The sequence below is a fragment of the Peromyscus leucopus genome, chromosome 3 (genome assembly GCF_004664715.2).
Source record: "Peromyscus leucopus breed LL Stock chromosome 3, UCI_PerLeu_2.1, whole genome shotgun sequence".
Lineage (NCBI taxonomy): Eukaryota > Metazoa > Chordata > Mammalia > Rodentia > Cricetidae > Peromyscus > Peromyscus leucopus.
In genome coordinates this window covers 82,327,170-82,615,527 of record NC_051065.1, presented here as the reverse complement: position 1 = coordinate 82,615,527, position 288,358 = coordinate 82,327,170, and the positions used below count along the sequence as shown (strand labels likewise).

Genomic DNA, 288,358 nt, shown 5'->3' with positions numbered 1-288,358 from the left:
CCTACGGGGTGTGGTTCCCTTTGTGTGGAAGCAGTGGTACAGGACAGTTAGTGCCTCCTGAGCTCAGAACGTACTATCCACAGACAGCCTTGAAGCCCTTCATCTGGATACCCGCATCCCTTTCATAAGTTATATCATTGAAGCTTCCAATGTATTTCAAATTTTATTTCATGAGACATCAATTTCTACAATTTTCTTGAAATTTTGGGGAAATAGTCAAAGGAGAAGTGGGGGTGAAAATATTAGCAAAATTTGTAAGGTAAGGGAAATTCAAATACCACAGAAAATAATTTTATATAACACTCTAAAACAATTTATAATCTATCATTCATTTTGTTATTATAGTTATATTACTTCAATAACTTGGTACTAGAAACATTTATAATTTTAAAATCCTGTGTTGGCATAATATTTTATTATTTAGTTCCTGGTTTATGATTATAAACAGGTTTACTGGTAGACAGGTTTTCTGTTTAGAGAAACACCATATATAACTGCAATTTAAAATGTGGTACATGAGAATCTGTAAGGATATAACAGTGTATGAACATTTGAATTTATGTGTATGTGGATGAGATTGTATATGCACAAAGTCTATTTTAGGGTTTTTGTGAAGATTTTCAAAAGGAGAAGATGGGAGGAGAATAAGCCAGTGTTGGCACAAGAAAGAAAATGGGGACTATAGAACTTGTAGTTTCAAATACTGTCAGGGTATGTCGAGTTGGAGGCCATGGGCTTGGTAGAACAGGAATGCAATTCAGATGTAGCAATAAAGGCTAACTGTTCCCGTTTGACGCTTTATAGCATACAGAGAGATTTGATTAAGGCATCACAATGACTCAAAACAAAAAAAAAAATGTTAAAAAAAAAAAAAAAAAAAAAAGGCTAACTGTTCCCCTTCTATTTATTTGGCATCCTCCCTGGATGTTCCGGTTCAGCATCAGCATCTCTGTATCTCTAAGGAACCAATTCAGCTTCTGAGATACTCAGCATAATAGTTAAACTAGAAAGCCTATCATATGTGTGTGTGTATTTATATATATGGAATATAAAATATAATATATTATATAAGATATGCTGTCTTCTAGGATGAAAATTATATTTTACTGGATTTTTCTTATTTAACACTGGTCTTTTTCCTCTGGTGTGCTGGTGCAGATGTGTGTGTGTGTGTGTGTGTGTGTGTGTGTGTGTGTGTGTGTGTGTGTGAGAGAGAGAGAGAGAGAGAGAGAGAGAGAGAGAGAGAGAGAGAGAGAATGAATGCTCTAGCAGATCAATGACAGGATCAGATACAGCTTTACACATTTTGAAGTTTAATAAGAGACTGTTTCGATTTTCTCAGAACTTTCCAATCATCAGGATGTGGAGGAGATCTCATGGGACGTAAAGCCTCTCTTAACTTAAGGTCACCATTTTTTCTCAAATTTAAATGTTCCACAACAGGTCAATAAGCAGGAAAATTTCTTCTCTGGCTTCAACTTTTAAGATTGTTTGTACTTCCCGTTCACATTTGAATATACATAAATATACATTTTATACATATTTAAATTATATATATGCATATTTTTAAACCTCCAAATATAATCTCTCCCCAAATCTTTTTCAATTTTTATATGGTTTCAAACTCTGATGCACATTTGATTTTCTGGAGAATTTAGCTTTCAGTAGTATTCTTTTTCTCACACATCAGCTTGTGTTTTAATACTTGAAGCATGCACGTTAAAACAAGTAGTCAAGAGAAAATCAAAAGTCACTTTTATAAAGCAGCATCAGTAACTGACAGTGTCTCTTTGGGAGTACAGGGGTGGTTCTGTAGTCAGATAGAAATATTACTTTTTGTTATTGATTTATTCGGCCAATACCTACAGAATGCCTCCTATGAGCCAAGCATTGTTCTTGGTGGGACCAGAAGTAGCAAATTTCCACGCCATGGTAGACCGTAAGATGAGCCGGAAGAGACAGAGCGACAACAGCAAGTGAAACACAGATGATGTCATGTGGCAATAAATAAGATTCAGAAAGCTGAAACTGAGTGATGGGTGTGGGGTCCAGTGATCACAAGAGGCTGTGCTGTGAAGGTGAGGCAGGATGACAATGAGCACCTGCATTTCTGAGAAGTATGGTCTTCCAGGAAGAGGATGCAATACCAGTAAAGATGCTGGAGAAGGACCATGCTGAGAAGAGGCAATTAGAGGATGTTACATAGCAGTTTCCTTTTAGAGTGAAACCTTCCATCTCCCAGGGAAGCTTATTAAGACAGCAGGTAAATAATTCAAAATAGCATCAGGAACTCCCTGAAACTGATCAGATTCACTAGTTCCCTCCCTCCCAGAGTAAATAAAGATGACTGAGGGTCACTCTTAGGCAAGACTTGCAAAGAGGACTCTGGGATCAGACCAGCTACCTGGAAGAAGAGACTAGCTGAGCTGTCTGGAAGAGGTTAGGCCAACTGAGTTACTTGGAAATGACACCCACCAATCTATCGAGCTGCCTGCAGGCTGTGCAGTGTGCTTCAGGTTCCCAGCTTTTGTAAGCTGTCACCCATGCTGGGGTGGGCTTTGGTGATGCAGCTGTCTGTGAGTCATTTCTGCTCCTCTGAGTAACCCCTCAGCCATGTTCTTGTAAGTAACACAAATACAACTCATTGGTTCACCAAGCTGGAGTTTGGCAGTTTCTGTACTTGGAATTGTCACGGGCTCTGTATGCGGAGTGAGTTGATGTATGTGTTGCATCTCCCCGGGAAAAGTCTTGACAGGCAACGAGGAGTAAGAAAAGGTACAGTATACTGGACACAGGAGCCTTCATGGGTCTTTGTTGCCTTTCAGATGTTGGGCCAGGAAGGATTTGAGTGAGAGAATGTAGCAATATCTCTTTGTTTCCCACAGGACTCTTCTAGAGTCTGTGTTGAGAACAGTCTTTAGAGGAGCAGAGGTCCACACAGGGAGCTAGGCTGCTTCATCCAGACTCCTGGATGGGATGGCCAGATGATGCCGTTGAGTGTTGTCCGAAGTCAGAGCAATGTGAGGGGAGAACTGGAGGACGGCCCGCAAGGCTTTGCTTGTGTAAATGTATTGTCCTCCACTGATGAGGAAGTCTGTGCGGGTTAAAGAGGAAGATTTCCAGTTCAGTTTGCAGTCTCCTATAGCTAAGCGTGTATGTGACATAAAGAGCACCAGGCAGGAGGTAGAATACACATTGACTGGGCGTTGACCTGAGATCAGAGTGCAGATCATCATCCAGGGAACGAAGAAGGCTCCAAAGTGAGCTCTGGGCTACTTTAGCTTGTTTGTTTGTTTGTTTTTTGTTTTTGAATGAAAAGTCAGGAAGCAATCACTACATAAATAAAAATGTAGGAAGAATCACATACTTACCTGGGGGAAAAACAAAGCTGGTGCCCCAGAAAACATATAAAGTGGAGGAGGGAAGGTCTATGCAAATACCCCACAAGTGTGAAAAGAAAAGTATTGGTTCAGGACCCCCAAGACCAAGTTCTTGCCTCAAAGGAGATTCATTTGCCCCAGAGGGACAGAGATCAGGGAATAAGAGACAAACACAGGAGATAGAGGATGAGGGAGGAGGGGAAGGGAACAAGGGGGAGGGGACAGGAGTATTTGGCTGACTGCCTTTGGATAGAGAGGAGACAGATGACACACATAGGAAAAATGGCAGTTTATAAAGGTACAAGAGTGTTGGTGCCCTGGGGTCATGCTGTCTCCAGGGCCATATAAATCAGGGTGGACTACACTTCCACCTGGAGCCATGTTGACCTCCAGGGCCAAGCTGTGGCTGGAGTTCGTGCCTAGGTCTCTGGCCCTATCACATCCAGGGTCTATGCTAAAGTCCGTGGCTCTTGTTGCCATCAAAGGCTATGTGACTGCCTAGAGTCTGGGCCACTACCTGGGGACATGTTGGAGTCTGGGACCACTCTGTTGCTGGGCCCATGCTGATCTGAGAAGCCCATGCTGCTACCCAGGGACCATAAGACTTCCAAGCTCAAGCTACTGCTGTTGGCCACATCTGGGTCCGTGGTCCTCTCACAGCTGGGGCCTGTGTTGATGTCCATTGCCTGTGCTTACCACAGGGGACCACACAAACCATGTGTTGAACCATGTGTTGAAGGACCCCCACACTTGGGAAAGCTGGCCTCAGTCCTCACCAGGGCGTGTGAGAACTGGCTCCTCCCTTCACCTAAGGGGGGCTGTTTCAGCAGCCCAGTCAGATCAACGCAGCTATCACCACTACACACATCCAGGGCTTTGAGTTAGCACTCCCCAGCAACTACCTCATCTCTGACCAGTATGAAGAGACTGGTCCTGCAGAACCATAGCCACAGGAACAGCAGGATACCCAAGAGGAGTTTCACTGAGGGTCCAGCATTGATGTGTACCAGAAGCAGAGGCCCTGAACCTGATCAACAACACACTGAACAATGAACATTTGTAAGAGAAACTGGGCAAGGGAGTATACTGTATGACACACAGCACCTCTCAGTGCCACCAAGACAAGTGAAGAGGTGATATAGAGGCAGGAAAAGACGGAGGAGCGAAGTATTTCTTTCTTGTTTGTTTGTTTTTGTTAATTAATATTATTTGCATTTTTACTTTTTTATCTTATTTTTATTATTTCTTTTTTGTTTTTCCTTTGAGAGGGTACTGCAGGGGTGAGGGGCAGATATGGAGGGACTGGAAAATAGGTGAGATTGGGGCACATAATATAAAGTTCCCAAAGAATCAATTAAAAAAGTATGTTTATTTTATTTTTTTTTTAAAAGGTACATCGGGAAACTCCTTGTTAGGATGAGGTATTTAGTTTTAGTTGGGCATGTTAATTAGGTGAGCCACAGGTAGTCGGCCTCAGGAGGCAGAAGTAGCCAAATAAGGGACTAGACCCTGGGAGCTGGCTTTAGGAACGTAATCTTTTAGCAAGGCAGAGGGAATGGCAGAGAAGGGCCGGCCAGAGCCGCGTGCTCCAATGGGCTAGTGTCCCTTCAGAGTGTAAGTGACCTGAAAAGTCTTTAAATTGTGAGCTTCATCTGGGACCTCAATAAAAGCTGTGTGGTTGGAGGTCTAAGATAAAGGCCACACTGGAGGGAGCTAACAGAGAAAAACGATTTAGGCATCGATACCAGGGGCCAGATTAATCTGTTCCTTTGGTGGTCAGGAAACCTCTGACTGAAAGCCTCATGCCCTCACTCAAAGCCCGATGATTAGAAGCCAGCCTGTCAGCTCTCTGAACTCCTGGTGAGATGACCGTCTTGGGTGAGGGATGAAGGTACAACAGAAGGTTTAAGGACAGGACGCGGGCCGCAAGAGCGCTAATGATCTTAGTAAACGGTTCCCATCCCCTGCCACAGTGTGTCTAATTGCAGTGCTCAGCTGTTACTGTCACAAGAACATTCCCATGCAGCTGTCTGGTGGCAAGTGGTATCAAAGAGCCCCAAAGGCCAAGTCAGTGCTCTGGCAAAACACCACAGAGTGAACACTGTGAGCCCTGCCGGGGAACGTGAAAGCGTAGACAGTAATGGGAGCTTCTCTGAGAGACAGGCAGGGTCAGCTGGAGGGAAGGCAGGTGTGATGACTCTTACAGAGATATGCCTTTGGCATCAGAGGCAGAGTTTTCACTGGGGGAAAAAAAAAACCACTGAGAGAAAGCAGGGTGTGGTGTCTCACGCCTTTGATCCCAGTACTTGGGAGGCAGAGGCAGGCGGGCTACATGAAGAGTTCCAGGACAGCCAGGGTTACTTAGAGAGACCCTGTCCCAAACAGACAAACAAAATACGCACCTGAGAAGTTAAAATTAAACCAACTTAATTAAAAGTCACTGATTTATGTAATTTATAATTCTAAGTACTCCAGATTTTATACTTAAATATTACTGTCTTCAAATCCTTGCTTCCCACTCAACTCAACATTACTGGCTAAGCATGGCAATTCTTTTTTGAATAAAAGCACAGAAAGATTGACTGTTAGGAAAGCTACCCTTCTGTCTGTTGGTGCAAATTATGATCTGTAATGAGGTCTGAGGTAAGGAGGTGGGCATGTGAACAGTCACATGACTGAAATTCTTCCTCTCATCCCTGACTGTCTTCTGTAGATGGCTATCCCTTACGCCCAGTCAGTCTGTCTTCAGTTTCCTCCACCAGGAGCTCATTTCTAGAAAGCACAGTTGAGCAGTGTAAATTTACTAATGAATTTGCCGAAAGCACCGAGTGGGAATGTGTACTGTAGATAGGTGGCGTTTCACAGTTCATCTTTCTTAGTCTCTCCGGCCCATTCCAAGGCTTTGGGATCTTCAACAACCATGTCCTTGCGAATTGTCAGTTCATCCCCCGACCCTGAGCCCTGTAAGCAGAGAATAGAGCTCTCTCTCTCTCTCTCTCTCTCTCTCTCTCTCTCTCTCTCTCTCTCTCTCTCTCTCTCTCTCTCTCGTTTCTCTCGGTGTGTTTCAGATGCCAACAATTGACAGCTCAAGCATGTTAAACCTCAACTCCACCACTCTCTCCCCTATGGGAAACATTTGGATGACACTAAGAACAAATGTTTTCTTTGTTATTTACACTTAATGTTGATACTCACAGGTCACTTTTCAAATAGTATATTTTCATTTCCCTAGGTAAAACCAGGTATAAACGTTTATATCCATGGCTAAGACTTCAGAGGAGAGTGGTAAGCCCAGCCAGTTGGGGGACTCCCATCCTTCCAAAGGCAGGAATGTTTGTGAACTGGAGAGATGGCTCAGCGGTTAAGAGCATTTGGGCCTCGGCTGCCAGTACCCAGCTCACAGCAGTAGCTCTAACTTTAAAGGATACAAGACCCTTTTCTAGCCCGTAAAGTACACAAACAGCATACATACATGAAAATAAAACAAAAATAAAATCTTAAAATACAAAGCAAAACTCTAAGAAAAGGTCACTCTGAATCGGGGCCATGAGGGAAGTCACACAAACAAGGGTTTTCTAGTTTAACTGAAGGAACAAACGGAACATGAAACGGAGAAAAGAGTTTTACAGTTCTACTTTATGATGATTATAAAAATAAATCATTGGGTCAGAAGATGAATATGCAATGAATATATGATTTGGGTATTAAAATAAAGTGCAGGGCCACTCTTCCCCAAAAGAATGGCAAGGGACAGAGCAAGAGGAAGACTCTCCACTACAAGAAAAAGGGAGGAAACATGTACCGACTGACGTATTTTGTTATCATTTACTTCTAAGTCTAAGTTGACTGGGGTATTTTGTTATCATTTACTTCTAAGTCTAACTTGACTGGGGTATTTTGTTATCATTTAATTTTAAGTCTAACTTGACTGGGGTATTTTGTTATCATTACTTTGTTACTTCTGAGTCTAACTTTATAGACAGGAGTTGGGAATCTGTGAACAGAATGAAGTGGTTCACACAGATTTTAAACCTGCGGATTGTGTTCTCATGTGGCTGGCAATGGTGTTTTTAAGCACATTCAGCTTTATGCTTGCTACAGCCAATGAGTTGTGTTTAGAAAGTTACATACTATATGTACTATATGTCTTCTACAATGCACAAATAAAAACCCAGCAATAGATACCAGACCTGAGGAAACACAGCTCCAATCAGAGAACCTGTGGCTTTTTAAACCAGTAAGACTTGTTTTTGTTTTTTTATTTTCGTCACTGTTTAAATTATACTTTGGTCAGTTCCCTCATAGTAACAAGGTTCTAATCTAATTTCATGTTTGCATCTGCTGTAAATGAAAGTAAGCCAAGAGTGTAGAGTATGTTGAAATAATGGAGTGTGGTGCTGTAGAGCGGGTACCAATAAATTTATTGACTTGCTATTAATACCACATATGTTCGGACGCCAGTGCTGACTGTGTTGGTGAGACTTGCTGATGTCCCCCACGTCAGAATGGATGCATCATGACACTCGGAGCCCAGAGCATTGTAAAGATGCAATGGCTCAGGTACACACTATCCATTCCTTGCTGACAAGGTAGATCACGTGATAAGGACAGTGGAAAATTGAGGAAAAGTGTTGATTTTCTAAAACTCTCCTTTTTTTTTTATCTTCTTAAGAATTACTTTTTAGAATACATTTAGTATCTGGTTCATCTCCTCTCTTCGTTATTCCAACACCCTAGTGGAACTGGCAGTTCAGACACTTTTAATGGAAATGCAAATTTTGATGTGGTAAGACTGTTGAGAAATCACTCATCTATAAGTTACCTGTTACCTGTGACAGCAACATTTTGCCATAATCACACAGGTCTGGTTTTTAGAGTCCAGGTGAAGATGAGGTGACTTGATTTCAAGATAATGAACTGGCCTTCAGATCCTGGAATCTATCCCTGTCTGAGATTTGTGCATATAACCAAATCCATCCTGATTCCCAACTGCAGTTTGGCGCCACCTGGTGGCTACTACTGTTTCCAACAGCTTAACTAGCAACACAGCGTCTCTGGTTATGTGGACCCTCATCTAACTGTCTCTTACTAGAGGAGAGAGTGCTTATGCAGAGAACCTTCCCTTCATTTATCACCTGCTTCATCTGCATCACTTCTCATTTATAAAACAATGTTTTGTTTTGTTTTTTACTTTTTCAAGCCAAGAGTTTTTTGTTTGTTTGTTTGTTTGATTTGATTTGATTTGATTTTACAATACCATTCAGTTCTACATATCAGCCACGGGTTCCCCTATTCTCCCCGCTCCCACACCCTCCCCTTACCCCCAGCCTACCCCCCATTCCCACCTCCTCCAGGGCAAATCCTCCCCTGAAGACTGCGATCAACCTGGTAGACTCAGTCCAGGCAGGTCCAGTCCCTTCCTCCCAGACTGAGCCAAGTGTCCCTGCATAAACTCCAGGTTTCAAACAGCCAACTCATGCAATGAGCACAGGACTTGGTCCCACTGCCTAGTTGCCTCCCAAACTGATCAAGCCAATCAACTGTCTCACCTTTTGTTTTTTTTAACCTGTTCTATGTCAGGAAGATAATAGAAACCGATTAATTAATTAATTTATTTTTGGTTTTTCAAGACAGGGTTTCTCTGTGTAGTTTTGGTGCCTGTCCTTGATCTCACTCTATAAACCAGGCTGGCATTGAACTTACAGAGGTCCACCTGGCTCTGCTGGGATTAAAGGTGTGTGCCACCACCGCCTAGCAGAAACTGATTCTTAATCACCTTGTGTCGGAATTCAGATTGTCTCCGAGGCATGATTCCAGGCTATTCTTCCATGCATCCCAGCTTTAATGTGGTGGTTAGAGAATGGACTCACAACCAGAACCATGACTCACAAGAAGTATGCTGTGTCCTTGAGCATGGGTGTCTACTGTTCACAATTTCTTTCCGTGTCTCTCTCTTTGTATGAAGTAATTGGTTTAATGCTGCACCCCCCACCTGGAAAGACTGAATTCCAACCTGTCTTGACTTAGGCTTCTTTTTATTGTTGTTTTGACTTGTCTTAAATCCTTACTGGCAGAAGATAGTGCTTTTGACTGATATAATTATTTTTTTAAAGTACTAAGAGATTTTTTTTCAGGCAGAAAATTACAGCAAAAATAAAATCGTTCACAATCTCACTACCTCTCAAATCAAATTATTTTCTAAAGAAGCACAAGACTGTGTTTCAAAAATTCAAATAGTGCTGAGAATAAGATCACAATGAGAAATATGTACTCATCTTCTTCCCTGAAATGATTACTAATAAATATCATTAAGTTTCCTTTTCAGTCTGTCAAGCTTTATGAAATGCTAAAATAGAACCATATTGCATCTTGCTTTTTGTGTTTAATAATATATTCTGGAACTCATTCCCTATCATCACTTACATGCATTCATTTGACTCATTAAAAGTATTATAGAGAGAATCACTCAACTCGCCCAGCACAGTTTGAACTCAAGGAAAGATCATGTGATGGAAGACTTCCAGAACCAGCTTAGCCTGCTGTGGCAAAAGGACAAGAATCCTGCGACTTAACACAACCAAGTTTCTCATAGTCTGGAGGCTGGAAGGTCAAGATACCTCTCCTTGCTTTCTGGGAGGTTGCTTTCTTGCTGTATGTGAGGGTGGAGGGGAGCCTCTTCTTGCCAAGACACTCACAGGTCATGAAGATTTGTCATGATTCATTCAGAGTCCACTGCCAAATGCCATCACTGTGGTTGGCGAGCCACTATATGGGTTTTCCAAAGGAGGCAAAGTCATTCCATCCATAGCCAAGCAGGTTTTCAGAAGTGAACCCAAGGATTCAGAGAGGAGAGCCATGGAAGCCTTGTGGCTACTCTCCAAAATGGTCCCATAGTCCCCACTTCCTGTCATCCATACTTCTAGCAACCCTCAGCTACCTTGTGTTTGAAATAATAACTGGGTCACTACAAACACCAAAGAGTAGAGACAACAATTGAATTGAAATTGTGCTTCTTTCTGAGAACAAATGGCCCAGGAAGACAGTGGGTTAACACTCACTTGGGAAAATTTCCTTCCATCCCACACAGACATCATTCATGCTTTCCATAGGATTCATCTTCCCTTCTACTCTCAAGCAATCAGCCATATTCTGAGATGTGTGATGTCTGTGTCTCTCTTAGTTCCACCTACTGAACTCTTCCTTATTCTCTGGATGGTCTGGACTCAAGCATTTGAATACTGAGTCCATTGAGTAGCTACTGATACTAACTGCATATTTCTCCAGAGCCCTTTGTGCTGAAGAGCTAACAAAGAACAAACCATTAACAGCATATATATATATATATATATGCTGTGTTAGTAATAATATATACATGTTGATTCCATTTAACAATGCAGAATATAGATGTCCCTTCATAACATCAAATATGAAAGTGCCTTATCCATTCTCCCACTCCATATCAAAACTAGGTGATAAAAGGCCATAGCAGCCAAGATTGGTAGTACCTGCCTAAAATCCCTATACTAAAGTTAAGGGAGAAAGGTCAAGAATTAAGGTCATTCTTGACCTAAGTGTATAGTGTTAAAGGCTTTCCTGGGGCAACACATCAACAGATAAACAGCAAGCTCATGCAGTGTCAAGATGAATGCTCCTGTTCACAAACGCATAAGCAGCTCTTGCTAGGTACTAACACCTTGGTATTGTACTTCCCAGTCTCACAACCAACAAATCAATTTCTTTTCTTTATAAATTGCAGAGCCTGTGGCAGGTAGTCTGTTCCAGCAGCATACACACAAAGGCCAAGATAACTAGTACAGAAAGTCCCAGCAGGGAAGAAGGAATGCCAACACAAATATTAACTGGTCATTGCCAGGGTCAGTGGGTGCTCCTTGTAGGACTTTTGATGAACCTCATACTGAGTGTAAGAACTGACCATCATGTACAATATGAGAAAAGGAAGAATTTTCATTAGCCCCATCTTTCATCAGCCAAGAATGTGTCACAGCTTACACACTTGTGAGTACCAGGTGGTTCCTGTGGGCTTCCCAGGCCAATCTACAAGGTCTAAGATATGCAGTAAGCAAGGCTGTCAGGCTTTACTTGTGGAGACATGAGTACAGCCTACTTCAAACCAGAGCTAAAGGCATGGACAGGAAGTATCAGATATGACTATATATACCAAAGGGTATTTCTTATGACTCTCCTTGTCTTAGATCTACAATTATAATCCTACTTTTCAAGATATCAATTCCATTTTGGAGTTTTAAAAGCATAATGAAATTGAATACATCGACTCAAATATACTTCAACTTACTTATTTGATTTTGTGTGTATATGTGTGTATCACATGCATGAAAGAACTTGTGGAGGTCAGAAGACAACCTCTGATCCCCTAGAACTGGAGTTACAGGTGGCCGTGAGGGAGCTGGAAACCAAACCTGGGTCTTCTGCAAGAGCAGTAAGCACTCTTAACTGCTAAGCCAGCTCTTCAGCCTTCAAAATTAACTTCTGACTTTATATGTGTTAAATTGTATCATTAGTGTTTCTATGGCTTAGCTATATATTAATTTATAATTTTAATTAAGAAAATTATCTTTTTAATTTGAAATACAATGAGTCAGTAAAAGATTGTATATTGTAGTTAATAGAACCCAGAGGACAAAAACTAAACTGTTAATATTCCTCAGCTTTCTTAGAGTCTGCAATTAGGTAAACCAAGAAAAATCCAGGTTTTGTGGGATAGTTTGAACTGAGATGAAAATCTTACTTCTTTCTATAAACTAGAAAGTACAGGTTAATTTAACTATAAAATAGGTTGAAATATTGAATTTTCAAGTTTGGCTTTTATATTGATTTTTTTTGATCACATGACTTTTCAGAATTACATTCGGTATCTTCAATGTCATCCTTAAATATATGTTGACATTGTACCCAGCAAGGAAAACTAAAGTACTTTTTATTGTAGTTTAGAAACATCTACACTTTGTGAAACTTTTGTTTTATGTTGGTTTTTTCAAGACAGAGATTCTTGATGCAGCTTTGGAGCCTATCCTGAAAATTGCTCTGTAGACCAGGCTGGCCTCAAACTCACAGAGATCCACCTGCCTCTGCCTTCCGAGTGCTGGGATTAAAGGCATGTGTCACTACTGCCTTTTAAAATATATTTTAATAGCCGGGCAGTGGTGGCGCACGCCTTTAATCCCAGTACTCGGGAGGCGGAGCCAGGCAGATCTCTGTGAGTTCGAGGCCAGCCTGGGCTACCAAGTGAGTTCCAGGAAAAGGCGCAAAGCTACACAGAGAAACCCTGTCTCGAAACACCCCCCCAAAATATATATATATATATATATATATATATATATATATATATATATTAAAATACACATATTATTAGTTCTTTGAGAAATTTGTACAATGTGTTTTGATCATATTCCCTACACACCCAAATTTGTGTCCTTTTTAATGTTTTTTTTTTTTTATTTAAGCCCATCAAGTCCAACTTGTGCTGATCAACTATTCTTGGACAGGTGGCATTACACTGGAGCACAGTCAGCTTACCAGGGGCTACACTCTTGGGGAAAATTAACTCCTGCATTCCCTGCATTTATTAATCACCAGTAGCTCCCCAGGCTGCTCCCAACCACCTGTAACTCCAGTTTCAGAAGATCACAGGTCCTCTTCTGACATCCATGGGTTCCTGTAAGCAGGTGGTACATCACTAAGTTCATCCCCAACTCCCCTTACCATACTGGGATTTGGTCTGGATTGAGCTTGGGAAAGTCTTCCACATCCTATCACAACCAGTATGAGATCATATGTGCAACTGTCCTACTGTGTCCAGAAAAGTCTTTCCTTAGCCATCCACTGTCTCTGGCTCTTAGACTCTTTCCAGTCCCTCTTCCACAATGACCTGAGAGTCTTGGGAGGAGGAAGATTGGTATGCATGTTCCTTTTAGGTCTGAACTTTCTGAAGTCTCTTATCCTCTGCACCTTGGCCAGTTGTTGGTCTCTGTGTTAATCAGCATCTATCTCAAATAGAAGCTTCTCTGATGAGGACTGAAAGATGCATTAATCTATGGATATAACAATACATTATTAATAGTCAGTTTAATAGTAGAAGGTTCTCCCCTAGGCCTGTGATTTGTCTAGCCACAGATTCTTGGCCCAATAATGGTGATAGGTATGGGTTTCATCCTATGGCACCAAATTTAATCCAATCAGAAAGTGGTTGATTACACCTATAATGTTGATGCCACTATTGCACAAATGGGCATGTCTTGCAAAGCCAGTCATTATTGTAGCTCACAAAATTCCCAGTGAGTAAGATTAATGATTTCTTTTGTTCTCTGGTAGCATGCATTGCATTGAACTATGAAAACTATTCTGTAGGGATGAAGTTTTCAGGTTAGTATCAGTTTGATTTCTCCAGTTCTATGACTCAAGTATCTGATGTCTTCAGCAATAGGGTCTAAGGGAGACTTGTGAGACTCTTCCCTATTACCTGGATGTCTAGACTGTGACACTTTTTGGGATACTGAGATGGTAAATTCTGGAGGGTAACCTACTATTATAGAAGCTTCTTAAAACACAGAGGGGGAGAGGGAGAGGGAGAGGGAGAGAGGCAGGCAAACAGATAGACAGAGAGACAGACACAGAAACAGAGATAGACGGACAGAAACAGAGAAAGAGTTAAAATGGAGTTACTCTATAACAGGGGGATAATGTCCCTGTTAGATACTACAGGTTAACAAATGAAAAGCCCAAGGCCAATGATGTGTTGCTTCTTTTGGAACTGCTAGCCAGTGAGGTCCCATTGGCCCCCAAATATTGTAGGCTAATGCCCATGCTCTTAGTTACCCTTTTCCCTGAAATTGGATGAAGAAATCTGTTGGTAGAGAGGAAGGTGATGAGTCAACTTCTGAAGTGGAAGCAGGTTCTCAGACTGCAAGGTGCTGGGTGGGCAGAGAGAGAACTCATTTCAGTAGAGCACAGGAAGTCACTTAATGCTGCTTATGAGTCAGAAAAGAGCAGAGCCAGTTGTGGCTGAGCCCTGTAACATCTGCACTGTATGCAGATGCTGTAAGTTGTATATGAACTTTTATTCATCTGTACTCTGCTTTGCTTTCATAGGGACCTCCCACCCCTGCACTATTTCTGCCTTTTAAGTTCCATAGTAATGAGTCACTGCCACCCAAGGCTCTCAGAGCTTTCTAGGTCAGAGAAATATTTTTTTTAAATATTATAATACATTTTCATTTTTTAAGTGCCTATAATGGGATCCTATGTAAGGATCTGTAGTTCACAGAATGCTTGGTTGATAAAAGGGAAAAAAAAATCCAACTATGCTCACAACATGTCTATGTGTCAGGCATTGTATATCCTATTTTATTTAATCCAAAAAAAAAAAAAAAGATAGGATGCTTTGGGCTGAAAAGTGAGAACATTGGAATGGGCTTAGTTCTGTTGCTATTCCCTCTTGGAATGGCAGAGCCACCTCTCTTCATAACCACCGGCCTTCCTGCCACACTCCGCTTCCTCATGGCAGCAGATCTAAAGCCATCAGCTCTTTCTTGCATGTTTTAATTCTGGGGAGGGAAATTGGTGTTTAAAAAGAACTCCAGAAGCCGGGCGGTGGTGGCACACACCTTTAATCCTACACTCGGGAGGCAGAGGCAGGAGGAACTCTGTGAGTTCGAGGCCAGCCTGGTCTACAGAGCAAGATCCTGGAAAGGCACCAAAGCTACACAGAGAAACCCTGTCTCGAAAAACAAAACAAAACAAAAAGAACTCCAAAGTCTATTCCAGTTCCATGGTTGTGAATCTTTCAGGGGCTAGATAGGTGTACTGGCTATCTTCATTTTTGTCTCATTTAATTCTATTTCACTTTATTTTTGTTTGCGTTGGAAGACTTTAAGTTCTAGACATTGAAAAAAAAAACACTAAACAGTACTTACAAGCCATGTGACTAACAAGACTGTCTCATTCACACATACACTACTGTCCCAGTTTTTGAGGACTTGTTCATGTGTCTAGGTGTTTAGAAACATCCACTATGAGCCATGGGAGGCCTTGGTCATCTGCAATCAGTGGGGAAGGAATGTGGGGTCTTTCCATCTGTCTTAAGAGTCTCCTTCTTTCAGGACAAAATATATTGGGGGAATTTTTAGGAGTGTCTGATAAATAAAATTATTCATTAGATAGCAAAGGCCTCGGAGTCTCTATCCTCCTCTTTCTGACCCTGGGAGGATACAGAATCAGCAGGATACACTCCCAACACCATCATGCTCCTTGTTGTATCTATAAATTGTCCCATTGGTCTGGTGAAAGGAGCTTCTCTATGCAGAAATTGAGAGATGTTTCTGGCAGTTTTAGAACAAGGATCTTTTAGTTGTTGTTGTTGTTGTTGTTGTTGTTGTTGGTGGTGGTGGTGGTGGTGGTGGTGGTGGTGGTGGTGGTGGTAGTGGGTTTTAGAAGAATTACAAAATACAGTAGTCGATAAAGGCAAATAACAATGAAATGAAAACCGACATAAGACAACTGAATATAAAGATTGTTTAAAGGGTGTCTGTGTTACCCAGCATGGCCTTGAAGTCTTTGGTTTGAATGATCCTCCTGCTGAGCCTCCTTTGTGCTACAACTGCAGACCTGTACCTTTACGCTCAGGAAAAAAAAAACTAAGATTCTATTAATGAGCCTGTGGAAAAGAGTACATGTCAGTGTGTGAAATAAATTTTACTGTGTAGTTAACATTTTTGTCGTTTTGTAATCAGGAGCCAAGATTCAGTGTTCAGGTTATATAGACTGGGGTTCTCAAATAGACTAGAATCAAACATTTTGCTAGCTGTGCATCATGATAATCTCTAATCTCAAGCATTAGGAAGTGGAGGCAGGAAGATGAGTTCAAGTCCATTCTTACATAGTGAGTTCAATACCCCTGTCTGGGCTGCATGAGACTCTGCCTTCCAGTCTGCTCTGTCTCTGTATCATTCTCTCTTTCCATGCATACATATATACATATCTATAATAATTATCTTATTTATAAAATTCATTTTCTTTAAAGCCAAGATAGTAATTGAGGCAATTAGTCTTTCAATTGGATTAGAATAAGGATATAATTAAGTAAACTTATAGGAGAAATTGAATTGATGGTATTTATTTAAACTAGTCCTGAAATAACTCTGCAAGACAGAACAAAGGGAAACCATATAACCACAAAATAAAACCAGAATTAAGACTGCTACAGCCACTAATAACTTTTGTTATTGTTACTACTAATGATTACAGTCTTCAGCTCTCCAACTAAGTGTCAGGCACTGTGAGTAGTGAAAGGGTGTTTCTTGGTAGTCAAGTGTTGATTTTCTCCTTTTAGTGTGGGTGCTAGTTGGTGCTTCTGAAGCATATTTTATGAATTATCTGAGAATCCACAGCAGTTGTATACAGTGGGTGAGTAACAATTTCTAATTCTTCATAGTTTATGTATGTGCATATCAGGTCTAGAAACATGTGTGTATCTTCTCTTGCTGTGATAAACACCATGACCAAAGCAGCAGAGCAGCTTGAGGAGGGAAGAGTTCACTGGGCTCAGTGATGGCCAGTCACTGAGAAAAGCCAGGGCAGGAACTCGAGGCAGGACTCCAGGGAGGATCCTGGAGGAATTCTGCTTGCAGATTTACTTTCTGGTTCTTTCACAGACTCAGGTTAGCTAGTTTTCTTATTCAATTCAGGAACTCCTGCGTAGGGATGGTGCCTGGGGATGGTGCCACCCACAGTGGAAGGCTGAGCCCCTTTGCACCAATTATCCACGCAGACCATCCTTTACAGATATGCCCACTGGCCAATCGGATACAGACCATTACCTAATTAAAACTCCTTTTTCACACCTCTGCCCAAGGCTCAGGGATTATCTCCAGAGAGGGGCCAGAAAAATGATAAGAACCAGTTGTAGTGATGGCCTGCTGCAAGACAGCATTTACCTGGCAATGTAACACCACTGCTGTCTGTGGTGGGACAGGGATTAGAGAGGAGGAAATGGAGATGGATTTGATCAAAAGGCATCACATGCATGCATGAAATTCTCAAATAATTTTTTAAAAGACTCCTTTTGAAGGTGATTCTAAATTATGTCAAGTTGAGAGTTAATGCCTCTAGAGCAACGTGTGAAATAAATGCTTGCTTTTTATATTGGCAACTAAATGGATATTGGACTCTAAGGTTGTGGGAATTACTTAAAAGAAAATCTGATTAAAGTGTTATTCCTAGTGAACTTTTTATTTGAATATTTAGCATTGTTTTTCATTTCAATTATCATATTTTGGATATTTAGGAGAAAACAACCATTTGCAAAAACACCTCTAATGCTTTTAGTGTGTGTGTGTGTGTGTGTGTGTGTGTGTGTGTGTGCACATTTATGTGCATACATGTATGTGTGAGATTGTGCATGTATGTGGAGGTCAGAGGTTGACATCAGTGTCCTCCTCATTTGGCTTTCCATATTATTGTTTGTGCATGTGTGATTATGTATGTTTATATATATGTTTGCTTATGTGAATATGTGCATATATGCACAGAGATGTATGTTTACATGTATATGCTAGTGTATGGAGGTCACAAATCAATACTGGAGTCTTCTTCAGTCACTTCTAACCTTTCATTAAAAAAATTATGTGTCTGGGTGTTTTGCCTGCATGTATGTTTGTGCACCACATGTGTGCTGGGTACCCTCAGATACCAGAAGAGGGCATTAGATCCCCTGGAACTGGAGTTACAGATGGTTGTAAGCAGCCATGTGGATGCTGAAAATTGAACACCAGTCCTTTGCAGGAGCAGAAAATGCTCTTACCCATTGGACCACTTCTCCATCTCTCATTCTCCACCTTATTTTTTAATTCAGAGTTTCTCACTGAACCCAGGGCTCATCAATTGGGCTAAACCACCTGGCTAGTAAGCACCAGAGAACTATTTGTTTCTTTTCATCACTCATTAATTGAGTTACAAATGTGTGCAGGCATGCCTGGGTTTTTTAATGGTTACTGAGGATCCAAACTCCGGTCCTCACGCTTCTGAGTCAAGTCCTTTAATTGCTGGGCTATCTTCTCAGCCTATGTTTTGACATCTTCATTCTGTAATTTATGTCTGTGTCAAGAGCTATTAAAGGCAGAAGTGGCAGCTTGTCTCACAAACACCACAGTCCTCAGAACTCATGTAAATAAGCCAGCCTGCTTTTCAAGCTGTAATCTCAGTGCCACAGAGGTGAGTGAAGACAGGGTGGGGTCACTGGCCAGCCAGCATCATGCACATTGTAACTTCCAAAGCCAGTGTGAGAATCTGTCAAAAAAAGAAAAAGTTTCTTCATTGCCTACATCAACCCACTTCATACCCAGAATTCCCACGTCCTCCATCAATGTCTATCTTCCCTGGTGAGTACTCTGGACCACCTTATCCTTGATTTCTACAACCTGCCAGGTCTAGCTGAGTCTGACATCCCTTGCCCAAGCCTCGTCTGACTACCCCTGCTTGCACCACAGCCACGTTCTAGGCTTCCACCAACACCTGTTCTGCCTGTAGCGGCACACAGGTCCCTCAGAGCTGCCTCCACTTCCATGGTCTAGTCTAATGAGTATACCTGACCTCCCCATGCACACTTTTTCCTCAACCCACTAAATTTAGTCTGGGTTCCACAATCAGTGCACAAGCCTATTCTAGCCTTCTTCTGCCTTTTCTGCAAAGGAGCTCTAGGCCTGGACAAGTATCCTCCTCACCTACCCCCCAAACCACAGGATCTCCCATGTCATAGCCAATCTTTCTTTTTTCCCTCTTTTTAACTTTCTTTGTATTTATTTGTATCTTTTATATCATGCACCCCATTCCATTCATTTCCACTTCCCTTCATATCCAGCCTTTAACCTGGCAACCACCCCCCCAAAAAAATAAAATAAATAAAATAAAATTTAAGTGAAAAAAAAAGGGAAAAAAATCAGTCTTGTCATGGAAACTGTAGTGTGACACAGTGAATCACGCAGTAAACCCTTTTATCCATATATCTTTACTTGCAAGTGTTTATTTCAAAGAGTCATTGGTCTTGTTCGAAGCCTCCGGTTTCTGCTACGCTGTTGAGGCTGAGCCTGGGCCCTCACTGGGACTCCTCTAGGATATCCTGTTGTTGCCCAGTATTGTGGAGATCCTGCAGCTTTGAGTCTGCAGGACTGGCCCCTTCACATGCTTCAGCAGATCACAGAATGTTGGGGTGGGCTAACTCATCACCCTGGTTCTGGGCCTGGGTCATTGCAGGGTTGGTCAGCCTGACAGCTCTTCTCCTTCTTCACCACCAGGATGAGCTCTCCGGCATTGCTCTGCATAATTTACCCCTTGCAGTGAACAAAGGCAGGACATGTTCTCCTGCTTTCATGCCATCAGAGTCGGCTCTTCCATACCTACACCATCTGGGCCAGCTCTTTTGTATTGTGAGGGCCTGCTTTGCTGAGTGCTGCAGCTGGTCAGGGGGAGTGTCAGCTCCCTTGTCTGTCTCAGATGGCAAAGGGCAAAGAGTAACGGGGGGGGGGGACAGCTCTCCCCTGCCCACACTGCCTCAAAAAAGACTAGTGGTGGGAATAGCTGATGCTTACAACTTTCAGGCTGGCTCACCCACACCCCCACCAACAGCATTAGCTCTACAGTGCTGCCTAGGCAAGTTACAGAGACTACTCTCCTGAGTGCTGTAGCTGTGACGAGCAGGGGCAGTTCTCCTGCTCTTATGACCTCAGGGCTAGTTCTCCCACCTGACTAAGGTGTAGGAAGGAAGGGGAGGGCATCTCTCCCCCTGGCATGCTGCCATACAGCAGATGAGGGGTGGGGCCAGATCTCTCATACTCAAATACATGGGTGGCTCACCCGCACCCCCATCAAAAGTGTCAGCTCCACTGTCCTGCCCAGATGAGGAGGTGCAGGGCCTGCTTTCCCAAGTGTTGCAGCTAGTAAAGAAGAGAGTCAGCTCCCTTGTCACCTGGAGATGGTAGGGACCTCACCACCAGATGGCAAATGAAAGGGGAGTGACCTTCTCTCCCATTCTCATGCCCTCAGAGCCAGCTCACCCATGCCCTGTGAACAGGGTAAGCTCTATTTTGATGCCCAGGTGAGGTACAGGACCCTCTCTCTTGAATATGTCAGGTGGTAAAGGGCAAGACCAGTTCTCCCTTGTGTTGCAGCCAGTGAGGGGGCAAGACCAACTCTGTATATCCCTACCCTCTTGGCCTTCAATGGTATCAGGAGCCATGGGCATCAACACAGACCATGGCTGCATCAGGGCCAAGAATCCAGACATGGGCCCACGCAGCAGCACAGGCCCAGCCACCACTAAGGCCATGGGTGGCAATCAAGGAAACCACCTCAGCCCATTCCTCACAGTTTCACCTCTTCAGATATGCCTCTGTCCACAGGACATGAACCATTCTGTCTCCCCCATACTACACCATACATTTGCTCACTATAATAGTGCCCATCTGCCTGGTGCCAGGCAAGCCCATGTTTTCTCCTCAGAGCCCATGGCAGACCACCCTGGGTCTGTGTGGGTTTCCCTGTCCCACTCAGTTTGTCATGGCACTGGTCAGGCCATGTTTCTTCCTTGGAGCCAGATCCTAGGTTTCTACCCATACAGATCTCAATCATACTCAACTCTTGGAACAGAAAGAACATCCTGTCTACCAGCCCAGTTCCCTCCGTCACCCTGAATTCATTCCACCCAAGATATTTGCAACCTCTATACCCAACCTGTTCCCCATCTCTTCTTCCCCAACTGCTCCTTTCATAACAAACTCAGAACTAGCAGAGGAAGTCCACACACCCAGATCTCATGGCAAGAATAGCAACAATTTGAAAGATTAAGCAAGTATCTGTTCTTCAAAACCTACCAGTCCTGGAGAAATGCTTGTCATTGAGAACCACCCAGATAAACTCCATGACACAGAAGTTAAAAGAAAATAATAAACTTCATCAAAGAATTCAAGAAATTTAAAGAAGACACAAAGAAACAGCTCAATAAAATTAAGCAGTTAGATCTTAAGGGGAATAAAACGCCTGAGTGATCCCCAAGAAAACATAAACATAAGGCTAATGGGAATGATGAAGATAATTGAAGACTTGAGAATGGAATTCAATCAGGAGAAAGAAACTTCAAAGAGGATTCAAAATGGAATTAAAGAAACCAATAGCTCAACTAGGAAACTCAAAGCAAAGCCTTATAAGTAGGATGAATCAAACAGAAGACAGAATATCCAGTCTCAAAGGTAAAGCAGAGAATCTAAATCAAATAAGAAAGGAAAATGAAAAATTAAAAACCAAAGAAACAAACAAAAATATAGGAAATGAGCACACAGAAAATGTGAAACAGGCTTAGATGAGGGAGAATTCCAAGTTAATGGCATAAACCAGATTTTCAATAAGATAATAGAAGAAACTTCCCTAAACTAAGGAAAAACACAAACATACAAATACAAGAAGCACAGAGACCACCAACTAGACAATACCAAAAAAGAAAATCCCCACAGCACATCATAGTCAAAACACCAAGTATACATAACAAAGAAAGTGTATTGAAAGCTACAAAAGGATAAACACAAGTCATATATAAAGGGAAATCCATAATAAAAGCTTGGAGCAATGCATTCCAAGTCTTAAAATATTATGATGACCAACCTAGAATATTATACCTAACAAAAGTATTTGTCATTGTTGAAGGAAAAAGAAAAGCTTTCCACAACATAAGCAGCTTAAATAATTATATTCAACCAACCAACCTAAATAAAATAAAGAAAGCATTATTTTGGGTCAAAGAAAGGAATGAGCCTAGCAGAGAGATTGTGGAAAAAAATATGAATATTAAATCACAAAATACTACTGAAAACACAAACAACACAAAAATCAGCAATATAATGACAACAATTAGCACATTTCAATAATAACTTTAAATATCAATGAACTCAATTCTCTAATCAAAAGATACAAACTTACTGAATAGATCACAAAATAAAATTCATCTTTGTTGCCTCCAAGAAGCACACCTCAGTTTTTTTTTAAGAGAGATAACATCTTAAAGTAAAAGGATGAACAAAAATACACCAATGAAATGGAAACAAGAAGTAAGCAGGCATCACTATCCTCATATATGACAAAATACACCTCAAATTAAAACTAGTCAGAAGAGCTAAAGAGGGACACTTGTTTCTAATGAAGGGAACAGTTGGCCAAATAAATAAATAAATAAATGTGCCAATTCTGGTGTACCCTATTTCATAAAAAGAATGGTTTTAAGGGGAAGAACAGGGGAATCTGTGGCTATTATGTTGAACTGAATGGTGTTGTAAAATAAATTAAAATAAATAAATAAATAAATAAAACACCTTTTAAAAAAAAGAATGGTTTTAAAGATACAGATTAATATCAACCCATTAATACCCCACTTTATCCAATAAACAGGCAATCTAGATTAAAAAAAATAAACAGAGAAACATCAACATTAGTTGACATCACACATCAAATATATTTAATCTACAAAATATTCTACTGAACACCAAAGAATACATATTCTACTCAACAGCTGGTGGAAGCTTTTTCTAAAGTAGACCACATCCTGTGATAGAAAAACAAATCTTTACAAATTCAAGAAGATTTTGAAATAACTCCTTGTAGCCTATCTGACCACATGCAATAAAACTTAATAGAGATTCAACAATTCATTACTAAAGGATGATTCGTCAAACAAAAAATCAAGAAAAAAAACTTTGTGGAAATAAATGAAAATGAAAACACAACACAACAAAAACCATGAGACAAATTGAAAGCAGTCCCATGAGAGAAATATATTGCTCTAAGTTACTACATTAAAAAATCAGAAAGAACACAAATAAATGGATTAATGATGCAATTCAAAAAGTTGGAAAAACAAGAACACACAGAATTCAAACCTAGTAACCCAATATACAGCAAGAAATAACAAAATTCAGAACAGACATTAATGAAATAGAAACAAAGAAAACGGTACAATAAATCTAAGAGCTGGTTCTTTTTTTTTTTTTCCTCTTTATTTTATTTTATTTTATTTTACAATACCATTCAGTTTTACATATCAGCCACGGGTTACCCTATTCTCCCCCCTCCCACACCCTCCCCTTACCCTCAGCCTACCCCCCATTCCCACCTCCTCCAGGGCAAATCCTCCCCCGAGGACTGCAATCAACCTGGAAGACTCAGTCCAGGCAGGTCCAGTCCCTTCCTCCCAGACTGAGCCAAGTGTCCCTGCATAAGCTCCAGGTTTCAAACAGCCAGCTCATGCAATGAGCACAGGACTTGGTCCCACTGCCTAGTTGCCTCCCAAACTGATCAAGCCAATCAACTGTCTCACCTATTCAGAGGGCCTGATCCAGCTGGGGGGCCCTCAGCCTTTGGTTCATAGTTCATGTGTTTCCATTCATTTGGCTATTTTTTTTTTTCAATAATTGAGTAGAACCGACATTTATTATAAGCCACAATTGTTCTAGGGACCTCCATACTATATATATAGCCTCTATAGTTCTATGGGCTGTGGTCTGATTGTTCTTTATTTTATATCTAGAATCCACTTATGAGTGAGTACATACCATGACTGTCTTTCTGGGTTTGGGTTACCTCACTCAGGATGATTTTTTCTAGTTCCATCCATTTGCCTGCAAATTTCATGCTTTCATTGTTTTTCTCTGCTGAGTAGTACTCCATTGTGTATATGTACCACATTTTATCCATCCATTCTTCCGTTGATGGACATCTAGGTTGTTTCCAGGTTCTGGCTATTACAAATAGTGCTGCTATGAACATAGCTGAGCATATATCTTTATGGTATGAATCAGCATTCCTTGGGTATATGCCCAAGAGTGGGATGGCTGGGTCTTGAGGTAGTTCGATTCCTAATTTTCTGAGAAACCGCCATACTGATTTCCACAGTGGTTGTACAAGTTTACATTCCCACCAACAGTGGAGGAGTGTTCCCTTTGCTCCACATCCTCTCCAACATTGGCTGTCATTGGTGTTTTTGACTGTAGCCATTCTGACAGGTGTAAGGTGGTATCTCAGAGTCATTTTGATTTGCATTTCTCTGATGATTAAGGATGTTGAGCATTGCTTTAAATGTCTTTCAGCCATTTGTGATTCTTGTTTTGTGAATTCTCTGTTTAGCTCTTTAGCCCATTTTTTAATTGGACTGTTCAGTATTTTGATGTCTAGTTTCTTGAGTTCTTTATATACTGTGGAGATCAATCCTCTGTCAGATGTGGGGTTGGTGAAGATCTTTTCCCATTCTGTTGGCTGTCTTTTTGTCTTATTGACTGTGTCTTTTGCCCTGCAAAAGCTTCTCAATTTCGAGAGGTCCCATTTATTAATTGTTGTGCTCAGGGTCTGTGCTGTTGGTGTTTTATTTAGGAAATGGTCTCCGGTGCCAATGCGTTAAAGAGTACTTCCTACTTTCTTTTCTATTAAGTTTAGTGTAACTGGATTTATGTGCAGGTCTTTGATCCACTTCGACTTGAGTTTTGTGCTGGTGACAGATATGGATCTATTTGTAATCTTTTACATATTGACATCCAGTTATGCCAGCACCATTTGTTGAAGATACTTTCTTTTTTCCATTGTATAGTTTTGGCTCCTTTGTCAAAAACCAGGTGTTCATATGTGCATGGATTAATGTCAGGGTCTTCAATTCAATTCCATTGGTCCATGTGTCGGTTTTTATACCAGTACCAAGCTGTTTTTATTACTATAGCTCTATAGTAGAGTTTGAGGTCAGGGATGGTGATGCCTCCAAAGGTTGCTTTATCGTATAGGATTCTTTTAGCTATCCTGGGTCTTTTGTTTTTCTATATAAAGTTGAGTATTTTTCTTTCCAAGTCTGTGAAGAATTGTGTTGGGATTTTGATGGGGATTGCATTGAATCTGTAGATTGCTTTTGGTAAGATTGCCATTTTTACTGTTAATCCTACCTATCCATGAGCATGGGAGATCCTTCCATTTTCTGATATCTTCTTCAATTTCTTTCTTTAGAGATTTAAAGTTCTTATCAAAAAGGTCCTTCACTTGTTTAGTTAGTGTTATCCCAAGGTATTTTATATTATTTGTGGCTATTGTAAAAGTGATGTTTCTCTGACTTCTTTCTCAGCCCTTTTATCATTTGTGTATAGGAGGGCTACTGATTTTTTTGAGTTGATCTTGTATCCTGCCATTTTACTGAAGGAGTTTATCAGCTGTAGGAGTTCACTGGTAGAGTTTTTGGGTCACTTATGTATACTATCATATCATCTGCAAATAGTGAAAGTTTGACTTCTTCCTTGCCAATTTGTATCCCTTTGATCTCCTTTTGTTGTCTTATTGCTCTAGCTAGAACTTCTAGTACTATATTGAATAAATATGGGGAGAGTAGACAGCCTTGTCTTGTTCCTGAATTTAGTGGTATCGCTTTGAGTTTCTCTCCGTTTAATTTGATGTTTGCTGTTGGCTTGCTATAAATTGCTTTTATTATGTTTAGAAATGTTCCTTGTATTCCTGATCTTTCTAAGACCTTTATCATGAAGGGGTGTTGGATTTTGTCAAAGGCTTTTTCAGCATCTAAGAGATGATCATGTGGTTTTTTTCTTTCAGTTTGTTTATATGGTGTATTACATTGACTGATTTTCGTACGTTGAACCATCCTTGCATCCCTGGGATGAATCCTACTTGGTCGTGATGGATGATTGTTTTGATGTATTCTTGGATTCAGTTTGCCAATATTTTGTTGAGTATTTTTGCATCAATGTTCATGAGGGAGATTGGTCTGTAGTTCTCTTTCTTTGTTGCATCTTTGTGTGGTTTGGGTATCAGGGTAATTGTAGCCTCATAAGAAGAGTTTGTGGCGCACGACTTTAATCCCAGCACTTGGGAGGCAGAGGCAGGAGGATCTCTGTGAGTTTGAGGCCAGCCTGGGCTACCAAGTGAGTTCCAGGAAAGGCGCAAAGCTACACAGAGAAACCCTGTCTTGAAAAACCAAAAAAAAAAAGAGTTTGGTAGTGTTCCTTCTGTTTCTATTGTGTGGAACACTTTGAAGAGTATTGGTATTAGTTTTTCTTTGAAAGTCTGGTAGAATTCTGCACTAAGACCATCTGGTCCTGGCTTTTTTTTTTGGTTGGGAGACTTTTGATGACTGTTTCTATTTCTTTAGGGGTTATTGGTCTATTTAAATGGTTTATCTGGTCTTGATTTAATTTTGGTATGTGGTATTTATCCAGAAAATTGTCCATTTCTTCCTGGTTTTCCATTTTTGTGGAGTACAGGTTTTTGAAGTATGATCTGATGATTCTCTGGATTTCCTCGTTGTCTATTGTTATGTCCCCCTTTTCATTTCTGATTTTGTGAATTTGGGTGCTCTCTCTTTGCCTTTTGGTTAATTTGGCTAGGGGTTTGTCTATCATGTTGATTTTTTCAAAGAACCAACTCTTTGTTTCATTGATTTTTTTGTATCGTTCTCTTGTTTTCTATTTCCTTGATTTCAGCCCTCAATTTGATTATTTCCTGGTGTCTATTTCTCCTGGGTGAGTTTGTTTCTTTTTGTTCTAGAGCTTTCAGTTGTGCTGTTAATTCATTGGTATGGGATTGCTCCATCTTCTTTATGTGTGCATTTAGAGCTATGAATTTTCCTCTTAGCACTGCTTTCATAGTGTCCCATAAGTTTGGGTACGTTGTACTTTCATTTTCATTGAATTCTAGGAAATCTTTAATTTCTTTCTTTATTTCTTCCTTGACCCATTGATGTTTCAGGTGGGCATTATTCAGTTTCCATGAGTTTGTGGGTTTTCTATAATTTTTGTTGTTGTTAAGGTCTAACTTTAAGGCATGGTGGTCTGATAAGATACAGTAGGTTATTCCAAATTTTGTATCTGTTGAGATTTGTTTTGTGTCCAAGCATGTGGTCAATTTTTGAGAAGGTTCCATGGGGTGCTGAGAAGAAGGTATATTCTTTTGTGTTAGGATGGAATGTTCTGTAGATATCTATTAGGTCCATTTGAGTCATAACATCTGTTAGGTCCTTTATTTCTTTGTTAAGTTTCAGTCTGGTAGATCTATCTTTTGGTGAGAGTGGTGTGTTAAAATCTCCCACTACTAATGTGTGGGGTTTGATGTGCATTTTAAACTTTAGTAGTGTTTCTTTCATGAATGTAGGTGCTTTTTTATTTGGAGCATAAATGTTTAGAATCGAGACTTCATCTTGGTGGATTTTTCCCGTGATAAATATGTAATGTCCATCCTGATCTCTTTTGATTGATTTTAGTTTGAAGTCTATTTTATTAGATATTAGGATAGCTACACCAGCTTATTTCTTAGGTCCATTTGCTTGGAAAGCCATTTCCCAGCCCTTTACTCGGAGGTAGTGTCTGTCTTTGAAGTTAAGGTGTGTTTCTTGTATGCAGCAGATGGATGGGTCCTGCTTTCTTATGCATTCTGTTAGCCAGTGTCTTTTTATAGGTGAGTTGAGACCATTGATATTGATGGATATTAATGACCAGTGATTGTTAATTCCTGTTATTTTTTGTGGTTGTATTGTGTTATCCTTCTGTGTTGTATGCTGGTGTGGGATTATCTATTGCTTGATTTTTCATGGATGTGTTTAGCTTCTCTGGGTTGGATTTTCCCTTCTAGTGCTTTCTGTAGGGCTGAGTTTATGGACAGGTATTGATTAAATCTGGTTTTATCCTGAAATATTTTGTTTACTCTGCCTATGGTGATTGAGAGTTTTGCTGGGTATAATAATCTGGGTTGGCATCCATGGTCTCTTAGTGTCTGCATAAGATTTGTCTATGACCTTCTAGCTTTCATATTCTCTATTGAGTATTCTGGTGTTATTCTGATGGGTTTGCCTTTATATGTTACTTGGTCTTTTTCCTTTGCGGCTCTTACTATTTTTTTCTTTGTTCTGTGTGTTTAGTGTTTTGATTATTATGTGGCAAGGGGACTTTTTTTTGGATCCAGCCTATTCGGTGTTCTGTAAGCTTCTTGTATCTTCATAGGTATTTCTTTCTTTAGGTTAGGAAAGTTTTCTTCTATGATTTTGTTGAATATATTTTCTGTGCCTTTGAGTTGGTATTCTTCTCCTTCTTCTATCCCTATTATTCTTAGGTTTGGTCTTTCCATGGTGTCCCAAATTTCCTGGACGTTTTGTGTTACGACTTTTTTGTCTTTAGTGTTTTCCTTGACTGACGAATCTATTTTCTCTATTGTGTCTTCAGTGTCAGCGATTCTCTGTTCCATCTCTTGCAATCGGTTGGTTATGCTTGTTCTGATGTTGCCATATAGGTCTTTATATTGTTGCCTGTATACTGTTGCACTTGCGTCTACTCATCTCTTCCTCTGTGCGGTGCAGGTGATGTCTGTGTCTGAGAGTGCCTCTCTTGTTCTAATTTTTAGTCTTGGTTTAGTAGGAGTTCTTGGTTAAATTGGTGCTATTGGGCTATTTCTTCAGGGGCAGCTGATCTCAGTCAGTGAAGTATATACTTATGATTCTGGTGATCTGGCTTGGTGGCTAGGTAGCGCCTTCTTCTGTGTTCCCAGGTCACGTTTTGTTCATTTGTCAACTCCTCAGCTGATCTTGTTTCTTCAGACTTCAAACTGTAGGCATCTGAATCCTCTCCCAGATGGGTTTCAGCTGAGCGGGGTAGTCTCACCAACACCTCCAAGTTGTTGGGTTTTGCAGGATCAGCAGCTGGGCCCTGGGTTATCCTCAGACAGGGTGTTCAGATTCGTTCTGGTTCCGTCCCTCGGAGATAGCTTCTTCCCCGGATGTTGGGGTTAGGCGCATCCCTGTTCCATGATGCATCTGCTTGTCTTCATCGCCGGGCCTGTCTGCCTCTGCGGGCCGCCACTGGGCCTGTATGTTTCTGCCAGCTGCCGCCAGGCCTGTATGTCCCTGCCAACTGCCGCTGGGCCTGTATGTCTCTACCGGCTGCCGCTGCGGGCCTACCTACCTCTGCTTGTCACTGCTGCCAGGCCCGTCTACCTCTGCAGGCTGCCACCGGGCCTGTATGTCCCTGCCAGCTGTTGCCGGGCCTGTATGTCTCTACCGGCTGCCGCCGCGGGCCTACCTACCTCTGCTTGTCACTGCTGCCAGGCCCGTCTACCTCTATGGGCTGCCACCGGGCCTGTATATCTCTGCCAGCTGCTGCGGGCCTGTATGTCCCTGTCGGCCGCCACCGCTGGGCCCATCTACCTCTGTGGGCCGCTGCCGCGGACCTACCTGGGTCTGCTTGTCTCCACCGTCGCCGCCGGGCCTGTCTACCTCTGTGGGCCGCCGCTGGGCCTGTATGTCTCTGCCGGCTGCCACCGGGTCTGAATGTTTCTGGTGGCTGCCGCCGCCAGGCCCATCTACCTCTGCGGGCCACCGCTGGGCCCATCAAAGAGCTGGTTCTTTAAGAAGCCAAACAAAATTGACAGATGCTTGGCCCAACTCAGCAATGGAAAGAAATTAACAGAGTCAGAAATGAAATGGGAAACATTATGTGGTGGTTTGAATGAAAGTGGTCCCCATCGGCCCATAGGGAGTGAGTGGTACTATTCAGAGGTGTGCCCTTGTTGGAGTAGGTGCGGCCTTGTTGGAGGAAGAATGTCACTGGGGATGGGCTTTGAGGTTTCAGATTGTCATCCTAGGCCCAGTGGCTCTTTCCATTTTTGCTGCTTGCCTGTCTAGAAGTAGAACTCTCAGTCACCATGTCTGCCTGGATGCCTCCATACGTCCTACTATGATGATAATGGATTAAACCTCTGAACTATAAACAAGCCCTAATTAAATATTTTCCTTTATAAGAGTTGCCATGGTAGTAGTATCTCTTCACAGCAATATAAATCCTAAGACACATTTAAAAAGGCACCAAAGAAATTCAGACTATTAAAAGGGAATATCTTAAAAACCTGTATTCCATTAAGCTGGAAAACCTTAAAGAACTAGATGAATTTCTAGGTTCAGCCAAACTACCAAAATGAAACCAAGAAGTCAACCACCTAAACAGATCTATAATAGATGAGACTCTTGAAATAGTAATATGTGGTGATGTATTGTATCCCCAATATACTGTGTCTCCCAATAAAATTTACCTGAGGATCAGAGGAAAAATGGAGCCACTATAGTAAACAAAAGTCATGCAATGTTAGCACATGCCTTTAATCCTATCACCTAGCAGACAGGGATCTGTCTGGATCTATATGCAAGTTCAAGGCCACACTGGGAACAGAGCCAGGCATGGTGGCACACACCTTAAATTCTAACACTAGTTAACCATAGAGGTCTGGAGGTCTGGGCAGATAGTCAGGAAATGACAGAGCTGGACAAGAAGAGGAAGTGGTATAGCTGGGCTAAGACAGTCAATGAGAGAACAGAACAGAAAAGGCATATAAACATGAAAATACAGGAAGAAGCTGTCTTTGGAAGCTGTGGAGTTGGTGAGGTGAACTTAGCTTGTGGTTTGTCCTATTCCTCTGATCTTTCTCTCAAGCTTTAACCCACATTCCAGCTAAAATATATTCAGAGCAGAATTCCACCAGATCTTCAAAGAAAATCTACAGTCAATCCTTCTAAAAATATTCAAAAAATAGAAAAGGGGAACTCCCAAACTACTTCTATGAAGCCAATACCACTCTGATACCAAAATCAGGTAAAAACACAACTTGAGAACTACAGCCAATATCTCTGGTGAACATAGACTCAAAAAATACTAAGAAAATACTTGCAAACAGGATAAAGACATATATCAAAAAAAGTATACACCCTAATCAAGTTGACTTTATCCCTGAAATGCAGAAATGATTCAGTATATGCAAGTTAATAAGTGTAATAAGTCACTTACAGACAAAAATCACATGGTCATCTCAATAGATGCAGAAGAAACCATTGACAAAATCCAATGTGCCTTCATAAGCAATAAAACAGAAAGAAACTAAAGGGATACAAATAGGGGAAGAAAAAGTCAAACAATTTCTATTTGCATATGACATATTATACATTAGCTATCCCCAAATTCTACTAGAAAACTTCTAGAAATGATAAAAATTTCAGCAATTTGGCAAGATACAGAATCAACTTGTACCAATCAATATTTTTTTCTGTACATCAACAGCAAACACACATAGAAGGAGATCATGGACACACTTCCATTGGCACTAGCCTCAAAAAGAAAAGAAAATATCTAGGACTAACCCTAACCAAGGATGTGAAGGATCTCTGCAATGAAAATATTAAGCCTCTGAAAAGAGACACAAAGACACTAGAAAATTGGGACATTCTATGCTCATGGATTGGTAGAAATATCGTTGTAAAAATGACCATTCTACCAAAAGCTAGTTACAGATTCAATGCAACCACAATCAAAATCCCTACCTCATGCTTCACAGAAACAGAAAAATGATCATTAAATTCATATGGAAGCACAAAAGACTCTAGACTGTGCAAAGAAACTTGAGCAAAAAGAACAATACTTAGAGGGATTACCATTCTACTTCTAAAGATATATTACAAATAAAACCAAAAACAGACAGATAGAGCAATGGAACAAAATTAAAGATTCAAACATGAGCACATAACTTCAACCATTTAATATTTGACAAAGACACCAAAAAAGCTAAAAAAAATAATAATAATAAAGAAAGAAAAGAAAAGAAAATGTCTTGAACAAATGGTGCTAGAAAAACTGGATATCCATGTGCAGATAGTCTTATCTATCACCTTGCACAAAAACTAACTCCAAATGGATGAAAGGCCTAATGTGAAACACTGAAACATTTAGGGAAAAAAAAAAAAACATAGGCAATACCTTACATGCTATAAGTATGACATAGGACTTCCTGAATAGGACTCCATTTCCCCTAGTATTAAAGCCAACAATTGACAAATAGAACTTCATAAATCTAAAATGCTCCTGTACAGCCAAAACACAAACAAACAAACAAAAAGCAATCAACAAGTTTGTAATGAGTCTTTCTCTATCCTGCCAGCCAGCTCCCAAATAATGGCCTGGCGACTTACTATTAAGTATGAAAGCTTGGCCTTTAGCTTAGGCTTCTCAAATAGCTCTTATAACTTAAATTAACCCATTTACATTAATCTATATTCTACCAAGTGATGTTACCTTTCTCTGTACTGCCCATCCTGCTTCCTCAGCTTCTGGCTGGTAACTCCATCTTTCTTCTTCCCAGAGTCCTCTTTGTCCCCAGACATCCCACCTAACTTCTTCCTGCCCAGCTATTGGCCAGTCAGCTCTTTATTACACCAATCACAGCAATATATCTTCACACAGTGTACAAATAACCCACAACACAAATTGAAGAGGAAGCCAACAGAATGGGAAAAATAATTATTTACAACTATACATCTGACAGAGGATTAATATCCAGAATATATAAAGAACTCAAAAAACAAAGTAAAAAAACAAAACAAAGCAAATGACCCATTAAAAATTGTGGAGGTATTGTGTTCTCCAAAATATTGTGTACCTTAATAAATTTATCTGGGGTCAGAGAACAGACAGCCACTAGATACAAAGGCTAGAAAATGGTGGCACTCACACCTTTAATCCTAGCATTTCAGAGATAGAAATCCTCTGGATCTCTGTGAGTTCAAGCACATGGAAATAGCCAAGCATGTGACACACGCTTAATCCAGAAAGCCAGCCTTTAATCCAGGAGTGGTGGTAGAAAGTAGAAAGATATATAAGGCGTGAGGACCAGAAACTAGAGGATTTTGGCTGGTTAAGCATTTGGCTGGTTAAGCTTTTGGCTGGTTAAGTTTTGGGCTGGTTAAGCATTCAGGCTTTGGAGCAGCAGTTCAGCTGAGAGTCATTGGGATGAAGACATAGAAGCTTCCAGTCTGAGGAAACAGGACCAGCTGAGGAACTGGCAAGGTGAGATAGCTGTGGTCGTTTTGTCTCTCTGATTACCAGCATGGACCCCAATAACTTGGCTCGGGTTTGATTTTATTAATAAGAACCTTTAAGATTCCTGCTACAAAAAATGGCTAAGAAATATCTCCAAAAAAAAAAATGTTCATTGGTCCCAGTAATTAGGGAAATGCAAATCAGAATAACTTGGAGATTTTATCTTATCTAGTGAGAATGGCAAAGACAAATGGAACAACTGAAAAAGGAGCTGCAAGAGATGTAGGGCAAAGGGAATCCTCATTCATGGTTCAGGGGATTGTAAACTGGTGCAGCCACTATGAAAACCAGTGTGGACAATTCTCAAAGGGCTAAAAACAAATCTACATCATGGCCCAGCTATACCAGTTCTTGGCATATGCCAAAAGGAATCAATATCCTACTCCACAGATACCATATTCACTGCTGCTCCATTCACAAGAGCTAGAAAATGGAAACAACCAAAATGTCCTTCAAATGACAAATGGATAATGAAAATGTGGTGCATATACACTATGGAATACTATTCAGCTATAAAGAAAAATGAAATAATGAACTTTGCAGGCAAACAGGTGAAACCAGAAAAGATCATATTGAGTGAGGAAGCCCAGAACCAGAAAGACAAACATTGCATGTTCTCTGTCATTGGAGGCTCCTAGCTCCAAATCTTCAAATGTGAATACATAACCTGTGATAACTACAGAAACCAGGAAAGTAAAATAGGACCATTGCCAGGATAGGGAGTTGGGAACCTGCACAGAAGAGAGTAGCAGGGTATGAATAGTGTGATTAGGGAAATGGAAAAAGGGGGAGCTTCTTAGGCAGGGGAATAGAGGTAAAAACAGAAGAAAGTAGGGCAAAGGGGAATGATAGAATACAAGTGATCTGATAGAGGAAATGGAGATATCCTTAGGGGAGAGGGAGGGAGGTGGATACAGTAGAAGGAGGCATGAAGGTAAAATAACAATAAGGGTGGCTGAAAAAGCCACATGGAATTATACTATTAACTATTTACCTACAGAGAAGCCATACTTGTAACTCAATAAATAAATACACATATATAGTTTTAATGAACTTTTATCATCCAGGCTGATGGTGCTCCCTCCAAGAGCCAAAGATCACCACACAAAAAACCTCAATACCAGACACAAAAAGCCCTCTTTTAAGTTGTTGGCCAGGGCTGCCTAACAGACTCCCAAAATATACAGCTTATTGCTGTTGCCCATGTTTACCCCCATGGTAACCATATAGAAGGTCAAGTACCTACAGTTGAAGACATCAGAAACAGAGCCCAGAGACCCCTGAACTGAAACTTACCTGAATGCCCCCTCCCAAGGACTGCCTTTCATGATGCAAAAGGCATAATACAAGCTTATAAAAGAAAGAAGCAACCAGTCCTACCCAACTATGATGCCTATGAACCACGTCAATGACCAGCATAACATGCTAACCATACAGGTCCAGTAGTGGCACCCATACCTTGGGTGGTAACTGACAGCTCTCTAAATGAACTTAAGATGCACTCAACAAGAAGGAAACCTGCATGGTACTGGAAAACTAGCTTGCTACTCAGTGCTGGCAAAGTCATGCTTGGAGGAGAATCAATATCCACTAATATACTAAACCAGCATAATCCCTAACAACAATCTAGATCATTTGTCCTTATACCACTGATAAGTGTAGTCTTTACCCCTCATCAAGGATGCTATTTCTTTGCAACAGACAGAGACACTTACAGAAAGCCACAACCAACAAAAATGCAGAGAAGTGAACCCAAGTCCCAATGACTACACCTAGAAAACACTCCTGCACCTAAGGCTTATGGTATATTGTGAAAGAGTGGACAGAAAGATTATAAAAGCCAGAGGTTCAGGGACAACACCCATGCACATATAGGAAGTACTAATGGGACTCAATAGTTTACAAAAAAAAAAAAAAACAATAAAAATAAATAACCAAGAAAAAAATAGACCCAGGATCTGGAACCACATAGGATCTTTAGTTCACTGATCAGGCAACAGAAAGTTTTTTTCCCTCCCTTCCTTTCTCTCTTCCCTCCTTTTCTTCCTTCCTCCTTTAGTCCCTTTATATCTGATTCTTTCTGTCCTTTCTGGGAGAAATGGGCAGTGCAACATGAGCAGTTTGGGATTGGTTAGTGTGAATAATGTTGACATGAACCAGGCTATAGGATGATCCCTAGTCATCAGGTACCTGGTCCTGTAGTAGTTAAGGGCTTGAAAATAGTGATCTGGTTTATGAGAGTCAAGGAAAGGAAATATTAGAGGGAGTAAGTCAAAGAAAGATATTGAGGGGGTAAAGTTTTAGATTTTTTTTTTCCCATTAATCATCAGGTTTATTTTATAGTCTTTACAGCCAGTACATTTCCTAGTAATCCATGTTTCCTAAATATAATCTCTTATCTGGTACTTTTTCCAAGTCAATGTTGTCAACCTTGGCCACAATAGAGTAAACACTTTCAAAGTACTGTGTGACCCTGTAAACTAGAAAGCATGTCTATTAACATCTTTTCATTTATTTATTTTTTTAACTTTTTATTATTATTATTATTATTATTATTATTATTATTATTATTATTTTACAACACCATTCAGTTCAACATAATAGCCACAGATTCCCCTGTTCTCCCCCTCTTGCCCACCCCTCCCCCAGCCCACCCCCCATTCCACCTCCTCCAGATCAAGGTCTCCCCGAGGACCGGGTTGACCTGGTAGACTCAGTCCAGACAGGTCCATTCCCCCCTCCCAGACCAAATCAAGTGTCCCTGCATAAGTCCCAGGATTCAAACAGCCAACTCAGATTTTTTTATTTTACAATACTATTCAGTTCTACATTACTATTCAGTTCTACATAACAGCCACAGATTCCCTTGTTCTCCCCCTTCCTGCCCCTCCCCTTTCCCCAGGCCACCCCCCATTCCCACCACCTCCAGAACAAGGCTACCCCCCCCCCGAGGACTGAGATCGACCTGATAGACTCAGTCCAGGCAGGTCCAGTCCCCTCCTCCCATATTTATGAACAGATTTTGTAAAGCTTAAAATTATTCGAAATAAATAATGTGCAACATGGAGCTTTTCATTAAAAACATTCCTCTCCGATACCTTGCTCAGCTGCAATGCAGGGAGGAGGGGCTTGATCCTGCCTTAACTTGATATGCCAGATTTTGTTGACTCCCCATGGTCTGAGGTGTGGATGGGGGGTGGGTGGGGGGAAACATGAGGAGGGGAGGGGGGACTGTAGATTATATGTAAAATGAAAAAAAATTAAAAATCCCTCTCCAATCTGGTTGATTTTTATTCTCATTAGACAACAAAGACCCCCACATGTAGCTCTGATTAGGTCTCTAAATTTAGTCAACATAACCCAATCTGTACTAAATTGGTAACAAGACATTTTCCCTGAAGGCTGCTTGATTTTAATTTATTATGCCACTGACAGTCTCATGACTCAGTGTTCTTGGGAAAACACAGCTGAAGTTTAGACATCAGCTGAAATTCTCAGGATACCAGTAACATGGCACCATATGTATCATGATTTATTGATATCTTAAAGCTTTTAGAAATGAAACCTATGGTCACAGCTCTCTCTATCTCCATCTCTCTGACTTCACAAGACAACACCAGCAAAACCAATAAGTAGGCCAAAGGATAAAGGAGGTCGACCTACTCAGACTGCTGCTGCTACTCAATTTCCCTTTAACCTGAGGTCTCTTTCACCTAAGAGAAAGTAAAAGATAGTATTACAATCTAAACAAAAAGCAGCTGAAGAATAGATGGTCATCCATTTCACTATTTGACTAATAAAAACAAAATGCCATGTCAGTACACGAATCTAGCTTATTATAGTTCTTCCTTGTGAAATACTCGAAGGGATAGAGTTTACAGTCCGTTGTGAACATAGAGATAGGGTGCCTTGGTGCCAGCTCCTGAGGACAAGTGTATCTGGGTTAGACCTCTAGTCAGTAATCAAGGGTGCAGGCTCATGGGCTCATGCTTTGCAGGTCCTGAAATCACAATCAGATACAAGTGGGTGTGGTGTCCTTCATAATAGGGTAAACATAACCACATCAGTGTGGTTTTCTCACAGGCGTGAAGTTATGTTCCTAATTTGACCTTTGCCAGATCATCATTTTAGAATCATGAATAAGTGCACTTAGAGATACCGTTATTGTAAACAAGATAACTTAATGACTTTTCAGAAGCAAGCGTTACTGCAAGTGTCACTGGGTCATGACGACTCGACTGGAGAGTTTCCATGTAGTGACATCATGAAGCTGTTCATAGTTAGTTAAACCATACTTTGAACTTTGAGTCTTGATCTTTTAATACTTTTTACTAGATATTTAAAACTGATTATAAAATAGATTTTGTGCCAGATATTTTGTTCAACGTTAGCGTAAGGCAGGTTAGCATGCTGAGTCTATGTCAGCGAGTCTGGCTGAGCTATGACTGTCAGCTCTGCTAAATGCATTTCTTGCCTTACAATGTTTTCAACTGACAAAGGAGTGCAACCCCATCGTGAGTTTAGGAACTTCTGTGTAAGATTAGAAACTAAGGGCTCTGATGAAGGCCCAGAAAGCTCTTTAGACAACAGAGACATCTAAACTTAGTGAGGGTAGTGAGGATTGGAAATAAGCGATGTCGGGTAGAAATCAGTAAAACTCTTCATTACGCCGCTTAAAGCTTTCCTTTTCATCTTCACAATTTTCTCTTCTTGGAAACTTCAAAACTAGCTCCTTAACCCCACCAGTTTACTAACAATGACATTATAAAAATACTAACATTGCCCATACTTTTCCTTAGGAACATTTTTAAATTAATAATAAAAATTACTTGTTGTTTGACTGTTCATCCATTGCTTCAGTAAGATTATGTAATATAAAACTGCACCACCTCATGACATTCAACTATAACCATATCCCCACTTCTGAGGATGGAATCAAATCACAAGTGACTTTGGGTCCAGGCTTGCCTGCCAGCTTCAGTTGTGAGAACGAGAGTGACTGGGCTCTGTTATGCATGTCTATCCGCTGCAAAAGCAGGATTTCAAAAGGAGAGCAGAGCGGGGCAAGTGCCACTCAAGCTTACTAGGCTCAGATTCACCTAACACCATAGTTAGCCCCCGCTGCATGGTCCCTGTTTACTTACTAGTGCTGAGATAAAGAGCATGACCAAAAGCAACTTGGTGAGTGTGGCAGTGTGAGTGTAATTAGCCCTCATAAGCTCACAAGGAGTGGCACTATTAGGAGCTGTGGCTTTGTTGGACTAGAAATGGCCTTGTTGGAGGAAGTGTGTCACTGTGAAGATATGCTGTGAGGTCTCATATATGCCCAAGCCATGCTCAGTGTTGCAAACCATTTCCTGTCACCTTCTAATCAAGATGTAGCCAGCATCATGCCTGTTTGCATGCTGCCATGCTCTCTGACATGATGGTAATGGACTGAACCTCTGAACTTTAAGCCACCATCTCAATAAAATATTTTCCTTTATAAGAGTTGCCACCATGGTCATGGTATCTCTCTACAGCAATAGAAACCCTAACTAAGAGGAAAGGGTTTATCTAGCTTACAGGTTATAGTCTGCCACTGAAGGAAGATAAGGAAGGAGCTTGAAGCAGAGACAACAGAGGAACACTACTTACCGGCTTGCTCCCCATAGCTTGCTCAGCCTGCTTTCTTATACCACCCAGGACCACCTGTGCAGGTGTGGTACCACCTACAATGGACTGTGCTCTCTAAGTCAATCATTGATCAAGAAAATGTCCCATAGGCTTGTCTAGAGGCAGTCTGCTGGAGGTACTTCTCAGTGGAGGTTTCATCTTCCCTGATGAACCCTCTTGTGTCAAAAACCTAACCAGTACACATGGTTAAACCCTAAGTCAAAATGCAGGTCTCTATAGAGATAAATGGCAAAGGCAATAAGTAGGTATGAAATGGGGGCAATTTTATACACTTCATAAATAATACAATAAAATGTAAATACTTAAAAGGTGATTAAAGACTGTGCCATGAAAAATTACACCAAACTTGGAAATGATATAATAAAATTGTGCTAATTTGCTTTATAACATTAAACATCTTTTAAAATATGCAGAATTTGTAATGATTTCTTATCTAAATGGATAATTGTACACATATTTGCAATTGTACTATTATTACTACGAGTTTCAACACAGTAAAGCAAAAGTTTATCTTGGCCTGTGTTATACAACAGTCATGCGGGTTAAGAGAATCTGGCCCCAAAGCATGTAGTTCATGAAACCTGGCTCATTGAAGATGCTGAACAGAACTCACCACACTACTGAGATCTTCTCCTGTCTTATTCTGCTTCTGTATCAGGTTAGAGATGCCTCTCCCAGAGTACACATTTAAGGACAGGATCTATCTCCTAGGGTCAAATGCTCAGAGTTGAAGCAATGCGTCCATGTCATTTAAAAGCTGGTCACAGAGTCCAGAGTGTTCAACATTATACACAATGGCAGCCTACAGGATGGGAAAAGATCTTCACCAACCCCACATCTGAAAGAGTGCTGATCTCTAAATTATATAAAGAAATCAATAAACTAGATCTTGGGTCTTCAGGGTCCTGTCTTGGATCTACCTTGTAGGTGTGACAGTTACCGAAGCTTCAATGAGGGTGGCACTTCCAGGTCAAAGCTGGACCAGCTATACACTACATCTCCCCATTTTGTCTAAATAAGAAAGTTCTAACATAATACAAGACTATATACAATAGAAATTATTATCAATTATGGTCCAGGAGTAAAAAGGGATAATGACCTAGAAAAGATGGAACTACAACCAATGCGAACAATATCAAACAAGAGATACATACTAAAATCCAGAGAAGTCTGGAGCATAGGTAAATGGCATGTTGCAAAGATCATTCCAAAAGGTGTCCTATCTCAAAGAACCTTAATATGTTCTATCTAAGATATTATACATATACTAAGTTGTAACTATAACTGCTAGTCTTCAATCCCATCAAAGACCTGAGAAGGAATATAGTGATACCTGAGAAATGGAAGATGGATGCAAGCAACTTTCGGGAGTCTTGCAAGAGTAGACTGAGACAGCTGGCAGCCTGGACAGTCACCTAATGTTTCTCAGCATTGTTGGTGCATTCAAATTGACTACAGGCCTAGAGTATCTGACAGACCATTTTCAGAAGCAGGAATTCTGAAAGACCATCTGACCTCCCTCTATCCTCCGGGATCCAGGAACCAAGAGAGCTGGCCCCAGATCTCAGGTCTTCAGGGGTCCTGTCTCGGCTCTGCCTTGTAGGCATGACAGTTACCGAAGCCTCAGTGGGGGTGGCCCTTGCAGGTCAAAGCTGGACCGACAACCCACTACAGATTTCTGACTCAGAGTGTCTAACCTAGCACTGGGCTTGTATTTCCTCCTGTATTGTGCAAAGAAGGAAGTGCTGCAATGTAAGGAGGGTGCCTGGTATCTGAGCATTTCCTGAGAGAAATTCCCTGAGTGAGTACTATTGAGAGAATGCCTAATATGTTGGTGCAAATCTGATTGACTTTAAAGGTAATAAACAAGTCACTGGAAGTGCTGTGGGATGGTCTGTATGTCAAATTTGTTGCTCTGATTGGTCAATAAATAAAACACTGATTGGCCAGTGGCTAGGCAGGAAGTATAGGCGGGACTAAGAGAGAGGAGAAAAGAAAGAACAGGAAAGCAGAAGGAGTCACTGCCAGCCGCCACCATGACAAGCAGCATGTGAAGGCACCGGTAAGCCACGAGTCATGCGACAAGGTATAGATTTGTGGAAATGGGTTAATTTAAGCTATAAGTACAGTTAGCAAGAAGCCTGCCATGGCCATACAGTTTGTAAGCAATATAAGTCTCTGTGTTTACTTGGTTGGGACTGAGCAGCTGTGGGACTGGCGGGTGACAGAGATTTGTCCTGACTGTGGGCAAGGCAGGAAAACTCTAGCTACACTGGAAGTTTATTATTCTTGAAGAGTTCCCCCTTCTGTAACACTGAACATGATCTCATTTGACATGAGGATGAGCAAGTCCCAAGGGCACTAGTGATTCTTTCCTGTTGGACAACTGTTTTGAGTAACTGTGTATGATTATATGCACAGACACAGGGCATTTTACCATAAACCCCATATGTTCATCCTATAGAAATTACTAACTGTTCAAACAACTTGCCCAATAGAACAGTTTCCCATCTCTACTGAGAAGTGACCAGTGAACAGGATGGACCCTTGTGGGTCCCTCCTCAGCCCTACCAGGGTTAGCTGCATCCTGTAACTCCATTACAGATACACTGACGCCAACAATTATTACTAAACCTATTTTCCAAAAGGTCTAAATCTGCCACCTCCTAACTTAGCATTTGTGAAACACACACACACACACACACACACACACACACACACACACACACTAATGAATCCACTGAAGAAACATAAATGTTGTAAACAGACTTCAAAATTATACATAATACAGGGTTGGAGAGGTGGCTCAGCAGATAAGAATGCTCCAGAGGACTAGAGTTCAGTTGCCAGCACCATCCACAGTCAGCTCACAATTGCTTGTAACTCCAGTCTCAGGGAATCCAACATCCTCTTCTGGCCTCCAGGGAGCACCTACATGCATGTGCACATACATGCACACAGACAGACATACACATAAATAACTGATAAAACAATTTTTATTAGTGATATATCATATAATTTCTGATGTTCCTACACATACTTGGCAAAATGTTAGAATCATGGTAAGAAATGAATATAGGTTTGGTATTTTAAGTTAATTGTTAGAAATAGTAGACACTAATTTTCAATATTGCACATATCATCTCCTTTGTAGTAGTTAGTTGTCAAAGTGTTTGTTTTGCTTCACGTATTGTGTTACTTCAAACTACATGGGAGAGACAGCTGCATTTGTGAAGGGCCCTGGGTTGGGGGCTGTTGAGAAGGAAACAGGTGTTGTGATCTGTGTTTATCTCCTAAGCAGTTACTATGAAGGAAACTGGACAATTATTTTTCATTCCTCATCCAAGACAGCAGAATTGAACCAAAGACAAGGTGAAAAAGTAAGACACTGAGTCGGTTGGTTAGGTTCTGGCATGTGGGTGTCCTGGTTGTTTTTTGGTTTGTTTGTTTGGTTGGTTGTTTTTGGTTTTCAACCTGGCACAAGCTAGAAAAATTGAGAAAATGACTTCATAAGATTGGTCTGTAGTAAGCAACCCTCCTCTAGCCTACTCCTATGTAGTTAGAAGTTTATCCAGTCCTGCCTGGGCCCTGCAGTCCCATGATCTGCTTATAAAATAATCACACAGATGCTTAATATTATTTGTAACTGCTTGGCCATTAGCTCAGGCCTACCGCTGACTAGCTCTTACATTTAAACTCAGCCCATTTCTGTTAATCTATATATTGCCACATGTTCTGTGGCTTTACCTGTGTGCTGTTACATGCTGCTCCCTGGATGGTGGACTGGCATCTACTCACTCAGCCTTTTACTTCCCAGAATTCTCCTTGTCTGCTTATACCGCCTGGCTACTGGCCAATCAGCATTTTGTTTATCAGCCAATCAGAGCAACACATTCACAGCATACAGAACATCTCACAGCACCTCCCCCTTTCTGTCTAATTGAAAAGGAAGGGTTTAACTTTAACATAGTAAAATTACATATAACAAAACAGTAATCAAGCAAGAAAGAAACCTCTTTTTTTTTTTCCTGTACTAGCAAAAGCTAAATCTGCCACGAAGTAGTGTACTTTGCGGCTTGGAGATGCCACTGTATACCAAGGTGGAAATCTGCTAAGTTGCACCCAAGCCCACACGCCACTGCGGACCTGCTATACTGTAGCTTACAGCTGGACTGAGAGACACATCTAAAAAGCTGTTTTTAGCACCATTTTAGAATCTTTTTTTTTTTTTTAAGCTTTCTCAGGTTTTAGGTCTCACGTTTTGACACCCCAGCCTATCCTGACATTCCATTCCTCTCTCCTAATCTTCCTTCCAGTGTGGACTCAGGTCACACATTCTCGAGAAAGTCTTCCTGAAAACAGGCACTCCTCACGTGGTTTAGAAACCTTTTCTCATTACAGACTTCACCATCCATATGGAATTGTGTGTGTCTCTGCCTGGGCCTTGTTCAAGGTAATCACTCAAATGCTTACCACAGTGCCCAACACAGAAAAGGAACCAAAAACTTGTTACTTAAAGTGAAGACCATCAGATTAAAAAGATAATTCAAGGTTTGGTATCATCGCATCGGGCCATGTGAATGCAGCCGGAAGAATCAGTGCTATTTTCCCTTCTTTGTGCTTAGTCACTGTTCTTTAGTCTAGGGACAAAATGTCTCTGGTATTTAAAGGTGAAGGATCTGTCCAAAGTCACAGTGAGTCATAGAAAGATACTAATGATTGTCGGAAATGGCATCTCTCTGTCCTGTCAAGCCTACCGCTAATTATAATCAGCTGTGTCATCTCCAGATGACATCTCCAAGACTTTTGCTTTTAGTCATCAGCCTATAGCTGTGACTGGGGCTACTCAGTATTGAAACAAATCACACACAGGTAATGCATTTTTGGCTGATCTCAATACAGAACTTAGAAGCTGTGTGTGTGAATGTGAATGACTATAAAAAACAAAGCTGTGTATTTTTTCATGCAGAGGTAAATGAACAAAATCTCTATGCCATCCCTGGTAATATCAGCCAAAAAAAAAATTCTCCCATGTTGGACCTAGGGTTGAGTGATATGCTGTCATTTTCTACTACTGTATAACAAGCCACATCCTCCCTGAAGACCAAAATAGGTGTTTTATTTACTTTTGATCAGGAGACATCTATTTGATTCACTGCAAGTATGACTTCAAGTCTGGGGCCGAGCCATCTGAAATCCACTATGCAATCCCCCAAATGGATGGTTATATGACCAGCAAAGCTTTTGCACATTCTCTGCATGTGGTAACTTGACTTCCACATGGAATAATGACTATATTGAGGGCGGGTGCAAAAAAGCAAAAGTGGTGCCATTTTTGAAATTTGTTCTTGAATGAACCAAACATGTCTGATGAGATTTGAGGCCTCCTTCACAGGAGGTAATACATGCCTGGTACTATAACCTGGTCAAAAGTTTATGGCTAGGAGGTCTTGCGCCCCAGGGTGGAATTTACTACTGCTGTTCTGCTAAATGGACATGTAGTCAAAATGACATCTAAATATTTATGTTTATAGAAATACACTAGTGCTATACTAAGCCTGGTCAGAGGAGCTTCTTTTTGCCGAATGTGATGATTACAGAAGTGAGAATAAGAGTCTGAGCCTGGGGAAGAGTGATGTGAAGCACTCTCCTCTGGATCTAATATGGCCATTGTCATCATGAACATGTATCAGCTGTGATTGCCTGCTCAAGATTGTGTTCCCCAACATTCTGTCGTGGGTGGGGGAAGAGGACCTCCTTGAGAAGCTATTGGCAGTTGCTGATGTAGGGGGAGTCATTTTCTTCAGTAGTGTAGGCTCTGGTAAGTTGCCCAACTGCAGTAAATAACTCTCCGCCCATGTTCATGCATGCAACACTAATTAAACTCAGTGGGTCACAGATAAAACAAAGCAAAAGAAAGTAAAGCAAAGGGAGACGCGTTAATAAGGAGGACAAGAGGAGTGATAAGGGGTGAGAGATGGTGATTGGGGGATAAAATACCAAAATACATTACAGATCTGTATATAATTGAAAATGAATAAAAAATGAAAATAGTAATTTTTAAAACAAAAACAATTTTATAAGACAGATACTGTTTATCCTATCAGAAGTATGTTCAATAGACTCAGTAAAGGACAGCAGGATTTTCATTTCTAAGCTGATGCTTGGTCAGTTGCTTTATGGTCCCTTACTTGACTCACAGGAGGAAAATCCAGCTCTCATGAATATAATTTGGAAATGACAGATGTTTTAACAGCCCTTCCTGAAATTTTTTTTTTTTTGATGCTGCATTGAAAACATGTGGTCAAGTGGTAGTTTCTTGTGGGTTACTTTCAAAACAAATTCTGAAACCATATCAATAATGTCTTGACATCCTTATTATCAAAATCTACCAGGGTTCACCATTCTGAACAGATTTTACCCATGGACAATTTAAAACTGCCATGACTTTGTTGTGTGGAGAACATTTATTTAAAGGTGATGTAGATCTCCTAAATGTTATCAGTTTTTCAGATAATGCTAAACTTTCATTTGTTAATAGTACCACAACTCTTACCAAAAACATGGAGGCAGGACTGGAAAGTGGTCAGCCTTTAGTGCTTGTGTGTGTGTGTGTGTGTGTGTGTGTGTGTGTGTGTGTGTGTGTGTGCATATATATATTTATATATTTCCAATCTATTTTTTCTAAACACTGGAAACAGATAAATTGTTTTCCTTGATAAGACAATGAGATAATTTTCATTAGTTTCAAAGAAACAAATCTGCCAAGTACCCAAGTCTGAATAAACATAACTCATCTGTAATTTCTTTCAAATACAATTGCTCCATGATACTTGGAGACACCTATTAATATTCTGTGTGATGCAACTGAAAGTATATTTAAAGCATTTCTGCAGAATTCCAACTATAACACTGTCTTCAGAATGTGTACTGTGACTGCTGTCTTTCAAATCCATGGCCTCTTTCATGTTGCTGTATGATTCTGTGTATATGTACATACATACGTATTCCTAATGCACCCTGCTCATCTCTATAGCTAATGGTGTATGTTTCAGAGCTGGCCTTTAGAATCATTTAACCAATTGCTGTGGTCAGTGTTGCTGTCTTGATTTGTGCTACCCCCATGACAGCGTCACCATCAATACTTGTGTCAGAATCAACACAGAGTATCTTAGGAACCGTCAGGGATCCATGGGCAAAACTCCATCATTCCTAAAGTGAGTTTTAGATATCACTTCGCCCATTGACATTGAATATTTCTTGGATACAAGCCAATGATAGATTATAAACATCAATAATTTTCTTTACTATTGAAGTAATTTACTTTTTGCTTCTGTATCAAATGTTGTCAATGTCCATATCTTGTATACCTATTTTTAAACTTAAAATTATTAACATGCATTTATTATGTTAAGTATATTCACACATTGTCTAGACAGTCATCCATTGGAGAACACCTCAGCTGGGTCCAGATCTGACCTGTTGTGAGTGAAGAATCATTCACTATTTGTGTGCCATGTTTTGTTTGAGCACAAGCTCTCAATTTTTCTAGTATAAATACCCAAGAATGGGGTTGCTCGGTCATAAAATAATTCTATGTTTAGATTTTTCATTATATTTTTGTTTATTTGCTTTATGTGCGTGGGTGCACATGTAGTTGGAGGGAGACATGTGTTTTGGGACAATCGATTCTCTGCTTCTACCATGTGGTCACGGAGAACAGACAGGTTGTCAGGCTTGGCAGCAAGCAAGCACATTTATCCATGGAACCGTCTCACAGATGCTGCCTGTTTAGTTATCGCTTTGCTTTGATGTATACAGTTAAATATAATAATTAATTCACCACTTTGGCCATTTTAGGTATTTGGTTAAATTGCACCAAGTGTACTCACATTATTGAGTGCTCATCATCACTACCCATCTCCGGAATTTCAGTCATGAAAGGTGTAGCCCTTGACCCCTGCAACTCCTCTTTTGTTTTCAGTCCCTGTCAACCTGGTATATTCTACAGACTGCATGTCAGAGGAGTCGTACAAGCCCTGGGATGTAGCTAAGTGGTACAGCATTTTCCTACCAGGTGTGAAGCTCTGCATTTGATTCCCAGCATGAAAGATAGATGGCAATGGAGAATGGGTAGGAGGGAAGGAGAGAGGGAGAGAAAGGGACATTCTATAGAATTTGTTTCTTTGCATTTGTATCCTTTCATTCAGCATATCAAAACATAAACATGATTCCACCCTTCCCTAATCTTAAACGCCACCTCTCTTCCAGCGTGCATCACATTTGTTCATTTATCCTTTGTTGGGCAGCTGGCTTAGACTCCCCTTTCGGCGGTGGTGGATGGGAGACTATGAATACAGTGCACAGTGACCTGTTGGAGGCCCCGCTTTCACTTCTCTAAGTCATGTACTCAGGGGTGGGATTTGTTCATCACATGGGAGTCATATGATAGTTCTATACTGTGTTTTTGGAAGAACCCCCAGCAATACCAAGCTTTCCAGTTTCTCCCTGTCCTCTCCAACATTTGCTATTTTCTGAAGGATTTAAAAAAAACAATAGCCATGCCAGGGAGTGCAATTCAAACCCAGTTTTGTTAGACACAGTCAGCCTGCTTCCCAGAGCAACTGTAGCTCTGTGCATTCCAGGGCAGTGGACACGTGATGCCATCCTCGGTGTCTTCTTCGTGTTCAGCGTCGCCACTGTTTTCTATTTGACCATTGGGATGCGTGTGCAGGCAAGCTCATTCCGGTTTTAAGTTGCACTGTCCTGATGACTCAGGGCATTAAACATTTTTCCATGTGCAGCGTATTATCCATCTGTGAGCCCCCATCCTCTTTAATGAAATGTCTCCCCTTCTTGTCAATTTCCCAGTCTTCCCTTTTAAGAGGTGATTCTGGAGGCAGTCTACTAACTCTTGAGTTGTTTGTATGTATTTCCTTAAATGTTGCATAATTATACATTTAAATTTAATCCCATTAATTCCCTTTATGTTAAATTCTGCACACACTGTGGGATTCAGCTTGAGGCTCAGTGTTTTTGCAAGCAACTTGCTAGCTGTTTCTCTGCCACTGACTGAAAAGCTCCTTCTGGCCTTAAATTATTGTCTCACCTTTGTCAAAATTGGCTGAGCAGTCGTGTGTCTATTTCTAGACTCTTTATTCCACAATACAAGTGGGCCTCTCATGATTAATTGATGACCTGACCCTCTCCAAGCACAAGGTGTTTCTCTAATAGATTGGATTTGGATTTAATCTACTAACCAGTTTCTCCCAGCCTCCCTGAAGATGGTCTTCGGATGGGAGCCACAAATCTTCCCTATGACTTCAGCCTGAGAGGAACTGCATCCCATGCTGGTCTCTACATCTTGTGAACTTCCTTAAAACAAATCTCTTTCTGTAGGTACATGTGTCAGTTTCTCTCGTTAGCATAAAAATAAAGTTGATTTGAGTGTTAACCTTCTATCTCATAACTGTATTCACTTAGTGTGTGTGTGTGTTTAAGAATTTTTTTGTAAACAACGATAAAGCCATTTGTAGACAGAAACATTTATTTTTCTCTTTCTATATTGCATGCTTTCTACCACAGCCTTGCTGCATGGCTAACACAATTCTGTGTTAAATGTGAACGGTGCTGCTTGTAACCTTAGAAAACTTCTAACGTTTCTGAGATTTAATAATGATCACTTATCTTTTCATCTACCTTTCCCACTTTATTTCACTCTCTTGCTTTTATTTGTTTTATTTTGGTGGTGATAAGGGCCTAACACATGCCTTTGCACATAAGAGGCAAGAGTTAAGACAATGAGAACAGAATAAAGCTCAACTCTTGACGAAGCTCCTCCAGAGGTGATGGCTCAGAGGGAAAGTCAAGCAACCTTCTAGGTCTCCCTACCAGACCTATCTCGGCCCTGTCTCTGCCCTGATGAGTACATGCTTTGATCAAGGAATGCGGCCTTGAACCATTACTAAAAAGAGAAGTTGAAGCACAGATTTGGTGGGTTAACATGGCCCATGAGAGAAGCACAAATCACTGCACATCACCAACCACATAGCTATCTGAAGGCTTTCAAAGCTAAAGATTTCTCCAGCAAAAGGATGGCCACCATGGTGTGGTTAGTAGTAGCATTAAATCATACAAATAAAGCTGTCATTTTTATTATAGTTGTATGAGGTAAGTCTATAGCGTCATTTTTTTTTCTTTTGAGTAGTTGTTTCCAAATTTTATTAAAAGATACTCATAAAATTACTCTTCTCTTGCAGATAGACACAATGTAATGCCGCTTTAAAAATCAGAAGACAATATTAGGGCTCTCAGTTTCATGTCAGTGTTTCCCATTGTGATGGTAACAACACAGTCCATCATAGTTTCTTCCAGTGGCTTGGGAACCTAGCTCATTCCACCTATTCCTATCCCCACTTGCAAATTTTTATTAAAACATTGTTGCTATCAATTCCAGATTATTTTTTCAAATAATGTTTCTATAAAACATCCCTTTCTATTAGTTGGAAAAATTACTTTCTCTGTTCTAATGATAGCTTAGAATCATTGCCCTATCAAATATATTTGTGACCTGAAGGAACATTTATCTTGTTAGGAGAAAGATGCAGTCAAGTTCATTTGTTTCACAGCTACAGCTCAATGATGAGGTGGCTCAACAGCTAAAACACTTGCTGTGGATCCTGAAGTCCTGAGTGTGATCACTGGATCCCACGTGTTGGCAACAGAGAACCAAGTCCCCCAATGGTCCACATGTGCACTGTGACATGCATATCCTTTCTCTATCACAGAGCTAAGATTGGCCCCAGAGGGGCCCCCTGAGACACAGACACAACAAGCACAGAGTGGACCAATAGCAGCTCACTCAGACATAGGCACCTCTTTCTTATATCTATTAGAGGAAGAGATGGGCAGATGTCAAGGCAGAAATACATACAACAACGTAAATAACAATATGGCATCATCAGAACCTAGCCCTCCTCCAACAGCAAGACCTGAATACCACAATGTAGTAGAAACAGAAGAAAGTAACCTTAAAAATAGCTTCATGAAGATGCTAGAGGCCTTTAAAGAAAAAATGAAAATTTCCCTTAAAGAAATTGAGGAAAAGACAAACAAAAAATTGGAAGAAATCAATAAACCCCTTAAAGAAAGCCAAGAAAACCATGAAAAAGCAATTAAACATGTGAAGGAAACAGTTCAAGATCTGAAAATTGAAATAAAAACAATGAAGAAGACACAAACAGAGGGAATGCTGGAAATAGAAAGTCTGAGTAAATGAACAGGAAATACAGATGCAAGCATAACCAACAGAATACAAGAGGACAGCCATAATTTTAAATATTCACTATTTTCTAGTATCTAAATATGTTAGGCTCAGCTTTGCACTACTTGGGAATTTTTTTTTTTTTTTGATGTTCAATAATGGAGAAGCTAATAACTGCTGACTTAACTTGTTTTCCATGGTCGTATTTAGAATCATGCAGATATGGCATCAAGTGATAGGAACCAAAAAGTCAATGATTCAGATTTATTTTAATGTTTGGTGTTTAATGAGCAGCTGCTTTGCAATAGGATAACTAGACACACAGGCAGACAGTTCACAACAGGACCCAAACAATCCACTCCCAAACACTTAAACCAGCCTCCCTCTCTTTGATTTGCTAATTTCCCTGTCATATTGGCATTTCCCCTCCCCCAGTACCACACATTATTTCATCTTTATCTTTTCTATGCACGCGTCACTGATACATAAACAGTCTGTACCAAGGAGCTGGTGGCCAGAGTTTTTTGGTTCCCAGGTCTTAAAGCTTAAACCACAAAGCAGCCTCAGTGTTCTTGGCATTTCTGTTAGCAGCTGAGAGGAATCAAGACTGGAAACTGGAGGCGAACAAACATTTAGGCTACAAGGCTATGAGTAGGCTTTGAAAATCTTAGAGGTTCTAAGGGAAATGGCCCTATGTTCTGATGGTGGCCTCTGAGTCTGTGATATGTGGGAATTATAAGACCAAAGAGAAAGGGTTCGAGGGAAAAAATCTGGGTCAATAAGTCTATTGAATATCACCTCTTAGGGGCAGCCCCGAGACAGCAGAATTACAAGGTAGTGTTTAGTTATATCCTCATCATTCTATTACACTTTATTAAAGAAAGGTTATTCATCTCACTAGTGAAAAAAACACAAATATTTGTATTATTAAACCATCTATATATGCATCTATATAGTTGTGTGTATTTGTATATATGTATAGTGTGTATGTTCTGTCAATACATGAGGTTCCTCAAGCTATTCTTTTGAGTAGAGAAACCAAGTGGATGTATTAGTGACAAGTTGGACAGGGTCAAGACAAGACTCAGAGCAGGAAGAGGGGAAGTGGGGACATGAGCAGGACATTCCTTCAGAAGACAAGAATGCTTTATTCTTCAAAACTTTTCTAATTGTGTCTAGTTTCCATAGTGACTTCATGAAGCAGAGCAGGTATCAACTTCAGTTTACACAAGAACAAACAAGAGACAAAAAAACAAAAAACAAAACAAAACAAACAAACAAACCAACAAAAAAACCAGTAAGAGACTTGCCAGTCACCACAGAAATGGTCACTCAGACTGTGAGAAACTCCAGTTCATGTTCTAGATCACTAAGCTGCACTCTTGACTGCTTCTCCATCTTCTTGGACTTACTGGCTTTGGTGCAGGCTTCATTTGCAAAAGAGTTAGCGTAACTTCAACAGTCACGTGTGATGCCCAACTACTAAATTAGTATTCTAGGGAGAAGATGCATTGTTGATGATTTCACTCAATTTAGCAATACATAGAAAGTCATATCACATTGACCACACAGACAAAAGTTACTAGCCAAAAACATTGAATTTTATACAAGATTTTTGAAACTCCACTTTAGGGCAGGAGAGATGGTTGCTCTTCCAGGGGACCTGGGTTTGATGCCCAGGATCCATGCAGCAGTTCACAAGCATCTGTAACTCCATTTCAGGAAAATTGGAAACCCTCTTCTGGCCTCTGTAGGCACCCAGGCATGCATGTGGTACACAGACATACATGCAAATAAGCCACTCATACACATAAAATAAAAACAAAAAATGCTTAAAAACTAAAAAAAAAAAAACTATACCTAGTAATCACAATAATGGCCCAATAATTTTTCAAAATTGTACTTCTTATGTATTTTCAATGAAAAAATGTTTTGTCACCATCATTAGTAAGTTTAGTTGTTATTATTTTGGCTTCCTGAGACAGGGTCTCTTGTACTACAGGTTATCCTAAAACTCATTATGCTGCTGAGGATTACTTTAAACTCCTCATTCCCCTGCCTCAACCTTTCAAGTGCTCGTCAACATTTTTAATATGAAAGCTCTACTTTTTCTCAAAATAATTTTCTTTCCATTACAGTATGACGGGTACTGATTCTGAAGATACTGTTAACAATTAAAGTCCCTGTCTACAGCAGAGTTCTCAGAAATTCAGAACTAAAGAGGACAAGATGCCACTTGCAATTTTTTCTTCTTCTCTGGCTGTTCACACCACTTGACATTGATGTTGCTGTCCTCAAATGTTTCTCCTTTGGTCTCTACAGGATTCTCTCTGCCAGCTAACTTTGTTCTCCTCTGCATGGCCACAGCTCCTGAACTTCCATGCCTCCTTGCTGGAGAGAACGTTTCTTTTACTATGCAACAGCAAACTGCAGACTCAAAATTTTTTTTGAAGTTTTCATTCATAAGTGCATAGACAATGGGATTACAGATGGAGTTGAAAAACCCAATGATTTGCACTATGGCAAAAATCATCTTGATTGTGACTTCATCATATTCCTTTTCGAAATTACCTGAAATAAAACAATACTTTAGAACACTTGTCGACTTTACCAAGAAATAACTGTGAATCTCTACCGTAGGGATTTACAAAGATTTGCACTTGTGCAAGTGGCCAAGGCTGTGAAATATTCTCATGACCACTTTGAAAAGGGCATCTGGCATCTGGATAAACACACCTTTGTGATATGTGCTCATCCATGCAGTGGCTGGTACCTGGCGTATACTGCAGGATTCAGACTTTCAGCTCAATCGTGTTGAGTCCCAGAGAACACATGAATGATATTTGTTTCTAGACATCTGACCGGACTCCTAGGTACATTCAATTCACAGAGAGCAAGCCAAGGTTCTAAACAGAGAAGACTCTCAAGTGTCTCCCCATGCTAAATAGCTTAGGAAGAAGAGGGGCAAGATAGCAGGAACTCAAAAAGCTTTTCTTTATCTTTTCTAATTATTAATGACTTAGTCCTAGTTGTTCACAGTCACCTACCACATGATGACCTGGTGTTCTTTAACACACAAAAGCAATGTTTAGTGTTTGACATTTGATTATTCAAGTGAACAGCAACCAGTGAGAAATCCATGGTTTCATGTGTGTTCTAGTAGGAAATGAACTAGAAATTCTCCAAAAAAAAAAAAAAAAAAAGAGTGACAGACAGAGACAGGCACTCACTGTATTCTATCATCATGTGAACGATGTGGAAAGGCGCCCAGCACACAGCAAACAGAGCCACCACTGTCACCATCATGATCACAGCTCGCTTCTTCTTCCTAGACCCACAAGCAAACATGGCGTCGGTTGGCTTTGCCTCAGCAAATGTGTCAGAGTGATAGCAAATGCATTACTGTTGGAGCCTACTTCACTTTGCCACACTTTTTCCAAGTGTTGGTGAATTCACTTCCTGAGGCTGTTTGTGGACAGGTTATCAGCTTTCCCCCATCTTTACAGTCTTCATACTGTACACATCCCTGTGATAAGTGCTCAGCCTGAGTCTAGAACGCTTCAGAGACTACAGACACACAGTAAGCATGTCTTCAATCTTCCCAATAAGCCAGTGGACAGAGGCAGAAACTGGGGAGGAGAGGAGTTTTATTCACAACAGGGTGGCTAATAAACGATCTCTTCTGGGTTTAAAGTTAGTAGTGTCTCTTCAGTGACGTGGATTCCGTTCACTAAGTATGTGTTTAAAGCAGTCCATACCTCTGATAGCTAAATATTAGTACTTATAAAATATAGTAAGCCTCAAGGATAGCATTAAAACTTCATAATATGACCTACCAGGGATTCAAGCTGATTTTCTTCGTTCCCCAAAACTAGATTTATAACTACACGGAGCTACACATTTGCTTGGTGCTTTCGGTTTCAAAAGTCCAGATTCAAAGTCTGGCATTTCAGTCTCGAAACCCTTTCTTCTGGGGAAGTGGTAACCGCTAGGTCTGGGGGTGATCAGCTGTGCTCTGAGGAAGTGGTACCACTAGGTCTGGGGGTGATCAGCTTTCTTTGTAATCCAATGTACACTCAAAGGAAAGTTTTCTTAACCGGGCACTAGAGGTCACTGCAGACTTGAACAATTAATGAAATCTCCTCAACTCACTGCTTGCTAGTTTTAACAGTCATTCCATATAGATTATGTCATGGGAACTACAAATACAGCAGTGAGTTTGTCTTGAAATTGATGCTAATAAGTAAAATGAGATAGCACTGCCTTTGAGTTAAAAAAAAAAAAACAAAAAACAAGTATCAATCACAATCATTTAAAATAAATTGCATTCTGGGGTTTCAAAGGATTTGCATGCCCTCTCAGTATTTTAAAATTATTCTCAAGTGGGAAGGACCAAGAGCAAATGTAAATATATGCCCTTGTGCATGTGGGGAACTCGGGCTCCTCTGGAGCAAGGTTTTATACAGATTTCTAATGTTCCTGGCAGTGAAGGTGGAGGACAGTGGATCTTGACCCCACCCCACAGCATCTTGGTTTCAAGTGAGTCCATGCTCTCAAATTGAATTACAAATGATGCTCAGGCTGAATTATCCAGGCAACTGTCCTTCCAGCACAGCTACTACGACAGATTTTAAACTGTGGGGAACAGTTTAATAAACAGACCTGGCAATTTTGAACATTTCTTTTCCGTGAATAGTTTGGAGCACGGAGCCATCCCCGACTCTTTTCTTGATCCAAAGCTCATAACCGATTCTACCGTAGAGGACGAGCAGCAGCAGGAGAGGCAGAAGGAAGAGGATGACGAGGATGAAGGTGGTGTAGATTCTCTGGTGCATGGGGCTGCTCCACTCCTCCAGGCAGCAGATGTGCTCTTTTTCATACAGGAAGTCATATTTAACCTTTACAGTAAGAACGAAATGCAAAAATCAGCATCCAAATAGCAGAATGCAGCCACTATGACATCTCAAAGACCTCTCACACAGCCACTGATGGATTTTGGGAACTTGAATCAGCTTTTATAATTAGTTTGTTGCAACTGTAGGTTTTCTCTGGATGACTAAGGCTTTGATTTTGTGCTTTGTGATATTTAGATGGAATGTAGGACTGTGTCAGCAATGTTTACTTTTTACCTTTCTCAACTTCTATTTTGCTGGCCACAAGTTTTCAGTTGACTGAAAGAGTACACATGGAAAAATATGTGTATCATATGCCAGCCAGGTTAATATTAATCCAACTGATACAGTTGCTTTCTCGGTTTCTGATGGAACAGATTTGACAAGAATCAGTCTTCAACGTAGGAGGAACCTAACCATATTTCCACCATTATTTCATGTCAGAACCACCAGATTGTAAAGGCAGTTGGTAGCTTTCAAATGCTGAAATGAACAAGATGCTGGATTTATACTGTTACCAATCTGCAGATATATTGATTGTATTTGTTTAAAAATTTGCTGTTCTGAGTCCAGTGGACTTACCCTCCAAGTTCTAAATTCACTGTTCACAACCATGATAGATACTATCAAATGCTAAAAGGCTCCTTTCAGAGACAAAGTAAACATTTAAAATATATCCCAAGTCTTATCCCTGGGATAGGAACGCAAAGGAGAAAACTTCTCAAGTCTCAGTCACTGTGGAGTTCCAGATGACATATTTCTGCTTATAGTCCCAGCAAATCTCAACACCAATTCCAAAATGAAGACAATTTAAGTGGTGGCTCAGATTTTATTGATGAATACAACTAGGAATGATAACACTGAATGAAAAGAGATGTGAAAATGAAATTACTTCTGACTCCCTGTGGGCAGAGCCTCCAAGGGTCAGTGACCACAGTGGCCATGTACTGACACATCCTAAATGCTCAGTGCTAAACTGTGATGGCTTCATACTACGCCAGAGATAAACAAAGGCTCCCCGAGTACATCTTAAGATGGGTTCACGGCGACCAGTTTCAGATTCTTGTTGTCATTTTTATGGCGATCGGGAACAAACTCTGAGCCTTGCACACATGCAAGACAAGGGCACTACCCCTGAGTTGCACCCCTCCTCTGATTTTGTTATTTCCAAGCAAACATTTCCCTGATCTCCCACGGTTTACAGTTGTGGCTGGGGCTGAGCTCTAGCTCTAGTTCCACTTTCATCACTACCTACTCCATCCAGCTCAAGACAACCACATCCCTCATCCAAGCCAAACCTTGCTGTTGAGAGCAACTCAAATGACTCACGGCACCAACGCCACTCTCATCCAGGCATCGCAAATCCACTGGGCAAGGCTTCCTTCCGCATTTCCCTGTCCTGAGTAAACTTCTAATCAAGACAACCCAGAATTAGGGGAACATGGCATTTTGAGGAGGTCTGGGGTGCTGTGAATTCACATTTTTTTTCACTGAGGAGGGGGAAATAAGGACGCTTTATATTGAATCCTCCATTTCCATTCCTGAAGACTGGGAATCAAATCACTCCTGAGAGAGCCCAGAGAAAACAGCAAGAAAGCAAGATCGTGAAAGGCTGGCTTCGAAGCTGCCTATCATCGGGCAACGCGCTCGGACTCTCATACTCAATTGCATTCTCTATAATGGAGTTTTAAAATGATTTTGGTCCTGGGATGCACATTAAAATGTTTACTTCAAAACTGAAATCTGACTTCTTCCTGACAAGAAGCAAATAGGTTTTGACTGAGTTTAGCGATAAGCATGGCCATTGCCTATTATATCAGACAGATAACATTTTCTACAAATTAAATGGTTTATACATTTAGAATGTATGATAAGACCTCTTATTAAAAAGATAAATCTGTTTGATTTCTGCAGGCAGGGAAGGAGCTCCAGGATTGAGAACTAGGTTCTGACTTTTATAAAACATGCTGCTGGAGGTATGGGTGGCATCATCGGAAGGAGGCAGTGGACGTGGCAGCTGTTGGAATGAGTAGTGGGTTGGAGAATGGAGGCACAGGCAAAACCTCAAAGGTGTTATCAGAAATACCAGACAGAAAGCATCAGCCCTGGGCAGCACCCACACCAGTACCAAGACATTTACTCAGTCCTCTCTCCCCTCTTTATCGCTTCCTGAGAGAGGTTCCAAGTGTGTAGAAAGAAGCCTAAAAGTATTTAAGCTAAGGGAAAGAAGAGATTTTAAATAACTCCAATTTCAGTATGTGTGCTGCCAGACTGAAAAGCACATTTTAAAGTGATCATTATTATGATTTTATGTGACCGTGGCACTAACCCCGGCATCTTATAGCAGAGAAGATACTGTTCTTGTGACTGACAGAAGCCACAAGAATTTAATCATCTGTATGACTGGAAGAGTTGCAGGGCCTGCTCAAAGTTTCACCCATATCTCATTATGAAGTTCTCAGGTGACATTTTCATAGGTGGCAGCAAAATAAAGCCTCTTTATGATTTCACAGAGGCCAGCTTACTCGATATAGTTACACAAAAACTATTGGGACACTTTTTTATTTATTCTTGTGTTTTTAGTGTTAGGGTGTGCATGTGCGGGTAAGCAATCACTGGAACAGCCTCCCCACCCTTTCTTCAATGCACTTTCATCTCAGGCCTCATTTGCAACCCTAGGTGAGGGATATGGCACGCTCAGGAAGGATTCAGATCCGCCTACCTCTATTTAAGGGTACAAAGGAGCATATTGCTTTATAAATTATATTCCAGGCTGCATGATGGATGTCCTATCGTCTTTGAAGACTAATGCCTGTGTTACACTACAAGCATGCTAAAGTACACCCCAGCAGACAGGCTAAGCTGTCCACAACCAATATCCTAACCTGTTCTTTTACTGCAAATCCCTACACATGGTGGAAGGACCTCACAAAAGATGGGGGCAATGAAGAGGGAGAAAATCAAGACCTGGACATGTTTCTAATTCACATTTCAATTGGTTAATGGCTAGGACAACAGGAAAATCAGCTAGCAAGGAGACCATCTGGTACAGCTTTGAGTGACCGAAAATAAGAGAAAGTCAGCCAGGTAGTGGTGACACACACCTTTAATCCCAGCATTCGGGAGGCAGAGACAGGCGGATCTCTGAGTTCAAGGCCAGCTGGTCTACAGAGTGAGTTCCAGGGTGCCTAGGGCTACACAGAAAAATGCTGTCTCATAAAATAATAATAATAATGATGATCATGATAATAAATAAAGTCAAAACAGTCACCAAACTCTCATGTAGCAAGACTGGGATATTCTAGGAAAAACACATTAAGCTAAGAAAATGGAGAGAAGGTCATTTTGGAACTTAATTTTTTGTCATTTTAACTTCAAATATTAACGGTGCAGTATCCAGTAGATTTAAATAACAGAAGAGAATTTTAAAATATCATTGGATTTCAGTGAAATGAGTGAGGTTATATACATTCACCATAATATTCTCAAAGGAAGAAGAATGAACATAGGGAAGAGGGGTGAGAAAATATCTCAGCACTGAGTCTACCTCAAGTCGCTGCACATGCCACATGGGAGATCCAATGATGATGGCCACCAGCCACACCACACCTGCAAAAATATGACAGTTATCAAAACGCAGCATAGCTCAGGTAACTACGTGCATGCTTAACTCTCTAATCATAAAGATATCTGTCCCTTTGCTCCCATCTTCTCTGCTGTGGGGTAGAGCAATTATCTCCTCAAGGATCTCTGTTCTTCCTCTGCTTTTGAAAGCAGTGTTTTTATGGTCATCCTAATTGTGTGTGTGTGTGTGTGTGTGTGTCCATGCACATACACTCTCCCATGTGTATGAGGATCCTAGAGAAAAACATCAGAAGTCATGATCTAGCACTTTCCACTGTATTGCATTGAGATAGAGTCTCTCACTGAGGCTGGAGCTCACAATGTCAGCTAGACTGGCTGGCCAACACATCCCAGTAATCCTCCTGTCTCCTGGCCCCCAGTGCTGGGGTTACAGACATTTCTGGCCATGCCTGTCTTTTTATGTGGATATTGGGTCCTTGTGTTTGCACAGCAAACACTCTTACTCAGTGAGCCTACATTTTTTAGTGTTAAAAACTCGTTTATATGACTGAATTGTCTAGAAGGCAAAAATCCAAATCCTATAGCAATAGCCTGATAATATGTTCATTCCCCCTTTCACCAGTGAATGTCTTCCACTAGACCCTACTGGGGAAGAATGTTCATTTCCATTCTTACATCCCAGAATGCCCTGTCCTGCTCCACATCATATTTGTACCTTGTGTGGGCCTTTCTGTCATCACTGTCCATCTGCGAACTTGTTTCCAGGATACTGCAGAAGGCACCTTCCCTAGGTGACTTGAAGATTGCTGTCATTTCTAAATGAACTCTGCTTTAGTGATTCTGTACTACCTTAGCCATGTCTTCTCAACTTCCCTGAAATGCTCGAGGACAAGGACAATCCTCTTTTCATTTCTCCAAATGAGAATCTAAGAAAAATTCTCAGCCCTTAGTAGGAACTGATCTATGTTTGTTGGACCAATGAATAACTTCTTAAACATTTAAATTTATTTATGTGTATGAATATTTTGTCTGCATGTACGCCTGTATACCATGTACATGTCTGATGCCCAAGGAGTCCAGGAGAAGATGTCAGTTCCCCTGAGACTAGCATTAAAGTCAGTTATGAGCCACCATGTGGGTGTTGTTAATCAAACCCACTCCTCTGGAAGAATAGCCAGTGCTTTTAACCACTGAGAGAGACATCATTGCATCCCTGAAAAGAAAAACTTTTAAATATATTACAGACCATCTTCTATCATTTCTTCTTCAAGTTTAAAACACATATATCATTTTAAAAGATTTACTTTTATTATTTTTATTTATGTATATGTGTATACATCTGTGTGAGTGAATTCCACATGTGTGCAGGTACCTATGGAGGCCAGAAGAGGGTGTCAGATTCCTTGGTGCTAGAGTTACAGGCATCCAATTTAGATGGCATGGACATCAGGTCCTCTCAAAGAGCAGTATTTTTCCTTATCTGATGAGCAATCTCTTTAACCCCAAACATTTATCTTTATATTAATTTTAAAGTTAGCATTCAAGAAAGTGGGTTTTATTATGACCCTTCCATTATTTGGGCCTAGTTGTCATTATACATTAGTTCCACTGCCCAACTGCTCTCCCCAGAATTCTAACCTCCAGCTGGTTCCCTCCCACCCCCAATAGTCATTCATTCTGCTTCCGTGTTGACTTGGAGCCCTCAGGTATATGAATACAGCTTAGTGCTTAGCTGGGGCACATGGTAACTATTTTCTTGAGAAATCTCCAGCTAATTTCCATGCTGGTGGCAGTTTCACACCCCATAGCAGTGATGTGTTTCTCATGCTTTATCTCATATGTAGACACTAGAAACTAGAAAATTGTGGGTAAGAGAGAGAGACAGAGAAACAGAAAACATACACACATACACACACACACACACACACACAGAGAGAGAGAGAGAGAAACCTTAAAAGGTGGCCATGAAAGGAAAAAGGAAATTAACATAATGATTAAATCATACATTCATTTTCATTCAAATGTCATGACTTAATTTTCTTATGAATAAAAAAAATCAACTTGTAAATGCACCATGTATTTATCCTTTCATATGTTGGTGGGTTTCTGGGTTATTCCCATTTTCTATTTATTATGAATGAAAACAATAATTATGGATGCATGATTGTGGGTATTGACTTGGAGCCCTTCAAGTATATAGAATATAGCCAAATATCACAGCTGGTGCATGGTAACTCTACATCATGGTAGCTCTATTTGCATGATAGCTCTATCTACATAGTAGCTCTATTTTCTCGAGAAAGCTCCAGACTGATTTCCCTAGCAGCTACAGTTTCACACCCCACAGCAGTGATGTGTTTCTTCACCCATGTCCTCATCAGCGTTTGTTGCATTTTTTTCTCATTATGATGGCCGTTCTGAATGAAATGGAATCTCAAGCAATTCAAATTTGCATTTTCTTCATGGCTAAGGATAATGAATACCTTTTCAAGTATCTATTTGCCACTTGTGTTGCTTTTTGGGGGGAACTGTTTATTGGGTTCTTTAGCCCATTAATTGGTTGGGTAACTTTTCTAACGTTTAAATTTTGCAGTTCTTTATATGTTCTAGATATTAATCCCACCTGACGTGTACTTGGCAAAGGTTTTTTCCCCATCCTGCAGGCTGTCCTGCAGACTCGGCTGATTATTATTTTATGTAACCACATTGGTCAGTTCTTGGGAATATTTTATAATATGTCAAAGTGGTTTACTGTGTTTTCCTCCAGAACTTTCTAAGTTCCAGCATTTACACTTTCTTCTTTAATCCATTTTAATTGATTTTTGAACAATGTGAGAGATACATAACTAGTCTCACTCTTGCACATTGAGAAACCACTTTTCCCAACACCATTTGTTAAAGCATCTGTCTTTCCTCTAATGCATGTTTTCGACAGGTGGCTGGAGTCAGTGAGATGGTTCAGTGAGTAAAGGTGCTTGCTGTTGAACCTGATGACCTGAGTATGAGCCCTAGAACCCACACAGCGGAAGGAGAGAACTGATTCCTGCAAGCGGCCCTCTGATCTTCACACATTGGTTGTAGCATGTGCACACACACAAGCATGCATATGTTTATATACACATACACACACAAATTGATAAAGTGTAATGAAATAAATTAAATGTAACAAAAATTTTAATTAAATGGCTGTAGCTGTGTGGATTTTATCTTAGTCTTCTGTGCCATGTCAACTACATGCCTGGCTTTCTGCATACACTATGCTGCTTTTCTATGTGTCTCTGTAATATAATTTGAGGTCAGGTATTGAGTTACCTGTATTTGCTCTTTTTTACTCAGGGTTGTTTTTCACTATTCAGGTCATTTGTGAATGTAAATTTTAACATTGCTTTTTCTAGTTCTCTGAAAAATGTCAATGGGACTTTGATGGAAACTGTATCAAATTTGTGGATTGCTTTTGTAACATAAGCACTTTCACAATGTTAACTATCAATTAATGAAGACAGGGAGGGGGACTTTCCCACTTCCAGTGTCTCCCTTCAGCATCCTAAAGTTTTCATTCTAGGGTCTTTCATGTCCTTGGTCAGGTTTATTCCAAGATATTTTACATTTTTTTGAACCTACTGTGAATGGAGTATCTTCACTATGATTTCTTTCTTGCAAAGTTTGTGATTTGTGTGTAGAGAAGCTACTGGGTTTTGTCATCCTCTTACTCAGAAATCTCAAAATAAAGTTATCTTGAGCACTAGTATATGGCACCATTACTTATTAGAAAATGGGTATTAAATAAAGCAAACACAGATAAACAAAAACATAGCATTCTTTCCAAGCTTCCTGTCCTTTGTGAGCTTTTTTTTTTTTTTTTTTTTTTTTTTTTAGAGAAATCAATTATGTACCACTGGCAATGGAAAAAATCGATTCTACTAAAGGCCATTTCAGTCTATGAATCTTAGCAAAATAAGAGGGGCATAAACTTCTTTTTGTTCTTTCTTTACTAGTTTGCTATCACTTAGAAAACAAGGTATTACTTGTAGCTTCAAGGAACTGAGACTCAAGCCATGATTGGGGCACACTAGAAAGACATACACAAATTAACATTACCACTGAATATCACCATGATTCAATGATCCAAGACTATTCTAAGGGCTTACAAGTCTTTCTGTGTGTCTCTGCCTCCACATCAATAAATGCATTTGTTCTCTCTGGTTGCATAGTGTTATCATATGTCCAATCATGTTTTCCAACCTTGCAAATTCTGGAGGGGTTGGGTCTCATTGGATTAAACTCATAACCAAGTCTACTGGGTCCTGGACCTTCCAAATAGAAAGGTTAAGGTTAGAAGAGTATTACAGATACACTTTGCTACATTATCAGGATGAGAAAAGCCTGGAAGTTTCCCCCATAAACCTGGAGTCTAGGCAGTTTCAGTCAGAAGGCACAGAGTCAGTGACTGACAGGGATGATCCATGGGTTAAAGTGACAGGGAGATGTCAGGGAAGAGTGCACACCAGCCCACATGGTTTCAAACATTGCTGCCTTCCCTGAATTATTTTAATTGGAACAGCTTTAACTGCCTGTTACAATCATATGACATTGAGATTCACCCCTATTTCTCCTCTTTTAATAGCCTTCCTTCTTCATGTACTCCTTACTTTTAAACTCTTTCCACACCTATGCATTGTTTTTACATTGGAAAGTTGTTAATTAATAGAAGCTCAGAGATATTTGAGTTCTTTTTAGAGAAGATATGACATAAATGTTATAGTAACTGATGAATTATTTTCCCTATCGATTTTTCTGCTCACTTCCAAATGCCTAAAAATAAATCTGATATTGCAAAGACTTTAGGAGTACTTCCTAGAATTGTACATTCCTATACTGGGTGCATTCCTATAACAAAAATATCTGCTTATTCCTTTCTCATGAATATTAGCAAAGTTTCTCTCTTTCACTGTCATGTGAGTTGTGCACTGTACCTCTGTGTATTAACTATTACAGATTCAAACGATGATGTACATTCCGTTTTCGCCCTCTGTGAATAGAAAATTCTTCCATTCTGCTGTGCTAGCCTACAGGACACTTCCTGAAGTCTGCTGTTTGTCCCGGCATATTCACTGGGGACAGTAAGCTGAACGTGTAGCATCTTCAGAAATTAAATATGAAGAGGGAAGAATTTGCCTTTGTCAGGCATCTCCGGGCTCTCCTTAGCTCCCAAGGACCTTGTGACCTTTGTAAAAGATACTGAATACCTGGCATTTTTCAGGAAAGCAGTTTGTTTTTCTGCCTTCTTAAAAAAACACCTTCTTGGATCTCTGACAAAATCCACGTGCCCTTGTAAGGTTAGAGAACTACTCAAAAGTAGCAGCCTCCTAGTCTACTGAACGCTAATATGTCAAGTCCCTCATGTGTTATTATTGGTTAGGCCAGTGCGATGCTTCCAAGTTTAGGGTTTAAGCTGAAGAATGGCTCAAAATTATACATTTTTCAAGATTGAGACAGAAAGGAGAGAACCAACAGGGTATATGCACAAGACTGAACCCCTCAAATCACATGCTAATGCTTACACATTGTGAGAAGCTACTCTTAAAAGTGCACAGATATGGTTTGTTCTGTAATGAGAAATGATGTTGCATAGAGTTGGCAAACCTGTGGTCGTATTACACTTTGCATCTGAAATGCCCATGAAAGATGCCTATATTGAGGGCTTGGTTGTCATCTGATGAGTGCGAGAAGTGAGGGCTCTAACTTCAAAGGCAGATTAATCATTGATAAACTTGAGTTGAATGGTCTATTAGGAGGTGGGTCTGGATGGAAGGCTTAAGTCATTGAGTATTTGACTCTAAAAGGCATTCTTGTCTCTAGACCATTGCTTTCTGTCCCCCTGCCTCCTGTCTAGCATGAGGTAAGCCACCCAAGTCTTGTACAAGCTCCCATCACCTTCTCTGCCTCACCACACAAGGGTCCAGAAACAACATATCCAAGAGACCATGGACTGAACCAGTGAGCAAAGATAAATATTTGTTTGAGTTCCTCAACTCAGATGCTTTGGTCACAGTGACACAAAGTGACAAACATACCTAGCATTATGAAAGCCCTTTGATTGGTGTACTGACGCTTCATTTTAAAAGGATGGACAAGTCCCTGGTGCCTTTCCACAGCAATGCAGGTCATAGTGAGGATTTCTGTCACAATGGCAGTGCACTGGACAAACGGGACCATCTTGCAAATGAAGGCACCTATGGCAAAAAAGAAAAAATATATATGTGAAAAACAATATGGTATTCAGTCTGTCTCTCTTTAATTGTCCTGGTTAATTAATTCTGAGCCTCTACTCAAAGCTTCATAATTATCACTATGTAACAGACACAAAATAACTGGAGAACTGTGTTGTGAGCTTATGTTTTTTTCTCTGATTGATTTTAATGCTCTAAATGCCAAGCAAGTATGCATACTAAAACAGCGAGAGAACAAATCTGTACCTAGCTACTGACAACAGGCAGGAAGAGGTCCATGTGAGTAGGTAGAGATGGTGGAACATATCTGCTATCCTAGCATTCAGCAGACAAACGCAAAAGGATCCAGAGAGTTTGAGTCCAGTCTGGGTTACATAGTGAAATATAAATCAACCTGGGTTGTATAGTGAAACTCTGACTCAAAAATAAAACAAAAGACCATAACAAAAATGACTCTTGTTCAGGCAAGGGTGAAGTATGACGTGGTCTTAGGGTCTGAGCTGCTGGCGTCATAGGTTTCATCACCTTTAGCTTCTCTGTGAAATCATAACAAGGAAATAACTGCTGTCAGAGTCTCAAGTGCAGCTTTTATTTTTTTATTTCCTTTGGATCTCTGCCAAAGCCATATATAAATACTCTATCATCATCCTTTCAACTGACTGTTCTTTCTCTAATATGGCCAGCTAAAATGCTGCACTGTGAACACACTGCATTTGGTTTGTTTGAGAATTTAAATATTTGAATATGTTCTGTACCTGCTAGAATCTAACAGCTAGATGTTTATCTGATCTTTCTGGCTCTTTACCATTTGAATAATAACACCTGTTCTGCCATGCCTGTTGCTCATGGTGTCTATCATGGCTATTCTTGGCTGTCAACTTAACTACATATGGAATTAAGAAATGAGAGACCTTTGCTTAATTTAAAGGAGGAAAATCCACTTCTAGTCCAGAGTTTTTGATCTGGGAAAAGACACATTTTTTAAACCAGATCTAATCTTGACCACATCTTCTTCTGGAAGCCAATATAAGGACATAGAGGAAGCTTTTGCTCTTTGCCTGCTTGCTCTTTGCCTTGCTAGCAAGTCCATTTCTTCAGTGGCAGTAGAGTCTAATTCTTCCTGAGTATACTGAGGACCACCTGAAACATCAAGCCTTGTGGACTGAGCAACTATTAGATTCTTGGACTTTCTGTGCACAGCAAGCCATTGTTGAATTAGCTGAACCACAGCCAGTAAGTCATTCCAATAAATCCCCTTTTTACATATATAGAGAGATTCATTCTATAAGTTCTATTACTCTAGAGAACCCTGACTAATACAGCACCTGGCATTCCCATCCCTTTCATATTAATTATTCCTTGCTATCAGAGAACCACCAGCTCAGGGCGTTGACCTGAGAGGTTCTGTAATCCAAATTTATACCCTACCAATTCTGTTCTCTGAATAACACTGGATTCCTGTAGTCACCTTCACAATGAGCCCAACCCACTGTAACAACAGTATTTTTAAAATATTTCCCAATTCTTTGAAAATTCTTACAAATTCTTCTCATCCCCCTGCACAAACACTCTGCCAAGCTGTGCAAAACACCTCCATGGTATCCTCTTCCTTGCATACACCCACCTGAGGCCTTTGCATGGCATTTCTTTCCCCTTGAAATGTTCCTTCCAAAATAACTTCCACACATAGTTCACAGAAATCTCTGTTCAAGTGTCATTTTGAAGATTAATTCTGTATGTCAGGTTGACTGGATAATGAATGTCTTAAACGGCTGCTGAAGCACTATTTATGACTGTATCCATGGATGTGTTTCTGAAAGAAATTAACCTTTTGATAAGTGAACCAAATAAAGATCTTCTCTCTCCAGTATGGATAGCAGCATCTAATCTGCTGAGTGCTCAAATGAAAAGCAAGGTAGAAGAAGGCAAACCTGCCCCCTGAGACATGTCTCCCCCCACCCTGGACATCAGGTCCCAAGGCCCTTGGGTTTGTACTGTAACTATTCCACCAGGTTCCTTGAGCCTCTAGCTTACAGAAAGCAGGTAATGGGACAAGCCAGCCTGAATAAGAATGAGCATGGCCCTCAAAATTAAAACTCTCTGTATATTTCTTTATATGCCCTGTTGATTCTGTTTCTCTGGATAACATTGGATTCATGCAGCTGTCTTCATAATGAGGCCAACCCATCTTAACAACAGTATTTTTCTTTTAACTTTATAACTTGCTGAGAATATCTTAGACTGTACTTTAATCATAGTCACCCTACCCCTCCTTCCAGACCCACTGAACTTTCCTACATCCCCAACTCCACGTCCTCTTTAAAAAAGAACCCACTGGGACCAGTTTGTGCTGCCATATGCTCCTGAGTATGTGGTCTTCAGCTGGAGTATGGTTTACCTACCAGGGGCCGTGCCTCTAAAGAAACCTGTCTCTCTTTTCCTCGGAAGCCAACAATGGTCCACAGCTCCCCAGTTAGGGGTGAGGTGGGGCATCTGCAACTCCTCTCTCCATGAATCTTCTATTCCCTGTTACAGGTTCCCAAATTCCAACTCTGTTCAAAGTCAAGTTTCTCCTTTGTTCCAGATTACAGGTTAGATGTCAATTTTACTATCAATGTTTTAAATGTTTCTATATTTGGACACCTATTCACCTGTTAGTGAATTAACTTACCTCCAATCCTATTTAGAGTGTGATATATGAATAAAGCAATAAACTTGTAAACTCATTTTTTGGTTTGTTTTGTCTTTTCATGTGAATTGGAGTAAAGAGGTTCTGCTGTGTCCAAAAGTCATTGTATCAACCCAATCCTCACTGATCTCTGGCTCTTACCATCTTTCTCTCCCCTATTTTCAATGGCCCCTAAGCCTTCAGAGTGAACAGTATGGTATAGATATCCATTTGTGGCTAAGCACGCCTCTGATGTTTATTCTCTGTACTTTGACGAGTTGCAAGTTTCTGTGTTAACCACCACCATTCGTAAACAAAGAAACTGCTCTGATGAAATCTCAGAACTGGACTAATCTATGGGTCACATGAATTTAGAGGGCAATTTGATATTGTATCAGCTTAGCAGAATAACAGTGGTAGGAGGACCCTGTGACCCCAACCATGGGTTCTTATTTACAGTACCAGAAATGAAATCCAACCAGAGAGCAGTGGGTTATCACCATATAATTTGTGCTACTGTTAAAGTCGTGAGCATATGTGTCATGCTGGTCATTAACAATGGAACTTTTAATGAAACTCTGTCCAATTCCAGTGACATTTCCTCTCATTCTTTTAAATTTTTTTTACCATCTTTTAATGTTATATAGATGCATGTGAATAAATGGATGACACATATATTTATATTTATTTTATTATTTATTGAAAAATCTCTACTCTTAGTAGAAGGATATATGTTAATTTTATCCACTGATGTATTCCTAATATTAGAACAGCTCAATAAGCATTCTAGCCGAGGACAATGATTTACAAGGAGCTCTCAATGTGCAAAGGCATCTCATTCAGTGTGGGAAGTTCTGATTGAAGAATGTGTTTTTTAGTTCTTCTTGGTTTTGCTTTCAGAGTCTCAGAAAAAAACAGAAATCTTTTCTGAAATCATGTATTTGGCTCCTCACATACTTCTGTCATTTCTAAATGGCTCAAAATGTTCCTCATTTGATACACTTTTCAGATCTTTCAACTCGTTAAACCAATTAAAACTCAAGCTAGAGACAGCCAGGGCAGAAACTGGCAGACTTTCTTGTGTTTCAGCCCTGGCCACCCTCATCTGTTATTAGATTATGTCAACCTTTTGTACTGACTTTCCACATTATTGACTTCTGAGGAAGCTGAAATCAAATTGAAATAAATTGGGGCCACTGAGTGGAAGCTTTTGCTAATTCACTCCCTCTCTGAAGATTAAGGAAACAAAGACCTGTAAAGGTAACTCTAGATATCACTCCTTTCCTCATTCTTGTTGGAACTCTAAATGACAACCTAAGAACTAACCCTACTCACTTCTATTCCCTGTTACAGGTCCTAAATCCCAACTCTGTTCAAAGTCAAGTTCCTCCTTTGTTCCAGATTACAGGTTAGACATCAATTTTACTATCAATGTTTTAAATGTTTCTGTATTTGGACACCTATTATCCTGTCAGTGAATTAACTTACCTCCAATTCTGTTTAGAGTGTGATATATGAATAAAGCAGTAAACTTTTAAATGCATTTTTTTTTTGGTTTGTTTTGTCTTTTCAAGACAGGGTTTCTCTATGTAGCCCTAGCTATTCTGGAACTCACGCTGTAGACCAGGCTGGCCTTGAATTTAGAGATCCACCTGCCTCTGCCTCCCCAGTGCTGAGATTAAAGGCATGCACCACCACCGCTGCTGCCACTACCACCGCCTAGCTATAAACCCATTTTTAAGGATAATTTGAATCAAACTTTTTTCTACTCCTTTGATAAAATCGTTTATAAAAATTTTGAGACTGTTTAAGGGTAAAAGAACAACCAGATGACATTTCTTATAAACACATTAATTATCAATGTGTTTTAGGAATAACTACTCAAATAAATCAGAATCTTAGTTGCAGTGTACCTCATTATAAATACATTCATTTTATCCATCATACTAAGCCTAAGACGGGGTAACTGACAATTTCCTGATACTAGGATGTACTCTGACCCTGACTTACATGAATAGCTACCCTGAAAAGTTCATCCTTTATAAAAAGGCATTAGTAATATTTATCTGCCATTGAACTTACATATTTCATAAAATGCTACAAACACCCAGTACAGGGTGTGTTCTTTCTTTCACAAACCACAGCTCTGCACTATGGGCAGGCTGGGTTTTGAGGCTTAACTAGGGAAGAGCAGGCAAGTGTAGTGAGATTAGCTATGTTTTGAAAGAACGTGATAGAGGATAGAAGGGGAATTTGAGGTGGTGTGGTTGTATACATACTAACAGATCTCTACTTTGTATTACCACTCACCTCTGATCACTCTTTGGATCTTATGTGTTGAGGGTCCATTACTCCATCTTTATACTGATCTCATAGACCTCCAAAATACCTTCTGGTATATCCTCTTAAGCTCTTTTGTTATCAACTATTGTTTAAAAGAAACTAAACCCACTTGATATGATATTTTTGCTACATTTTGGTTTGCAAAACAGATCTCCTCAAATGTAACAACTAGGGTTGTTATTCCTTATCTGTATTCTATTCACTGTAAGATAGGACAGTCCAGAACTACCATTCCAGTTTGATCTCGTTCTACTACATCTGACTCTCAGATAAAAATAACATCACCTATTGAGTAAGTAATAAATATCCTGATTTAGTATTTACTACTTTCTGATTCCAAATGAAACTCATGCATACTCATTTCCCAAACGTGAATCTCTTGTTCCACTGAATATGGTATCTAGTATGCTATTGGGCAGTTCCACCTCCTCACTCTTCACACAATGACATAAACCAAAAGAAAATGTCATTGTCTTTAATTCCAGTTCTTGAAAGTTGAAAACAATTAGGATAGTATCTGCTATTCACTGTAGTGTAAGTGTGATTTTTACAGAGGATCCAGGTAGAAAAGGCAGGATTGGAAGAAGAGTAGCCATCTGTAGACAAGAGTCAAACCATTGAGAAGATGGTATAATGTTCCATAATTGCGTCATGACTCTCTGTGATGTAGTGAAAAAATACACAACTAGGCATTTGTGAGCTTTTCAATGTTTTAGTGTGTGTGTGTGTGTGTGTGTGTGTGTGTGTGTGTGTGCGTGCGCGTACATGCTGTTAGAATTTTCCAGTCTTCACTATGGAGATATGGATTCACAAACCTCCACAGGTAAACACACACACACACACACACACACACACACACACACACACACACACACACACACACGAGAGGGGATCAGAAGAAAGGTGTTAGCTCCCCTGGAGTTGGAGTAACAGGCAGTTGTGAACTGCCAGATGTGGGTACGGGAGTCGAACTCATATCTTCTGAAGGAGCAGCAAGTGCTCTCAGTTGGTGAGCCATCCCTCCAGTCCCCACATTTGCAGTTTTGAACAAGGAAAGTCTGCTCTGTATCAGCACTGTATGCAATAATAGCCCAGCAGAACTCAGCACAGTCTGGCAGGTGAATACTTCACTTTCCTATTCCAATTGAGCAAACATATTCACAAGTCACATACCTTTGTCTACATACACCCTTAAGTTTCTAATTTTGTTCAGATTTGCCAAATTCTGAACCTTATTCATTCTGCTGAATTATATTGCTATAGAAGGAAAGTAGGGAACAAATCAAATATAGTCTAAATCAGCATTGCAATCTTTGCAAGCTGTAGTAGAGCCAGAGGAGGCCTAACTGTGCACCAACTGGAAAGCCCCTCTTGAGACCACTCCTTCTGGTAGTTTTCAGTTTCTCTCCCAAGGTGTGTGGTGTTCTGCAGGGGGCGGGGGTGTTGCTGCAGCTGGGAAGGAAGAGGGGTGAAGACCAAGGCCGATGAGGAGAGGAGCCCCAAGCTCTAGCACTGCCTCAGCTGGGACAGTTCTAATTGGACCTGGCTTCATTATGTGAGTGAGCTGCCTGTTTAAAGAGAATGTTATAAATCCCCAAAGTGAGCCTGTACAACAGACATTGGGAGATCATGACAATTTATACCAGTGGTTCTCTTCCTAATTCTGTGACCCTATAAGACAGTTCCCCATGTCATGGTAACCCCTACCATAAAATTATTCATTGCGATTTCATAACTGTAATTTTGCTACTGTTATGAATCATAATGTAAATATCATATATGTAAACCCTGAGGGGTTGTGACCCACAGGTTGAGAACTGCTGGTTTAAACTATTCACAGCAAAGACAACCATACTAGTCAATTTTTTTTTAAAAAAAATATGGGCTGCCTGCCTCTTCTTGGCCTCAACCACCTTGATATAATTATCTTGTGACTTACGAACTTTTGCTAATGCTCTGTTGATGTAGGAGGAGATGAAGAAATGCTCTGTCACAGGAAGGAAAGCTTCCTGGAGGACAAAACAGAAGGCATGAGAGGAGGCCAGAGGGCCTGGACTTCTGCAGAGAAAATCCTCTATTTTCCCGGAACCACAAAGAGAAATAACAGGCTACCACAGAAAACTTGCAGCTGAAAATGAGCTACAGAAGTAGGGATGTTTCCTGAATTCACGGAAGGAAACGGAAGCTGACCTGCTGGCTTTGAGGGGATATATATGCTGAGTGAGAAAGAGGCAAGATGAAGTAAGAACATCAGAGAAAAGAGAAGTGAGACTCGAACTGGGCAAGGAGAGGAAGCTTGTAGAGCAGAGTTCCAGATGTGACACCCTGCTCATGGCTCAACCCCTGTCTCACCTTCCTAGGTGCTACCTGTTGTGTGGAGAGATGCTCAACTCACATGCGCACAGCCATTGAAGATGGCTGCATTTGTATCATGATGCCTGTAGTAAAATAATTATTTGCAGTGTGACCATTACTGTGACAGATATTCTTAGGTTTATTTTTCACTTTCTCTTTATTACTTGAAATGAGACTAGTATTCATATGCAGTTGTAAAAAAAATACATATAGAAAACTCGTAATAAAAATATCATATAAGTGGAGTCATTAGTAATGACGACATCCAGAGAAATCCCTTATACTCACAGAAGTCATTGCAATTTTGAAATAGATTGTTTCTTTGCATTACTGAGTAGTATCCCACAGTGCATCTGTGCATAGTTTGTGTAACACTAGTCACTGAAGGAGATCAGGAAATATTCCAATTTTTATTACAAATAAATCCATTTTGAAACTAACATACAGATTCTGGTATGAATATAAGTTTTCACTTATTTAAGATCAGTATCCCAAACCTATTTCTAACCTTTTTAGTGACTGTGTTATTTGGTTTTAAGAAAAGCTGCTACAGCTTTTACACAATGAATACATCACCATGCACTCTTGTTTATTTCTTGGTTTATTTTTGAGACTGTAATTCTCCCTTCTGTTTTCTCCCTATAAAACCCTCCCATAACACTCCTCCCTGCTCTCCTCCAAATCCATGGCCTCTCTTTTCATCAATTGTTATTGCAAGCATATGTGTATTTGTATAAACATATATATATTCCCAGGTACCACCTGTTGAGTCCATACAATATTGCTTGTATGTATGTTTTCGGGCTGACCATTTGGCACTGAAAAAACCAATTGGTGTGCTCTTTCCTAGGAAGGGCCACCTCTTCTGCTCACTGCTTTCCTCAGTTTGCCTATAGTACTTTCTGTAGGGTTGAGGCCTTGTGGGCTCTCCCTATACACATAGCATGTTCATTGACATCCTATTCATTTCCCATTTGAGTGGCCATGTTGGTGAGATTTTTTTTTTTTTTGGTGTAGCTTCTGTTATTCCTAGGGTACACAGTATCATAGCAAATTCCCTGACCCTCTGGCTCTTACAGTCTTTTCACCACCTCATCCACAATTTTTCCTGAGCCTAAGGGGTGGGAGTTTTTTTTCTAGATGTATCCACTGGGACAGGCTCCACAACTCTGCATATTGATTGGTTGTGGTTTTCTGTAGTGGTCTCTACTGTGTTACAATCAGACATTCTGTGATGAAGGGTGAAGACTACATTTGCCTGTGGGTATAAGGACAAATGTTCATAGACTGTTGTTATGGATTATGCTGGTTTAATAAGTTAGTTGTTGTAGATTCTCTTCCACTAATCATGATTTCACTAGCACTGATTTGTAGGTAGGTTTTCAGTATCAGGCATGATAACCCTCTTTTTGAGTTTGTCTTAAGTGCAATCAGAGAGCTGTTGGTTGCTGCCAAGGTATGTGTGCCACTACTGTACCTGTAGGGTTACTGAACCATGTTGGTAATTGATATGGCTCATAGGTGTTATACCTGTGTAGGACTATTGGCTGCTTTCTTCCTTTGGAAGCTTGCATGATACCTTCTGGTTCCATTAAAGATAGTCCTCAAGAGGAGGCTTTGAACTCAATTTCAGCTCAGGGGCCTCTGGGCCCTGTTTTGGAAGTACATGGAGTCCTTACCAACAGGGACTTACCTTCCACCTCTGTGGAGCATCCAAGGGCAATAGCAATACCCTGTAATGTTTTGAGAGTCTCTTGGACAACCCTGACCAACAACTCAGCGGTGGGCTTCTCATGCCTGGATTGAGGCTTTTGTTAAATGGTCTTTAGTTATCAGAGTGAGCACTGTCAGCCCAAATGGAAAATTTTCATTTAAAATATATATGTATATTTATACACCAATTTGTGTGTATCATAGATAATTTATGTAGATGGTTAATAGTATGGTTGGTTCCTTGTGAGTTTTTCAGATAACCTTACTGTTATCTTGCCCTCCTCTATCCTTCTTCTGTATTTATTTCCCTCCCTCTCCATAATTAGGGCCCCTCTTCTTTCCACAAATCAAATTACTTGCACCATGCTATTTCTATCTTGATTGTGCCCACCTCTAAAACCCACAAAGGTTGCTTTTTACTTTCCTAGGTTCTATAGTTACTCCAATTACATACTCACATTTGAAGATTTGTAGCTAAGAACTTTAGATTGGAGGTAACATGAGACATTTGTCTTTCTGGTCTGAGTTACCTCACTCAATATAATCATTTCTAGTTCCATTCATTGTATACAGATTTGTTATTTAATTTTTTATAGATGAATAGAATTCCATTTTGTATATGTGCAATATTTTTATTGAAAATAACTTTTTCATATAGTGCATATTCTGATCATAGTTTGTCATTTCCTCCCAGATCCTCCCCACCTCAACACCCATCAACTCTATGCCTTCTTTCTCTCTCTCTTTAGAAAACAAAGAGGCCAATAAAAAAAGACAAACCAGAATAAAACAAAGCAAAGAGAAACAAAACAAAAGCCAAAGAAAAATCATAAGAAATGTAGACACACACACACACACACACACACAGACACAAACCATAAAAACTCATAAAATTGGAAACTATAATAGATAAGCAAAAGACAAGTAAAATTAAAGAAAAATCTCAAAGCATTATGAGACAAAACATTTCAAAACATGCCAGAGAGTTTGTTTTGTGTCTATCATCTATTGCTGGTCATGAGTCATACCCTTAAGTATGGTTTATAATCCCATTGAGACTTCGTTGGAGAAAAACTAGTTTTCCTTTGTGAGTGGTTATCAATTGGTGATAGCTTCTGGGCTAGGGATGGGGACAAGTGTCTACTTCCCCTCCCAGCACTGGGAATGTGTACTGGATAGTTTTATGTCAACTTGACACAAGCTAAATTCATCTGAGAGGAGGGAACCTCAATTAAGAAAATGCTGCCATAAGATCTGTTTGTAGGCAGGCCTGTAAGGCAGTTTCTTAATTAGTGATTGATGGGTGAGGGCTTAACCCATTTGTTGGGGCTGCCATCTCTAGGCTTATGATCCTCAGTTCTATAAGAAAAGCAGGGTGGGCATGCCATGAGGAGCAATGCAATACCCCTCCATGGCCTCTGCATCAGTTTCTGCCTCTGGATTCCTGCCTTGTTTGAGTTCCTGTCCTGACTTCCTTTGATGATAAACAGTGCTATGGAAATGTTTCATCCTCAAGTTATTTTTGGTTATGGTGTTTCATTGCAACAATATGAGCCCTAATTAAGACACACCCCTGTGCAGGCCCATGCATGCTTCCACAGTCTCTGTGAATTCATATGTGTGTGTCAGTTTGTTGTGTCTGCAAGGCACTGCTTCCTTGTGGTCTTCCATCCCTACTGGCCCTTTAATCCCTGTGCTTCCTCTTTGACAGAGTTCCCTGAGTTCCGAGAGGAGAGAGTTGATGAAGACATCCCACTTAGGAGTGAATGTTTCAAGGTCTCTCACTCTCTGTACATTGTCCCAATGTGGGTCCCTGTATTAGGTCCCATATCCTGCAGAAGATAACTTCTCTGATGACGGCTGAGCAAAGCTCTAATCTATGGGTATAGCAGAATGTTGTTAGGAGTTATTTTATTGCTAGGTTACTTTAAATTGAACAGTAAGATTTGGTTTTTCCCTAGGTCCATGGCCTATGTAGTCAGAGCCACATGAGCAGAGTCAGGCATGGGTTCCATATTATGCAGTGGGCCTTAAATCCAATCAGATCCTCCCATCTGTTGAAGGACATTAGGTTGTTCTGATTCCTGGCTATTGTGAATAGAGCAGCAATGAACATGGCTAAGCATGTATCTGCAGTAGGATGCCAAGTCCTTTGGATATATGTATGCCAAGGAGTGGTATGGCTGGTGATATAAACTAAGGTAGAAAAGACCAGTTATTAGATATTGATTTATCAATTTATCAGTGATTGACTGAGAGCACTGTTTGTGCCATTTATTTATTTATTGTTTGTTTATTATTCACTTGCAACCTGAAACAGGATGACCTGGAGAAATAGCTGAAAGATTGTGTCATTGCCCTTAACAATCTGCTGCCTGCCATGTGCGCTTGCTTCTTCTGTCTTATGGTAGACTTATGTCTAGCTTTTGGAGGATTCTCTACACTGATTTCCAGAGTGGTTGCACCAGTTTTCAACTCTACCAGCAGTGAATGTATTTCTTGTATTTCACTCTTGTTTTTAACAAGTCTTTTCCAAGTAACTTTTGAAAAATGAGCAAAATAAGCTATTTGAAAATAGCTATGGTAATGGCACACTCAACATTGCCTCGTTTTTAGATGAGAATGTGGAGGACCTGCCTTCCTGCCATTTGGCATGCACTGCCAGTGCTAATGTGTCACTGGTTGTTACTCTGATTGATTTTTGCTTCTTCATAAATATCCTGGTTATTACTAAGAGGCATGTATTGATTTCCTTATTATTAGAATTCTGAAATAGGGGCATACTGGAGCATATTTTTCTGTTTAATTTAGTTTGCTTTTTGTGTTGTTTGTTTGTTTTCTCCTTCTTGGCTCTGGTGCTTCTTTTAAATCTGGAAACTTTTTCTTGTACATTTTTCGTAGCATTCCTGTTGAGCAGATCCTTCTATGTTTAAAGAATAAATTCTTTTCTGTAGAATCTTTACCTTTGTCTTATGATCATTCCACTTCACGTATGCTTTCATCACCTGCACTTTCACTGTTAAGCACCTTCTCTTGCCCTTAAAAGTTTTCCCAGAGGAGATTGCTTCTGACTTGCGAAGTCCCTATCTTGTTAAAGCAGGTAACAACACCTTAATAACTTCACCTTAATAACTGATCTCTGAAATCACAATAGCCTATGTGAAAATTGCTCTGGTCCCTTAAAATGTCACATTCCCTACAGATTCCATTGAGTATAACCAAACAGAGAAAGACTAACATTTCATATGTGAGATCCTTAAAATAGTTCCCTGTATAAGCAGATGGCAGGACCACTCCATGGTGTGGCTAAAAGAAAGGGTGTGTTTAGTGTAGATAAGAGAGAGAGAACAGCCTGAGGCATCAGGAAAAGTCCAGAGAAGAGAGAGAAAGAAAGCAGGTTGAACACGGCCCGCAGACTGGACCTAGCCAGGGCTATCTGTGGGAAAACAGCAGAGGATGGAGAGCGGAGGAAACAGTGAGAGAAGCCGGAGCAGAGCAAAGGGAGCAAGGGAGAGGAAAAGAGAGCCATATTGAGAATAGTAGGGTTAAAGGGGACTGATTACATGGGGGGGGGGGAGAAGCCCTGATCTGGAGGGAGTTTAGGGTGGGGAGGAGGTGAGAAGGGCTAGGATGCTAGCATAGACTTTGAAATGTGTAACATGTACTTGTGGTACTGAGGGAGCCTGGAGGCCAGCGTCGACTGATAAGTTGCTAGGCCCCAAAGATAGCCATATGTCCCTTCGGCCAGAGGTAGGGGAAATGGTTCCTTTCGTTAGATGAGAACCAGTTTCACGAGTTCACAGTTTCACAAGACTCATCTGGCTGCCAGAAATCTTCCTACAGTCCAAGTTGAGCTCATTTCTGGATATTTGCACTGCCTTTTGGAGTTTGGGGAATTGGGAGTTTCCTTTGGACCTGACATTTCCTCTGATTATTACAAGGTTTTTTTTTTAATAAAATAGTTTGTGTTCAGCTGCTCTATATTAGTAACATGTTTCCAACAAGGCAGAGCAGCTAGCACACAGCAATGAATAAACGTGTAAGGAAACGCAGGTAAAATCTGCACTAGAGGTAGGGCAGCAGGTGACCTGTAATTCTTATAAAAGAGAGCAAACTGAAAGCCCTAAGAAGGGGAAAGCGGGAACAAGCTAAGATATCCTCATTCGTGATAGGTGTGGAAAGTGGCAATGGGTGACTGGATAGAAGGGAGCAAATCCAGTCAAACAATGAACCTCAAAAATTGGCACAGTCCTTATATTCTTTCCATCATGACTGGGACCACTAGAGAGATTTTCAGAAGTCATTGTCACTTAAGACTGAAAAACTAAAGAGCCACTCTTCATTTAGTCTCAAGTCCATGCTTATAGAATTCACTGCACAGTGGTATAAGAAAAATTGGGCAATTGTTGGTCACCAAGTTCAGGGACAAGTTTGTCACTCTGCCTGTGTAGCCCGCAAGTGAGGTCCATTGGTTTGATGTATATCCAGTTATTGCTATGCCTAATTTTTGCAGACTGATGTTCTTGAGAATCTTTTCTGGCTCCTTTAAAGCCAGTCTTTTTTTACTAAGTAATAATTGCAGAGAACATCTCACACTGAGTCAAATGAGGTAGTGCATCCCCCCTCTTGTATCATTAACCCTAAGCACAGACCTCCCTTTGAGAACACCAGGCATGTTTTCCAAAGCAATTACTTGGTATCTTGATGTTCTTCTAACTTCATTCGGAAGATAGCTTGAGAATGTTCTCCTATGTGATTTTGTTTAGAATGTTTTGTTAAGTTTGAGGGTACTTTTTCTTTTTTTATTATGTTTTTATTTATTTATGGTATGTGTGGGTGTATGTGTGGAAATCATAGAACAACTGAGGAAATCCAGTCTCTTCTTTCACTGTATAGGCTTCCAGGAACCCAACCCGGATCATCAAGCACGGCAATGAGAGCCTTTATCTGTCGAGCCATTTCGCTGGTTCCATTTTCCCCGATATATTCATCAACACTGAGTGAGACATTCCTCTCAGAAGATAACAAGAATCCTACTGAGAAAACATCAAGTAAAAAGACATCTATTAAAATATCTCACTAAAGTAAAATCACAAATTAATAGTTGCTTCTAAATTTCTTTCTATAAAAATGAAACAACAAAATCTCTTCTTCCCAGGCTCCGTTTGTCCATCTTGTCCTCTTTTACTCTGAAATGTCTCTATGTCCAATGGCCCCTGGTTGACCTCCTGAGACAACAAAACAGGAAATGTGAAGGGGAGCAGCAGTGAGGAGTCAGCAAGCCCTTCCTTACCTAGGCTTCAATGAACATGCTCAGAAAAACTCACATTATATGGATTTGGGAGAAGCGAGTCCTATGTTAATGACGCATAACAGATCACTACAAGGCTTGACTCACCACTCTAAGACCCCCACTTTACCCGCTTATGTAGATGGAAGTTTCTGTCCCACCAGCAACTCTCAAGTAACCGACACAGAGGCTTAATATTAATTATAAATGCTCAGCGGATAGCTCGGGCTTATTACAATCTCTTACAACTTAAATAACCCATTTTTATCAATCTGTGTTTTGCCACGTGGTATATGGCTTCACCTGTCCTCCAGCATGTCTTGCTCCCTATGTCTCAGGGCACTCCACTGACTCTGCCCTTCTTCCTCCCAGCTGTCCCACCTATACTTCCTGCCTGGCTAGTGGCCAGTCAGTTCTTCATTGATCAATGAGAGTAATACATATTCACAATGTACAGAAGGGTTATTCCACAGAAATCCTGGATGCTGCCAGCCAGACTCAGATACTCCTGCAACACTCATGCATCTAAGAGCAGTGAAAAGACATGTTTCTCTGTGGGGACCGTCTTGGGAATCCAGGTCTAAGCAGATGGACCCACACTGAGAATGTCATGGATTCCAGACCTGGAGGTTTTCCGCTTGTGAGTCTGCAGCTCACAGGAATTCTGTATTTCTCCTCAGGGTGCTTCTTCAATTACAAATAAATGTCTCTGGTGTATCTGTGCCAAAAGACTAATTCGTCAGAATAAAACTGTCTATAATAGTCGACTCTAATTTTTGTTATTCCAATAGCTAAAAATGCTATTTTAGAAAAAAATAATTGAATTGGCTTTCTAGTTCCCACTAATGACCAAAAATTAGACCATTAAAATAATAGACTAAACTGAGTCCAGGTTAAACATTAGGACAATAATATAAAAATCAGAAATAATGTTTTCATTATGTTCAGAATGTTAAAGTAACCCACTGTAAAGTAACATGGAGGGAATGAACTTTTTATAAACTAGGAAATGAACAGAAATGCTGAGAGTAAGCATTAGAAAAAATTTGTTGAGTCAATAAAATACATTATATTGTGACCGTCAGAATTGTCTTTAAATACAGGATTCATAGGGATTTTTATGTAGCTCATTATTTACATTTACCAAATATACAGCTCTCTGTCTTTCAGACACTGACTGACTGGTTAGAGCCAAGGTACCATGGTTACAGGTCCAGAGACTAATGACTATATCTTAGGCTAGTTCTAGCTCTCCAGAATATCCATTCCCTCCCCATCTCTGTGTCAGAACTAACATCTTGTGACTAATAGATAAAAACAAAAAAAAAACTGTTAAGAATCTATTAACTTAGCAGACAACTAGCTTCCACCAACCTGAAAGCTAGAAATGGGATCTTGGACTGATGGAAATCTTCCCCCACCTTACTTCTTTCTACCAGTCAGCGTGTATGCCAGTGTATTTTTAAATTTGCCTTTATTTATGACTTTCTTTGTTCTACAAAAGTATAATACTTCATGAAACTGCTTTCACGTTGGAACATGGAATTTAGGGTGACCTAAATCTGTATTCCTGGGCCATGGTCACTCAAAATGCATCCAGAATAAACTATTTCATGTTCTCTTTACGATGGGAGCTGTGGTTTTTGTGTCAACAGAATTAATGTCAAAAATAGAAAAAAAATGGCTAAGTAAAGTAAAGTATTAATGAGTCGTATTTGTTCCTGTGTACAAACTATTTATTTTTACCAGTCCGAATGCAGTGAGCTTTTCCCCTAGAGATGCTATTTTGAGTGGACTGAGCATTTACTACAACCAACAGAAACTTGTCTGTGACAGAAATAGTATGTGCTAGATCCCAAACTCCAAGAGTCAGTACCATTCGTTATTTCTCAAGATGACAGTCTGGGCTCAGCTCAGGTTGACACAGGATTGCTGGTAAAGAGAAAAAAGCCTACACTCAACATTCCTCAGGAACCTGTGAAATTCATTTCTGTCTGCTGAAGAGCTACCTTCCTTGTCTCTTCCTGCTTCATGCACATTGAGCATCTGGTAACCCAGAAAAGCTCCACACTAACCTTCAGTCTCCTAAGGTACCTATTAATGAGGACCTGTAACACATATCAAAGCCCCCACACTAGTCTCCAAGCTCTTCTCATCTCCTCTACCATGCTAGCTCCAGGCTGTTTCAGCCTATAGCTTCCTCCTCCAACCTTGGAGCTACCTGTTCTCTTTAAAGCTAGCAAAGCTTTTCCCCATTTTGCTCCTCTATCTTTCTGCCAAGAGGTGACCATGACAGCTTTTGACTCTCCAAATACCTCTGGCTATTCTCTCTACAACACAACAGATAGCCATGCTGCAGTTCCATATTTACAGCAATCCTTTTCTTTCTCTGTGTACATGGAGTGGTCCAGTTCTGTGGTTTCACTGTGCCCTCACTTATAGTAAGGAAGGTCTTTATTCATCAAAACCAGCAAAATCCACACCACACAAATGACTGCTTTGGATCTATACAGAGAGAACAGCCACTTCTTTAGTCATAGGAAACCTAACTCACACATAGCCTTAAGCAATAACACGGGGGTGGGAACCTAATGTGATTGAATTAAAGAAATCAATGTGCTATTTGGGGTAGTGATCCTTAAAGCACCTTATTTTATAGTAACACTATGAACTTAGCTATACATAGTAAGTACACTATGACAATCTCAATTTTGTCCAACAATACAGAGATTAAATGTGTTAATAAAAATCCTAGAGAGATTTTTAAGGAACTAGAAACAGTGTGCTTGTTGGAAGGAGAATGGTCTGCACAGGCTCTTATGTTTGAATACTTGGTCCCCCAGCTAGTAGAACTCTTTGAGAAGGATTAGAAGGTATGGCCTTCTTGGAGGAGGTGTGTCACCAGGGGTGGGCTTTGAAGTTTTAAAAGACTCATGCCATTCCAACTGTCTCTCCCTCTTTCCTACTTACAGTCTAATATGTGAACTCTCAGCTACTGCTCCAGCCCATTGCCTACCTACTGCCACTCTCCTTGCCATAATGGTCATGGATTCTAACCCTCTGGAACCATAAGCCCCAAACAAAGTCTTTCTTTTACAAGCTGCCTTGATCAAGGTGACTTACCATAACAACAAAAAAGTAATTAATCCAATACTTACCTTGAAATGAAGGTAGAAAATAAAGGTCATCTGTATAGGTACATCAACTATAAATTGAGTCAAAGGAGTAGGGGACATATGTGTGATATTAAAAGGAAAATGTTTCAAAATGGAGACCCAGAAATCTTGGAAATTATAGCACCACCACAAAGGGATGGTACACAGGAGGCAAACCTCATGCAGCTGTATGAGGTGGATCCAAAACACATCCAGAAATGGCTGCTTCTTTACTCTCTCTTGATCCTGAAATCTTAAGTGCTCTCCCTGATTTTTCTGCTTGGCTTCCTATCAGATTAACCTCCTCAGGCCCAGGGATCTCTCCCAGCTGCTTCCTTACTCTGCCCTACCGATTTGTCTTAATAACCTCAAGCTTTCTCTTTGCAAGACTCTGGTTCCATTTTCTTTTTATTTCTGGATTTTGTTGATGTTATTTCAGGACAAGGTTTCTCTGTGTAGCCCTGGCTATCCTGGAACTCACTTTGTAGATCAGGTTGGCTTTGAATTCATTGATCCCCCTGCTTCTGCCTCTGAGTTCTGAGATTAAAAACATGAACTACCACATCCAGCTTATTTCTGAATTCTTAGTAAATGAGATTTCAGGAAGAGGCTTCCTTAAAATTCAAATTAGATGAATTTGGACTTCATGGGGTCCCCTTTCCTAACTGTTATATACATCTGCGTCATTGGGCTCCTATAAAGAGATTCCATAAGGCATACACTGCAAAGGTCTCCAGGAATTCCTGGATAGAAAGTACCCACCTGAACTTTGGACATCTAACATGCAGCAAATGTCTACACTGAACAGGCCACCCAGAATTAGTGTCTCAAGTTTAAATATGTGACAGGCAACAGTGATGTCTGACTACACTGAGCATCCCAGGTTTGAACTATACCTCTGTCTCATTCTCCTCCTCTCCCTTTACTTTCTCGCTCTTTACTTTGAGGTACACAGGCATGCACAGCGAATATAGTTTGCCCTCGTTGCCAACTAGAAAGTCAAAACCTTTGGTTGGCCTGAAATGACATAAAGGAAGCAATTTCCCCAAGTAAAGATGCCCTACTCTCATGATTACTGCTTAAAGATAGAAAAACACATTGCCTTTCTCTGCATACATGCCTATGTCTGCACACATTCCTATGTCTGCATATATACCTATGTCTTCATACATGCCTACCTCTGCACACATGCCTGCATCTGTACACATGCTTCGCCTTTCAATCTTTCTGTTTTTACCTGGCTTTCACACATCTCAAAGAAGTGAGGATGGAAGCTTCCCACTCGATTTTCCCAGTGTTCATTTTTCTCAGTTAATATGATTATATCATGTTTTTCTATATAATTGTTTTCATGGCTATTCTGTGTTTTAGACCAGAAGGAGAAAAACTAGTCCCTAGAAACACTGAGTAACAAGATCTGTGGCCATTTCAAAATGGACACTTTTTAAACATTATTGTAAAACTACTATTTCCCACATGCCTAATTTAATGTGTGTTCATGTGTGAATGTGTTTGGGGGTGATTTGGAGGCTTTTACTTCTTTTTTTTAAAATCCCTCTCTCCTTTTGTAAAAGAAATCAGTTACAATGTAGGAATTTAAGTTAATTATAAAATTAGGGACAACAAAAACTGTTATAAAGGGTTAATTATATAACCGAGACTGGAATGAGTTCTAACTGGACTGAGCAGCTCTGGACAGGAAAGTTGACTGATAACACCTATGGGAGCTTCTAATAAGGAGATCCACATACCAAACCCACTGGTCCCTACCACTTTTGACTGCAGAGGAACTGATCTGCAGATAGGCTCTTCTGTCCCCCTATTCAGTGCTATAAAATCCCATGCCTCTTGCACATGGTTTCACTTTCATTTCTTCTGATGAAAAGAAAATTCTACTCCTGCAGAACTATAGAAATAAAAACAGCATAGTATTCACATAAAAACAGACACATTGATCAATAAAATGAAATTGAAGACCCAGACATAAATCCACACATCTAAGGACACCTGATTTTTGATAAAGAAGTCAGAAATACACACTGGAATAAAGATAACATCTTCAACAAATGGTATGGTCAAGTGGTTGGTTACATGTAGAAGAGTGCAAATAGATCTTTACTAATAACCCTGCACAAAACTCTACTCCCAATGGATCAAAGAACTCAATATAAGGCCAGATATACTGAATCTGATAGAAGAGAAAGTGAGGAACAGTCTTCAACTCATTGGCACAAGAAAGGACTTTCTGAACAGAACACTGTTATGGCATTTTGGTTAACAATTTACAAATGGAACCTTATGAAACTGAAAAGCTTCTGTACAGAAAAAGACACCATAATTTGGACAAAGCAACAGGCTACTGAATGGGAAGAGATTTCTACCAATTACAAGCTCAATAGAGGGTTAATACCTAAAATATTTAAAGAACTCAAAAAAAAAAACCTAACATAAAGAAAACAAACAACCCATTTTAAAAATGGGTTACAAATACAAACACAGTATTCTCAAAAGAAGACACTCAAGTGGCTGAGAGCACTTAGAGAACTGTTCCACATCCTTACTCATCAGGGAAATATAAACCAAAACTACTTTGAGATTCCATCTTACACAGTCACAATGGCCAAGATCAATAAAACAAATGACAGCTCATCCTGGCAAGGATGTAGAGTAAAGGGACACTCATCCATTGCTGATGAGAATGTAAACTTATACAACAAATATGGAAATCACTATAGTGGGTGATCAGTAAGCTGGGAATCTACATACTTTAAGATCTAGCTATACCACTCTTGGGCATATACCCAAAGGACTCAACTTCCTATTATAGAAACACTTGCCCAACCATATTCATTACTGATCTACTCATAATAACCTACAATTTGAAACTGACTAGATATCCATCAACAGATGAATGGATAAAGAAAATGTGATGCATTCACACAATGGAATATTACTCAGCTGTTAAAAATGAAATTTGCATATAAATGGATGGATCCAGAAAGAAGTCACCCTGAGTGAAGTAACCCAAACCCAAAAGACAAACATGGTATGTGTTAGTTTTTATGTATAGCTATTAGCCATTAAGCCATTGATAACTAGGCTACAATCCATATGACCACAGGGATTAGGTATAGAGTAAGTGACTGGAGAGTGGATTGGCTCACTCTAGGAGAGAGAAATAGCTATGCATAGACGGGGAGAGGGGACTGGAATGGGGAGATCAAATGGGGAGAGGTAGGTAAAAGGGGGCTATGGAAGGAATTCAGGGAGTGATAACTAAAACTAAGGGCCATTGTGGCCTTATATGGAAACCTAATACAGTGGAAGCTTCCTAAAATACATACATATATGAAGGTGATCTAAACTGAATCACCAAATAGTAGAGGAGACTGAGTCCCAACTAGATGTCTCTTGTCAACAAATCAAGCCTCCAGTCCTGGGAATGGATTACATCTAATCAATTGGTTGTCCAAAAGGGCCACATGGGCACCCCCAAACAACCCAGACTATTGCCTAGACTATAGGTTTCCATAAGGCCCTATTGCTAAAGACAATACCTACACAACTCATTGATGCCGGGGATGCTGTGAATGTGCTGCTCTGATTGACTGATAAGTAAAATGCTAATTGGCCAGTAGCCAGGCAGGAAGTATAGTATAGGCGGGGTAAGCAAAGAGGAGAATTCTGGAAACAGGAAGGCTGAGTCAGGAGTCACCAGCCAGAGACAGAGGAAGCAAGATGTGAAAGTACCGGTAAGCCACAAGCCACGTGGCAACTTATAGATTGATAGAAATGGGTTAATTTAAGATATAAGAACTGGATGGCAAGAAGCCTGAGCCATTAGGCCAAACAGTTTAAATAATATAAGTGTCTGTGTGTTTATTTGGGTCTGAGTGTTTGTGGGCCCGGGTGGGTCTGGAGATAACTCCAGCTACACACTGATGGAGACGTTGAACCAATGTCTACTGTCTTAGCTAGGGTTTGTATTACTGTGAAGAGACACTATGACCATGGCAACTCTTATAAAGGAAAACATTTTACTGAGACTGGCTTACAGTTTCAAAGGTTTAGTCCAGTATCATCATGATGAGTAATGTGGTGGCATGCAGGCAGACAAGGTGCTGCAGAAGGCACTGGGAGTTCTACACCCGGATTGGCAGGCAGCAGGAAGGGAACTTGCTTGAGCTTCTGAGACCTCAAAGCCCACCCTCAAGTGACTCACCTCCTCCAACAAAGCCACACCTACTCCAAGGCCACACCTCCTAATAGTGCCACTCCCTATGGGCCTATGAGAATCATTTTCTTTCAAACTAAGACACCTACTAGGGCCTTCATTCCTACTGACTTGTTTTCATGGTATTGGAAGATACTCTGCATGCAACCAAAGGAGAAAGGTAAACAGGAATCCAGATACAAACTTTAATCTATAATGGTGACCTGTCTGCAAGATGTGCTAGTGCACTAATGTGGCACAAAGCTTGTAGGACTAACAAACCAATATCTTATTTGATTAAGGCTCACTCCATGGGATAGAATCCACATCCAACACTGCTGTGTGAACAAGAACTTGAAACTAGATAAGCGAGGGACCTGGGAGAAAACTAAATACTCCTGTTCTGCTAAACAGAATGTAGCAACAAACAACCCCTAATAACAATCTGCTGTATTCGTAGATCAGTGTATTGCTCAGCCATCATCGGGGATGTTTCCTCCTTTAATAGACAGAAACAGAGACACACAACTGGACAAGGTACAGAAACTAAGAGACCTTGGAATAAATGGGATATCTCAGTCATTCGCCTCCACTAGCAGTTCAGAGAACCCTGCCGGAGATGATGTAGAAAAACTGTAAGCACCATGGGGGATGGAGAACACCAAGTGAACAGGGCCTTCTAAACACATCAGGACTAATACACACATAAACTCACAGAGACTGTGGCAGCATGCACAGGGCCTGCATGGCTCTGCACCAGATGAGGTCCCAGCACTGAGAGCAATAATAGACATAAGCCCACATCCCTAACTCAGAAGTTATCTCCAATTGATAACCACTCACAAATTAAAAATTAGTTTTCTCCAAGGGAGTCTCACTGGATTTTGTAGAGTCTAACTACACAAACCAGGCTCCATGCCTACTATAGCCAACACACAAATTCAATGGTATTTTTAGAGGTTCCTTGTCTCATAATGCTTTGTTTAGGCATTTTATTTTCTTTTATCTTTTTTTCCTTTCTTACCATACAGGTGTTTGCTTATACATTATGTTCCATATTTTGTGTTTTAGGGGACTTCTGTGCACGCCAATGTGTGTGTGTCTGCATCTCTGTGTGTGTGTTTGTGTTTGTGTTTGTGTGTGTGTGTGTGTGTGTGTGTGTGTGTGTGTGTGTGTGTGTTGGCTTTGTTTCCTGTTTGTTTGTTTGTTTGTTTTGTCCTATTCAAGGTTGTTTGTTTTAACTCATTTTTATTATTACTATTGTTTATTTAGATGCTTGTTTGTTTTCTAATGAGAGCAAGTAAGGATGTGGAATTTGAAATGGTTAATCATCTGGCTGTGCAGTGGTGTAAACTGAGACTCTTCAAGTGCTGGTCTTGGTAGCACATGGTGCCCTCTAGTGTTACAGTTGAGGTCCAAGCATGGGATCTTAGAACCTTGAGCCCAAGAGGCTACAGCTCTTAGTTGGAGCTAGAAACTGAGATTGCAGCTGTTAGTAACCCTTGGTGCTGAGGCTTGCCTGCATGTCTAGGTGTTGAGACTCCTGGGCTCCTGATATCAGTCTATGCCACAGCTCTCAGCCACCTGCCTGAGCCGCTTGACCTGGAGACTTGACAACATTCTACCCCTTCATCTGGCTTTTACATTCATTCTGTCTCCTCTTCCATGATGTCCCCTGAACCTTGCAGAGAGTGACAAAGATGCCTCATTCATGGCTAAGTTTTCAGCAATCACTTATTCTCAGCACTTTGACAAGTTATGAATCTCTTTAGCTGTCACTGTCCACTGCAATAAGAAACTTCTCTAACCAAAATTGGCAGCAGCCCTCATCTATGAGCATAAAGCTAATTATTTAGAAGGCAAGTTGACAAACATATCATGCCCATTTTGCAGCAAGGGCTTCCAAAGTGGGGCCTATGACCTCTTAGCTATGGAATTTTGATCAGGTTTTTTAGCACCAGACATGAAATATCTCCTTTGCATCAGCCTTGCTTCCAATTAGAAAGTGGTTTATTACCCTATAAGGTTTGTCACTATTGCCCAGTGTAGCATGCAGGGACCACAGCTGAGTCATACTAGTGCTGATAGTCATCTTATACAGCACTTTCTGCCAATATGGGGGCTAATCAGTGTGGGAGCCCATTTTCAGGTTCCTAGTGGCTTTACTTAGCAGGTCTGCATAGAGGATGATTAGGACCATGGGCCTGAGTGCAGCTGTCTGAGATGGTCCACACTTGGCTGTGCCTGGGGGGGGGGGTTCTTTCGCTCCACCCCTTGGTGTTTCTATAAATACCTTAGGGCAGAGACAGTTAGGGCTCGTTGGAAAAGGTTCCAGGCCCTCTTGAGGCTCTCCTGTATTTTCTATCTGTTTATCTCCACAATCTAAATCATTCTATTTAATATTTCCTACTGCTCTCACTCAAGAAAACTCTGGGGAACTGTGGGGTTGGTGGGTAGATGCCCCCACAAATCAGAAAGAATAAAAAATTCCAGCTCAGTTCCAGTTTGACCTCTCTGTGTCCTGGAACCTGGGTATGTGGTGTCTTCAACAACGGAGTCTTACTGTCTGGTTCTGGTGGGCAACCAACAGCAGAGTCAATTACCTGTAATATTTGTAGAACCTCAGGAGCCTCATTCAATAAATTTACCACTAGTATCCTTGATCTTTGTTTTTGTTTGCCTCATTATTTTCCTTTTAAACACTACCTGCATGGTATATATCTAATACTCATACTGTGTTTCTTTTTGTCCATTCCACCCTTGAGTTCTTCCTTAGAATATTCTTTTATGCTTGGCATATTCCCAATACACAATAAGCAATATGTATATTTGTAGCTCAAGGAGTCTCATACCTAAATTCAAAACACTAAGTTAAGTACAGTTGTACTAGAAGACCAAAGTACCTTGATATTACTGACAGCAGAATAAGGGGGAAACTGTGACATTATTAAGAGCTGGGTACATATACCTGACAGCTCCAGAACCATCCATGTCCTCTGTTCTCCAAGAGCTGCATACTCAAATCAATGTTAGTGTCTTGCCTTATGATGTAGTGGCTTTTACTAGCACTCTACTTTTCAGTGATCACATGGTAGACTATATCTTGATACTTTGGACAATAATCTTAACATTGGGTACAAAAATCTGTTACGTAATATATAGCTGATATGGTCTGATGTCCTGAGTAAGGAAATCTTATCTTCCAAATTTGATTGAATGATGATCCATCCACCGATTCCCAGATCCTCAGACATTCTTGTGCTCCACTCAGACAAAGCAGGTTGAGACTTTCAAAACTAGCTTTGTAACTCTTTTTGTTAAAAAGAAAGAGAGAAAAGAAGAAAGGAAGGAGAAAGAAAGACAGAAAGAAAGAAAGAAAGAAAGAAAGAAAGAAAGAAAGAAAGAAAGAAAGAAAGAAAGAAAGAAAGGGAGAAAGAGAGAAAGAAAGAGAGAAAGAAAGGCAGGCAGGCCGGCCTCCTGCAAAATATGTATATAGCTCTGTAGAACAGAGGAGAACAATAAATAATTAGAACTTAGAAATAATTAAAACTAGGAAGAATTAGAGCTGTAAAGAAGAATTAAGGAGAATGACCCTCGATTGTGCATGAGTCCTTTTCCCTCAACATAAATAGAAACTTATTTCTAAAGACCCTCAGATAAAAAGTCAGAAGTTTCACTATGCTGTGGACCTTTTCCTTGAACTCTGTTTTGTAGCCTTTGAAGCTGGTCTCCACAGACTACATTACCAAAGTCCATAAATAACCACTGTTAATACACTTAAGTATAACTGCCCATTGAGAAGCCCAAAACCATGCTCTTGAGGGTGTTCTGTTCTTTTCCTGAGAGCCTCTTTATTAATCACCCCATGCTTAAATCTATGCTAAACTTTATTCTTAATAAACTCCAAATCTGCTTCATGTTAACTTATCCTGAAATTCCTTTTTGTGGTCAAGTGAAGAAGCAACTTTAACTGACTGGAGGTCCATAAAGGCTAAGGGAAGTCCTGCAGGGTGCTGGCAGCAGTTCTGGGCTGTGTCTCCTGCTGGACCACCACCAACACAACTAATTTGCTACAGTCAACTGCATTTGCTAATTCCCTCTAGGGGTTTAATTAGGAGCATGGTATATGTACAAATGGAGTGCTTGCCAGCTTTACATCACTCAAACTGTTGGAGTCTAATAGATACCTAAGATAATTAACAGGTAAAGATAAAGGGTTGTTTGGGCTCATTTGAAGTTGCAGCCCATGAAGAATTGCCCCCTTGACTTTGGGACAAGGCAGCTCATTATGGTGGGGATATATTATAAAAACAAATCTAATTACCTCGTGCCAAGAAATTAACTACAGAGTAAGAAGGGGTTGAGCTCTCACTATCCCTTCTAAGTCACACTCTCAGTGGCCTAAGACCTTCCCCTAGCTCCCATTTCAGAAAGGTTCTAATATCTCCCAACAATTACAACACAAGGACCAAACCTTTCACACATGACCAGAGTTTTGGAGGATATTTGAAGTTCAAATCATAGCAAATATGTACAATGTGTATTTAAAGTTAAAAGTTTACATGACTATGCTCGTTGATGTTTTTTGTTTTTAGAATACTTCAGTTTTTTAAATGACTAACGCTCGCCAAAAGACTTCCTACCTCATTAACACAATTTAACTCCTAGCTCTAAATTCCATGATCCAGATTACTATTGCCTCTATCGAATATCTTCAGAAGAATAAACTCTGACAATATCTCTTGAACACCAATCTGAGCACCTGCATAAAGGCTATGGAATGGAGGAAAAAACACTGTTTCTTTAATTATAATATGAGAAATGGTAAGTCTCTAAAAACAAAGCTGTAATTTGTCCCTCTGAATCTCATGTTCAAGTTCACACTGATCAAGAAGTAGTCAGGAGGTGGAGCAAATCTGACTATAGCATGTAGAAGTGGGGCCTTCTGAGATGGTTACAATTCCATAAAACCATTAGGGCGAAACCTCCATGACTGACTAGAGATAGCTTGAGGGAGAAAGATCACAGAATACACAGAGAGACACAGACACACACACACACACACACACACACACACACACACACACAACACACACACACACACACACCCTGACCCTTGTAATGTCATACCCTACTTCATCTGGAGAATTTATAGAAAGAACACCATTTCCAACTGTCAGTCCTTGGGCCTCCAGGATAGTGAGTTAAATAAGATGCTTTTTGTTACAAAACACCACTCAGTCTCAGGCATTTAATTGTAGCAATGAACAGTGGACAAATGCACCAGAACAAAGAGTTCCATACATTTATGCTGAAGACATTTTTACCCATTTTTAGGCATTCAGTATAAAAAAAAATCTTCAAAGACTCATGTGTCTGGTCATGTGGTCTGCAGCTGTTGCACTGTCCTAGGAGGTTGTGGAATCTTTGGGATTTGGGTCTAACTGGTAGACAAAGCCTACTAGACTATGCTAGAAGGCTGTAGCCCAGCCCCTGGACTCTACTTTATGATGTGTATAGATGTGAACAAGCTACTCTGCACATTCCAACCGCATCACCAATCACATTCCTACCTTTATAAGATAGAATGAAACTGTGAATCCAAGCCAGCCTTTCCCCCTTAATTTGCTTATTTGTCACAATAATCTGAAAGTTAACGAATAGACCTACTTAATTTTGGTCATCTAAAAGTCAGTCGGTCATCAACAAGTCAAATAAATAGACATGCTATGTATTAAATTTTGCACCAATCCCTAACATAATGATGTGGAACAGTGGATATTAATAGCAAAAGTCCTAATTCCTACACTAACCACCCTGTGGTACAGTGTAGAAGCAGAAGAAATATGCAGCCACATTGATTTGCCAAGAGAAAGCACCTAGTGGTCACTTATACACTGGGAAAAATAATCTATCCTATGGTCTTCAGAAGCAAAGTGAAATGTGTGTTCTGAACTTGACCATGCACACTCAGGGAATTGGGATGAAATGCAGATGGTGTCTGAGGCTGTGTTTTTTAACAATGTTCTAGGTGAAGATGGCTCCAAAGCTCCTGACTCATGAAACCAACTTCATGTAATAAGGAAAATGTTTGTATACTTGAGACTTCTTATTTGCTCCTAGGAAACATCTTCTAAGCCCAAGTGTTTTTGTAACCAAAGTAAACTGGATCACAAATTAGCGTTATGGCCCCTTGACCACCTGTGTGTTCTGATGGAGGCAAGATGGATTCATCGAGAAGGCACCTTCTTCCTTAGTCTTTTCTCCTTTGAGTCCTACCCCAAATGCTTGTTCCTTTTTCAGATTATCTGATGAGGATAAATCCAATTCTTCTCTGAGAGAAAGAGTGGAAGGAGGTATATAGAACTGTGTTGTACAAACTCCCACCTGTGCTCCAGCCATCCTCTGGCCTTAACCTTCAGAGCAGCCAGGCATTTCTGCTAGCACTACTGGGAGCTGTAAACACGGTTTAGATAAGTATTAATACTTGCCATGAGGACTGGTATATCAGTGCTAAGACTATAGCTGTCATTTTAAGGAAATAAGAGAAAGCTTATTCTGGAGCCATTTTGAGTAACTATGCCCAGAAACACAGACTTGGGCTACACCAAATTCTGTGTTCCAACATGGAAGCAGTTTCATGAAGTTTTTATAGTTTTAAGAACAAAGAAAGTTTTTTTAAAAAAAAAAAAGAACAAAGAAAGTCACATATCAAGGCAATTTAAAATACATTGATACATACATCAGAAAGGCGTTTCAGCAAGATGGGAAAGCTTTTTAATAGGTACAAACATGCTATCTGAGCTTTTGGATGATGGAAGTCCATGTTCTGCTAAGTTAATAGACTCTAAGTGGTTTTAATCTACTAGTCACAAAATGTTGGTTCAGACAAAGAGGTAGACAGGAACAGCTGGCATAGCTGTGAGGAATTTTTACTTACTTGGGTCATTAGAAGTATGAAGACCCACCTTAAGTCTGGGCCACACCCTCTGATGGTAGCCTACATAAAGTACATGGAGAAGGAAGCTTCTGCCTTTGCCTGTTTGCCCTCATCCTCACTGGCAAGTTCATATATCCTGCTGCTGAGACATTTCTTCATTGGTAATAGAGCTGACTTCTTCAGGATTCCAACACATATGAGGACCCCATTGTGGACTGAACAACTATTGGTTCTTGACTTTCCATTGGGAGACAGCCATTATTGGACTATCTGGACCACAACCTATAAGCCACTCTAATAAATCCCATTGATGTGTGTATGTGGTCTTTTCATTCTATCAGTCTGTTCCTCTAGGGAACTCTGATACAGCTATCAAATGCAGCCACACTGATTTGCTTATAAAATAGGACAGAGCATTCCAGCAAGGGCCATTTCAGTGGTTTCAAGGCAGAGAACCAGGTTTTCCAACCCAGGAAATGGGACGCCACACTTGTCCTGATCTGACACTGAAAGCTTGGAGGCTCTGTGGAGAGTCACTGGACTGCATATGGGTTGAAGGCCAAAGAAGCTGGAGTCTCATGTCAGGATGGAGCAGCAGGAATAGCCACAGTCACTCAGAGCATAGAGGCTTGCTGACTCACACTGCCTTCTCTTTTATCCCTTAGGCATCAAGGCAACTTGTTCATTTTAGAGTCTCTCTCCTATTCAGGATGGGTCTGGTCTCTACTGTAGTGCGTAGTCATTCCAGCTTTGGTCTGGAAGTTCCAACCCCCATTGAGGCTTCGGTAACTATCACGCCTACAAGGTGGGGCCAAGAGAGGGCCCTGAAGACCTGAGATCCAGATGCGCCGCCTTCTCTTGTTTTCCTGACCCTGGACCCTGGAGGTAGACCGAGCAGAGTTCTCCAGAGAATACCACTGGACTGTTCTGTGTCTTTCTCAGACCCTGCGACCTACCTATCCCTTCATTTGTAAGTTATGCCACTAAATAAATATCCCTTTTAACTACATTAAGTCGCCTTAATAATTTCACCAATACTCTACCCTACATGTCAATCCTTGGGAAATTTCTTCCCTTACCAGAGACAGACTTGAGTGATGCTTTATTAGTTCAATCAAGTTGAAAACTCAATTCAGCCATCACTGATTCATCTTCCTTGACAACAAAGAAGAAAAGTAATGAGGCTTCAATAGGAGATGAATTCATAAAGATGTAGAGAACAACCATGGGTACAGTGGTACCAAGAGGACTTGAGGAAATGGCAAATAAAAATATATTAATGTATGTGACACCTGAACTTTATGCTAACTGCCTGTATTAAGAAGTGCCTAGAAGATTATCAGAACATACTCTGGTGATCTTTAAGAGCCTTTCTAGAGAAGATTATTTCAAAGGCTGCATGGAACCTGATGTGGAAGTACCATTCCATAAGTTGGGGGCCAGGATGTGGAAACAGAACAGCCACAGTACAAGCACTCTCTCTCTCTTCATTCCGGCCACCATGAAGTCAGCTGGGCTGCTCTGCTCTGAGCTGCCAATGTTCTCTCTCCAAGGTAAGCCAAAAGCTCTGAAACCATGAAGCTAAGTAAAGTCTTTCCCTTTGAACTGTCTCCTTTGGGTATTGCTCGAAGCAGTGACAGAGTCTAACATGGTGGTCGTTGTCCTAGGTTCCTTCCTCCCTCCTCCTAACTGACGGACATGCTTGATGATGATTTCCTGAACCAGGGTGGGTGGAGTAAAGTGATGCTGAATGTCAGGAAGCAGGAAGAGATATTTCAATGGATGAAGCTAGGGATGGAGAAAATAAAAGTAAGAGAAGGACAAAGGGAGAAAATGAAAAAAGTCCATACTACAGTGGAGGGAAGAAATCCCTCCAGGAAGTCCAAATGATGGCCCGATGAACTCATTCATTCAAGGGGATTCAAATGGAATGGACGCAGAGCTACCATCAAGGGTGGGGGACCTTGAGGTCCTCACTACAACAAAACACCAGGGCCTTAGTCTATGCTAATAATATTGGAAGCCTGAAAAGACACAAGAGCCTTGCAAAGTGAAGCTGTGGGGTGACACAGTGTGGCAGAGAAGGCTTGGATACATTCATTGGAGAAGAGGTTTTTAAGGTTTTGTGAGCCACTGATCTGAGGGCCTGTGCTGCTACCTGAGGCCATAGTGACATCCAGGCATGAGCTGCTGCTGACAGCCACGTCTGGTCTCTGTGCCTGTGGCAGTTGAGGTCTATGATAATGTCCATTGGCCCGTGTTATCACAGGAAGTCATAGAACTATGCACGTTGAAATCCAAGGGCTGTGCTGAGCCAGCCCCACCCTTCACTGGTCCTGAGATGGCTGGCCTTGCCTCTTGCTGGACACTGCAGCAGGAGAGCTGGCCATGGCCCTCATGGAGAACTGGCCCCCTTCATTCAGGAGAGATGACCCCACCTTTTACTACAGGCATGGGCGAGTTGGCCCTGATAGCATGAGCCTAGGAGAGCTGTCTCTGCACCTCACCTGAGGAGGACAGTTCCAGTAGCCTGAACGGACCAACTCAGCTACTACCCAGACCCACATTCTGGGCCTTGGGTTGGCCCACTCTAACATCTACCCCATCTATGACCTGCTGAAGCGGCATGAAGGGACTGGTCCCGTGGAAACCATAGCTGCAGGATCTCCATGACTCAGGGCAACAGCAAGATATCTGAGAGGAGTTTTGGTGAGGGTCTAGTGATGCTGTTGTGCAGACGTTAAAGGCCTTGAACCAGACCAATGATTCACGACAATAACATTTTCAGGTGGACTGACACACTGAAGCTCCAGTGCCACTAGGAAAAACGAAGAGGTGTTGGAGAGATGTGAAAGGACAGAGGAGCGAAGTGAGGTGGGGGTTTTTATTTTGTTTTGTTTCATTTTTAATTAATTTTGGGAGATGTTTCACTGCATGGGTGAGGAGCAGATATGGAGGCCTGGGAGGTGAGCAGGATTGGGGTACATGATGTGAAATTTCCAGAGAATCAATAAAAAATTATGTTATAAAAAAGATTTTGATGAGCAACTAATTGAAAAGCCCTGTAAATTTCCTCTCAATAAATGATTAAACAGTAAAATTCATTTACATAGTGTTGTTCATTGAACCACATTTAATTGGATTTTACATTGTGCTTTAGCAAACTCTTGAATACAAGGATTTACTCACCCTCCTGTGAATAAAAGGGAAAGCAGAAGCTAGGAAAATTAACAAGCCAGAATAAATCAAAACAGAAATTGGTGATAAAAAGCAATCACCATTAATAAGTAGTCCTTAGTTCACTCTAGAGAAGGGCAAAAGTTTCGATGATAACTGAGCCTTGGAGATGGTGAATTCCTTCTACTGAGCTTCACGGAGCTGTTGCTCTGTGTTCTACCTCAGTTTCCATGGCAGCTACCTGCTTCTTGCCTTATATTCAAAAGATATTAGCCTCCTTCATGACTGCCACAAAATAAGCCATCCATAAGAGCAATTACTTGAAGTAAATTGAATCTTTGTTCCTCACAACCAAATAAAACCTGTACAGAATACAGAAAAAAGTAGATGAAATTTCATATGCCATCACAGAGATGAATACTGACCCCACAAAAGCTTTGAATGTGACTATAATATAAAATGATATCCATTAATTCATTAGGACAAGGTTCTAGAGTCCATGCTAAGAACTGTTCAATGGGCTTGTTAGATTAAACAGAATTGCTTCTGACCTTATGGTACTTATACACTGGGGTGGAATCAAAACTAGAGAAAGAAATAATCACAAGAACATAAAATTACCCAGATGTGCTATTTTTAATACTGAAAATGTAAATTTTATGTGAATTTTGAATGTGTTCATTAAATCAACCAGTACTTGCCAGCATCTTGCCAATTTATTAAACTCTGTGATTATACTATAATATAAATTTAACTGAAGGTACATCTTTCTTGGAGTTTTATTTTATCTCACCATGGTAAATAAAGACCACATGAGAAAAGGAAGAAACAAAGTGCTAAAGAGGCCCACAGAAATCCCCAAAGATACCCCCACAAAAGACTGCTGGCAAATGGCCGAGAGACAGCTGGGACTGACCTACACTGGTGATGGATGGCCAAACACCCTAATAGTTGTGCCAGAAACCCATCCAAGGACTGAGGAATCTGGATGCAGAGATCCACGGCTAGGCCCCGGGTGGAGTGCTGGGAGTCTAATTAGTGAGAAAGAGGAGGGTTTATATGATCGAGAATTGTTGAAACCAAGGTTGGATAAAGCACAGGGACAAATAGCCAAATGAATGGAAACACATGAACTATGAACCAAAGGCTGAGGGACCCCCAACTGGATCAGGCCCTCTGAATAGGTAAGACAGTTGATTGGCTTGATCTGTTTGGGAGCATCTAGGCAGTGGTACCAGGTCCTGGGCTCATTGCATGAGTTAGCTGTTTGAAACCTGGGATTTATGCAGGGACGCTTGGCTCAATCTGGGAGGAGGGGACTGGACCTGCCTGGACTGAGTCTATCAGGATCAATCTCAGTCCGCAGGGAGGCCTTGCTCTGAAGCAGGTGGAATGGGGGATGGGCTGGGGGAAGGGGAGGTGGCAGGAAGGTGGAGAACAAGGGAATCTGTGGCTATTATGTAGAACTGAATAGTATTGTAAATAAAATAAAATAATAATAAAAAATATTTTATCTCATTAAATACTGATTTTTTTAACAGTGGCCATTGCTAGTTTCCAAGGCTTTGTTACTTTACCATTAAGAAGGTCTTAGCATCTACTCATGTTTCTTCCTCTGACTCTACGGGGGAAGTCACTGCTTGAATCAGGCACATATGGATACTCAAATTAGCTTTTAATCCAATAAAATATCCACCATTTAAAAATGAATCCTTTATTGTTTCTAGCTGTTGCAGCAAAGAAACTCTTAAAAACGAAGCATGTAGTATCGTATACTGATTAGCACCATAGGTACTTCTGTGCCTGTGTTAACACAGAGTTATGCAGACATGTAAATGCTGGAATCAGGGAAGCTAGTTAACAGACTCGTCATGAAGGTTTCTAAGAGTATGGAAATCTTTCATTTCAGAAATGTGTTCTCTAGGTCCACAGCTATCAGCTGACTGCAAGGGCCAGAACTTGTTCCGGACAGCTTTGCAGCCACTGATGGAGCACAGTTCACCGAGGTGAGAGAATTTTCTAGTACAGCCACTGTGGTTAAAAACCTCACAATGAAGCAGATCCTTCGGGTTCAAATCCTGTCATCTTCACTTCCCTCCTGAGTGAGCATAGACCATGTACTATATGACAAAGGACTAGCAAGCTACAGATTCCACCCTTCCCTCTGTAGATTTGGCTACCTTTCTCATAAGGAGATAGGTCTCTCAGATCTCTCAATCTGCAGCAGAAATATCACTTTCTTTGTGGTACTGTGGAACTCCTAAACTTGGGGGGCAAGACACTGGGAAAGCCCGTGTGCTCACCTCCTTGAAGTAGCTCCATGAAAAGAACTCTGGGCTCTCCTGATAGAGGAAACCACCTGCGGCCGAGATGGTTTGTCCTTTGCTTAGGACATCTATATAATCAGTGCCCTAACAGGTCTTATATAGAGCTGTGGGTGATTGATACCAGAGAGACCAGTATAAGAACCCTCATTTGAGCCGAGATGAGAGGGCTGATACGCAAAATGTGAGCAATGGTTTCTTTGATCACCCTACTTCTGAGTGACTAATTACAGAGAACATATAATTGATAAAATGGTACATTTAAGCATCTTTGTTCTCACCTGTGAAATGAAGATAATGTAATCTAGCACACGGTAAGCTGTCTGTGCAGAGCTGGCTATTCTTGTCATTCTTATTACCTCTGCTCTGAAATGCGTAGGACAGCCCGTGACTGTCCAGATCGAGGAAATGCATGCATTTGTGGAAAAAGCAGTCAACACCATGGGACAGCATCATTGTGTCACAGTGCCCCTGGACTAGTGGTCAAAATGAAAAGACCTTACTCTCCTTTTCAAGCCATGAATCAAACAGCAAGGACATTCACAGAAAAAATGATGGTGTGTGCTCATAATGAAAGGAGATTTAGTATGTTACAGGCAAACAGTGTTATCACAAGTGACTTGTTGGATTAAAAGGCAAGGTAACACATCAATCAGATTTATGCTGATCTTGTGTGTCAACATTATCCCTACTGTCTGGGTTGACTTGGAAAGTCACATGAGCCTTGCAGGTATTAATTACCAAAGCAGTTTCAGCCTCAGCAAAGCCTTCACCACCCATTCCATTAGCCTTCCCTAGGGATCTACCACTGCCTCTGTAGTAAACAAAAGCAGCACTGTGTGTGGTGATATATTGTGTATCAAATAAAGCTTGCCTGAGGATCAGAGGACAGAGCCAGCCACTAGATTAAACAAAGAAGCCAGGTGCTGGTGGCACACACCTTTAATCCCAGTACTTGGGATCACACGCCTCTAATCCCAGCACTAGGAAGGAAGTGAAATAGCTGGGCAGAGAAAGGTATATAAGGTGTGAGGAGACAGGAACTAAAGCTTTTTTGGCTGGAACCCTTTCGGCTAGAGGCCTTTTAGCTAGAGAGCTTTTTCAGCTGAGGACTCAGAGGCTTTCAAATAGAGGATTCCTGGAGTTAGGGAGGTGAGATGTGGCAATGGCTTGTTCCTTTGTCTCTCTGATCTTTCAGCATTTACTCCAGTATCAGGCTCTGGGTTTTTTATTGTAACACCATAACCCCGTGCTTGGATTATGGTGCACACCACTATACTTGGTTTATGTGGTGCTATGACTCAAAACCAGGTCTGATCCATGCTGGACAAACATTCTACCAAATGAGCTACATCCTCTTACCCAATTTTTTAAAATCATTATTATTGGATAAAAATCTATTCTACAAATATACACTTAAAAAATAACACTGAATTTCTAACAATTAGTTATAGTTGTTACAGTAAGTGCCTTGTCCTTTTAATGCATGCCATCCTTTATTGTCACAATCAATCCTTCCAAGTGTGTATGTTTTCCCAAAGGTACCGATGAAGAAACTCTATTTTTAAATTTTTAAATAATTATCCTCAATGTCAAACACTGTTTTGCCACTTATATCATTAGCAGATTCTAAATGCATTTTAGCTCCACAAGGATTTTCTTAAAATATTGACCACTTTTCATTCATATACTAAAGATTTTCATTAATTTATTTGTTTAGACAACATCTTACCCAATAACTTAGGATGTCCTCAGATTTGCAACAATCTTGCTGTCTCAGCCTCTCAAGTACTTGAATTGTAAGCATGAGCAAGATACCCAGCTTTGAAAGAGATTTGTAGGTAAAAAAATGCAAACAATCCTTAAGGTTTTCTTTCGTTTTTTAATTGTGTGTGTGTGTGTGTGTGTGTGTTGTGTGTGTGTGTGTGTGTGTTGCGTGCGCACATCTCACATGTGCACAGGTACTAAGAGGCCAGAAGAGGGTGTTGGCTCACCCAAAGCTGGAGCCACAGGTGATTGTGGAGCTGCCTGACGTGGTTGCTTGGCACCCCCTCCTGCCTCTGTGAGATTAAGTGGAGCCTAACTGAGTGATCTCTCAAGCTCCGAGGTGTAACTATTACAGGCACAGTTAGAATCAAGCTGAAATCCTAAAAACTGATAGGTATTAACATTTTTGCTAAAATTCATCAAGTTATACAACTTACACTTTGTCATATAATCTTCCTCTGCTCATCTAACACTGCATGATCAGCATCAGATATATAAGGCTCTTATCTGCTTTTCCTCTATTAGTGATTGATTTAAGGCCAGACATTTATTGTAGAACCTAGTTGACACAGTAACTAATAAATGGGGGATCAGAATTGTCAGTCCAGGCTCTGTGTGTGATTCCACAGTACCTATTTGTTTTCCTACACCACACTATCTTTGTTTTCTCTCAGGAGAGGTACAGACACACTATCTTTTCAGATTTCCATTATATAAATGACCTATAGCTTTGATGATATGAATAAAAACATCTTAGAAACTCAGTCAAGGGGAGAATGGACATATTGGGTTTTAATCTCAGTTTTGAAAAATCACATAAAACAGGAAGCTTGTACCTATGCACTGCAGCACTAGTCATTGGGACCTGCAGTTATAGAGTCAACAAATGTGAGCACAGCTTCTGCTGAATCTTTCTTGGTACCACAGTCTGAAAGAGAACTGGCCAGAGAAGGTACCTAACTCCACCCACTGACCTACCATGATGCCTCAGCAGAGTAGGCAATCAGAAAACCATCCACCACAGAGGACATAAAGAAAGTGGCTGAGAGTGATGTCCATCCCAGACCATGAGAGGTTGACAGGGGTCCATCTTGATCTCAAAAAGCCTACTTTGGGACTTAGGCTATGAAGAACATCAAGAATCAAAGACAAGGAATCTTAGAGCCCCATCAATTGAACTCAGCCCCACAGATGCATGTGACCAATTGTATGAAACACATTGTACTGGCCTGCACATTGTCCTCCTCCAGAAAAACTTCTTGTTCAGCAGTCAAGCATCCCCAGCAGGTTGGTGGCTAATGGGGTCACACATGTTTCTACTGCAGCTGTTAGCCTGGCTTGCACACTTACCGTACCTATAGTCATTTAACCTGATGAATCCACATTCATGAAACCATATGAATCCACCAAGACTCAGGGAGTTTATCGCTTACACAGAAAGAACAAATAAGATCTACATGGTATCAGTTCTTTGTGTCTCTAGTCCAGAGAAAGACAGCAAACCTGAAGGTCAAGATGACCAGTAACATAGTCAATGATTCACTCTGAAGTCAAGTATTCCACACCATTGTACAGCCTGTACTGAGGTGGCAAGTTCTTAGGTCAAATTAATCCAAAGTAGGGAGATGGCTGGAAACAGTTACCAGCAAGAAAGGGATAGGAAACTATTTTCAGTAGTGTCTTACTCCAGGAGGTATCTCTAGGAATTCTGTGAAGACTCAGGTTGGATGTGTAGTCTGTGTAGTCTGGGTGAATACATGTAAGTTGGCCATAACACCATGGCAAAGATACCCTTCCTACTCTATTCTACCCAAGTTACTCAGGTAGGAGTGAGCCCAGCATTCCCCACCATCCGTCCTCCAGCTCATCACCATCACAGGACACAGGAGTAATATCTGAAAAGAGGGTTCCACAGTTTGGGCTATAAGTTAAGGATACAAGGAAAACTTTCAAGCTTGTTACTGCTTTTCCTATGATGTGACTATAAATAGTACTGACCCAGTTCTAGACATTGATGAGCTGAGATGGAAATTTGGGAGGAGCCTACAATGTCCTGTGCCCATTTCATGCTACTATGGGTGCAGTGCAGACCAGGGCCTGGGTAGTCTTTTGAACACACAGAGCTCAATGGATCCTCCACAATCTTGTGTAGAGAGTGATGGTAATTTTTCTAATGGTGACTGGAAAATCAACTAAAAGCAATTTCAAAAAAAAAAAAAGAGGTTGAAAAATACCCTAAGTTTTGGTGGGCAAGCTCAAGAGAGTGCCCATCACAGATGGTGTCCATTTGAAAGGTGCTTGTAGGGAAAGGAGAGGTTAAGAAATTGAATTTCCCTGTGGCTGATCTGAGAATTCCCTCACAATGAATGGTTTCTTAATCTTGACACACATGGAACCCTTTGGTTTTACAAGGTAAAGATACCTAGTTTCCCACCCGTAAAGATACTGAGTTAGTTGGTTTGAGTGTGATACTGCTACCACACTTTCAAAAGTTCCAGAGATCAGGACCATTATGATTTACAGCTAAGGTGAGATCATAGGACCCTGTAATATACCACAGTACCAACATGGTTAAAATAAAGTAATGGTGGATGCGGTGGCTTTTAATTAGCACAGTCCTGCCCAGGTGTACCAGCGTGGTTTGTGCTTTTTTAATTTATTTAAAGGAATAGAACTTAAAAACTGCTTATAAAATTCAGAAAGTAGTATATAAAAGGAGTCTAGCAAAGATTCACGACAATGATTGGCATATGCATGGAGCCCATTGTTTGGAGTCTTTCAAGATGATTTTGGGATACTCAACTCAATTTCTCTCCTCCACACATTGGTGAGCATATTCCTGTATACACATGCGCGCGCAGCTGGCGCGCACGACAGCGAACACACACACACACACACACACACACACACCTGTGATGATATTGTGTTCCCCAATATATGTGTACCCTAATAAACTTATCTGGGGTCAGAGAACAGAACAGCCACTAGATTAAAGGCCAGAAAATGGTGGCACTCACACCTTTAATGGTGGCACTCACACCTTTAATCCTAGCATTCCAGAGGTAGAGATCTGTCTGGATCTCTGTGAGTTCAAGGCCACACTGGAAACAGCCAGGCATGGTAACAAGAGCCTTTAATCCCAGGAAGTGATGGCAGAAAGCAAAAAGGTATATAAGGACATGAGGACCAGGAACTAGAGCTGGTTAAGCTTTTAGGCTTTTGAGCAGCACAGTTCAGCTGAGAGGCATCCATTCTGAGGAAACAGGATCAGCTGAGGAACTGGCAAGGTGAGGTAGCTGTGGACTGTTCTGTTTTTCTGATCTTCAGCATTCACCCCAATACCTGGCACCAGGTTTGTTTTTATTAATAAAGACTTTCTAACAATTCATGCTACACACACCACACACACCACATATATATCATCCCACTGTACCTTAAGCTATTACCTCCCTCTCTTAGACTCACCCTTGTCCCCAATCTCAACCCATAAGGCTCTGAACATTCTCTGCTGAGTCCTGACCCTTACTTTCCAGTAACTGTGCACTGGGGAACCTTGACACCACAAACCCCATCCCCTATCTCTTCCTTGAACATCCTTCCCCTTCATAATAATCCACAAGAAACGTTGTTTTCGTTATACCCTACAGCACACCTGCAAAATCCTAAATACTTGAGTGATCTGTACTGCAATGATTAAAGCTGAGACTGAGGGCAGACAGTACAAGCATATGATGAGAGAATTCTGGATGCTGACAGAATATCTTGGTGTGAAAGCCTCTGCTGCAGATCAGGGCAAGATTCCTTCAAGGAATGATTAGCACTGAGGCCCAGAGTCGCCAGAAATGAGACCTGACAGTAGACTCTACATAGATATGAATCATGAAGCGAGACTTCAATTGCTCCATGCTCATGCATTAATACAGAAGGGTTAAAAAAATAATAAGGGTATAGAAATGCAAAGGGAATGAATGGAAAAATAAGAAGTAATAAAAACTAGGTAAAGGTGGCTAGAAACAAAACATGACTGGTCGGGGAAGCTAAAGGATCTCTAACACAGTGTAAAGAAAGATTTAAAAAAATTAAAGAAGTGATATGAAGAGTTTAGAGATAAAGAACAGGCTAAATGTGATAGGTCCTAAAATAGTTACAGGCCAATTCAGCCTGGCCTCTGCCCAACAGACCAAAAGGAAAGCACACAGAACATCCCAGGCCCCATTTCAGCCCACTCCAATCCTAACATCAATGTAAAGGGAATAAGCATATTGTCCTTATTTAGGGTTTACTATTGCTGTAAAGAGACACCATGACCACATCAACTCTTATAAAGGAAAACATTTAATCAAGGTGGCTCATTTTTACAGTTTCCAGAGGTTCAGTCCATTATGATCATGAAGGGGAGCATGGCAGCATGCAGGCAGACATGATGCTGGGCTGAGAGTGCTAGATCTTGCAGGCAACAGGAAGCTGACTGAATCACTGGGTGGTATTTGGGCATAGGAAACCTCAAAGCCCACCTCCATAGTGACACACTTCCTCCAACAAGGCCATACCCACTCCAACAAAGCACACCTCCTCATAATGCCACTCCCTATGAGATTGTGAGAGCCAATTACGTTCAAACTACCATATTCCACTCCCTAGCCCCCATAAGCTTGTAACAATATCATAATGCAAAATTCATTTAGTCCAACTTCAAAAGTCCCCATAGTCTTTCACAGTCTCAACAATGTTTTAAAATCCAAAGTTCAAAGTCTCTTCTGAGATTAAAGCAGTCTCTGAACTGTAATCACCTGCAAAAATCAAAATCTAAAAGCAGATCACATACTTCCAGCATATAATGTCACAGGATGTACATTACCATTGCAAACACAGGGAAGGGAGCATAGCACACACACACACACACACACACACACACACAAAAAAAAAAAAAAAATGAACCAAAGCAAGACAAAAAACCAGCTAGGCAAACTCTAAACTCTACATCTCTGTGTCTGATGTCAAAACTCTCTCCACATCTCCAACTTTATTCAGCTTTGTTGACTGCAACACATACACTGTTGAAGGTACCCAGAAGGTACCCTCCAAGAATTCCTAAGGAGGGGATGAGTGAGCCAAAGACAACAGCAAAGGAAGTAGGTTGATAAAGAGAATTGCACACCCCTCACCTTCTGCCAAACAGTAAATGGAACTGCTGCAAATCAGGCATATGACGTAAGGAATGAAATTCAAGCAAAAAAACTCATATTTACAGATACACTGACTCAGCTGTCACCAAAAGACACATAGTGTCTTTACTTAGTGATGTGGTAGAAGAGGTAGCCTGGTGTTTTCATTTCCTTGGCTCTCCATTTTGCAGGCCTAATTTGTAGCTGTTGATTTTTTTGGTATAAGTACTCTCACTAGGGATAATTTTAAGCCCACAAGAAGACATCTTTACACAATCTCTGGGTAGAGCTGTTGGGTATCACAGGCTCCAAAGGTCAGAACAAGGTGAATGTGAGCTAAGAGCTACTGTCTGGACTTGGGCTGACACAGGCAATTCTAGTAGTGCTTCAGGAGAGTCTGTATGTAGGCAGGTCTGAGAACAGCTGCTTACATGGATGCTTACTAAAGTTCCAGTGGCATGTGTATCACCCTAGGATCGTGGTAAGACACTTAGTAAGAGTTGCGGTCTCCAGGAAGTGAGATGTGCTGATCTTTGTCAACTTGACACAAGCTGAAGCTGTCTGGGAGGAGGAAACCCTGGTTGAGAACATGCTTCCATCAGATTGCCTGCAGGCCAGTCTGTGAGACATTTTCTTGATTGAACTGATGTGAGGGATAGACCGTGGGGCAGTGCCACCCTGGGGAAGTTGTTCTTAGGCCATATAAGCAAGTAGAGAGCAAAACTACAAGTAAACTAACAGTAGTGCTCTATGCCTTCTGTTTTCAGTTCCTTCCTCCAAGCTCTCTTGCCTTGAGTTCTTGTCCTGACTTCCTTTGGGGTGGATTGTGACTCAGATGTGTAAGACAAATAAAGCTTTCCTCCCCAAGTTGCTTTGGTCATGGTGTTTTATCCCAGCAATGGGAAGCAAGCGAGGAGAGGAAAGGGTAAACCAGAAGGACAGGCAGTCATGCGCAGACTACTGCTGTCAAAAATGCTTAGAAAAGAGTCTTAGAAAATTTGTAACTTGTGTTACAAATTATAACTTAAGACCAAGGCTATACAGGTGCTTTATTTTACCCAAATGCATTTTGCTCCTTAAATCTGAGTTAGATGCCAGTACCATGAAAATCTATGTTCACGGCTTTTCTTGGAAAAGAAATAGAATAGTGATTACTGAAGAAAATGTGACAACCCTGCCCACACCTCTGGAGGGGGCTATGTTGCCCTTCTAGGAGGGAGCCTCCCTTCTGCTGCTGTCTGTCCCACTTCATCCCTGGAGGCATTGGAGAGGCATTTATGTTTGGCTTTTATATAACATATTTCCCTCTCCAGTCACAGTAGCCTTCTTTTCTCATTTCCTACAGTTTTCCACATATCAGCTGTGTATTCCTGAAATGCCTTACAGTGTCCTTAAAACATCAGACCATTCTCTCCCAGACTGTGGACTGACCATGTTCCTACAGCATAGCCCATTCTCCTGTGTGGAAAACAACTGGAATCATTCTTCAAGACCCAGCTCAAACAACAGCCCAGGAAAGCCTTCCAACTCTACTGCACACTGATCATCTTCGAAACAGTAAATACTATCTTAGCTCACTTGGTTATATTCTATTCTCTGAGGCCCCACAAGGGTCTAGATAAGCTTTATTTTTTTTATGTTCTCAAGGAAAATAATTTGCCATATAATATATTCTCAATCACATTATCAGATAAATAAATTAAGAATTAATTTTGGCTCTTAGCTTGATTGCTTTTGTTAATTATCAGAGGAATTTTGCAATATGCTAATCTATAATATGCAAGTTACATCTCTTTCATATCCTTGACCAGTCCTTCTGTAGGCCATTTCTTCCTCTCTCAAGTTCTGTTGTTCGTCACTCAATATATGGATATTATTTATTCCTTAAGTCTTGTCCTAGATAAATAAGGAGAGGCCACTTATAATTAAACAGTTCTTAATAACTTGTATTTCCATGACATGGCCACTTCATTGTTTTGCTTCTGCTTTTTGAGACAGAGTTTCACCATGCCACTGAGGCTGGCCAGAAACACAAAATCATGCTCTCTCTCTACATCCCTCGATGCAGGGATTAGAGGTGCATGCCACCATACCTGGGATAATCACCCTTTCCAAAACCACTTTGCTAACACACTTTATTCTTACAGAATCCCTATAAAATATCAACATTGATCTTCAGTTAGTATTTAGAAGCTAAAGTGCAGACTTCTCCAAACTTAACGTATTATTTAAAAACTCGTGGTGGTGCAGCCTTTAATCCAGCACTTGATCTCTGTGAGTTTCAAGGCTACAGAGCTGGCGCAAAGCTTCCTGTCTCTCTTCTCAGGCTCGGACTACCTGAGGAAACAGTAAATACTATCTTAGGGTTGGGTTATATTCTATTCTCTGAGGCCCCACAAGGGTCTAGATAAGCTTTATTGTTTTTATGTTCTCAAGGAAAAAAATTTGACATATAATATATTCTCATCACATTATCAGATAAATAAATTAAGAATTAATTTTTGGCTCAGCTTTGATTGTCTTTTGTTAATATCTGCTACTATCTATCTATAATGCAAATTAATCTCTTTCATATCCTTGACCAGTCCTTTCTGTAGGCCATTCTCCTCTCTTCTGTGTTGTTCGTCAAAATATATGGAATATTATTTATTCCGTAAGTCTTGTCCTAGATAAATAAGGAGAGGCCACTTATAATTAAACAGTTCTTAATAACTTGTATTTCCATGACATGGCCACTTCATTGTTTTGCTTCTGCTTTTTGAGACAGAGTTTCACCATGCCACTGAGGCTGGCCAGAAACAAAATCATGCTGCTCTCTCTACCCTCCCTCGATGCCAGGGGATTAGAGTGCATGCCACCTATACCTGGGATAATCACCCTTTCCAAACCACTTTTGCTAACACACTTTATTCTTACAGAATCCCTATTAAAATATAAGAGCAACATATGATCTTCCGTGTTAGTATTTAGAAGCTAAAAGTGCAGACTTCTCCAAACTTTAACGTATATTTAAAAACTGGAGGCCAGGCGGTGGTGGTGCATGCCTTTAATCCCAGCACTCGGGTGGCAGAGGCAGGAGGATCTCTGTGAGTTTGAGGCCAACCTGGGCTACAGAGCAAGTTCCAGGGGGGAAAAAAAGGGCGCAAAGCTACACAGAGAAATCCTGTCTCGAAAAACAAAACAAAACAAAAACAAAACAAAAAAAAAAAAAAAACCAAAGGGAAAAAAAGAAACTGGAGCCCAGACATGTTCAGTGAGCCTGTGTTAGAGCCCAAGTAGTAACTCTGGTCCTTCAATAGTCGGCAAAGATCCTGCTGCTTGTACTCACTGTCACAATAGAACAAGTGTGTTCCTAAATATGTGTGTGAACAGGAAAAGCAGTAACTCTATAACTTCTCCTCAAAAAGCATATTTGATGCTTTTTAGAAAATACATCATAGGTGAAATGATGGTCAGCAATTTAGTATCCTTATCCCAAACCAGAACTGTAACTCAAACTCCTGAAAAACAGCAATGCTAAAGGTATTCTCTGGTGATCCCCTGGTGGTTGGTAAGGTGAGATAAGAACAGCCTCGCTGTGTTTAAAGAAATTAGCCTAGGGGCAGAAAAGGCAGGAATGCAAAGGCATAATGATCCATTCTTGTGCATTTACAACCACTTTCTACTAATTCCAACTGCTCAAGAAAGCAATGTAGAATTAGGACCTCCTGTCCAATGCCCTGGAAGCATCGGGGAGAACATTGCTAAAGGTCTTTGGAGACCCAGGAACTCCGTGTCCTATGGTCTTTCTGTCCCAACCACAGTGGCTCCTTTTTCTTGACTCCTCCTGTCTTTATGGTTTCTGTGCCGTTTCTACCCCTTGTTCCATTGGAGGGCAATTTCACCCGCCCTTTAGAAGTCAAGAGGGGACGTGTTTACTGTTCCCTTCCCTTTACAAATCTGTAAATACAAATACTAGAAAGAACTAAGCCAAGACATTTTTTCTGCAGTGCATATTTGTTGTGAACGGTTTTAAGTCTGTGTATTAGCGAATGCATGTAAGAAGCTGTATGAAAGTCACATAAGCAACTGGGAAGGAAGCCTGGAAGTTGGGGGGAAGGAGAGAAAAAGAAAAGTACCTTCGGGATTTTTTATTATTTGAAAGATTATTCTAAAATTGTAATGGTTTATTTTAAACAGTGTGTGTGTGTGTGTGTGTGTGTGTGAGGTGTGTGTGTGTGTGTGTGTGTGTGTGTGTGTGTGTAACCTTGTAATTATGGGGAGGAGCTGAAACGAGTGAAGAATCACCCCTGCCCTGGACTGTACTTAAATCTTACCGCAAACAATATATCTATGGGACAAGAAGGGATGCTGGCCCCAACATAAGGCACAAAGAAAATAAAACAAAGAAACAAATGCCTCCTCAGCAAGTAAGCCCCTCAAGGGAAGTTCTTTGAATTCAGGAATCTCCTGATGAAGAAACAAAAGGCAACCAGAAGGACAGCTAGGACCTCCTTACCCCCCAGCCAGGTGTCCGAGACGTTCTGGAGCATGGTGACGGGGATGCAGAAGAAGACGATGAGTAGGTCGCTGAGCGCCAGGGAGCAGATGAAGATGTTGGTGACGGTGCGCATGGCTTTGCTGCGGGTCACCACGTAGACCACCAGGGCGTTGCCAAAAGAGTGCCAGGGTGAAGATGAGCAGGCCCGTGAGCAGGAGGGCCAGCCTGGCGCGTGCCGGCAGCTGCGGGTGAGCACCAGTGGCCGCAGTCCATAGCGCGCGATGAACTGTGCGCGAGTCAGGTTGTGCAGCCGCAGCAGCGCCGAGAGCTGCTCCGCGGTCAAGTTCCACGGCATGCCGGGCTCCACAACCGCGGCGTCCGCGCGCGCGTGGGGTGGCCAGGGCCGGAGAGGCGCCGGAGAGAAGCGCACCGCGGTGCGAGCCGTGCGAGGAAGCTGGCGATGACCAAGGCAAAGTCAGTGCCTGCCAGCCAAACTGTTTGCAGTTCTAAGAAAGTTCCCAGCTAGGCGCTGAGGTCCACCGAAACTGCAGAAACCTCACAGAGCCACAGGAGGCGCGGAGCCTCTTGCTCCCCAGTTTTCTAGACCCTAGCGGAGCTGAACCCCGCCCCTCCGCATACTCCACAGTCCCTGGCGGGCTGTCTCCTGAGCAAATGTACCCAGTATCCAGCATCCTTCCTTGTCAAGAGCCATCCAGCGCCTTGCTACTGAGGTTATGAGAAACTCCTTGGTTCTCCTCTTCTGCAATTACGTATGGGTCTCTACTGCCTGTGGCAAAAATAGGGTTAAGTATTTTCTTCATTGAAATAATAATTACAAAAGAGAAGTTGCAGTCATAAAAAGAGGGTCTCATTCATACACTCAGTTTTCTCTGTCATGTCTCAACTTTGTATAACACAGTACAAACCCAGACATTTTGAGTTGACAGTAAAAACCCAGAAACTTAATGTAAAACAGTTGGGCGGTCTCCAGCACTGGCCTATTACTGATAAAACTATGAAAAAACACAAACTGGTTTTTGTATGGATATAGCTTGTACTTCTATTATGGGAAGCACCAAGAAATTTGTCGAGTCTGTCATATTGTCCGGGCTAGTTTTTGTTGTTGTTGTTGTTTTGTTTTGTTTTATCAGCTTGACACAAGGTAGAGTTATTAGAGACGAGAAAACCACCGTTGAGAAAACGCTTCCATCCGTTGGCCTACACACAAATCTTGGGAGTATTGCCTTGATTAATGATGGATGTGGAAGGGCCCAGCTCTCTGTGGGCAGTGCGGCCACAGGCAGTTAATTCTGCATAGTATAAGAAAGAAGGCTGAACAAACCATGACAGAGCAAGCCAGTAAGCAGTACTCCTCCATGACCGTGTATCAGTTCCTGCCTTCAGGTTCCTGTCCTGGTTTCCTTCAGTGATGGAGTGTGACCTGAGAGCTGTAAGCTGTATAAACCCCTCTTCCTGAGTTGCTTCTGGTTGTGATGTTTTTATATATTTTGGGGATGATTCTGTACCAGTGAAATCAGAGTCACCACTTGGAGTTCTTAGCATCACAGAAAGAATTAAAGAAGAGATTCAAAAGGAATCTTGGATACTCTTGAAGTTTAAAAGAAAAGGTTTAATGCTACTGTAACACACATACCCTCCCAATCACACCTTAGCATCACTTTAAGAAATGGCCCAAAGTTGAGGAAGGATGCAACCTATTTTTGCCATGAAAACCTAGAGATCTAGTTCCTAAGCTTTTCAGTAGAAGGGGTTGGTGTCTGGTGGAGTTCTAGTCCCGACTGTCACACAAAGCCTCCAGACACGATGCTCATATGGAAGATAAGGAACTGGAGCTTCCTGCAGGCATTGCTGACTAGGGAACCAAGGGCATTTCTAACAGTGCTGCTTTGGGGTCCATGCACTAATCTGCCGATCTGGTTTCCATGTCCTGCCCTTTCCCCTCTCCCCCTAGGACCCTTAGGCCATTTAAGAAATTGGAGTGTTGATTTATCTGGTTTCTTAAAGCTGAGTGGGGTAGTTGGGTGTTGAAGTGAGGGTACCCCCTCCAGTGGGACTATATAGAGGACCCCAAAGTGCATCAGTACTTGTATCTATTACATTATTCATACATTACTTACTACAGTATGCTGGTGCCAGTCGACCAATCTGAGCCAAGTGTAAAAAACTTAGCTTTAGCTTTCTCCAAATATAACTGTCTTAAGTCTATCTTCTACAGCATTTAGAATGGGCTGTTTGTAATTTTATCTTCACCCATTAAAAAAATTCAAGACCTTTAAGAAGAAATGGAAAATCTATTGAATTTATCCCCACTTTTATTATTTCTCCTGTTCCATCTTGTTATGCCAGGAATAATTCCTACTGAAGAATTCCTTTCTTTTTAAAATTCACACACATACACACATACACAATGTACACATGCACACCCACACACGCATACACATGCACACATTCACCCACAGGGAGGTCAGAGGATAACCTTCAAAAACCAGTTCTCTCTGTGCCCCTTGTGGGGTCCGTCTGGGGCTCAGACTCAGGCCATTAGGCCTTTGCTTCTACCCAGTGAGGCATGCCGTTAGCCCTAGATAGCTCCCTTTCTTATTATTTTATTTGTGTTCAGCAGGCATTCTTTCGCTGTCTATTTTAAGAAAGCTAGAAACAAAATCACTCCATTTCTCTTTACTAAGGAATGCCTCAATTTCCCATTTGTTCCTGAAGGACATTTTTAGTGGATATTTCTGGGTTGAAAGGTTTTTGTTGTTGGGTTTTTCCCCCAGCATTTGAAAAAGGCTCTCTTACTTTCTTCTGGTTTCTGTGGTCTCTAAGGTGAGACTCTTTGTTACTTGGACTGCTTCTTCCTGCAGGTATGATATCATCTCTTACTATTATTTTAAGACTTTATTGTCCTTGGCTTTCTGATGTTTTGATGGTGTTATCAGATTTGGGGTCATAGCCTGTGTCCCAACAAGCCAGGTTCATCCACCTGTCATGGGAGGCATCTAGGCAGTGGTACCAGGTGGGCTCGCTGCATGAGATAGCTGTTTGAAACCTGGGACTTATACAGGGACGCTTGGCTCAATCTGGGAGGAGGGGACTGGACCTGCCTGGACTGAGTCTATCAGGCCAATCTCAGTCCTCGGGGTGGCCTTGATCTGGAGGTGGTGGGAATGGGGCGTGGGCTGGGGGAAGGGGATGGGGACAGGAAGGGGGGAGAACAAAGGAATCTGTGGCTGTTATTTAGACTGAATAGTATTGTAAATAAAATAAATAAAAGAAAAAATAAATAAATAAAAAAAGAAAAAAAGAAAACAATTAATGAGCCAAATAATCATGAAGAGGAGAAAAGGGAGATTTATTCAGTGGGATCCAATCTGGAAGAAGGAAAATGAGGTCACAGTTCTGTGCTCAGGATCCTGTCTCAAAAAAATCAAAATAAATACGTAAAGCAACCTAGTTCTTCTGAGGATGCAAAGCCTTTATTAGCGTGCATGTGTGGCCACTGAGGAAGTCCTCTTAGCACTTGAGCTGCAAGCTGTGAAGAGGATTTGACTGCAGTTCCCAAGCTAACCAAAAGGGGGCAGCCTGACCATCGGGAAATAGTGGCCAAGATGCATCTTCAGTTTCCTTGCCTACCTATCTTGTATATTCCCAGAGGTATCTAAGATTTCATCAGACTTTGGGAGTCTGGAGCCCAATTTTTCTCTGTTGTTTCATAAAACTCAAATTTCTATGTCTATAAAATTTTTAAAGTTTTATTAGGCTATACCCTGGTCATTAATTCATACATTGTCTATACTGTATTTTATACAATAATTGCATATTAATTGCTCATTTGTGAAAAAGCCCCAAAGCAGAAAATATTCCATATTTGACGCTTTCCAGAAAACATTTACCAGTCTCTGATACTGTCAGTATGGCAGAGTGGGTACATATCCATATCAATATCCATAGTTCAATGAGTAGGCATAAAAGGTGTGTTCTGAGAATCTAAACCAAGACAAAACCATAGATGTTTCATAAAGAAAGCAGAGTATGGATGGGCCTAGAAGGAAGACTATACTGAGGAAGAGGAAGGATACTTGTTTCCCCTAGAAGAATTAGCTCTCTCTTCTGAATTCTGACCAGCACGTAAAGAATTGGTGATGGAATTGTACCTTACCAGCTGCTTGGATATTATCAGGCTTGGAGAGTGTGGAGGATGGGCTCTTTCTTCATTATCAAAGACTGAAACAGCAGGATTCTAATTACTGGTAGAGGAATGAGACCTTAGTTCTGTCTGGTCCTAGAAAGAGATGTGACATCTTGAACTACCTGGAAGATCATTGATAGAAGAAAAAGAAAAAAAAAAAAAACTATCTATACCTGATTGCAGGAGCCCTGAGCCTTGCAAGAGGTCTCCTGTAAGAGTCAAATCAAATGGGCCTGTCAATCACCTAGACAAGACAAAGTCCCTCAGGAAAAGTTGCTTGATCTGAAGAATTTAGAAATTTTCCTATATTTGTCTAGAATATAGATTAGCACAATGTTTCATTGGGCATTATCCAGTTTCACCCACTGATGTGCTCACGTGACACCATGTGTGCTTGGCACTACATTGCAATAATTCTGCTTATCTTTGCATATACACCCTGTATTTCTTGTTTGCATAATCTGGAGGGACAGCAAAGGAGCAAGGAGCCAAGGGGAGTGCAGAATGAGACCCACAACCACCCGTTAGAGCCTCTGCCCTGTCCTGGCTAGCGTTATTCAGTACTCACCACGTTACAGACCCACCTTCTTTGGGGTGAGCCCATGGAATTTTCTGTCCCTTTATGCTCATGATGTCCTTTGTGTGTGCACATATATGCCTGGCTGTGAGATCTCGCCCTCTCTCCTATACTTGGCTTTATGTGCCTCAGATGAGCCTCGGGTCACCTGCGCCAGCTCCATTGATACTTCTGTCTTCTGCCACCTCTGTGCTAACCCAACACAGTCGCCCTTTTCCCACAGGGAGTCTGCACTCATCACATACTTGTTGAGTGAGTCTGGGTCCTGAAAGGGAACAGAATTTCCCTGTGGTCATTAGCCAGGACATGCAGGCTTGGGTTTTTTGTTTCTTTGTTGTTTTTCCTTTTTGAAGAAATGAATACTCCACATGTCTTAATAGGAAATCCTCACAGGAAAAATCCACACTACATCTGAAAAAAACTCAGCTATACTTTTTCCATGAACCTCCCTCTCCCCACCAAAATGGAACTTAGTGTATACCAGCCAATAAATTTCTGGAATAAGACAAGGTGCCCAATGCCCCATTCTGAATGAATGGAGCTCCTGAATGAGAGGAGTGTAACACAATACTTCACTGGTTTTATTTGCAGAACTTGGCTCTCACAAGTCAAGATAAGTTCAGAATTGGGCAAAGCACATTTCACATGGTTCCCAGGCTATGCTTGTAGAAGTTGGCTCCTATCAGTCAAGAAAGTTCCAGAATCGAGTAAGGTGCATAATGTACAATTCTCAGGCTCCCAGGTGGCAGAAGGATTCGTTTCTATTTTTTAAAATTTATTTACTTTTATTTCATGTGCATTGGTATTTGGCCTGCAAGTATAGCTGTGTATGGGTGTCAGATTCCCTGATACTCAGTTACAGACAGGCCTACACTGCCCTGTGGGTGCTGGGAATTGAACTCAGAACCTTTGGAAGAGCAGCCAGTGCTCTTAACCACTGAGTTATCTCTCCCGGCCACATTCGTATTTTTTACAAGACTCAGGGAGAAGTCGTCTCCATGAGCACCTTGCATTCCTTCTTTCTCTCCGAGACTGCAAAGTCCCTTTGATGCCCATTGATTCACTGTTCATAAGTGTCCTCCATAGCGAGGATTTATTTTGATTCCCAATTTTAAAAGAAAAACTGGTTAACTGGCCTGAAAAGTTGACATTTTTTTCTTGATTTCTTACCTTACTGAACAAATGATGTCAACTAAGGTAGAAGTCCCCGATGTGTACAGTTTGTCCAGGCAACGCCCACTGTGTGTTAGAGTAAACCTGCTAACTGGTATTTTAAAGTTCAGTGTGATTCTGTAGCTAGATGGGAAAACAAAAACAAAAAAGTGGTCAGATCTGCCCTATGTATAGGTTCTTATGGCCTTAAAAACTCAAATTACACCAAAATTTTTATAAAGCAAAGACAGAAAGAAATCAACAAATATCAAAAAAGAAATTAAACAATTACAGCTGTGTAGATACATTTCTGGTGAAAGGAAAATTTTGTCTTTGCCATTAAAAAATATTTTACAGGGTAAAATAAAATATGGAATTTTGTTCTACAAGTTAAGGATTACTCCAAAATGAAAGTAGGGATTAGGACAAAGTCACAAGTCAAGACAGCCAACCCCACCGCAGCCACATGGCTGAGGGCAGCAGTGGGTGCACTACAAGGAACAGATATGTGATGGAGAGGTGGGAAAGATAGAAAATGCAAACTCAGTCCCCAAAACATGACACCGAGCCACGGGATCCTCCTGGCTCTGGGTAATGACCTCATCTGCCCAAGATGAGGAAAGATTCACTTTCTGGATTGAACCTTCTCGAAGGCCCACTGTGGCCCACAATGCCACCTGAGGCCATGTTGTGGACATATGCAGTCTGTGCTGCAGCCTGAGGCCTTAGTGATGTCCTTAGGCTTTCCTGCTTCAGGGTGCCATGCTGATACGAGTGGCATGTGTAATCGTCTGAGGCCAGGTCGAAGCTTATGGCCCATGCAGCTATTGAGGGCGATGAGTGGGTCAGTTGTCCTGATATGCCCAAGGGCTGAATTGATGTCTGCAGCTGGGCTACTGCTTGAAGTCATGTTAATATCCTTGAGCGAGGGAGAGCTGGTCCTGCCCGATGGCTGGGGCTCCAATGGTTGTGTGGCAAGCTGGCTCCACCCCTTGCTGGCCCACAGCACTGTGGTACAGGCAGTGGTGTGGGTACAGAAGAGCCAACCCCACCCTGATCAGGCCATCTCACGGTTCTCATTTGATGGCTTCTGGTACAGATACAGGCAGAGAAAGATTCATTCTCCTTTAGATGGCTGGCTGCTGGGAATGTGACCATACTCAAGTGAATATATGGACAACACACATAAACAACATTTGTGTATCAGAGAGGAGTCACGAGGGAGTTGGAGGCATATATGGGAAGACTAGAAAGTGAGTGTGGTCGGCATACATGGTGTGAGATTCCCAAAATATAAATAAAAGAAATTTAAATAAAAATGTTACCTCTAATATAAATAATATCAAACAGAAATATATATACGTTTTTAAAAAAAAAAGTTTGTGGTCAGGCATGGTGGCAATTAACTCCTTTTGGTGGTGGCAATTAAACATCTGCAATCCAGAGGTAAAGGCAGGCCAATCTCTGTGAGTTTGAGGCCAGCCGATGGCTCCAATGTATAGGGCCAGAAGGACAGAGAGGAAAATTTAAGCCGTATGTGGCTAATATAGCAATGAATTTATGGGGTCGTGATCTGTATAACAATGGAATATTCAGATTAACATTCCTGCAACCTCAGAAACAAACCATAAACTAACACATGTTTCTGAGAGAAACATTAGGAGATATTATAAAGGGCAGTCACCAGCCATCCAGATTGTACAAGCACAGGGCAGAACAGCAAGGCATACAGATGTGGGTAGACAGGAAGTAACTGGCATTTGGAAGCTGCAGAGTTGGTGAGGTAGGGTTGGCTGGTGGCTTTCCCTATTTCCCTGATCTCTCTAAGGCTTTCATCTCTATATTTGGCTCCGTGTTTTTTATAAGACCATTTCGAAATTCATGTACACCACCCTGATCTACAGAGTGAGTTGCAGGGTGTTACATAGAAAAACACTGTCAAACAGGGGGAAAAAAGTGTGAAGGATGACACAAATACAAGGTTGGTGTGGATTGTAGTAAGTTTACTATTAAAAATTCCTCAGGTCGAAATGTAGTGAACTGATATTTGATTCACTAAAACAAAATTCTTTATTTACAATAATGTTTTCCTAAAATATTGATCCACCTTTAATGGTATTTGCAAAAAACAACAACAACAACAACAACAGCAACCCCTTAACATTAAACAACTGCATGATTTTGTATTTTTTCAAAATACTTATTTTTTTGTACTGAGTTTGATGGCTTTTTAACTATCAGAAAATTGAGTCTTACCAGAGTCAAGATGTATTTCAAAAGCTATTTGCAGACTGGAGAGATGGCTCAGCAGTTAAGAGCACTTACAGGAAGCTCACAACCTTCTGTAACTGAAGTACAAAGGGATACTCTTCTACCCCTGTGGGCACTAGGCATGCATTTGGTGTACATACATATTTGAAGGCAAAGCATAATACATAGAAAATTTAAAAAAAAATTTAATCTTGTTTCAAAAAAGCCACTTGTTTTTGTCAAGCTTTTGCTAAATGCTATAAAGTGGATTAAAAGCCACAGTTTCTTCTTCAGGACTAGAGAATCTGGCCTTCTGGATGTTCAGCCATCATGCTTAGAGGTCAAAGCAGTTCTGAAGACAAAGAGGCTAAAAAAGAACAACCAGTATCTTGAAGCCATGTGGTCTGTATGACCCTGAACAAAACTGGTAGGCAAAAAAACATAAAAGAGTACAGAAGGCGTTATGCATAATCCCTAAATTCCAGGCACATACATGATCTTGAACTCCCAATAGTAGCCAGTAGCCACAGCATGAAGTAGTTGGTAATAATACAAATACAAACAAATAAATAATAAATAAACTGGTCTATATTTTAAAGGGACTCTGTAGTGGTTTAAATGAGAATGATACCATAGGCTCATATACTTGAATGCTTAGTCCCTAGTTGGTGGAATTGTTTGAGAAGGATTAGGAGATGTGGCCTTGTTGGAGTGAGTGTGACACTGATGTCAGGCTTTGATGTTTCTGAAGCCCACACCATTTCCAGTTATATCTTTCTCCCTGGATCAGGGTGTAAGCTCTCAGCTACTGCTTCAGTGCCATGCCATGCCTGCCTGTCTACTGCCATGCTCCTGACATGATGATCATGGGCTCTAACTAATCCTCTGAAGCTAAGTCCCAATAAACTCTTCCTCCTATAATTGCCTTGATCTTGGCATCTACATAGCAATTGGAAAGTAACTGACAAAATCTAAACACTATGCCAGTTACTGTAGAATTAAAAAAAAGAAAAGAAACAGCTAATGGATTTCTACAGTGTTTAGCCATATTTGTGGTATCTTAGCTAGCACTCCAAAAAAGTCCAGAATCAGATTCCCAGCCCAATCAGCACTTCAAAATGTATCCTTCAGCCTATTTAAATGAAATCTTACCAATTCTTGTACCATAAAGTAACTCTAAGAACTAAAACATGATTACACTAGTTTTGTTGTTGTTTTCACTACTGAAGCTATTCTGGCTGCACTTCATATCCTTCATTTTTGCCTCCAAGGAGCTCATCAAAGTGATAATGGTCCTTCCTTGATTTTCCAGATAACTCATGCTGCAGCAAAATCTCTGAGAATAAGATATTATCTTCATTTCTTTTGGAAATCTCAGTCCTTCTGAGAGATGAAATATGCTAATCAGACCTAAATGTAATTCAATATGTATGAAATGCCCAAAGAAGTAAAAAATGGTAAGATGTATGATTTTTATCTTCTTAAAAAATGCATATGTCATATGTAACTTGAAAATATTCTCCAATTATCACTATTGTAGGAAAGGTAATAAATATCTATCAATATGTGGTGATTGACAAATTCAGATATACAAAATAAATAATCTAAACAAATGTCTTCAGAACAGTCTTCAAATCTTTGGAGTGACACCCCAAGAAGCCCTGTCTTTGCTTGAGCTAGTGACAAGGACAGTGTGGAAGCCGAGAAATAGATTCTTGAACATCATCATGTAATCATTACATCCAAACTGGTCTGATCTAAAATGTGAAGACTGTGGGCATGAACACAAAAGGAGACTACCAAAGCCCTGTGAAAAATGAACTTTTCCTAATATATCTTTTAATAGCTTTACTGTTCCTTAATCTCTGATGATACCAACAGTATCCCAAATCCATCCTTTGTCTACTTTTCTTTCTTCAATTTTCTAGGTGATCTGTATAGGAATGACACCTCAACCCTACTACAACATAACCTAAAATGAGAATTGCAAATACCTCAACTGAAATGATACCACTAGAATATATATATATATATATATATATATATATATATATATATATAGCCAGTGAAATAATTCCAAATGTGCAAGTCCCAATGCAGAGATACAAGAAACCAGAAAACATAAAATACCTGTTCCACAGAAATTGATTCCAATGAGAGCAGCTTAGATGAAATCCCAGAGAAAGAATTTAAAGGAGTATTATAAGAATATTTAATTGAGCCGGGCGGTGGTGGCGCACGCCTTTAATCCCAGCACTTGGGAGGCAGAGCCAGGTGGATCTCTGTGAGTTCGAGGCCAGCCTAGGCTACCAAGTGAGCTCCAGGAAAGGCGCAAAGCTACGCAGAGAAACCCTGTCTCAAAAAAACCAAAAAAAAAAAAAAAAAAGAATATTTAATTGAAATAAAAATGGATACAAATAAACACCAAGAAAGAGAAAAGAATTCAATAAAAGAGAAATACCGAGTGGAAGAAAAGGGAGGTTTTACCATTTGCATCTTACAGATGAAAAGGTAAGATACAGAGTTCAACTGGAATTTACTTCACGTCACATGGGAAAGGGCAGGTAATTCATTCTTTAAGATTCCAGCCCACATTGTCTTGATTACTAACTTAGAAAGTATTTAAAAAGCACAAAAGGACAAAACAAGAGAAAAAGCCAAGCAGATAATTCCACCTATAAACCTAGATTATGGGAAGCTATAGCAACTGAGCAACAGAATTTTCCTGGAATGACACAACACACAGTCAACTGTCCTGCAAACAGGGAGCCCATAACAGACCAATGTTGTAGAATACTATTTTAAGATGTGTTACATTTGTTCATGCTGTGGAACATTTGTTTTAATGATATAAAGATGTATTTCATTCTTTTATGTTGCATTTGTTTAACTCTGTGAAGCTGTGTTACTTTGCCTGTCTATAACGTCTGATGGTCTAACAAAGAACTGAACAACTGATAGCGAGGCAGGAGAAAGGAAAGGCGGGGCTGGCAGGCAGAGAGAATAAATAGAATCTGGGAGGGAAGAAAAAGAAAGAGCAAGAGAACAAGAAGAGTAGGATGCTAGGGACCAGCCATACAGCCAGCCATGGATTAAGAGTGAAAGTAAGATATACAGAAGTAAGGAAAGAAAAAGCCCAGAGGCAAAGGGTAGATGGGATCATTAAAGTTAAGAAAAGCTAGCAAGAAACAAGCCAAGCTAAGTCCAGGCATTTATAATTAAGACTAAGTCTCAGTGTATGACTTATTTGGGACCTGAGTGGAGGGCCCCAAAGAGAAAAAAAGCCAAAAGAGTAAAAAGCAAAAACACCAACACGATTTTCCTAATGTACAATTTTGTGAATCAGTAAGTTTTTTACTGTGACTACTAACAGAAGTATGGGTGCAAGGTTACAGGGATAAGTCAAAAGCAGGTTCATCACCAGAAAGCCCACCCCAACACAGGTGAGGACACCTGAAAACTGTAGCCTTGGAGGTATATACATAGCTTGCAGGAAGCTCAACAGTCCCGACATCTCTTACTTCCTGAAGTTCAGTTGGTCAGAGTCTCCACTCCAAGCAACAATTATATATATATATATATATATATATATATATATATATGTGTGTGTGTGTGTGTGTGTGTGTGTGTGTGTGTGTGTGTATTAATACATATATAGACACATTGTTGGTAGGAGCCTTTGAGAATCTTCCAAGTTTTTCTTCTCCTGTATACATGACTTTTCTTTTGTTTACCTCCTGAGGCTAGCAGAGCCTCTCCTTTCCTCCCAGAGGAAGTTTCAGTTTGGAGGGAGTATTACTAATTGGAGGAACACACCACACAACAGCTCACAACTTCTGATGAAGAATCAAGATCAAATGGGAAATATAAAGAAACAATGCAGACCTCACTATATGAAAACTAAAGAGACAAAATGACATGCCAGAAGAGGCCAACAGTTTTCTAGCTCTGACCCCTGGAAGGCATTGACCTTGCTAGTTTTTGTATAAGAAACTGTGAATTTATAATGGGAGTGAGCATTGTGTATCAGTCATTTCTAAAAGCAAATGTGCCATGTTGTAAGCTGATGGCCTAATTCAAATCATGCTTCTGAAAAATCATTCCTATGGGGAGTCAGAACAAGATAAAGTCGGTGCAGCAGCCACTTCCCTGTCACAGTGAGCAAATACCCGACAAGAAGCAAGAAGGAAAGAAGAAGAGTTTCCTTGGGAAGATTCAGTCCATCTTGGTGGTGGGAGTCTGAGGTGGATGGTCAGTTGCATATACAGTTAGGAAGCAGAGAATAGTCAGGAAATGGGGCCAGGCTGTAAGACATCCATGCCCTACCTACAGTAAAACTCCACCTTCTAAAGGTTCCACAACTGCCTAAAGAATTGTCACCAGCTAGAGATCAAAATACATGAGCCTGAGGGAGACATTTCACTTTCAAAGCAGGTACGCTGCTTTCTGATGATTTGACACAATTAGAAAATATGTAACCATTCACATCTCATAAACTACTAGCCCTGAATATAAATTGTCTTTGCCAGGTTTGAGCACAAGAGTTGTGGAGCAAATGTTCTATCTGGATAAGTAAGCTCTGCTGATGAGTAAAAAGAGATCCTTGGATTCTGGACAAGATATGTTCAGCAGTGAGTAATCTGTCACAGAATTAAACGGTTAAGCTGAGTTGGCCTACTGTGTAAGCAAACTCCTTGATGCTACATGGAGATGGAAATAGGTTGTGCAACTATAAAGCATAAGGAAAAATTATCCAACACAATTGAAGAGCTAGTTCTGAAAATCTTCTGGCAACCAGAAGTCCAGGAAAACTAAATGTGTGCAAACTGGCAAAGTCCCAATTTCCCCAAAAGGAAAATGTGGATTTTAAAACCATGCCTTTGACAGGGGGATCAGGATCTGTCCCTGGTCTATGGGCAGGCTTCAAGAACCTGGTGCCTGTGCTGTGACACCTTGCACAGCTTGGTGCAGTGGGAAGGGGCTTGGACCTGCCTAGGCTCAGTGTGCTGGGCTCTGCTGACTCGCCTTGGGAGACATTGATTTGGGGATGTGGGGATGCGGGGTAGCTTGGGAAAGAGGGCTGGGGGATGGAAGGAGGGAGAGGGGGGATCTGTGGATAGTATGTGGAGTGAGTAGAAAATTTCTTAAAGAAAAATAAAATAAAACCACGTCTTTGAGAGCAATTCTAATAAATTGATCTATCACATTAACTAAAGAACTAAGTGACATTTTCCCCAGAAATAGATATTTGCTTCCCCCATCTCTCTCCCTCCATTAGTGTTCACATCACTTTGCAATATATGAAAACTAGGCAGTAAGGATGAAGCTTCTATGTCAATAGCAGCTTGATTTCTCCATGTTCTGTTACTCAAGAATGAGATATGTCTATCAGTAGGGTTTTACTGTCATGTTCTGGAGGGCAACCAAGATTATTGGCAATGATTTCTAATATTTGGAGACCAGTGGGATTTTATTTGCCAATAAATCCAAAAGAAGCAATGCATTCCCTCAGACTGGTCCTTTTATTTGTTAATCTCTGGTGTCTAATAGGGGCATTATTGCTCTACTATTGGGCAACTCTGCTTTTAATTTTTTGTATGTATATAGACATATTCTAGGAAGCTTCTTCAGTAGTAGATTTCCATATAACTTTTTTGAAAAGTCTTCATGCAGAGGGCACAGGGTCCTTATACACAAGGATGAGCACTGGGGAAAACAGAAATGTTAAACACACAAAGTTGTCTCTTCAACAAAAGAGATGTATAAGCTGTTTTCCACCCAGAAGGCTAGAAATGGATGTAGTTAATAGCCTGGTGACCTGTGCTATCTGTAGGGCCAGGCAACAACTGAGTTCCCCAGACGTTCATGTATATCCCAGATTCTTCCATCCTAGATCTTTATCTTGAGCATTGTTTCTCAGTCAGTAGAACCCATGTTTATGGGAGATGTAATGTACTTGACAAATGGAACAGAGCCTATGACCTCTACACTATCTGGAGAGCCAAGCCACTCCTGCCTCCCATAGACTTTTATGTTTAGTCTTAGTCATTCTCCCTAGACCTTTACCTTGAGCATCGTTTCTCAGTAAATAGAAGCCATTTTTTGGAAGAGGTCATATGTACTTTATGAAAAAAGTTTCAGTGTAAACATGTCTCAAACTTTGTTGTACAAACAGTATTGAGTTATCATCAGGAAACTTTTCCCTAAAATTGTGCTGTGCTTAAATATGCCTAAAATAAACCACCTGGTGTCATACTCTGGAAATTTGAACCAACTCCAGCTACTGAGTTGTGTTGAACTGGATTTCCTTCTTGCCTCATGCAGGTCAACACTCTGCTGGCCCTGGTATTTGCAGAGACCCCCTTCCCCCATATCCTCAGTTCTATTTATCCTTCCCAGTTTCCCTCTTCTCCCCAGCCCTCCCCTTCCTCACCACAATTTATTTCTCCCTTTTAATACCTTATACCAGTGCATTCTATCTCTGGTCTTGTTAAAGCCCCTCCCAGTGGACCTTTAGTAATTTCCTGTCTTCCATGGATATTCCCAAACTATGGCACATGGAATGTTATATGTTAGGAATAAAAGGATAGAGTGATAATTCTGGGTGGCAGAGCCGCTTTCGCTTTCTTGTGACATAAGGAAGCCTGAATATTCCCAAGTCTAAGGTTGCCAAGCTCAAAGGCTCATTAGAATCAGTCCATCAATGTCCAATCTCTCCTGCTACATTTGAATTTTATGTAAAATGAACCAGGTGAAGCTCCAGTTTGCAGCCACAGCCTAAAGAATGAATATTGGTTAGAAAACAACCTTGACAAAGCCACAAGGAGGAGAGACACATGGCAAAGTGAATAATGAGCCTGCATTGAAGGCTCATCAGTGATCCTGAAAAGGATGAGGAATGCAGTGTACATGGGAAGTGATGTTCTGTGATGTTGGTGCCCTAAGAATTATTGTACGCCTGCAGATTTGATCTTTAACTTTTTTTTTAGTGTGTAAGTATGGGCTTGAGCAAGACATAGGCAGGACAAATAGAGGTCAGGGTCATGAGTCAGTTCTGTTCTTCTACTGTAAGTTTGAGGCTCTGGGCATTAAAATAAAGGTTGTTATGTTTTTTTCTGAATGTTCTTTACCCACTGAGCCATTTCAACTGCCAAAATTTTCTCTTTTTAAATAAGGTGCTTGTATGATTTACTAATGGGACCTGACCCCTTGAATAAAGAATTCAACTGTATCTATTGCCCCCAGAAAAGCATGGAAAATAACTGAAAGAATGTGATATAGCTCAGTAAAAACAAAATTCTACATGGATATAAATATTTTATTACAAATTCTAGCTTAGGTGGAGAGAAGGCTACCAAACCTCAGACTGAAAAGTCCCATGTAGTGGATCTGGATAGAGAACACCAACAGGTAGAAATACTCCAGAATCTCAAAATAGACAAAATCAGAACAACAAATCACAGTAGAAACAATAACGTAAAAACCATCCAGAAAGTCTCAGAAGATCACAGCAGCCTGGCAATGAGAGCAGGGCCATGAAATAATGGCCATCATGGCAAAAGAAGCAGGGACATGAAAATGTCTTCCATGGCAATAGGCCTATACAGGGCCATGAACTAATGGATATTATAGCAATAGGAGCAGGGCCATGAATAAATAATTACCATGGAGCTCAGGCAGCAGGTGACAAGTCTAAACTGGAAGCTAAAATTAGGGACTTGAATGACAGAATCCAATTGGACTTAAGAGACTAGGAAAGGGCCGTTGTCTTGGCTTTGGGCTATGGGAGACTCTTGACTATGAAGCTAAGTGTAATGCAAATGGAAAGAGAAGACAAGTTCTTAAGGCTAAAATAGAAAGTATAGCGAAGAACCGAGTTAACAGACCATTTGAGAGTAGGCCAAAGGACAAGGAATAATCAAGAATGACATAGGACATGTGTGGTTACAGCAGCTCAGTAGCACCAGCTGAGGGGCTTCACAGGGGGTCTCACATTAGGGAGCCAGCCAGGGGCTCACAAGGCACTGAGGATAAGCATGTCACATGTGGATGTAGCTCTCTCAGTCCCTGCACCGATGTCTTGTGATTTTACAGTGATGAGAAAGCAAGCCCCATTTAGATGAGACAGTGCTTGGAGCTCTCGGGCTGGCAGTATGTGTACTGTCTTCCCAGGATCTCAGGCAGTGCAGTAAGCGAGGTTCATCAGCTCCGTAATCTAAAGAATTGACAACCCCTTCTCTACAGTGTGCTAACCAGTGACATCTGACAGGCATGTTAAATACAATGTTGTGAACTTATAATGGACTTATAGGAACTTAGCATCTTCCTGAAATGAAGATCCCAAATAGAAAGGGCAGTCAGAGGCTCCACTTCTTAAGTCTACAAGCTAAGAGAGGCCCTTTCTTCTTCATTCCACACATCAGGTTTTAAAAAGCCAGTTCTCCTCTCAGTGTCTCAAGGCCAGTGGTCAAGGAAACTAATCGGAGGCCCATGGAGAATTTCGGAAAGGTAATTTTCAATTAGTGTATGATAAAGAAGTTGGTAGCATAAAAGAGATTTCCTAGGAAGCAGTTTTAGATTCCTATGACCCTGAGACTGTAGGTGAGAAATAAAGAGGTTTATTCACAGGGAAGAACAACTTATAAATGGCATCAGACCAAGCAGTTTCTGATCAGAGCTGGCTTGTGTCAGGTGGCTTTTCTTCCCCACTGCTCATTTCCATATCAGAAGCATTTGGAAGTGAACCTTTGATGTAGGTACTTCAGGAGTGCCTGCTGTCACCATGGCCACAACCACTCTCTGGAGTGGAAGAATGGAGGGGCAATGATAGGACTTCACAGCCAAACTGATGGAGCAAAAATGTCATGGCTGTCACTTAAAATGTGTGCCACTTTAACCAAGCTAATTTCTGTGCCTTCTTTTTGGCAGCTCTAACATGGAGATGGCAATAGTACATAAAAATAACTGGAATATTGGTATTCAAATATTAATTATAATATAAAAAGTAGATAATATTGATATAATTTATGACAATAGGAGATGTTGCCTAAGATATAGCAGAAACATGGTGAGTATTACTTATTATTATAAGTATTATTTAATTATATTATCATTTAACAATCTCTTAGTGTTTAGTACTTCTCAATTTCAGCTACATGTTAGACTCACCAGGGAAATGTTAATGCATATGGAATCTGAACCCCACCCTCTGAGATACTAATGTACCCGATTTGGATGAGTGTGGACATCAGGTTTCCCCTGATGACTCATGGGTAATCAAGCTTGAGAATCACTTATGCAAACAATGAATCACTTCATTTTAGTAATAAAGGGATATCTAAACAGGCAATTGAATAATGAAATCATAAATGAGTTTAATCTGCTCACTAATGATCCCTAAACAAACCAGATATACCATCACTTGGGAGAAATCAGCTTTGTGGCTTCAATTTAGATGTGATAGAATTGAATCCATAATGCTTCTTTAATGGATTGTCATCCTATGGGAATCACCACAAAATTGTGTAAGCTAATAAATCATGGCCAATGCATTGGAACGAGGGATCTGTTGGATAGATACTTTGTTAAAGAAACCACAATGGGGCAAGTCTACTCTATTCAGAATGGTGTGCATACTCATGAGAAGATTGTGATCATAAGCTGTTATCATTCCCCTTGGTTTGCTTATCAGAGGGTAACACATAATTGCTGATATCCCTAGGATAGCATAGCCTGCACACTATTAGCTTAACCAGAAATTCTGCCCCACTACCATTTCTGAGACACTGCCACAAAAACAGTTATTAATGCTACTTTTTCCAGAAAATGCTGAATGTCATGAAACAAGAAGTCTGTCTTCAATTTGGAGTCTAAATAACAAATAGTTCTATTCTCCAATGGAAAAAAAATGCTTTGCCCATTACCACAGCTGAGTCTGATTACAGAGAGACCACCACCACCAAACAGCCCTGAAACAATGTTCCATGGAGAACCCCACAGCAGGACAGTCCCTGAGTTCAGCAAGGCAGATAACCAAATCTTTTGCAGTGTTGAAACAACTTTTTGTCAAGAAATTGTAAACTGCTTAAAGTCCAGGTGTGGGACAATGAGCAAGAAAGATTTCTATGATTTGTTTTCATAAGCCTGAAGAGAGGTATACTACTGCATTCACCAGACACAAGGGAAGAATCCTTTGTCTTCCTCATTATAGGACTGAACCAAGGTTCTTCTACACATAGAGCACGTTAAAGTGCTTTCTCTCCAAGTCCGTTTGAATGTTTAAACAAATCCAGACTTGAAAATCAATACTTTTCCAACTGCTGTAGAATGCTTTTTCATTTTTAAATTAATTTTCAGGTTAGCACACAGAGTAGTGGGTTTCAGCATAGCATCGTCATACATACTAAAACTGCCTTGAGATACCATCCCACTCCAATCAGAATGACTGTCATCAAGAAACCAAATGACAACAAAGGCTGGTGAGGATGTGGGAGTAGAGCAATCCATGTTCACTGTGAGGATGAATGTAAACTGGTACACCCTCTATGGAAATCAGCATGGAAGTTCCTCATTAAAAAAAAAAAAGAAGAATATCTCTATGGTCCACCTGTGCTACTATTGACAATATACCACACAAACACTTGAACATCCATATTCACATGAGCCAGGAAATAAAACCAGCTAGATAGTCATCAACAGATAAATGGACAATAAAAAGTGTGTGTGTATGTGTGTGTGTGTGTGTGTGTGTGTGTGTGTGTGTGTGTGTGTTTTATGAGTAGGTAAAGGTAAATAAAATCAGGACATTTGCAAGAAAATGGATAGAACTGAAGATCATAATGTCAAGTGGAAGAAGTTGGATTCAGAAGAACAAATACATTGTTTTCTTATATGTGGAACCTAGATTTTAAATTGGGCATAGATATACTTGTATTTATAAGTGCATGATGTGTGTGTGTGTGTGTGTGTGTGTGTGTGTGTGAGAGAGAGAGAGAGAGAGAGAGAGAGAGAGAGAGAGAGAGAGAGAGAGAGAGAGAGAGAGATGCAATTAGAAAGGAGATTGTGAGAAAGGGGAAGAGGATTTTAAGGGAGATAGAAAATAAAGAGCAATGGAATGCATGTGATCAGAAATGCTTTTTAAATATTCTTCACAGCATCTCCAATTTGATATTCCCTCTGTCTTGGATACAGCTGGCCATGCATGGGCCAGGATGTCCTGACTGGTGAACAGCAAAGCCTTGTACAGCAGCAGCACAGGTTCTAGGTGACAGGAGCAATGGACACCTTCCTATTTGTGTCTCTACATTTTCATCCCTTTCAGTGTGACAATACACCGTGAACATCCAAGTCAGCACAGGAGCCAAGATTTCTATGCCTCTTTTCAGAAGAGTGCTCAGCCAGGAGACCCAACCCAGCTCACAACCACCTATGACTCCAGATCCAGAAAATGTCCTCTTCTGCCTATGAAGGGCCCAGACATGCATGTGGTGTATATCATACACGAAGGCAAAGCATCCATACATATAAAATTGTGTGTATTTCACATTTACCATTTATCAGTATTTTAAATTTCTATAGATGCTGAACCATATAATCCCTTATGTACTATTTTATAGTGTTTGAATCATTTTTATTTATATTTATTTTTGATTGACACGTACTTATATGTATTTATGAAGTAAAATGTGATATTTTGGTTCATGTATATATTAGGTATGATAATCAACCATCTTACACTTTCATCATTTTTTCATGGAAAATATATTCAAATTTCTGGTTTTGCCTTTATAACTATTCAGTAAGAATACACTCAGGTATTCTCCACATTATGATGCCAAGGGTTTTTTTTTTTAACTTTTATTAATTAAAAGTTTCACTTGTTTTACATCCTGACTACAGTTTCTCCTCCCTCCTCTCCTCACAGTCCCTCCCCTCTGCCCCACCTCCAATCCACTCCTCCTCCATTTCTGTTCAGAAAGGGGCAGGCCTCCCCTGGGTGTCAACAAAGCATGGCATATCAAGTTGAGGTAGGACTAAGTTCCTCCCTTTGTATTAAGGTTGGATGAAGCAACTCAGTTTGGGGAATAGGTTTCCAAAAGCCAACTCAAGTGTCAGGGACAGGCCCTGATCCCACTGCTAAGAGTCCCACAAACTAACAAGCTACACAACTGTCACCCACATGCAGAGGGTCTAGGTCAGTCCCATGCAGGCTTCCCGACTGTTGGTCCAGAGTCTATGAGCTCCTGTGAGCCCAGGTCAGGTGTTTCTGTGGGTTCCCTTGTGGTGACCTTGACACCACTGACTCCTATAATCCTTCCTCCCTCTCTTCGATGGGATTCCTAGAGCTCAGCTCAGTGCTTGGCTGAGAATCTCTGCATCTGCTTCCATCAGTTACTGGATGAAGGCTCTCCGATGACAAGTAGGGTAGTCACCAATCTGATTACTGGGTAATCCATTTCAGGCACCGCTCCACTACTGCTAGGAGTCTTAGCTAGGGTCATCCTTGTGAATTCCTGGGAGTTTCCCTGGCACCAGGTTTCTCCCTGTCCCCAAAATGCTCCCCTCATCAAGACATCTTTTTCACTACCCTCCCCCTCTGTCCAGCCCCCAGCCTGCCCAACCCCATTCCTCATGTTCTCCCCAAACCCAGTCTACTCCAGAGATCTCTTCTATTTCCCTTACCAGGGAAATCCATGTGTCCTTCTTTGGGCCTTCCTTGTTACCTACCCACAGTATTTTTTTTTAATAGTACAAAGTTCAGTCTTGCTGAGAAACTGACAGGGTGTTTCATCTCTCAGACCCACTTTCTCCTCAGCACAAAAGGGAATTGTAACGGTATCTACTTCATATATTTTCAGTTCTTTTCCTTTTTTTAATTTAATTTTATTTTACAATACAATTCAGTTCTACATATCAGCCACAGATTCCCTTGTTCTCCCCCCTCCTACCCCCTCCCCTTCCCCCAGCCTACCTCCCATTTCCACCTCCTCCAGGGCAAAGCCTCCCCCAAGGACTAAGATCAACCTGGTAGACTCAGTTCAGGCAGGTCCAGTCCCCTCCTCCCAGACTGAGCCAAGCGACCCTGCATAAGCCCCAGGTTTCAAACAGCCAACCATTTTCAGTTCTTTCAAATACCCTTTCTATAATACCTGACATGGCTATATTTTAAATTTAAATTAAAATTTTCTCTTTTTTGAGTGTGTCTTCTCTTCTGTTCTCTTATAAAGAAATTTATCATTGAATTTAGGGCCCATATGGATAATCCAGGATATTATCATCCTGGAAATTTGAACTTGATAAAATCTTCATTTTCCAAATAAAGTCATATTCACAGGTTCCAGGTGCTAAGATAAGGAAGGACATACATCTTTTAAGGGTCACCATTCAACCCACAACACAACCATTTGGGCTCTACTTCCAATATTCCCAATCCCATCATTCACAGCCCCAGTTCAGTCCAAGTCATCATGGTCCCTCGTCTAAACTTTTGCAATCATTTAGTGTGTGTGGTAGGGGTACTGTTTACATTTCTCTATGTCCAGTTCTTCCTACATAGTAACTGGGGTTGTCTTTCAAAATGTAAATGGGATTGTCTCTCTACCCTCTTAAAACCTATTCAATGTTTTCCCTTTGAACTCAAAGCCCAAAGTCCTCAGCAAAGCCTCTTTTGTGGCTTAAGTGTCTCAGAACCCATGCTTCTCTGTGCAGTAGTATGGAGGAGAAAGAGCCGAGAGAGAGAGCTTTTTCAGTCACTAGAAGAGAGTCCTCATAAAAACAGGATGCCCGTTAAGAAGCTGAGCAAACAATAGTGCCATGGTCTTGAAGGCCTAGAGTTTAAAACTTTGAGACAAAATAAATCCCATCCCTCATTAAATTACCCAGTCCCGGGTAATCAAGCAACAGAAATCAGAGTGCCACACTCCAAGTGAATCCAGTGTCACAGGGCCTCTTTGCCACACCACTAAGTCTCTTGCCTAAGTCACCCAGTGACTTCCAGCTGCGTCTTCTTCACAGCTTCCTTGTAACCCACAGCAGACTTTCAATGATTTTTAGCTGCTTCAAAACTATTTTGGGCCGGGCGGTGGTGGTGCACGCCTTTAATCCCAGCACTCGGGAGGCAGAGGCAGGTGGATCTCTGTAAGTTCGAGGCCAGCCTGGTCTACCAAGTGAGTTCCAGGAAAGGCGCAAAGCTACACAAGGAAACCCTGTCTCGGGAAAAAAAAAAAAAAAAAAAAAAAAAAAAAAAAAAAAAAAAAAAAAAAAAAAAAAAAACTATTTTGGATGAATGAATAAAAGAATGCTTCCCCACAGGTCAAAGTGACAAAGGATTGGAGGATGGCTGTGGAAGTGTGCTAAAATTAAAGTATGTTTTTCTTTATTTTACTATTAATTTCATTTTGAAGTTACAAAAAAACCTGGTTACTTCCCTTTTCCTTCTCTTTTTCTTTTTTGTAAGTAAATAATCAATTACCTTAGATATTTGATGTTCACTTTCTCCTTGAATGTAAAAGAAAAATAGTGAATATTTCAAACTAGAGGTCTATTTGTTATCTTAGTTACCTGAATATTTCAGCAATGTTTGGGGAGACTTGAATATTTTAGTAATGACATTTTTTTCTATTGCTTCACAAGGACTTCCTTAAAAGAGAGAACATGTATTCACTGCATGTTCTTGCACCTCAGTGGTTCCCCTTCACTAGAGATTGGAGCCTTTCAAAAGTCTCCTTTCCATTAAGAAAAAAGAAGTCAATGTTTTTATTCCAACCTCGACCAGCAGCCTCAAGGTTACAGAATCAATCATTTAATCACTTAAGAACTAATCAGCATGGGGAAGTAGTGTTGGACCTGACATTAAGAGCTTTAATTTGACCTGATCACAGCAATTACCCTGAATTAGTGAGATTCACAGAAATCTCTGGTTGCTGCTTTTTGTTTGTTTCTGTTTTGTTTTGGGTTTTTGTTTTGTTTTATTTTGTTTTGCTTTTTGATATGTCTACACGGATAAATAGAAAAGGGTTCAGAGCTAAGATCAGCCTGGCAAATCAGTGTTTGTACTGTTGGCCCCATACCAGTGGGTACTCTGATTTGGGGGAAAGAAAAAAAAACCTACAGGTTCCTAGTTTCAACTATGGTCTCCTCGAACCCTGATGATAAGTTTAAATCTGTATAAGCAATTTTTGTATAATTGCTGCAGATAGGCGATTTCAACAGCATCACGCATGTCCACAGACTCCAGATAGCCCAAGCCCCGCCCTTCCGCTTTCTCGGCTTTAGGAAGTAGTGTTTCCTCTAGAACATTTAAGTAGCAGCCGAAGGTGCATTATGTCTTGGAGCTATGGTACAAAGCTCGGCTTCCACCTGAACTTCAGTTCTAATAGACACTGGGTTCAAAACGTTGAATCGGCGGTAGCAGAAAGTAACAAAATGCCTGTCGGTAGGAACAGACTGAAAAAACAATTAGAATCAGAACAAGGAACAACGGACCGAGAGCGCCGGGCAGAGATGGGCACCCAGAGCTCAGGGATTCTGCTAAGAGGCAGAAGTTATTCCCAAAGACTCGTGTGTGGACTCTATGGATGTTATTTCTCGTGCTAAATAATTATGGAGGATCCTGACCTTTGAATATAGAATGACAAAAAACCACACATATTCATTTGGTCCAAGAAATGGTGATGCCTTTTCTGGAGAATTTACGGGGTAGCGGGGGTGAGTGCGTCTTCCTGACCTTCGACTCTTACAGTCTTTCTGCCTCTCTCACACAACGTACCCCAAACTTTTTACGTTCCCTTTTCACTGTTAGTGGTTCAGAAGCATGTTAACTCCTACGTGTTTGTAAAGTTTCTGAAGGTGATCTTGTTATGGATGTCTTTTAAGCGTATGTTTATGAAGATTTGGTTTGTAGCTTTACGTAGTCACAAAGTCACAGATGGTAGGATTAAGTTAAAGTGTTCTATTGTGAGGATTGATTCCATCTAACAATGTCAGGTATACTTAGCAATATTATCAGGAAAGATTCTGAATGTTCTCCGTAATGAAATGCTAATGTTTGAAGAAGTGGACAGCTAAGTGCACAGATTTGATCACTGTACGTCATTTACTGTAGTGAAACAATAGTCTTTACGCCGTGGATATGCAGCATTACTGTATGTCAATGAAAAATTAAAAAAATGTTTTGATAAATGAATCTCATTCCTAAAAGATTGATTAATAAGCATTCTACTACATTCCCCATGTACTGGAAGTAATTAGAAAGCAAGCAATCAGAAATTAAACATGCTTTCTTCTGCTTAGTTGGAAATTTTTAATTGCTGTGATTATGTAATCTCTGAAGTTCTTACATAGGGGATTCAGAACTAATAAAAATTATGATTAATGGTTCAAATGTCTGAGAAGCCAGAGATATAATAATACAATAAGACCGAATGTCAGTTTTGTCTTTACAAGAATAATTAATTTTTATTGAGTCTAGAGAAAAGCAGAAATAGCTAGCAAATTGCTAACTTTATTTTATGTATTTGGATTTTAAAATAATAAATAAATAAAACAATTTTTATATTCAATCTTGACCTAGGTTTTCCATTTCTTCATGATTTACTTTTCTTGAGTTTATAGACTAGGAACTACTTTTTTTCATGCTATCCAATGTACAGTTTAAAGATGTGAAAAATCCAAGAATAACTCCAGATTAGACTACTAGCAATAGCAAAGAGGGCACCTGAACTGGCCTATACTGGTAATCAGATTGGTGAATACCCTAACTGTCATAGAGCCTTCATCTAGTGACTGATGGAAGCAGATGCAGAGATCCACAACTAAGCACCAGGTTGAGCTCCTTGAGTCCAGCGGAATAGAGAGAAGAGGGATTCTATGAGCAAGGCGGGGGCGGGGACGGGGGGGGGGTCAAGATCATGATGGGGAGATCTACAGAGACAACTGAACTCATAGGAACTCACAAACTTAGACTGACAGCTGTGTAACCTGCATGGGACCAGACTAGGCTCTCTGCATATGGGACACAGTTGTGTAGCTTGGACTGTTTGAGGGGCCCCTGGCAGTGGGATCAAGATCTATCCGTGGTGCATGAGTTGACTTTCTGGAGTCCATTACCTATGGTGGGACACCTTGCTCACCGTTGATGTAGGAGAGGCTTGGTCCTGCCTCAACTGAATGAACCAGGCGTTGCTGACTCTTTATGGGAGACTTTACCCTTTTGAAGGGGAGAGGGGAGGCTGCGGGGATCAGGAGGAGGAATGAGAGGGGTATTTGAGGTTGGTATGAATTAAAAATATATGAATTATATATATTAATATATTATATATAAATTAATATATTGTATATTAATTATATAATATTATATATATATATATAATAAAGATGTGAAAAATCACATGGAGGAGGTTACTAGGTGGGTAAAGTACTTGCCTTGCCAGCTTGAAGACTTGAATTTGATTCCCCAGAACCCATATAAAAACATACAAGTTGTGGCACACTTGTAACCCCAGTGCTGAGAAGGAAGACAGGTCTATCTCTGCTTTCTAGATAGCTGATAAGCCTAGCCTACTTGACACATTCTAAGTTAATGAGACACTATGTCTCAAAAATCAATGTGGGGGACTGTAAAGATGGTTCAGCTGTTAAGAGCACACGATTCTCTTGAAAAGGATCAGAGTTCAGTTCCCAGCACCCACATCAGATGGCTCACAACAGCCCTGTAAATCCAGCTTCAGGGGATTTGATGCCCTCTTCTGGCCTTCATAGGCATCCATACAAGACATATAAAACAAACCCATAAATAAAAATTTAAAAATATAAGTTTAAGCTGGACAGTGGTAGCACAGGCCTTTAATCCCAGCACTCGGGAGGCAGAGGCTGGTGCATTTCTGTGAGTTTGAGGCCAGCCTGGTCTACAGAGTGAGTTCCAGGATAGGCTCCAAAGCTACACAGAGAAACCCTGTCTCAAAAACAAACAAACAAACTATATATTATATATATATATATATATATATATATATATGTGTGTGTGTGTGTGTGTGTGTGTGTGTGTGTGTGTGTATTCCCAAGGTGAATGGAACCTAAAGAATAATGTTCAAGGTCATCAGATGGAAATTTTAAAACCAATAAAAGTGAAAATATTTTATTAAAACTACCTTGTATTTGCATTTAGTTCACTTTCCTTCTGAATTGTATATTCTGATTGTGTATCTGAGGATACATTTAGACCATATTTCATAAAGTAAAAAATTAACATTAATATATTTAAAATCCTTTACTTCTTGATAATGTCATACAAGTGCTTAGCTTTCCTCTTTTGCCTCTTTAATTCTTCTTCCTAACCAAGATTGGAAGAGTTAATATTGTCAAAATCGCTGTCCCACTAAAAGCAATCTACAGAGTAAATGCAATCCCTATCAAACTTCAAACACTATTCTTCATAAAAATAGAAAAAAATATTTAAATTCATATGGATGCACAAAACACCAAGAACAGATAAAGAAATATACTCAGGAAAAAGTTTGTATGTAATCGAAGGGTTAGTATCTAGAATATAAAATTACTTTTAAAAATAACATCAAAAAAACAAAACTTCATCAAATATACAAAAGAACTACACAGAGTTCTCAAAAGCAGAAATACAAATGGCTAGTAAATATTTTTTCAATTTTATAATTAATTTAATTTTACATATTAGCCATGGATTCCCCTGTCCTCTCCTTCTAGAGATTTGTGTTCACAGCTTTAGATTACTGAGGCTTTCGATCTTGGCCAGAGAAGCTTCTGCATGTGGTGGGAAACAATAAAGCAATTACTTATAGACACTCATAACTGATCAAAATACAGAAAACAAGTGGATGCTGAGTGTTTCATCTCTCTACACGTCTCAGAGAACATCACACAAGAGTAGGCTGGAAAAATGTGAGAGCCAGGGGTTGTGGAGGAATGCCATGAAATGCTGTCCTCATGGCCATTGCCTTCGTGAATTCATGGAAACTGGTTACCTGCATAAGGCTTGCCCATCAATATTCCATCATGGATGGAGAATGGCTCAAAAGGCCCCATTTGTCCCTGAGGACCTATTAGAAGTAAATGACTGCTTTAGGAGAGGAAGTAATTTTTGTAAATGGTGTAGTCACTAGTGCTCCAGGAAATAACTACACACCTATGCTTATTCAAGCAATCCTAATTAAACTTAAAAGATCATGACAAACAAAACAAACAAAACCCGTGAAAGTAAGAAGGGGTCCTTGTGAAGAAAAAGGAGTTCAGCAGGAATGAGAGAGGTTAATAAGACGGTAAAAAGGACCAAAGTTCATATGTGTGTATGTATATGTGTGTGCGTGTATAAAATTGTTAGAGGTAAAATTTATTAAAGGGCAGTATTGACACAGGGGAAATGGCTAAGGAGATCCCTGGGTCTCACATAGTGAAAGAAGAGAACTGACCCCCTGACCCCTGCCCTCTGACTTCTACATGCACTACAGCATATGCACACACTCTTCCCACAATAAGCAAACGTAATTAAAAGTATTTTAAAGGCATTATGCATTTGTATCAATATGATAACACAACCCAAGGGTAACAGTGTAGGAGAACATGGTGAATTTGCAAGGAAGTGTTGAATTTGATAATTTCCTTAAAGTCAGAAAAGCAAGGACTCCTAGAGGGCTGACAAAGGCCTGAAAGACTTCCAGCACTGTGCAGCACATTCAGGTGGGAGATCGTGGCCAGAACATTGGCAGGATAAACTAGTTCTTCATTCTACCCTCACTACAGAGAGGAGTGCTGGAACCGGGGATGTGTGGGCATGCTAAGAACATATTCAACAAGGAAATCAACTTGTCACTATAAAGACTTTTGCACAAAGGTGGACTTAGAGGGAGAGAGGAAGCAATTTAGTTTTGAGTGTCAAGTAGATCACTTGGTTCTTTGTGCCAGGTTTATGAGGTTGTATTGGAAATTCTCACAGCCCCACATCCGGAGATCTGAAAGAAATTGAGGTCACTTTAGCCCCTTCCACTGACAGTGAGTGAAGGAAAGCCCTGACCAATTTAGTTCTGAATCACTATCATCATTTTTATAAGTAACCATCATTATTGTAATTGCTATTTTAGTGTGAGATTCTTTTTTATTTTTGAGGTTATAATTTAATTACAACATTTTCCCTTTCCTCCTTATGCCCCTCCTCACTATCTTTCAAATTCATTACTTGTTTTTTTCATTGTTATTGCATGCACATACATATATGTTCCTAGATATAACCTGATCCACTCATATAATGCTACTTGTATGCATATTTTCAGGGCTAACAGTTTGGCACTTAACAACCAACTCATGTGCTCTTCCCTGGGGAGGGCCACCTCTCCTGTTCCTGGCTTTCCTCAGTTGCCCATAGTTTTTGGTGTATGGTTAAAGCCTCGTGGGCTTTTCCCCATGCAGTCTGGCATGTTCATTGTTGTCCTCCTTCTTCAGCTCATGTTTGGGCAGTCGTGTTGAAGCTTTATGGGTATAGCATCTGACATTACGAGGAGACCCAGTCTCACATCAAACCTCCTAATCCTGGTACTTACCATCTTTCCTCCCCCTCTTTCACAATGTTTCCTGAGCCCTAAGTGTGGAAGTGTTTTGTAGATGTATCCGATGGACTGGCTTCATAACTCTGCAATGATTGGTTGTGGTTTTCTATAGTGTTCTCCATCTATTGCAAACAGAGGTTTCCTTGATGAGGGGTGAGGACTATGCTTTTCTGGGGGTTCAAGGACAAATATTTATAAATAGATATTTCTGATGACATTGATTTAGTAAGTTAGTGGATGTAGATTACTCTTCCAGCAACCATGATTTCACTTGCACTGAGTCTGAATCATTATCATTGTTAATGAGACAGTCCCATTTGACTCAACACATCACGAACCTGTCTGAAGAGTCTCCTTTGCTTCCCTTCTCCAATCCAAGCAACGGGCTACAAACTTCTGTGGTCACAAAAATTTGCATAAAGTTTTGCATACATAAAATCAGGTTTACCAGATTTAGTATTATGGCCCTCCACTGCACAACTGTAAATATCCCAGATAAGAGAGATCAACATCCAGTTTGTAGATTCTGTTAAAACAACAAAAGGTGTCCTAACATGAATGTCAACAGCAAAAATGGAAATAAGGAGTCACTTCACCCATTACATTCCTCACAGAACACAATTACATAAACAGTTATGGTAATTATAAGGAAAATATTCTTTCTTCATTTCTCAGCAAGCTAAGTCACAGTTCTTTGCAGATGTTTAATCCCAGCAATAATTATAATGGATTTGAGTAGATATCAGCAATTGTCTTGTCAAATTACTGCAAGTCAAGAGGAAAAAAAATTCCCATGCCAGTAAGTCTTTAAAAAATTAAATTTCAATTTCAAAATTCCATGCCAGAAAGTTAATAAGAGAAATTTAAAAGAGAATAACAAGAGTCGTGATGCTAATACATATATAAAATAAAACACCAAATACTTTCACTCATTAATTCAAGTGGCAATGAGACCAGTATTGAAGTACAATCAAAGAAAAAGTCAAAGAATTTTCATTAATATGGAGTAAAAAAAATGGTGAAATAGACAATAGTGGGTTTTTCTACCAAACGGAATTTGTTTAAAAAATATTTCCAGTGTTATTAGCTGTCTACAATGTACACAATAATGAAAGAGTTGAAAGTCAATAAACAGTGAAGAGCCTCTGATGGAATCCAACATCCTCCTGGGTGTTCAGTCTCCTACAGGAAAGCAATTTATTCTATACTTAATGTTTTCCTTATACAAGACAGTTGATAATTGCTGCAATATCTATGTTCTAAAGTAGTAATTCTTTAAAGCTAGGAGCAATTCTATTAAGGAGAACATACTATTTAAGCTTAAAATGATGTCTTATTGTTTGGTTTCCTTAAGCAGTTGAAAGTATGATAAATAATCAGAAAATATCTGTGCATAGTGTTTTCTTAAAGACTGATTAGATACTATTGTGTCAATGGCTGTTATCAAAGCTATTAGGAACATGTGAGTCCCTGGTGTAAACAAACTCACTGTGGTTACCTGCACAAGACCTACACAAGATCAGCCTTTCAACGTCAACATTCTAGCCCAGATGGGGAGTTTATGGGACTCCTTACTCCTTGAGTTACTTCAAAGGCAGATAACAGCTACCATGAGAAGCAAATAATGTTGTTCAGCAGTACAACCACTGGTAAGTTGCACATGCTCCAACAAATAGCCTGCCACCAATACTTATGCAAACAACCCTGACTAAATCCAAGTGTCACAAAATAAAAGACACACGAGTAAGAAGAGGACTAGTTGAGAAGAAGAAGGGGTTCAAGTAGGAGTTTGAGGGGTGGGGGATATCACAATACAATGTGTACATGTCATTAATAAGACATTTTCCTGGGAGATGCAACACACACATCTGCTCAACCCTGACAGGCCCCAAGAGAGACCAAAGTATGGGTACCACTGAAGTCCAACTTCATGTAACAATGAGTTTTATTGAGTTTACTTACAGAAAATATTAGGTGTGGGTTTCTTATAGAGCAGAAATGACTCAAAGACAGCTGCATCACCAAAGGCCACCCAGATCACCATAGCTGGAAACCTGGAGCAAACTGCACAGCCTGCAGGCAGCTCAACATGCTGAGTGTCCTTTTTTTTCAGGGCTAACTGAGTGTCCTTACTAAGTAACTTGCTTGTTCTAAGCCTTTTCCACATAGCCAGGCTGGTCTCTGCTTCTTCCAGGCAGCTGGTCTGATCTCACAGTCTATTTTGCAGCATGGCTTGTCTGAGTGATGCTCAGCAGTTTGTTTTGTTTATATTGACTTGGGGAAGAAGGATCTAGTGAGTCTAGTCAGCTTCAGGTACTTCCTGCAGCTATTTTGAGTTGTTTACCTTCTGTAGGACCTCAGCTTGGGTTTAGGCTATACAGCTGGGCAAAGGAGGGCAAGGCTCCAAATGCACACTTGTGCCTTAAATTTACTGCAAGGACACAATTTAAGAGAATCCAGTAAACAGAATATGGTGGTGCTTCCCATAGAATGGCTGGAAGTCATCTGCCTCTGAGGATAGATGAAATGATGTGTGAGTCGGTGGACATACATGACTTAAAATGCTGGTTCATCACACTGAGTCTACCACTCTAAAAATTCACTTGCTTACAGCAAGAGACTGGGCTTGTGTTACTACATCTTGATGATTGTGGTGTTTTGAATGAAAATGCTCCTAAAGTCTCTTGTTTGGATAACTTGGTCCCAGTTGGTAGAACTGTTTGGGAAGGCTAGAAGGTGTGGCCTTGTTGGAGAAGACATGTCACTAGGAGCTGGCTTTGGAGTTTCAAGAGCCCACACCATTCTCAATATGCTTCTCTCTGCCCTCTAGTCATAGACCAGGTTGTGAACTCCCACCTGCTTCTGCCACCATGCTTTGCTCTGTCATCAGGGACCATAACTTTCTGAAACTGCAAGCCCATTTAAACTATTTGTTTTATAAGTTGTTTGGTCATGGTGTTTTGTCACAACAATAGAAATCTAAGACAACTAGCCATCTCTCTAACATTTGCTAGCTTTTCTCACCATGATAGTATACCAGAGCCCAAGCTCAGTCTTTGTCAGTATCATGCAAGCAACTTGTTGAGCTGACTTTCAAAATATTGCTTTGTTTTGAGATATTTGCAGCCAGTAAGCATCCATTTGGAAAGCAATGCTAGTTACATATTTGATGATGTAAATTCTCCCATTATTTAACTTGGGTGCAAATATTGATTCTACTAAATTATGTGAATTTATTGAGGCAGGAGCTAAAGGTGTATGAGGAAAGACCTCATGATGAAAGCTGCATGTTGATCCAAATGCTATGGTAACAAAAGATGCTAAGGTTAGGAAGGTTAGGGTTAAAAACAGAGTGGTCAGGACCACTGGAGAAGATAAATAAGAGAGCTTATTTATACCCTGCTTATTAGGAGAGAAATAAACTGATGGCACGAAAGGAAAGACAGGGCTCTGGAAGTATAGACAGTGATGACCATCCAGCTGCCTGCCCACACAGTGCTCTGTGAACCTAAGCAAGGAACTAGTGCCTTTTCACTTCTAATATTCTCACTTCTAAGGCTGCTAAATGTAAGCTACTAACCTGAAGATAAGGGTGGCTTCTAACAGAAAGGAGACCATCCCAGACCACTCCATAGACAGTAGTTAAGGTGACCAAGAAAGACTGCAGATTCATCTTAGCAGCTACAACAGAAGTCAGCTCTATGGTGGAACTACAAGGTGGCCACATGAATTTGAGAACAAAGAAAATATAGTTTAATTAATAGTCAGCATGATACCTGCAAAGTCAACAGTACCAGTGATGGGCAGGGCTAATGGCTAGCACACAATGTCAGCAGTCAACAAAGAAATCGGAGATCAATAGAGTGGGCTTCAAACACCCCTAAGTAGAGGGCAACATATAAACCACGTGTAACACATGTTCTTCTCCCTAGCTGGGTGAGGAGAATACACGTAGAGCTGTCGGGCTTCCATTGGCTTTTACCATGATAATCCAGAAAACCAACAAGTTAAACAAAAACTACCCAGGTCTCCATCCAGTTTCTACCATAAGTGCATAAAAAAAAAAACCAGACAGACAGAACAGCTCAGTGTTTTTTCTCCAACCTGGGCTATATGAGATCCTTTCCTAAAATAAAAGGAACAAACAAACAAAAAACCAGCTTAGGTGAGAAGGCCACATCCACATGCAAGTGTGTACTATCCTAGCCTTAAGCATGTGTCTCTCATCCTTAATACTCAGGGAATCTTTTTAAATAAATTCCTACTTTGTTTCACCCATGTGCATACACACATGTTCACATACATGCATGTGCACACATATATACACGCACATGTACACACCAATTTGAAACACTGTGTCAGTATTTGTTTGCATGAAACCTGAAATCAATTTTCAAAGCTTTTAAGCCTTAGAATTATGGGTAAGGAGTTGCACACTCGTACCAGCTACTGTTGACAATATCCTCTAATCCGCATCCCCATCCCTAGACTCCAGATCTATAGATGCTCATCTCTGAGTTTATTCCCACAACAGGCAAATAAGCCTCAGCATTTTTTGGTTTAAAACCTGGTCTTTCTCATGTGTGCTCTCACTCAACATTCACCTATTTGTTAGAGCCAGGGAGCCAGAACAGCCAAGAACATCCGTCTGCCTGTCACCTGCACCACAGAGTTATCTACCAATCCTTGGTCTTCTGCCCAAACCCCTCTCCGGTGTCTTTCTTTCTAATGCTACTTCCTGATTTCCAGGTCAATCCATCATCCAGTACAATCTCCCAGGATCGTGTCGCCTCTCTACGTGCAGAACTGCATCTCCCTCAGGAGCAAACCTCCCCTCCAGCACTGCTCCCTTTTGCTTGTCACACCTTGTAGCCTCTGCCTCAACCACACTGTTCTTTCAGAAATCTGAGTTCTTCAGGCTCTATCTCACCTCAGATCTGTTTGGTTTCTCCTGAAACAGGCCTGTGGTTCAGAAGTTGGCCTCGCTAGGAAGACCTGTCCTGACTTTCCAAATCCATTGATAGGCCTGTCTGCTTTGAAAACTTCACTGTACTCCCCTGACATGTGCCTTCCTTGGCACAAACCCTCCTCCCTCAAGGTGATCCTTCTGAAGATAGCAAAGACTACAGCTCATTTATTGTGGCTAGGGTCTGCTATAGGGATACACCATAAGTATTTCAACAGTGTTTTAAAAGGACAAAGGAATATTCTTCCTTTCTCGTTATTGTTTTCCTTTGTCCAACTCAAAACTCCTCTGTTTGAAGGAAAGGAGGAAGGAAGGAAGGAAGGAAGTAGGAAAGAAAGGAGGGAGGGAGGGAGGGAAAGAAAGGAAGGAGGGAGGGAGGGAAAGAGGGAGGAGGGAGGGGAAAAAGGAGGAGCAGTGAATTGTTTTTGAGAGCCCTAAATTCAATCTCAAAGAACAGAAATGGCATGTTATCACAAGCTATGACAGGAACAAATGACATGACCACAAGGGTGAGCGAGCTAACATAAAATCCTGATGAGAAGAACACAGAGCAAGAAATCTGCGGGTAACAGCTAGGGAAGGTGTGCCTGGAATCTCCACACAGCCCATACATGGGGAGCAGAGTGAAGGAAGCTGCGGGCTGCGGAAACAAAGCTTTGTGAAGCCTACTGTTTTCAGTAAGACAGACCAACTCTTTACATCCAAGCGACCAAAGAAGGTGACTCAGAGATTGAGAACAGGAAGTGAGCTAGATCAGAAGAGACCCTGGGATATCTACATATGGCTAGTTAAAAAGAAAACTGAAAATGTCAACAGGAGTCAAGATGGTTTGACATATTTCCAAGAAGGATTTAGGAAGGAAAGAAAATGTTTTCAAAGAATTGAGAATCAAATCTGGAAAAACAATCTACCAATTTACACTACCTGATATCTGTGATGCAGGGTCTTCCTATTCTACTTGGTCACGTGTTTTATTATATATATTGCATTATATATTGTGGAACATTAAAAGAGAGACTGGAAGTTCACCTACTTGCCTGCCTGTTATCCACCTAACCCACTGCCCTTCTTTGACACTGTGTGAAATACAAGCCAGAGCTCTCAGTAATGATCCACAAAGCCATTCTGTCTCTGTCTTAATCAGGGTCACTTTTGCTGTGATCAAACACCATGACCAAAAATAACTTGAGGAGAAAGGATTTATTTGGCTTACACTTTCACAGTCTTAGTTAGGGTCTCCACTGCTGTGAAAAGACACCTTGACCACGGCAACCCTTATAAAGGAAAACATTGGGGCTGGCTCACAGGTTCGGAGGTTTAGTCTATTATCATGGTGGCGGGAAGCATAGGTGGCATGCAAGCAGATGTGGTACTGGAAAAGGAGCTGAAAGTTCTGCATCTAGATCAGCAAGCAGCAAGAGAGAGAAAGAGAGACACTAGGCCTGCTTGAGCACCTAAAACCTCAAAGACCACCCCTAGTGACACACTTCCTCCAACAAGATCACACTGACTGCAACAAGGCCACACCTCCTAATAGTGCCACTCCCTATGGGCCTACAGGGACCATTTTCATTCAAACCACCACACAGTTCACTATTGAAGGAAGTCAGGACAGGAACTTAAGCAGGACAGGAACCTGGAGGCAGGAACTGATGCAGAGGCCATGGAGAAGTGGCATTTGCTGTTGTACTCCTTATGGCTTGCTCAGCCTGCTTTTCTTATAGAACCCAGGCTCCCTACCACAATAAGCTCAGAAGTTACATCTACCCCTACCTGAGCTGACATCACATCTGATACCATATTCATAGATCAAAATAGTGTTCAGTGGAACACCAAATACCATTAAGCTGGTCCACAACCTATCAAGTTGAAGTAACAAAAACAAATATCCAATCACTCAGTGAACAAAGGCAAGAATATATCCACACCAAGAACACTATCATTTTTAAATTCTAGATGCCTAGATATTATCCCCCAAACAAAAGTGACAAGAATTAGCTCAAGCCAGCCCAAATCCCAGCACACAGCAGGGAGGTGGTCACAAAGTCCCATTAGAGGAGCAGTTGGCATTTAATGGCCCCTGGGAGAGGGAAATTCAGTTTTTCTTAGTGGTGTGACCTCTAGTATGTGGACCATACTTCAGAGAAGGCCCCACACCCAAGAATAATTGGACAATATAAATTGGACTCAAATTTTTTTTTTCAAGAGAAGAAATTTTGAAGTTGATTGGGTAGATGAATAAAGGCCACTGTGGGAGAAGTCTAGGAGTGAATATGATCAAAATATACCATATAAAATAAATAATAATAAAAATATTTTTTAAAGGGGCCAGTGGGATGGAGAACTTGTTCAGCAGTTAGGAACACTTGCTACTTTTGCATATGATCCAGATTGAGTTCCTACAACCCATGTGGCAGCTCACAACCATCTGTACATCCAGTTTCAAGAGATCCAATGCCATCTTCTGGCCTCTAAGGGCCTGTACAGGCACTAGGTGCACATATGATGTACACATTATATGTAGGCTAGCACTCATACACACAAGATTTTTAAATAGAAATATATAAATTGAAAAAATGGACTGAATGCTAATTTGGGGAAAACATTTTTTATACTTTTTAAAAGAAATATAATTTTTTTTTATTACCCTTACTTGTTTACTTATTCAATTATTTGTGTATATGTGTGTACACACATGCTTGCCTTGGTGTATGTACAACTGCCAACTTCTGGAAGTCCATTCTTTCTTTCTACTGTGTAGCTCCTGGGGCTAGAACTCGGTCCTCAGGCTTGCTAACAGGCACCTTTATCCATTGAGCCATCTCACAGCACTAAAACACTGTTTTTAATTGAGGATTTACTGGGTAAGTTTTAATTCAGATTTTCATTATTTTAAAAATATTTTCAACACAGGACATATCTTTTTCTTAAAAGGATATCAAACTGCTTTACCATGTCTGTTCTGGTTCTCTTAGCAAATATTGTCTACTTCTAACTGTCAGTGGTAAAAGAAGCTCCAGTTAGATCAGTAACATGAAATCATTATGAAGAGTGATATCTTGGACCAGCATTTTATTCTCACCACTCAGAAATCATTATGAACATTATGACATATTCACTTACATCACCGTGTAGGTATGCATCTCTGCTGAGCCCCATCCTCATCTACCTGTAGAAATAAAAGGTAGCTTTCAACTATCTTCACCTTTACTGATTTTTTTTAAGTATCTCATTAATGCACATTGGTGACTGTGTGCAAGCAGTAGGGTCTTGTGTTAATCCCTGAGTTAGGAAAGCAGATAATTGGAGAAAAGTAGTCATCAGTGTTCCTTAATCCCAAGGTGATGAAAGCAAGGGAGAAGGGTGAGCAGAGCTAATGAATTTCCAAGGGCATTTGTCACAGGTAGGATAACCAAGTGCTGCTGTGATAAATCAGTAATCATGTGTTGCCTAGACAAGGTTAGGGAACGGTCTTCACTTCTGCTTTGAGAAGAACAAGGTATATAGCATCAGGCAGGAAAACATGCAATATGAGCCCAGTGCTCAGCTCAGCTCCAAACACAACTGAGACTCCCTTGGAGAAAGGGCCAAGGAACAAAGAGGTGGTCTCACAATAGGGCAGTGTTCTAGTCCACAGACCACAGATAAAAAACTACACTGTTCAGACCTTCAATGTCAAGGTTGTCCTATCTGCTCCCATGCTTGACAAAGCCGGGGGGGGGGGGGGTGCTCTGCTTGCATGGAAATAATGTCAGATCCCAGGAAGTTGGCACTTTCTCAGAGGAAAATATTGAAAATTTTACAATTTTCCTTGGTAATCAACTGTATACCCCTGGCCTTTTTTTTTTTCATGCAAAAAGTTTGAATTGTAAAGGAAACAGAACTTTAATAAAAGAAAAAAGAAATGTGTGTATTTGTGTATGTTTGTGTGTAAGCAGCAGCAATGATAATTTTACCAAACTATGGTTCATGTAATAGTTCTCTTACATATTGACTCTAATTTTTTCAGACATCTGGAGTAAGAACTTTTGCATAAAATACCGTTCTCATTGCTACTACTATGGTACTTCAGCATTGCTAAACAGGACAGAAGCACGCTTGCATTTCAGAAACCAGCACTAATTCTCATTGGATCACTATAAGGATAAAGTTCTAATATGAGAGGTAACCACCTATCATTTCATTTGCATGTTTCTAGCTGTGTGACTTCTCACAGGTTAATTAGCTTTTGTGTGTCTTGTATGCAACTATAATGCCTCCCTGTCAGAAAAAAAAAGTCTCTTATTCCACAAGTATTAACAACAGAAGGCACACACTTCCAGTGCATGAAAACATTAGTGAGCTGACATAGTAGTCTACAAAAAAAGAGAGGAGAACATTCAAAATTAAAGGAACATCAGAACTCTCCTAAAACACAGCTGTGTGCCACCCATAAAATTTCATTTCTTTGCTTTCTGAATACACTTTACTAGATCTCATGCTACATTTACTAATTCTAGGAAGGGAACACTTTTATATCACCATAAGAACCCATTCCATAAAGTCCTCTGTTGAGATGTGCTCTTAATGAAACCATGTGGTCTGTAACAGTAGTTGAGTTCTTATAAGCATTTCTGCCCCAACATAGCAGAACAGCCTGCTACTAAGTGTAAAAAATCTACACAGATATACATATACATATATCTAAGTATACATTAACTTGTGGACCTTTAGACAGTGTATATGTGCAGACAGAATAATGACTCCCAAAGATGTCCTCATCCTAGATTCTGAAATCCATCACTGCATCATGTAAGTGAGTCTGTGACTATGATTAAGACCTCGACGTAGAGACTGTTGTGAAATATTTGAGTGGCTTCAATGTTACCAAGAGAGGTTTTTTTTTTAAACCACATTTGGAGAGAAGAGTGTCAGACTCAGAGATGATATATCAATGAAAGACAGAAGACAGATGCAGGGATTTGAACAAGCTGCTCTGTCAGTCTTGATGATGGAGGAAGGCAATTACAAGGAAGAGTACTGTAGCTGCTAGCATCTGGAAAGGTACTGAAACTAGGTCTCTAGAGTTTCCAGAGAGAATACCATTTTATTTGTCCCTTGATTTCATTGCCATGCTGGAGTTTTGACCTCCAGAGCTATGATGGTAAATCTATGAGTTTTAATCCACAGTGCATGTGATACATTGATAGAAGAGGAGTGGGGAACTTATACACTCCTAGGAGGTAAGAGATATAGAAACCAGCCAAATGTCACCTACTTTTCCCATACCACAGATAGAAAACATAAGGATCAAGGGGAGATGTCTCTTCTGATTAGTTTAATTAATGAGGCTCCATAGGCTCAGTCTTAGGGATAAAATCAAAGTAAGTATTTCACCTAAAAGGCCTCACAGATAAAGTGCAGGTAGGTGCTGAATGGTCAGGGAACTGATGGCTCTATGATCAAGTCTGTATTCCAAGGCACATTCTCCTGAGAAATATCTAAATCAGTGTTACAGAGAGTTCACAGCCTTGGAAATAGCCCACAGTTATCATCAAAACACACTGTGTCCTACATTTTTCCTTGTGGAATAGATGTGTTTTTTTTTTCTTTTAGGCTCACAAGAAAGAGGGATATAGAAAAAGGATGAATGCTCACAAGACGGCCACCACTGCCTTCCTGATTTGTGTGGAACTGGTTATGAAGCACCTGCTTAGGACAACCCAGTAGTCAGTGATTACAAGAGTTACTTCATGCTGGCAAGCTATGAGGAGGCTTTTCTGTGCTTTACCAGATGTCTGGAACCTTCCATGGGAAAACCACCATCAGGCAAGCATTCTGCCAGGAGTCTGTGAAGGAGCTTCCCCTTGTCCCAACCAGGCTTGAGAAATTGGTAAGAAACATCACTTATAAGATGAATTAAGACAATAGTTAGATTGTGTTTTTTTAGAAGCAAGTGTGACAATAAAAGTTGGTGTGTTAGTCTAAGTTAACTCATTACAAGCACAATAAAGGTTGACATATTAACCCCAGTTACACCGAGCTTGTAACAAAAAACATTGAGCATTACTTCATCAAATTCCACACACTATTCCAAAGCCTCACTGACTGTGCCAGTTTCTGTGCTTGCTCTCAGAGAGGATTATGCAGAATCCTGGTGCTAACATTCAAAGCACACACAGACAGACTGAGCAGCCTAGTTACAAAGCCTTTGCTAGAAACACAGCATCTGAGTCTTGAGAAGCCTGGTATTAAAAGATTTGTTATTTTTCTCCATATTCTTTTGTAACTTTCCATTTTGCTGTTGCATGCTGTTCTTAAAACCAGGTTCTATTACAAATTTTCATACTATCTGGATGATGTGGGCATGTCACCTTAACTTGTTTGCTTAACTGCAAAATGGCAATTACCACGTTTCCAACTCGGTAGCATAGTTAAATGGGCTGATATGGGTTAAATGGGATAATATAAATATATTGTTTAGCATGATTTAAGTTCATATCTTAATTCTCACCCTTCCCAAGGTAAAATTAACACTTTATAGATAATATGACAGAAAAAGTTCCCAGAACTAGTAAATAACGAGTAAAACTTTAACCCTGATACTACTGTTGTAGAATATTATTTAAAGGTGTGTTACTTCTCTTTACATTGCATTTGTTTAACTCTGTGAAGCTGTGTTACTGTGCCTGTCTAAAACACCTGACGATCTAATAAAGAACTGAACAGCCAATAGCAAGGCAGGAGAAAGGATAGGCGGCGCTGACACAGAGAGAGAATATATAGAAGGAGAAATCTAGGTGGATCAAAAAATAGGGAACAAGAGAAGGAGGAGAGCATCAGGGGCCAGCCACCCAGCTACACAGCAAGCCATGGAGTAAGAAATAAGAAAGGTATACAGGAAGAGAAAAGGAAAAGCCCAGAGGCAAAAGATAGATAGGTTAATTTAAAGTTAAGAAAGGCGGCAAGAAACTAATAATAAGCCTCCATGTGTCATTTATTTGGGAGCTGGGTGGCAGGCCCCACAAAAGAGTAAAACCAAACAACAACATACTACAGTCTTCTATTTTTGCTTTTAATCATACAACGTCTTAGGCTGATGGTAAAATTAAGTTTAAAACCCTGTGACCCATACCGTTGAACCTAGATTCACACATCGGTAAAGCCTGTGTGTGCAATATTGTCAGATAACACAGCTGGGTCTCCTCAGAGAGGTTCCTGGGAAAGTGCTACCCCAGGTCCGTTTAGCCTGCTGTGAAGAAGTTAGGAAGGGGCTGAGCAAAAAGCCACAGAAACCACTCTGTAGCATGTAGTGGATGAGGCTCTCCTAAATGAGAGAAATAATTTATACATATTACTGCCCTGATGGCATAAAGAGTCTAGCATGGGGGACCTTCATGTAGCATGACCCATTGATTGCTCTAGAGAAGTCAAAGGTTTATCTTTACATTTAGGAGGAAAGGGAAAATTTAAAAAAAAAATGACTCTCAGGAAAGGGAGTCGGCACGGGTCACCAGGAGGTTCAGAAAACCAGAGGGAGCAGCACACAAAATCAAATCTATAAGTGTACTTTGTTGTGAGAGGTTTCATCAGATTTTTCTTTTATTAATGAGTATTTTTTGTTAGCATACGAAGTAATGACTTTCATCATGATGTCTTTATACATGTATCATTATGCTTTCTTCTCATTCTTCTCCATTCCCCATTGCTCTCCTCTATGACTGGTTCCCTTTCTTCCCATCAGTCCCCTCTGACTTCCCATATAAGTGTTCTATCACCCCTTCTATTTCTCACTTCCCTTAAGATCCTTCTACCCTTTCATAGTCTCTTTTCTGCTTTTGTAACCTACAAATGCACACATATATAAAGATACACACACACAATTCTATATCTGGCTTATTTTCCTCAGCATAATGATTTCCAGTTGCATCCATTTCCCTGCAAATGTCATGATTTCAATTTTCTTTATGACTACATAAAATACCAGTATGTGCAATGAACCGTATTCTCTTTTCCCATTCATCTGCTGATGGTCATTCACACTGATTCCATTTCCTAATGGTGCAAGTATTTCTGTGGTTTATTTAGAGCTTTTGGTGTGTTAAAGACAGCTTCTTTAACAAATGGTGCTGGGGAAACTGGTTTTTCACATAGAGAAGAATGAAACTAGATCCACATCTCTCACCCCCCACAAAAATCAATTCAAAGTGAATCAAGATCTGAATGTAAAACCTGAAACTACGAAGCTGATTGGAAGGACCTGTGGGTTTTATTTCTGTGGTTCCGGTTGCATGAGGAAACCTAAAGACTGTGTTCTAGATGATTACACCAAAATATCCAGGGGGTGGCACTCAAGCAATAGCACTTCAAAACTCTTCAGCTGAGCCTGCATGCAGCCGTGGCTGGACAGTCCTAGAGTACTTTCAAGCAGTGGTTCTGGGTATCAAGTAATCACGCCAGCAGCAAACTCTTTGACAGATAATTTCTTTAACTACCTACAATCAATTGGAAATTAAGGTCACTAAAGTTGAAGAATTCTAATTAATCCATTTAATTAAAACTACTGGAAATGACAAAGGAAATTTTTATATGCAACTGCACAAAGAAGGTAAGATACATTTGTATAAGAAAAGAACTCTAAAGGTCCCTTTTGTTTTCTTTTGCTTTTCATTTTATTTTGCTAAGAGAGAGATTAACTTCGTGGTGAATAAAATGGTGTTTCAAATTAACAAAGAAAAATGCAATGGGACAGCAAATTGAATGACACAGTAGTCCAGGTTTGGAAGGTGACGTTTTGGAGAGGGGATTTTACATATGGTCAAACTGCCTAAAATTTGGGGGAACTATTTATAACATTTTCTAAAATAGGACCATAAATCTTATAGGTAGATTGACACAAAATTAGAATCGGGTCTTCTTCATAACAAGAATGTTTCCTTGAAGTGCAGGTCTATTCTCAGTAGGAAATTGAAAGGGGGGTAGGGAGGAATTCTTTACCTTTTAAGCAATTAGCCTAGCAAACAAAGATTGTTTCCTTTAAATAGTTTCCCACACCTTATGCTGTCTTTGCTAGATTTCCATCACTTAAGAAAACTAAACCCTTTCTAAGATGACTAAGATAACTTTCTACACTGTGTAATTTTCTGTATTTTACCTTGAAGTTCTTCAGTTATGACTCACTTCAGTGAATGGCTGTTGGCGTTCTTGGATTGTATTTCAATTACGAGTTTTAAGCCCTTGACGTTCTCAGTAAATTTCCCGAAATTAAATTCTAAATTAAGCTTTTTTTCTTAACATTAATTATGGGATTTTTCCAGGTAGGTCCTAGAAATGTATCTGAAGAAGATACCAAACTAATTGGGTTATGTGGTATATTAAATCATATGAGAAGCACTGAGTTATATTTTGTGGGTTGTGTTATTAACATACATTTTAGAAACTGTATGGAATTTATAAAATCTAATGTTTCTGTTGTAGGGTTATCACTCACAATCATAGGTATCAAAAAAAAAAAAATCATAGGTACCATAGAAATAACCAAATCCCCCTTCAGCTGTCATTACTACAAGGACTACAAGGACTCATTTGATCTTTATTTTCATTTTATATCTTGTTACCCACAAAGAGTTCATTTTTTGTTGTTGTTCTACTACTTGTCTTGAAATTCGAGGAGATTTGTGGAAAGGATTCCAACACTCCGAAGTCCTACCACTGGGCTGGGTGGGCAGTGCCCAAACTCCAAGGCAGAAACTGGTGGTTTTCATAAAACTGCCAGCCTCACGTCAGCAGAGCACAGGGAAATGCTCTGACAGAGCTTCATTGGAAGTCAACAGTCACTGGAAACGATATGAACTGGAATTTAAATGAACTCCATAAAGGAGACTCAGGTCAAAATGGCAATGGTAACCTAATGAACAGTGCTGTGCACACAGAGTGGAAAATTAAGTTGAATTTTAGAAGGAGGGATTGCAATGGACTCATGGGCAGCTGAGGTGACTACCTGATGCTTCCTGTGTCTGTAAAGGTCTGCACTAAAAGATCTTCACCCTCTAAATAATTACATTATATGATGATACAATCGCATAAGTTGTGGAGAAAATAGATGAGATGACTTCTAAAGTTGCTGCAGTGGTTTAATTAATCAATACTTGGTTTGTTAAATCCATAGATCTGATAAGAGAAAAAAACTTCAGGCAATACATTTCAGGCATACAGGAGTTACAAATAAAATGACGCTGGGAAAAACCAATGAGTCAGATCACCTTGGTCAATTGCTGGCTGGTGGGACCTGGATTCACTCTCCATGGAAAACAGAAATCAATACATATAAAAGTTATAATTAGTCTTCTGCCTCTAATAACAAAGCCACATGGATTTCCTGCTTTTACAAACTCCAGCATGACTTAGCACCCCCAGGCCTTTGAGGATTCTGGCCAAACATATTTTCACCAGGGGAAGAAACCATTCATGTTCCATCAGCTGATGCAGAGACCTGACTCCTGAATTATTCTTTGCTCAAGTAAAATCTTCTAAATTTAATTTGTTTACATTTTTTCCTTTTGGATAAAACATTGAAAAGGAAATCTAAGTCTTATATTTAATTAGAGGAATAGGATGCTTTTACTCCATGGTCCCTTTTAGGCTTCAATGGTAGCAATACAACCTATACAACATCCTTTCACATGTAGTGGCTTTGTGTAGCACTCAAAACCCTGCTCCTCCTGTATATACACTGGAGACTCCTAGGTAATGAATTACTTAGCCTTTTTGAATGTAACTATTTTCATTAAAATAGAGCTCAGATATTTACATTATCAAATTATGATGCAGAATAATAGAAAATACCCCCCCCCACACACACACACACACCTCTCCACCCACCCTGTAAATGCCTGTCTGGCCTCTAGGGACATGAAGTCTCTTTTCAGAATTGCAAGTTGGCAACTGAGAAATTTTAATGATGACTTGTAAAAATCTCCTGGCCATCTCAGTTCCTACTCAAAGACCTCAACTTTGTTTGCTTGTAATCTGCAAATGAACCGTGTTAGTAGCAATAGCCCTAGAGAAAGAAACAAAACTGGTTTTAGAGCCATATTGTAAAGATTGGCCAAATATTATTAATCTTATTTATGTTAAAATTTTCAAACACAGGATTTTACCTCCTATTATTTCCAAATTTTAATTTTTTTGTAATTTTGTCCATTTCTTTTCTAAGAGAATGTGGTTTTGTGCAATGGGTTAGACCATTAGGAAGTCAAGATGGACGACAATTCAAACTCAGGGTAAAAAAATATCATGGCAAAATAGGAAACATAAGATTGCCACAGCAATGATGAAACCACCCCTTGCTCTGTGGAGGATTGTGAGGTATCTAAATATTAAGACTTGTCTTGAAGAGTTACAATAAAAAAAAAAGTTCTGTTTGTTCAGAGTGGCACCAAACCTTCACAAAAGCCTGAATTTGGTAATCTTCCTTCTTCCTCCAACCAGTTTCTCATTTTATCCTTAATTCTTTCTTTATAATCACCCCTAAAGAAAAAATACTTTTTTTCTTAGCATATCGCTTCAAAGGTTCATACTATTACAGCATTGCCTTCATTTGTTATTATTAACAGTCTTCCACTGCTGCTGCTCACAACCATCAGCCCTGCTCTGGTTCTCCGAGGAAAACAACTATCTAAGCTGTACCGTCTTTGTTCCTCTCATGCTCCCATGATGGAGTCTGAAATAGATTGATTTTCGTGAAATAATAACTTCATGCACCAAATCCCTTCAGCCCATGCTGCAGAGCAAAATCAATTCTCAGAAACTGGCCAGCCACATTATGTGAAAAGAGGTGCTTCATTCTTATGACTGCATCTACCAAACACTCTCATCTTATCCAAAGCCTGGGACTGGAGATAGAGGAGAATAAAGAGCATAACACAATGACAGCCTTGAAATAAACACATGCCTGCTACCCACATCTTGAAATGAAACATAGCAGAGATTTTAGTTTCAATTTTATTAAACGTTAAGGGTTCTTAATTTCATCATTTTATTGGCTGTATTAATTGTTTATCTGAAGTTTAATTCTATTTAGTCTTTTTTTTCTGGAGTGGGTCATTTCTATATTCTGGAAAGTAGTTTATCCTGGGCATTGCTATAGTCTCAACTACTTGTAGGTTTTACATTGAAGAATGACACAAATAAATCAATGTGATACATATTAACAACAAGTTTCTGGTTTTTAAAAGAATACAAAGGAACACACTTGCTATTAAGGATTAAAGTATGCTGAGGGGCTACTGGGGAGGGGCTCATTGGGCAGGAGCATTTGATACATAAGCATGGTTGAAAATCCCCAAAACCTACAGAAAAGAGCTGGGCATGGCTATATCTGTAATTCCAGCATTGAGAGGGAGGGGCAGGCAGGTTCTAGGTACTAACTAGACAGCATGCCTGTCTAACCAAAAGTACAAGCTTCAGGATCAACAAGAGACCCTGTTTCATCTAACATCTTCCTCTGGCCTTCCCAGGCATATACTCAGGTGAATGCACCTGCATATACCACACTACACACATACTAAACCACATACACACAGTCCACATCATCCATACACAGAACGTTCACATATATACACTACACACATACGTACACACGACATGCCATACAAACACACCCCATACACATACTCTATACCATACATACACACATATCATCTACACATACACCACACCTATACACACCACACTACACAAACATGACATACACACAGGCCGTACATACACACCATACTTTATAATACAGTACACACACATATATACACTATACCTCTTACATACACACATGCCACACACATACTCCACACAATACATACACTCACATCATGCACACACAAACACACGAAACACACACTGTACATACACCATATACACACAACACATCATACACATACTCCACTCACATATCATACACACACACACCACACCATATACATACATTCCACTCACATATTGTACACACACACACACACATGCCATACACACACACTCCACTCACACATCATATACACACACCACAATACACACAATATACAACACATCCTACACACACACACACACACACACATAAATACACATACACAATACATGATGAAGTCCTAGCCTTCACTTGTTTGGAAATAGACATAATTCAATTACGGTGAAGTCATACAGGGCAATAGCAGGCCATAACACAACAATCGGCATCTTACAAGAAGGAACAAGTGGACGTGGAGATACATCAAGCAGAACAGCATTGCTGCCAGGGAAAGAAAATAGTGGAAAGCTGTAACCACAAACCATGAAACACCCAGGATTTCTGTAGCAGCAGGGTTGAGGGGAAGCAAGGATGGAGTCCTCTGGGACCTCCAGAAGGGGAGCAGCCCAGAACAACCTGTACAAATGTTAGGCTTGTGTTGGTTTAAGGTACTCCCTTGATGAAAACAGCCCAGGAGATATATTATCCATATACACACATATAAGTATATATAGTTCAAGGAGCTGATGCAGACTGAACATCCAACTGACCAGAGATGTATAGAAATCAATGTATGGCCGGGCGGTGGTGGCGCATGCCTTTAATCCCAGCACTCGGGAGGCAGAGCCAGGCAGATCTCTGTGAGTTCGAGGCCAGCCTGGACTACCAAGTGAGTTCCAGGAAAAGGCGCAAAGCTACACAGAGAAACCCTGTCTCGAAAAACCAAAAAGAAAAAAAAAAAAGAAAAGAAATCAATGTATAACCAAGACTCACAGAAAGAAAAGAAAATCTTTAGGAACAAGAATGGCCATAAATAAGACTCGACAGGGATTGGACTCTGGAAACTGGAGGGACCAGTGCAGGTGTTAGTACTAGATATTTACACATCAAAAATACAATCATTAAAAACTTTAAATTCGAGGGCTGGAGAGACAGCTCAGTGATTAAGAGCATGTACTGCTCTAACAGAGAACCTGGGTTTGTATCCCAGAACCCATGTCAAACTTATATTACCTGTCATGACAGCTCCAAGGGACCTGATGCTTCTAACTTCCACAGGCACCTAGATTCACATGCATACACCCCCCCAACACACACACATACACACACACACACACACACACACACACACACACACACACACACACACATCAAAATGACAAAAATAAATCTTAGGGGAAAAACCCTTCAATTTAGAGTGGAGAGTAGAGCTCAGTGGATGGAATGCTTATCTGTCCTATAAAAGCACTGAGTCCAGTTCCCAGAACCATGCAGAGTTAAGCCCAGCAAGCAGCAGATTAGGCTCTACTTCAAAAAGAACTTTCAATAAATCCAAATAGGACAATAAATCTAAAAGGACTCGATAGAACATTGGGGCAGAGAGATAAGGGAGACAAAAACACTTTCGGATTCTCACCAAATAATTATTCTCTAAACCATCAGCTTATTCTCTAGAACATTAAATATACCTTTACATGCATGCAAATGTGTTATATATGCACACACATACAAGCACACACATCATATATATATATATATATATACCTTTGCATGTGTATACAAGTGTGGGATACTGGACATAAATTCATGTGTTTGCACACACAGAGATTTTTCTAGAATTGCAAAGAAGAACGAATTGTCTGATTGGTAGAAGTATCTCAAACCAGAACAGGGTGGACGTGGGCCAATCTACATCTTGACTTACTTCAGTGAAGGGAGAAACACCAGTACAAGAGCTTCCGAAGGATACTTTGCACAGCCTTGGTGCAGGGAGGAGGGGCTTGAACCTGCCTCAACTGAATGTACCAGGCTCTGCTGACTCCCCATGGGAGACCTTGCCATGGAGGAGGTGGGAATGAAGGTGGGTTGGGGGGTGGCTAGAGTGGGGGGGAGGGAGGAACAGGGGAATCTGAAGTTGATATGTAAAATGAATAGAAAATCTCTTATTAAAAAAAAAAAAAGAGCCTCCAAAGAAAACCATTCCACTTATATAAGCCTTGCTGGGAAAAACAAACAAACAAACAAACAAACAAGAAAGAAAGAAAGAAACAATGACAATTGTACTGTCAGCCAACTTGTTATCTAGAGATAGATCATCCAAACTGTGACACAATCACTTTTAACAGAGCTAACCCAAAAGTCTATGTGTGGATAAATGACTAACCAAGAGACATTAGAGCAAATATTGAGGATATCTGTCACTGAATCAATTTTACCAAAAGAAAGAAATGGTTTTTTTTTTGTTTTTTTTTTTTTTTTTAATACTGAGGCGACATGATGGCTGTTGTCTCATGTTCTAAAATTTCTTTGCTGTGTTTGGGAATCCACAGGATGAATGAATATGTTTTCCCCTTTTATCCACTCTTTTTGTTGTTTATTTTATTTTATATGAGTCTCCCTGGTAAACTGTCTGCACTTGGATTTAAATTTCTTATGGGGTGGGTCTACTTTGATAACAGTCCCAGAGTTAACTTGCAGTAGAAGGCACATGTATAGTTCACTTCTGTCTATGGTCCAGAGACAGTGCCAATAGGGCCATGTCTGCAAAAAGTATAGTTCATAGTGGTTAGAGCTAAACACGTCAGTAAGTAGTGAAATGAAGAGGGAAGGGGGAAACTGAAACGAAGAAGTGAAGCCTGGGGGAGAAGAAAAGCATCTTCATTAGGTATGTGGGAAATGATAAAGTTAAGGTGCAGAGTAGCTATGGAGAAAGAAAGGAGAGTCACAAAAGCCTATTAGATGAGATGCAAGCTAAAACACAAAACTAAAACCAAGCAATTACGGACACAAGCTCAGATGAAAGTAAGAAATACAAATGAAGTAGGTGGTCCAACCCCAGTCAGCATCTCTTCCTAGTTGGCACAGTGTGTTTTCTGCTCGTTCATTTGTCTTTGTAGTGGTCTTCACAGGTGGGGGAGCGCTGCTTATTTCAGTCATTCAAGGCAAGTGTATTTCTCTCGGTGAGAAGAAATATGTGTGTGAACTCCACTGTGCTCTCACTTCTGGTCTGAGATCTCCCCACTTGCTAATTACTTCTTCTCTGGTGTTTTGCTAGAGAGGTGTGGTAGCTTGAATTGGTATGGCTCCCACGGACTCATGTATTTGGATACTTGGACCAGAGGGAATGGCACTATTAGGAGGTGTGGCCTTAATGGAGGAAGTATGGCCTTGTTGAAGGAAGTGTGTCATTGTGGAGGTAGGCTTTGAGATCTTGTAAGCTCTAGCTATACCCAACGTAATACCCAGTTCACTTCCTGTTGCCTGCAGATCAAGATGTAGAATTCTCAATTACCTCTCTAGCATCATGTCTGCCCACATGCTGCCTTGCTTCCCACCATAATGATAATGGATTTAACCTCTGAAACTAAGGGACCCCCAATTAAATGTTTTCCTTTATAAGAGTTGCTATGGACATGGCATCTCATCACAGCAATAGAAACCCTAAGACAAGGTGTTACCATACTATATTTTAATCTGTATTTTAGAGCTATAATAAAAATTCATGGTACTGGCACAAAAACAGACATACAGCTTTAATTGAACCAAAGAGGAGATCCAAATATGAGTGTACATAATACAACCATCTCATATTTAATAAAAATGACACTGGTGGAGAGAGAATATCTTCAACAAATGGTCCCGGCAAAACTGGATATCCATATTTAGAAAATGAAATTAGACCAGTGTCTATCACCCTGTACAAAAATCAACTCCAAATATGTCAAAGACTTCAATATGAAACCTGAAACACTAAATCTTCTAAAGGAAAACATAGACAGTATCCTATAAGATAAGGGTGGAGGAATGGTCTTTCAGAATAGGACTCTATTTGCCCAGGAACTGAGATCAGTTAACAAATGGAATTCATAAAACTATAGCAAAGGAAACAACTAATCAAGTGAAGAGGAAGACCACAGAGAGGGAGAAAATCTTTGTTAGCTACACATATAATAAAGAATTAATATCTAGATTATACCAAAAAAATAAATAAATAAACTTCATTTTAAATTCTGTAAATGTAGTTTTGTAGTGGAGTTACCATTTACTTTTTCCTTTTTATTTATTTCATCCATTTCACTGGAGTTTTTCTGAACAATAATGTGACATTTTTAAAGGAACTCAAGAGAACATGTGAGTTCTGCAGAGTCCTGCTCTCATGGAGCATAAATACATAGGTGTTTGGTTGGGGAAGAGAAGCAACATGAAGTATAATCACACACAGCATGTTTGCCTAGATTAAACTCTCAAATCCATATTGTAAGATAACCATTGTATGGATGTCACCAGGACCTTGATCTGAAGTCCCCTGATTCTCTGGTCCTTACGATCACCATCAAAAGAATTCACATCCAGAACAAAGAGTGTAGCATAGTATGAAAAGAAAGTTTATTACAAAACTGAATGAGCAAAACACATTCTCAAGGAGTGAAAGCAGACAATGGCCAAATGGATAGCTGTTCTGACCTACACTGTCAGTTCACTTTATACTACTTTCTGCAGTTTCTAGAACAAGTAGCTTTTCTTGGGGGACTTCCTTTTGTCTAGTTGATTGAAAGCTGTTGAGATTTGTCCATTGAGGAGGTGGCAATGGTATGACTTTATTCTCAAAACCTCCTATTATACAGAATCTTATAAAATCCAGGCCTCAGACAGGCCTGGCGGCGGAGACAAGCAGATGCAGGTAGGCCCACGGAGGCAGCCCACAGAGGTAGACTGGCCCAGCGGCAGCCTGCAGAGGTAGATAGGCCTGGCTGCAGCAGCCAACAGGGACATTCAGGCCCTGCGGCAACCGGCAGAGACATACAGGCCCAGCGGCGGCCCACAGAGGTAGACAGGCCACTCTGCGGAGACAAGCAGACGCAGGTAGGTCCGCAGCAGCGGTCCGCGGAGGAAGACGGGCCGGTGGCAGCGGCTGACAGGGACATACAGGCCTGGAGGCAGACTGCAGAGGTAGACAGGCACAGGGACGGACACAAGCAGACGCAGCTTGGAACAGGAACGCCTCTAACCCCAACACCAGGGGAAGAAGCTATCTCTGTGGGACGGAACCAGAACAAATCTGAACACTCCATCTGAGGACAACCCAGGGCCCAGTTGCTGATCCTGTGAAACCCAACAACTTGGAGGTGTTGGTGTGACTACCCCACTCAGCTGAAACCCATCTGGGAGAGAATTCAGATGCCTACAGTTTGAAGTCTGAAGAAACAAGATCAGCTAAAGAGTTGACAAATGAACAAAATGTGACCTGGGAACACAGAAGAAGGCGCTACCCAGCCACCAAACCAGATCACCAGAATCATAAGTGTATACGTCACCGACTGAAATCAGCTGCCCCTGAAGAAATAGCCCAATAGCACCAATTTAACCAAGAACCCCTACTAAACCAAGACTAAAAATTAGAACAAGAGAGGCACTCTCAGACACAGACACCACTTGCACAGCACAGAGGACGAGATGAGTAGACGCCAGTGCAAAAATACAGGCAACAACATAAAGACCTATATGGCAACATCAGGACTTAGTGATTCTACACCTGCAAGACCTGAACATACCAAGACAGAAGAAACAGAAGAAATCAACCCTAAAAATGACTTTAAGAAGATGATAGAGGCCCTTAAAGAAGAAATAAAACATTCCCTCAAAGAGGAAATAAAAACTTTCTTTAAAGAGGAAATGAAAAACGCCATTAAAGAGGAAATAAAAAACTCCCTTAAAGAAATGGAAGAAAAAAACGAACAAAAAATGGGAAGAAATCAAATCAAGCCAAGAAAAAGCAATTAAACAGATGAAAGAAACATTCCAAGATCTGAAAAATGAATTTGAGACAATAAAGAAAACACATGCTGAGGGAATGCTGGAAATAGAAATCCTGACTAAACGAACAGGAACTACAGAAACAAGCATAACCAACCGATTGCAAGAGATGGAACAGAGAAACTTTAACACTGAAGACACGATAGAGAAAACAGATGCATCAGTCAAAGAAAACACTAAAGACAAAAAAGTCGTAACACAAAACGTCTAGGAAATTTGGGACACCATGAAAAGACCAAACCTAAGACTAATAGGGATAGAAGAAGGAGAAGAATACCAACTCAAAGGCACAGAAAATATATTCAACAAAATCATAGAAGAAAACCTTCCTAACCTAAAGAAAGAAATACCTATGAAGATACAAGAAGCTTACAGAACACCGAATAGGCTGGATCCAAAAAAAAAGTTCCCTCGCCACATAATAATCAAAACATTAAACACACAGAACAAAGAAAAAATATTAAGAGCTGCAAAGGAAAAAGACCAAGTAACATATAAAGGCAAACCCATCAGAATAACACCAGATTACTCAATAGAGACTATGAAAGCTAGAAGATCATGGACAAATCTCATGCAGACACTAAGAGACCACGGATGCCAACCCAGACTATTATACCCAGCAAAACTCTCAATCACCATAGGCGGAGTAAACAAAATATTCCAGGATAAAACCAGATTTAATCAATACCTGTCCACAAACCTAGCCCTACAGAAAGCACTAGAAGGGAAAATCCAACCCAAAGAAGCTAAACACATCCATGAAAAATCAAGGAATAGATAATCCTACACCAACATATACCACAGAAGGACAACACAACACAACCACAAAAAATAACAGGAATTAACAATCACTGGTCATTAATATCCATCAATATCAATGGTCTCAACTCACCTATAAAAAGACACAGGCTAACAGAATGGATAAGAAAACAGGACCCATCCATCTGCTGCATACAAAAAACACACCTTAACTTCAAAGACAGACACTACCTCCGAGTAAAAAGCTGGGAAAAGGCTTTCCAAGCAAATGGACCTAAGAAACAAACTGGTGTAGCTATCCTAATATCTAATAAAATAGACTTCAAACTAAAATCAATCAAAAGAGATCAGGATGGGACTGGAGAGATGGCTCAGAGGTTAAGAGCACCAACTGCTCTTCCAGAGGTCCTGAGTTCAATTCCCAGCAACCACATGGTGGCTCACAACCATCTGTAATGAGATCTGGTGCCCTCTTCTTGCCTGCAGATAAACATGCTATACACATAATAAATAAATCTTTAAAAAAAGAGAGAGAGAGAGATCAGGATGGACATTACATATTTATCACGGGAAAAATCCACCAAGATGAAGTCTCGATTCTAAACATTTATTCTCCAAATACAAAAGCACCCACATTCATAAAAGAAACACTACTGAAGTTTAAAACTCACACCAAACCCCACACATTAGTAGTGGGAGATTTTAACACACCACTCTCACCAAAAGACAGATCTACCAGACTGAAACTTAACAAAGAAATAAAGGACCTAACAGATGTTATGACTCAAATGAACCTAATAGATATCTACAGAATATTCCATCCTAACACAAAAGAATATACCTTCTTCTCAGCACCCCATGGAACCTTCTCAAAAACTGACCACATGCTTGGACACAAAACAAATCTCAACAGATACAAAAAAAATTGGAATAACCTCCTGTATCTTATCAGATCATCATGCCTTAAAGTTAGACCTCAACAACAACAAAAATTATAGAAAACCCACAAACTCATGGAAACTGAATAATGCCCACCTGAAACATCAATGGGTCAAGGAAGAAATAAAGAAAGAAATTAAAGAGTTCCTAGAATTCAATGAAAATGAAAGTACAACATACCCAAACTTATGGGACACTATGAAAGCAGTGCTAAGAGGAAAATTCATAGCTCTAAATGCACACACGAAAAAGATGGAGCAATCCCATACCAATGAATTAACAGCACAACTGAAAGCTCTAGAACAAAAAGAAACAAACTCACCCAGGAGAAATAGACGCCAGGAAATAATCAAATTGAGGGCTCAAATCAATGAAATAGAAAACAAGAGAACAATACAAAAAATCAATGAAACAAAGAGTTGGTTCTTTGAAAAAATCAACAAGATAGACAAACCCCTAGCCAAATTAACCAAAAGGCAAAGAGAGAGCACCCAAATTCACAAAATCAGAAATGAAAAGGGGGACATAACAACAGACAACGAGAAAATCCAGAGAATCATCAGATCATACTTCAAAAACCTGTACTCCACAAAAATGGAAAACCAGGAAGAAATGGACAATTTTCTGGATAAATACCACATACCAAAATTAAATCAAGACCAGATAAACCATTTAAATAGACCAATAACCCCTAAAGAAATAGAAACACTCATCAAAAGTCTCCCAACCAAATAAAGCCCAGGACCAGATGGTTTCAGTGCAGAATTCTACCAGACTTTCAAAGAAGAACTAATACCAATACTCTTCAAAGTGTTCCACACAATAGAAACAGAAGGAACACTACCAAACTCTTTTTATGAGGCTACAATTACCCTGATACCCAAAGCACACAAAGATGCAACAAAGAAAGAGAACTACAGACCAATCTCCCTCATGAACACTGATGCAAAAATACTCAACAAAATATTGGCAAACCGAATCCAAGAATACATCAAAACAATCATCCATCACGACCAAGTAGGATTCATCCCAGGGATGCAAGGATGGTTCAACATATGAAAATCAGTCAATGTAATACACCATAGAAACAAACTGAAAGAAAAAAACCACATGATAATCTCCTTAGATGCTGAAAAAGCCTTTGACAAAATCCAACACCCCTTCATGATAAAGGTCTTAGAAAGATCAGGAATACAAGGAACATTTCTAAACATAATAAAAGCAATTTATAGCAAGCCAACAGCAAACATCAAATTAAATGGAGAGAAACTCAAAGCGATACCGCTAAATTCAGGAACAAGACAAGGCTGTCCACTCTCCCCATATTTATTCAATATAGTACTAGAAGTTCTAGCTAGAGCAATAAGACAACAAAAGGAGATCAAAGGGATACAAATTGGCAAGGAAGAAGTCAAACTTTCACTATTTGCAGATGATATGATAGTATACATAAATGACCCCAAAAACTCTACCAGGAAACTCCTACAGCTGATAAACTCCTTCTGTAAAATGGCAGGATACAAGATCAACTCAAAAAAATCAGTAGCCCTCCTATACACAAATGATAAAAGGGCTGAGAAAGAAGTCAGAGAAACATCACCCTTTACAATAGCCACAAATAATATAAAATACCTTGGGATAACACTAATTAAACAAGTGAAGGACCTTTTTGATAAGAACTTTAAATCTCTAAAGAAAGAAATTGAAGAAGATATCAGAAAATGGAAGGATCTCCCATGCTCATGGATAGGTAGGATTAACATAGTAAAAATGGCAATCTTACCAAAAGCAATCTACAGATTCAATGCAATCCCCATCAAAATCCCAACACAATTCTTCACAGACTTGGAAATAAAGATACTCAACTTTATATGAAAAACAAAAGACCCAGGATAGCTAAAAGAATCCTATGTGATAAAGCAACTCTTGGAGGCATCACCATCCCTGACCTCAAACTCTACTATAGAGCTATAGTAATAAAAACAGTTTGGTACTGGTATAAAAACCAACATACGACTAATGGAATCAAATTGAAGACCCTGACATTAATCCATGCACATTTGAACACCTGGTTTTTGACAAAGGAGCCAAAACTATACAATGGAAAAAAGAAAGTATCTTCAACAAATGGTGCTGGCATAACTGGATGTCAATATGTAAAAGATTACAAATAGATCCATATCTGTCACCATGCACAAAACTCAAGTCCAAGTGGATCAAAGACCTAAACATAAATCCAGTTACACTAAACTTAATAGAAAAGAAAATAGGAAGCACTCTTGAACGCATTGGCACCGGAGATCATTTCCTAAATAAAACACCAACAGCACAGACCCTGAGCACAACCATTAATAAATGGGACCTCTCGAAACTGAGAAGCTTTTGCAGGGCAAAAGACACAGTCAATAAGACAAAAAGACAGCCAACAGAATGGGAAAAGATCTTCACCAACCCCACATCTGACAGAGGATTGATCTCCACAATATGTAAAGAACTCAAGAAACTAGACATCAAAGTACTGAAAGGTCCAATTAAAAAATGGGCTAAAGAGCTAAAGAGAATTCACAAAACAAGAATCACAAATGGCTGAAAGACATTTAAAGAAATGCTCAACATCCTTAATCATCAGAGAAATGCAAATCAAAACGACTCTGAGATACCTCCTTACACCTGTTAGAATGGCTACGATCAAAAACACCAATGACAACCAATGTTGAAGAGGATGTGGAGCAAAGGGAACACTCCTCCACTGTTGGTGGGAATGTAAACTTGTACAACCACTGTGGAAATCAGTATGGCGGTTTCTCAGAAAATTAGGAATCAAACTACCTCAAGACCCAGCCATCCCACTCTTGGGCATATACCCAAGGAATGCTGATTCATACCATAAAGATACATGCTCAGCTATGTTCATAGCAGCACTATTTGTAATAGCCAGAACCTGGAAACAACCTAGATGCCCATCAACAGAAGAATGGATGAAAAAAATGTGGTACATATACACAATGGAGTACTACTCAGCAGAGAAAAACAATGAAAGCATGAAATTTGCAGGCAAATGGATCGAACTAGAAAAAATCATCCTGAGTGAGGTAACCCAAACCCAGAAAGACAGTCATGGTATGTACACACTCATAAGTGGATTCTAGATATAAAATAAAGAACAATCAAACCACAACCCATAGAACCATAGAGGCTATATATATATAGCATGGAGGTCCCTAGGACAACTGTGGCTTATAATAAATTTCAGTTTTACTCAATTATTGAAAAAAATAGCCAAATGAATGGAAACACATGAACTATGAACCAAAGGTTGAGGGGCCCTCAGCTGGATCAGGCCCTCTGAATAGTGAGACAGTTGATTGACTTGATCAGTTTGGGAGGCATCTAGGCAGTGGGACCAAGTCCTGTGCTCATTGCATGAGTTGGCTGTTTGAAACCTGGAGCTTATGCAGGGACACTTGACTCAGTCTGGGAGAAAGGGACTGGACCTGCCTGGACTGAGTCTACCAGGTTGATCGCAGTCCTCGGGGAGGACTTGTCCTGGAGGAGGTGGGAATGGGGGTAGGCTGGGGGTAAGGGGGGGGTGTGGGAGGGGGGAGAATAGGGGAACCCATGGCTGATATGTAGAACTGAATGGTATTGTAAAATAATATATATATATATATATATATATATATATATATAATATATATAAATCCAGGCCTCCTTCAGCCAGGCTTCCATAGTCATTCATTACAGTCCCTTTGGACAGTTCAGAATGTCATGTCTCTTCCCAAAACAAGAGATATGGTTCAGTTCCTATTCTTCTGACCAGCAATTAAAGTTCTGTTTTTCCATGAAAAAGATGCTGTAAGCTAACTATGTGGGAGGGACCTATTCCTAGTATACCCCAAACCACTAATATCTACCTAGCTACCTAACATTGAGATATAGTTCATAACACTTATGTTAAAAAATTATGAAACTCATACCATAAAATTTAGCTTTAAAAGTTTGTGATTCGATGGTTTCTAGTATATTCATGTTTGGACAGCATCATCAGGAACTCATTCTAAGCATTTCCATCACTCTACAAAGCTATCTCATGCCCATTAACAGTGACTTCTAATTTCTCCCTTCCCTCCACCACTGGTAACCACTAATCTTCTTTTGTCTCCACAGATTTGTGCATTTGGAATATTTCATGTAAATAGAACTATATAGTAAATACTTTCTGTGATTTTTCTCCTTTTAGTTAGTATAATTTTCATCCATATTGTATATCTGTATGATATTATATTATACTGATATGTTGTTACTCAGGAAACATGGGTTCCTCTTCATGGGTTCTTGATCTCATTAGCAAAATTATTTTAATAAAATGGATTCAGTAGAAATCTTGAGGTCAGTCGTATTAGAGTTTGAGAAGAAAAACAAGTCTAGGCAAGCAGGAAATCCCAGCAGTCACCAGGAAAAAAAGTGATAAAGAAAAAGTCATGCCTTTAAAGTCAGCCATGGAAGTCAGAGGAAACAATGAGAAGGCTCAGCATGTCAAGGAAAATGTATTTAGTAGTGCTGGGCTGTGGATCTGAGTTCAGAGGGCATGTAGTCTCCGGCTCTTGTATCCCAGGGGAAATGATTGCTCCAGGACACATGATTAGAAATAGCAAGGGAGATAGCTTAGTAAGAAAAGAAAAGCAATCCCAAGACTGAAAGTGGACTAGTGAACTGAGAACAGAGCCCCCAAAGCACTGTGCTACAGAATGCATAGACTATTATAGCCCCTCTGGCTCCCATTTGTAGTTCAAGGGCTCTTTTTGCTCATGCTCTGTTCCTTAGATGAAGACTAGGTATGGAAGAGCTTCAGGCTTCTTAGAAGAGTGGCCTTTTCATATGTTAAGCTTCATTTTTCAGCTCAGTCTCTATTCCCCTACATACTACTTTCGTTTATGCCTTTATTACTTGACTGGGTTCCATGGTTTTCCTACTATGAATAACACCACCAACAGACCTTCATGCGTAAGATTCTGTGTGAACTAAAATTTCAGTTCCTCTATGCACATCCCCAGAAGGGAAGCAAAGCACTATTTTCCAGTGCTTAATTGCCTGGGCAAAGTAAGGAACTTTGAACAGACTATGATCTTAGTAATTGCAGTGGGATTAAATGCACTGACTGTTGCAAATCAAAAGATTTGCAACACAGGAAAAACAGAATTTGAATTCAGAAAAGAAATAAGATAGTCTCCAAGGGACATGCATAGTTGTCCTGACACTGCTCCAGGAAGGACAAATTTAAGATGAAGTACAGATGTGTCATCTAAAGAATACTTTCTTTTCTCTGCATTCACAATGTGTATTACTTTAAGTCCAAAAAAAAATCTTTAATAATTACCTGTTCATGTGTTCAGCTCTCCAACGAAGTTTTTACTCCTTGCAGGCATAAGCTAAGATTGTTTTTGATCCTTCTATTAAACAGAGAAGCCTCCAGAAAATATGTGCTAAAGAAATACTGTTAGCAAGAATGGGTAATAAACACTTAAGGTTGTTTTTCTCTGAATAGGACAAATACTACAATACCTTCTATTAAGTTCAATAGAAATGCCATTGAGAGGTAATAACCAAGTCTGAAGTCAGAACACGAAATTGGAAGTGAGAAAAGCAAAGAACCCAGAATCTCAGATAGGCTAAGTCATCTCTCTTAACTTTTTATTTCTGTTGCCATTATGAAATACCCTGACAAAAGCAATTTCAGTTCATAGATCCAGGTAATAGTCCATTATTGTAGGGAAGTCATGGCAGAAAAAGCTAGAGACAACTGGTCACATTATATGCATACTCAAGAAGCAGAGAGAAATGAATTAATTCATGAATGCTAATATTCAGCTCAACTCTTTTTTTTATATTTAAGAAAAGAATATTTTAAAATAGTACATAAAGATTCAACAAAAAGAACAATTAGTGAGGGTAAAGAGAAAAATCTTTATCGCAAGGAATTGGGTTTTACAGTTGTTGAGGCTGCTAAGCATGCCTGAGATCTATGAAGGGGGCCATTGGGAGGGCAGGAGGGAATCCAGGCAGGAGATGAAGGTGCAGTCTATTCATGGAACTTGTTTTTCTTTCGCTGGGAAACCTCAGATCTATTTTTTTAAGTCTTTAAACTAATTGAACCAGTTCCACTCAAGCTATCAGGAAGAATCTTTCCCTCCAAGTCCACATACTATGTGTATTAATCACATCTGCAAAATGGTTCACAGCAGTTCTCTGGGTTGTGGTTAAGGACCTTGACAGAGTAACTTATCTTATGCAGAACCAATGTATAAGGGCCACCATGATCACACAGGAGTCCATTCTTTCTATTGCAGGGAAGCAGGAAGGTTAGAGACACAAATCTATAAGTTGTTCAGATCTCAGCATCAGGAGGCAATTTATCAAGGCTCAGATCTTAAGCAGCTTCTCTGGAATGTTACTATTATAGACTGATTCAGCTCAACTCTTATGCAGAACAAGACTTATAGTGAGTGCATCGTTCCATATCAATTAGCATAATTAAGATAATCCCTTACAGACTTTCTCAGAAATCCTTCTTCTATATGATTCTAGATTATGTCAAGTTGACAATTAAACCAACCATCACACCATCCAAGAGAAGTTGGTCCACATCTCTGTGAATATTGTTGGGCTTACAATAGAGATAAAGATAACTGGCTGGGTATGGTGGTGCATGCCTTCAATTCCAGTACTTTGGATGCAGCAGCAGGCATATCTCTGAGTTTGAGGCCATCCTGGATTATACAGCTAGTTCAGGCCAGCCAAGACTACCTAGTGAAACTCTGTCTATAAATAAATTAATTAGCAAGGCAGGTTTCATAGGGCCTTTGGTAGATAAAGAGCATTTGAAAAAGTTAACACATGCCAGAAAAGAAAACTAGAAGCACAGTATTAGTGCGAGCATTGTGTATGCCACAGTACTTTGCTTGTCTACATATTAATTATTTTGCTGCTGTTTACACATTAAAAAAAAAACTGTGATTACAACTCCATGGAACATTGATGCCAAGTGATCATCACAGTTAGCACTTTTACTGCATGAAAAATGGAGAAAACACTCAGTAATGTCTTTACTTATTTTCACTGTTTCTCATCCTGATTCTTGATTGGTGAATGCATCATGATATGAACACTGCCTGACAGAAAGATCCATGCTGTTTAGAAGTGCTATTCAAGACATGATATGCTTTTATTTAATTACTAAACAAGAAACCTAAGGCCTTGATTTTATTATCATCATGAAAGCATTGAAAAAATTTAAGCATCTACCTTTTTTGTCTCCACTGGGGCTACTGGAAACGACTAAAACTCTATTTTCTACCCAGGGCAACTCACAATAATAGTGTGTCTCATTATCTTTCTTGCAGTTCCCCCAGAATTTTTAAGACAAAAATTCAGATGAATTTGAAAGGCAGAGAGAACATGACAATGGGATTGGAGAGTGACACAGTGAAAAGGCACAAACACAGTTGACCAACCACAAACAATTCTGTGACAATACTCAAAGAAGTGAGTATTGGAGCTAACTCCTATTAATTTGGAAACACCACACCACAGAACCATTCCACCAGAGACAGAATGGTGTATTGATGCATTGAGTCTTACAAGCCAATGGAGAGTTCTTTTAGTTTGTCTCACAAAAGCACAAAGAGAAAAATTCTGTCAAATGGAGGTTATCTGGGCCACACTGAAGTGAGAGAGTCCAGGAACCATGGACAGAATGATTACATCATCCCCTATCCATTGTGATTCAAAGTGTTTGTCCAAAGAAGAATTTAGGAGATCATAGTGCGAAGTATAGCTTTGGCTAACTGATATTAAATGAGAGTCTACATGTGGTCCAGGAAAGCAGAATAGAGGGAAGTGAACTTGAAAATACTCAGTGCCTGATTCAGTCTAAGTTAGGCTGCAGTCTTCACGCATTCTCTAAAATCACAGCACAGTAGAACTAAGATGGCCATATGCCCATTGGCTCAGGACAATCACAATTCACACTCAGTCCCAGTACAATTACTATGATCATAGTCTGTTCAATCTCTATAGTATTATAAGTGACAAAGTAAATTATATGGTCACCTTACCAATAATCTGTTTAAATGAGAAGAAAGTAAAGGCTTGAGTGTCAAGAAATTGGGCTGAATTTGCCTATATCAATGGCAGAGTCAGAGTTTAAATCTATACCTTTCTTATTTTGAAGCCTGTTTTTTTTTCTTTTTTTAATTTTATTTTACAATACTATTCAGTTCTACATAACAGCCACAGATTCCCTTGTTCTCCCCCTTCCTGCCCCCTCCCTTCCCCCCAGCTCACTCCCCATTCCCACCTCCTTCAGATCAAGGCCACCCCCGAGGACTGAGATCGACCTGATAGACTCAGTCCAGGCAGGTCCAGTCCCCTCCTCCCAGATTGAGCCAAGTGTCCCTGTATAAGTCCCAGGTTTCAAACAGCTATCTCATGCAGCGAGCCCAGGACCTGGTACCACTGCCTAGATGCCTCCCAAACAGATCAAGCCAATCAACTGTCTCACGTATTCAGAGGGCCTGAACCAGCTGGAGGCCCCTCAGCCTTTGGTTCATAGTTCATGTGTCTCCATTCGTTTGGCTATTTGTCCCTCTGCTTTATCCAACCTTGGTTTCAACAATTCTCGCTCATATAAACCCTCCTCGTTCTCGCTAATTAGACTCCCAGCGCTCCACTGGGGGCCTAGCCGTGGATGTCTGCATCCAGATTCCTCAGTCCTTGGATGGGGTTTCTGGCACAACTATTAGGGTGTTTGGCCATGACCTACTCTGGTGAAGCCTGTTTTTTTTTTAAATAATAGGTCATACTTGTTCAAATTTATCTTTAGGATATATAGTTATGGGCTCTACTCATCTATATCAAAAGACCTAAAATTATTAACTGCCTATTCTTCTGTTAGCTACACACACTATTGTAGCTATCCTTATTAACATCACATCACAGAGGGCCTATGGCCTTAATAATAAATAGCCCTTACATCACCAGTACTATTTTGCCTCAATAATTCAAATTATGGATGAATTCACAGCCGAACTACACCAAGGATTATACAATTTTACCATTAACATCATTTTAACAAACTTAGCCAGTCTTAACAATCCACTCATCCATTCACTGTCGGTGAACTATTTGTGGTTTTTATCATGATTCTCTTGATCATTTGCACTTTATTCCTAACAAGTCTTAACATATTTATTATGGCACAATGCTCTATATCCTCTACTCACCAATTGCAGTGAAGAAATTGTACATCAGATAAGCTATAAAGCAGCCTGAGAGACCAGCTCCCAGAACTGCACCAGGGTTGTAAAGAACATGCCTTCAGAGTAGCAGGACTATAGAAATATTTCTTATCTGTCTGAGGAAATAAAAATCATACATGCACTGAGGGCTATATGCATTATTCTTTATAGCTCCAGTTCTCCAGCTCTAATTCTCCAGCTTCTACACAGCTTATATATACATTCAACAACAAACTTTAGGCAATAAAAAAGTTGCAAAAGCTCCATCTGAGGGTCACATTGCATGACTTGAGTAAACAATAAGGGACACAAGAAAAATAAATAAACTTGTCAGCTTTCTGATTAGTAGAGGAGAGTTCAGCTGTAATGCTGTCTCCTAAGGAGATAGCCTACAAGGGGTTATAGAAGAAAAAGGCTAAATTATTGAGAGGCCTAAGGAAGAAATAAAGAAGTCATATACAAGTCTACATTCCTTAAGTGTAACTAACAAAATAGACTGACATTATGTGATTAGCAAAACATAAAGTTGTCAGTTTCTCTTACAGTTCTAATGGGCTCAGAGTTTGTGAGTAACCATGGCAACCTGGGGGAGGCAGGCTGTAAAACAAGGGGTAAAGGTGCATGGTGCCGAGATGCTTCTGCACTTTCTGACAAGGACTGACAATGAAAATCGTCCCAAGACTAAAAATACTTATCCTGAGTGCAACCCCAGAGCATAAGGAAGAATGCTTGTAACTTTTTATTCAAGGCTGTGAGGTCAGACCATCCTCTAGATTCCTGGCTATTTGTGAAGCCTTTCCTATGGTATCTGGGTGTAAAGCTGTTTCTCTCTGGACTTGGTTAATTGGTTAATTGCTTTTTCCTGTTTTCCACATAAATTTTAGACCTTAAACATAAACAGTTAGTTAGCTGAGCCTTGAATTTTGTACCATAAACTGAGGTTAGAAGTTCTTGCAGAGTACTAAGTGCTAAAAAATCTGAGTAGGGAGTTCCACTGGTCCATGTTATCAGCTAGACCTGGCAAGAGAAACTGGATAGCAATTTAGGTCACTTTTGTATCTAAAAGACTTCAGTTCAACAAACCAGACATTTGCAACTCTGTCCTTGTGCATTATCTGTAAAAGTTTAACTTACGATCCATTCAAAGAGACACTCAGTCTAGTTAATTGTACATAATTACCTTGTCAGCTAGCTAATGATAGAAAACAGGCTTCTAAATTTCTCACCATCTTGTGGAACAAAGGCTTAACTATGAAAACTTATTTTATTCACCAAAATTATGCAGTATGGGAAGAAGTCATCCTTCTGTCAATTCACAGGAATGGCAGTGCTAAATAAATGAGGAACACGGTGCCAACAGTTGTGAGAAGAATCCCATGGCTATTTTAAGGGAGAATAATGGTAGCACACAAGAGAATTACAGACAGAAGTCAGTTATTCATAGGTAACGGTCTTGTAAACCTTGCTTAATAAGGTTCCTCCATCAGAGGGTTGTTCATCTGGTAGGTTGACCTTATGAGTATCAGTTGTTATCTACTTCATGTTCTTGTGGACCCTGGCAAAGCTAAATTAACCTATCCTTTTCACAAGAAAGTACTTTACTATCTACACATAGTTACAATTTCCTTTACAAATCTTTATAAAAAAAAAAACCTCTACTTCAGCTATATGTAACACTTCTATTAAATAAACACTTAGTTTTCGTATGATTCTTATATTAAAACTTATCTCAAGCCAGCAAGCAATCATCCCCAATAAACAATGAATCACCATGCAAAGTAGAAACATAACTGCTACCTTAAATGAGACTACTTCTCAGTAACTATACCAGTAGTGTCATTTATCACTTAAGAGAAATATGTTTATAATAGACACTCAAACTTACTACCATGTAGTATTATATACATTCCTTATTATTATTCATCCTAAATCATTGCTAGTGATTTGTTTTAACTCTTTGATGATGGGAAAGAGTATCATTATTATTGTTTTGGAATCATGGGAATCATGTCATTTTTATTCATTGGGTGATAATATGGCTGAATAGATAGTAACACAGTAGTTCTACAAACTATTTTATACACTTATTAAAATGCTAAATTTGTTTCATATGTAGCATGATTTCTTATAAACAATAACTTGTGAGAATTTCAATTTCTTTTTTAACATTTGAAAAGTCACCTACAAATTGTCCTACTTTTAGCAACAACTGGAAAACTAACTGAATTTTCAGCTTTGACTACTCTCTTCAATAAAAAATCTCACACCAATATTAGCTCTACTTTCCTCAAGTATTATACTCATAGCAAGGGCTTTCATGGCAATCTACTTTTATCCTTTATTAAGTAACAATTTAACATTCCAAGCCCTCATTGTATGTAGCTGCCTTAACAATATTATTCATAGCCTTGCAGGCCAAGTTTTTCATCAGGGTTGCCTGTCAGCTCTGTCCCACTAGCCGGCTCCCAAATAATCACACAGAGATAGATTGTTATTAATTACAAATGATTGGCCAATACTTAGGCTTATTGATAACTAACTCTTTCATCTTAAATTAAACCATATTTCTTATCTACACTCTATCACATTACAGTACTTTCTTTCAGCATGGCATGTTCATCTCCTGCTTCCTCTGTATCTGGCTGGCAACTCCACCCCCTTTCATCCTCCCCATGCTTGCTCTCTTTTTGTCTGCAAGTCCCATCTAATCTCTACCTGTCTAGCTATTGGCCATGTAGCCATTTATTAAACGAATCAGAAGGCACTTTGGCAAAGACACATCTTCACAGTGTACAAAAAGATAATTCCATAACATAATCATTTATACTTTAACACAAAATTATATTAAAATAATTGTCACATTTCCATTTGGACTTAACCAGTATTAACAGTAACACTAATCATCATCAGTCCCAGATGACTTTTTCATGTCTGCATACATGTTTTTAAAAGACTTACTTTTTTAATGTTCAGGATGCATATTTACACTGTTAATATAATCTGAAAAATAGGAGACACAGTCAAAAATTTATCATGCACTGCTTTCTCATTAAAAAGAGAAAGACTAGCCGGGCGTGGTAGTGCATGCCTTTAATCCCAGCACTCAGGAGGCAGAGGCAGGTGGATCTCTGTGAGTTCGAGGCCAGCCTGGGCTACCAAGTGAGTTCTAGGAAAAGGCGCAAAGCTACACAAAGAAACCCTGTCTTGAAAAACCAAAAAAAAAAAAAAAAAACAGAGAGAGAGAGAGAGAGAGAAAGACTGCAACTTACTAGAATACAGTAGAATGCCATTCTAATATGACAAAGACCTTAATATTGAATGTGCCAACATGTCATATACCAATAACTACTTCCTACTAATTGGATTTATTGCCAATTCCCAAACAGCTGTATAACAACAACATGAAGTGATTTTTGTTATTTGGGGGTCACCTTGATTTTTACCCTTACAAATAGTGATGGATATCCTTGGTCATCAACTTGAATACATCTGCAATTAACTAAAACTCAAATGGCTGGGCATACCTGTGAGGGATTTTTTTCTTAATTAAATCATTTAAAGTGGGAAGACCCACTTCTAACCTGGATCTTTGAGATGGAATAATACACCTTTAATCTAGATTTTTGAGGTGGGATGATCCACCCTTGATCTAGGCCACAAATGCTGCTGGCTGCCTATGTAAAGAATGCAGAAGAATTAAGCTCTTTCTTTTTGCCTGCTTCTTCTCACTCTTGATAGCAAGTCCACTCCTTCATTGGAATCAGAACCTACTTCTTCAGGATTCTAGCATATACTGAAGACCAGCTGAGACATCCAGCCTCATAGACTGAACATCTACTAGATTTTTGGACCTTCCATTCATAGGCAGCCATTATGGATTAGCTGGACGACAGACTTTAAACGATTCTAAAAAATCTCCTTTCAAATGTGTGTGTGTGTGTGTATGTGTGTGTGTGTGTGTGTGTGTATGGGAGACATATAGAGAGGGAGATATTTTATACATAGAGAGATTATAGGTATATAGATAGATGATTGATAGATAAGTAGGTAGATAGATAGATAGATAGATAGATAGATAGATAGATAGATAGATAGATAGATAGATAGATATTCACTCTTAAAGTTCTGTTCCTCTAGAAAACCCTGACTAATATACCAACAGTAGTGAAAACTAACCTTTTTCAATACCTTGTAATTTGGAAATATCTTTGTAGAATTCTTAATGTTAAACAATATTACTTCATTAAACAGCTTTTGAGTAATTATACCAAATCACTTTAACAGCTCTCCTTATTATTACCCTTGGCTTCACCACAGCCAACGAAGTTAAGCTAATAATCTTTCCTCTCACAACTAAATTATATTCATCTACATGTAACCTCTCTAACCTCCTTTTCCAACTGTAGTTCACCAAAATTCATTATTTTAAAAGTTTATGATCATTAAAAATACAGCATCAAATCTAGCTGTGACTGGGAAAAGTGATCCCTAAAACTATCCAAATATCTGCCACAATAATACATCAAATCAAAATGAGTAGACTTTATTTCCTTTCTTTATTCATTATATAACTTTCTATCACAATATCATTTAATTTCAGTATTTTAGTAACATCAAAAATACTTAAAAATAAATGAATAAAAAAACAGCCAGCAACAACTAGTAATCAATTCCTTACATAACACAGAGGTACTTATAGCACACCCATCAAGACCACTTTTTTCACCCCCATATATTACTCAGTCTCCCATATTTTTAAATTCAGCAGCATATACCTCATTATAATTTTCTAATTACGTGACTATGGCCAACTCCAGGGAAAACCCTAATACTAGTAGTCTTCAAATCACTGGATTTGACCCCTATAACTCAGAATATTCCTCTGTTGCCATAGTATATTCAAATACCATTCACACACACCAAACTAATTAAAATGATTAATTCTTTATTTAAAAACTCCACCAAACATAATACAAAATCACCATTAATAATCACCATGCCTTTCTATAATTTCTACATGAACTACTAAACTATGACTAAGTATGGAAAACCACCATTGTTCTTCTATGGAAACTTTAATGACCAACATCTGAAAAACTTGCCTCTCATCAAAACTAGTAACACTCACTCACTGATTTACTATCACTGTCTAATATTTCAATATTTATAATTCTAATTTTTCAAATTTAAAAATTCTAATATTTTAATAAATCGGGTTCTTGGTGGGCATCTGTTTAATACGGTATGTGATCCAGGCCTTTTCCTGGCAATGTACTGTATGTGTAGCACACACAGGAATGGTGGCCATCTATGGCCAAGAGGTCAGCTATGAATAAATCACTCCATATCTTCACACAAGTGAAACTTTCATATTTTTTATCTGTTCATTTATCCATGCAAGACAAGGACTGTACTGTGGCTTATATGCATTTCTAGAAACCAGGAGCCCTGGAATTACATTTAGTATTTCAGTTACAGTGGCATTATTTATAGGCTATGTTCTATTGGGATGGCAAATATTCCTTTGGGGAGCTACTGTTACTACAAATCTTTCATCATCTGTGCTTAGTCAAGTAGCTCTAAGGATTCTCAATTAATAAGATTCTTTTAACACTCTTCTTTGACTTCCATTTTATTTTTCCATTCAGTCTTACAGTCTTGGTAATCATTCACCTTCGATTCCTACATGAAACAAACTGAAATAGCCCATCACAATAAATTCCAATTCAGACAAAACCTCATTGAACCCTTGTTATGCTGCTAATGGTATCTGGGACCTCCTGTTTGTAATTCAGGCCTGCTTTCACCAGTGTTTTTCTCTCCTGATCTTTTATGAGATACAGATAACTATACTTCTGCCAATTCTCTTAACATCAAACCATATTTCTCTTTGCTAATGCAATCTTACACTCACTCCTAATAATGTGGACATTTTGTATTTCGTGAAAAGACATACTTTTAAATTCTGTGTATAACTTTGTACAAGCACATGCTGTGTTGGACAGAACCAAAAGCCTTGTGCCTGTGAGTAGGTAAGTGCTTTACCACTGAGTTTCACCCTCAGCCCAATACTCTACAATTAATTAATGAACAAGGACTTGCATTGAGCAAGCTGGGTCAAGCATTTGAAGATGCTTTTGAGGCATTGAGACAGTATTCGATTGGAGAGCTTCAATACTCCTTGGAACACAAAAATTACATAACTTTCATTAACCATTATCCTCAGGTCAGAGGCAATTTCAGCTGACATGGGTGTCACCTACAAAGGAACCTGCTTGTAATTGGAGAAGTATAACAAATGGTTCTTAGAACTGTAACTGAAAGACTCCATCAGTCCCTGTAGAACATAACTGAAACCCAGCTATAAAACCTGTCCTTTTCCAGCAAAGGGGAGGAAAATTCAGGAGGAAGTTTTGACAGTTGGAATACCTTTAAGAATCCCTGTGCAGCTCTGAGATGTCATCTTATATTTAGTGGACTGACAAAACCAAAGGCATCTTTCAGTATATATGTATATATATATATATATATATTAAAACAAAATAACAACAACATGAACAAAGAAAAGCTTGCTGAACTTTAAGTGAAAAGAAAAAGCAACCAGAAGGTCATGACTTACCAGAAGATGGCCAGAGCTCTAGGGAAATACACCAGGACTGGGGAAATGCCCCAAATCCAGAGAAAGCTGACCTGCCATTTGAGTGGGGGCTATTCTCCAGAGACTCTCTCCATCTTACTTCCACCCACAGTATGCCCAGCCTCGTCAGGAGTATCTCCGTTTAAACCACTGGAATGCAAATTACTATGCATACACAAATGACCGTGAGCTAAGCTACCTCTGCTTCTAACTGAACTCTCCCATTCCTTGCTTTACTAGCCTCAGAAAACCCCAAGCTTCAGGATTTTTTCTAAAGCCAACAGCTGCTCTCTCTGTTCACAGGTTCCATACCTATGAATAAAAAACACCAGGGAAAACTGTACTGAACATGTACATACTTTTCTTGGTTGTGACAACATTTTAGATGATGTTTACACTATCTTGGTGTTAAAAGGAACCTAAAGATGTGAGTTATCTGCTTGCTATTTATAACAGACTTAGTATCCATGAATTGTGTATCCAAGGACATCCTGGAACCAGTTTCCAAGAGATGCTGAGGGAGAGAGAAGTAACACAAGGAACACACCAGTCAATGTACTTTTTGCTTTCTGTAAAACAGAATGTACTGCACTAATAAGTAATTTTACTAGTGAACAATTTTATTTCAAGCATTCTAACAATTGAATGTATAAACTGAATGCCTTTTATTATACAAACACTTTTTCTTGTCCGTTTGGGTGATTTTCTAGGGTGATTTGGTTGTTTGGAGAGTGTTTTTGCTAGGCATCCCAGACTGACCTTGAATTCATGGGATAACAAGTATGTACCACCACACCAGATTTATACATCCTGTCATGTACTCAGAGAGAAAGTCACTCAGCATGTACTTAACAGCTTAAGAAAAAAAAAAAAAAAAAAAACCAGAAATCAAACCAAAGTGAATTCATGGCTCTAAAAACCACAGTGGATTATCTATTTTTATAATATCCAACCAAATAGGTGTAAGGTGATTTCATTGTCATTTTGATTTGCATTTTCCATTTATAGACAGTATTTTATTTTTACTTTTTGTCTTGAGACAGTGTTTCACTCTGCAGCCCTGGCTGCCCTGGAACTCACCAATTCACCACCTCTTAACTCTCAAGTGTTAGGATTAAGGATGTATGCCACCACACCTGGCTAGTTTGAGGTCTTATGTTTAAGTCTTTAATCCATTTTGAGTTGATTCTTATACATAAGGGTCCAGTGGTATTTTTTTTCTGTATTAAAACTATCATTTTTTATTGTCAACTTGATTGGATTAACGAATGTCTAAAGAGCTGGGGTTGACTCGGGCCTCTAATTCCAGCTCTTTGGGAGGCTAAGGCAGGAGACTGTCTAGTTTTAACTGTCAACTCTACACAATCTAGAATCAACTGGAAAGAGAATCTCAATTGAGAAATTATGTAGATCAAGTAAGCCTGTGGGCATTTCAAGGGGTGGGGCACATTGCTAATTGATCCACCCACTGTACATGGCACCATACCCTAAGCTGGACCCTGAACTGAATGAGCAAAGAAATCTAGTAAACAATGACTCAAGGATAGATGCATCACTGAAAAGCCCTTCTCGCCATGTGTGACAGCACATGAGAGTTGTATCAATGGAGTTCCCTATATGACTTGCAGGTAGCTTATCTGTATCTCCTGTTTTCAGCAACTGTGACCCTTGTGGAGTTTTGTGACTCTTTTAAGCTTTGGAATCTTCCAGAGACTTGCAATTTTTTTTTTTTTCCGAGAGAGGGTTTCTCTGTGTAGCTTTGCTTTCTGAGCTACTTAGTAGCCAGGCTGCCTCGAACTACAGAGATCTGCTGGTCTGCTCCGAGTGCTGGATTAAAGCATTGCCCACCCCCGGCGAGACTTGCAATTTTTGTTTACTTCTTGAGACTTGTAAGTTTCCTTTACTTCCTTAGTGTTAATGAACCTCTAACTTAAAGGGAATATTGCAATTTAAAGGAAGTCACCAGACAGCAGAGATCTTTCCATTTAGCTACATAAGCTTTAATTACATTTATTATGCTTCATGGTTTTCAGTAGATAGATCCTATAAAAGTAAATGATTGGCTAAACAGTTAATTATTCTATTCTTAGGCTGTTATAAGTGAGATTTTTCATCTTAATTTCTTTTTCAGTTACTTTGTTGTTTATGTAAATGCTACTGATTTGCACATGTATGTGTGTGTATGTATGTGTGTACCCATGTTGCTAAGGATCGAGCCTAGGGTTCAATATATGCTGGGCAGTATTCTACCACCGACCTACAATCTCAGCCCCTGCTGTTGTTTCTTTAAGTTTACTTTGTATTTATCACTTCTAACTAGGCATTTGCTGCTGCTGCTAGACTTTTAGAATTTTTTTCTTTGTAAGATAACGAGCTTTGGTGAGGATATGGAGAGCAGGGAATTCTTACACTGTTGGCAGTAATGTAAGTTAGTATAGGAACTATAGAAAATAGTATGATATTTCCTCATAAAAATTAGAGCTACCTTATACAGTACAGTATAGCAATCCTATTCTTAGTTGTATTCTCAAAGTAGTTGAAATCACCATGCCAAAGAGATCACTCTGATGAGATATGTATGTTTTTACAAGTATATACATATTTAGCCTTAAAATAACTAAGCAGACATGAAGATAGAAGGGTAACTATTAGGAAAGAGGAAAAGTAACAGTGAGAGGAAAGGAAAGGAGAGAAGAGTAGTGAATATAATCAAAATTAATTATATATAATGTGATGATTAATCTTGATTGTCAAGTTGATTGAATCTGGGATCAATTCAGCTACATACATGCCTTTGGGCTAGGTCTGTGCGATGTTTCTAGGATTACCTAGGAGTTGCTGGGGGAGATCCTCCCCTGAACAGAAAGCTGAGGAGAAAGTGATTCTTGCTTACCCACCTTCAACCTTGCTGGAGCGTGCATCCACACTGTTGCTGTCACTGACACCAGCCTTTGCCACCATCAGAACCCAGATGTGGCATTCTAATGTGAAGGGGAGACTAGTGGCTCTCTGGAAATCCTGGGGTCTTCAGCACAGATTGGAACTGCCAAGGCATCACTTGGGAAGCTGCTGGCTCACTGTCTCTTGACAGCATGCAGACAGCCTCTCCTGGACTACCCAGATCATACCATGTAACACAGTCTAATAAATCACCTTTGTAATATATGCCCATTCTATCATTTAAGTTCCTCTAGAGAACTCTAACAGATACACATAAAGATGAAATAGTAAGTTCTATTGCTTTACTCAATTAATACATGCTAATAAAATTTAAGCATTATTTGCAATAAAAACAGAAGTTTAATTCTAAAATTCTAGTATAAGATACATTGAAATATATACTTACAAAGATTTTGGGACACTTGGATCATATTTTAGGATGTTTATATAAACTACTGTTGTGGCTTAAATGTGAATTGTCCCCCTCCCATATTTGAGCAATTGATCCCAAGCTGATGTTCTTTATGAGAACACTGAGAAACCTTTAGGAGGTAGGGCCTCATTGGAAGAAGTGGATCACTGGGGTGGTACTGGAATCTCCATGGTCAGCCTCCACTTTCTTTCACTCTCTGTTTCTTAAGTGCAGATGCAACATGACCAGTAAGGGTTGCACGAATCCTAATTGGTCTTAATAACAAAAACCTGGAGCCAGATATCGGGGTAAATGCTGAAAGATCAGTAAAGGAGCCAGCCACTAGAGAGACTTCTTACCTCTACTGAATCCTCAGCCTGAAAGGGGCCAAGCTTCTGTCTCCACCCACCTTATCACTTCCTCTCTCTGCCCAGCCATATCACTTCCTGTTTCCTCCTCCCAAGTGCTGGAATTGAAGGTGTGTGCCACCACTGCCGGGCCTCTAGTGGCTAGCTCCACACTCTGATCTCCAAGCAAAATTCATTTGTAAAAGCACAAACAAAATATCACCACAAGTGAGCCTCCTGCCCCTGCTGCTATGCCTTCCATGCTTGATGGATCAAATCCCTCAGCAACTGAAGCCAAAATAAATTCTTTCTTTCATAAGTTGCTTTCATTAAGATGATTTATCACAGCAATAGATATGTAACTAGGACAGCTACTGATTGTATGTTATTTCTTTTCTAGTTGGTTTTTTTTTTTTTAGGCAAATTTTCTCTGTGTAGTTTTGGTGCCTGTCCTGGATCTTTCTCTGTAAGCCAGGCTGGCTTCAAACTCATGGAGATCTGCCTGCCTCTGCCTCCCAAGTGCTGAGATTAAAGGCATGCACCACCACTACTCAGCTCTCTAGTTGATATTCTTAACACTCTGTGAGTAGTAAGTTCACTGGGTTCCAAAAGTAGTTGACCTTGATGTTGTCACCCTATTATAGTATTATTTAGAAATATTTCTGGGTTAGCACTGAATCATTAAGGATAGACTAATTACTGAGTAAGCTTTAAAGTACTCTTACAGAATTTGAATATGTAATTGAAGTCAATAAAGCCAGTGATGAAATTCTTAAATTGAATATGCAGGAAAGCTCTGTATAGAAAGGCACAGACTGGTCAGTGATGGTTAATGCTGGTTGTCAACTGAACCACATATGGAATTAACTAAAACCCAAGCAGCTGGATGACCTGTGAGGTATTTTTCTTGGTTGGATTATCTGAGGTGGAAAGACCTACCCTGAATCTGGACCATCTGAGGTCAAAAGATGTATCTTAAATCTTGCCAGCACTTTCTAGTGGCAGCCCACATAAAAGGGCATGAAAGAAAGCTTTTGCTGCTTGCCTGCCCACCCTTAATTTGCACTGGCAAGTTCATCTATCCTGGGTAGCTGTAAGTTTTTCTGGTCCTGCCTGGCTCCCACAGCCCCTTGGCCCCATGGTCTGGCAGCCACTCAGACCCAAGTAAACACACAGAAATGATGGGAATGTTGTCCTATATGCTATGAATATGTGTTGCTCTGATTTGGTTAAGTAAAATGATGATTGGCCAGTAGCCAGGCAGGAAGTATAGGTGGGATAAGCAGACAAGGAGAATTCTGGGAAGAGTAAGGCTGAGTCAGGAAATGCCAGTCCGCTGTCCAAGGAGCAGCATGTGATGGCACACAGGTAAAACCACAGAACATGTGGCAACATATAGATTAACAGAAATGGGCTGAGTTTAAATGTAAAAGCTAGTCAGTGATAGGCCTTAGCTAATGGCCAAATAGTTTTAATATAATATAATTTAATATAAGCTTCTAAATGATTATTTTATAAGCAGCTGAGGGGCTGGGCAGGACCGGAGAAAAGTTCAGCTACAATCCTGTTCCTGAGTCATTCCTTTGCTGGTGTGAGAACCCACTTCTTCAGGAATCCAAGTAGACTGAAAATCTGCAGCTCTCCAGGACCTCTCTGGTACCACAGCAGCAGACTGGCCTGCTGACACATCTGTCTTGTGGACTGAACAACTACTGGATCCTTGGCCTTTCCTTTGGAGGCAGCCACTTTTGGACTGTTCAGACCCCAGCCTGTAAGGCTCTCTAATAAATCTACCTATGTATAACTACAGCTTAGTTCTTTCTATCTGGTCATGGAAGCATGAATGTAGTTAAGGGTTATAGGCTAGTCGGAGGTGATGAAAACATTAGGAAGCACACTGCAGTTGGAGGAAGTAGGATAATGAGGAGCACACCCTTGAAGGGTATATTTTGTTCCTTGCCCCCTTTTCTCTATCTCTCTTTTCTCTCTTCCCCCACCACACGCTTCTACCATGATGCACTATCTCCCCACAACCTGAAAAAGAATCAAGTCAAATGTTCTTGCAGTGAAACCTGTAGAAAACAAAGCCTAAATAAGCTGTTTCTTTTTTTAAAATCAATTTCTCTGGTATTGTGTCACAGTGTGGAACCAAAATAAGACCAAAATGCTTTCACCCCAAAACTAAGGCCTAAGACTGCTCCTTTTAGCTACAGGCCATAAGCTACTAGAACAGGCCAGAAGTTACTGAAACCAGTCAGTTCAGATTCCAGAAACCAGGAAATGTAAAAGTACAGAGTCCAAGGTAGTCAGGAGGTAATGACTGCCGGACTATGGAATGTCCTCTCCCTGGCCCCCTAGGCAACTGCTTGACCATAGAATGTCCCAACCCTAGTTTCCATAGTGACTGTGTAATCACCAGATGCCCCCATCTGGGGCAGCCAATGAAAAATGGTGGTGGGCAACTACCACCTTAGAAGGAAAATTAAATTGTGATTTCTGGAGTTTCTAGACACAAGCCAATCAGAATTGTACCCGTACTAGCACCCCTAAATGATGTAACCTTGTGATTTTTCCCTTTAAAAACTGAGCTTGCAGTTAGGTGGGCACTTCCTCCAGCCTCCACTGCATTGGATCTATTGGACGAAGTCCCTGCCTAGGCTTGTATTGCATTTGGATATCCAGAATTAAACCTTGTTTTTGCATTCCGGTTTGCTCGTCCTTGGTGGTCTCTCTGGGGGTCTCGATCTGGGCACAACAACAGGACTGGAAAGCTAACACACCCTTCAATGGAGAAGAAGAGATCAGACCCAGGCATACTGAAGTTTAAAGACTGCTTCTGCCTCATAAAAATCCTATGCTGCAATTGGGAAAGAGGGACATGAAAGGCTTCTGTGATAACCCATACTCCCCAGCCTCCCCCGCCCCCAAGTAACAGCCTAAAAAGGAAGCCATCAAAGAGAGCTCTTTAAAATTGTGATAAGAATGCTGAAGTGTAGCTCTCCACAACTGATGGCTTCTGGTGAGGGTGTGGGTGGAAAAGGACTTGGTTGTCCTTAGGAGTTGGGCCACTGGGAGTTTGACCATGCTCCAGTGAGTATATGGACAACACAAATTGGGCTTGCTTTATTTTTTTTTTTATTTTGTTGGGGGGAGGGCAGTAACGGAATTTTCCCAAGTTCCAGCCCTGAGAAAATTCCTCCCAGAGTCCTAGGAAAGAAGCTATGTCCGGTGTGGGGTATCTGAGGGAAAGGAATCTATGTATGCCATGCTCTTTTGTCCATTTACTTTATTCCTTTATGATAAAACTCTGTCTATACAGCTTCAGTTCTGTCCTGAATCTCAGTTCCTCTCTGTACCTACTTTTTCTGTCCCCTCATAGCCCTGGTAATGTCTAAGCCCTTATGCTTTGGGTCTCATCTTTGTCCTCTGTTCCTTTGTCCTCCATCTATCCTTCCTGGCTCCTTACCCCTGGCATTGATAAACTCTACAAGAGATCCGCTTTACCCTCTCTACAGAATCTCTGTCTTCCTCTCTTCTCTCTGCTGCAGTTCTGTCTCTGCTTCTGGAATTCCATTCCAGTCCTTACTGCACCTGGTAATACAAAAAGCCCAATTGTCCTCAGTCAATCTGTCTGCCATGCTCCTAGACTTGAAGGAAGGGGATGGTCTGAGCTTCCTTTGCACAAGAAGCAAAGCTATGCATCTACAGCCTGCTTATCTCCTAGGCTCAGCCGGGGAGTTAGTTACCTAGAGGTTCAGCAGGTCTGAAAAGCTTAACTGTTTGCCAAACAGTCTCCTAATATATGGGTCCAGAAGAAATTCATAGCAAGGCGCAGCTGAATATTAAGGCTGTAGTATAACATCAAATATTCCATGATGAATGGCTTCCCATTGGATGGACCCTTGATCAGTCAAAGTATAGCTTTAATACACAGCTGAATCTCCATAATCTATTCTTGTAACCCACAAGGAGGGGTGGTCACAAGAGAGGGGGGCAGACATAGAAGGACTGGGAAGTGAGTATGATCAGGGTATTTGATGTGAAATTCCAAAAAAAAAAAAAAAAACAATAAAAATATTATTTTGGAAAAAAAATCCTGTACTGAGCTGGAGGTGCAGCTCAGTGGTGGAATGCTTGCCTAATATTTGCAAAGCCCTGAGTTCTAACCCAGCACTGCAATAAACAGATAGACAGATAGATAGATAGATAGATAGATAGATAGATAGATAGATAGATAGATAGATAAGCCCTCCTGTGTTTGGGCAAGATGCTCAGACTGGTTTCCTTACTTCAAGCACTGGTGGTGACTTTACTTAGCCAGACAGAATTCAAAGCACATAGCTGGCATGCCCTATGGTTGGATACAGGGCTGCAGCACACCGAGTCAGGAAGGGTTTCTCTCATCGTGTTCCTGCCTTCACCTGCATTAGGAGAACTGTGTGGTTAACATTCATTCTGTCTTCTGGATTTCTCACCCAGGCCCATTCATGCTGAAATCTGTGATGTGCTGGAGAAAGGCCCTCGGCCATTCTTAGTGGTGATAAATAGAACATGTCATTGAGTAATTATAACAGTTTTGCTTGGCAAAAAAAAAAAAAAGTAAAAGAGAAGTACTTGTTTAGCACTACTATGTGCCTGCTGACAGAGTGATCACAGCTGAGGATAAAATGGTGAACAAAGGTCAGTTTTTAACAATTTCTAGGCCACATGGTTTCCAAATAGTGATCTGTGTTCTGTTATATTATAGAGGTTTTATTATAGCTGTTTGATTTCATTTGGGATTGAAGTAGAATAAGATAGAGAAGACCAATTATTGTATACTGATATATTGATTTATTTAGTGATTTACTTAAAGCACGACTTCACTTGCTATCTGGAATAGACCGGCCTGGAGAAATAACTGAAACAATGGGCCGTTGCCCTTAACAACCTGCTGATAGCCATGTACACTTCGGTAGAGTCTCACTTACCCACCCCACCTTATGGTTTTCCAGTATAAAATGAAAATGAAAACTGGATCCTATCCTGAGGCCTTTCCGGAGCTACCCTGTCTTCAGTTCACCCGGGACCTCTCCTCTCTTCCACTCCCATCCATACTTATTCCAAAAGATTCCCGCAGTAAGATGTCTCTAAAAATGCTGTATGACCTACAGGTTGGCTATAGTACCTGATGCTCCCTTCACATCATGTGTGTTCTTAACCTAAATACATATGTAATAATGAGTATTAAAGGTCAACTTGACAGAATCTAGAACCACCTGGGAGCTGGGCCTCTGGGCATGCCTGTGGGGGGGGGGTCTTGATGGCCTTAATTAAAATGAGAAGATCTTCTCACAGTGCCTGTCACCATTCCTGGCTGGGATTCTAGACTGTATAAATCAAGAAGGGGAGCTGAGCATGAATTCATCTCTCCCTGTTTCCTAATTGTGGATGTGATGTGACAAACTGTTTCAGGCTCCTGCCGCCTCGACTCCCTTGTCATGATGGATTATACCTTAGATTGTGATCCAGAAATAATCCTTCACTCCGTCAAGTGCTTTATCTCAACATTTGGAAAATAAGTTAAAATAACTTATCATATGAGGTTTTGTGGCCTGTGCTGTAATGAATCAAACAGGTCAAGATTTAAACTCTAACTGCACTGGGAAGTCTGAGCAAGTTGATTTGACAGTTGAAACTTCAGTCATCTTATGTCAAAACAGGAGTAAAAACAATACCTAGAGGGTTATTGGTGTCAAATGCGTACCTCACTTTGCACAGTGCTGGTGCATAGACCCCTGGTGTTCTAGGAGGTAGCTGGTAGAGTCAGTCAGGAGCAGGAGGAGTATGCCATCTTTTAAAGGAAATGGAAAAAGATGGATCCACAGTTAAGAGAACCGGCAGCTCTTTCAGAGGACCCTGGTTTTGATTCCCAGCACCCACATGTCAGCTCACAACCACCTGAGACTCCAGTTCAAGGGAATCTAATGCCATCTTCTGGCCTCTGCGGGCACCAGGCACACAGGTAGTACATAGACATATCTGCAGGCAAAAATATCTATACATATTAAAAATAATTTTTTAATTAAACAAATTTCAAATAATGTCTAAAAAGAGGTCTTGTTTTTATTTGTTACTTCCCTGATTTTACGGCAAAGGAATTATCTTGCTTAAAACATTTGCCAGCCATTTAGACAAATCCCAGGGAGACATTAGGACTCCTAACATTCTACTTGTGCCTTTATTTTATTCAAAAGTGTCATAGTCATGGTAACTCCTGATCCTACAGACAATCTGTCAGCCACCAACGCATGTTTCCAACTCATCATGACTAAAGCAGACAGAAAGTGCTGATTCACAGGGAATTTTGTCTGAGGCTTGAAAGTTACTTTATTTTCTCCTACATCAGTCCTTTGAAATATGGAAGTGAGGACTTCAAACATAGTTTTCCTAGGATAAATCGCAAGTTATGAAGGAGCTGCCTGGCTCCCAGTGTGCTTCAAAAGTAATGAGCAGGATTTGCGCCCCCAGTGCCAGCCTATGTGCATTAAACTGGCTTGCCCATTGATAGCAGAGAAAATAGTAGTTTGGGTTCCATAATACAGAGAATTACCTAAGAGAGATTCATTCATTAATTCACTGAAGTTTTAGCATGCACCAGGCACAGTTCAAGATGCTCAGGATATAAAGGGCCCAAAAAAATATTAAAAAAAAAAAATTCTTGCCCTGATCTTACAGAACATTAAATGTATTATTAACAAGGTAAAAAAAAAAAATCACATGTATTAGTGCATGCTCAGGTGGGATGGTAAAAAGAGACTGGAGAAAATAAAACATGGTATCAAAAAGAAAAAAAAAATATTTTCAAAGAGTCAAAAGACCCCTGCCAGCTCACGTTTAATCTGGGTGAGACGTGCATGAGGAATGGAATGAGCCAATGGGATGCTGAGTGCAGAAAGTTCAAAGGAATGGCCCAAAGTTAAAACAGACAGTGAGATGTTCAGAGCTTCAGGAAAACAGAATAGGCCAGAATGTCTTGTTCCCTGAGCTTCAGCTGAATGTGCAGAAACAAAGTGATCAGAGAGAATGATCACAGGCAGAGATGAGGAGGAACAGAAGAAATGCATAGACTCCCGATGTTAGCACAGACGTCACATCTTGCTCTAAAAAGAAAGAAACACCACTAGAAAGTTTTGCACAAGAAAAGTGCATGATCTGATGCACTTAGAAGAATCACTGTGTGTGTGAGTGTGTGTGTGTGTGTGTGTATGCTGTATGTGTATATATGTTGTATTTGTATATATTTTGTGAGTATATATGTTGTGTGTAATTTATATATGTTGTATGTGTATATATATTGTATGTGTCTGTGTATATATGTGTTATATATGTGTATATGTGTGTGCATGTTGTATATGTTATATAGATGCATGCACCCATGCAAGTAGAGAAGCTAGAGAAGAATGTCCTTCTCTAGTTTTACCTTACTCTCTTGAGACTGGATCTCTCACTGAGCCTGGAGCTAACAAACTCAAGTAATTCTCCTGTCTCTGTCTCCCACTGGACTGGGGTTACAGGTTCACAAGTGGCCGTGACCACTTTTTAATAACCCGGTTTCTAGGGATTTGAACTCAGATTCTCAATGTTGCACAGCAAGCCCTCTACAACCCCTCCATTGCAAATACCTTATTCTTGCTTTTTTTTTTGTATCATTGTCCTAATTCTTAGATATCACTCCTTAAGATCAGACCCAAATCTGCTTTTGACAGAAGAGGGCATCAGATCCCACTAGAGATGATGTGGTTGCTGGGAGTTGAACTCAGGACCTCTGGAAGAACAGGCAGTGCTCTTAACCACTGAGCCATCTCTCCAGCCCCTCCCCTAGTCTCTTGACAACCTTCTCAGCAAAGAGTTTGAACCTCTTGGGCTGTTGTTAGTTCCATCAGGAGTAGTCAGCACATTCCACAGTTCTGTATTGTTTGTATTTAAACACAAAAGCCTCTAGACTTGCCAAATTCTAGGTGACCATAGGTACTAATTTAAATAAACATTTGAGACTTCATGTCATGGTTCCTGGTGTTCTATTTTATAGGCTGCTAGGATTATCATTCCTTTCTATCCAACCAAGTTAGATAAGCAATCAGGTTCCTATCTTTGAGGGTGTGTTTCCAGAATTTTTCCAACACCCACCTTTGTCATCATTATGAGTCAGCACAGAGATAATTGATAGTTTCCCTGGCAGACAGTGTTTGTCATGTGGAATATTTTCATGCAGAAAGAATCAGAAGAGTAGAAGTAACCATCACTGTTCTGCAGATTTCTGCAGTACCTCACTATAAGCTGCACCCTGGAAGTCAGGCAACAGTGGTTTCTAAAGATGGTTCTCCCTGACAAAGCTGGTGAAATGCAGCCTGAAAATACCAGTGTGCCTAGCTGAACTTCAGAGAACACCACGCTCACAACTTCATATCCGAGCTTTCTACCTTAGCCATGCACATCTACTCGAGGTAAGAGTGGGAAGTTTATCTTTCCTAAGAAGGAAGTAGTTCTCACTGCCTTCTCTAAATGGAAAGAGAGTGAAACACAGGGTCAGAAGTCAATGCAAATCAACCCTAGCTCTTAGGGAAAACATTCTTCAATATTCTCATCTCTGCCTTTACTTGGAGATGGTGTACCATGACCCAAGACAAATGCAACAGAAAAATACAAATGCAGTTAATTCACCCTCCATTATGCCAATAACGAGGTAGGTACTTGCCATCTTGCTCCATGTTGTCCAGCTAAAGCCCATTTCTGACTCCATTTTCATATAGGACAATTCACTACAGAGCTGACATCAGACCTACACGTGATTACAATGTGGTGTCAAATACAAGATATTTAAAGAGCTCAAATACCATTGTTTCTGGCTCTATATTAGAATGTGTGGAATATAGCTTTTTATGGCCTATCCTTTTCTAATTATTTTATGATCATTAGGAGGCAGCATCAGATCCCATTTAACAGCTGAAATAACCAAATCTGCTGTTTTGCAACTTTTTTATCCTGACAAAAAGAACAAATGCATAAATAAAAAGTAGTAGGAATTACAAAAGAAACATAAACTACAAATGTAGTAGAATTAAAGTAATAATAAGCAGATGTTTGTTACAAATATCATTTTTCATAACATTATAAAGTAAATAATTCTCTTTAATATCTCAAATTTTTGTAAGCTACATCGGAACATTTGCCCAAATGTGTTTCAACTTAGGGCATCGCCTGTTCTAGTTCTGGGGGGGGGAGTTCTTGGGGGGGGTAAAAACCTCAAGACCACACCCCTTGTGGCCTTGTGCTAGAGGGGTGATCCTCAATGATGATGTTAAATGTAAAGCTTTTAAGAAGTGGGATCAATTCAGGTGCAGTGGAGTATTTTTAACCCTAGAACTTAGGAGGAGAAGGCAGAAGGTTCAGGACTACACAGCCAGCCTCGTCTACATAGTAAATCCCAGGCTAGCAGGACTACCTGAAACCCTATCTTTAAAAAATAAATAAATAAATAAAAAAGAGTAAATGAGTCATTAGGTTACTCAGAGCATCACCATCGGAAAGAATTAGTACAGAACTCATGGGACTATTTCATGGGTTCAAGACTGATGCTTCCCTGTCCTCTGGCTCTCAGCACACCCTTGTGATCCCCTCATACTGCAAATACCAGTGTGCCTAGCTGAACTTCGGAGAAGAATACAGATGGAAAAAAGATAGAATAAAGAGCACATAGGATAAAGAGCATTTGCCCTTGTGTATGAAATACTATAGAAATCCCCTTTTCCCCTCACTCCTGGAAGCATTTCTCTTAAGGAAACTTGGGTAGGGGCAGAGAGCAGGTACCTCAACCCCTATACTTGTTGGAGGAAGTGTGTCACTGTGGGGGTTGACGTTGAGATTTCCTGTGCTCAGGATACTGGGTAGCCCCGTGTCTCAGTCAACTTGCTTTTGCCTACAAGCCAAGATGGCAAGCTGCCATGCTCCCCACCATGATGATAATGGACTGGAACTCTGAAACTGTAATTGAGCGGCCCCAATTAAATGTTTTACTTCTAAGAGTTGCCGTGGTCATGGCATCTCTTCACAGCAATAGAAATGTTAACTAAGACAGCCATATTGAGTTAACTTTCTGCTTCCTGTTTGTGGATCAAGATGTAAGTAAGCCCTCAGCTACTGCTCCAGCACCATGCCTGCCTGCTGCCATCCTCTTGCCACTGCCATGATCAAGGATTCTTATCCCTCTAGAACTGTAAGCTCCAAATGACCCTTCCTTCTATAAGTTGCTTTGGTCTTGGTGTTTCATCACAGCAGTGAAAAAGGAACTGTGACACTGTTTTTTCAGTTTCCATGGCATCAGACATCCTGGTTCTCACCTCACTCTGTCTGGTTCTTCTCATTCTTCTTACCTGATTTCCATTCTTTTTTTTTTTATCGGTATTTCCTAGGATTTTGATTGATAAAAGAAAAATTCTGCAGTGCCTTTATATTTCATTACAAGGACCACAATGTGGAAAGGAAGTTGATTACTTAACAATGGTGGACTAAACTAAGATCATTCCACTTTGCTGAATGCATGTTGAAATCTGGAATCACAGCCTCTGTCACATGACTTCAGATATCACTAAATCTGGCATCATTAGCCCCAAATAATACAGAGCAACAACTACTCTGAAAAGACTCTCTTCTTATATCTAAACCTTCTCCAGGCCTCTTGTTTATATAATAACATAGACTTCATTCCCCAAGTTTTCATTATGAAGAGGATCTTCCTGCTTAGATCTAAAGGGCATTATGACCGAAAATTTACTGAATGATGCTGTATCTGCAAAGACTGATTGATTAGAACAGCCATGATGTGGAGAGGTAGGGATGTCACAGGTCCAGAGCCTAATTACCTTATTTTGGGCTAGTTTTAGCCCCCTAAATAGCCTTTATTTATGTCTGTGTCAGCACTAATATCCTGTGACTAATAGATAATAACCTTTGCTATTGAGGAAGCTAAATTTAGCAGACCACTGATTTCTACCAACCCAAAAGCTGAGACTGAGGCCTATGGAAGTCAGCACCTATCTTGCTTTAATCCTCCTCTCTGAGGTTTCTTTGCTAAAGTTTGTCTGGCTTGCCCACAGTCAGGACAAATCTTTGTCACCTGCCAGTCCCACAGCTGCTCAGACCCAACCAAGTAAACACAGAGACTTACATTGCATACAAACTGTATGGCCGTGGCAGGCTTCTTGCTAACTGTTCTTATAGCTTAAATTAATCCATTTCCATAAATCTATACCTTGCCGCATGGCTTGTGGCTTACCGGCATCTTCACATGCTGCTTGTCATGGTTGGCGGCTAGCAGTGACTCCTTCTGCCTTCCTGTTCTTTCTTTTCTCCTCTCTGTTAGTCCTGCCTATACCTCCTGCCTAGCCACTGGCCAATCAGTGTTTTATTTATTGACCAATCAGAGTAATTTGACATACAGACCTTCCCACAGCAGGTTTCCATCACTGTATTTTTAAGTTGCCTTGATTTGTGACTTTCTTTATTCTGCTGTTACACAACTCCATGAAACTGCTTAGGTGAGAGAGCATGGAACCCGGGATAACATAGCTCCTTTTTTCCTGAGCCCTGGCCACTCAATTTAGCTTCAAAACAAATGCTCCCTTACTCTAAGGTGAGAGCTGGATCCTTTGCAACTGCAATGTGTCTTCAAATGTTATCCATAATTCCTGCAGAATGTGTTCTAAAAGCAGTCCCTTCATGGCGGCATTGTCAGTGGTTCAATAATTTTTTTTTTCAGAGAACCCTGTCTTAATTATTAGGGTTCAACATTTCTTTTCTTGTCTATTTGGCTTTTTTCTCACTTATGATCTCTACAAAACCATCACAGTCAGGATTTCAAGCCTCACTTTCATTTCAATGGCTTCATACACCTCTCCCAGCAAAACCTTTCCTTAATACCAGCCTTTATTTCCTATGAATGTTCTGCAGGAGGCTCGGATTAAAGTTGCCCCTCCCCAGTCACTATCTGCCTTAACCCAGGCCTATATTCATCTAGAGTTCTTTCCTTCAGTCCTACTACCATCATTACCCAGGCTCTGGGTTCCTTTGTCCTCACACAACTACCAACCTGCTGCAGAAACAGGAGTGTCCTTCTTTCACACAATCTAAGCTGATAATCTGGAGGGACTACACAGCCATCTCTAAAAAGCTGTCCTATTGTAAAATAAATTTACATCAATCCAGGAAAGATGCGTGAGTAAATCATCTGTAACAGATGCACTGAGTTCACCTGTTACCTGGGAGACTTCTACCTGTGTATCACAATACCTTTGCCACCACCTCCCCCAGCAGAGGTGCTAAGCCTCTCTTCCATTCTACAGCTGAGGATGCTACTTAAATTTCAGTCACTGGGATCTTCATAGATAGAATCTCTATTTTGTGGGACTCCCATAAGTGCACACACATTTTCCTCTTACTAATCTGTCCACAGCTTTGTTTCATAGATTCAGTTACCCATACTTCAAGGGAAAGAAAGTTGTTTTTTTTTTTCACTCTCTCTCTCTCCTATAAGCTTTACAGATGTAAATCTGAAGATGGTATGGTACCTGGCTGCCTTTTCTATGGAGACAAACGAAAACATAAGCATATGAATTCAGTGTAAGGCAAGAATGGAAGGATCCTGCCTGGACTGAGTCTATCAGGTCGATCCCAGTCCTCGGGGAGACCTTGATCTGGAGGAGGTGGGAATGGGGGGTGGGCTGGGGGGAAGGGGAAGGGGGCAGGAAGGGAGAGAACAAGGGAATCTGTGGCTATTATGTAGAACTGAATAGTATTGTAAAATAAATAAATAAATAAATAAATAAATAAATAAATAAATAAATAAAATTTTAAAAAGAAAAAGAATGAAAGGATCCTGTTGAGGCTATCAGAATACCAAACAAGCTTGTCAGTGGTAATGACGTATAGGTGGAGCCACCTTGAGGACAGTTGTGGAAGTTCTCAAAGAAAACAGTTGAGGGGTACCAGTTAGGTAGCCAAAAGGTTGATACACAGAGGGGAGTGTGTAGAAAAAGTGAGAGAATGGGTCAGATACAGAGGAATTCTGTCTACTCGGCCAGAATTTGCAATCAAACCTATCATGCCTGGTGGATTGTGCTCTAAGAGCGAATTAGCATTTAATTCCCAGGACAACCCTATGAAGCAAGGTTAACTATAAAGAATAACCATAAAGTTATCCTCACTTTACAGTTGAGATATTGAGTCCTAGAGAGTCTGGTAAAACTGCCTTGGACACCACTAATATACAGCAGAGCTGAGATGTGAGCCCAGAATCTGTAGCTCTTATCATTGTACTTAAAATATTTCTCTTCAGTTTCGCCCTTGTGGGATTTAGCTTATTAGGGATTTGTTCACTATGTAACAAGAGTATATGAGAAGATCTAATCGATATCCTTTGTGCCAAGATACGAAGGAACCCAGGCTCTCTGTATAGCACGCTTAGTGCCCTTAACGAAGATATGCTTCATTTGAAATGATAACATGTCAGCATGGACTACATGCTTGTTCTTCCTATCCTTCTTCATGTTTGTCGTGGACTATAGGTTGCTTTGGCAAGGAAAAGAGGCTGAGTTGTGAGGAGAGTGAAAAATAAAATGCGGAAAGGAGTGCGTTTTTGTAAGTTTATTAAGTGTGCATCTCACTATACCTACTCCAGTGTCATTAGCAAATATTTTACATTAAAACAAAAACGAAAATTCTCTGAGAAAATAAATTTATTTCCTTTCTGTATGTGGAAGAATTCAAGTGGCTGGAGCCGAAGCAAAAGGCTTATTGAGTATCAGGACAGAACTGGCCCCAAGGGTGGTGGAGGAGGGAGCTCAGCTCTGCGGCAGACCAATTACCTCACTGCAGCCACATTTATTAGGAACCAAGCAGGACGATGACATTGGTCTTCTCATGTTAAGTCTGGCGCTTTTGTCCACTGTCAGTCGTGTCTCATGGTCAGACCTGGAAGTGGTTTCAGGAATAATGAGTCTACTCTTCTTTGTTCCCTTTTGAAAAGGATGAAAGTAAGGTGCAGGAAGGTAGGGTGGCTTCTCCAGGACCTTACTGATGACTAGTGAGAGCCGCAGCTTCATTCGGTTTTCCAGATCCCACACAGCATTTCTTTCCTTCAGCTGAACACTTGCCTGCTTTAGTTGCTAGTCTGAAACTGGGTAATCTGCCATTTTCTTGCTTTCAGAAATTCCTCATGCTTTCTCTCCAGAAATGGAAATGAGACCAATAACCAATAGCTTTAGCTATTTTGAATATTGTCACATTTTTTTTTTTTTTAGTTAAATGGAAGGTTTATTTTGGGGTAACTTACAGCAAGTAAAGGGATTGGTTACAGGATCTGGGAGAGGTAAAGTGCAGTCCAGTGGTGTTCTCTATAGAACTCTGTGGTCTACCATCCAGCATCCAGGATCACCAGGAACCAAGAGAGCCGGCACATCCAGATCTTGGGTCTTAAGGGCTCCCGTCTCAACCTGCCTCAGGGGCAGGTCATAGGTAGGCATGACAGTTACCAGAAGCCTCACTGGAAGTAGTACTTCCAGGTCAAAGCTGGAACAGCTAGCTACCCACTACAACCTGGTGACCTTTTCGCTATCTGTGGAAGCAGACCTCACCCCCTTTTGTTCTCTGTGGAGGCAGACCTCACTCAAATTCCCCAGAATAATTATTCCAGGCTCCTCCCTCCCTGAACTGTTACCCATCCTTAAGGAAGATGTCACACATACTTTATGGCCTGCTGACCTCTATAATATAGGTGAGACCACACTAGGTTCTAGGCCTTTTAGCTGTAGAACCCACCCTCCTGGTCACATGTACTTTGTAAAGAGTTTCTCTGTAGTCACACCTTAAACTTTATTGTGCACCTGGAATTGGACTGATTAGACTGATTGTTGCCTGGAAATCTTTTTCCAAATTGCACTGTGTTTTAAATATGCTGGCAGTGAATCACCTGGCATTAGACTCTCTGAAGTCTGATCCAGGTGGATGAAGTCAGTCTGCACTGGATTTTTATTCTTATCTCTTCTCAAGGTTTGCTTCTCTGTATGTGACACCTGTAGGGACTCCCTCAGTATACATCTGTAAAACCCCAAGAATGGAAAGTGATTATCAGCAATGTTTTAAAGGGGAAATCCCCACAAAAAAAAAAAGCTATTACTGCAACATTTTCCCAGACCACATTCTATCCTAGTAATAAGTTATATCTCATTTCTCCCCTTAATGGTTATATACATAAAATATATAAGACACTATCAAAGGCACTCACAAACCATAACCTGGAGCAAGCTTGGCTTCATGAAGTTTTGTAATGCATGAGATTTGATAGCTATTTATTGGATTATATTTTTTTTCTAAAAGAAATTTTCTAAGATCTGTCTGAAGTCCCTGTAAGAAGATTAAAGTCAGCCTCTAGGCCTGACCTAGTCAGATAAGAGAACTACACTCAAATATCTGTATAGTCCAGACTGTGTTTTGTAGGACAGAATGTATCTTGATTAGCGATTTTTACTTCTGATAGTTTAAAGCATGACAAATATTTGAGACAAGATCTAACGTACTTTAGCACATTGGGCGCATTGTGTAAACTTATGTCTATTTCCTAAACTGAATGTGGAATAGTTAAGTGTGAAGTTAATATAAGGGTCTTCAAGGGTGACATTGGAAAAAGTGTGAGATATTTGTCAAGGCTGACACCATTGCTTTTAGCCACATGGTATCCAGTCATTCTTCCTATTTAGGGAAGGAATCTAATTGTAGGTCTTGGTAGGAGACCTGTTCTCACCAGCTGTGAAGTCCAGTAAGGTCCTTAACAGCTTTTTGGTGGAGCATGTGGTTTCAGTGCTGCTTGCAGGAGCTCCAGAGTAAGACCTGGAGATGCAAGGTGCAGATGAAGCCAGTTATTCATGAAAGTTTTGCAGAGGTGAGGTTCAGTTAAAAAGAATGAAGTCAGCCGGGCAATGGTAGAGCACACCTTTAATCTCAGCACTGGGGAGGCAGAGACAAGCAGCTCTCTGAGTTTGAGGCCAGCCTGGTCTACAGAGTGAGTTCCAAGACTGACAGAGCTACACAGAGAAACGCTGTCTCAAAAAACAAAAAAGCAAAAAAGTCAACAAATATTTTTCAGACTGCTTTGTGAAACTACCTGGGGAAGAATCTTGAAGATCCTCTTTCACATTGCTTTACCTACTATTGTATACATTCTCTACCTCATGGTAGGCATGCCCGTACTTGATGTGCAAACTAATAATCATGATAGCACAATCAAGATCAAAATGTTCAGGGGCCTCTATCACAGTTGCATTAGCTTTTTACTCCTGACCTGCTGAAAAAAAAAATGAGCCAGATAGAAGAAACGATGGAACAGACAGGAAATTCAGAAAGAATCATTTCCCCTTGTCTGTGGCCAGTTGCTTCCTCTATCAGAGAATACTGAAGAGAAGGCATCTGTCACACTTTGTGGCTGCATGTCCATGCTGCACATCCTCATGATGAACAGGAACTTGCAGCCCCAGAAGTCCAACTTCCTTAAGATAACTTTGCCAGATAGTAGAGAGGGTGCCTAAACTGGCCTACTCTGGTGTTCAAATGGCTGAATACCCTGTCATCATAGAGCCCTCATTCAGTGACTGATGGGAGCAGATGCAGAGATCCACAGCTGGGTGCCAGGCTGAGCTCCAGGACTCCAATCAATGAAAGAGGAAGGATTCTATAAGCAAGGGACATGGAGACCATGATGGGGAAAAGTACAAAGACAACTAGCCAAACTAGTGGAAATGTGTGAACTGTGGACCAATAGCTGAGGAGCCCCCATGGTACTGGACTGGACTCTCTGGATAGGCGAGACAATTGTTTAGCTTGAACTATTTAGGGGGCTCCCAAACAGTGGGAATGGGACCCATCCCTAGTGCATGAGCCGGCTTTTTGGAGCCTAGTGCCTATGGTGAGACACTTTGTGCAGCCTTAGTGCAGGAAGAAGGGCCTTGGACCTGCCTCAACTGAATGTACCAAGTTCTGCTGATTCCCCATGGGAGACTTTGTCTTGGAGGAAGTGGGAATGGGGGGTAGGTTGGGGAGGAAGGCTAGGGAGCAGAAGGAGGGAAGACAGGGGAATCTGTGGTTGGTATTAAAATGAATAGAAAATCTTTTAATAAAAAAAAAAAGATACCTTTTCCAGAACTCAAGGAGCTGCTTTGGGTACTCAGGGCCAGACTAATAGGAAGAGGGAGGATCTGGGTAACATCTGTTCATCAAAAAGACAGATGATGTGGCATCCCGGCTCCCCAATGTGCCAGCGATGTCTGTGGGTCACATAACTTGCCCTAATGAATGTATGTTCTCTCTAAACTAATAAAGCAGGCCCTTTTTTTTTTTTCACCACTAAGAATCTGGAATAAGACACAGTGGGAAAGTGGCTTAAACAATTAATTGTTTTGTTTTTATTTCCCTCCTATAAAGCAAAGAAACCTGTTGTGATAGGAAATAAACACCTAGTGCATAAAATATATTCATTATAAATAGTTCCTCATAAAAAATTATTTCCAAAAAAATTATCACCAAAATAAAAACTAGTAAGAATCCTTGCTGTGATAAATCACCAGTTCTAAGACAACAAAGAGATTTTTTGTAAATCTCATTGAACGCAGTTCACATTCATCTTCAAGATAGAGAAGTAGTTCCATTGTCTATCCTAAACTGAATCATACACACAATATGTGTTCTGTATGATACTCTACGATAGAATGACAAATGCTATGTGATAACTTTGGCACTGCTGTTGTCTTGAGATAATTTATTTCCAGACAGCATTGTATTTTTACATATTTGTACAAGTTGCATATAGCACTAAATCTTATGTACTGTTAACTGTCACTGGGAGTCATTGTGTATGAAATAAAAAGGCAAACAGCAATTTGCTGTTTTTTGTTTGAGTTTGTAGGCTTTTTTTTTTTTTGAGCTACATAAATATTGAAAAGATTTTTGTGGTATTAGAAACATATCATTTCATTGAGAAGGAATGAAACACAAAGAAAACTCTTCTCCACATTGTCCACACTTCTTTTTAAATTTTTTGTTATTAGGGATTACAAGAACATGATGATGAAATCCAATCCCTCTTTGCCACATCTACTGCAAGAATGGCAACCATTCTCAGCAAATAGACTGTGACCTCCAGAAAACACCGGCATCACCCTGAAGCAGTGCACTCTTACAGTGAAGAGTCCACAGGAACCCTCTAGAGCAGTGGTTCTCAACCTTCCTAGTGCTTTGACCTTTAATACAGTTCCTCATGTTGTAGTGACCCCCAACCATAAAATTATTTTCATTGCTACTTCATAACTGTAATTTTGCTACTCTTATGAATCATAATGTAAGAATCTGTGCTTTCTGCTGGTCTTAGGTGACCGCTGTGAAAGGGTCCTTTGACCCCCAAAGGGGTCACAACCCACAGGTTTAGAACAACTGCTTTAGAGGGACTTCAATCTCAGCAATGTAAAGCTGAGTCTCCTTGGAAAGAAAAAGAAAAGGCTCCGGGTTGGCGCAAGTGAGGACACAGAAAGGGACTGGCTGCTGTCTAGTCTATCTGGTCTACAGGCCTGTTCAGATCATGACCCAGGATGCCACCCTGGGCCTTCATTATAGGATGAGTGTTAGTCCAAAGTGGGTCCCCAAAATGGCCACAACACCGACAATGTCTCAACTGCAGTCTCAGCTCAGGCTGAAGTCTGACCTGGTACACAGAAGGATTGCTAGCAGATAAACAAAAGCCTAAAATCTAAAACTCAACATTCCTCAGAAATTTGTGATTCAGGTTTCCATCTGTCAGGAAGAGCCACTACTTCCTTTATCTGTCCCTGCAGCATGTAGTTCCCTACTAACACTCACATACCTATACAACATCTGAAAGTCCCCCACACTAGCCCCCAAGCTCTTCTGTCTCTTAACTCATACCTGTAACACATATCAAAGTCTCCACATAGCTGAGTGCAGTGGTTCGTGCTTTTAACCCTATCCCTTGAAAGGCAGAAGCAGGCAGATCTCTGTGAGTTTGAGGCCAGTCTGGTCTACAGAGTGTGTAGACCCAGGACAGTCAGGGCCATATAGAGACACCCTGTCTCAAAATCACCAAAATAAAAAATAAGAATACAATTTTAAAGTAAGTCCCCATGCTGCAGCTCTTCTGGCCCACAAACTGGCCCCCCTCTAAACTTCCATGCTGCTCCTGCTTATATGCTTTGTCCCACAACCGAAACACCCGTCTCAAAAAAACAAAACAAAACCTGGCACCATCCCACACCTCCCTACTCCCAACCCTCACCCAGCTGCCAGTTTGCTATTCTCTCTGCCTCCTGAGAAATAGCCATGGCAGCTTTGAACCTTTCCTAAATAAACGTTTCTTTCTATTCATGGAGTGGTCCAGTTCAGGGCTTTCATTGTGCCCTAGCTTACAATGAGGTCTAGGCATACTCACTTCCCCATCACCATCATTATTCAGAAGAATGAATCCCTGGTTGCAATCTAGTTTCCTGAGTGAGAAGTAGATCCACGCGGTTCAGATGAGGACAGACATTACTTGTTTCTCAAGTCCAGAAGGATGAGTTAATCCTTGAAGGAAATGTCATTGAACTTGTTTAAAATTCAATGCTTGTGATTCAGCAAGGCACAACAGTCAAAAACAAGGCTATCTGAACATTTTTGGATGGCATCTATGTGCCTGAAAGCTCAGCAGGCTGATTAGTAAGACCTAAGTTACCCAGCTCCAGAAAAAAAAAAGAAAAAAAAAGACCTTGGGTTATCAGAACAATTTGGGATTTCTTTTCGTACAAAAAAGGACCTGAACTGAAAATTATCATCATCATCATTATATAAAGAACTCAAGAAGCTAGGTGTCAACCAAACAATCCAAATTAAAAAAAAAAAATGGGATACAGATCTAAACAGAATTCTCAATAGAGGAATCTCAAATGGCTGAGAAACAAAGAAATGTTCAATATCCTTATCCATCAGGGAAATGCAAATCAAAATGACGCTGAGATTCCATCTTACACCTGTCAGAATGGTTAAGGTCAATAACACAAGTGACAGCTCATGCTGGAGAGGATGTGGAGCAAGGGAACACTCCTCCATTGCTGGTGGGAATGCAAACTTGTACAGCCACTATGGAAATGAATATGGTGGTTTCTCAGAAAACTGGGAATCGATCTATCTTAAGACCCAGCTCTATCACTCTTGGGCATATACCCAAAAGACACTCCATCCTACCACAAGGACACTTGCTCACCTATGTTCAGAATGGCTTTATTCATAATATCCAGAAACTGGAAACAACCTAGATATCTGTCAACCAAAGAAAATGTGGTAGATTTATACAATGGAGTATTACTCAGCTGTTAGAAAAAAATGACATCATGAAATTTATAGGCAAATGTATGGAACTAGAAAAATCATCCTAAGTGAGGCAACCCAGACCCAGAAAGACAAACATGTTTATTCACTTATAAGTTGATATAAACTGTTAAGTAAAGGATAACAGCATAATAATTGACAGAATCAGAGAGGCTAAGTAACAAGGAGGGCTCTCTATGAGGGAACACATGGATCTTCCTAAAACAGAATAGATTTTGCTGGTGGATTAGGGTCAGGCAGGGATGGGAACAGGGGGGATCAGATGGGGAGGGAGGGATGGAAAGAGAGAGTATAAAGAAAGATGACTGCAATAGGGCACATTTAGGGGGCAATGTGGAAACCTGGTGCAGTGGAAACTGCCTGAAATCTGTGAGGATAACTATAGCAAGGACTCCTAATAATGAAGGATATGGAGCCTGAACTGGCCATCTTCTGTAACAAGGCAAGGCTCCCAGTGGTGGGACTGGGACACCAACCCAGCCACAAAGCCTTTAACCCACACCTGCCCTGCCTGCAAGATGTGCTGGGGCAATGGTGGCTCAGAACTTCCGAGAGTGGCCAACCAATGACTCGTCTAACTCCAGGACCAAGCCATGAGAGGATGCCCATGCCCAACACTGCCTGGATGGCCAGAAACTGGAAGCTGGATGGCTCAGAGACCTAGGGTAGAGCCAAACACCACTGACCAAAAGGAAAAAAAAAGTCAATGAAATGATTCTTAATATTCTGCTATACTCATAGATTGGTGTCTAGCCCAAATCAGAGAGGTTTCCTCCAGCAGCTGATGGGTGCAGATGCAGAGAACCATATCCAAACATTAGGGAGAGCTCAAGGAAACCTTCAGAAGAGTAGGAGGAAGGATTGTAGGAGCCAGGGTATTGAAAGGCCCTGGAAGCAAAGACCATGAGAGGTGACAACTAGAGTTCAGAAGGTCAACCTATCAGAACTAAGGGTTCTGTTAGAGGAAACCATCACGAAAGGCGTTATGGAATGAATGAACTGGCTGTTTCTTGTTGTAAGCTTCTTGTGTTCTGACCTCTACAGATGAGCTGTGTTTTGAATACACTCTCTTTCACACACACACATACACACACACACACACACACACACACACACACACACATCTGTACACACACACATACACACACACACACACACACACACACACACACACACACGCAACTTTCTCATGTTTCTGCTGAGGACACAGGATTTTTTTTTTTAATGAATTCCTAATAGTGTAATTCTCTACATAAAATTTCACAGTGAGTGCTGGAATCATCCAGCACAGGGGCCTTAGTATCACCTGTGGGCCTCTTCTGTTGTGGCCCTGCCACAGGTCTCTAACTGCGTCTCTTCCTCTGATGCAGACACTTCCTTCTCACCATTGTTGTTGTGTGAATTCATCTCTCTTCTTGCATCTTCTCTCCTATTTGCATAAAATGTCTTCCATTTCTAGCTAATTCTTCAGTGAGCTTTGATATTATCGGGTCTTCCTTTAGGTGTCCAGACCCTGAAATGTGACTGGACAAGTAACCCTCTAACCTCCTATAACACTATGCATTTTAATTCATAGAACTCGTTTAATGCAACCACCATTTTCCTGATTTGTTTTTCAGTCTTCCACTTTAGAGTGTAACTGAGGCAAGAATTATAATCTATCTCAATAACCCAGCACTCCCACCATGCCTAACACATAATAACACTTTTGAGTAGGTGGAATTGGGGAAGAAAATAAAATGTGAGGAGCATGGAAACTAATATTTGTGAAAATGCATAACATCAAGAATGAACTTCAAAGTAAGCAATGGCTTTTAACTGATAAAGATGTGTGCATATTGGTGGAAATACTGTTATGAGGTACCTGAAGAACAAACCACCAGAGAGGTCTGAATAAGGACCTTTACTCACCACTGGCAGGGCTGTAGCAGGCAGAGTAGTGGGAAGCAGTCATGATCCCCAATTTGTTTGAGTTTTTAAAGTCAAAAAACTGCCATTGTGACGCAGATAGAAACGCACCTGTGGACACCTGCAGCAAGCAAGCATTGTTTATGGAAAAGGAGAGATAGCAGTTAAGTGGTAAAGCAGTTCTCACGACCTTTAGGTCAGGGTCACATTGTATAGGAATTTATGGCTGGTCTACATGGCCAATGAATTTATCTCTGGTTTATTTTGGAAAACTATTTAGGTCCTATTCCAATATTTTTTTCCCAGGATTCATGGAAGAATCTACAACCAATTGGGAATCTAATCTTAGGAATATCAAAAGAATCTACATACACTGTGCTCTTTCAGTCACTTTATTGTTCTAAGTTGATTCTCTGTCATAGCTCCTCTCTTATCTGACTCCTCACATTTCTAACAGGAGACTCCTTACAATCCTGAGAAAAGTTGCAAAATTCTCTTGGTCATAGCACATTCATAGAATAGATGATAAGGAGCAGATCCATTATTATAGTAACACAAGGTTCCAAGGTCTCAGGATCAGAGGGAGGGAATGCAGTTCCAAGTGCCATAAACTCTAATATATAGCTTTATATCAGCAGACTTGGCAAGCAAAGAACTGGCAGGCTTTCCTTAGGGTGTTTTGCGTTAGTAACCATGGTAGACACCTGCAACTCTGACTTTATGCATAGCTGTAAAGTTTTAAACTTATGATCTATATACAAAGGCCTTTAGTCTAGTTTGAACTTGCTCTGAGGTAAAAATGAGCTAAATGTGTGCAGTTTGTGTTAGACTGAGGAGAGATTATTATTTTCTGTGTCAGTCTGAGCAAAAGGAACAAAGCAGGCTTTAAGCGTCTGCAGTCTCATGGGAAAATGGATCTGGCTATGAATCATATCCTTGTATACTTTCTACATATCAAAATTATACAGCTAAATGAAAAGTCATCTTCCTGACCACCTACAGATATATGTGCCCATAAGATTGAGATGTAATCATGAGATTGCATACATACATTTATGAAAATGCATGGTAATGGGAAGATATCATAGCTGTAATTGCACAAGAAGTTTATAACAAGAAATAGTCAATTCATTCAAAAGGCAATAATTCCAAAATGCCTTGTGTGATAGTTTCCTCCAACAGAACCCTTGGATCTGACAGGTTGTCCTTATGAACACTAGTTGTCCCATGGCCTTTTGCTTCCAGCAACTCTCAATAGTTTATGTGACCAAAGATCAGTATATTCTAGGATGTTATGGCATGTCTACATGACCAGTGAATTTATGGTTGATCTACATGACTAGAGATCAGTTTACCCAAGATAGTTTTAGGACCTAAAGTATTCTTAAAGATGCTTTCACAAGAAACTATAATTATAGTTCAGTGGCCCACTACAATATTAGTCTGACAAGTACAGTATATGAGAACTGTGTTTTCTCCTCAGTTTTCCTGGACATCTAAATCTGTTACAAATATTTGAGTCTATTAAAAAATAAATGGAGGGCTAGAGAGATGGTTCAGAGGTTAAGAGTACTGGCTATTCTTCCAGAGGTCCTAAGTTCAATTCCCAGCACCCACATGGTGGCTCACAACCATCTATAAGGAGATCAGGTTTTCAGTCCACCAAGAGAGGCTGCAATGGGCCGAAGCCCTTGGATCTTTTCAATGAAGTTTTCTCTCTAAGTTAGCATCCATCAGTCCACCCATACATCCATCCAATTTTCTGGCAGGCAGGCATTCAGATAGAACACTGTATACATAATAAATAAATAATTCTTTTACAAAAATGGCAATGGTGGCACACGCCTTTAATCTCAGCACTCAGGAGGCAGAGCCAGGTGTATTTCTGTGAGTTCAAGGCCAGCCTGGTCTACAGAGGGAGTTCAGAACAGGTTCCAAAAACTACACAGAGAAACCCTGTCTTGAAAAAAATAAATAATAAATAAATAAATAAATAAATAAATAAATAAATAAATAAATAAATGGAAAAGATTAGGTGGCACGTAATTTAATAGTGTGATTGTGACCACAGAAATAAAAAGAGTTTCTATGAATTTGGCTTGGAATAGAGTTATGGACCACAGTGATTTCACTAAACTACATGGAAGAAGCTTTGAAAAGATTTGATTTTTAGATGTTGAGAGATTTACAGAATAAATGGATAAATTTGAATGCTTACTATTAAATAATGCTTTAAAAATCACACCCAAGATCAGTAATGCTGTTTTATCTCTTTGTTTCCCATAAGAAATCAAGGTATACACATGTTCTTTTCTCAAGATCACATGGGTAAACTCTAAATAGAGCACACCAGTGCTTTGTTGCAGCCTTCCTATTTGGATGACATAGGCTACTGAGACAGCAGCACAATAAAGCTTCAGAAAAAAAAAAAACATGAAAAGCAAAAAGAAAATAAAGATGAGTAACTCTGAACCCAGGGTTTTGATTCTGTTTAACATGAACTCATACATGTAGCTCAAACTATTCATAGTGAATTTTCCAGAGCCTTGTTCAAAATGATTTGATATTCATTTTGGGAAAACAAAATAAAGATGTCAAAGGATAAAAATTAAATAATGCATGAGGAAGGAAACACAAAATACTATCAGGATTGAATATGACTTTTGGTAAATGCAATTTGAAGTGAATTGAATTACTGTGCATTACAGTTTAAAGGAAACAAGAAAAGGTTCTCAGTTCTGATAAAGGCTATCAGTCAATATTTCTTCCTTCAAGAAATAGTTTTACAATATAGATAAATCAGCCTTGACTCTCCAGGCAATTCTCTTCTCTCTGGCTAGATTATATAATGCTAGAAGGTGCTATGTAGACTGCTGCAAGAGAAAAGACATCAATATCACCCAGAACTAGACCCTGCATGTGCCTACTGATATAGTAATGGCATAATTGTTAAGAGAGTAACCAGTGCCTTTCTGACTGGCTATAAGGCCTCCATCACAGGAGAGACTTTATGCTGGATACTATACACCTGGTCAAAAGTCCATTACTGGGAAGCCCTTAAGCCTTGTTCTTGTTTTGCTAAATTGCCATGCCATCAGACTGTATTCTATCTGTTTTATTCCAATAGATTTGTGTTGTTCTCAACTTTTGTCAGCTTCTTTCTGTAATAGAAAGCAGAGACCCATGATCACAGTGCTAAGTGTAAGTAACTGTGAGAGTTCAGCTGTAGATGAATCTTCTAACTCCACCTTTTCCATCCAGGGCTCAGGGAACATCATGGAAGAGGAGCTAAAAGAATGTAAAAACTGGCAGAGGGGGAGAGCAAATCAACTCACAGCAGCTATGGTTACCTGAATAAGATTCACACAAGATCAAGGCTGTCAAAATTTCATCATGGTTCAGGATGTAGTTCTTGGAGAAAGATTGCTGGCAGTTGATAGTTAATGAGGAAGAGTCAACTCCTTTGGGGGCTTGGTTTGCTGGTAAGTGGCCCATGCCCCAAAGGATGGTCCTACACCCATGTTCATATATATGGGAAGAACACAGAGATTATTAGTAACAAAACATCAAGTTGGGAGGGATTTGGAGTAGGGACGTTGGAGGGAGGTTAGTGGTGAATAGATATGATGAAAATACATTATATAAACAAATCTATACAAAATGTTAAAGAATAAATAAAAGATAGTACTTTAAAATGACTTTACAAGGCCCCTAAATGGAAGCATTTTAATTATATATAGCATATAATACTTTCCTTCTTAATAAAAACCCCTTGTGAAATGTCATCTATGAATCTAAAACATTAGAAAAATAAATTTTATCAAAACAACCATAAAACATTATAATATGTGATTAGACTGAGCCATTATGGATGTCAACATCTTGGGGTTTTTTTGTTTTTGTTTTTGTTTTTTGTTTGCTTGTTTTTCTTTTGCCAATTTGCCACAAGCTGGAAAAGGAACCTCAATTGAGAAAATTCCTCCATCAGATTATCTGTAGGCAAGTCTGTAGGGCTTTCTTAATTTGTAATGGATGTAAGAAGGCCAGCTCACTGTGAGTGATACCATCCCTGGGCAGGAGTCCTGGGGTATATAAGAAAGAAAGCTGAGCAAGCCTTAGTGAGCAAGCTGGTAAACAGTGTTACTGCATGGTTTCTGACTCAGTTCCTCCTTCTAGGTTGTTTCCCTGACCTCCTTCAGTGACAGAGTGGGGGGCTAGAGCTGTAAGCTAAAATAAATTCTTCCTGAAGTCGTTCTTAGTCACGGTGTTTATCACAGAAATAGAAACCCCATGACAGTAAAGTCTTCACACAAGTCAAACAGTCCCAGAGGACTTCACAGACACTTAATAGCAGACATCTAACTTGATACAAACTGAATTTACAATGCATTTGCACAAAACTTGTGACAAAAGCAAGGTAAGGGTAATAGAATATTATCAGAGTAAGGCACAAGTATAAAAATACTAAATAGAAAAATTAGACAACTCACTCAATAGTCTACAAAATATGACCAAGTTCTGATGACACAGGATTACAATGAAAACATAGCAACAAAAAATGGACTCCCTGCTATTTGCCACGTTAGCAAAGTTAGGGAGCTGCATCATATATTTATCTCTGCAGTATTAGAGTTTGCTCAGCGCAATTCAACAGCTGACAAAGCTCCTAGCTCCCAGAAAAAGGGAACTTCAACTTCTGAAGCTTATGTAAGAAAATATTGTGAGAAGCTTTGTGCCTGCTGATGAAATATTAAATATAGGAACCCACAGAAAGAAATTCCACCATGGTTTCTATCTGATTTTCCTGTGATGGTGCTAGCCAGCAACATTATCATTTTTAAAGAAAGAAATAGTGCCATAAGAATGGAAAAAAAGAGTAAACTAAGCCTGAAAGACATGGTTGTCTACATATGAAATTGGTAGGCACCCCAACAGTCATCAGTGGAGAGAAAGTGAAGAATGACATTAGAATATGAAGAATAAGTTAGTTATTAGAAGGGGCCACATATTGTGGTGTGTAATTAACTCAGATGCAGAGTTTTAGATATGCAGTTAAATTATCAGAATGAGACAACGGGCTAGAACAGAGCATCTGAACTCAGACACACATGAGCCTTTATCCTCCAGCCACACAAGAGTGGCCTTGGAAGATTACTGAAGAGGATTAGCTAGCAATAGAAGACTTTAGGACAAGAGTAAACTTTTTCCAGATACTTGTAGCAGAAATCTTAAATGGTCTTATTAATAAAAGCAAACCTGGAGCCAGGTATTGGAGTGAATGCCTGAAGATCAGAGAAGCAGAACAAGCCATAGCTTCCTCACCTTGTCAGTTCCTCAGCTGATCCTGTTTCCTCAGACTGGAAGCCTCTGAGTCCTCATCCAGAATGAATCTCAGCTGAACTGCTACTCATAGCCTGAAAGCTTAGCCAGCCAAATGCTTCTAGTTTCAAGTGCTCATGCCTTATATATCTTTCCTTTCTACCACCACTCCCTGGGATTAAAGGCTCGCTTTCTGGGATTAAAGGCTTAAGCCACCATGCTTGGCTGTATCCTTGAACAGATGGATTTCTACCTCTGGAATGCTAGGATTAAAGGCATGTGCTACCACTGCCTATCCTGTATGTTTAATATTGTGGCTGTTCTGTCTCTGACCCCAGGTAAGTTTATTAGCATGCACAATATTTTGGGGAACACAATACCACCACTGTGTGTGTGCGCGTGTGCATGTGCATGTGCATGTGCGTGCGTGCGTGCGTGCGTGCGTGCGTGCGTGCGTGTGTGTGTGTGTGTGTGTGTGTGTGTGTCAGGCTGGTGTGACTTGCTTATGTGACTTGTTGCTTCTGAGCTACCACAAATGTTCTTGGCTTGAGCTGCTCTCAGGATCCTTCGCAAATTTCTCCTGCATCTATATTCTCTTTCCAGGCTTAATTCTCCCCTAATAATCTCTCCAGCTATGGAAAGGAGGTATGTCTTACATTCTTTTTAGCAGGGGTTTAGAGTTCTGTAATTTGTACTGAAACACAGTCCCTTGTTGGAAAAGTCACACATTGTCTCTGGAATCACATCAGTACAACTATCCTGTAGGGTATGGGATGCAACACTCAGCATCTACCCAGCTCAGAACTAGCTTCTGATGAACCATTGAAATGACTATCCAAGAACTCTTAATTGCTTTGAGTTGGCTTTTGGGAGTTTTTGTAAGAATTTCTAATTTTACTGATCAAATATTGCTTCCAGAATCCAGTCACATCCTTGTATATACAAAGTGGACACAATTACCATAATGTGGATATTTCTGCCTTCATATATACTTTGATGATAATCATTCATTTGCAAATTTAATCAAATATTTATTACCTACATCTATATTTTCCCAGTCTCTGAAATGCTTAGGCTAATTGAGAACAAAGGCTAAAGAATAAATAAATTTAATAGTGTTTTATCTTAAACAGACTACAGGAGCACAGCAGCAAAGCTTCATTTTCTTATGGAAATCATGCATTCATGGGAAGTTATGCATCTTGAAATCTGTAAGAACCATATGGAGAATGTGAGCATGGTCTACATGTGAAAACATTCCTGGGGGCCCTCAACCCTAGTTCTAACTCAGCTTCATCACTGCAGTCCAGTCCACAGAGCCCTGCTTGTGAGGTTACTGAGAACTAAATGATAGGGGATTGACTTAGGAGTTTCTGAAATTCATATGTTGACATTGTAACCCTTGCAGTGTAGTATAAGGAGCCTTTAAAAGGTGATTAGTCCATGATGGTGGGGCCCTTGACAATGGGATCAGAGGTCTTATGAAAATATAACTCTCTTTCGCTTCCTCTCTCCCTCCCTCCCTCTTCCTCTCTCCTTCCTTCCCTTTATTCCTCTGTCCTAGGTCACGCAAGAATACAGTAAGAAAGTCAGTTAGGAAATCTGCCTTCACCACACAATAGCTCTGCCAGTCCCTTGATCTTAGACTTCACAGCCTCTGGAACTATAAGAAAAGCACTCCTTATCTATCTATCTATCCTATGGTCTTTTTGTTTCAAAAGTCTGAAATGAGAAAATGAGTGTAAAAGCAGAAAGTCTGCAACAACAAGGAAAAACCGCTCCTGATGAGGCCAGTTGTGATAGCACATGTCTTTAATGTCAGCATTCTGTCATTAAAGTCAGAGGTGAGCAGATCTCTGAGAGTTCCAGATGAGTTCCAAGTCAGCCAGAGCTACAAAGTGAGATTTTTGTCTGAAAACAAACAAACAAACACAAAAGAACTCCAACTGCCAATGAAACCTTCTTTTTAAAAAAAAGTGTCAAAACCAGATGGTCAATTCAGGTGAAAAGGAAATCTGTATTTGTATTTAGAGATAGAAAGTGGAGGCTACGTAGCCAGGTCTAGGAAAACCTGGTTACAGGCTGAAGAAGACAGGGGTCTACAACCCTGGGCCATGTTGTACCTTTCTATCGTTGAAGAGGGAGTTACCAACAGTTGAAGCCCTAAATGTAGAGGACAAATTGTTATGGTCCCTTTTCAGCATGAGATGTGCTTGGAGCTCATCACAGAGAATGAAATAAGCAGGATGCCCTGGGTCCATCTACCACAGCTGGTGGATGGTGCTTGCTTGTCTCAGAACTATTAAGACTGAGCCCATGATGAGAAAAGGGGTAGTCTCAAGGCTTAGAACATTTGTCAGGTAAGACTTTGTGCCCTGAATAGGAGGAGGAATTAAGGATGGGGGCTATGGTAGAAATACATAAAGACTGTGACTGTCTAAATGGCCAGCATATGGGCAAAAAAAAAAAAAAGGTAGAAATTTTCTCACCATCAGGGTGAGAAAACCACTGTCTTGTGACAAATCAGCATGGCAGCCATTTTGATTGATTGATTGATTGATTGCCTTTTTGCCTTGATGGTGTCCCTTGTTGTAGGGTGATGTATCAAAAACTGTTTCACTTTCACTCGTGTCTTTACTATAGAGTGAAGGCTTTTTCCCCCACATTGTGTTTGGATTTTCACAGGGAAATTATCAACAAGTAGATATACAGATACAGACATAGACACAGACAAATGGAAAGGTAGGTGTATTAAAAGGCATTAGCTTTCCCGTAGGGCAGACCAGCAAGCTGGATATTTGAGTCAGACTGATTTTGCACCCTCGAGCTCAAATTCCACAGGACAGTGAGGGGTAGATGGGAAATGCTCAGGTGGCCTTCTGAGAATTTACTACACCACCTGTTCAGGCCTGTGGTGGTCTGAAAGAAAATGGTCCCCAAAGGGAATGGCACTATTAGGAGGCATGGCCTTGTTGGAGGAAGTGTGTTACTGTGGGGCAGGCTTTGAGGTCTCTTTTGCTCAAGTTTCTTTCAGTATGACGTCAGTTGACTTCCTTTTGCCTACAAGATGTAGAACTCTTAGCTACTACTCCAGCACCACATCTGCCTGAGTGCTGCCATGCACCTCATCATTATGATAATGGACCTCTGAAACTGTAAGCAAGCCACCCCAAGTAAATGTTTTCTTTCTAAGAGCTGCTGTGGTCATGTTGTCTCTTCATAGCAATAAAAAATGCTAAGACAAAGTCCAACCCTGTGGTAATGATCATAAAGATAAAACAAGTCACTTTTCTCAGAACTTACTGACTTAAATGTTAATTGTGGCTTTTTTAAAAGGGTGCTGCCCTGTTAGAATGGCTACGATCAAAAACACCAATGACAACCAATGTTGGAGAGGATGTGGAGCAAAGGGAACACTCCTCCACTGTTGGTGGGAATATAAGCTTGTACAACCACTGTGGAAATCAGTATGGCGGTTTCTCAGAAAATTAGGAATCAAACTACCTCAAGACCCAGCCATCCCACTCTTGGGCATATACCCAAGGAATGCTGATTCATACCATAAAGATACATGCTCAGCTATGTTCATAGCAGCACTATTTGTAATAGCCAGAACCTGGAAACAACCTAGATGCCCATCAACAAAAGAATGGATGAAAAAAATGTGGTACATATACACAATGGAGTACTACTCAGCAGAGAAAAACAATGAAAGCATGAAATTTGCAGGCAAATGGATGGAACTAGAAAAAATCATCCTGAGTGAGGTAACCCAAACCCAGAAAGACAGTCATGGTATGTACTCACTCACAAGTGGATTCTAGATATAAAATAAAGAACAATCAGACCACAGCCCATAGAACCATAGAGGCTATATATATATAGCATGGAGGTCCCTAGGACGACTGTGGCATATAATAAATTTCAGTTTTACTCAATTATTGAAAAAAATAGCCACATGAATGGAAACACATGAACTATGAACCAAAGGCTGAGGGGCCCCCAGCTGGATCAGGCCCTCTGAATAGGTGAGACAGTTGATTGGCTTGATCAGTTTGGGAGGCAACTAGGCAGTGGGACCAAGTCCTGTGCTCATTGCATGAGTTGGCTGTTTGAAACCTGGAACTTATGCAGGGACACTTGGCTCAGTCTGGGAGGAAGGGACTGGACCTGCCTGGACTGAGTCTACCAGGTTGATCGCAGTCCTCGGGGGAGGACTTGTCCTGGAGGAGGTGGGAATGGAGGGTGGGCTGGGGGTAAGGGGAGGAGGTGGGAGGGGGGAGAATAGGGGAACCCATGGCTGATATGTAGAACTGAATGGTATTGTAAAATAAAATATATATATATATATATATATATATATATATTAAAAAAATAATAAAAATAAAAGGGTGCTGCACAGTAACATTTAGGACTGCATTTGAATAAGCAACTTGTGTCATGACCTAGGCAGTTTGACACACAAAATTAACCATCATGGGAACTCTCGAGTTACAAGGCTTGGCTACATCTCTGAGGCACTGACAATCCACACAGCATTTAATAAATGCCACAAGTTGATCTTTACAGGAAGAAATTATGTTTTTCTTTGAACACAGACCTGATGACTTATCAGTACTCACATGTCCATCCTATCATTATGTCAACTGTTGCCAGCTGCTGTTAATGCTTGATCATACACCCTTCCTTACCTGGTGTTTGTGTGTGTCAACATTTCCACTTCTTAAGAAACGCTAGTGCTTTAAGTTGGCATTGAGTTGTGGAGTTTAAGGACTCTTGTTCATATCTTTAACAGGAGAGTGAAGAAATACTGCTGTGCATGCAATGACAGAACTAGAATCAAATTTCTAACTATAGTAACAGCTGTTATATAACCAATGTATAGCATTAATACAATAACCATTATCATATACTGTGTCAGTAATATATATTCTTTTCCCAGGCATGTGCAGGCAGTTCTCAATTCTGTAGGTTGTTTCTTTACTTTGGTGAGTGTTTAAACATCTTACTTGAAAATAACAGATCTCGATAGCTGAAAAAACGACTCAGCAGTGAAGAGCACATACTGCTCTAACAAGTTGGAGTGACTCACAACCACCTGTAACTTCAACTCTGGGAAGATCCTATGTCTCTGGCCTCCATGAGCACCTGCACTCATTTCTCTCTCTCTCTCTCTCTCTCTCTCTCTCTCTCTCTCTCTCTCTCTCTCTCTCACACACACACACACACACACACACACACACACACACACACACACACACACACACACACACACACACACACACACACACACTAAAAATAAAAGAAAATCTTTTTTAAAGGTTTGAAAATAAAATAACAGGAGATCTCAGCCCAGAGTTCAAATAGCAGAAGCAACTCCTCAGTAGCTGATAAAGCAGGATTGGGCATGTGAACAGGATCTTCCAGCTTTATGTTCTAGGGGAAGCAGTGTCCCTTCATCGTGGAGATGAAAGGCAACTCCTAGTAGGAGTATGCAGAGAGAGCTCCATTGTAGCTGTCCAGGCCACCAGCAGGGCAGAAAGAGATGGTCTAACACTGTGAATGCTGCACAGGGTGCTGCTTCCCCTGTGTGCTGGATAGTTTTATGTCAGCTTCACAAAAGCTAAAGTCATCTGAGAGGAGGGAACCTCAATTAAGAAAATACATCCGTGGCCCAGACTGCTGCCGAGGGCCATGTCTGGGTCTGTGGCCCAGCTGTAACTAGGCTCTGAGTAGACATCCATGGCTCCTGTTGCCATCAAGAACCGTGCAGAGGTGTGCAAGTCTTTGCTGACACACAGAAGTCGTGTCAGCTGCTGAGGGCGCCATACAGACCTGCATGACCCATGCTGCCACCCAGCACCATGGTGTCATCTGGTCCCAACCTGCAGCTGTGGGCCATGTCTGGGTCCATGGCCCTTCCATAGCCAGGGTCTGTGTCAATATTTATGACTCCTATTACCACTGAAGACTGAGCAGATGCCTGGGGTCTGGGCTGCCACCAGGGTACATGTTGGCATTTGAGGGCCAGGCCACTACTGGGGCCATGCTGATTTAGGGGATCTACAATGCCAACCAAGATCATGATGACATCCACACCAGGGCTGTCACCAAGGACCATGTCTGGATACATGGTCCCACCACAGTCTGAGTTTTTGCTGATGCTCATGGCCTGTGTGACCACCAAAGGCCACACTGATGTCCAGGATTTGGGTCTCCACATGTGACCTTCTTGGTGCCTGAGAACTGTGCTACTGCTGGACCCATACAGACCTGAATGACACGTGCTGGCACCCCAAGCCAGGCCATCAGTTGGGTGTGAGCTGTGGCTGGAGCCATGTGTGGGTCTGTGGCCCCTACTGCAGCTAGGGTCTACACTTATGTCTGAGGCTTCTGTTGCCATCAAAGGCTGTGCAGACGCCCAGGATCTAGGCCCACACCTCAAGCCATGTGGGGTTAAAGGACCACACTGCCATTGAGTCCATGCTGATCTAATTGACCCACATGGCCAACCAGGGTCATGGTGATATCTGGGCCTGGACTGCTTCCAAGGACCATGTCTGGGTCCATGATCCAAATACAGCCAGGGTCTGTGTTGATGTCCATGGCTCCCATTACCACCAAAAACAGTAAGAATAGGGCTACACAGAGTTGGTACAACCCCTCACTGGCTGCAACACTACAAACACCTGGCTTTACCCTCACCAATTGAAACACTCGGGAGAGTGGGCCCTGTACCTCCCCAGGTTAACACAGTAGAGATATCCTTGCTGTTGGGGGTGTGGATGAGCCAGTCCTGTATATTTGAGAGTGGAAAAGCTATCCTCACAGCCTGTCACATGGTGGCACGGGCAAGGGAGACATTACTCCTTTGCCCCTTGCCACCTACTGCAGGCAGGAAAAGCTAGTCACAGGGTCATGAGAGTGGGAAAGCTGATTCTGCCTCTCACTGGCTGCAGCACTCAGCAGAGAGGGTCCTGTGCCTAGCCAAGTCAGCAAGTGATCAGGAACATGGAATGCAAGGGAGATCTGACCCCACCCTTCACCTTCCATACTCTGCCCCTCAGGCACCTGTGGCAGGTGGGAGAGCTGACCTGGCCCTGAAGTCATAAAGGTGGGATAATTGGCACTGCCCACACTGGCAGCAGCACTCGGGAGAACAGGCCCTGCACCGTGCCCAGAGAGGACACTAGAACTGAGCCTGTTAGCAGGGGTACAGGTGAGCTGGTGGGAGGAGGGGATATGAAAGCAGGAGGATGGACCCCACTGTCTACTATGTGATGGCATGGATGAGAAAAAAATGCACTCCCTTGTGGTGGTATTGTGTTCCCCAAAATATTGTGTACCCTAATAAACTTATCTGGAGTCAGAGAACAGAACACCCACTAGATACAGAGGCTAGAAAATGGTGGCACTCACACCTTTAATCCTAGCATTCCAGAGATAGAAATCCCTCTGGATCTCTGTGAGTTCAAGGCTGCATTGGAAACGGCCAGGCATGGTGACTCATCATGCCTTTAATCCCAGGAAGCGAGCCTTTAATCTCAGGTAGTGGTAGTAGAAAGCAGAAAGGTATATAAGGTGTGAGGACCAGAAACTAGAAGCTTTTAGCTGGTTAAGCTTCAGGCTTTCGAGCAGCAGTTCAGCGGAGAGCCATTGGGATGAGGACACAGAAGCTTTCAGTCTGAGGAAACAAGACCAGCTGAGAAGTTGGTCAGGTGAGGTTAGTTGTGGCCCATTCTGTGTCTCTGATCTTCCAGTGTTCAACCCAATAACTGGCCTCAGGTTTGATTTTATTAATAAGAACTTTTAAGATTCCTGCTACACTCCCTCCCCTTACCCCTTGCCACCTGCTGCAGGTGAGGGAGCTGGCCCTAGGCCACAAACATGGGAGAGCTGGTCCTTTCCCTCACCAGCTGCAGCACATGGGAGAGTGGACACAGCCCCTCACCTGAGCACCACACTACAGCACCATACTACACCCTATTTGTGGGGGTGCAGATGAGCCAGGCCTGTCGGCATGAGAGCAAGAGAGCTGCCCCTGGCTCCTCCCTCATATGCCATGGGGTGGCAAGAGTAAGGGAAATGTGCCCTTCCCCCCAACCCCTTGCCACCTGGACAAGAGGGAGAGCCAGTCTTTGGGGGGGGGGGCATGAGAACAGAAGAGCTGACCATACCCTTCACCAAATGCAGTAATCCAGAGAGCGAGCCCTGTACCTTGCCTGGGTAAAACAATAGAGTTGGCCCTAGCATGAGTGTAGATGAGCAGGATCTGAGGAAAACTGGCCCTGCTCCTTGCTGTCTGCAACATTGGGAGAGTTAGATGAGGCAGTGCTGGAGACTTCAGCTGAGTGGTGACAATGAAGGAAAGCTGGTGGGCTTGACCAACTCAGGCCCAGGATCAGGACTCTGAGGTAGCCCACCCCACCACCCACCTCATGTATAAACTGCTGGAGCATATGAAGGAGCCAGATCTGCAGATCCAATGCTACAGGTTCTCCATGACACAATAGGATTCCAAGAGGAATGCCAGGGAGGGCCCAGCATCCATAGTATAGCAAAAGCCAGGGCCCTCTAACTAGACTCATTGCAGTGAACACTTACAAGTAAAGATGTATGGACTAAAGGTATACTGTGTGACTCGTTGGGTCACACTGCAGCTTCCAGGCTGAGATTTTTGGTTTGGTTTGGTTGGTTGGTTTGATTTGATTTTCCTTTTAAATTTTTGTATTGTAGGAGTGGTTGCAAAGGCAGAAATTGGAGGTGAGGGGATGGTTCACAAAGAACCAAGAAGAGAAAAGAAAGGAAAGGAAAAGAAAAGAAAAGAAAAGAAAAGAAAAGAAAAGAAAAGAAAAGAAAAGGCCTCCATAAGATCAGATTGTAGGCAGGCTTATAAGGGCTTTTTTAAATTAATGATTGATGGGGGAGGGCCCAGCCCATGGTGGGTGGTGCCATACCTGGGCTGGTGGTCCTAGGTTCTATAAGAAAGCAGGCTGAGCAAGCCATGAAGAACAAACCAAGAAGTAGCACCCATCCATGGCCTCTACATCAACTCCTGCCTCCAGGTTCCTGCTCTGAGTCCATGTCCTAACTTCCTTTGGTTATGAACAGTGATATGAAAGTGTAAGCAAAATAAACCCTTTCCTCCACAACTTGCTTTTTGGTCATGGTTGCCACGGACTGGCCCATCGGGAGTACCACGACCGTAGGAGAACCAGGGCTTGGGTAGTCAGGAAGGCAAGGATTCGGCAAATGACAGACAGACAACACACTCAGAAGTGGTTTGAATCTGTTGCAATTTTACTTCTGTAAATCAGTAGTTTATATACAGAAAAGAAAACTATCAAGTCATACAAAAAGCAACAAGAGCTTGGCAATAATTCAATTACATCATCTTTAAAAAAAACATCAAGCACACAGTTATTAATCGGCACTAGACATATCCCTTCACTCACAAGAACTTTATGACCCAAAGAGCAGTCTGTGTTTTTTAAACTTAGCACAGTCCCTAGACTTGTGAAGGCTTCTGGCAGCTGTGTCCTTCATCTTTATCTCAGCCTCTCACTAGTTTATTATGTACTTCTACTTTTTTGGTTCTCATGACCCACTTAGCCAATTTGGATGTTGTAGATCCTCCTTAAGTCTTTCTTTAGTTCTTTTATCACATATCTGTTTTAATATAAAACTTTTTTACCTGCTGGAATACGGATTCTTGTACTTTTACTCCTGTAAGGGGAAGGGGTTCTGTTGTAGTCCTTAAGTTTCCCATGCTGAACTTCCTCAACAGAGGGGCTCACCATCTGCCTCCTATGAGATAACGTTTTCTGCCATAAATCACTTTAGTTGGGATTCTTAAAGGATTCCTAGTGGGTGAGTGTTCATTCCCTAGAAGTGCCTGAACTATTATATGTGGTGGTAATCTAATTGTACTGAAATATTATTTTGATTGTATGTTAATAAATAAAGTTGTCCGGGGGTCAGAGCTATTAGAGCCATAGCAAGAGTGTGGCGGTGGTGGCACACGCCTTTAATCCCATAAGATCTCTGTGTGTTCAGGGATATAGCCAACATTGGAGACATATGCCTTTAAGACTTAGGGGGCTGTACATTCAGACAGTGACGAGGCAGTCATGTGTTTGGGTTTACAACTAATGAGAAGGCAGAACAACATACTATAAAAAAATGAACCGACAGGAAGTAGGTCTCTTTTTCGCGAAGCTGGGACAGCAGGAGGAAGGGTGAGATTTTAGCTCTGAGCTCTGACCTCTCGGCTTTCTCTTTTACATTGTTTCTGTGTTTCTTATTTAATAAGACGGTTGGTTACATCTATAATTATACTTTCTATTATCTAGCGGCTTAGGGTCTTAAGGAATAGCTCATTCTGCTATATCTAAATAAGGTCTATGTCCAGCTTCCCCCTTTCTCCATAGTTCACAACCCAATCATTCATTAGTTTTGACTGTGCTTTATAGATTAATTAGAACATTATCAGAAAAGCAGTTATACAGAACCCATAGCCCAGAGAGCTCATGATCTGTGAAGTATGTCTCCTTCGAGAGGGAGGCATAACACGGGCACTCTGCCAGGGACCTCCAGGGAGCTTAGTCCCGTGGGACACGTATCTCCTGTCTGCTATTATTGGCATAATTGTTCATGTCACATGGACGACGCTGGAGTTGGTGTGGCACATGGTGTTTCATCACAGCAATAGAAACCCTAACTAAGATACCCAGTCATTGGCCAGTGGCATCAAGCCAGCTTATCACATACTTGTGTACCCAAAAGCTCCTAGGGTAGCTCAGCTCCAGCATCACCACAGGAAAGCCCATTGCCCCACTCCTCAGTGAAGAATCCTTTACTTCCAAGGCTTTCAGAGGAAAATTTGAGAAAAATGGCTCCATGGGTCAAAAACTTATTGACCCTCTCATTCAGGGGAAGGTTCCAGTAAGATCAGCTTGATTAACAAAGTGAGACCCTGTCTTAAAAACAAAACAAAACAAACACAACAAAATCTATATATTGTCAGTCCCTCAAGAATTTTCAGACTGGAATAGTCTTACTGCCATAATTGATGGCAGAGAGGGAACTGGAATAAGTCTAAGTCATAGGTTGTCTGCCCTCTGCCATGTGGGTCCTCATGTATGTTTTATCAAGTATATTTTGGTCTTCTTAGTTTCTGAAAATTAGCCAATCAGATATCAGAAATTCTATTACTGAGTTTCAAATGTTATGTTATGCCAGACTGAATTCTCAGGAGCAATTGAGTTTTATTGTACTAGTTTCAAAAATAGAAAAATGAGCTCAGTCTTGCATACATGAGATTTAATGTTTCATGCCTGACCTAAGTCATCATATGCCCTAATCTAACTCAGGTCATTTTTTATGATGCCACTTGGAAAAAAATGAATGTTTGAATATAAAGAACTTAAACCAATGGCCTCCATCAAAATTCTTTTTTCCAGAGGAGGCAGTAGAAGACATCTCCTAGACCATTCCTGAATGAGACCATCTTTAAAGGAGATCTTGGGATTATTTATTTTGTTATAAATTCATTGGGAGTTTTCCAAGAAATCACAGGTATAAAAAATAAATAAGTAAAAAGACAATATAGCAGGAGTTAGTTTTGAGAGTGTCTATAGTACCAGCTCCTGGAACTTGTATCTCTTGCAAGAGATCAGGCTCAATTTCTTTTGTGTTTGTATATGTTGTATATCTGTGTGTGTGCATACATGGACAGGCATGTTGCATGTTCAAGAATGTGTGGGAGGATATGTGTGTGCTATGGGATGGTCTTTCTGTACGATGTGAATATGTGTTGCTACTATTGGCTAATAAAGAAACTGTTTTGGCCTATGGCAACACAGGATATAGCTAGGTGAAAAATCCAAAAGAGATACAGGGAGAAAAAAGTCGGAGTCGGGGAGACGCTGCAAGCCACTGGGGAGGAAGATGTAATAAAACACAGGTAAAGCCACGAGACACTTGGCAATACATAGACTAATAGAAATGGGTTAACTTAAGATGAAATATCTAGCTAGCAATAAGCCTGAGCCATAGACCAAACAGTTTGTAATTAACAGTAAGCCTCTGAGCAATTATCTTATAAGATGCTGCGGTGTGAAGCGGGACACAAAAAAAGCTTCCAGTTATGTGTGTGAGGGCAAGAGATTGATGTTGGATGTTGTCCTGGATCACTTTCCACCTTTAAAATGTGTAAAACAGAGTCTCTCACTAAATCTGGAGTTAGCATTGACTAGACTGTCAGATCAGTGAGCTGCTGGGTCCTCCTGACTCTACCTCCCCACACTGGGATTACTGATACGTGCTGCCACACCTGGCTTTTTATGTGAGTGCTAAGAAAGCGAACTTCGGTTCTCATGATTTCACAGCCAGCACTTTTCCTGATGTCATATCTCCATAGCTCTTCCTTCAAGCTCAATTTCTTATTTTCCATTTCTATTTGATAAAAGATTACTAATTCTTGTGCCTAAACTTTTTGGTAAAACATGTTTGGTAAAAACCTATGATTTATGTTGGGATCCTTAAGTCATTCAGTGATAGGTCCATAACATCTATATATTATAGCTCAATTGTAAACAGACATTTCCTGTCCTGACTGAATCAGAGGCTGAATTTTACTTATAAATGCTCAGCCAATAGCTCAGGCCTGTTACTAGCTAACTCTCACACTTAAATTAACCCATAATTCTTATCTATGCTCATCCATGTGGCATGGTACCTTTTCTTAGTACAGCATTCTCGTCTTACTTCTCTGCATTTGCTGGTGACTCTCTGACTCTGCCCTTCATCTTCCCAGAATTCTCCTAGTCTGGCTCTTGTGCTCAATCTTTTCCTGCCCAGATATTAGCCAATCAGCTTTTATTAGCAAATGAGAGTAATATATATTCATAGTGTAGAAAAGGATTGTTTCACAGCACTCGATGATGAAGAAAGCTCCATATAGTTCTTGAGGATGAGAAGGAAATTCCCTACTAGAACTCTCTTCAAAGATTTCCCATAAATGGATGATAAGTGCAAGAGCAAGTTACTAATTTTAATTAATAATTAAGTAAATATGAATAAAAATCACAATGATATATCAAATCCAATCAGTCATTATGACTACTATAGTAAATAATTTATAAATACATAAGTAAAAAAGGCAATGTTTGTTAAAAATGGAGAGTAATTTGACTTTTCTACATTCTTGATGGCAACATGACCAGTAAAGCAACTGCAGATAGTTTTTTTTCTAACAAATAAAGAAAAAAATCAAACATGATTTCTGCAAGATGTAGCCATTCTACTTCTTTTATCAACATTAAGAGGAAGAAAATTTAGCTGGGCATGGTGGCACACATCTTTAATCGCAGCACTCACAAGGCAGAGGCAAGTGGATTTCTATGAGTTCAAGGCCAGCCTGATTCAGAAAGCAAGTTCCAAAACAGTCAAGACTGTTACACAGAGCAATCCTGTCTCAAAAATCAAAGACAAAATAATAATAATAATGATAATGATAATGATAATAATATTGATAAAAGAAGAAGAAAATTCAATTATACACTTGAACATAAATGAATTTTATGAACATTTTGCTGAAATAAAGCTGTCATAGATGATAAACAGTGCTTGATTTCACTTGTTAGATGTATCTAGCGTGGTCAAATAAGTACAAAGTAGAGTTGTAGCTGACAAGGCACTAGAAGATGCTAGATAAATGTGAAGATAAGATGTACAAAAGTGAATGTGTTTAACCCTACCTGAACTTCACATTTAAAATGATAAAATAAGTTTTATGTTATATGATTTTTTTAATAAAATAAAAAAATACTTGCCTCTGTGTATTCTGTAAATGTGTCACTATGTGCAGCTCTGTGGATGTATTATGTACTTTGTAATTAAACAAATTACTTTAATAGTTGTGAGGATTTCCAGCATTCACTGTCCTTATGCTACGTGGCCTCATTAGACTAGAATAATTTTTTAAATTCCTCTTTGATTTATTCAATGACCCACTTTTCATTAAAACACTTACTGTTCAGTCTTCAAGTGTTAGTGGAGTTTCCGTGCTTTCCCTTGCTATTATTTTCCAGTTAACTACACTGTGGTCTGATAAGGTGCAAAGACAACTTTTTCATTTGCTAAGGTTTCATTTTCAGCCTGTAATATGACCAATTTAATGCAATTTCCATCAATATTCCAATAATATTCTTCACAAAATTGGAGCAAACAGCATTAAAATTCATTTGTCAACACCAAAGACCACTGATAGCCAAAGGAATTCTAAAGAAAAATAACACTACCAGAGTTTCGCAATTCCTGACCTTTAGTTATAATACAGAGCCGGAGTGACAAAGACAGTAGAGTATTGGCACAAAACAAACACACAGACAAATTTCTAAAGGACCCAGAACTAGACCAGCACAGCTATTACCACCTAGTTTTTCACAACTGTGTCAAAACAATCTGTGGGGGAAAACAGCCTATTTAGTAAATGGTGCTGGAAAAGCTAAATAGCCCTCTGTGAAACAATGACAGTTTTTTCATAATCTCTCACCCTGCAAAGACGTTCAAAATGGATCAAACACGTAATTCAAAATCCAAAACACTGAAATTTAGCTAAAGAAAAAACATAGGAAAACACTTCAAGATATACGTAAAAAGAATGTTCAAATTATGATTCTACTAGCACAAGAAATAACATCAAGAATTGAAAAATGGGGTTATATTATATTACGCTTTTGCAAAACAAAGCTATCAGCAAACTAAACAGACAGCCTACAGGATGGGAAAAAAATCTTCCCGGTTTTACTGAGACAGGAGATCAATATCTAGACTATATAAAGACCTGCAAAACATAAGCACACAAAATAAAACCTTCCCCAATCAATTTAGTGGACTAATGAGTGTGTGGAGATATGGCTCAGTGGCTATAAGCACTGAGTCTCTTCTAGAGGTCCCAGGTTCAATTCCCAGAACCTTCATGGTCACCCACAACTGTCTGTAACTCCAGTTCCAAGGGATCTAACACCCACTGTTAGTTTTCTGGCTGCGTTGTGTTCTTACCCTGCAAGGAACGTCACGAAACACGACAGAATCCGCTTATAGAGTTTATTAGAAACAAAGGACAGAAAGTGCAGGCCTGTGGGAGAGACACGTGCGTGGAGAAGGGGAAGGGAAATATGGCGCCGGACTTTTAAAACCGGCTGGGGGCGTGGCCAGGTCACGTCACTACTCTACGTGTGTACGTAGGGCACATGGTGGTGTTGCGCGCTTACATCACCATGCAACGCCACGGGACTCTGATCACGCGAGACCCCTTGGCCCAGAACTTGCTAGGTGGAGACATCCGGGCCCACCGGTATCCTAGCTACGGGACGCTTTTGATGCAGAAGTGGCTGGACGGAAGTGTCCGCCCAGTAAATGGAACCGCGTTGTGAACCCTTCACCCACTTCTGGCCTCTGTGAACACCAGGCACACACACAGTAAACAGATATACATGAAGGCAAAACACCCATACATACAAAAATAAATAAAAATTTAGAAATAAAAATAAATGGGTTAATGAACTGGTCAGATAGCTTTCAAAAGAAGAAATGCAAATAAATCAATACATTTATGTATTTGTTTTTTGTTTGTTTGTTTTTAGCATTTAACATCCCTAACCATCAAGGGAATGCAAATCAAAACCCTTTTGAGATGGTATCCGACCCTAGTGAGAACAGAGTCATCAAGAAGATAAACAAGTGTTAGTAAGGATGTCAGAAGAAAGAAACCCTTATTCACTGCTGGTGGGAGTGTAGACTGATAGAGCCCTATAAAAATCAGTGTGGAGGCTTCTGAAAAAACTCAAAATAAAATTCCCATTTGATTTAACTATATCATGCCAGGGTACATTGCCAAGGAACTCTAAATCCTATCACAAAGAGAGAAAGATCACTCAGTTGGTTAAGACGCATGGTCTTACCATCCCCAGATGCATATGGTAGAAATGACACAACCAAAGTCCGTAAGTTATCCTCTAAACTCCAGATGTGCACCATGACACCAGCGTACCTATGCACTCATACAAAAAGCATTCATGTAAACAACATAATACTTTTTTAAAATGCTTCTAAATCCTAGCACAGAGGCAATTGCATATCCATGTTTATTGTTGTTCTATTTACAATATCAAGGAAATGGAATCAGACTGGATGTCCATCAACATTTCCATGAAGAGCACACCCCAAAAGTGGAAGGCATGGCAGAAAGAACTGTCTTAATTGTTGTGGGAAAACACACTCCAAATGTGGAGCCATGGCAAAGGAAAGATTATTTGCTTGTTGCTCCCTTGAGCATCCTCTTAATACCAAGTTAATTTATCCCATTGTTATAGCCACTGACTACTTCACTGACGTCTGAACCAGCATTTCCAGGCTTTGGTCACTGACTGAGGACCAGTCACTCTCCAGGAAGAGTTTTCAGCATTGATTGGCATGGCTGAGGTACCTAGCCTCATGGACTGAGCAACTACAGCATCGTCAGCCCCTGTGGGGTGAAACAGATACCCCACTCCATCTGCTGAGCACCCAGCCCCAACTACAGGGTAGGCCTCTCAGAAGTGATTCAGCTGCTGTTACTGTTTCAAAGTAAGCTAATTTAATAACTTGTCTGAGTCTATATTCATTCTGTCAGTTCTGTTACTCTAGAGAAGCCTGAATACCATAGTCATCTATCAAACTCTTGATAGGTAAAGTCATTTAAAATGCACATAACGAGTTACTCAGTGATTCTCCCACTATGATTTAGATGTGCTGATTAAGATGCAGTGATGAATTCTGTAGGGAAAAATGACCAAACAAATAGAGGATAATTCTGTCATCTTGCCTTTGCCCAAGCAGCATCACTGTACACCAGGCAGAGTTCAGCCATCATTTCACCTGTAGCACGTAATCATAAGTTTTACATAGTAATACAGCAAGCTAAATTTACCAATAAAGTAATACATTTACCACCAACATAAGGAACTTATTTTCAGCAATGAAAAATGTGCTTTTATTGTGAAACAATAAAAAAAATTCTCTGCAGGAAAGAAAAAATTCAATAGGGAAGCATGAAGCAATTTTAAAAAATGAAGAGAGATATTATCAGGCAATGATCTTTGACATACTTTCCGCATTTCACTGTGAAGAGAAATGTTATCAGATGTTATCAGGCAATGATCTTTGACATGCTTTCCACATTTCACTGTGGACACTTAAGTGCTACCGTGTTTTAGACAGATTGTAGATCTCAGCACCTCATCTACATCAAGAGCTCATTTAGTAGATTTTATAAAGCTGGGATAGAATGCCGAAATGTACATCTTCACTGATCTGGGGATTTTGGTGAATAGTGAATGGGGGATGCTCAGGCCCAGCCCATAACTGTGAGGGTCTTCCCTGTTCAGCGGGTACTCAGTGGGGTGACAGGAACTGGTAATAGCAGGCTATTCCTGCTGAAGCACCTTCAGGGTCTCACTCCCCTTTCTAAGGCATGGTGAGATGACCAAGTGTGTGGGGGGGTCTCTGCAAGCTCCACAGTTGACAGAGTAACGATCTGTGTGAGGTCAGAAGGAAACCTGGTTCAACACTACTTAGTTAACTGATGTTCATTCAAACTTCTGGAGTCTGACCCCAAGCAGCCTATTTTTGACATGTTTAAGCATGGTACATCTTTGGGGGAAAAAGTTTCCTCATGACAATTATCACAATAAAACTTAAGGCATGACTACATCAAAACTCCTGTGCAAAATACATGTCTCTTGTGAAGTACCTGTGACCCTTCCATAAAAAAGGATTCTATTGATTGAGAAGCAGTGCTCAGGATAAGGGTCTAGGAAGGAAGGGTCTGGGATAAGCATAATAGTAAACTCCTTTGCAAAGTACATGGGGTCTCCTTCATAAGAACGGGCTCTTTGGGTTGAGAAACAATGCTCAGGAGTCTGGGATAAAAATAATAGTCTGGTGGGTTAGGATGAAGCCAACCCTACAGATAACAAAGATCACCAAGTTATTAACTACATTCCCAGCTTTCCAGGTAGAAACATTTATAAATCCCTTTTGTTGACAGGAAAAGACTATGTGTTAAACATTTTTGGTTTCCCGAGTCTATCTGTGTGCGTGAGAACTTCAGACCCTCTCCAACCAAGGACCTTGCCTCTCTCCTGCTTAACATCTTCTCACAGAGCAGTTTAGTGTTCCATTTTGTTGTTGTTTTTAAGGTGGTTTGGGTGTGTGGCAGTGCAGGAGATGGAACACAGACCTATACACATGCTAAGCAAGTACTCTGGCATGTAGATGTGACCAACCTTCTTATTAAATAAGAAACACAGAACCAATGTAAAAGAGAAAGCCAAGAGGTCAGAGCTCAGAGCTAAAATCTCACCCTTCCTCCTGCAGTGCTCCTAGCTTCCTGAAAAGAGAGCCATTTCCTGTATGTAAGTCGTTTCGTAATCTTTTGTTCTGCCTTCTCATTGGTTGTAAACCCAAACACGTGACTGCCTCATCACTGTCTGTATGTACAGCCCTCTAGGTCTTAAAGGCGTATGTCTCCAATGCTGGCTGTATCCCTGAACACACAGAGATCTACCTAGCTCTTCTACCAAGTGTTGGGATTAAGGGCTTGTGCCACCACCACCACACTCTTGCTATGGCTCTAATAGCTCTGTCCCCCGGGGAACTTTATTTATTAACATACAATCAAAATCACATTTCAGTACAATTAGAATACCACCACATTTCTCGTTTTCTATTTTAATAAAAAGAAAAAAAGCAAAAGGTTATAACTAACATAAGAAAAACTATATACAAAAGTACAATAACTATATACAATATATACAAGTAATAAATACCTAAACAGGTATTTGACAAATCAGAGAAAATAATTCCATTATCTGTCCTATTTTGGTAAATCCAAGATGTATCTAATGCACTTTCTATCCTAATTAATTTTCAACTATAACTAACTAATCTTCAACTATAACTAACTAATCTTCAACTCTGTCAGAGACCCAAGAAGGAAATAATATTAGCTAACAAAAATAAAAACAGGAAGTGCATACAAGCAACTTGCAAAAAAATTGTGAGTTGACAGAAACAGCCAGCTGCCTGAACAGTCACCTGAGGTTTCCGCAGTGTTGGGGCATCATCTTCAACCTATAGGCTTAGCGTATCTGACAGACTCATTTGTGAAGTAGGATGTACACAAGGTCAACAGTTCAACCTCATATTGGGTGAGAGCAGTCCATGTACCAGAAACACCTGAATTCCACTAGTTGTCATATCATGATTCAGGATTTTAAATTCTGGAAATTGTTGACAGTTTTTGAATTCAGCCATCCATTCTTCTTGGCTGTGTATGTATGGCTTCATCTCAGCATCCCCTTCTTCTCCACATCCCTCTATTAAATGCCAGTCTACTATTGAGAGGCGTGAGCTTTCAGCTGCTGTTCCATTGCACAACAGAAGCCATTGGCCCTCTGCCTATTAAGCTGCCTTTGAAGAAAAGGGCACTGTACCTTTTCCGGATTGAGAAGGCCACTTCAGGGATGGGGCCATATTGTCCTGGCCTCGGAAGATGCCTTTTGATAAAGCCATAACCACACTTGTTTTGGCAAGAATCAGTAGTCCTTTGTTTCTTGTTCTCTCTGTCCATTTTGTCCTGTTGATTCAAGGATACTTTGTTGTCCGGTGGCTAACTTTTGCCACAATGAAAGTTGACTCCATATGCAGTTTCTTCAATGCCCATATTTTCTCTGAAGTAGATTGGTACTGCCAGGAGCCGACATGTCTCAAAAAAGAAAAATTTTCTAAGTTATTAAAACATTTTAAATGCCATATTCTGTACATCTCTGAAGGGTTTGAAGATGACCTGTCTAAAACATCTCTGCTCAATTTTTAAAACATATCTAATATGACTACAAGTTCTATTGTAATGTCTAACTACTAACTTTCATTTCTTTATATCCTAATAGTTGGTAATAATAACATTCAAGGATCAGAAAATTGTATTACATTGTTAAATGAATGGTAGGAATACAATTAGAAATATACATATAGCATTTTCTAACAATATCAGTTTCAAATTTGCATACAATATAAAACAATCCAATCCAATGTAAAGTATTTAAAACTAGTAATTGTCTTTTTTCTTTCTTTCTTTTAAACAAGAACATTAAATCTAATCTCCTTTGCTTAGCCTTTTTCCTAACCCTTGACAACAACTTGTAACCAACCCTCCTAAACAATGAAAATTATCCCAGACCCAAAACCCATTAAAAAGACCAAAAAACCACCCGCCCCACACCACCTCTTTGGGAATGTGGGCGTCGTATTCATAAAATTGCTTCCTGCTGGGTATGGGCAAAGTTATCTTTATCCTGAAAGAAAAATTTTAGGTTAATTGTCAAATTCTAGGAAAGGTAACTATATCTTTCATTATCCAGTCTGTGTATAACGCCAAAGTTCAGGGTTTATCTCAAGTCCTTATTCAAGTAGTCTTTGAGACTGGATCATCTCAGCTAGTCATCTCAAAATTGCTCTGAGCACCTTGTAGTTCAAAGTTGATCTGTAGATGATGTTTGTCAGCTTAGTGATATTATCATTGTCCACGTGGAATTGTTGTTGTTGTGGGACCCCATCTTCTTTCTGGAGATTTCAGTTGATGTTAGGCCTGGCCATGATTTCCTGCAGAAAACTGATAAGAGACTCGAACACAAAGACATATATATGCAGCTAATTGAAGCCTTTTTTTTCTAGAATTAGTTAGTACTCTATATGACCATTCATATCTTAACAAAGTTTAAAATGTATATATATCTATATATGTTAATCTTGTAAATTTTGATATAAAATTCATACTTTAAGAAAAGTTTAAAGAATCAGAATAGAATCAAAGAGTTGAGATTAGTAATAGAATAGTCCATTAATTAATTTGACTTTTGTCCTGTCCCATAGCAGAAGATGGCTCTTTTATTCTGCCATGATACAGGGAGTTTGCATTTTCCTTTTAACAACATGCTTGAGTTTAAAAAGGAGAGAGCCATTCTCCAACTCCAAAGTCAGCTTTAAATTTTAATTGAACCGGGACTATTAGAAGAACAATAGTGTTAAATCTTTAGAGAAAAGAAGAAACAAACATTTAGGAAGACATAAAATTTCTTACATAATATATACCCATACGCCGTTTCACTCTGTTTCTTGGGATAGATGATTTGTCCCTTTTCTTCTGTTGTCTCATTTGTCTTGTGTTCTTCAGATTCCTTAACCTTCATTCTCCTAAAAGACAAAAACAAAAACCTTTCCCCAAGACTAATTTTGGGGATGTTCCTTTTTGGCAAGTTATTATCTGATTAAATGAAAAGGCATGTGTTACTGATACAAGTTAGATTAAATTGGATGTTCATGCTGGTTGATGAACTATCACCTCCTCTAATTAAGAGGTCTCTCTTGTTCAAATCGAACCTTTATCAATTTTGATGGTACCCACAGCTTATCTTCTCCTGTAGAAACAAAAGCAAAACCTCATCCCCAATGTAATACATACCCTGGTTTCCATTCTGAGGTCAGCACATCCTTAAAGTATATAGGCTGATTTAATTCTGTAATTTTTTTCTATTATCCAGTGTCTCTCTGCAGCTGTTGTTCCTTTCTCATTGGCATTCAGAAAATTCAAAGTTAATAGAGCATTATGCAGTCTATTTCTGGGGGTTTTTGTTACCCCTTTCTGTTTATTTAGCATATCCTTTAGAGTTCTGTTTGATCTTTCTATAACAGCTTGACCTATAGGATTATGTGGTATACCTGTTATATGCTTTATATTATAATAAGCAAAAACCTGTTTCATTTTAACAGAGACATATGATGGAGCATTGTCAGTTTTGATTTGTGCAGGTATACCCGTGATGGCCATGACTTCTAGCAAATGAGTGATTACAGAATCAGCTTTTTCAGAACTCAAAGCAGTTGCCCATTGAAATCCTGAATAAGTATCGATGATGTGGTGTACATATTTCAATTTTCCAAATTCTCCAAAGTGAAACACGTCCATCTGCCAGATATCATTCCACTGAGTACCCTTTGGGTTACATCCTACTGGTAATGGCGTTTGATTGTAGAAGGAACAAGTAGGACATTTCTTTACTATTTCTTTGGCTTGTTGCCAGGTTATGGAAAAATCCTTTTTTAAACCTTTACTATTGACATGATGTTTTTTATGAAATTCTGTGGCCTCCAGCACATTTCCTATCAATAATTTATCAATCTCATCATTGCCTTGTGCTAGAGGGCCTGGCAGACCAGTATGGGATCGAATGTGAGTTATATATAAAGGATGACTCCTTTTCCTGATTGTATCTTGTAATTGAATAAATAGTGAAGTTAATTCTGAAGCATCAGGGATAAATTCTGCAGTCTCAATATGTAATACCACTCTTTCAGCATACTGAGAGTCAGTTACTATGTTGAGAGGTTCTGAAAAATCCATTAATACCAACAGAATAGAATACAATTCTGATTTTTGAACTAAATTATAAGGACTTTGAACCACTTCACTTAAATTTTCTGATTTGTAACCTGCCTTTCCTTCTTTGTTGGCATCTGTATAAAATGTACGAACTCCAGATATGGGTTTTTGCCGTACAATTTGAGACAAGATCCAATCAGTTCTCTTTATAAGATCAATTCTACTGCTTTTGGGATATTTGCTGTTAATTTCTCCCAAAAAAATTACTGCAAGATCTTTGCCAAGGTTCACTTTCTGTCCATAATTTTTCAATGTCCTCCTTAGTTAATGGTACGATAATTTCTGATGGGTCTACTCCTGCTAATTGACGAAGTCTCAATTTTCCTTTCCAAATCAAGTCAGAGATCTTTTCCACATAAGTTTTTGATTTTTTATTTGGTTAATTTTGTAAAAACATCAATTCCAATATAATATCTTCCCTCTGCATTAATATTCCAGTAGGAGAACGACTAGAAGGTAAAATAACCAAAATGCAATCCAGCTTTGGATCAATATGATCCATGTGCCCTTCCTTCATGTACTTTCTTTTCTACCAAGGCCAATTCTTTCTCAGCTTCAGGTGATAATTCTCTTGGACTATTTAAGTCCTTGTCACCTTCTAAGGTTTTGAACAAATTAGTCAGTTCATCATTTTTTACCCCAACAATAGTTCGTAGATGAGAAATTTCTCCAAATAATTTTTGAAAGTCATTAAGAGTCTGTAGTCTATCTCTCCTAATTTGCACCTTTTGGTGTCTAATTTTTTGTAGCTCTATTTCATATCCTAAATAATTAATAGAATCTCCTCTTTGTATCTTTTCAGGAGCAATTTTTAATCCCCAGCAAGGCAAATTTTTCTTTACTTCTTCAAACATTCTTTCTAAAGCATCTGCATTTGAGTCAGCTAGTAAAATATCATCCATATAATGATAAATTATAGATTTAGAAAATTTTTTACATATCACTTCCAATGGCTGTTGTACAAAATATTGGCACAGAGCTGGGCTATTCAACATTCCCTGTGGGAGGACCCTCCATTGAAATCTTTTAACCGGTTGAGAATTATTATAAGTAGGCACTGTAAAAAAAAAAAATCTTTCTCTGTCTTTTTCTTGTAAGGGTATTGAAAAGAAACAGTCTTTTAAATCAATAACTATGAGAGGCCATCCTTTTGGTAACAGAGTAGGCAAAAGCATCCCAGACTGTAGAGAGTCCATTGGCTGAATTACTTTGTTAATTGCTCTAAGGTCTGTTACCATTCTCTATTTACCAGATTTCTTTTTAATAACAAATACAGGAGAATTCCAAGGGCTGGTTGATTCTTCAATATACTGAACATTTAACTGTTCTTCTACCAGCTCTTCTAAAGCCTGGAGTTTCTCTGTTGTTAAAGGCCATTGCTGGACCCATACAGGCTTGTCTGTTAACCATTTTAAAGGTAGAGCTTTTGGAAGATCATCAGTTATTGTGCCCTGTTCTTGTATAATATGGATGGCTGGTGACCACTCATTAGAACAATATCTTCTAATATTTCTCTCAGTAACGTGTGCTAGTTTATGATTTGTTTCTGAGATTGGAGGGATGTTAATCTGAGTATTCCATTGTTGCAACAAGTCTCGACCCCACAGGTTCATAGTTATGTTAGCCATATATGGTTTTAATTTTCCTCTCTGTCCTTCTGGACCAATACATTCAAGCCATCTTGCACTCTGTTTCACCTGAGATAATGTCCCAATTCCTAACAGTTGAACATTTACCTCCTGAAGAGGCCAAGTTGGATGCCAAAATTCTGGTGCAATTATGGTAACATCCACACCTGTGTCTACCAGACCAGACAACAAAACACCATTTATTTTTATCGTTAATTTTGGTCTTTGTTCATTAATAGAAGTTTGCCGAAAAAATTTCTTTATGTTTTCTCCTGAATTTTCTATTCTCTCTGTTTCATCATCCTGACCAACATGATTTATTCCAATAGGCATTTGGCTATTTAATCACTCTGAGCAGGGATTTCCTCTATGGCTGCAGGAAAGGTTTGAACTGGATTTGCTATGGGGGCCTGCATGAGGCTCTTCTGGGAGTTTCTGGAAGACTGAGGCAAAGGATTACCCTGTCTGTCCTTTGTTGATCTACATTCATTGGTCCAGTGTTTTCCCTTATCACACCTTCTGCATACTCCAGAAGGAAGGAGCATTCTGTTGCCATTGTTCCTTGAAGAAACATTGTTTCTAGGAATGACCTGTTTACGGTCCCTTTTCAAATGTCCTTGCTTTCCACATCCAAAACATCTAACATTCCTCAAAACTTTTGAAATTACTTCTCCTACCCACGTATCATCATGCTCATCAGCCTCAACATTAACTGTGTCTCTAATCCAATCTTCCAAAGGTGCAGATCTTGCCTTTAATGGCCTGATTATTCTTTTGCATGCTGCATTCGCATTCTCAAAGGCCAAAGATTCAATTATTGCCTTACTAGCTTCTGAATCCGAGACCATTCTCTTTATTGCTGAAGCCAGTCTTTGTAATAAATATGTGAAAGATTCTTTTAGGCCTTGCATAATCTTTGTAAATGACTCAGTTTTTTTTCCTGGTTCCTCAACTCTGTCCCATGCATTCAAGGCTGCCATTCGACATAAAATTAGGGTTTGGACATCATATAAACATTGTGTTTGTACTGAAGCATATTGGCCTTCTCCAATAAGCTGATCCTGGCAAACTTGTATTCCTTTATCCCTCCATTGTTTTTCTATGTTTTTAGCTTCTTCCTTGAACCACGTTAGAAATTGAAGCCACTGGCTGGGTTCCAGAACAGCTTGTGCAAGGTCCCGCCAGTCCTGTGGTACTATCCTATTATATGTTGACCAAGAGTTTAACATTTGCTTTACATATGGGGAATGCATGCCATAAGATACTATTGCCCTCTTAAACCTTTTTAAATCCAACATTTCAATTGGAGCCCAAATATTTTGTGTAGTCATTTGATCAGGCATCTGCTGTACGGTTACAGGATAAATTAAGGGTGACTGTGTGAAAACAGGCTTTCTTTCTATAACCTTATGATCCAGACTTGAAACAACTTCACTGTTAATTTCTTCTGTCTGAATTTTTACAGGTTTAACAAGTTTTCCTAAAGCTGTCATCCTGGCACTTAAATTGACTATGTTTTTAAATTGTAAAAGGAGGATAAGCATAGTGATAAACTGCATAATTCCAACAATACTAATCTTCTCCTATAGTTGTTCCATTGTCAGACTGCCTAAAATTTCAAACAAAACCCAATTTTCTTCCAATGTACACATAAAACCCATTTTTTTTAATGTGGAAAAAATTTCTCTTTTAAATAGTTTCCTTTAAAATATCTGATATGTTGTGACTTACCAAATCTGCATAGAACAGTAGAAATCCGAGGAAATTTCAAAACAGCCACCTAGTGTACAAGGTGTAAATCCAGAGAGAGAGAGAGAGAGAGAGAGAGAGAGAGAGAGAGAGAGAGAGAGAGCGCAAGAAAGCGTAGCCGGCTAAAGCTTAAATCCAGCCACGTGTTCCCTCTTAAGCTGAGTCAAGGCTTGGCTCTGGCTTCCTTAAACTCCGACCACGAGCGTTGGCTTTACAGGTGGGGCCCTGTTCTATAGGGCAGGTCTGAGTTGTTTGTAGCACCAGCTTTAAGCAAGCAGCTCACGGTTAGTCCGGCCTGAGACCAAGCAGACCTAGACCAGGGCTAGGAAGCCGACCGCCCTTGCGGGAAAGCGGACCTGCCACCAAGCCAAGCGGTTTTTAATGGATTCTTGTCACATTGGGCACCAGATGTAGATGTAACCAACCATCTTATTAAATAGGAAACACAGAACCAATGTAAAAGAGAGAGCCAAGAGGTCTGGGCTCAGAGCTAAAATCTCACCCTTCCTCCTGGGGTGCTCCTAGCTTCCCGAAAAGAGAGCCATTTCCTGTATGTAAGTCGTTTTGTAATCTTTTGTTCTGCCTTCTCATTGGTTGTAAACCCAAACACGTGACTGCCTCGTCACTGTCTGTATGTACAGCCCTCTAGGTCTTAAAGGCGTATGTCTCCAATGCTGGCTGTATCCCTGAACACACAGAGATCTACCTAGCTCTTCTACCAAGTGTTGGGATTAAGGGCTTGTGCCACCACCACCACACTCTTGCTATGACTCTAATAGCTCTGTCCCCCGGGGAACTTTATTAACATACAATCAAAATCACATTTCAGTACAATTAGAATACCACCACACTGGCACTCCAGCCTCTTCCATGTATCTTTACACACTTTTCATTTCATTTAACCTGCTTGAGAACGCAGACATGGCAGGTAGCCAAAACACATGCTATAAGGCTTTTCTTTCCAGAATGTTCCACACATTTATCCCTCTACCTTCCTACCCAATCCCCTATCTCAGCACTATTATCCTGAAGGGTCCGCTGTTGCATGTGGAGAAAGTGGGAACTTATATTCAGTGTTATAAATATCCAAATCATCACTTGGTAAGAAAAAGAAAAATGTCCAGCTAAAATGTAATGGCTAGAAATCTTATTAAGTTGTCTTGGCCTAACTACCAGCCGGAGAAAAACTTTCATCAGCTAGAGAGGTGGCTCAGAGGCTAAGAGGCTTTCATTCCCAGCACCCATATGGCAGGCAGCTCAAAGCTGTCTTTAACTCCTATTGCAAGGACTCTGAAACCCTCTTCTGACCTCCATAGGTACCTAGTGCACAGATGGCACACAGACATGCATTTACTATACATATAAACAACAAACACTATCCACATAAAATAATAAAATGAAGTTTAAAAAAAGAAAGAAAACAGCACCGAGTGGTGGTGGCACAGTTGAGGGGTGGTGGCGCACGCCTTTAATCCCAGCACTCAGGAGGCAGAGGCCGGCGGATCTCTCTGAGTTCAAGGGCAGCCTGGTGTACAGAGTGAGTTTGAGGCCAGCCAGGGCTGTTACAGAGAAGCCCTGTCTTGAAAAAACAGAAAACAAACAAAACAAAAACAAACAAACAAACAAAATCCGGAATCCTTTAGGCACTGAGAAAGACAGCGTCAGAAGAAATGATGAATGGGTAAGAAAGATAAATATTTGGTAAAATTGGCCCTCCTTGTTCATTCTCATTTGTACTTCCAAAGGATTTGATCTATAGTTTTAAGAAAAAAAGCACTAATTGAAGGCATCACAGACTTTAAATTTCAAGTTAATTTATTTATTTTTTTTTATTTTATTTATTTTTTATTTTTTTTTTTTTTTTATTTTTTTTTTTTTTTTTTGGTTTTTCAAGACAGGGTTTCTCTGTGTAGCTTTGCGCCTTTCCTGGAACTCACTTGGTAGTCCAGGCTGGCCTCGAACTCACAGAGATCCGCCTGCCTCTGCCTCCCGAGTGCTGGGATTAAAGGCGTGCGCCACCACCGCCCGGCTCAAGTTAATTTAAAGATGAAAGTTCTAACCTTGGGAATGTTTCATGATTCCTGGTTCTTCATTGAGAAGTCTTCTCTAGGTCAGAGCTGTTGACCAAACTTCATGATGTGGGATGAGATAGGCTTAATGAACAGGCCTGGGATGTGATCAGCAGGACCACTAGTTGTGGTCCTGGAATACTACTTAATTACCCTAAGTCTTCGCTCCTCTCTAAAGTTGGTCTCAGACATTCGTCTTCAGTGTGGATTTGTAACGTGCCTTAAACTGCCTCACAACTACCACTGTTAATAAATAAGTGTACCAAATGTCTGAGCTTACTGCAATAGTCTCAAATCAATTATTCAGTTGTTATAATAATCTTTTCTTTAATATCATACTTCCCATCTGTACTGTTTTGATCATGAGGAATATGCAAGTCTTTTTGTTGGAAGTGGTTTTGGTAAAATATTTTACTGAGAAAATAATGAATTGACCAGTTAGTGCTTATCTATAATTTCAGCATGTGGGGGCAGAAAGACCAACAATTCAAGAAAAACCATGCTTAGCTAGGTAGTGGGTTTGAGGCCAGCCTTCTCTATGTAAGATCTGATGTAACAAGCCCACAAAAAAAAGTTGAAGAAGAAGAAAGGAAAAAGGATCAGAACTTTAAAGACTCTGCAGATCTTCTATGCTTCCTTATATTCTGTCTCATCTGGACCTGCAGCTAAATGCAACAAATAAAGAACTTTGAGTAGCGTCTGATGGGATGTTCCATGTGGATATGCAACTTGCAAACTAAATCTGGTAACACACTAACAGATCATGAACCATAATCTTTTTTATCTAAGGAATACAAAGGTGGTTCAGTATACATAAATCAATAAGTGTAACACAGTATATAAATTAGAATAAAGGATAAAAATCCTATGATCACTTCAGTAAATGCAGAAAAAGTCTTTAACAAAATTCAGATCTTGGCCGGGCGGTGGTGGCGCATGCCTTCAATACCAGCACTCAGGAGGCAGAGTCAGGTGGATCTCTGTGAGTTCGAGGTCAGCCTGGTCTACAAAGCGAGATCCAGGACAGGCACCAAAACTACACAGAGAAACCTTGTCTCGAAAAAACAAAAAAAAAAAAAAATTCAGATCTTTTTATCATTAAAAAAAAGCCTGAACAAATTAGGAACAGAGGTATCACACACACCACAACATAAAAAGACAGTGTGTACCTGTGGCAGCATTCCCGCTGGGCTACACCTGGTCTGGCTCCAGAGAGTTAGCACCTAGCCCTAATCCATCTTTTGTTTAGCAGATAGCCTTGGTTTCTCTTGTCCCCCTATGTGAATCTTGTCTCAGAGTCTCTCAAGGATACAAAAGCCTATGCAAAAAAAATTGTTTGGGGAAACCCAGGAAACTGTGGTACCTGATGCATCAAGAAATTAGCCCTTGGCATTGTATTTTTGTAAGCTTATTTTAGGTTGTTTTGAGCATATAAAAAATCAACTGGCTAAGTGTAAATATGGAGAAAAATAAAAATGCCCCGGGCGAAGGGAAAAGCTTCAGTCCTTAGAGGCTGAATCCCCCTGCAGTTGTGAAAGGCTAGATTTATTCTTAAAGTGACTCTGAGTCTTCATTCAATGGACCCACGTGAACCCACATGCCGTGACATGTAACAAACCCATAGCCAAGATTACACTGAAGAGGAAAAATCAGAACAGAATACATGTGTCCACTCCTTTCACTCTTATTCAATATAGTACTTGAAATGTTATCTAGAATATTTAGGTAAGAGAAAGGAATGAGGACAATTCTAATTGTCCCTATTCTCTACATATAAAAAACCCTGAATACCACAGCAGAACATTTCTTGATTTGATGGACAATTTCACTGAAATAAAACCATTCAAAAATCAACAACCAAATCAGCAGTTTCCTATGTACCAATAACAAGCTTTCTGAGGAAGAAATGGGGCGGGGAGTGGAGGCAGCAGGTGGCAGGCATGGAGGTAGGAGCTGAGGGCTTATATATTGAGCTGAAAACATATTGATTATAGAAGAGAATCAAAAACCTGCAAACACACAAGCATACAAATACCACACACCACACACACATATATACCACATATATATACATATATACACAATATATACCACATATACCACACACATACCATATATATAGTATATGTGTATATATATATACATAGCACACATACTACATATATACACAACGCACACTATAAACCACACATGCAGAACTCATCACACATACCACATACATCATGCATGCGCGCACACACACACACACACACACACACACACACGCCATATACCTCACACACTCCACACACACACCACACATTACACATATAGCACACCACCTCATTCACATACAACACACATTATATACAACACATACAAAATACACACATACACACAAACACACACACAGAGTGAAAGAGAGAGAGAGGACACAGTTTCTTTAAGTAGCACAGTAACTTTAACAATGTTGATTCTTCCCATTCATGAACAAAAAGATTGTTCAAAAAATTCAGTAGCACTCCAGAGGCAGGGAGTTGGGGTTCACTTCTGGTTCTTTGGCATGGTACGGTAGCCATTGATTAAAACAACCCTTGATATGTTTCAAAATTACTAGAAGAGGATAGAATCCCTAGTGTAGAAAAATGATTAATGGCTGAAGATAGTGAATGCTTATTACCACGTCTGATCATTCTACATTGTCAGCATTGATGTAAATTACCACAATGTAGCCCATCAAGATGCACACATTTTTTTTTAATTTAAATGAAGAAATAAAAATATTTACGAGCTGGGCGTGGTGGCGCACGCCTTTAATCCCAGCACTCGGAAGGCAGAGCCAGGCGGATCTCTGTGAGTTCGAGGCCAGCCTGGGCTACCAAGTGAGCTCCAGGAAAGGCGCAAAGCTACACAGAGAAACCCTGTCTCGAAAAATCAAAAAAAAAAAATTTACATGGAACAATTTCAATTTACAGCTTTAGCTCCAGAGTCCAGGGCATGCTGCTTGTATGACTATTAATTGAACACTGGCTTTCTTTATTGAACACCAGCTCTTTAGTGAGGCAGATGGCACAGAACTGTGGTAGGAAGCGAGCAGATTGGGCCGAGGGAAAGGGAAGCGCAAACTCACCCTGGCAATAGTTAATCGAGAGGTGCTACGGTCTAGGGGTCTAGGTCTCGGCACTAAGAAGTAGAGCTGGTCACTGGGATCGTGAGCCCCGTGCTCTCCTAGGAAACACTTGGCATCAGAATCTCACGCCCTTGTCCAGCAGGTGCTGTCTGCAAAGGACAAACTTCAGCCATTTATATAAAGCTCTCCACTGCCCGGCCTCCTGGCAGCTCTGAGTGGGATCTCTAAATTTTGGTGGGAACTAGAAACAATGCCAACAGCTTCCAGCGAGTATTTAAAAACATGTCCACTGGCTAAATGGGAAGACTACCAGAAATCAGGCCTTTTGGAGACTCCATGGACTGAGTCTCCATGTTTTACAAACAGCCTAACTTTTCTCTCTGCGTGGCTCAGGACTGGGAAGAACCAAAGAACTCAAAGCAAAACTGTGTCTTGAGGCCAGGGGAGTATTTCTGGGATGGCTTTGTCCATTGCTTTCTGTCTCTTTTGGTAGTTCGCAAAAATAAAAATTCTTTCACTTTTCATGTCCTCCTTTTTCATTCTCTCTCTCTCTCTCTCTCTCTCTCTCTCTCTCTCTCTCTCTCTCTCTCTCTCTCTCACACACACACACACACACACACACACACACACACACACACACACATCTGTGTTTGGGGTCAAGCCCTGGGCCTTTGGCTGCAGCACAGTCTCCTCTTACATAAGCTATACAGGTCTGTACTCTTGTCTAAGTTTGTTTAGCAGGGGTTGGAATTTCATCTTCTGCTTTGAACTTCATCCGCTGGAAAAGTCCGTTCTCATTAGACCCAGTGCAGCAGATGCTGCTGTGTGGGCAGAAATCAGGATATCCTTGTGTCTCTTTTCCCAACAAGCTTCCTCTCTGTGCACCCCGCCATTCTGAAACTAGTTCTTCGAAATCTTGTGTATTTGATGTGGTAGTGTGTATATATCTATATCAGTTTCTGGGGTAAAATGGTGGGCTGAAAAAAATCTGCTTGAGAGAAAGAATTGAGAGTTGAGATTTGCCCACTATACTGGGTAATCCTCAGAAACACTTCAGCAAATGAAAGGAGCCTGGTGCTACCCCCGTACTTGCCTGGTATACATTCTCCAGGCACGTGGATGCAATAATAATAGCGAGGCCCCCGAAGGCTGCCTAGCTGGTCCAGTACTTCGTCTGTTGCTGGCTGCCCATCAGACCTTGGCACACTGAAATAGAGAGTGGGGCCAGGCATACAAAAAGCACAGCACCAGTACTTCCTGTCCTTTGTGCCCTGTGAAGTTCTGGAAACTTCACACAAACTCTTATGCTCCATAATTGCCCCATTTTCTATATTTCATGAGGAAAACACACCTCTTCGGATGACTTTGTTTTCAGAATATGTGGAAATACATAAACATCCAAGTCATTTTAACACATTTTCCTTTTGGTTTCTCTTTGTTCTTCCTTTCTTCCTTTTTCTCTGTGGTACCAGGGAGACAGTCAAACCCAGGGCCTCAGCCTCATGCATGCTATGCAAGTCTTCTAATGTCAGAACATGAACAAAAGAATGACCCATGGTGAACGATGCCTTGGGGAACTGTGAGGAAGGATCCAGGGGGGGAAAAGGCAGAGGGCCTTTTACCTTGAGTGCATTTTGTTCCATGGGTTGTTGTTCCTGGGCATGATTTTGTGTCTCCTGTGACAAACATTTACATTCAATGTACGAGACATGTTTACTCTTGTTGGGTATCAGAACATAGCCATAGCCAATCTGATCAGTGTGCACTGAATCTGGATATGGCCTTCTGCCTTGCTTTCATGCTTTCTCAGATATAATCGATAGTACATGCCAAGCAATTGTATTTAAATTGGTCTGTCCTGAGTAAGTTCTGTGAAAGGGCTGCTGTTAATATTTAGCGTGTGCTTACTGACATTTATTTACATGATTTTCTAATCCTGGTTTTCTGAACGCAAACAACCTTCCTTGGATCATTGCTTTCTTTGTTACACTCATGTATGAAAGTCCACTAAACCTGACGTAAAGTTGTCCGCAGCATTAGCGTCCACCCCACTCTTTAAGGTCCTCAAATCCCAGATCTCACAGACACTCTATTCCTGAGCTACATAGCCAGTCCACTTGCCTGCTGCTTAAAGAATTTGGAGAAACATATTTCCTTCTTCCTCCTCCACCAGGTTCAGTGTTTCAGGTCTTCTATTGAGGTCCTCGGTTTGGCTGAAGTTAGGTTTCTCACGGAGTGAGAGAAAAGGGCCCGGGTTTTGTTCTTCTACACCTAGCCATCCAGTTCAGTCAGTGCCATTTGTTGATGATGCTGTTTTTCCTCCAGTGTGTTTTGTTGAACTCTTGACTGTAGGAATGGGGGCCTACATGTGGGTCCTCTATTCCCTTAGTCAATGCTGTTTTTATTCAAATATCATACAGTTTCTATTACTATAGTTCTGTAGTGAACTTGAAATCTGGGTTGGTGATACCTCCAGCAGATTCTTTGTTTGGTTGGTTCAGGGTTTTTGTTTGTTTGGTTGGTTGGTTTTGTTTTATATTGTTTGGGTTTTTAGTTTTGGTTTGGGTTTTGGTTTTTTTGGCTATCCTGGAATTGACTGGCACATGAAAGGACTTTCTGAACAGGACCCTAGCATTGCAAACTTTATGACCAATAATTTACAAATGATATAGAAACATCCCACCCCAAAACCAGAGCAATAAAACCTGCCACCCATGAAACTCCAGAAAGCAGCCAGCTTTCTGGCAGGAAAAAAAAATCAGTGTGTTTCTTTAATAGTCCCTAGACATTATACTTAATCATAGGGGATGTTATTTGGACAACCATTTCTCACTAATGATTCTCATCTTGATTTAAAAAAAAAAATCTACCCATATATAGGACATGACCTCCTCTCAGATCAACACTGCAAAGCCTACCTGCAACTGAAAATAACAAGCCAAGTCAACCATGTTGCCTAAGTAAAGGAGACTATCAGATTACCCTGTTATCAAATTCACAGGTTTGGGGAAATTATTCGGGAGACCTGAGTGATATCCTTGTGGTGTTACTAGACAATCATATTTAGAGGAACAGAAGAAGAGAGAAAGGAAGAAAGGAGAAGAAAGGCAAGGCAAGGCAAGGCAAGACAAGGAAAGGCAAACAGACCACATGGGACTCTGTCTCTTTAAAATTGTCATATAGATGTTTACTTTAACTGGCTTCCCTTACAAAGCTTCCAGGCACTCACCCTTTCTGTAGGAGTCCCATGTAACCAAGAGCTGATTAGCCAATTACACAGTTACCTTATCTTTCTATGGGGCTCTGGTACCAGAAAACAATCCATCTTTCTAATGTCAATGGCAAAGCCTGTCCTATCCCTCTAACAAGGGCAAAACTGCCCCAACTCTTTTCCTATGCCTTGGCAGGAATTACAGGAGCACTAACAGTCTCATTCTTTGTTACTCACACTCCCTCATTCACGTAACACTCTCTAAGGGTGTGCATGCTCATTACACAGATCTCTGATGTTCTAGTTCTTTGCCATCTGCTAAGCTGTATTGCAGCCCCTGACACAAACCCTCCTCTATAGCACTCAGCTATTACCCTTCTATATCACTCTTTTGACCACTTCAGAAGCAATTAGAGTGGTCTGTACCCTCAAACTCCCAAGAGCAGTAAAGATGACCTTCTTAGAAAAGTCAGATCCCTGATAGGCAGACACATGCAGGGAGGAGCCATGACTAGGTAATAAAGATGGCAAACTTCCAAGACAGTTAGCTTCAACCTTACCTGAGACAAAAGCCTAACATCCTAAAAAAAGGGTCGTGTGGGGTTTTCTCAGATAGCAAAGGCTGTGGGCCAAGCAGACATCTGTCCATGTTCAAACTGTGTCCAGCCAGTACCTGGAAAAATTAGGATCACTCCAGTATGAATTTTGGCTTAACAGAACAGTAAACAAGCCAGTTTCTGGCGAACTAACTGCCCATTGCTTCCCAAAAAGCTATTATTAATTATTATTATTATTATTATTATTACTATTACTTTTATGCAATTTACACCCTAGCAAGTCAATTTCAGCATACCAAAACTCTTATCTGAAGTCCTTTGAAGGAACCCAATGCCTGAGCAATTCTCAGTCACAAGACTTCTTGGTTTTCCAAGTACCTGCATAACCAAGTATTGTAGAATATAATTATAAGGTGTGTTACTTCTGTTTATGTTGCATTTGTTTAACTCTGTGAAGCTGTGTTACTGTGCCTGTCTAAAACGCCTGATGGTTTAATAAAGAACTGAACGGCCAATAGCAAGGCAAGAGAAAGGATAGGTGGGGCTGGCAGGCAGAGAGAATATATAGAAGGAGAAATCTGGGAGAAGAGGAAGAAGTAGCTAAAACAGAAAAAGAGCCAGAGAAAAAGGAGTACTTCAGGGGCCAGCTACCCAGCTACACAGCCAGCCACAGAGTAAGAGTAAGATTTGCAGTAGTAAGAGAATAGGAAAAGCCCAGGGACAAAGGGTAGATGAGTTAATTTAAAGTTAAGAAAAGTTGGCTACCAGCAAGCCGCACTAAGTTTAAACATTCATAAGTAAGAAAAAGCCTCTGTGTATTTATGTGGGAGCTGGGTGGTGGGCCCCGAAAAGGATAGAAAAAACAAACAACAACAACAATCAAGTTTTCCAAAACTTTGAATCCTTCAGGAAGAACTCAGATAAGCATCAAACACTTCAAACAAAAGGTATCAGTAACAAAGGGTAGCATCAAGAAAGGTAGTTCAAAGCCTAGGTGCTAACACTGCAGAATTCAAGCCAGATGCAATGCTCTGCAGGATCTCCTGCTACAAAACTGACCAACTGTAAAATGGGGACTAGGGGGAAAAGGCCCTTCTAGAAATAAACAAACAAAACCATCAGTCTTCTAGGAGAGACTGGATTTCTTTCTAGGCTCCCAAAGTCCCCCTCTACTTTATATGGGGTCTTTTTCTCTGTCCTCCTGATGGGTGCGTCTTCACTTGTCTCAAATTGCTAAGCAAGCATTCCCTGCTCAGCTCCTAGCCTGGCTTACCTCAACCCCCAGCCCCTATCCCCCCACCTCCCCGCTTTTACATCACCAGTATGATACTGGGGGATATTAGAAATGGTGGGAAAGACTTTCCTAAACAGGCTATACCTCTCAGCTTTCATAAAACTCATAAAGCATGTTCTTCCGAATGTCTTCTCAGAGAACCTTGCCAGTCCTGAAAAGGCCTACTTTACAAGCCAGTCTTCCGTGTTCTTAGACCCTACTTCCCTGTGTCTGTTCCCATCATTTCTCTCCTACCTTACCAATAAAACCTCAGCATCACCACCTTTGCCCTCTTCCAGAATTATCCACCTCACTGGCCTTCACACTTTCAATCTTTGAGTCCACTTCTGCTTCTCAAAGTTGCTGGGGTCAGAACTTCCCTGTTCTAAGCAAATTACTTTTCTGCCTCTCCATATTCAAGCCTAATTCTGCTGCTGCCTGTCTGCTCCTAAAATTCCCCTCACCTCACCAATGTTTCTTGACTACAACACATTTTGTCTAGCTAATAGACCACCCAACTCACCCCTCTTCTGGACACTCAGGGCATTCTTTCAGCTCTCAGAATGGACACAACAGCTGGGGGTTTATTCGCATCGAGTAATGGCCCTGTCTTGCCAGCTCTCTGAAGCATTAGAGAAATTTCAAGTCATCTTGGCATCCTTCAGGACCACTCAATTCTTTGACAGCTGTGGTTCTCTGAAATCCAAGAAGGCCAGGCCTCCTGGCTGCTGCCAGTGGGAGGCATTGTGTCCCTTCCAGGAACAATGCTGCTTCTACACCAGAAAATCCAAACTGGTTCAAGACAGGACCCAAAGATGTAGAAACCAGAAAATTCAGCAATAAGCCTCTTTCTGGGGTGGACTTTCATTTCCCTCCCATGCTGAATCCTCACCTCACACACCCCTTTCTTACTTCTTATCCTCACTCTTAAGTTTTTACTGTCTTTTAAACTGTTTACAGAAGTCCCTCCTGGATCAAATCACTACCATCACTTGGTCTACCACAAAGGATGAAGTCACTCCAGACACAAAAATTTCCAAACAACAGCCCCTCTGCAAGCAGGAAGTAACCAGACAGAATACAATGTGTGTGTGTGTGTGCATGTGAGTGTGCACATATATACAGCTATATTTCTCAGATGTTGAGCCATGGAGTTTGGGGGAGCCAACCTCTCAGACAAATAAAAATCTCCTCTTACCATTTTGAGATCAAACTAAGTCTATTCTTTTCTTGTCCTCCGATTTACATCTTATAAACAGGATCTCATGAAATTAAAAATCTTCTATACAGCAAAGGACACCATCATTCAAGTGAGGAAGCCGCCTACAGAATGGGAAAAATCTTTACCAGCTACACATCTGAAAGAGAGTTAATTTCTAGAATATACAATAAACTCAAAAACTAAACATCAAGAAAAAAAAAAGATCGATTAAAAATGGGGTATGCCTTCATCTGCCACATGGTGGCATGTGTGAAGAGGAGAGACGCCCGCTACCCCCACCCCTCGCTGTCTGTGACAGTTGGGAGAGCTGGCCCTGAGTTCACAAGAGTGAAAGAGCTTTCCCCGCCCCTCACCAGCGGAAGGGTTCAGGAGAGCAGGCCCTGCAGCTCGCCTGGGCAGCGCAGTACAACCTACCCTGTTGGCAGGAGTGTGGGTGAGCCAGCCCTGAAGTTGTGAGTGTGTGGGAGAGCTGTCCTCACTACCCTCCTGTCATTCAGTGGCCTAAGTGGGAGGGGAAGGATATGTCTCCCCGCCCCTTACCCCTCATCCCTCACTGCCTTCAACAGACAGCGGAGCTGACCCACCCCCTTATCAGCTGCAGCACTCAGGAAAGTGGGCCCTGCTCCTTGGCTGGGCAGCACGGTAGTGCTAACCATGTTGGCGGAGGCGTGGGTGAGCTGGCCCTGAGGGTGTGAGAGTGGGAGAGTTGGCCACATACCCTTTGTCTGCCATGTGGTAGTGAGGACGATGGAAAGATGCCCTCCTCCCTCGCCCCTGCCTCCTATGGTAGGGCAAGGGCGCTGACCCTCCCCCTTGCCAGCTGCAGGTGAAAGAGCTGTCCCTGAGGTCATAAGAGTTGGTGAGCTGTCCCTGAGGTCATAAGAGCAGGAGAGCTGTCCCTGAGGTCATAAGAGTTGGTGAGCTGTCCCTGAGGTCATAAGAGCAGGAGAGCTGTCCCTGAGGTCATAAGAGTTGGTGAGCTGTCCCTGAGGTTATAAGAGCAGGAGAGCTGTCCCTGAGGTCATAAGAGCAGGAGAGCTGTCCCTGAGGTCATAAGAGTTGGTGAGCTGCCCCTTATCAGCTTCGGCACTCCAGAGAGTGGCCGCTGCACCTCTCCTGGGCAACAGCAGTAGAGCTGGCCCAGATGGTGTAGATGTGGGAGAGCTGACCCTGCGGGCATGAAAGCAGGAGAACAGGCTCCGCCCCTTGCTCATCACTGCAAGGGGTGAACCAGTCAGGAAAATGATGGAAAGCTCACCCTGGTGGTGAGGACAAGGGAGAGCTGGTGGGCTGACCAACCCTGCAGTTTACCCAGGCCCCAAACCAGGGTTATGAGATGGCCCACCACAACTTCCACCCCATCTGTGATCTGCGGGAGCACATGAAGGGACCAGTCCTGAAGTCCCAAAGCTTCAGGATCTCCAAGAAACAGGACAACAGAATATCCAAGAGGAGTCCCAGTGAGGGCCCAGTATCGATAGTGTAGCATAAACCTCGAACCAGACCAATGACTCTTTGCAATGAACTCTTGAAAGTAAAGATAGATGGACAAAAGGGTTTACTGCGTGACTCACTGTGTCACACTACAGCTTCCATAATGAGATTGTTTCCTTTATTATTCTTTTTTTCTTTTAAATTTTATTTTGTGAGAGGGCCTTGCAAGGGCAGATATGGTTGGTGAATATGAAGGGACGAGGAAATGAATGGGATCAAGATGCATGATGAGAAGATACACACACAAACAAAAAATAAAGTTAAAAAAATGGAAAATGAAAATGAGCAGAGAATGCTCAAAAGATGAAACACAGATGGCTGAAAAATATTTTTAAAGTGTTTGGTATCTTTAGCCATCAGGGGAATGCAAATCAAAACTGCTTTGAGAGTTCATCTTAATTCTGTCAGAATGGCTAAGAAAAAAAGAGGATGGCAAGTGCTGTAGTAATGTGGGGAACGGGAACCATTTCTGCACTGCAAACTGGTGCAGCCATTATGAAAATCAGTGCGCCTTTGCTTCAAACAGCTAGCAATAACTCTACAACAGGAGCCAGTTATATTATTCTTGGGCGTATATCCAGAGTGTATTCTACTGCAGAAATACTTTCTCATCCATGTTCAATGCTGCTGTATTCACAAGAGCCAGGAAATGGAAGCAGCCTAGATATTCACCAATGGATGAATGAATAATAAATGTTTGGTACATTTGCACAGTGGAGCTGGGCAGTAGTGGCACACGCCTTTAATCCCAGCACTCAGGAGGCAGAGGTAGGTGGATCTTTGTGAGTTCGAGGCCAGCCTGGACTACAAAGTGAGTTCCAAGAAAGGCACAAAGCTACACAGAGAAACCCTGTCTTGAAGGAAAAAAAAAAAAAAAACCAAAACAACAACAACAAAAACATTTACACAGTGAAATATTTTTTTCCACCGCCCGGCATGGAATATTATTTAGATGTTGAGAAAAAAAAAACTACTAAAATTCACAGGTAAATAGAGTTAGAAATCGTTATTCTGAGTGAAGTAATCCAGATCAAAAAAGATAATGTTTTCTCTTATATAAGGCTGTTAGCTTTGAATCTTTAGATTTTTCATTTGGAATATCCATAGAGGTCAGGAAATTATTAAGGGTCCAGGTAGGGGGCCTTTCTAAGGAAGGAGAGATACAACATGGTGACATAAAGAGGAACAGAGAAATGATGGAACAGAAAGGATTTGATGGGGTGGAGAGATGGAAGGGGAAAATGTAGGTGACAGTATGGGGAAGGATAGCTAATAATAAAGCCCTTCTGATGAAAGTCGTATGAGATACTCCTACTGCAGGTATCCTAGAACATAAACATACAGAACCACATTTCCTTAGGGTTACCCTGTTCCTGGACAGCAATGCCCCTACTAAACACCTTCAGCTAACAAATAGAAAGCCCAATGCCAAGAATGGGTGGCTTCTATTTTAATGAATGGCCAGTGAGGTTCCACAGACCCCCAAATATTATAGACTATTGCCTTTTCTCCTGGCTACCTCCAGAACTTGAAGGGAAGACTCTGCTGCTGAAGACATCACATACTTGAGACACAGGACATAGAGAAATCAAGCTGGAACTGACCTTGAAGCTTCATCCTTACCGGCTAGCTTCACGGTACTGGAAGGTGCTATGTATACTATCAGAAGAGAAAACAATTATAAATTTATCCAGCTACAGACCTTGTGAGGTATGATAACTGGCAACATCTACCCATTGGTACAATAGCAGTGCACGTGTCATGGGAGTAACCAACTGTTTTTCTGACTGGATTTAAGCCTACCACACAATATGGAACCCATACCTGGCATCATTATTAAGCTAGATGAGTCATTGGCCCTAGTGGGGAACCTATTTCTATTACTCTGCTAAAGGGACATAGAATTAAACCGACTCCTAATCACTTATTGTTACAGCCACAGATTAGTGCATCTCTCCAACCCCATCAGAAAAGCTTCTTTTTGCAGTAATAATGACTAACACAGAGACCCACAACTAGTCAAGGTGCAGAGAATAAGAAACTGTGGAGTACTCAACCCTAAACAGGACATGTGTATCACACTGCCTATCCCAAGGCTACAGGAAGAAGGGGCAGAAAGAGTGCCAGAGGTGGTGGATGACTTTAGCAGTGTTTTCCAGACACAAAAGGACACCGGGACTTATGTACTCACAGTGATTGTGAGAACACACACAAGATCTGCCTAAATTCAGACTAGATTAACATCCTAGAATCAAAGGGAGAGGTAGTCACAAAGTTCTGCTCCTGGCTAGGGAGCTATTGGTAACTGATAGCTGCTAGGAAGAGTCAGTTTCTTCAAGGGGGAGGCTCCTGGTGAATAAATGTGCTCCAGTAATGGTCACATAGCCAAGGATATAGGGTAGCACTAACTGAACTGGATGGGTTTCTTTCTTTCTTTCTTTCTTTTTTTTTTTTTTTCTTTTTTTTTTTTTTTGAGACAGTGTTTCTCTGTATAGTTTTGGTGCCTGTCCTGGATCTTTCTCTGTAGACCAGGATGGCCTCTGACTCACAGAGGTCTGCCTGGCTCTACCTCCTGAGTGCTGGGATTAAAGGCGTGTGCCACTGCTGCCCAGCCTGAATGGGTTTCAAAACAAACCAGGACACAAAGCTCAGTGGGCATATAATGCAGAGTGGATCTGGGAGGAGACTGAGAGGACAGGCCCTCAAGCTGTCTTTAGACTAAAGTTAAGTGACCAAGACAAAATACTTAAATCAAAAGATGAATATTCATTCACCTTGATAATCCCCAGCATAGTATCCATTTATCATTTACAGGTACAGTGGTTCAGATAGAAATTAAAGTGGATTTTGGAAAGCTTCGAGTATCTTCCCAGAATTTATTTTAAAGTATATTTTTATTAGTTCTTTGACAATTTCATACACTATATTTTGAACCCATTCACCTGTCCCTCAGCTGCTTTACCCGTGTCATCAGGCCAAGCCTTCGATTTTCAGAATCATCTCTTCGAGGGGCCCAGGACAGGGTTAAGCCAGAGATTATACTCATTGTCTAGTCTTTCCTTCCACAGAGCATGAGGAAGTGATATAGAAGTGACATGAGCTGATCCTGGTACAGTCTTGAAAAATAAGTTAACTCATTCTATTTCAGTATTTATATTTTCCTGTTCTTCAGAAAGAATCAACATGAAGTAAATTGTATAAGTTAGAATGAGGCATCTGGGTAATTCTGCATCCATAAATGATGCTTTAACAAGCTCTGGTCAGTTGTGTACCTTACTCAAAGGATGTGCATGAAGCTCTATGGAGATGATGGGCTAACACAGGCCAGGACTGTGTTCAGTCTGTGGCCCACAGGGTGCACTCAATAATATTTCAGCAAATTATTGAACTTTTATTTGCAGACATTTGAAAATCCTCTTTTAGTCAAAAAGTTGGGGGACAGAGCAGTTACACAGTCTTAATTATATCATCCTTTGCAGTATCTGAAAAGACAGTCAAGAAAATAGTGTTATCACTCCTTGAAATCTGGAAAAATAAACACTAAGTCTTTTTCCATGCATTTGGCCTCTCAGATAGTTTAGAAACATGGACAAACACAGTTGGCTTTGCTGCCTACTCCAACCCAAGTTTAAATACTTTGTTAGGCAGATTTTTAGTTTCCTAAGTAACTGATTATGATCAGAATCTAAATAAAAGATACCAAGCCGGTTAAGGAAACATCATGAACTTCCTTTCCTAGCAACTCATTAACCACAAATGGAGGAACAGGTGGATTTAAACACTTCCTCTTTACCAAAATAAAGGGGAACTGTTGTGTGGGCTGATTTTAAATCTGACCCAGTAAAAGACAACCCCCACACAACATTGTTGATGTTGTCCAGCCACTGCCATTCACTTTGCAGCTGATTTTACACCTTTTTCAGTGGGAGCCTTTATCACAGTGTCCATTAGCCTCGCCCCAGAGAGTGTCATTTAGCTTCTTTTCACGGGTGGGAAAGGAGCTGTACTTGTGTCTTCTTAACCTTTTACAAGTTAATATTTATATTATTCTCATGTATTTACCACTACAGTTTTGACATTGTTTTTGTTTTTCCTCAAAGTAAAAGGCACTCTTTGGAAATGGACCTTACTACTTGGTTGATAAGTTGCCTCTGGATATGATTTTTCTGGAAAGTGAAAACCGGATTGTCATTACCATGTTTCATGGATAATTTATAGACTCCATAATGCACAGGCAGATCTTTTATTGAACATTCTCACTGAGCTGTGCTAACATCATCACTGAAATTAAATTTGTGTTAAATTTTAAAGTCGATAGGTATGTGTTAACTAGTAGACACAGGCACTCTTCACAGAGTGTTTGCATCTTGCACACTGGGATTCTTTCAAACAATGGCCCTCTTCCCGGAAACCAGTGTAAACAGAACTCAAGCAGCCATGCAAATGCAGTTCCTGTGACAGTGTGACATGTGCAGAAACACACATTAAGAGCACTCAGTCATCCGATAGAGATGAGTTTCTGACATGCCTAGCAGTCCTGGAGAAACGGGGGACAGCAGAAGAGGGAAGAGCAGGGCATTGAATGCTCCAGACACTACTTTTATGGAGGGAGTGGGCAAACAAACAAAACTGCACCTCTCTGTCAGAAACCACGAGGAAGAGTGTAAGATGAGCAAAGAGCGAGCGAGCTGGAGGTGGGCACTGGCGAGAAGGCACAGAACAAAGGACTCTCCAGGGAGACTGGGAACTGAAGAAGGAAGACACGTGAGCGAATGTGACTGGACTTGTTCCCGCATTCCCCCGAAGACTGCTGTAAAACTAGGAGTAAAGAGCGTGTGGCAATCTGTACACACAAGCACCTGCGACATTACTCTCTATACAAATATGTTGGATTTATTCACAGGGAGCTCATGAAATTAAGGTAAAAGCCACACAGAAGCCTTTACAGGCCAAACTGTTGGACACGTGCATTTCATGTGAGAAATGAAGGGAGGCTTGGGGCGGAGGAAGTAGCCTCTTGCTGTCTTGTGACTATCACTTACTCCTCGTAGAAACCACAGTGCAGACACGAGCCGAGACAGAGACAAGGTACAAGAAAGTGACACCATTGTCTTCACAGGTAAGTGGTGAGAATTCTTCATTCTTTTGGTTTGAATCTTCCCCTGTCTTCCCCATTTGGGACTGTTGTGTGCTCTGTCTACTCCATCTTACAGCATCAGCTCACCCCGAGCTTGTTTATGTTCATGATCATATGGAAACCAAATGACAATCTGTAAGGAGGTTTTTAAAATTCCTAAAATATCATCACAGTTGGAGGAAAAAATACCCTATCTTGATCAGAGTTACAACTTCTTCAGAACTCTCCCGGGTGATTTTCCTTAGTGTGTAAAGCAATATAAAATTTCATTTATGGTTCTTTTTTTTTTTTTTAACTTTAGGGGTTTGATTTGCATCACATTCTATTTCTTTATGGCATAGTTTGTTGAAATGTGTCCATGCTCATTTAAGAATTATCTTCTCTCACCATTTGGCTTTAAAAATATTTTAAGGAGAAAAAAAAAGATAGTTTAAGGGATTTGCCTCAGTTCAGAAATTTGAGCTAAAAGCTCCTAATGAGCATTTTAGTTAACCCTCATGCATAGATGTTAATGGAATACAAGCCTCTAAAATAGTATTTATTTGGTTTTTTTTATTAAAAAAAAAAATAAAGATACCAACTTACTGGCTCAAAATTAAACATCCAGTGTTTTAAATTGGCAACTTAGTTAATAAGGCTTCTTCTATTTCTCTCTTGATCTAAACTTTTCGGTCTAATCTGATAAATTTTCCAGATCTTAACTAAAAAGCCCCCCCCCAGAGGGAAACAGCTGCTGTTACTGGATGCCAACATTACAAGAAGTTTGTCTCCTGTGGACAGTACCCCTCAATGGCTCTCTGCACCCAGCTTCTGCATTGTAAAATACAAGAGTTTACACAAAACGAGGTGCAAACATCCAACTGCGCTGGATGGGTTGGTGGTGGGTTTCAGTTGTGTATTTCAGACTCACATTATTGTAGAATTGCTGGACATGTGTAAAGAACTTGGCAGGAAGCCCCAAGGGTCTTTGAGTTCCAAATGTCTTTTATTGAAATGTGAGAGCTCAGTTAGGCCCTTGTTGTTAAACAAATTCTAAAGTTGCCTTTGCAACTGACCATCTGTGGTGGAATCATGGCCAAGATGTAGAATTTTGTAAAGATCCCAGTGGAGAAGACTATCATGCTGAGAACAGAACCATAGAAGGTGTAAAGGCCAAGATCCGGGATAAGGAAGGCATTCCTTCCAGTCAGCAAAAGCTCTTGTAACCAGATGGAAGATGGTGGGACTTTGTCTGACTACAACATTCAAAAACAGTCCACCCTTCATCTTGTGTTGAGACTTCTGGCCATGTTAAGACATGGAGGAAGTCTCACACCACTCCCAAGAAGACCAAGCATAAGAGAAAGCAAGTTAAGCTGATTGTCATGAAGTACTAGAATGTGATAAAAGTGACAAGATCAGTCACCTATGTCGAGAGCTGAATGCTGGGCTGGAGTTGCCATGGCCACCACTTTGACAGACATTCCTGGGGCAAGTGCTGTCTCACTGGCTGCTTCAGCAAGCCAGGAGGCTGGGCAGAAAAAGATAGAGACTGGAAAAAAAAAACCCACAAAATGCTCTGATTTGTAAGTTTCCTACCCTTTAAAACGATTCCAAAAGTGTCCTCCCCTTTTTATATGATGAAACCTTTATTAAGATGTTTAATGTAGCAGTTTAATATTAACCTCTTTCTGCCTGATAGTGGACTTTGGATTTCTGTTGTCTTTCTGGCATACAGATGAAATACATTAGACTATATTTTATCTGTATTCTTTTAGTCAAAGTAAGACACCCACCTATTCAAGTTGAAATGATTTTACCATAATTCATATTCTATGAATAATCACATTAAAACTACCACTGTCTTGACTTGACTTACAATTAGCTGAAAATATCAGTATCACATAAAGTGAAAATAGCTATAAACCTAATAGAATAGAAGTACACAAGATAGAGTGCTTCTAAAAATTCTATTAACCATATGAAATATTGTTTTCTAACAATATTTAGCAAATGCTAAGAATTTAACCTTACATTGGATAGAAATCCATGTAAGTTTGTAACTGGAAACTTTACCCAGGGTCTCTATTTCTCAGTTATGTGCTGAGGAAATGTGCATGTTATTTTCCAAATATCTATCTACTCAATCAGGAACTTTACATGAATTTCCTTAAAAGGTTAAGAAAGTAGATAAACTTTTTTTTTACTTTCTGTTCTCTTCAGGGAGTAAATGCCATTTTCCCTATGTGAAATATTTACAGCAGCATGGGATCAGAAAGTTCAGAAATGAAGCCACCAGGAAAAACAAGCCCAGCACAATGCCAGAGGTCTCAGGCTCTGTCCAAATCAGGTTCAGTCAAATCACAGCCCAATAACCTGAGCGATGTTTTCGTTTGTTTGGTTGATTTGTTGGGGCAAAGTCTCTCTACATAGTCCTGGCTTTTCTAGAACTTACGTACATCATGCTGGCCTAGAACTCAGAGAGATCTGTCCACCTCTGCTTACTGAGGGTTGAGATTAAAAATTTGTCTGCCCAGTTGTGTAGCTTCATCTGCTTAAGGGGCCCCCTGGCAGCAGGATCCAGTGCCCTCAAAGGTCAAAAGGCATCACATCCTCTGGAGCTGAAGTTGTGAGTCACACAGTGTAGATGAGGGTAACTGAACCTGGGTCCTCTGCACGAGCAATATGTTAGACCCAGAGACATCTGCCACGTTTAGCCTTGGCTGAGGTTACAGCGTGGCTTGCTTTTGCCTGTCCGAGCAGTCTGTCCCACGGAAAGACATCTACTAGAACATTGTGATGTGGCTGTCAATCCATTTGTCACAGCATTTCTGTCTATTCATAGTCTACTAATTTTCAGTAACTGATATGTATGATGTTGAAATGTATGCTAATGAAATTATCTGGACTTTTCCTCTAAATTGCTGTTTTTTCCCAATTCTCTCTTCTCTAAAGTTCCTGGAAGATAAGGACCACCTTTGCCTTTGTGACTTAGGAAACTTTATCTGTGAAACCACAGCAATAACTAATTACCAAGCCAGTATTCATTTCTCCTTTTTTTTTTTAAATTTGATTGGTTATCTTACCCAGTTCTGAAGTTTTCCCTTGAAGTGTTGCTCTGTAGTGTTAGCTGCGGCTTTTGAACTATGTTACTGCTAGTACGACCCTTCTGTTGGCAACATCTTTTTTGCTGCCATTTGTCATTTTGTTTTTGAGCTTAATCATATTTTTTAACTTTTCTTTTTATATTTCAACTTTTCATTTCTGTGTGCTGGCAGTAGGATGATTTCTCAAATGACATGATCTTGAGGACCTGAGCCCAGTGAAATCGTCTAAATTTGGGTCACGTCCTTCACTATAGGAAAAAACTCTGTGGTTCCCCCTCCCTCACGTTCATGTCTTCTGAGCTCACACTGTATGGGGTCTTCTGTTTAAATTAATTTGCTCTTTGACAGTTTCATCCATGTGTGTAATAGCTTGAAGTCACACTCACCCCACCTCTTTCCCACCAAGCCCCTTCCTGGGAACAAGCCTCCTCTCTCCTGTGTCTTTGTTTCACTTTGTCCTTGTTCTGTGACTCACTGACCTTCATCTGGGTGTCCCACGGACAAGGATGTGGAGCTAGCTACTGGAAGCCGATACTACACAACAGAAGACAATGACTGCCTCTACAGCAACCGTGAACTCCAGGAGGGGCTGTGCTCCTTGAGTTCCATTGGATGGGGGCTTTTAGGTAATGTTTTCAATATAATTCTATAGGTAAAGAAACTGAAGCCAGAAAGAGAGAAGAGCCCAAGGTCACTGAGGTCGTACATGGCAGGGGTGACTCCCCCACTGTCTCCTGCTCTCTCACAACTGGCCTTGCACCTCGGTGCATCTGGCCAGACACATCCTACCTTTGACCTTGGAATGGGATTATGGCCACAGAGATAAACTGCTTAGTGAAGAAAAGCAAAAAAAAAAAAAAAAAAAAAAAAAAAGAAAGAAAGAAAGAAAAGAAAAGGTCTAGATTGGGCATTAAAACTTCCCTTAGTGTTTATTGTGAAATTTCTTTCAATATTTTGTTGGTCATAGACATATTTGCTTGGAATTCCTTATTTTTGTGCAAAGCCTTATTAAATATATTAAATATTTTAGAGCCAGTAATTGTTTCCAACTGCATTTATCTTGACCTGTTTTTTAATGTTGCAAAAATACACATATCTACCTAAAAGTGCAAGCCTACAGGTTGGGAGATTTGCACCTGTAGGACAAGAAGCTTTCCCTTGGAAGAGAATGAAATTATACAAGAGCTGAGGAATGTGATGTGCAAGCACAGCTTCTTCAATGTCACAGCTGTTGAAAGAATGTTCTAGAGGAAAAGATAGGCTTTTGTCAGACATGCTTTTATCTCCAAATCTCATACTGAATAATATGTCTTCAGAGAAATACAGACAGCTAGAGAATTTAACAGTATCCTTTGAGTGAGCTACAATATAAAGTAGCATAACCACATACTAATAATAAAACAATCCCTTTGTGCAGAATGAACAAGGTGGTCACTGATATTTATGGACATTTGACTGAAAAAAGTTACATATTTAATTTTTAAGGCAATGGACATATGTGTCTCACATATATACAATGTATAAAAGGAGAAATAAATTGCTTTTTGTGATATAGAGACTGATATATGATAACCAAATTTGTTATATATGATAAAAAGCTCTTCAATGCAAAACTATGACTAGGAATAACAGTTTCACAGTGAGGACTCTTGCTTTTTTGAAAATTAAAAAAAAATATATATTAAGGAATTATAACAAATTTGTTTTCATTTTCTAGTAGAAATTATAATTCCATAATGTATATTTCTAAAGGATCTTTATTACTTTACATTTTTAATTTGTGTGTGTGTGTGTGTGTGTGTGTGTGTGTGTGTGTGTGTACATAATGTGTGCGTGCCATGGTACATATGTGGAAGTTAGAACTGGTCATTATGGAGTCAGTTCCCTCCTTTCACATTTATGACTGTTCTGGAAATAGAATGCTCAGATGACCAGACTTAGAAGGCAAGCAAGCTTACTTACTGGCTTTGGGGGGAATTATCTCTCTCTCCATCTTGTTTCTGAGGCAAGCAAGGTCTCTCTTGTTATTTCTGCCACTGTGTAGCATTCACTAAGCTTCAGGCCCATTCTCCTGTCTCTGCCCGCACCTGACCGCAGCAGTGCTGGAGCTGGGATTACAGACATGGCCGCCACATCTGAGTTTTTTACATGGATTCCATGTGTTAAACCCAGGTCATCAGGTCTACACAGCAGTGCTGGAGCTGGGATTACAGACATGGCCGCCACATCTGAGTTTTTTACATGGATTCCATGTGTTAAACCAGGTCATCAGGTCTACACAGCAGTGCTGGAGCTGGGATTACAGACATGGCCGCCACATCTGAGTTTTTTACATGGGTTCCATGTGTTAAACCCAGGTCATCAGGTCTACACAGCAGTGCTGGAGCTGGGATTACAGACATGGCCGCCACATCTGAGTTTTTTACATGGGTTCCATGTTTAAACCCAGGTCATCAGGTCTACACAGCAGTGCTGGAGCTGGGATTACAGACATGGCCGCCACATCTGAGTTTTTTACATGGGTTCCATGTGTTAAACCCAGGTCATCAGGTCTACACAGCACATGCATTTACCCACTGAGCCATTTCTCCAGCCCAGAAAATAAACTGTTTTAATTCACCACTTTATTTTTTATAACATAGTTCTTTATTGATTCTTTATCATGCACCCCAATTCTGCTCACCTCCCAGTCCTCCCTATCCACCCCTTACCCCTGAAACCTCCCCCTCAAAAGAACCCCCCCCGCAAAAGGTTAATTCAAAACAAAACAAAAAAACAAACAAAAAAAAAAAAAACTACCTCACTGCTCCATTTTTCCAAAAGCTCTTCATTCATCCTTGTGGCATTGGGAGCTGCACTGTGTGATGCAGTATAATCTTTTGTCCAATCAGCCCCACCCACAAAATTCTGATTGGTCTGGTTCAAGGCCTCTGGCACACCATCATCACTGGACCCTCACTGTAGCTCACCTCTTTAAATGAACAATTTTCATGTACCTACTACAATTATTGCATCAGAATGTGGTAGCCAATGATTATTCTTGTCTACAATATGAGAGATTAAGGTAATTATTAATACTAGTAACAATTTAGTATTATACTAAGAATTTTATCTATATAACTCTTACTGTCCAAATCTATATCAATGCCTATATTTTTAAGTAGACTTTGAAATTCAAGGAACCTCTATAAACTAGCCCAAAGACACAGAGTACCTGAGTAGAAGTCAATTTCAAGTGAAAACGTCTATCAGTTGCTCAGTCATTATATCACCGCATGCATTCCACAGCTATATTTGTTGAATGTAAGTAAATAAAATTTTATAAGTTTCCTGTAGTCTCACTTTGAATGTTTACAAGATGGCACAGCCATCCCCTAGGGGAACAGTGAAAAGTCATGGAGCCAGCATAGCTGGTTGAGAAAGTTCCAGCAAAGCTAAGCCACATGCTACGATCATTGATCTGATGTCCTTTACTATCAGTTTGAATCTCTATGTGTTACACTCTTGGAGGGAGGTCACTATTAACATGATGATTTATCCATGTCTTTTCTGAGGAAATTGTTTCTGAAGAAGTCCTGAACATACTGCCCTCTGCTTTCAGGGACTTAACCTTAGTTGACTCTACTTAGGGGTCTTCTCTGTGCCTTGGAGGTTGTTATCTGCCCCTATGTAAACTCAAGAACAAAATAGTTAGAACCCTGTGAATTCAGAAGAGGCTGAGAAGGTTCAGCAGGACAGAAGAACTGGCAGCAGATCAGAGCACGGAACTCCTTTACAGTATACTTACAATTTCATAGAAACATACCCTACAAGATAGAAGCCCACATATACAGTAAGCCTCTAAAAAAGAATTCAGCAATAAGAGAATGACTAGGATAGCATAACAGCATGTAGAGGTGGTGTAAAAATGACATAGGAATATAAGAAGAGTAAGATATTAGAATTTGTCATTCCTAAAAAGATTGATTTACATCAGGTTGCTGTGATGTTATCTAATTTAGAAACAAAAGAATTCTTTTATTTAATAAATTCTTATAAGATTATAAATATTATAAGCACTTGGGAGGCAGAGCCAGGCGGATCTCTGTGAGTTCAAGGCCAACCTGGGCTAATGAGTGAGTTCCAGGAAAGGCACCAAAACTACACAGAGAAACCGTGTCTCGAAAAAAAAAAAAACCAAAGAAGAAGAAGAAGGAGGAGGAGGAGGAGGAGGAGGAGGAGAAGAAGAAGAAGAAGAATTGAATAGTAGCTACAACAGTTCCTAAGCCTGAGAACTTTCTCAGGCTTAGTCTAATTTGCAAATAATATGACTGACAATTAATATTATTGACAGTTAATAATATACTGCCCAAAGCATGGTGATTCACCTGGACTGACTCAGATATCATCTAAAACATTTTGAAACCACAAACTGCTGCCAGCCTGAGAACAGGTTGCTATATTATGCTTGCTTAAGCTGAAGTGATCTGTAGAATTCTAGGAATAGAGATATGGGGCTGGTAATAAAATATATTCTATCTAGACTTAACCAATAACCCTGGGCATACTAGAGAAGTATGCCCAGGACAAAATGATGTGATCTGTGTCTCTTGAGAAATCATGAGTGTCTTTAAAATCTGTATAAATAAAGAAATTTTCTGCCGGGCGGTGGTGGCGCATGCTTTTAATCCCAGCACTGGGAGGCAGAGCCAGGCGGATCTCTGTGAGTTCGAGGCCAGCCTGGACTACCAAGTGAGTCCCAGGAGAGGCGCAAAGCTACACAGAGAAACCCTATCTCGAAAAACCAAAAAAAGAAAAAAAAGAAAAAAAAAAGAAATTTTCTGATTGCTAGTCAGTCAGATTGGCAGTCTTCCCGTCTATGTGTCTGACTCAACCTTTCCCTCACCTGATCCCTACAAACTTTCTGGAACCAGTTCACTGCTGGGGCTGCCCCTGGGCACCAGCAATCGATGATTTGCAGCTTTGTTGGGACAAACAGTTTCAGGGAAAGAGGGAGAGGGGATGAAAGAGAGTAACTGGCAGAAAATGACTAAAATTCATTATATATGCACACATGCATGAAACTATCAGAGGATTAAAAATTGAAAAAAAAAATGCTACCTCCCTTTTTTCTCTTTCCAGAATTGCACCATGCCAAACTACAAACTGATTTATTTTAATATGAGGGGGAGAGCAGAAATTATTCGTTATATATTTGCTTATTTGGACATAAAGTACGAAGATCACAGAATAGAACAAGCTGACTGGCCCAAAATCAAACCAAGTAAGTAGCATAAATCGTGCAGATTACACAGGAAGAACGTATTTCGGGGGTTTTCATCCTTCCTCCGGGAAATGCAAGCCTGATCCTACAGAGCTTCACATTGAGAAACAGCAGTTCAGGTAAACTAAACAGATGCATACTGTTCTCTGGGTTTGCTCTGTTTATCTTCTTTCTCAATATATGACTCAGAACTATAGAGCCAGCTGGGCAACTGACCTACCTCAGTTTGAATATTACCTCTGCCAAGAGTAGGTCCTGCTAATTTACATAAGATTCCCCCACTTCGTTTCCTTGTTTATAAAATGAGGCTGTAGTTAACACCCATGGCTCAGGGTCGAGTGCTTGCGGCCAGGTGAGCATGTCACATTTTCAGTCCCATGTTCCCTTTCAGGCTCTGCATGCCACCTCTTGTTTACACCTGGGCTTCAGATGAAGCCATCAGTTCATATCCATTTTATTTGGAACTCTGTCTTGCTCACAGCACTTCAGGGCCTTGAACAGCACTTGGTTTACTCACTGGGTCAGGAATCAAAGCTGTGCTTTCTCCCCCGGGTGAAAGAAGTTGACTTTGTACTCACCCGTGTATGTACAGAGGCTTGGTCCCAGTCCCTGTGTGAGGTACACGACTTGCCATCTACACTTCATCTTTTGTCTTCTTACCAAAATAATTGTGTGCCCAAACCTAAAATATTGTTTGGGAAGTTGTAGTCAATACACATGATGAAGCACCTCATGATGACTGAAATAATGGTGGTCCATTGATTCAGAAAGGTTGCAAAGTGAGAAAAGGGACTTTGTATAATAACATCACACGTTATTCTTTTTAATATTATTTATGTTAGTTTTTCATGGCTGTGACAGAAATGGGGGAGGAACGTAGAGAAGGAAGGATGTATCCAGAGGTTTCAGGGTAGTCTGCTCACTGCTTGAGGCCTCAGGAAAGAAACACCACGGTGGGAAAGGGTGTGATGGATCAGAGCTGCTCATCATGTGAGAGTTGGGAGCAGGGAGAAAGCAAGGGGGAGGTTACAACTGAGATGGAAGGCAAGTCCCCAGCAGCCCACTTCCCCCAGCAAGGCCCTACCTACCACAGGTCCAGGTCCCCAGCAGCCCACTTCCCCCAGCAAGGTCCTACCTCCCACAGATCTAAGTCCCCAGCAGCCCACTTCCCCCAGCAAGGCCCTACCTCCCACAGATCTAAGTCCCCAGCAGCCCACTTCCCCCAGCAAGGCCCTACCTCCCACAGGTTCAAGTCCCCAGCAGCCCACTTCCCCCAGCAAGGCCCTACCTCCCACAGGTTCAAGTCCCCAGCAGCCCACTTCCCCCAGCAAGGTCCTACCTCCCACAGATCCTAAGTCCCCAGCAGCCCACTTCCCCCAGCAAGGCCCTACCTCCCACACGTCCACCTTATAGCATGCATCCAAAACTCACATTAGTCAGTAAAATAAACTGTTCACTGGATCAGCAACTCATGATCTGATGTCTGAGAAAAGACCCTCATAGATAGGTGTTGAGTGCTAATGTAGGCATCTCTCAAGCTAATCAAGGCATGAGTGCTAATGTAGGCATCTCTCAAGCTAATCAAGGTGAGAGTGCTAATGTAGATATCTCTCAAGCTAATCAAGGTGTGAATGCCAATGCAGGCATCTCTCAATCTAATCAACTTGACAAGGTTAACTAACACAATATGGAAAATTAATTAGAATACTACAGTCACTGTAACTACCTGGTAGAAATATTCTTGTTTAAGTTTTATGAATTTTCTGTAATAAAAAGTATATTGCTTTCTCACAGAAGTAAAATGTTCAACAAAAAAAGTGGAAGTTACTAATATTGCATTAATGTTATCTGCTGTGACTGTTTTATGTTTGTACAAAATGCTTCCATCTTTTGTTATATAATCCACAATGCTCTTCATCAAAATAAGACTAGGATAAAACTTCCTTAGCTCACGGAGCGGTGGTGGCGCACGTCTTTAATCCCAGCTCTCAGGAGGCAGAGCCAGGAGGATCTCTGTGAGTTCGAAGCCAGTCTGGACTACCAAGTGAGTTCCAGGAAAGGCACAAAGCTGCACAGAGAAACCCTGTCTTGAAAAACAAAACAAAAAACAAACAAACAAACAAAAAACCACTTCCTTACTTCCTTAGCTCATGTATAAGTCAAACTCTATAATTGTTAGAATATGTTCTAAAGTAACTCATGTGATCTATTTTGAGACTATAAAATTAATGAAGCTTGAAAACACAGGTTTTTATAAACATCAAGTATGTGGGTGAAGAGATGGCTCACCGGTCAAGAGGAGCTGCTGCCCTTGCAGGACTGGGGTTCTGTTTCCAGCAGCCACATAGTTACCATTTATAACTTCAGTTCCAAGGGATCTGATTCCCTCTTCTGGCCTCCAAAGGCACTGCACACACATGGCGCACTATTGGTGAAATTATTAAGGCCACTCCACGCAGTTAAAAGGGAGGTTTATTTTGTGGGGTAATTTACAAGTGAAGGGATAGTTTACACAGTCTAGGAAAGGTGTGGCACAGTCCTGCGGTGTTCTCTGGAGAACTCTGCCTTGTCTACCTCCAGCATCCAGGGTCCCAGACATCCATCTGGATCTCAGGTCTTCAGGGTCCTCCCTTGTAGGCATGACAGTTACCGAAGCCTCAATGGGGGTTAGAACTTCCAGATCAAAGCTGGAATGGCTACCCACTACAGCGCACTTACATACATGCAGGCAAGACACTCATAACACAAAAACTAAAATTAAGTAAGCCTTTTTTTTTCTTTCTTTTTTTTTTTTTTTTATGGTGTTTCGAGACAGGGTTTCTCTTGTGTAGCTTTGTGCCTTTTCCTGGAACTCACTTGGTAGCCCAGGCTGGCCTCGAACTCAAAAATTAAGTAAGCCTTTTAAAGAGCAGTAAATTTATAAATCAATCTAATATGAGACAATGAGGGAATGTAATGTGTAGTATCCCTGCAGACATTTTGTTATTGTTTGTTTTTCAATTGAGACGCTGCCCAAACTCGGTATCTGAAATGATCTGGAACTCATGATCCACCTACCTCACAAGTGCTAAGGTTACAGGCATAAGCCAGCAAGAACATCCAGTTTATGCAGTGCTGGGGATCAAACCCAGAGGCTTGTGTGGGGCCTGGTACATATTAGCAGGCACTCTACCAAATGAGCTCCATGCTCCCTGCATACACATGATTTTTACAACCAGTTCTTTAACTGATTTTATATTCAGTTTTCAAATCTACCAAACTGTGAAGACTGTACTAGAGAATGTGGAATTGTCTCTTTTTTTTTTTTTTTTTTCAAATATATTTATTATCTATACAGAGGAGGGCGCCAGATCTCATTACAGATGGTAGTGACCCACCATGTGGTTGCTGGGAATTGAACTCAGGACCTCTGGAAGAGCAGCCAGTGCTCTAAACCTCTGAGCCATCTCTCCAGCCCGGAATTGTCTCTTTTAAGAAGATATGTTTTGAGGGGTTTAGATAGAGCTCCAACAGTATAGTGCTTTTTGTTTTTAAATAATTCTTTATTGATTCTTTGGGAATTTCACATCATGCACCCCAATCCCTGCATACCTGCCCCTCATCCCTGCAGCACACTTCCCAAAAGAACCACCTCCAAGAAATTAATTCAAAACAAAACAAACAAAAAGCCACCTCGCTCCTCCATCTTTCCAACACCTCTTCATCCATTCGAGTGGCATCAGAAGCTGAGGTCTGTCACACAGAATACCCTTTTGTACAATCAGCCCCACCCAAAAAATGTTCATTGCAAGGAGTCCTAGGTCTGGTTCAAGGTGTCTGGCACAGTGTCATCACTAGACCCTCACCAAAACCCCCCTAGATACGCTGCTGTTGCCCCAGTCATGGAGATCCTGTGGTTGAAATCCGAGGCCCCTGCTGAGCCGGCCCTGCCCTTCTTCACTGGCCCTGGGATAGATAGATAGCCCTGCCCCTTGATGGACTCTGCAGCAGGAGAACTGATCCCCAACACATACACACACACACACACACACACACACACACACACACACACACACACACACGAGAGCCAGCCTTTGCACTGGGGAAAGATGGCCCAGCTCCTCACCATTGGCTTGAGAGAGCTGGTTCAGTCCCTCACCTGAGGGAGGCAGTCCCAGTGGTCTGGACTGATCAGTTCAGCTACCATCCAGACCCACATCCTGGGCTTTGGGTTGGCCCAATGTCTTAGTTAGGGTTTCTTTTTCTTTTTCTTTCTTTCTTTTATTAAAAAGAATATTCTTTTTTTTTTTTTAGGTTTATTTATTTATTATGCATACAGTGTTCTGCTGGTGTGTATGCCTGCCCGGCCAAAAGAGGGCACCAGATTTCATTATAGATGGTTGTAAGCCACCATGTGGTTGCTGGGAATTGAACTCAGGACCTCTGGAAGAGCAGCCAGTGCTATTAACCTCTGAGCCATCTCTTCAGCCCTAGGGTTTCTATTGCTGTGACAAAAACATTATGACCAAAAAGGGGAGGAAAGGGTTTATTCGGCTTACACTTCATCACTTCTGTTCATCACTGAAGAAAGTCAAGACAGGAACTTAAACAGAGCAGAATCCTGGAGTCAGAAGCTGATACAAAGGCCATGGAGGGGAGCTGCCTACTGGCTAGCTTCCCCTGACTTGCTCATCCCACCTTCTTATAGAAATCAGGACCACCAGCCCAGGAATGGTACCACCCACCATGGGCTCGGCCATCCCCCATTGATCACTACATGATAAAATGCCTTACAGCTGATCTCAAGGAGGAATTTCCTCAGCTGAGGCTCCTTCCTCTGATGACTCTATAGCTTGTGTCAAGTTAACACACAAAACCACCCAGTACACCCACCACCCTAACATCTACCCCATCTCTGACCTGCTGGAGTGCGTGGAGGGACTGGTCCTGTGGAACGATAACCACACAATCTCCATGACTTAGGGTAACAGTATAGTGCTTCTTAAAGTAAGCATATTTTTAAGTTTATAAATATATATGTATATATACTCTATATTTAAGACTTTCATGACTTTATAGGATACCTTGTTTCAACTGTTCTGGCTTCTCTCACCATTCTTGGTTCAGCTCTGAAGTTGACTCTACATTTGGTCTGTTTCAGCTCTTCCATTTGGCAAAATCCCTGTATTGGAGGTGGGAGGACTTACCCTTCACCAGAGTCTTGCAATAGCAAGATATTTGACTAAAAACACAGGTAATATACATATTTGTAGTTAAGGTCTTGAATAACTGAAAAAAAACATGATGTTTCCTTGATAATTGCTTAATAACTGTATTATTTAACTATAGTGCAATTAGCAATGGCTCCGGAGATTGGAACATTATAAATGTACCATCTACATCAGTAGAACTTTCTCCAAATGCTTCAGACAGCTGTTTTATTCTGCCATTTTGTGTTTTTATATACAAGGTCTTACTACATATTCTTGGTTTGCCTACTATTTGCTATATAACCCACAGTGGCTTAAACCCTTGATCCTTCTGTGACAGTCTACCCCATGCTTAGATGAAAGGCATGTGCTGTCACAGCAGGCCACATAATCTCACTTTATATAGTATCCTCCCCTTCCTGTATCACACCATATTGCCATCATGCTGTTTCTAGAATCTAGCTGGAAAATTGGATTGGCATGTCATGCTAGTGTTGAGTATTATGATTTAGACAAAAAAAAAAAAAAAAAAAAGCCAGAAATACTTACAGCACATGAAGACTGGAACTTGTTGGACTATTGGAGTCATGATTAAGTGCCTTTCATTCTGATCATGCTCAGAAGAATAGGAAGGTGGCATCCTCCCCTCCACTGGCTGTCATCTGAGGTCTCCTTAGCTGGTTGGTGCACCATGGAGTGAGTGGAGGGAACAGAGATGGCCCCTGCCTTCCTCTCATCATGCTCCACTTCCTGCTTCCTTTGTGGAGTCCTGCAAAGGTTTCCTAGTGAGATCTGAGCTTGCTTTATCCAGAAGAGCTGCATTAGTGGATGGCTTGACCATGTGCATGGTTTCCAGGTGATTGGAAAGGGTCTGCACTTGGCTGTACTGAGGGGAGGTCTTTTGCTCCACCCCTTGGCATTCCTATAAATAGCCTTTTAGAAGAGACAGAAGGGGCTGGTGGTTTAGGATCCAGGCCCTCCCAAGGCTATCCTGTGTTTCTATGTTTCTGTCCCCTCTATCCTTCTATCTAAATCTCTTATCCCTCACTCCTCAAGAGTACCCTAGGGGAAAATGTGGAAGCGGGTTTCCCACATTCGCCTCTCCTTCTTTTCCAACTTTAGTTAATTAATTTATTAGTAAAAAAGCAACTTTGGGTTTCTTAAAGCCTTTTTGTTTGTAATTAACATGCTAGAATCACTATTTTCCACTTCCACCCTTTTCACACACACACACACACACACACACACACACACACACACACACACACACACGTACTGCTACCACCTACCACCTACCACCTTATAATCCAAGCATGCTGAGCACCCAAGTGACCCATAATGATTAGGTTCCTATTTTAGGAACAAAGATGTTTATTTTAAACACATAAACAGGACTGGAGACTTAGCTCAGCATTAAAAGAGCACTTGTTGCTCTTGCAGAGGACCTGGTTTTGGTTCCCACATCCACAAGGTGGCTCACAACTATCTGTAACTCCAGTTCCAGGGGATAATGACTTCTGACCTCTGTGGGCACCAGGCTCACACATGGTAACATACTTACATGAGGGCAAAGGAAATGGAATATGTCTATGGAAGTTGGGCTTAGAAGAGAAAGGGGTATTTGAATCAAGTCTCAGAGGATACCTCGGGTCCCCGGTCCTCCACTCATAAGTGTATCAAGGTTTCCTCAGGGCTTTGGAGCACATACACTCTTCCTTGTTTCCAGACTTGATTCAGGAGGCTGGAGGAGGACCCTGCAAAGTTTGCATTATTAAAAATTCCCCAATGGGTTGAGTTGACAGAGGGACCTCACTTAGACTCACCAGATGTACAGCGTTACAAGTAGAGAGGAAAAGGCACAAGACAAACAAAACCAAAACCTTCATCTTTGCAGGTTAGAGAAGGAGGGTTACTTAGCAAAATACACTGGACATGATTAGAAAATCCATGGTATGGACTTCCCTAACAATTGTAGGTCGTTACCCAAAAAGGCAGCACACAGAGGCTTGACTATAGGACAATTCTTTGGGTGATCATTTGTTCTTGACTGGCCTGACTGCAGGACATACATTAAAGGATTTTGAAATAGTCCAGATGGCCCCAAAAAGAGGAGTGTGGAGAATCTGAGAATGCATACAGAACCTTTATAGGGCTGTGCCACAGGGAAGGCCAAGAGAGCCCAATGGGCAGACTTTGTTATTCTCAGAGCACTGAGACACCCACTACCACTCCAGTCTTCTCCCTCTCTATTCTACATAAAGACCTTCCTCAGTTTGCAACACCCCTTACACTATCAGGTTTACCAGCCTAGGAGTCAGCAATACAAGGAGTCTCTCTCTTTCAATAAGCGCTGAAGCTCCCTTGGGACGACTCACAGTAGGAGTCAGGCCCTCCTGGAATGAAAAAAGAAAAAAGTCGGTTTAAGGTGTGGTGTCTGGTAATTTGATGGCGGAAGTTCAGGAGGAAAAACAGCTCCAAATATTTGCAAAGGGGCCTGAGAGATGTCTGCTGTTTAGAAGGAGGGATGTCCACAGAGGCATTAACTGCCCCAAAGTAACAGCTAAAGCCTGGAACATAGAAGTCAAACCAGGGCTGGGGGAGAGGGAGGGACCTGTGACAAGCTTTTTCAGGTTAGTGAGGAAAGTCAATCTGTGGAAATCACACGTGAAGTTACAAGTACATGAAGCAAGTAAGTTCCTTCACCCTGAACAGCTTCACTAAGGCTTTGTTTATATTAGCCATGCATCATCAGCATTAAGTTCCGTAAGCTTAGTAATTTAATACAGTTACACAAAAGCAGTCAGTTTTTACAAGACTTTCATACTGAATCATTTCAAATTGACACTAGTGAAGAAAAGTCGAGAAAGATCAATGACTTAGAAGAAAAATATTTAGAAATTATTGGGGGAAAAAATTAACAAATGAGTGAAAAAATTAAAGGACAAAAACTCACCAGCCACTGTTTACTCTTTTTTTCTACTGAAAGCTTTGAAGATCTTGTAAACTGGGGCTGGAGAGATGGCTCAGCAATTAAGAGCACTGGCTGCTCTTCCAGAAAATCCAGGCTGGCTTCCCAGCACCCATAAAGGCAGCTCACAACTGTCTGTAGTACCTCTAGTTCCAGGGGAGCCAATGCCCTCTTCCGAACTGCTGGCTTATGATGCCTACAAGCAGGCAAAACACTCATGCACATAAAAATTAAAATTAAAAAATTATCTTAAGAATCTTGAAAAGTTTTGTAAGTTTTTTTTTTCCTTTTTTTCATTTTTATTCCCAATTTCTTTTTTGTTAAACTCCAGAGGCTCTTGAGCCTTGGCTTGCCTCTGAAAGAAATGTTTCAATTTGAAGGCATGTTGCTTCTAGAAAGAACATGCCTTGCAACAAACAGAAACAATGTATCTCAGCCTCAGACGGTTTAAGCACCGTGGGCATCCGACCATCAAGAGCGGGAGCTCCCAGGATTCAGCTACAGTTAGCTAGCTTCGTGGTGAGATGCTTGTAAGTCAGTACCGTGACTCAGCCTTGCCTGGCTCTCAGTTCATGGCATTTTGTTGTCCCAGGTTTAAGACATCCTATCATTTTTAAAATTGAAACTTTATGGTGAAAACTGGGGCCAGATTTTCCCCAGATGTTTTAAAGCTATACAAAGAAGAATAGGGCATAAACTTCTAGAGTTTTCTCCCAGCTCTACCACCACCCTGTCTTCTGCCTCACAACTGTTTTACACTGTTTTGATTTTCTAAAGTCTGAATATGTTGCCTAGTTGACACATTAATAGTGAATTAAATTGAGCATGTTGGTAGATACAAAATGGCCTCTTTCTATCCCATAGATTTGGCTGGCAAGACAGAGTTGGAGCAATGTCAAGCTGATGCGGTTGTGGACACACTGGACGACTTCATGTCACTTTTTCCATGGGCAGAGAAAAATCAAGATGTAAAAGTAATGTGATAAGCTTACTATCATAACTATGATTAACTTTAGATTACATTGCATTACAGGGCTCTAAAAAGTTCTTTTTAATCTATGTAATATGTACTTTAGAAAATGAAGTTATACTAAACTATAAGACCAATTTCCTGCCATACTTTGTGCTAACCCTGCCTCAAATACTTTTTAAAAGTGTCTGTGCATGTGAACCTTTGAGAATGGATGTGTGCCATGTACATGCAGGATCCTGCAGAGGCCAGAAGAGGGTTTGGATTCCCTGGAATCAGGGTTCCAGATGGTTGAGAGCCATTGCGTTGGTGCTGGGAACCAAACCTAGGTCCTCTGCAGGAGCAGTAAGTGCTTTTACCCACAGAGTTGTCCCTCAAACCCCAACACATTCAGTTTATAAGGCTTTCTGCCCTTTCTGGGGACAAACACACCTCCCTTTCTTCCATTCTCCCTTTTCTTCTTTCTTTTTAAAAGTTTATTTTGGGTGCACATGTGTACTGTGCACACAGCCACACAAGGCATAGCGTGGCTGTAGAGTCAGAGGACAGCCCACAGGAGTCAGTTGTCTCCTGCTACCATGTAGGTCCCTGGGATTGAACTCACATCAGCATGTCTGGGGGCAAGCATTTTTACCTACTGAACCATCTCATCAAGGAGCCCTCTCTCTCTCTCTTTCTCTCTCTCTCTCTCTCTCTCTCTCTCTCTCTCTCTCTCTCTGTCCCTTAGAAATAGTGCCCCATTATGTAGACTACAGAATATGTACTATCATATTTCTGTAGCATAGACAAATATAGCTTGATTTAGCAGTTTTAGATAATTCTTATAGACTTCTTATGGAATCTGTAAGAATTTTTCTCTTTCTCCCTCTTTTTATTAGACAGGTTTTTTTTGTAGGCGAGGCTAGCCTCTAACTCATCCTCTATGTAGCTGAGGATGACCCCCAACTCCTGGTCCTCCCCAGTGCTGGAATTACAGAAGAGCACCACCACAACTAGCTCAGAATTTCTCTCTTCCTGCATCATCTTCTCTGCCTCTTTTTCCCTAAGCTCTCAACACGGTGATATCTAGATCTTTGAGCTAAATTAATATTCCATGATTATGTAGCTTTGCATATGCAAATACAAACTGTACATGGTAGTGTATTTCAGTAATGCTTCCTTTCTTATTTTTTCTCCTCAAAATCAGTAACCGTGTTTTTACTTTTGCCTAATTCATTTTACTTTTTTTTTTCTAGAAACTTTCCACACTGGTAGAATTTCCCTCGAAGTCAGTGACATCAGCCTGCCTTCTCTTTCCAGTGTTTCTGGGTGCGGTTGCCTCTCTGGCTTTTTGCTGAGCTCTCTGGCCTGGAGGCCTCCCCTGCCCTGCAGCTCTGGGGATTTCTACAGAGCCATTGTCTCAGGCTTTCCTGCCACCACTATCCCAGCCAGGCCTTTCTTCTGGGATTGGCTCTTGTTTCCAGGGTGATGCCCACTTTCTTGTATACATCATTGTATTTTTTTTTTTTTTTTTTTTTTTAGCATGTCTTCTGGGATTTCAAAGATTACAATCACTAAGAGAAGGTGCAATGGTAACAGGACTTCTCCACTGTGTATCACTGCTTCCATCAGGCTTGGTTTCCCCACACACAGCACACACTTACCATCCTGAGGCTTTGATTACATCCTGAATGTTTCTTTTGGCCCTTTCCTGGTTCAGCCTCTTGTTTCGTGCTCTCGTGTTTGTGAAACAGTCCACCAATAGCATTACTGATCACAGGAAGTCAAAAGTTTGATGCTTTATTGGTTTGCAACTTTTTCAATTTAATTTTCACCTGGTTCCATAATTGGGTTGATATCTTGGTTAGTTTTTCGTTTGGGGTTTGTCAACCTGACACAAGTTAGAATCATCTGAGAGGAAGGAACCACAATTAAGAAAAGGCCTTCATAAGATTGGATTGTAGGCAATGCTGTGGGTATTTTCTTAACTAGTAACTGATGGGGAGGGCCGGACTGGTTGTGGGTGGGGCTATCCCTGAGTAGGTGGTCCTGGGTTCTATATGAAATCAAGCTGAGGAAGCCATAGTGGTAAGTTAGTAAGCAGAAGTCCTCCACGATTTCAGTTTCTGCTTCGGTTCCTGCTATCAAATTCCTGCCTTGACTTCCTGTCCTGACTTCCCTCAGTGACAGAGGGTAACCTGACAGTTGTACACTGTGGTAAGCCCTGTCCTCCCTACGTTGTTTTTGGCCATAGTGTTTACCACAGCAACAGAACCCCTAAGAGAATTGGGTAAGGAATTCTATGTTGCAAGCAATGTTTCACTAGCATATGAAGACACTCCAGGCTCTTAGCTGGTGACAAGTTTAAGCCAATCTAATTATTTTCTCTAGAGTTCTAAACGCTTAGAATGAGTTTTGCTGTATATAGTGGCACACACCTTTAATCCCAGGACTCTGAAGGCAGAAGCAGGTTGATCTCTATGAGTTCCAGGTCAGCCTGGTCTACATAGGAAGCTCTGCACCTGCCAAGGCTACATATGGAGAGCCTAGCTCACAAAATAAATAAGTACAGAGAGAGATAAATATAGAAATAGAAAAGAAAGAAATAGAATGGTGAGTCTGGGCACTATCTTGTTTCTTTGTTGTGTGCATCTGTGAGCCAGAGGTCAATCCATGTCCAGCTGCTTCCACAATCCTTCCCCAGCTTACTTATTGAGACAGAGATGCTCACAGAATCTGGAGCTCACGAATCCAGCCTGACTGATAGGCCAACAAGCCCACACATCCTCCCATTTCTGCTCCGCAGTGCAGGGGCTGCAGCTGTGTGTTAGAGAGTCCGGTTTCTCTGCGGGCATCAGGGACATGTAGTGGTTTGAATAGGAATTCAGACTCCTCACGGACTCCAGTGTTTGCATACTTGGTCAATGGGGAATGGCACTATTAGGAAGTGTTGCCTTGTTGGAGGAAGTGTGTCACTGTGGGGTGGGCTCTGAGGTCTCATATATGCTCAAGCTATGTCCAGTGTGGCACACAGGCTCCTTTGCTGCCTGTGCATCAATATGTAGGACTCTCAGCTCACTCTCCAGCATTATGTCTGCCTGCATATTGCCATGCTTCTTGCCATGACAATGATAATGACTGTAAGCCAGCCTCTGTTAAATGTTGTCCCTTATAAGAGATGCCATCGCTGGGTAGTGGTGGTGCACACTTTTAATCCCAGCATTTGGGAGGCAGAGCCAGGTGGATCTCTGTGAGTTCGAGGCCAGCCTGATCTACAGAGTAAGATCCATGACAGGCACCAAAACTACACAGAGAAACCCTGTCTCAAAAAAATGAAAAACAACAACAACAAAAAAAAAAAGGGAGATGCCATGGTCATAGTGTCTTTTCACAGCAATAGAAACCCTAAGGAAGACAGAACCCAAGCTCAAGTCCTCATGCTTCAGCAGCAAGCATTTTATCAATCCTCCCAGCCTAGTACCGTTTTGCTTGGACCCATTCAGCCTGAGACTCTGTTTGAAAAAGTTAAGAAATATCTTTGAATTCTTTTAAAATTCCCTCACTATCCTCTCCCCATTTTATTTATGTGTTTGTTTATTTTTGTCACACAGAACCCTGGTGGTTGAGAGGCTGCAATCTTTTCTACCTCCCATTTTTTGCTTTTGTGCTTTCAGAAGGACATCCTCAACCGGAGTTCTACATTTTTACCTTTTACATTTTATATCTTTTACTTCTTGACAATTTCATACAAGTATGCAAGGTATCTTGACCATGTCTGCTGCCTCCCACTCCACTGGACACTGCCTGACACAACTCTAGATTCATTTAATGTAGTGCTTTGTTTTACTCATGAGGGGATTTCATTTTTATTTTATGGATATGATGTCATCTGACCACCCAGTGCTCGTCTGTGAAAAGCTGCTTCACTTCCAGGTTGCTAAAGTCCCTGTCAGGGGTTAGGTCATCCTCTGAAATCCATGGGAGGTTGCAGGACTGTGGTGCCTGTGAAGCTGTACAGGTGCAGATAGTTTATTGATTTTGAATGTTACTTTCCTATTTTGGGTTCTTCCAATGTCTCCGGCTTCCAGTGTCTGCTGTTGTGATAGGAAGGTTGCCCAGAGAAAACTGTGATCTAGAGACAGTGGGAAGAGATACATGGTGGCTTCAGATTTTACTGCTCAGTGTGAATACACTCATCCCATTCTTTTATTCTTAATACATTTTTCACGGTACCCTCTGTCCAGGAAGCTATTTTAGCCACTCTAGCCTCCTGTAGAGAAGGATAGGATCATGCCCATTAGCCCGAAATGAAGGAGAAAGCTCTTGAAACTGTTCCCCACCAGTTCTCGGTTCGACCAGTCTCAGCTTCCTGCCTCCTCATTTCCATGCCGTGGCTTGACTAAACATCAGGGTCAATTTCTGGCTTTCCTGTGCTAGTTCACCCACTCGCCTTTACAGCTTCAAACTCTTTTGCTCTCATCCTCTCTCCTCTTTTCTACATCCATACAGGTTTCATCTTGTAAAGCACGTACACTATTATTGAACTAGGATGGAAATAAGCTTATGTATAAATGTCACATCCATCATCTTTATCCAATTTCTTCATCCCAGCCCTCTAGTTGCTTCCTTTGGGATACTTGCCACAATCTCATCTTAAAAATGCAGTTGTCACATGACTGCTTCAACAGGAAGTGTCACCATGACAATAACGGACTTTAACCAACTGACGCAGTGCCCTCTAATGGCAAAAACTGTTCATAGAATTATTGCCAGGACCCTGCATTATCAGATCCTACCGCCAGGGGCCGCTCTCGTCCCCTTGACGTTATCTTCAGTGGAGAGAAAGGCATTTATTTCCTTGTCATGCTATCGCTATCTTTTGAGATGAAGAAGCAGCCAGAGTAGTTTGGAAGGTGCTCAGAGTCAGACAAGTGTAAGAATGTGACCTGAGACCACCTGGTAAAGCTCCAGAACCCATGCCCTCATCACACAGAGCGTGACTGCTACAGCAGGAGTAAGTCTGTGGTACTGCTACAGGGCTCATTTCCCAGGTGAGAACAGAAAGCCTCAAGTGTGTAAACACCTTGGGTTCAGGTGTTTAGATGCAAAGTACTGCGAAAGGAATGCAAACCGTGGTCACTCTCAAACTGCACAGTCTTAACTCCTGGATGTGATGTCACAGTACCAGCAGCTGCCCTCAACACTGGGTACAAATAAGAATTATAAATTAAAGGGACAGCCCAAGTTTAAAAAGCCACAGCCCAGAACAACCAATGTGACTCTCAGCATTTTACTCAAAACACCTGCATTCTAAATACTATTTACATAGTTAGGATCTTGACTGGAGATATTTGGACATTTTTTTATATAAATAAGGCATATTAGGGATATTAGCAGAAAGGGGAGAGGGGGGAGGGAGGGAGGGAGAGAGAGAGAGAGAGAGAGAGAGAGAGAGAGAGAGAGAGAGAGAGAGAGAGAGAAGAGCACAAAGTATTGAAAAGCTCAGCTTTGATGACATAAAGGTAAAAAGACTTTTTCACATAATATATTATATATTTAGACTCTGGACTTTGGTGATGGTTTGAATCAGATTGCCTTCTTACCACCACCAATTCCCTTTCCACAGTTCGGAACTCTTCGAGTGTGAAGCATTCGGTGACAGTGTATATAGATATGACAAGGTAGAAAGTGTTTACTAAACATCAGCTATTATTAAGATGTTATAGAGTGTGTTAATTTGTTCTTATATTTGTCAAGTGTGACATCTATTTTACGTATCGTTATAAACACACAGACAAATACATCATGCTCCCCAATATAAAAAGAAAGTGTAAAAAGATTTTTGTCCAGTGTGACAGACCTTACTGCTAGGCAATCTGCCACCATCTTGGCTTGGCTTTTTCTATTTTCTGTCTTTGTGTGGCTAAGGATCCATGACTTAGGACACATCCCAGAGGAGAGTGTCTCTGGCCATTGGTGACAAAATACTCCAGCTTTGTAACACAGTGGTCAATGCTCTTACATATCTCAAACCAGGTTCAGAAGACACAGAAACTCAGGTTCAGGCACAAATTATGCAAAAAAAAAAAAATGTTGCTGAGGCACTGATAATAGCTACGGACTACGCCATCAACAAAAAGTTTCTGGTTTTTTTTTTTTTTTTTTTTTTTTTTTTTTTTTTTTTTTTTTTTTTTTTTTGCGTTGTTTGGGCAGCAGGGTCCGTTGCTGCCACCTTGTGGTGAAGTGGTAATCTCAAACTCGAAATAACTGCAGTGAGATGGTAGGTAGTACAAACGTTCTTTTTGGTGAGAGGGGGTCTTGCCATGCAGCCCAGGCTGGCCTTGCAGCCCTCCAGCCAGCCCCTGCCTCCGCAGTGCTGGGATTACAGGTGTGGGCCGCCACACTGTAAATATTGTCATTATATGTGCTCGAAGAAATGCAAGAGATACAACAACTGCTAATATTTCTGTATTTGTGCTAAAAGCCCACTTCCAATTTTAGAGGTTTTTTTTTTTTTTTATTTATTATGTATACAAAGAGCAAATCATACAGATTGTAACCACCATTGTTGCTGGAATTGAATCAGACTCTGAAAAAGTCAGTGCTCTAACCGCGAGCCATCTCCCGCCCCACTTCCAATTTTAAAGGATTAAATGAAACAATGTGTCTCTGAACATTCGTCACTAGGACTGCCCTTGAACTTATTACGAGTATTTAGCATTTGGCTACCCAATGTGTCTACATTTGTTTCCTTGCCTGAAAAGCAGTGTGGAGGGGGGAGATACACAGAACAGAGGTAATCCTTACATTCCGATTTCAACACCAAATGGCATGGATAGTGAGAAACCACCTTTAACATCCTTCTCAAGCACAAAACCTAGCTCACAACCGTCCTGAAGGAAGACCAGAAATTTCTAATTCCTTCAAGTCCAAGAGTGGCCACCTAGAATGAACAGGAAACTTATGGGGCTACACACACACACACACACACACACACACACACACACACACACACACCTAAAAACAAAGGATGCAACTGTTAAATTTCTTCTTTCTGTTATTTGAAAATGAACCTTAAGTGATTACGCTACATGTAGTAATTTAAATTTTATTAGTTGGAAATAATCCAACAAATTATAAAGAAAATCTGAGCTAAAGGAGTGATCACTGATTTGGGTATTATAAATTTTTATTTGAACCCAACAGTGTGGATGTGACCATTAGAAAGTACAGATGGCCTTCGCAAAGCTTTCTGGCAGCCAGATCCTGCCCATGAAGCTCCCTCCTGTATGTACTTGTCTAGAAGATCAAAAGATCAAAGCCTTGACTAATTAATGTTCATTTCGGACACAAACTAACCCGGAAAGTGTTATTTCTAGAGCCGCTCTTTGTTGTTGTTAATGTTCATTTTATGACCGAGCCTTGCTACGTTGCCCAGAACTTACAGTCCTCAGCCTCCCAGGAAAATGAGTTCACAGGCGGTACCACCAGGTCCAGAAAGCACACACACTTCTCAGCAAGAAAGAGGCTATGAATAAATTACTTGGTCTTCAGACTCAATAAAACAAATATGTAATAAAGGGGGCATCTGTTTTACAGGTGCCAAGCATTCTCTTCATTCTCAGGATAGTATTTGTGTATAGCACTTCATTTATCAAAAGGACGGGGTTGGCGTGTCCTGTATATGATGTGCATGGCACACAATGCTCATGCTAAGGCGCCATGGGTGTTGTGACTCATCGTGGCCTATTATACCCACTAGGTGTGATAATGAGGGGAGAAACACAAAGTGAGTGTCCTGCTCATAGAATGCAGCACACCTACTTTCCTTCAGTTAAGATACATAGCTGTAAGGGCTGCAGGGTGTTTACCCACCAACCCCACAGCTCCCCAGAGTTTGCTTGAGTGTGAGCAGCAGGAAATTTTAGATAGAAGGATTTAGATTGTGGAGATAAACAGAAAATAAAGGATAGCCTCAAGTGGACCTGGAACCTTTTCCAATGGGCCCTGACTGTCTCTGGCCCTGGGTATTTATAGAGACGCCAAAGGGTGGAGCAAAAGACCTCCTCCCCCAGCACAGCCAAGTGCAGACCATCTCAGACACCTAGCACTCAGGCCCGTGGCCCTAATCATCCTCTATGCGGACCTGCTGGTAAAGCCACGAGGAACCCGAAAATGGGCTCCCACAAAGGACCCTGTGTTAAAAGTGGACTTCAGGAATTTCAAAATGCAATTATCTTTCATTACAATAAACTAAGATGAAAACTCACGGGGCTTTCTCATAAAACCAAAATCTGATTTACCATGACTTGCCTATGTACCTCTTGGAGTATTTACTAAAGGCTGCCACATCAACACCCCACAGAGACACTTGCTCATCATGCTTTATGGTGGCACTGTTCACAGTAGACAAATGATAGAAACTACCTGTCTAAAATATTGGAATGAATGCAGAAGATGTGGTGTGTGTGTGTGTGTATGTGTGTACACATAAATATATGTATATAAAATGTTTGTATGAAAATTTCCTGTGAAACATAATATCACAGGCAATGAAAATACATAAAGAGCCGGGCAGTGGTGTGCACGCCTTTAATCCCAGCACTCGGGAGGAAGAGCCAGGTGGATCTCTGAGTTTGAGGCCAGCTTGGGCTACCAAGTGAGTCCCAGGAAAGGCGCAAAGCTACACAGAGAAACCCTGTCTCGAAAAAACAAAAAAAAAAAAAACAAAAAAAAAAAAAAAAAAAAAAAAAAAAAGAAAGAAAGAAAGAAAATACATAATGAAACTGGTGGCAAAAATATTTTAAAACGAGTAATAGGATTGGTGAGATGGCTCAGATTGCTGCTATGCCGGAGGACCTGGCTTTGATCCTTGGGACTCACATGGTAGAAAGAGGGAACTGACTCCTGAAAGTTGTCTTCTGGTTTCCACACAGGCTCTGTGGCACATGTATGCACACAACCACACACACACACACACACACACACAAAGTGTAATTTTAAAACTTGAGTAATAAATGACTGAGTCAGGCCTGGGTCTCTATCAGATCATAACTACGAAGAAACAAATGCATGGACAGCTATTTTCATTGCTTCTACCTTGCTGCTCCAATTATACTTGTTTTTCTCACCATTCACAAAGATGTCTGCTCTCTCCTAGGAGCGGACGTTCAAGGAGTTGCTCACATGTCATGCACCTCCTCTTCTGAAAGATTTGGACACATACTTAGGGGACAAGGAGTGGTTTATTGGTAATTATGTGAGTACGTTTTTATCATTAAAAATATCAGCAATTATATTTAGATAAGATGATAAACTAAAAACTTACTGAGCAAAACGTTATTCTAACCAGGCATTGCCGGGGGCCCAGTCTCAGCTCGGGGTCAGGTCCTGAGATGGGAAAGGGTTGTCGGTGCAAGGAAAACTTCTGACCAAGTGGATTGCACTCAAGTGGCCCAGAACAGAGTTTTTCTTACCAGGGTTACCTAGACAGCTTTATTATTGGCTTCTATATTTTACATTAAGAAATACATCACAAACTAAGGAATACGTTGTGATCATTATGAAAGTCCTCGTTGTTCCCCTTTATGCTTCCCCAAATACGCTTTCCCATCCCCTGCATAGCCTTATTCTAGACACAGAGTTCAGCATTTTTGCAGGCTGAACTAATATTGAGCCAGACACATCCTGCTCTCACAGCACTTACGTCAGCTGGCAGCTACTGAGGTTACAAAGTTAAAAAGTAATAGACATGGGCACAATGCTTTAAGGACAATAACATTTAATCCCAAACAATTCTTTCATGTCTGCAAGATATGCTTTTATTACAACTACCTTTTCTACAAGAGGGTCCCATGTCTCAATCTCTCTGTGAAAGGCAGACCTTGATAAAACACTCGTTTCCCATCTCACTTCACCATACTTCTTCCACCAATATTAGCTCCTTTGGATAAAAAAGATGGATCTATCCATCTCACATTTTGCATTTTATTCTCTTGGAGCATACCAGATCCTACCAAAGATTCTATGCTTGTTGTCCAGAGAACTTACTCTCAACAGTTGGCACCATATGTGTATTCCTAAGGCTTTTTCCCTATCTCTGTATGCATGCCCTGCTCTCCTTTCCAGAACTGTGAAACATGGTTAATGTTCCAAGTGTTGTTTTCTCATATGTACCTAACTGTTTCTGTTGAGTCAGAAAAGTTCCCAGGATTGGAAGTTGTAGTTAGTAACTCCAGATAAGAAATTTCAGAAGCATTAGCCCCCTGTTAAATTCTTAAGGGAAATATTTGAGAAAGAGCAGAATTTCCAGGGAAAATTACTGCTATTGCATGTGTGACTGACAAAGTAAAACTAAAAACAGCTCAAAGAATCACCAATATAACGAGAGAGAGAGAGAGAAAAACCTGCAACCTGCACAAAAATCACAAATTCCTATGCTGTCCCGCTGTCCTGTGGACTACTGGTCCTTGCCAAGTGAGAGTCCATTTCCACAGGTGCCTTGCCCAGGGGAAACCCACTATTCAGGTAGTCATATGCTGCTCCGAGACTAGGCTGCACAGCTCCTGACAAGGGATGATAGTGCATACCTGGCATCCCAGCACATGGGAGGCTACATAGCAAGTTTAAGGCTAGCCTGGGCTACATAAGCCCTTGTCTCAAAAAGGAAAGAAGAAAGAATGGGGTGGCAGATAACTACCGTAGAGAGAGAAAAAAAAATATTAAACTTCTCTAAACTAATTTTGTATACAGATCTGATCTGGAGTCATGAAGTACTTTATATAGTTATATTCAATAATTTTTAAAAGTTACCCTAAGAATCAAAAGGGAATAAATCTATATCGCATGCATCAGAGTACATAAACGCTACTTATTTCATTATTTTATGCACGTGTGTGCACATGTGCACATTTGTGTGGGGATCTGGTGTGTATGATGTAGGGGCCAGAGGTTGACTTCAGACATTGTTGCTCAGACACTGTCCACCTTGTTGTCTGAGACAGGATCCCTTACTGGCCTGGAGCTCACCAGTCAGGAGAGGCCAGCTGGCCTGTGAGCCTCAGGGCTGTTCTTGTTTTGGCCTCCCCAGTGCTGGGATCACAAGCCTTCGACATCACACCCAGCTTTTGTACATGGATTCCAAGACTCCAACTCGGTTCCTCACAGCGCTGGCACAGCAAATGCTTTACCAACTGAACTATCTCCCCAGCCCCTGAGTGAGAAGTACCTTTAACGCAAGGCACTGTAGTCTGACTCATGCTAGGAATCTCAGAAAGCAAGCCCACACACTGTTTTCAGTAGAACTATGTGGCTGCACTCCTGCTGAGCTCCTGGCCTGGCTCCAACAGTGACAGAGCTATTAGCGGTTCTGGGCACCGTTGGTATCGTCTTAATGATATTATGATTTGTACACTGGAGTGCAGTAATCGGAAATCACACTGATGTTACTAAGAAGCAGGATCTTTGGTGTAGGAGAGAAGGAGACAAAGATAATCCAGTCATCATGAGTATTCCTCATACCCAGATTCTGGTCTCCTAAATACTGAAAGGAACTGGGGATTTGTGGAAAAGAAATATTTAATATTTATTTGAGAAAAGAAATATTTAATGCGTACTTTTTCCTACTAGAAGCAAACGAATTACCATTTGTAATTGTTTGTATCAAAAGGATTCGGAAGGCAGCCTGAGAATGACTAGAGATGGAGGAATGCAGGTTTAAATATTCATTAACAGCAGCAAATTCAAACAAGTCAAAACAAACAGAGGAACTTATGATAACCTCTGCCATATCCAAACATATGACACAACCCCCAACCAAGCTCCTTGCTTGCTGTAGAAACAGAACCCATCATGAAAACTCCCAAGAACAGACACCAATGTAAGAGGCTTGTTTCCCACCTTTCCTATGAAGGCAGTACACGTTTCTCATCAGAAAAGAACCCTAGTCATAAATAAAGAGAGGATTAGACTCGACACCATCACTTTCCAACCCCGAAGAAGCAATGGGCCTAGCCAGTGGCCACCAGAAGCCACCCATATCACAGAGAGATGATGGCCAGATGTTACAGGTGGGCTTTCAGAGCAGGAACATACTCCACCCAAAGCAAATCAACCTGACCTCAGAGCTGGGGTGGGTGGGGTTTTCCAGCCTTTTGGGCTACTGTGTATGAAAGATAAGAAAAAGGGTGCTGTCTGCAGCTTGGGTGGCTCTGAGTAGTCTACCTTGTCTCTACATCTCCTCAGCCTCCATCACACTGCACAGCCCCTCACGTCCTCCCACTTGCCTTTTCTAGATTCTCCCTTCCCTATTTTCTGGGTATTTCTAGGAACTGATTTGTTTTTATTCCTATTAAAATCCCCTTGCCAACCACCTCCACCCCATTCTCTGTTCTTCACTGTGCTCTGAACTAGACACATCACACTCCCAGGTAAGTAATGGCTGCTAAGCTTGGCTTGTCTGCACGCTTGGCTTAAATATACATCACCTCTTAGAGGGGCCCTGCCCGTGTTAGTCACTCCGCTTCTCCTTCATCGCCTCTCACTGTGTGTCTGAGTGCTTTCTTCTAAAACAAAATCCCAGACTAGGGATGAGGTTTAGCAGTGTTTGAAGGCTCTGAATTTGACCCACAGCACTATAAACAAACAAACAAACAAACAAATCTGCATTAGAGGACAGCATTGCATCCCAGCTTGTTCTCTGCCATCCCCAACACCTAGATGTGGGTATGACACACAATAGGTACTTAAATAATTCTTAGCTGAACTGTAAATCCTCTGAGCAGCAATTTCTCTTAGATGACTGCAAACTTGTGAAACACCATCAACCAGCTCTAGTAAATTATGGACACACAAGCAACTTTAGTCCACATTTAAATTCCACTTTGTAGCTGGGCCTGGGGGAAACATGCTACAATACCAGGCAGCCTGGTCTCCAGAGGGAGTTCGGTAAAACATGCTACAGTGTCAGACTGTCTCCCAAGAACAAAAGCTAAAAAGTGAACAAAGCAAATTTCACTCTGCTAATGTGATTCTGGAACCCATGTACCGCTCCACAGACAAAGCTCAACAATGGAGAACCCTCAGCTGACCGAGGCCTAAGGAAGGCTGTACCCTTCACCTTTGCCAACTTCAGTATTCCATTAAGGGCCAGATAGCCATGCAGTTACTTGTCTTGATGTGATGCAAAGATAATGGATCTTACCCAAATCTTTTCCTTGCAATTATAGACCCTGAAGGGATAACTGTACACTATTTATTCCCTTATACCTTAAAACACAAAGAAACAAGGTAGACAACAGAATGGAACAACCACAGATCCCCAAACAGGATTATTTGCAGGACTGGTATGGAATTGTCAGTGGTGACATACAAAAAAAAGAAAAGAAAAGAAAAAGAAAAAGAGCACACTCTTCTCTATTACAAGAGTTAAAGTATGTACACTGGGCACGTACACACCTGGACTGAGCCTGCTTTGTCTTTGTAGGGATTTTGGGAGCAGGTGGAAATCTATGAGTTAGATCAGGTGAAAATGTATTGTCAGACTGGTGGAGATGGGACATGGCTTCCGAACGGTGTAGCACTGGACTGCATGCCGTGAGCCGCCTGTCTCAGGCACCTATACCTCGTCACAGACAGTACCACTCAGTGTCCCCCGGGCACTGCATTGCTTGTCACTTTCTAATTTTATCATACACAGTCAGCTTTCGTACTAACAAAGAGTTGTTTTGAAACTGGAAGGAAATGTTTCTTGAGGATATGAAGTTCACTTTTGGAGTGCTGATAGCTTTTTTTATATTCAATAGCAAGTCTTTGTTTTCTTTTAAGCAGGTCACCTGGGCAGACTTCTACTGGGATATCTGCAGCACCACACTTTTGGTCTTAAAACCTGACTTGTTGGACATCCACCCTAGGCTGGCGTCATTGCGGAAGAAAGTCCAAGCTCTCCCTGCCATTGCTGCCTGGGTGCAGAAGAGGCCACAGACCAAACTCTGATGCAGGCACAGCACCAGATGAGGGCGACATCCGCCTGCCAGATGATCCATACCCTTCTTAACTACCACGAAACTCTGTTGTATTCTGCTTGCTATGATTCTTTTTGTTGTTTCTGTAGGCATTTAGTTTACAGCATTTTCTTTTTTCAGGACTTTACATTTTTTATAATTGAAACAGTTCACAATACATAATGCTTTGCATTGACTATCAACATGCATGGATGCTTTAGTTAAAATACTAGTTTCCTGGCTAATGTGTCAATTACCACAGCATTTTAACTAAGAAATCATGTGAAATACAGATTTTGCAAGTAGATCTTCAATCAACAAATCGCTACACTAAAAAACAATGCCTATGATACTCAGTGGCTAACCATGTCACTGACCACCATTGTACATGTTATTCAGGTATACACCAAAGTGTTTGTTTCCCAAAAATACACATTTGTCCGGCATATCATAAATGAGTACTAAAAAGAGGGAACTCATAAAGATCAAAGTACAACCAAGGAAAGTGATGTTGGAGCTTAATTCAAACAGAAACAGAGTTACAGAAAAGCTGACTGTGAATTCAGCACTGTCACAATTTACCAGGCTGTAGACAAAGGGCTTCATCAGCTCACTGACAAAGAAAGTTAGGTGCCCAGAGACAAGGGACAGTGGGTTACAATAGACCTTCGCAGCAAAAACCAGAAATCAGTGGAATGAGAAGGCAATCCACAAACTGGGAGAAAGTGTGTGCACAACATTCACCTGGTAAATAACTGTTATGGAAAATATATAAAGAAATGCAAAAAGTTAATAGTAAGGGAATA

General features: G+C 40.6%; 2 protein-coding genes and 1 pseudogene across 5 annotated transcripts; 2 read left to right on the top strand and 1 right to left on the bottom strand.

Moving 5' to 3' along the window:
• Positions 1 to 52,118: 52,118 nt before the first annotated feature.
• LOC114700909 (pyroglutamylated RF-amide peptide receptor-like) lies at positions 52,119 to 110,928 on the bottom strand. Its single transcript, XM_028880750.2, is given in 8 exon segments — positions 52,119 to 52,847; positions 53,507 to 53,604; positions 54,939 to 55,174; positions 58,716 to 58,777; positions 64,828 to 64,986; positions 110,592 to 110,751; positions 110,753 to 110,823; positions 110,826 to 110,928. Coding segments are annotated over 8 exon segments (1,245 nt in total). The 3' UTR covers positions 52,119 to 52,491.
• LOC114700905 lies at positions 110,927 to 180,930 on the top strand (annotated as a pseudogene).
• Positions 180,931 to 255,455: 74,525 nt separating this feature from the next.
• On the top strand, positions 255,456 to 288,052 carry Hpgds (hematopoietic prostaglandin D synthase). Of its 4 annotated transcripts, XM_037203785.1 has the most exons (8): positions 255,463 to 255,881; positions 256,012 to 256,079; positions 256,792 to 259,809; positions 264,305 to 264,446; positions 269,587 to 269,679; positions 273,468 to 273,577; positions 282,713 to 282,811; positions 287,380 to 288,052. In XM_037203785.1, exons 4-8 carry the CDS (start codon positions 264,314 to 264,316, stop codon positions 287,542 to 287,544), a joined length of 600 nt encoding a protein of 199 aa, XP_037059680.1. In that variant the 5' UTR covers positions 255,463 to 255,881; positions 256,012 to 256,079; positions 256,792 to 259,809; positions 264,305 to 264,313; the 3' UTR covers positions 287,545 to 288,052. The 4 variants fall into 4 exon arrangements, with proteins under 4 accessions (XP_037059681.1, XP_037059682.1, XP_037059680.1 ...); XM_028880758.2 differs by lacking the exon at positions 256,792 to 259,809 and having other exon boundaries at positions 255,466 to 255,881; XM_037203786.1 differs by lacking the exons at positions 256,792 to 259,809; positions 269,587 to 269,679 and having other exon boundaries at positions 255,456 to 255,881.
• Positions 288,053 to 288,358: the final 306 nt, after the last annotated feature.

Excerpts from the sequence above, each read along its gene's own strand:
- Hpgds (XM_037203785.1), top strand. The coding sequence starts at position 264,314 with ATGCCAAACTACAAACTGATTTATTTTAATATGAGGGGGAGAGCAGAA. Across the intron at positions 269,680-273,467 it reads ATATTTGACTAAAAACACAG|ATTTGGCTGGCAAGACAGAG; the intron begins GTAATATACATA and ends TCTATCCCATAG. Across the intron at positions 273,578-282,712 it reads AGAAAAATCAAGATGTAAAA|GAGCGGACGTTCAAGGAGTT; the intron begins GTAATGTGATAA and ends GCTCTCTCCTAG.